The sequence below is a fragment of the Solenopsis invicta genome, chromosome 16 (assembly GCF_016802725.1).
Source record: "Solenopsis invicta isolate M01_SB chromosome 16, UNIL_Sinv_3.0, whole genome shotgun sequence".
NCBI lineage: Eukaryota > Metazoa > Arthropoda > Insecta > Hymenoptera > Formicidae > Solenopsis > Solenopsis invicta.
The window spans coordinates 11343306-11631663 of record NC_052679.1 but is presented as its reverse complement, the minus strand read 5'-3'; the positions used below and the strand labels follow the sequence as shown (position 1 = coordinate 11631663).

General features: G+C 34.0%; 4 protein-coding genes across 16 annotated transcripts in view; 2 read left to right on the top strand and 2 right to left on the bottom strand.

The window, feature by feature from the left end:
- The window catches only part of LOC105198174 (protein phosphatase 1L), a 269334-nt gene extending 256346 nt beyond the window's left edge, over window positions 1-12988 (top strand). For all 10 annotated transcript variants that reach the window (XM_039459005.1, XM_039459012.1, XM_039459004.1 and 7 more), the window contains 2 exons: window positions 4865-5172; window positions 12805-12988. In XM_039459005.1, coding sequence (XP_039314939.1) covers window positions 4865-5172; window positions 12805-12892 — 396 coding nt within the window. In that variant the 3' untranslated portion in view covers window positions 12893-12988. The remainder of the gene's footprint in view (window positions 1-4864; window positions 5173-12804) is intronic.
- Window positions 12989-38867: 25879 nt separating this feature from the next.
- On the bottom strand, window positions 38868-51195 carry LOC120359742 (uncharacterized protein K02A2.6-like). Its single transcript, XM_039458589.1, has 2 exons — window positions 43279-51195; window positions 38868-43189 (listed from the first exon to the last, which is right to left on the bottom strand). The coding sequence occupies exon 2, from the start codon at window positions 43134-43136 to the stop codon at window positions 39099-39101; it is 4038 nt and encodes a 1345-aa protein (XP_039314523.1). The 5' UTR covers window positions 43137-43189; window positions 43279-51195; the 3' UTR covers window positions 38868-39098.
- A 3142-nt stretch (window positions 51196-54337) lies between these two features.
- On the bottom strand, window positions 54338-143214 carry LOC105205447 (kelch domain-containing protein 4). Of its 3 annotated transcripts, XM_039458208.1 has the most exons (8): window positions 142832-143214; window positions 137250-137333; window positions 109317-109487; window positions 96139-96374; window positions 92758-92927; window positions 73906-74483; window positions 64680-64887; window positions 54338-54547 (listed from the first exon to the last, which is right to left on the bottom strand). In XM_039458208.1, the coding sequence occupies exons 1-8, from the start codon at window positions 142949-142951 to the stop codon at window positions 54366-54368; spliced, it is 1749 nt and encodes a 582-aa protein (XP_039314142.1). In that variant the 5' UTR covers window positions 142952-143214; the 3' UTR covers window positions 54338-54365. The 3 variants fall into 3 exon arrangements, with proteins under 3 accessions (XP_039314142.1, XP_039314143.1, XP_039314144.1); XM_039458209.1 differs by lacking the exon at window positions 137250-137333 and having other exon boundaries at window positions 142832-143209; XM_039458210.1 differs by lacking the exon at window positions 137250-137333 and having other exon boundaries at window positions 142742-142922.
- An 18576-nt stretch (window positions 143215-161790) lies between these two features.
- On the top strand, window positions 161791-271786 carry LOC105198098 (epidermal growth factor receptor substrate 15-like 1). 2 transcript variants are annotated; one of them, XM_026140617.2, is made up of 14 exons: window positions 161791-162109; window positions 164494-164538; window positions 164626-164859; window positions 179819-180094; window positions 184905-185138; window positions 186829-186989; window positions 188030-188189; window positions 225481-225726; window positions 226461-226523; window positions 235490-235833; window positions 236830-237007; window positions 252192-252302; window positions 252946-253251; window positions 269286-271786. In XM_026140617.2, the coding sequence occupies exons 1-14, from the start codon at window positions 162083-162085 to the stop codon at window positions 270036-270038; spliced, it is 3138 nt and encodes a 1045-aa protein (XP_025996402.1). In that variant the 5' UTR covers window positions 161791-162082; the 3' UTR covers window positions 270039-271786. The 2 variants fall into 2 exon arrangements, with proteins under 2 accessions (XP_025996402.1, XP_025996403.1); XM_026140618.2 differs by lacking the exon at window positions 226461-226523 and having other exon boundaries at window positions 161792-162109.
- Window positions 271787-288358: the final 16572 nt, after the last annotated feature.

Here is a 288358-nt window from a genome sequence, read left to right as displayed (position 1 = left end):
TTCTGAAAGGGCGTTAAAGCGTGTCATTATACGTTGACGCATACTTTCGAAATCATCAAAGTGCGTTCGGCTCGTGCCGTACATCCTACTAGTGTGGTCACGAGAATAAAAGAGTTTTTGTTGCATCCTTCCCTGCCTTCCTCAAGTCCCAGGCATCTTTTTGAAAAATAGCCTTCCTTCCCTTAAAGCTGAATGTAACAATAATAATGCTGATTTAATTGAGATCGAGGGGAATTTGTCTTTCAACTTATCTGATAATACTTTTTCTGAAAACACAGATATTAAAGACGTTTATAAACAGAAAGCTGTTGAGTATTGGAAGTCGGGGAAAAAACTAAAACTAAAGACAGTGCAATCTAAATTTAAACGTATGACTTCAAATTGTCAGTTACATTATTCGGCGGGAGAAACAAATCTCAAACAGAGGAAATCAAATCGAGAAACTAAAGGAAATTTCAGAATTTGTGTTTGAGAGATTCAATGAAGCTGTCGAAAAATCTGTTATAGTCTATGATTTAGATTTTCGTAGATGGGCTTTACAAGCACGAGATAAGATTTCATTCCCACCATGTTTATTTAATGCTTCTATGAAATGAGTTCATAAGTTTAAACAAAAGCATCGAATTGTGTCTCGAAAAATAAATAAATTTATAACCAAAAAGTCCATAAAGAATAAAGAAAAATTAGAACAAGAGGCCAAAATATTTGCAGAAAAAATAAAAAGAGATGTTTCTTTAGTTGGAGAAGAGAATGTTTTGAACTCTAATCAGTCGGGTTTTAATTTAGAGATGCACACAGGACGCACTCTAGCTTTTAAAGGACAAGAAACTGTTGAAGCGTTAACACAATCAATAAACTCTATAACTCACAGTTATACTATACAGCCTTTAATTTCTGCAAAAGGTGTTTTTTTTTCACCTCTACTAATAGTTTTACAAGAAAAAGATGGTAACTTTGGGCCTACAGTCAAGAAAAGTTTATTTGAACCTGAAAATGTCTATGTGCTAGCTTTAAAATCAGGAAAGCTGACATCTAATCTTGTGAAAAAATGGTTTTAAGAAGATTTTCTTTCAGTATCTAACAAAAAAATTGTTTTATTATTGGATTCTTGGAGTGGTCAAAGTGAAAAGCTTTCCAAACTGTTTTAAAAGTAGTCGAGTAGATTTTTAAAATTAGAAACCATTTTGGCAGGAACAACAGCCCTTGTAGAAAAATAATATTAAGCACTACTAGTGCGCAGTAGTATTTTGAAGTACTACGGCAGTACTGCACCACTACACTACTGCACTGAACACTATTTCTTACGAAAAAATTCACGGGCTAGAAATTGTAATCCATGTGATTATTCCGCACGAAAATACTACATTCGATGGACCACATGCGTATGGTTATTGTAATACGAATATTACGGAGACCAACTTATTACAATAATAGGGTCAACTACTACATTATACTACAATAAGCTCTTGTTATTAACCTCACCATATTGGAATTTAGGATGCAGTGCTGATACAAGTCTAATTTCGCATTCTCACTCAGTGACCACATAATTTTAAATAGTTTTTTGTAGTATTTAGTTTTACGAATGTTCAATATATAAGAGCAGCAAATCTTCATCAAAGGTCAGTAAATTATTTATCATACTAACAGGTATAAGTTAGATTTTCCCGTGTATCTAATAAAAGTATTGTTAAAATTACATAAATCAAATTTTGAATATTACTATATTTGTTTTATAAATATTAGTCGTATCTTAATCGTTTCTATTAGTCCGCGTATGATTTAAACATTTATAGAGATGTTATGTATCATACTTCCTTCCCTGCTGAAAATGTTCTATTAAAATTATTAGAAAGCTCTGTTCGGTCTAATAAGATTGAATGTGTTTTTGAACTTGCATTTTTTAGTAAAACATAATATCTTTTAAATGAGTTGTATAGTACAATGATTGAGCTCTATAGCATTTAATTGAATTATGTTTTTCAATTTTCCAATTGAATTGTGAATATAAATTTTTCAGTAAAACATAATACAACTAATACAATACAGTACAACCGATTTGAAAATAATTATGTTTTCGACGTTGTCTTGTTAGCTGGGTTGATTAGTTCCTATATCATTGTGATAACAAATCTTATGTAAACTTGCATAATGAATAATAAGATATTTGCTAGGATTATATTAAAATGTGGTATAAAGTCTTATTATTTCACATGTGAATGTATTGTTAAATAAAATGTGTTCGAGTGATAAGAATCGCAATTATTTATACATAACTTTTTTCAAATATGTATAAAAAACAACTTATGACAAAACAAAATAATAAGAGCTACAGAAAATCTTTACACTACTTATTGTTAGCACTATTGAAAACTACTGCACTCCTCTGCACTACAGTAGCAATAGTGTAGTAGTGTTGTAGTGCAGCAGTGTAGTGATGCAGTAGTGCCTCAAAGTACTACTGCGCACTAGTAGTGCTCAGTAGTATTTTTCTACAAAGGAGGTATGATTCAACCCTTTTACGTTTTCTTTTTTAGACCCTGAAAAAATTTCATTAAGCATTTTTCTGATATAGTTGTTCTATACAACTATGAAATCAACTTACATCTTTGCAATAATATCATCAAGCTTCAATCACTAATTCACAACCAGTTTTCTTCCCCTTACATTTTTCAAATCTACTGAAATATGTCTGGTACAAAAATGGTTATTTACCAGAAAAATTACCAGCATTTAAAAGTCCAGTGGATTTTTGTTTAAAAGATTGTGCTCCGGTTTGCGACTTATGCAATAATACTGCAATTATAAAATGTGGGTGGTGCAAAAAATCTTTGTGTATAAAACAATTTTTCATGGATTATCATTATTGTCAAAACTACTGTCAATGAATCTTATCAAGACTTACTTTAAATCTTTATCTTATCAAACCCTATTTTAAAGGTTTTAAAAGTAATATAAACAAAATAATTCAAGTTCGATTTGTAAAATATTCTTTTGTTAAGAAATATATAATCACCACATTTTGATTATGAAATGTTTAGTTAAAAATTTAGATTTAGCGATATTGAAAACCCTTTTGTGCCTTTTATTACTAACATTAAAGAACCGATTCTAGACAAAATTTAAAAAATATCCTTTTATAGGAAAGTGAGACACCATTTTGAATCCGCCATTTTGATGATATTTTTATCATCAAATTTGGATTCAGCGCCATCGAAAACCCCCATAAAGCCTTCACAATTTAAATTGTTTAATGGATATCATTCAAATCTTAAATACATCCCCAAATATTCAAAGGGTAGTTTTTACCCTTAAAACTAAATTACCGTCAATATAAAAAAATACATGTCAATTATTTTTCATCGCCTTAGAAGTGTGTTTCATCAAAATTGGAGAGTAACACTTGGGTAGGTTTACTTATAAGTACTCTCCAAGGAAAAGGTTACGTCACTCTTTTATGCTACATAGAAGCTCGTACGGGGCTCACTCCACAAAAGGAGGATATCTGCTGGTCTCAATTCTGAACCCCCTTATATTCCCTATTGGATGCATCTTGTCTATAAGAAAACGGCTGCTCTCGGCTGCATCGCCGCCCCGTGGCGGTGGCGCAAACTGACACCTGGCGAATGCGCGCCCGCGGGCGTACGCAGTGCCGGCGCATGAAATGGTGGCGCCTAGTGGATTGGCCGCTACAATGCATTCAGAAATAATCCAATATGTAATTAAATTATAAACGCCAGGTAGACTGCCAGTGAGCAATCTTTTCTCTATTCTAATCATGCCAAAAAATTTATTTATTATCTTAGAGTAGAGTGTAAAGAAAGCATAAGAGTGAAAAAAGATTTGAAGTTATTTTATTAAATTAAAGCGCCCAAAGAAAAAACTATTGAAAAAATATCAATTTTCAATTGTATATAAATTAGGAACAGAATATATATTTTATTCACAGAAAAACCGAACTGCTCGGACAAAAATACCGGCTTTGCCTGCAAGATGACCAAGAAGCTCCCTTCTTCTTTGTTCCCACAAGCTCGTGACCCGTAATACCAGCGTCCTTTCCACTATGCTGTCCATGTGCACAGACCAATTCGGTATTTCTCAGTGAATAAAATATGCAAACAAAGCAAAAACGCAGATACAACGTTCTATCTTTCTGTTATAGCCTTTTGTGGTTGCCATAACACAGTGCATGGCAACCACAATCAGGTCACCATGCCCCGAATTAAAGTTACTTGTCAAGCACTTTTGCAACACGAGACAACCAGAAAACCCGAAAATCCAGCGCGCAATGGCCAAAATCGTACTGCAAAAGCGCTGACCGTGCGGAAGTTATTGCGCCAAGCAGCGGCTTAGCGCACTTATAAAAGTGCCGCTTGACAATCAAGCGGCGGAGAGTTAATTAAGCAGCAGTAAAAAGCACATACATCCGTTAGCAATATCACGAAGAAATCATACACACTCAGCAGTCACATCTACAAAGGAACCACACATCCAGAATAGTCACACCGATTAGCAATTCACACTTGTATCTCTCAAGATACTATACCTGTAACACGAGCTTACGTTCGTGAGCGTTATCGGTTACTTCCGAAATACACGCATTCAGTTTTAACAAACTTGTTTTTTTGTCTACTTTCTCGGGGGTCTTTATTCCTTCCTGGCATCAATCGGGCTTAGTTCCGACATCATACGCTAGCTGTACAACATTTTGTCTTTAAAGTGTATTTTCGAAAATTCTTCGATTTTTTTTGTTTTACCGAGATTTTTTCGTAAGACGCGAGAAAATCTCAACAAACATGCAAAAACTTTTATGTAGTAATATAATTATTACCTATATTAATCCAATTATTGAATCTATTTCCAGGAAAGGGAAAGGAAAAGAATAAATAAAGCCGGTGGTTTAGTAACTTTCAATGGCGTATGGAGAGTCGCCGGCATATTAGCGACTTCTCGAGCTCTGGGAGATTATCCTTTAAAAGATAAGAAACTAGTAATCGCCAATCCGGATATTCTAACATTTGATTTGAACGATCACAACCCTATGTTTATAATATTGGCGTCTGACGGCCTGTGGGACACATTTTCGAACGAGGAGGCTGTGGCCTTCATCAAAGAACGCATCAACGAACCACATTTTGGTGCAAAAAGCATCACATTACAGAGTTTTTACAGGTAAGTGGAATTTTTTATTTTGTTACAATACAACATACGTGTATACATAATATACCCAGATAACTAAACCTGACGGGAAAACATGATTGACACAAATTGAAAATTTATGATACACACTATGTTGACAAAAGTCAAGCAGCAGCCAGGCACGATTTGCTATGTCAGCTGATGTCAGCAGAAAAACAGTAAAATCTAAGAAGGCACTGCGTATATGTTAAAAGAAATGCAGCAAAAAAGGCAGCAAAATTTATCAACATAAAAAAAACAAAAGTCAAGCACAGCAAGTCAATATAACGTAACAGTGAAAATACGGAAGGTATAAAACGCGATCAGTTTTATCAGCTATTGAAGGCAAAATTGCAGCAGAAATTGAGCATAGCCTATTGTTACGACATGACAGCGAAAACGCGACAAGTAGAGAACGCGATTTGATTAATCAGTTATTGACGGAAAAATCGTAACAGATATTGAATACAAGCTCGTCAAATATAATTGCAAAAATAAAACAAACATTTAGCGAGAAGTGATGTATCAATAATTTTGAATAAAATATGTTTCATTAAAATTTAACCTTGATAAGAAATTAAAGAAATAAATATAAAGGTTACATGTACGTATATATTTAGAAAAATGTATATACAGGGTGTCAGGAAAAGTTTGTCCGTTGTCTCGTGGGTTGATAGAGTAAATTAAATTGAGCAGAAAAGTATTACTTTTCTGCTATACTATTTTTTAAGATTTGCAATAGTTACTGAAATAAAAATTAGTAAAATTGGCAAATAAGCGCGTACTTTCCTTACTCAACGCACGCGGGGATCGCCCATCGATCATGAAGCCAAAGGCAGTCACGGCAGGCAGCGTGGTAAAGAGGGAGAAGCAGCATTGTCTATCGGCTAACAGCGTAAGATTCCCGTTCTGAGCTGCTCATTCCCTCATTTCCTCACCGCGTTCCTTGCTCTAGGCTAGGCATTCGCTAAATAGTCTCCGCGCGCGGTGGGTAGAGAGTATGTACTCACCGACTTTACTAATTTTTATTTGGTAACTGTTGCAAATTTTGAAAATGTATAGAACTTTTCTGCTCAGTTTGACTTGCTCTATTAATCCATGAGACCACGGGCGAACTTCTCGTGTATATACAGGGTGACCCGTTTTAATTTATCACCCCAAGTATTTTTGTTTGCTTGCATTTTACAATAAAATATTTCAGACAAATGTATGGTTTTGAGGGGGACATAAGACGATGTCATTAATTTGACCTTGAATAGTTGTTTGAAGGTCACGTAAAGGTCACCTTCAATTTTTTAAATGGAACTGGCTACTTTTTATTACATATTCTTGTAGCTCATCTCGAGACTTTTCCAAAACACTTTAATTAAATGTTTTTTCGTTAATTATTTTGCAAATTACAAGACTTGAAAGTTACAGTACCGCCGACATTAGCATCACTCAAGGTGTACCACGTAGAGGTTCGATCGGATTTACACCTCTTTTGTATTTGAAAAAAGATCGGAGGATGATCCAACCGATCAAGGAAGGATCGATTGGTGGTCTAGTCAGTCAAGACAAGATTGATCGGTGATTCAGCCAATCAAGGAAACGATCGGGCCAGTTAAAGCAAGATTTTGGGAATTTTCTATTATGTATTCAATTATTTATTCAGAATGAAGGAAGAATTTTTGAATACTTATTGCGATGGTAAATGTAATAAAAGATATAATGTTAGAGAATAAGTAGTTCTCTAATTAAAGGGTATTGATACTTCCCTAACATTCTATATTTTTTATTGCATTTTCTTGTAGTCAATTTTGAGAACTTTTCAAAACATTATAAATAAGTTTATTTTCATTAAATACTTTTTGAGTTATAACACTTGAAAGTTACAATACATTGTAGCTTTCAAGCCTCACAACTCGAAAAGTACTCAAAATAAACTTATTTACAGTGTTTTGGAAAGCTCTTGATCTGTAAATAAACTTATTTACAGTGTCTTGAAAGCTCTTGACCGGCTATTAGATTCTGAAATCAAAAAGAGGGTGCTCCATTTAAAAAAATTAATGTGATTTTGATGTAACTTTGGCAACGCCATCCAAGGTTAAACTGATAAGATCACTAAATAGCTTTTACGTTGCTGATAAGTATGATGCTGATTATTTATCGCAGTTCTAGAATATTTCGCCCTACAATCATCAATTTAAGCAAAATTACAGCAGCAACATAGTTTTAATGTTAGATCTTATATTTTTTTTAATAATAATGTATTAAATTACATTTAATGATATTACTTACATTTACAGTAATAATGTGCTATATTATTACATAAATATTTCTAATGAAAACTGTCGTAAGAACTGTGATAAATTATAATCAGCATGATGCTATTTATCCGAGTATCTTATGGTACTTTATATGAAAAGTGTAAAGAAATGGAAAAGTTAAAATTTTGTTCTTGAAATTACACATAATGGTGAGATTCGAATAGTATTAATTAGAACTGTTGTTTAAAGGGATAATATTTACTGTGTTCTTGTACTTTAGAGGAAGAGGTGTGATGCTACATTCGCGAAGTTACATTATTTAACTTTTCGTTTTTTCAATTATAAAAAATGATAGAAATATTACAAAGAACAAATACCTTATAATCGTGATCGCGAGTATACTGGGTAATTTAAAATAACCCGTTGTCCTTCAAGGGACGTATTCCTGGTCGAATTCTAAGACGATTTTTTCTTTAGCAAAAAGTTGGTAGACGCTTAAATTATGAAATATAAGCCGATTAAGTTAGCGTATCACAGATCGAATAGTACGCAGAGGCGGCGCACTTACCGTTACGTGCGAGTGTGCCGTGAGGCTGCGTTCAGCTGATACAACACACAAGCTGATTCCCCCCTTCTCTCTCTCGCTCGCTCCCCCTCTCCCTTTTCCCCTCTCCTCCCTTTCCCTCTCCTTCTCCCTTCCCCTCTTCATCTCCCTTCCCCTCCACCCCCCCCCTTTCTCTCTCTCTGTCACGTTACAATGCTATCTTTAACTTACAAATGTAATTATTTTACGTCTTGATTTTAATAATTTTGATAAAAAAAATGCCAAGAAATTCTTTGTGGAGTCGAAGAATCAAACAAAGAAATACACGAAATCTACAAAAGTATTTACATTTCGAGTTTTTAAAAACAATAACACTTTTTTTGTCATAGAGAAAAAGAAAGAGAGAGAGAGAGAGAGAGAGAGAGAGAGCGTGCTCGCGTGAACAAATTTGGGCATATTTACTTACGTATTATTCTGTACAGCGATCAATTAGTTTTCTCTACGATAAGACAGACCAAAGTTTTCAACAAAGAGCATTTATTATGAAAAAAGCTCTTTGAAGAGAATTAATCTGCCCTTTTCAGAGGAACCAAATGATTTATTTCAAGGAACAATCTTTTAACAAATTATTAGAATCTCTTAATATAAAAAAAATAATAATTTTAATAAAATAATTAGAAAAAAATATTTTATCAAAATATTGAAGCAATTTTTAATAAATAATAAAGAAACTTAACCCTTATACACGTAAGTGGATCTGAGAGACCCCATATGAAGTTTCGAACGCTTGCTGTTTGAAGACGGAATGAGATAAGAGGTTCGGAACAAGACGTAAAATCTCCTCTTTCGATTGATATGGTTGATCAACTTTTTTGGTCAACTATAATTTGAACGGCACTGCAGCAAAGTTTTGTTAGGATTAATGCAACCCATATGTGTGTAAATGAAACATTTTTTGTGAGTATTTTACATAAAAAACTGGACAAAATACGTTCGAACAGGTCGATTCATGGATGTTACTCGCATATACTTTGTCTAAAGTTAGAATACTATAAAATGCTGTAGAAAAGGGAGTTTTTCCGAAATATATCATGAAACACATCAATTTCCAATTTTAGACAAAATTAATGAAAAATACCTCATATTCGCTTTGTTACATAAGTACATTTTTTAATAGAAATGACAATGATTTGATTTTTTTTTTTTTTTTTTGGAAGTATAAATCGTTAGCTTTAAAACGCCGTATTGTAAAGTTCTTAAAAGTTTTTTGTTGCAAAGATATAATTTTTTTTTAAGTGGATTTTTATATGCACAAAAATACCCATATTATCCATGTTACATAATTATACTTTTTAAAAGGAATGACTTGTGTGTGGGCGTGCGTGCACGCGCGCGCGCGCGTGTGTGTGTGTGTGTGCAAGTGCGTGCGTGTGGGCGTGGGCGTAGGCGTGAGTGTGGGCGTGAGCGTGGGCATGGGTGTGTGTGTGTGTGCGTGTGCGCGCGCATGCGCGCGCGTGCGTTTGTGTGCGTGCGTTCGTGTGCGTGCGTGTTTATTTAGATTGATAACATTATGGATTACAATTTAATTATTTTGGATTAGAAATAATTCGCGAAAGCGATATTAAAATCAATTACATATAGAATTAAATTCGTATAGAATTGAAATCAATTATGTTTTAATCCGCTTCTGGATTGAATCGATTAAAACAGCTTAAAATTGATTAAAAAGGATTTTGTTTAATCGGTTTCAATCGCATATTTTTGGCAGGGACTGTATACCAGAATAGAATAGTTGCAATATTGTTTTTCGACAGTTTTCTGAATGTAACATGCTCATCAAACGATTGAACATAATTGATTCTCACCTATGAATCCAAACAATTACATTCGCCCTTGATGAGTGCAAGGCTATACTAAAATTTAGTGGATAAAATGTCGCAACTTTTTTGTCCACAACATACAAGTCTTTCTCATTTTATATACAAGATTCTCTAAAATGAACAGTTTCAAATCAAACATGATTCTTGTAAAGCTGTGAAACAGAACCTCTAAGGATATAGTATTTTACAAATCGTATCTCACAAAATGAAATTAAATGAACAAACACAGAATTGAATAGGACGTAAAGGAATTTATTTTGACTAAAAATTAATTCTTTTTGATTTCATATGTTCAATCAAGTTTTTATTCATCTAATAATTCCATTTTATTTACTGGGATATGATTGCAGATACCTTGATCATATATGCGATGTAAATTTAAACAATTTATATTTCTTAGGAGTTTTTTATAAGGCTGATTGTAAGACAAGATTGATCTTTTCTTCGCGATATTAATCGTCTTGTACGATTTATATCAGATTCTTGCACCAACTTGCAAGATAAATTATTTTATAACTATGACTTTTAAGATTCATACATGACCTTTTATGAAACACACCGGAATATATAGTTTACAATTTCTTACAAGACTAAGACAAAATTTTCCCATCGCGATATTAATCGTCATACATGATTCATGCTAGATTCCTGTAACATCTTGCAAGATAAATTATTTTATAATTATGTCTTTTAACCCTTAAACACATTGATCCCGTAAAATACGAAAACAAATTTTTGGGTCTAGGAGACTTTTTGAGAAGTTATAACTTTGGTTCTAATTAACATTTTTCAACAATCTTTTTTTTATATGAAAGTTTAGAATCTCAGAAATGTGACTGCATAATTGATATTGCCGAAAAATGACTTATTGTTAAGTTAAAAAAAGAAACCATTAAGCAAAAATTTAAAATTGTTCAAAAATCCACTTTTTCTTAAAAAAAAATTATGTTTCCGCAATAAAAAACTTTTAAAAACTTTCAAATACGGCATTTTAAAGCTAAAGAGTCATACTTTCAAAAAAAGTTATGGTATTGTCATTTCTTTTAAAAAGTAGAATTATATAACAAGGAGAATATGAGGTCCATTTTTGGGTATCTAAAAATCGACTTTTTAAAAAAAAATCATATCTGCAACAAAAAACTTTTAAAGACTTTACAATACGTTTTAAAGCTAAAGAGTCATACTTTAAAAAAAAATTATGTCACTGCTATTTCTATTAAAAGATATACTTACGTAACAAGGTAAATATGAGGTATTTTTCATAAATTCAAGGTGTCTAAAATTGAAAATTGATGTGTTTCGTAATATATTTTGGACCCTATAAAAATCTTCTCTTTTACAGCACTATAATATTTTTACTTTAGGCAGAGTAGTACGCGAACGGACCTGTTTGAACGTGTTTTGTCCAGTTTTTTAACATAAGATTACTCACAAAAAAGTTTCATTCACACATATGGGTCGCATTGACCCTAACAAAACTTTGCCGTGTTTTTCAAATTCTAGTTGACCAAGAAAGTTGATCAACCATATCAATCGAAAGTGGAGATTTCAAACTTTTTTTACGTCCTGGTCCGAACTTTCTATCTCATTCCGTCTTCACACAGCAAGTGTTCGAAACTTCATATATCTCTCAGACCCATTTATGTGTTTAAGGGTTAAGACTTATACACGATCTTATATGAAACTCACCGTAATCACATATGGTTCATTATTTCTTACAAGGCTAAGACAAGATTTTTTCATCGCGATATTAATCGTCGTATACGATGCATTCCAGATTCCTAAGATTATGGTAAGATTCATGTACAAATTGTATGAGATTCTTATATAGTCATGTAGGTTCATCTATTATTTTCGTACGATTACATATAATTTTGTACGATTCTTACTGTAATTCCTACTGGAATTTTCAACAGGGTTGATAATACAATTTATAAAGCAAAGTCCTTATAAGACATCGAACATGTCACAGCAGTTTGACAGTTCTCTGTCATAACATTAACTGAATAGATGCGAATATGCATTTTCGGCCATCGTGCGACAATTTCTTAAAAAAAGAATATCCTTGTAAATCATTATTTAAAAAGTGTTAAGAATTTGAAAGATAATTAAAGAGTGTAGAATTTAAAAATGTCAATCATTTTGTGATTTCTTTTGCGGTTTATTGTAAAAATTGTTCCAAAGTTTGAAAGAATTTACGTCCAAATCGGACTTTTACGTCAGAATTGCAACCTGATCGTAGCACTGGTAATTGGCCGATCAAATCTAGTCCTAGAAATGTTAAATTAGTAAAATATTATGAGTCATCAGACTCGAAATAATTAAATTTTATTGATTTTAATTATATAATAATAATATCATGACATGACTGGGAAACGTCTAACTATATAAACTGTTACTAATTTGTGTTTTTAAATAAAATTTTTATTTTTACTGTTAAATTAAATTGCTCGTTTTTATTCAATACTAAAAAAAAATACATTATAATCTTTCTATTTAAAAATTGATAATGGGAGTATCCAATTTTGACCAGGGAGTGGTCCGATTTGGTACCAGTAGTTCCAAATTGAACCGAAAAAAGCGTTTTTACATTTTCTGTTATAGTTCAACATAGATAAAAGATACGTCAAAATCGTTTGAAGCAAAAATGAAGAAAATTAAATTATCTTTCCAATGACACTATCAGTTTTACGATCGGATTTTATTTGCGTCTTATAGAGAGCAAAAACTGCTGCTAGGTCTGATTTATACCCCACTCTTCCCTACTTGGGAGTAACAAAAATTTACCTAGGACTGGCCGTTTTTAATAATACTTCTAGCTTAATTCTTGCTCGAAAGAAATCTTTAGAATTATTTCCAATATCAGGAAAGTTCGGTCTTTGGTTTAGGATCCGTTTAAGTATTAACTAAAATAGTGTATATTAACTAATGTCATTCTTGGTATATTTTGTAGAGGATCTGCGGATAATATCACCGTCGTCGTGATTAACTTAAAGGACCGCAAGTTTGGCATGTCGGAAGCAAAGAGGAATCAGTTATGATCTTGGCAGCAAATTATTTACTTTTTCACTGTAAAGAGTCTAGTTATAGAATAAATGTAACTTGTTGCAATATAAGTAATAATTTATTACCGAAAATGTATTATTTACCTCATGTACACCACATTCCCTCACATTTGTAATTCCCATCAACACTACAAACGACATAGACACGGTTTCAATAGAATATTATTGAAAATAGCTTTAAAAGTTAAAGAATTAAAATCCTATTGTAAATAGGATAGATTGTAAATATTAATGTTGGAAAATTGTAAATATTATTTATTTATTTATTATATTTACAAGGACAATAATTGTTAAAGATTGCATTCATAATCATTGTTATTTATTGCCGTATAAAAATTTCAAGATTTCACACTCATTTGAATATAACACTCCGTCTATTTACTCGATGCCCATATAACACACTAATATTGTACCAACATTTCAACAATATTTAATCACAAGATTGCGAATATTGTAACATTGTGAAATATTAATACAAAATTAATGAGACATTGCAGCAATGTCCATGTCTTTTAAATCAATGTCTTATAGACATTGATTACAACATTGATTCAATATCCATTCAATATATAAAAAAATTTCTTTGAAATATCCATGTAAATATTAATATGGTTGCATCACATTATCTCAATGCAAAACCACATTATCCCAATGCAAATATTTTCGTAGCATTTTTTATAATAAAAAATAAATTTTTTTGGATAATTTTTTTCGGAACCAAAGAGTTACCTATCCAAGTCGTAACCGCGCTAAACGTTGCTGGATCTCTGTGACTTCTGCAAACTGATTCCTAATGATGATTTGTGAACGTTTTGTGTTAATACTAACGAACCGCCTTCCGACTCCCCCCCCCCCTGGACCGCCTAATCATCCGAGCCGACCGGTCGAACACCCGCCGGACGGCAATTAACGGTGCACAGCGCCTAATAAGCTACACATGATATCGGAGCGAACGAGCGATCGCTCCCGCGTTCTCGTCTCCGCGCGCACGCGCTCTCGTTTCCGCGCTGTCCGCAGCCATGCTCTACGCGCGTGGTCCGAAGCGAGAGACCCGAGATCGAGTAGCGGGAATGCTGCCGCCGGACCGCTCCGCCGTAACACGCCACACATTCCCTCGCTTTGATTCTCGGGTATATAAGGCGACGTTCGCCGAAGGCCGGGATCCGTTTCTGGCCGGTCCGCCAACTAGAAGCCCTAGGTTGCCACTGAGATCGAGCGCCTCGGTCTCCGCTAAGTCACTTAGCTCGCAACCGCTTCCGCCTCCGATCCTAACTCCGTTTCCAGACTCGCCGAACTGGGCTCAAGAAGAACTTGGGTCCTGTCAAGGCACTTGACGAAAAGGCGACTTCCATCCTATAAGCCTCCCGAGTCCGACGCCACCACGTACGGAGGTACGGTGCTCCGTGCCTCCACCAAGCGCACTTAGCGTGAGGGAGTGTCCTCCGGCGAGCACTCGTGGTATTAACCGCTTCGCGACGGGCCGCGCGACGAACCGAAGCAACGCACGGATCCGTGTACGCGCCGCGCCCCGCTTACCGCACCGCGCACCGCGTCTCACACGAGTGTCACGGCCACAACAAAGCCGCCGGGGTTCCGAGAAAAGCACCCGACACAATTCCGCGAACCGCGTCTCGCGCGGCAGGTGCGCTCAACGAATAGCTTGTAAATAGATTTCTGCGTTCGCCGAGCATGTAAATAGATTTCCGAAGTTCTTTGTCACGTCCGTCCGCGCGTCTTTACTGCTAGTTAAGATCCGCGTTTCGATTACCGCCCGATCGCATCTCCGGATTTCCGGATCGTCTCATCGCCAACAGTGCTGCGTACTACCAACAATAAATATGCCGAACTTGTGTAAATCTCACCGCGTCTTAAGTGTGAAATAAACGTTCTTTGTATATATCAACCTAAAACACGTCTAATTCCTCCAGGCGACCTTTCGCGCCCGTTCCCGCACCGCCAACCGTCCGTGCGCGAAGTACGGTTGTTACAACACTTATGTATCAGTCATACATCATATATATATATATATATATATATATATATATATATATATATAAAAACACTACTCAAAAAAAATAGGGAACACTTTCCAGACACCAAAAATTAGGCTATTTTCAAATGACTGTAACTCGGTGAAAAATCATCGTAGATAAAAAATAAAAAAAGCATTTTGAAGCTTGAAGATCGAGCTTTAACGTTCTACCAGCAGATTTTCAAAATTCTTTTAACTTCCTTATCTTATGCAGTAAAAAAGCACACCTTGTTTTGTGCGTCAAAATTTCGTATTTTTGACACTTTGCAGATCGACCAACAAATTTTTTTCGAATAATTCAAGTAAAATTTCATAAACAACAACTTTTTACCTACAAAAAGGTTTTTTTAAAATTTTTCTACGATTTTTTTTGACCGAGTTATGCAACTTTGAAGCTAAACCTGCATTTTATACAAATGTCCGTACACCGTGAAAAATCATCGTAGACAAAAAATCAAAAAACCATTTTAAAGCTCGAAGTTTCAGCTTTAACATGCTATTAATGGTTTTCAAAAATTTTCTCAATTTCTTAGTACTATGCCCTAAAAATGATACACTGTTTTTTCCTTAAAATAACGTATTTTTAACAGCCTGTAGCTCAATAAAAAAATTTTTCTCGACAAATCTAATGCAAGTGCCATAAAGTATGACATTTTCTCTACAAAATGCTTTTTTTTAAATTTTTTCTACGATTTTTTTTGACCGAGTTACAAGACTTCAAAGATATACATTTTTTACAGTACATTTTTCCGAAAAATGACGTCTACCGCCGACATTAGCATTACCCAATGTGCACCACGTGGATGTTGTCGGTCGGATTTTTGCACATCGTGTGTGTGTGTGTGTGTGTGTGTGTGTGTGTGTGTGTGTGTGTGTGTGTGTGTGTGTATTACTGCAGAGATAAGGACCCCGCAGTTCGTCACTTTTGCAGTATTTAATGACTCCAAACCCTCTCTGCTGTGTGTGTATGCGCGCGCGCGTATGAGTGTCAATGGTGTGTATTTCGTGTGTGATCGTTATATCAACGATATTCTACGACCACACGTTTTGCTATTAAATCGAACCTGTCGGAACTTTATTTTCATGCAGGACAACGCTCGACCTCATACGGCGAATTTAACGCGACGTTTTTTTCAACGACACGCAATTAGACTGTTAAATCATCCCACCAATAGCCCGAACTTAAATCCAATCGAGCACATTTGGGATGAAATGGAACGACGATTAAGGCGTCGCAAGGAACAGCCGCGAAATTTAGAAAAATTGGGAGAAATTTTAACGGAAATTTGGCACAACATTCCGCAAGATGTATTACAAAATGTATAAATATGCGAGAACGCTTGCAAGTAGTAATTGATCAAAGAGGAGGAAATACACACTATTGAACTCTCATGCGCGCGAGCGCATACACACACAGCAGAGAGGGTTTGGAGTCATTAAATATGGCAGAAGTGACAAACTGCGGGGTTCTTATTTCTGCTGTGATACACACACATACACACATACACAGTAAAGAGGGTTTTGAGTCGTTAAATACTGCAGAAGTGACGAACTGTGAGGTCCTTATCTCTGCTGTGATGCACACACACATACACAGTAAAGAGGGTTTGGAGTCGTTAAATACTGCAGAAGTGACGAACTGTGGGCTCCTTATCTCTGCTGTGACACACACACACACACACGATGTGCAAAAATCCGACCGACAACCTCCACGTGGTGTACATTGGGTAATGCTAATGTCGGCGGTAGACGTCATTTTTCGGAAAAATGTACTGTAAAAAATGTATATCTTTGAAGTTCTTGTAACTCGGTAAAAAAAAATCGTAGAAAAAATTTAAAAAAAGCATTTTGTAGAGGAAATGTCATACTTTATGGCACTTGCCTTGGATTTGTCGAGAAAAATTTTTTTATTGAGCTACAGGCTGTTAAAAATACGTTATTTTAAGGAAAAAACAGTGTATCTTTTTTGGGGCATAGTACTAAGAAATTGAGAAAATTTTTGAAAACCATTAATAGCATGTTAAAGCTGAAACTTCGAGCTTTAAAATGGTTTTTTGATTTTTTGTCTACGATGATTTTTCACGGTGTACGGATATCATTTGTATAAAATGCAGATTTAGCTTCAAAGTTGCGTAACTCGGTCAAAAAAAATCGTAGAGAAATTTTAAAAAAACCTTTTTGTAGTAAAAAGTTGTTGTTTATGAAATTTTACTTGAATTATTCGAAAAAAATTTGTTGGTCGATCTGCAAAGTGTCAAAAATACGAAATTTTAACGAACAAAACAAGGTGTGCTTTTTTACTGCATAAGATAAGGAAGTTAAAAGAATTTTGAAAATCTGCTGGTAGAACGTTAAAGCTCGATCTTCAAGCTTCAAAATGCTTTTTTTATTTTTTATCTATGATGATTTTTCACCGAGTTACAGTCATTTGAAAATAGCCTAATTTTTGGTGTCTGGAAAGAGTTCCCTATTTTTTTTGAGTAGTATATATTGTTGTACCCTGTACAACTACGATAATTATACGCATAGCAACAGGAAATCAAGATTCCTATTGCTATGCATACGCGTAGCGGACTCGAATTCCGCATACGCTAGAAATATCGAAAAGACGCTGATGGTCTGTCGGGCTTCCGGCCCGCAACACCATCGCGCTGCGCCAGCTAATGCTGAGTCGCTTTCCGGTATTCGGATTTCGGCTAAGCGTGGGAGCTGCATGCCGCAAGGAACACGATTGGCCGAACCAACCGACGAATTTCCGTATAAATATCGCGACAAAATCGGAAAGCGACGGAAGAGTTTGACAAACAGCTGTCCGGTGTGTTACTCGCCGTGCGTGACTTACACGTCGAGCTTGTAACACAATCCGGAGATAACAGCCGACCTATATATACCGGGCCGTCCGGGAGAACAAGAAAACGAGCGACATACATAATCATACTACAAGTGTAACGAAGGCAATACTGAAGAAAATACATTATTTTAACGTTGGAACGAGCAAGTGTTTTATCCTCAACCACCGAGCGGCCCTTCCTACGAGTCCTAACTCCTAAGGCGCCCAAAAGATCCCGATATACCTACCGACGTCCCTGGAGCCATCACCGGGGCACAACAATATATATATATATATACAGGGTGAGTCATTTTAGTCTATGGACCCAAATATCTTCCAAATAACGGTATCTACAAAAAGTGGTTTAGATAAAAGTTCACCAGGACAGAGGGGGTCATTCAATTGTACCATTGGTTTTGACTTTGAGGTCAATTTTGAAGGTTATTTTAAGGTCACGATGGTTTTTTTAAATGGGACACCCTATTTTTGACTGCGGATTTCGAAAGAGCGGAAAATTTTACATCAAACTTGTCTTATGAAAAAATTGTTTTTGCGACCTTGGAAAGGTCAAAGATGAAGGTGAAATGCCTGAAAAACGATCTGGTGTACTTTTTCTGAAATGACGTGGTTTTCTGGGTAACACAAATGTGCATAATGCTTAAACAAAGTCAATGAATTGTAAAAGTGTCAATCACTTTGACTAGCTTAATCTTGAGGTCAATTTTCAAGGTTGTTTGAGGCTCATAACGCATTTTTTGATTAGTAAACCCTATTTTTGACCGCAGAACCTGTTTCTTGACAATGGGCTCTTAAACAATGGCACTTTTTACATAAGCATAGGGATTTTTTAGTTTTTTGACTTGACCTTTTGAAAATCATATTAAGGTCATATCAAGGTCAAAAGCACTTTCATCTTACTTTTAGCGTTACCCGGAAACAACGACGTGGACGTAGTAAGTTCTGTTTCCTTTAGGGTGCTTGATTATCGTGAGTCCCCTTGCCTTTCACGTCGGGGTGCTTGATTATCGTGAGTCCCCTTGCCTCTCACGTCGGGGTGCTTGATTATCGTGAGTCCCCTTGCCTCTCACGTCGGAGTGCTTGATTATCGTGAGTCCCCTCGCCTCTCACTGACACTGTAATTTAAATGAATTACCCACGGAATAATTGTTCAAAATTACCTCCGTTGGCTTCGAGGCATAACTGCAATCTGTTTTGAAAACTATCCATAGTTCTAAGCAGGGTAGCTCTAGGAATGCCTGCACAAGCTTTACGAATGCGGTCCATAAAATCATCTCTTGTGGTTGGTCGTTCAGCAAAAACAACATTTTTCAAGTATCCCTATAAAAAGAAATCAGGCGACGTCAAATCTGGTGAGCAAGGAGGCCATTCAACTGGACCCCTTCGTCCAATCCATCTGTCATTGTAACTGGCATTTAAAAAGGCACGTACAATGAGTGCATAATGCGGTGCAGCACCATCTTGTTGAAGCCACATTCTTGCTCTTGTTGCTAAGTCAACATCTTCTAATAAGCCTGGTAAGTGATCTCTTAGCAACGATAAGTAACTGTGTCTATCAACGTTCTCTTCAAAAAAATAAGGTCCAATCAAATAACCATTTACAATGCCGCACTACACCATAATACTCCATCGATTTTGATGATCTATTGGCCTATACCAGTGGGGATTAACATCTGACCAATAATGGCAGTTGTGTCTATTAAGTTGTCCGTCACTATAAAATTTAGCCTCATCTGAGAAAAGCACATACCTAAAAAAATTAGGATCATCGTGTAACATTTGTAAAGCCCACTGGCAAAAAGCAATACGCATCAGATGATGATTAGGCTGTAAAGCCTGCGTAAAAGTGATGTGGAAAGGGTGATAATTTAGAGCTCTTAAAATTCTAACAACAGTTCTTTGTGGTATACCTATTTCCCTTTCAATCTGGCGAGTACTAACATGAGGATTAAGGTGAAGTATTGCTAAAATAGTTACAGCTCGCGCATCATTTTTCTCATATTCATGATGTTGACGTTGACGAACAAGATGTCCATTGCGAGCTCTTTGGACTAAACTACGTATTCTCATATCAGTTGGATGTCGCCTTTCAGGAAAACGTTGAGCATAAAGCCTTGATGCTGCATTGTAATTGTTATGACACTCCCCTAAAACTAATATAATATCAACAATCTCATTAGGACTATAATCAGCCATTCTGGAAATGTAACTTGTGAATGTAATTACCTACATACCCTGTATGTATGTTTGGAATTTTTAAATTTAAGCAACTTTAAATAGTAAATTTTTCAATTATGCAGAAGTGAGTAAGAAAGAAAAGGAATAAAACTCTATTATAACAATAATTTTAAATCATAAATCAAACGTAATTGTTTAGTTTTTTTCAATCGTTGATTATTAGCATTAGGTATCGCAGTGCTGTCAGCTACTTTCGGCCGGATTTTTCGACGAACGCCTATTGCTCCCCTCCCACCGCTCGCGCCTTAGCAACGGCGCCGCCGGATGGCGTAACCTAGGAGCGCGATACATCGTCTCAGGACCGTGCGTTACGCCGGACGGCGGCGCTGTTGCTAAGGCGCGAGCGGTGGGAGGGGAGCAATAGGCGTGCGTCGAAGAATCCGGCCGAAAGTTGCAAATAGTAGTGTTTAAGCATTATGCACATTTGTGTTACCCAGAAAACCACGTCATTTCAGAAAAAGTACACCAGATCGTTTTTCAGGCATTTCACCTTCATTTTTGACCTTTCCAAGGTCGCAAAAACAATTTTTGCATAAGACAAGTTTGATGTAAAATTTTCCGCTCTTTCGAAATCCGCAGTCAAAATAGGGTGTCCCATTTAAAAAAACCATCGTGACTTTGAAATAACCTTCAAAATTGACCTCAAGGTCAAAACCAATGGTACAATTGAATGACCCCCTCTGTCCTGGTCAACTTTTATCTAAACCATTTTTTTGTAGATACCGTTATTTGGAAGATATTCGGGTCCATAGATTAAAATGACTCACCCTGTATATATAGTTAGTGTTTGTTTTTATAAAAGAGTATTCTTTCCTTTCGCGTCGTGAAAACAAGTGTCTTTGCGCGAGAGAACTGTGTACTCGTTTCGTCGAGTACAACTATATAGATATTTCGAATAATTCCGCCACGATTTATTTGTATAAAGTTATTAGATTAAAGTTAGTGTTCGTTTTTATAAAAGAGTATTCTTTCCTTTCGCGTCGTGAAAACAAGTGTCTTTGCGCGAGAGAACTGTGTACTCGTTTCATCGAGTACAACTGTATATATATATATATATATATATATATATATATATATATAGTTTAATCTAATAACTTTAATCTAATAACTTTATACAAATAAATCGTGGCGGAATTATTCGAAATATCTCGTGACAGCTCCGCGTCCCAGAACAGAAGAAAAGCCGGCCGCGCTTCTTTTATCAAATCGATCGATCTTCCTTCGGCCAGCTGCTCAAGCTCAGCTGAAAAGAGGGCATAATACTGCCCCCTGCCTTTTTTTAAAACTTTGTCCTCCCGACAAGCACAAAGTCTTCTCATACCTCCAGAACTTGTGTCGTCTTCAGGATCCATCTAAGTGTTACTGCTCTCCTTCTAGAGCTGCTGCTACAAAATTCCGAGCCACTCTTCCTGGATCCAAACGACATCCTGGAATTCTTGATTATAGAAGAAATTTTCTTCTTTCGAAGAACAACCTCTTCAGAGAAATTCTCTCTGAAGAATTCTTTTGAGGCATCTTCTTTCTTCACAAAGACTTTAAGCAAGGTGGGGGTATTTACCGTGGACCTAACGTCTCGAAAGACTCACCAAGCTCCTGCCTCGACAGTAGCCTTCAGTTCCACAGGGAAAACCACGGCTTAAAAACTTGAGGCGAGGCAGTTTTCTTTTCGTTTAAATAACCAGAAGACTTGTTCTTATAATCTCAACGTATCTTCAAACACTAAAAAAGAAGCAGTTCTTAACAATCATCTGAACAGGACCTTTTTGCCTTAAAAAAAAGAAATACGTGCGAGAAAACAATTTTATAAGATAAGGAATTTAACTAATTGTAAGCTCAGAGTATTTTTCCTAAAGAAAATTTATCTCTCTTGAAACGAAGCTAACTTATCTAAATACCATTTTATTTTTATGCTTAAGTGATTTCCGTATACGATAAACAACGTCATTTAATTTTTGATAATTTCAAACGGTTCTTCCCTGCAGTTTAGGAGATATACCTATTTTCCTACGAGGATTGTGAAGTCATACTTTCTGTTCAAACTCAAAGTGAATAGAACGAGCCTTACGATTATAAATCTCTTTTAGTTTTTAAGGTTTAACAATTAAACGTTATCTAACTCCAATATAAATCTGAGAAAGTTTTTCTCTTAATTTCGAAACATAATCTCCCCTAAAATTAGCTGAATCGGATCCAGAAAGTTTCCCACGAAGTAAATTTAAAGGCAGTCTCAATTTCCTACCAAAATTTATTTCCGAAGGGTTAAATCAGTGACCTCATGCCTTGAAGATTTATACGCTAACAGACTCATTGGAATCCAATCCCAATTTTTCTGATTTTCTGTAATAAACTTTGCTAAATAGTCGAACAAAGTTTGATGTTGACGTTCCACTTGACCGTTAAACTGCGGATGAAAAGGAGTAGTCTTGGTCTTCCTTAATCCAAGCAAACGTGGCAATTCTGAAAACATTTGTGAATCAAAATTTCTCCCTTGATCAGTATGTAACTCCGAAGGAATACCAAAACAAAAAATTACTTGACTTACAAAAACTTTGACAACAGTTTTAGTTCTGAAATTTTTTAATGGGAATGCCTCCACCTATTTTATGAAACAATCAATAATGACTAAGAAATATTTGTTTCCAGAAGAAGATTGGGAAAGTGGATCTAAAATATCCATCTGGATTCTCTCGAAAGGTAAACCAGAATTATAAACTTGCAAAGCTGATTTTTCTTTATCGGAAGGACCTTTCCTCGATAAGCAAACAACACAAGTTCTACACCAGTGTTCCACATCCTGCTTACAAGTCACCCAATAAAATATTTTTCGAATTTTATTTAAAGTTTTATTTACATCAAAATGACCACTAGAAGGAGAATCGTGAGCTTCCTCCAAAACACGCTGTACCTGACTTCGTAGAACAATTATTTGAAGAATTTGACGTTTCGAATCTGGAGATTCCCATTTTCTAAACAACATTCCATCTTTAATAATAAGAGAGTCCCAAATAGACCAGTAAACTTTAGAAGTTTCATCTTTAAAGGTTCCTAACGAGTCGACCGTCTTCCAAGCTCTTTTTCTAGCAGGAAAACAAACAACGAAGGATTGTCTTCCTGAAAATTTTTCCAATTTTCAAGATTACTTTCCCCAAAAACAATTTGTCCTATTAATTTAGCTGAAGAATTTTTTTCTTTTAAATCAATTTTAGAACAATAATTACAATCTTTTTCAGGACAAGGGTGCCTTGACAAGACATCAGCGTTCTCATGTAATTTTCCTTTTCGATGTTTTACTATAAAATTATATTTTTGAAGACGTTCTGACCAACGATCCAACTATCCCTCAACGTCTTTAAAAAAAGGTAACCAACTTAAAGAAGCATAATCTGTTCTTATAAGAAAATTTTGTCCGTACAAATAGTATATGAGCATAACATAATATGAGCAAAAGCTTAAAAAACTTCGGGCTTGCTTTTTATTTTTAGGAATCGGCCAATCCCTAACTGTAGCGATCTTTTCAGAGTCAGTGGTGATTCCCTTCTCTGAGACGATATGACCCAAATACTTAACTTCTCTTCCAAAGAAAATACATTTTTTAAGATTAAATTTAAGATTCGCTGCTCGTAAAGACAAAAAAATCTTTTTTATATTGATTAACATTTCCTCGAAAATTTTTCAAAAATGGTGACATTGTCGAAATAAACCATGCAGATTTTGAAAAGTAGCTGCTGAAAAACTTTTTCCATAAGACGTTCAAAGGTAGCCGATGCATTACAAAGTCCAACAAGCATAACTGTAAACTGCCATAACTCTTTTCCAACTGAAAAAGCAGTTTTCTCTCGATCCTTAGGACGAATTTTAACTTGCCAGTAACCACTCTTGAAATACAAACTAACCAAGAATTTCCTGAGAAACGATCCATTTAAATCATTTAGCCTGGGAATTGGGGTAGGAATCCTTAAGAGTTACATTATTTAACTTCCTGTAATCTAAACAAAATCTAATTGAACCATCCTTTTTTTTAACCAAAACTGCAGGAGAGGTCCAAGAACTATTTGATTTTTCAATAACACCCTGTTGCCTCATTTCTTCGATAATTTTTTTCACCTCTTCTCTTATTTGTAAAGGAACTCGACGAGGAACTTGCTTAATAAGAAAACAATTTTTTGTTTGAATAGAATGTTTAATGATTTTACAATTTCCAGCAACGATTTCTCCTGAGAAAACGTCCTGAAATTCCGAAAGAAATTCTGCAAAAGTTTCTTTTAAGAATAATTCAAATTGTCAAAACTCCTAAGAAAAAAATCCTCAAGAAAGTCTAGAACTGTATCTCTACTAATTCAAGCACAAAAGTTTGTATTTCCTTACATTTCAAAAAACAAAAATTTGAATCAAACAATCTCTAAATTTAACTAAGAAAAGAAATCAACTTCAAGAATACAATCATCTTCAATTTCTGCAATAAAGACCGGAAATTCTAAGCTATGATCTCCTAAAACAATCTTAACTTTTTTTTAGAAATTATAGGAACTTTTTCTCCAGTGGAGTATCTCAATTAAAAGGAATTCACACTATACTTTCAACAAGTGGTAGTACAATTTTTTTATTTAATATAGAGACGTCGGAGCTTGTATCAATCTTAAAAATACAATTCTGTCCATCAATAAGACCACGATAACAAAAATAATCTTTTAACTTAATTTTCCTATAATTTTAGTTTCTGAAAATGTTCGGGTCCCTCTTTGAATGGTCGAGTCGACCCTGCTAAACTCGACCAAACCTAGTTTCCCTTTGCTAAAGAAGAAACCGCAGGACATTCCGATCTGTAGTGTCTCTTTGCACCACACTGCCAACATTCTTTGTAAGTTCTCCACTTATTGAAATTTTTCTTTTCAGAATGCTCTGCAGAAATTTCTTCTTTTCTATTTCCTACTCTCATTTGCTCTCTAGGATAAAATTTTTTCCTTTTGCCATCTTTATTTGAGGAAACGCGAGAAAAACTACTCTCCTGAATAGCTTTAATTATTTTTGCTTTCTCAATTGCAGAACGCAAGGAAGAAATTTCCTCTAGTTGGAGAATGCGTCTCAAAAATCCGTCAGAGACTGCAATAGTAAATTGAGCACAAGCAATCTTGTTACGCACTTCTTGAGAACATTTCGGATAAGCTAAACGCGAAAGTCGTTCTAAATCGGCTCCCAACGAAGCTAAATTTTCTCCAAATTTTTGCTTACGATTTGTAAACTGCGCGTAAAAAGTTTGAGACAAATAACCTTCTCCAAAACGTAATACGAGCTTTGATTTAGTTTCTTTAAAACTTAAATCTTCTAATTCCGTTATTCCGTCTAGAACTGAAGGCGCTTTTCTCCTTAAATTCAAAGCTAATGCGACCGCCTTCTTAATTATTTGCCCACGCGATTAATTCAAATTGCGTAAAATATTCGCGCAGCGGAATACTCCCGTTGAAAATATTTGATTTCAATTTCAAATTAACACTCGCGTTTCCAGAACCTCGAGGAATCTCCGCGGTAGGAGAACAAAAAGATGAAGATAACGACTAGCCTGAAAATTGTTGTAGCCGCTCCTCTATACGCTGTAGTCTCTCGTCACGCTCCTAAAGCAATGCCTGTATTTCCTCCTTACGTTGCCGCTGCTTCAATCTCTCAGCACGAAACTGACGTAATTCTACGACGACCGCCCGAAGAGAATTTGCTTCGGTGGAGAGTTGAGTTTTAGCAGGTGTACAAACACGCATTCTCTTTCGAAGAGGACATCACTCCGCTCTCGCAGGAGTCGCTGCCATTACATCTTCTGAGATATCCATGATCTTTTGTGATCCAAAATCGGACGAGCCATCAAAATGTTATATTCGACGAAACGAGTACACAGTTTTCTTGCGCAAAAACACCCGTTTTTACGACACGCAAGAAAAGCACATTTTTTTATAAAAAGGCTGCACACTAACTTTAATGTAATAAATTTATACAAGTAAATCGTGGCGGAATTATTCGAAATATCTCGTGACAGCTCAGAACAGAACAAAAGCCGGCCGCGCTTCTTTTATCAAATCGATCGATCTTTCTTTGGTTAGCTTCTCAAGCTCAGCCAAAAAGCGGGCATAACAATTATATATATATATATATATATATATATATATATATATATATATATATATATACAGGGTGCGAGAAAAGTTCCGGGACGGCGAAATATCTCGAAAACTAAGCATTTTAGGAAAAAGTGTTTCAGACAAAAGTTGTAGGGTTTAAAAAGATCTATTTACAGATCTTATCAGTTTGACCTTGGATGGCGTCGCCAAGGTCAGATCGAAATTACATTAACTTTTTTAAATGGAACACCTAACTTTTTATTGCATATTCTTGTAGCTTATCTCGAGACCTTTTCAAAACATTACAAGAAAGTTTATTTTCGTTGAGTACTTTCCGAGTTGTGAAGCTTGAAAGCTACAGTGTACTGTAGTGTGGGTCCAGCCAGTTAAGGCAAGAGTGGCGTGTGGATCTGGCCAGTTAAGGCAAGTGTGGCGTGTGTCCGGCCAGTTAAAGCAAGTGTGGCGTGTATCCGGCCAGTTAAGGCAAGTGTGGCGTGTGTCCGGCCAGTTAAGGCAAGAGTGGCTGGACCTACACTACAGTACACTGTAGCTTTCAAGCTTCACAACTCGGAAAGTACTCAACGAAAATAAACTTTGTTGTAATGTTTTGGAAAGGTCTCGAGATAAGCTACAAGAATATGCAATAAAAAGTTAGGTGTTTCATTTAAAAAAGTTAATGTAATTTCGATCTGACCTTGGCGACGCCATCCAAGGTCAAACTGAGAAAGATCAGTAAATAGATCTTTTTAAACCCTACAACTTTTGTCTGAAACACGTTTTCCTAAAATGCTTAGTTTTCGAGATATTTCGCCGTCCCGGAACTTTTCTCGCACCCTGTATATATATATATATATATATATATATATATATATATATATATACATATATGTATATATATATATATATATATATATATATATACAAGGTGATTCAGAATAACCCGTTGTCTTTTAAGGGACGTATTCCCGGTCGAATTCGAAAACGATTTTTTCTTTGCCAAAAATTTGTCAGGCGCTTAGATTTTAAAATATCAGCCGATTAAATTAGCGTATCAAGGGTCGAATACAGATGGTACGCAGGGGCGGCACATTCACCGTTACGTGCAAGTGTGTCGTGAGGTGCCTGCTGCGCTCAACTGATACAACACAAGTATTTCTCCTTTCTCACTTTCTCTCTCTCTCTCTCTCTCTCTCTCTCTCTCTCTATCACATCACAATGCTAGCTTTAACTTAAAAATATAATTAATTTTTATCTTAATTTTAATGATTTTAATAAGAGAAGTGCCAGGAAATTCTTTGTACAGTCAAAGAATTGAACAAAGAATTGCACGAAATCTGCAAAAGTATTTACATCTCGAGTTTTTAGAAACAGTAGTACTTTTTTTGTTACAGAGAGAGAGAGGGGGGGGAGGGAGAGAGAGAGAGAGAGAAAGCAAACGCACGCGCGCACGTGCTTGCGTGAACAAATTTGGACATGCATTTACTTACGTATTATTCTGTACAGCGATCAATTAGTTGTCTCCACAATAAGACAGACCAAAGTTTCCTTGATCCTCTCGTAAATTATCACTTTAATATCATAATACACAATTTATTCACTTGATCAATAAAACTTGAGTAACTAATTAACGATCACTTCGAGTAACGATCACTGTAAATAATTATTAGTCATTCGGCGTGCGAAAATATGTAGCTCGATAAAACCCGTGTTTACGCGCGACGAACAGACAACACGTGTTTACTCGACAACAGGAAAGAGCCGACTGATTTTATGGGATACGTTATGATCGAATATGAATGCGTGATTGGTCGAACAGAAGTTAAAACGCGGCAATTTAAAAGTAAAGTAGTGATTAATATTGTTTTTAATAATAAAATTTATTGAAAAATATTTTTCTATTTATTTTATTAAAATTATTTTTTTATATCAAGAGATTCTACATTGAGAAAAAAAGTTATTAAATTTTAATAAATATTTGTTTGAATACTTGCAATGACATAATTTATTAAATGTAATTAAATATCTAAATTTCGTGCAATTTTTTGTTCGATTCTTCGACTGTATAAAGAATTTCCTGGCACTTCTCTTATTAAAATCATTAAAATTAAGTAGAAAATTAATTACATTTTTAAGTTGAAGCTAGCATTGTGATGTGACAGAGAGAGAGAGAGAGAGAGAGAGAGAGAGTGAGAGGGGAGAAAGACTTGTGTGTTGTATTAGCTGAGCACAGCAGGCACCATACCCGCGCGTAACGGTGAATGCGCCGCCCCTGCGTACCATCTGTATTCGACCCGTGATACGCTAACTTAATCGGGTGATATTTCAAAATCTAAACGTCTGACAAATTTTTGGCAAAGAAAAAATCGTCTTAGAATTCGACCAGGATTACGTCCCTTGAAAGACAACGGGTTATTCTGAATCACCCTGTATATACAGGGTGTCCGGGAACTAGGGAACTTACTGCTTTGACAACTTAAAGGAGATAAAAAAGGACAAAAAAGTCTTATACCATTTTGCGATATTCGCTATAATTATCGAATTATAAAATAAAACGTATGAGCCAATGTGCGGTGACGCCGCGCCATCGCGCCTAGCTCGTAGGCAAGAGCGCGCAGCGGGACAGATGACGCGTCGTTGTTTGAATTTGCACGGCGCGACAATCTGAATTCGCCGCAGTGCGTGTATATACGTTGCAAAAATCAAATGTGTTATTTATCAAATGTGTAAGAAGACATTTTAGCTAAAATAATACATTTATTATTAGTAGCAGTAGCAGTAGCAGTAGCAGTAGCAGTAGCAGTAGCAGTAGCAGTAGCAGTAGCAGTAGCAGTAGCAGTAGCAGTAGCAGTAGCAGTAGCAGTAGCAGTAGCAGTAGCAGTAGCAGTAGCAGTAGCAGTAGCAGTAGCAGTAGCAGACCTCCGTTTCCGCCGCTTTCTTCCACACTTTCCTCTCTTCTTACCACACTCTCATTCATACCCAGCCACCCTCCTCCCTCCCTCATCTCCTCCAGTTTTTTCATGCAAATCTCTCCCTTTCTCTCTCACCTAAAACCTCTCCTACCATCTCCTGCCATCCCTTTTCCGTCCCACCAATCCGTGCATTCCTCCCATATATGTTCCCACGTTTCTTCTCCCCAACCATATATCCTACACTTTCTTTTATCTTTCTCTTCCCAGTATCTACCTCCTCTCATACCGTCTCCTAACCTCGCAATCCTTTTCCATCTTTCCTCTTTCCAATCCCTCTTCAAGTACTCCGGCACTCCCTTTCCCTTCACTCTGTTATACCATCTGTTGAACCTCGAGCCCCTAATTTTTTCCTACCTTTCCTCTTCCTGCCGCCTCCTCTCTCTTGCTACCACCTCTTCCCCCCTTAACCCTCCCTCTTCTCTCAACTTTTCTATCTCCTTGATATTCCAGCTCTTTTCTTCATAGAAACTTCTTCTTTCTTCCTCCCATTTTCCCATCACCTTTCCCTTCTTCGCTCTACCTCTTATCTCCTCCCAACACAACCTTGCCAACTTCCTCCCTCCTCCTTCTCCCAGTTTCTTTTCATAACTCCATACCCTCATTCTTGTCCTTCCCCTTAAGTTTTCCCTCTGCATCTCCTCCCTTGCCATGTACACCGGTGTGTACCTTCCTACCCATTTCAAATACCTGTCCTGTATCCTCTCTACCCTTTCCCTTTCTTTTCACCCCCAAATTTCTGCCCAATAGCTAACCACCGTCCATACCAACCTATCAAATAACCACATCCTTCTAGCCCAGTCCTTTCCGAATTTCCCCTTTCCTATTCCCCATACTTCTCTCATCACCACCGCTTTTTTTTTACTCTCTCCTCTATATGTTCTTTCTGTCCCCCATTTGCCATCATCATGTAGCCCAGATATTTATACCTTTTCACTTCCTCTGTTTCATTTCCTTTCCATTTCCATATTATCTTTTTCTGTCTCCCACCCCCTCTTCTACACCTCATCACTTTTGTCTTCTCCACATTTACTTCTAATCTTTTCTGTTCTACATATCCTTCTAATGTTTTTATTAACCCTTTCATCCCTGCTTCATCCTCTGCCACCACCGCCACATCATCCGCATATGCCAAGGAATAGATTTTTCTTCCCTTCACCTTTACCCCCCCCCCCATCCCTCCTTTTCCAATTCCTCATTCAAATCCGCTAGCAGTAGTGTGAACATGCATGGGCTCAACGGACATCCCTGTCTCACTCCTCTACCTGTCCAAAAGTTTCCCCCCTTCCTTTCCCCCACCCTTGCTCTACTTATTGTCTTCTCCAAAACTTCCTCACACCTCACCACCAGACTCTCTCTCACTCCCTTCCTCCTCATTGTCTGTACCAGTATCTCCCTATCCACCGAGTCAAACGCTGCTTTCATATCCTCAAACATAACTACTATTTTGCCTTTTGTTACCGCTTTCTTATTTATTAAATAATTTAACACGTATATGTGATCTATCGTTCCTACCACCCTCCTAAACCCTGTTTGACTCGGTGGTAATATCTCTTTATTTTCCACTTCTTCCTTCAATCTCTCCGCCAAAACCGCCGCGTACACTTTATATGCCGTTTGCGTAAGCGTAACCCCCCTATAATCTTCTACCTTTTCCCCCTCCCCCTTTTTCACTATCGGTACCACTATCCCTTCTCTCCAATCTTCTGGCCATCCCTCTCCCTTCCACACTCTATTATATTTCTCCCACAGCTATTCCCTTATTTCTTTTCCCTCATATTTCCATATTTCATTCGTAATCCCATCCCCTCCTGCCGCTTTTCTGTCCTTCAATCTCCTTATCGTCCTACCAATTTCCTCTCTACTAATCTCTTCTTCCTCCTCTACCCCTCTCTCCATTACCTCCCCTCTTATCCTCCACTCCTCTCCCCCAGCACCCCTCTAAAGTGTTTTTCCCACTCCCCCATTTCAATCTCTTCCCTGACTCTGTTTCTCTTCCTGCTTCCTTTATTCACTACCTTCCACACGTCCTTTTCGGATCTTATTCCTTCTATTTCCCTCTCCCATCTTTCCCTCTACTTTTTCTTCTTCTCCTCACAATGTTCCCTGTACCTCTTCCTCATTTCTTTATATTTTTTCCCTTCTCCCCCTCTCCTCCTCCACCATTTAATTCCTCCATAACCTCTCTTTTCCTATCCCTACATTCCTCATCCCACCATCCCCTCCGTTCCGTCTTCTCTTTCTTCTCTACTCTCTCTAATGCCACTTCTACTTTTCTCTTCATTTTCCTCCAAACCTCCCCTACCCCCTCACCATCACTATCCCTCTTCCCAAGGTATTCCTCAAATTTCTTTTTTTCCTTCTCCGTCCAAACCTCCCTTCTTCCTCTCCCTTTCCTTTTCCCGGTCCTCTCTTTCCTCCGCCCTCCTCCCTCCCATACCGTTATCGGCTGATGATTGGAGTCTACCCAATTCTCCACCTTCATCTTTTTCACCTTCCTTCTTGTCTCCTCATTCCCGATCACATAATCTATTACGGTTCCTCCCTTCCCTCCTGTATACGTCCATTCCCCCTCCTCATCCCCCTTTACGCTTTCATTCAATATTGACCATTCTAATTCTCCTATATAACCACATAGCTTCTTTCCCTCTCTATTCACCTTTTCATCCTTTGAGCTCCTCTTTCCCTGTTCTACCCCAGTAAACTAGTACCACTATGGGGAGACGACTGCGACGTCACTGGCGCCGTGCCCCCACTTTTCTTATCACGGCGCATAGCATCACAGTCGTCTCCCCATAGTGATACTACTCGTCGATCTCTCCCCACCATCACCATTACCACCGCAGATAGCTGCGCACAGCAGCGCGATCAGTGTTGTTATTTTACTTTGATCTTTTTAATGCTAGAGCTTTAATAAATTTACGATTATACAGAGGGAATACTTACTACTACTACTACTACTCTTCTATCGACCAATTTTGTTTTTTAATTTCTTAAGACTTATAACTGTTTTTAAGCTAATTTATGAAAGGTTGTTTTTTAAAAATACACATTTATTAAACATTTATTAAACATATATATTTATTATATATTCTTAAAAATACAGTAATTTATGTAGTTTGTTTAATAATCAAAGTAATTTTTATAAATTAATTTTCTTAGCCAGTTGGAAAGCATGCTCGGCATCCAAGTATTATGCACATGAACACAACGGCGTAACCAGGTTTATTTACTCTAAAACCGATGTATTGATCGCAGCACTGTAAATAACAATAATTATTATTATTAAGTAACAAATATGCCTAAAAAGTTATATAATGTACCAAGTTATATATTTACTTGATAACTTTGTAAGTTCTGTATATCGTTATTAGCTCGAAAAAAATAATGTGGAATTCTTGCTCGGCAAATATACTAGAATATGCGATCATAAATATTCGCGCAAACGTAATCGTTGTATGGGCCAACCACCGTGTATAGTAACCGCAAATCCCCGTATTAAATGTAATTCTTGTAAACGCTCTTTTTATAACAACGATTATTTTCAACAGCATTTAAAAAACCCGTACGATGACACAAATAAGAGAAAAAAAAAAAATTAAAAAGTGTTTGCGATATATTAAAAATATGTGACACGTGCTCAAGATTTATTACAATAGATAAAAAAAGGGAACATGATTGTAACGCGGTATATTGCAAAACATGTAAAGATTTTTGTCATATTAACCATTTATGCTATATACAGCCTATAAAACAAACTACCGATAAACGACCAAAAATATTGTTTTTATTTTATGATTTTGAAACACAACAAAACACGCGCATTAGAGGAGATGATAAAAAACGTGTACATGTACCAAATTTATGTGTTGTGCAACAAACATGTACTTATTGTTTAGAAGATAATGATGATAATATGACAAAATTATGTCAATATTGCGGTATACGTGAATATGTATTTGATCAAAACCCTGTAAAGCAACTTGTTGATTTAGCTACAAAGCCACTACGCTCGTTTAGTCGTACAATTTGTATCGCCTATAATGCGAAAGCTTTTGATGCTCAATTTATTTTGAGACATTTTGCTACGAGAGGTGGTGTAAATGAGATGCCGTCAATAATACTAAATGGTACAAACATCGCTGTAATGACGATAGGGCACACGACATTTCTCGATAGTTTAAATTATCTTCATATGCCATTAAGTGCTTTACCAAAAGCTTTTGAACTTAACGGTTGTACTACAAAAGGTATATTCCCACATTTATTTAATACACCTGAAAATCAAAATTATATAGGACCGTTACCAGATTTGAAATGTTATTCAAGTTGTTATATGCAAAATAATGAGCGCGAACGGTTTTTATCTTGTTTTACTAAAGCAAAACAATTAAATTATATATTTGATTTTAAAAAAGAAATTGTACATTATTGTAAAAATGATGTGACGATATTACGTAAAGCCTGCTTAGCTTTTCGTAAAATGTTTATTAAATGTGGTAAGGTTTGCCCTTTCGAGGAAAGTACCACAATAGCATCAGCCTGTTCACGCGTTTATCGTAAAAATTTTCTTTAAAAAAATAAAATTGGTATTATACCAATGGGCGGTTATCGTTGGGGTCAAAATCAATCGCGTAAAGCTATTTCTTGGTGCATTTGGACAGAGCGCAAATTGGGCCATGTTATAGCTCACGCTGGACATGGTCGAGACACGATTACCCGAAGATGTTTTAGTTGACGGTTATTATGAAGAAATCAATAACGGCGTGACGATTAAACATGTTTTGCAATTCCACGGTTGTTATTGACATGGGTGTACTCGATGCTACACTATAAATAGAAACCAAGGAATCGGTAATGATACAATGGATGCCCGTTTAGAACGTACTCAGTTTATTACAGTAAAAATTATAGCTCCTGGATATGTTTTAACAGAAATGTGGGAGTGCGATTATGAACGTATTTTAAAATCTAGAGAATATATGCGTATGTTTTTAAAAAATTATCCAGCTATATCTCAGCTTGTGTTAAATCTCCGCAGTGCTTTTTACGGCGGGCGTACAGAGAACATGGTGTCTCTTTACGATATAGAGGATAATGAGAAAATACATTATGTCGATGTATGTTCTCTTTACCCATATATTTATAAAACAGGTTTATTTCCTGTAGGACATCCGAAAATATATGTTGCTGAAGAGTGTCACGAATTAACGAGTCCTACAGGTGTCGAAATTGATAAAATAGAAGGACTCGTTCATTGTTCAATATTACCACCGCGCTTTATCATCCTGTATTACCGGTGCATATGCATGGTAAATTAATGTTTGCTTTATGTCGTACATGCTGCGAAAATATGTGTCAGCGAGTACACACGAGAATGTTGCCGATCGCGAATTCACCGGTACGTGGGTAGTACAAGAAATACGCAAAGCTGTAAGTGTTGGTTATAAGCTTGTAAATATTTATAAAATTTGGCAATACGAGGGAACGCAATATAATCCCCAATCTAAGAAGGATGGTCACTTCACAGAATACATTAATACTTTTTTAAAAATTAAGCAAGAAGCTAGCGGTTGGCCTACCGATTGCACCAAAAAAACGATACATAAAGGAATATGAGCGAGCGGAGGGTATTAAATTAGATCCTGAAAAAATATGTATCAATCCTGGTCTCCGAGCTGTTTCAAAATTATGTTTGAATTCTTTTTGGGGAAAATTTGGTCAACGTGAGAATCTACCTAAAGTTGAAATTGTAACAACGCATAAAAGATTAATACAACTGCTTTCTAGTAACGAAGTTGATGTTACTAGTATATTACCTGTTAATGACGATGTTTTATATGTTGGTTATGTATATACAGATGAAAATTTAACGCCATCCGCTCTAACAAATGTTGTGATAGCTGCATACACGACAACTCAAGCGCGTTTAAAATTATATGAATATCTCGAGCGCCTTGGAGATAGGGCTTTATATTGCGATACCGATTCATGAATATACGTAAGCAATAATTCTCAGAACACTTATGAACCACCAACAGGTAAATTATTGGGTGACTTGACGAATGAACTAGCGTGCTACGGTGAGGGTAGTTACATTAAATCTTTTGTTTCGGCTGGCCCAAAATTTTACGCATTTCTTGTACGTAAATCCGATGGTAGTACCATAGAAATTTGCAAAGCTAAAGGTATAACTCTTAATTTTGCAAACAATAAATTAATCAACTATTATTCTGTCAGATCACTCGTTACAGATAAAGGAGATACGTCGATAACACTTCATTTTGACTCTATCAGACGTACGGAGCTTCATAACGTAATAACGAGTACAGAGAGTAAAACATGTAAGCAAACATTTGATAAACGAAGACGGTATGGGCCTTATGGGTCGTTATCATACGCTCATTGTAATTTATAATTATTTGTTATATAATTGTATTTTTGAGCTTTTGAATAAAATATCAATGTATTATCAGAAGTTTATCGATTTTTCTAATATTTACCTGTATTACAATATAAAAGTTTTTAAGTAAAAACATCAGCCACCAAGCGTTAATCGTAAAAATGGATACACGGTGGAAACACCCTTTTTTTTTATAACGGAGAGGAAATACGTTACCGCATACCCCAGACCCCGGGGGAGGCCTGGTGGGGCTCTTCCCCGCCGGCGACGTGTCGGCGGAGACATACCCACTAAAACCTCTCCAGGTGTCCTGCCCTGGTCCGTGACTGGAGGGCTCCGGGAAAGCGTGCAGCATACTTCCGGAGCCCCCCCGGACCCAGTCGGCCTAGGCCGATTCGACACGCCGGGTGCACCCTAACGAGGGCGCACTCAACAGGGCTTGTGGGTCTGATCTGCCCTAGGTCGGGGGAGGGGGGACACCAGCCCCCCCCCGTCTCTTCCACTGGTGATTTGGGGGTAAAGCCCGGGGTATCCGGCCCCCGCCATAGCCCCGGGCCTCTTCGCGCCGCGCTGACAGCGGCGCGGTCCTCCTAGCTACCCTGGGGGCGGAGAGGGAGAAACTTCCCTCTCCCCCCTCCCCGGCGAGGCAGAGGAGGGGTACGGCTCCGCGTTACATCGCAGAGTCGTCCCCCCCGGACCGTCAGGTCGGATCTGCCTCGCCTGGTTCACCATTATTGTGAGGGGCCCCCCTCCTCCCACGGCTGCGCGTCCCGAAGGCGGGGCCGGCAGCCGCTGGGGAGGAGGGTCGCCCCCTCCCTGTGTTAGCGCTGTCGCTCTCTTCCTCCTCCCTAATTGTGGCAAGGGAGGGGGCAACGGCAGCTGATCGCCCGCACCCCCGCCGCCTTTTGACAGACGGGTCACTACGGCTCGAAGGGCGGGGGGCGGCCCTTCTTCTTCGGGGCGGTCGGGGGGGGGAGCCAAGGTGGGTCATGGCCCCCGTCCCCGCCGCCCCGGTCATCATTGTTATCGCCGGGGGGCATGCGTCCCCCCGGCCTTCTCTCCCTAATAGTCTCGGCCTCCTCCTTCTGCCGCATTACTTGCTCGCAGAAGGAGGAGACCGCAACCCAGGCGCTCTCCCTGCGGACCATCTGGCTAATGATGGCCCGCAGGAAGAGGTCATTTCCTATCTCTCCTCTGAGGACTCCGCGCAGCTCCTGCCACGCTGGACAATATTCCAGCGTGTGCTGCGCGGAGTCCCGTTCGGCGTCGCAATGGTGGCACCGCGTCGTCGGCTCCTTACGTATTCTGCACAGGTACTCACCGAAGCAGCCATGCCCAGTGAGCACCTGTGTCATCCGGTAGGACAAGCCGCCCCAAGGGCGGCCCACCCATTTGTCCAAGTGGGGTAGGACGGCCTCCAAGATCCGAAATCCTGCCGCCGGCGAGTCGTTGGCGAGGCTCTCTCGCCAAGCCCTCATGGCCCGCCGGCGTGCTCTTTCCCGTAATAGCGTAGCGACCCTGGGGGTAACCACTCCCCCTTGTAGGCGGACGGCCTTCGCTCTGGCGTATGACCAGGCCAGAGCGTCGGCCGTGAATTCCGCCGGGGGGAGCCCCGCCAGTACCATGGTCGCCGCGCTAGGGGCGGTGCGGTACGCGCGCACTATCCTTCGTGCCAGCCGCCGCTGCACAACGTGCAGCACGTCCCGTATGTGGCGGCTGGCCAGCCCGTGGAAACACCCTTGGACCTATGATCTGCGGTCCCACAGGCTGTGGTAAAACCTTTTTTGTGAAAAGATTTTTTCGAAATATGAATTTTATGAGTGATACCAAGTTTGACGGCGTATTATTTTACTATTCAGAATGGCAATCAGGTTACACCGAATATGGTGATAATGTCGAATTTCGTGAAGGTCTACCGCGAAATGATGACTACGCTGATGATCCACGGTCAAAGCTTATTGTTATTGATGATCTTATGCGCGAAGCATCCGATAACAGTGTTATAGATTTATTCACGAAAGGGAGTCATCATAAAAATCTTAGTGTCATTTTTATTACACAAAATTTATTTCACCAAGGACGTGGTATGCGTGATATTTCATTAAATGCTAATTATATAGTTGTGTTTAAAAACCCAAGAGATCGGGCCCAAATACAGCATTTAGCGCGCCATTTATCCTAAAAATACACGGTTCTTATGGGAGGTATATAACATGCAACTACACCAGCACACGGTTATTTATTACTTGATTTAAAGCAATCCACACCGGAGAATTGTCGTTTTCGCACCCATATATTTCCTGATGATAAGTACCAACATGTTTAAATACCACGTAAAAAACTAAAAAATAGGAGTACCGCACAGGAAATACCAATAATACGTATCTAATATTTTTACAAAATTTATCTGATATATAGATGTGTTTTTTAATGTGCTTAAATACGATCATGAATTCAAATTTTGTCAGTAGTCAAAATGTTTTTCATCTTGGTAGACAATGACGATACCATCAATGAGTTAACAGTTGAACAATTACAATTTATACCAAAAATTATTTTACTACGGGAATTCGGTAATCACATAGATTATCTGTGGGATAAGCTTCCTGAGTATATACAGAAAGATCCAGAAGTGTGTAGTTATCACCGTTGTTTAAAACATTATAATCAAATGAATCAACAACTGCATATTGATGGCCCAACGCCGCTAATTAAAGATTGTTGTAAATGTAACAATAAAAAATCGGCTATTTAGTAAAATTTATAATGGCACCGCCCGCGCATATCTTATTTGGTCAAAAACACACCGCAATACTACAGGCCTTATGTCACCTCAGTAATAAACAGCGTGTTGCTTGAAAAAGGCCGACCCAAAACTTATTAGGTGTATATGTGCTTTAAACATATTACGCGGTAATGTGGCTCTTAAACACTCATATAAGCGTCGTTTGAAGCGTCATGCGAGCATATTGCGACAATTAGTTGATAAAAACGCTTCTTGGAAGAATAAGAAACGGTTAGTCGTACAGCGAGGTGGTTTCTTACCTTTCCCTGATAGCCAAATGACCGTAATCAGATGACATTTTGCTGTCACTTATTCCGCATTCAATTTCATCAAACTAGAACTAAGGTGTTTCTACAAACTGTCTATTGTTCTGACATCATTAAAGTCTTCATTTAAATTCAGCAAATTGTCAGCAAATTGTTATCATGCGTGCACTACATTCAACTGATGTGTTTGATATCAAAATGTCAGCAAGTCATCATCATACATGATATCTACACGTGAAGATGTGTTTGATATCAAAATGTCAGCAATTTAATTACTATGTCTTATGGGTGGTAAATAAGTAATATATATGAACGAAACTATATTTATTATATTGAGAATGCCAAATGAATATTAGTAACGCAAGGGAGCAGTCGCACGTTGGTTAGTTGCAACGAGAGAGAGAGAGTCGGTTCTTGGCGGGAACGCATAGGCGCCAAACGCTACATAGGGACTAACTAAAATAACTATAATAAAATTACTAGCGCATATATCACACTCCTCTCTCACTAAATATGAAAAACTTAAATGTTTAATACATTTTATAAATTGAGTCTTTGAACTGGCCTAATAATTCTCTTAGGCTTAACGTTAATATCCGTCTTCGTTTCCTCCGGACTTTCACATACATTGTCCTTTTCCGGCTCTTGTACCACTTCTAACTCTTTTGAATCCGATTTCTTATTGTCTTTGTCACTTTTACTCATACAATCTTCCTCTTCACTATAAAATTTTCCTGCTTCAATAATCTGCTCTATATGTCTTTTCCAAATTAACTCTTCCGAGTCTAACGTTTTACACACATAAGTTCTATTTCCGATTTTACTTTTAATAATCGCCTTACGCCACGTCGGTTTTGTTGGAATCTTATAATCTCTAACATACACTATATCTCCTGGCTTTAATAAAATTTCTCGATTTCCTTTAAAATACTGTACTTGTTTCTCTCTAGCCTTATCTCTCTCAGGCCTATTTAACAAACTTAATCTAGTTCGGATTTCACGCCCAAACATTAATTTTGATGGACTCTCTCCTATGCTAGTATGTGGCGCATTTCTGTACGAAGCTAAATATCTATTTATTAATGTAGTTGTACTTAATGACGCATTTCGCTTATCCGCTAACGCTTTTGACAAACCTTTTTTAAAAGAACCTACCGCATTTTCTGCTAAACCATTAGTCGATGGGTGATACGGTGCTGACGTTCTATGCTTAATGCCGTTATTTTTACAAAAATTTTCAAACTCTTCTGAGACAAACTGTCTGCCATTATCTGAGAAAATCATACGTGGAAGACCAAAACGAGCAAAACACTCTCTTAATTTTTCAATAGTGCTTTCTGTGTTCGTATTAGACATCTCAAACACTTCCGGCCACTTAGTAAATGCATCCACTACAATTAAATATGTTTTACCTTTAAAAGGTCCTGCAAAGTCAATATGAATTCTATCAAACGGAAATTCAGCTTCCTGAAATTTAATTAATGGTGACTTATTAGGATTATTAGCCGTAGTTCTGCAAGCTTCACATTCTTTCACGTATTCTTCTATTTCCTTATCAATATTAGGCCACCAGAAATACTGTCTGGCTATCATTTTCATTTTGGCCATTCCTAAATGTGCTCCATGAATCTCTTCCAATAGAGCTTTTCTAAATTTAAACGGAACGATTACTCTATATCCCCACATAAGAATATCATTTTCAATACCAATTTCATTCGCTTTACTTGCAAAAACTTTTATTTCCTCGCTAACTGAATTAGGCCATCCGTCTCTTGTATACAGATATACCTTACTTAATATATTATCTTTTCGCAATTCTTTCTTAATTTGTGTTGCATCTATAGGTGTACGCTCTGCCGTAACAAAATGAAAATAATCTTCAACTTCTGCTTCTTTAATTTTAATGGGTCTTGGCAACCTAGATAAGCCATCTGCTCCTCCATTTTGAATGCCTTTAATATGTTCAAACTTATATTGAAATCCGCTTAAAAATAAGGCCCATCTTTGTAATCTGCCTGCTGCCATTTGTGGAATGCCTTTATGCTCCCCAAACAAAGCCATTAATGGTTTATGATCAGAACATAAAATAAACTCGTTACCCATTAAATATTGATAAAATTTGCATATAGCCCAATAAATAGCTAATGCTTCTTTATGAATTACTGAATAATTCTTTTCTGCATCGTGAAGAACTCTAGATGCAAATGCAATTGGTTTTTCTGTGCTATCTGGCAAAACATGTAATAAGACAGCTCCAATGCCTACCTTGGATGCATCACAAACTAATTTCAATTTCCACTTTTTGTTAAAATGAACCAAATTTCTCTCTGACGCTAATTCGCTTTTAACATTATTAAACGCTTCTTCGCATTGCTGCGTCCATTTAAATGTTGTACTACGCTGGAGTTCATATAAAGGTGTTAACACTTGTGATAAATTCGGTACGAATTTGCCATAATAATTAACCATACCAACAAAGGCCTTTACTTCTGACACATTTTTTGGTTTAGGTGCTTCTAACATTGCAGCTACTTTTTCTGGATCCTTATGCAACCCTTCTTTGTTAATTACATGTCCAAGATATTTAATTTCGGGTTGAAAAAATACAGATTTCTTTAAATTGATTTTAAATCCCGCCTCTGAAAGACGTTTGAATACTTCTCTTAAATTCTTTAAATGCTCTTCCTTGTTAGCACCTGTAACTACAATATCATCAATGAAATTAATTACGTTTTTTACACCTTGCAAGACTTTTTCTATCGTTCTTTGAAAAATTGAACACGCTGGCTTGGTTCCAAACGGTAACCTTTTAAGCGAATAAATAATTTTATGAGTACTCCACGCAAGTAACCTACTAGTTCTTTCTGTAACCTCTAATTGATTATACGCCGCTGTTAAATCTAACTTAGTAAATGATTCTCCACCGCTTAACGCTGTAAATAATTCTTCAATTCTAGGTAAAGGATGCTTAACGTCTTCTAAAAATTTATTGACTGTAATTTTATAATCGGCGCAAATTCTAATACTTCCATCTTTCTTAATAACCGGTACCAGGGGCGTACCCCAAGCTGACGTATCTATAGGCTCAATTACTCCTTTCTTTTCTAATTCCTCTAATTGTTTACTTATTTTTTCTTTAAATGCTAATGGTATCGGTCTTGGTTTAATAAAAATAGGATTAGCTTCCTTTGATAATTTTAAATCTATCTTTTCAAATTTATATTTACCCAACTCGTTATTAAATAATTCTTTATACTCTTGCAGTAATGCTTTTAAATTATCTTCTTCTTTAATAGAATTGATCTGTTCCATTTTAATATTTAACAGTTTCATTAAATCTCTACCCATTAATATTCTGTTTCCTTTCTTTACCACTATTAACTGGGCTTGAATCACTGTCTCTTTGCATTTAATATTAACTGAAATTTGCCCTTCCGGAATTAAAATACTTCCGTTATACATCCTTAACCTAATCTTTGTGTTTTCTAATTTGCAATGACTAAATTTTTCTTTAAAAATCTTTTCCGGTAATATTGATTTACCCGCTCCGGTATCTAATTCCATGGCAATAGATTTACCTTCAATCTCAACTTTAACTATTAACGGTTCTTCGCTTGCTAAAACATTGCTTAAATTATACATATCCACAATCTCTGTATCCTTATCATTTGAACCAGATTCTAAATAATTTGTATTAGCTACCGTGCTCTTATTATTTTTACAAATTTTAGCCAAATGACCTTCCTTGCTACAAATTTTACATTTATATGTCTTATACTTGCACTTTGCAAAAATATGCCTTGTACCTCCGCAATGTACGCATTTCGGTTCTTCTTTGGATCCTTGGTGCTGGCTTCCTGTCTTCTCCTCTTTCTTCTTTTTCTGGAACGTCACCTGCTGAGCCGATTTTGCTTTTCTCGACTTCAAATTGTGCACGTCCACCAGACTAGCCTTAGACGACAAAGCCAAAGCTGCTTCCTTCTTTCTTGCCACCTCGAGAATCGACTGTAGCGTTGTTGTATGCTCTTCCTCGCATACTCTATCCAAAATTCGACCTTTACTTAACCCAGTAACAAATCTGTCCTTGATTTTGTCGTCCAGTTGCGCTCCAAATTTGCAGTTGATAGCTTTGCTCTTAATACGAGCAAACCACTCATTTACTGACTCCTTTTCCTTCTGCTTTAACTCGTAAAATTCGATTCTCTCCTTGAAAACCGAGACTCTTGGGGCAAACTGTTTCTTTAAAATTTCGCACAATTCTTCATACGATTCACATTCTAGAAGCGTTGAATCACAGAGGTCCTTTAAAATTTTATAAGCCTCTTGTCCTACTAATGTAATTAATACTGCTACCTTACGTTCCTGCGAAACTTGATTCGCTACAAAATACTGTCCTAGCCGCTCTTGATAGAGATTCCAGTCTTCACCAATATTAAATTCGGACAGCGCTCCAATCGTTGAAAGAAAAGTAATGTTCGGCATCGCTTCTTTAGGTACCTGAGTCTTTACTTGTTGTGCTTGCTGCTGCATTAAATTTTGCTGCTGCTGCAGTTGCCTTTGCCACTCTGCTAGCTGCATCTGCTCTTGATGCAACTTGGCTTTTAATTGCTCCTGCTCCTGACGTCTCTGATCTAAAATACGCTGCTGCTCAAGCCATTGTTCCTGAGCCTTTTGAAACTGCTGCTTATCTGTATCATTACCGTTGTCCGGCATCTCTAACCTCAATTGTTACATCCGCCTTGATTGTACTTCTCGTTCAATTTCCGATGCACCCGCTTTGCCAGAATATCCTCGTCGCCAATTGTGATGTCTTATGGGTGGTAAATAAGTAATATATATGAACGAAACTATATTTATTATATTGAGAATGCCAAATGAATATTAGTAACGCAAGGGAGCAGTCGCACGTTGGTTAGTTTCAACGAGAGAGAGAGAGTCGGTTCTTGGCGGGAACGCATAGGCGCCAAACGCTACATAGGGACTAACTAAAATAACTATAATAAAATTACTAGCGCATATATCACAATTACTATTCTACTAGTAATTTTGTGCAAGACTGCAGTAAATCTTGCAGCAGATTCTTGAAAGATTCTGCGAACAGAACGTTATGATCTGCTTTCTCATACTCAATTCTTCTGAAAGATTCTGCAGTTTAATTCTTGCAAGAAATTTGTATATATCTGCTGCAATATTTGCAAAATTCTTTCACCAGAATATTAATATAGTTTCAAAATACTTCCCTGCCGAAAATAAGCGATTAAAATCAATTAAAAAAAAAGTAATTCAAATTGAATGGGATTTCTACACCATAGATATAAAATTTTATGTAGAACAGCGTTCTATGCTCATACACACGTCATGTTTTAAAAGAATGAGAACGAGTATTCGTCTCGATGTTACAACATGTAGCTCCTAAAGGCTCACTGAAGTACGAACCATGGCATGAATTGGGGAGTCGGCTGTGGTGGCGCCTAGATATAACGCTTGTGGCCGCACTTGACTCACGAGAAATCCCCCGCGGCGTGGCCGCCTAGCGGTAGCGCCAGCACTCACTTGTTTGCGTGGGGTCTTACACATGGCGGAACCGAATATTGTCATATCACCAAATTGTCGATAAGAAGCTGCAATTTAGAATCTTTAACAATATTCACCAAATATTCTACTTCTTGTATTAAACTTTTGATATCATACGTGCCATCATTTTGATGACATATTGCTGTCATTATGATATATACGAATGCAAGCTCATGATGAGCCGACAGTTTGCTGTCAACGTGATATGTTATCATTAATAAACGTTTGGTCTTAACATTTCATTAACTGATGTTGTGTTTTTGCTCTCCTGTTGCTGATTCAGTTTTACGTTAAATTTTGTAGCCAGCAAATTGCCTGCAAATTCGCAACAATACATGCAATGCATTAGATTGCCCGATGTGCTGAATCTAACTTAGTTATCTGGGTTATTATTAGCACCTATATTAGGCACCGTGTTATCTCGCCTTATAGGTGGAAACTAAAAAATAATGGAACACGCAAAAAAAATGGTCTTGATACCCGAAGAAAAAATTGCGCAATTAACACGGACATCGAATGATAGAACAATTCAAACTCCTGGTACGACGATAAGCAGACTAGATGAAGAAATGCTTGAAATTCTCAATTCAAGCAAATTTGCGGACGAAAGAAAAAAATGCAAAGCTTACTTGCAAACGTTACAACGTTACCTGTATTTTGTAGAAGAAGCAAAACGTAATATACCTACTAAATCTATTAATACTTTGATTGACACTGTTTACAAAACAAAGCAATCAAGATATTCGAAGGATGAAGAGGTAAAAACACCGGAACAAAAGATTGTTTAGACGATTTATTTATTCTGGATAGCGTGCCATCAAAATATCGACCAAAAGCTAGACTCTTATTAAACCATATACATTTTAACGCTTCTGAAAGACTAACTTGGGATAAATATGGTGTTATTTCTATTGATGGTGTAAAAATAAAGGAATCTAATATCGTCGATCTTATAAACGACGCTATGCGCTCCAGAAAAATAGCAAAACCGATCGGCAGAAATCGCTTCGTCACATTCATGCACAGTGTAAAGGTCCCACGTGAATTTATGGGAAATCAAAATTTATGGTTAAATGAACCGGTCAATAACAATACGCTTCAAGTACCTAACAATACACACACCGCAGGACCGTCGCGTATGCGGTCTGATTCAAGCGAGCTTCCTACAGATGATACCGATACCTACAGCGAGTGTTATGGTACCGCAGATAGGTGGAAAAGTTTATCACCTAGGAAAAAAAAGAACCCCGTGATAGAACATGAAAAAGCTAGAGAAAATTTATTATGAACCAATGCACGCGACCTCTTTTTCTGGAGCACCAAAATTATTGCGTGAAACAAAAAAAATCAATACCCAAAAACAAAACAATTGCCTGGCTAGAAAGTCAAGATGTATATACATTGCATAGGCCTTTACGTCGCCAATATCCTAGATGTTCTTACAATCTGTATAATATCGACAATGTATGAGAAGCAGATATCGTAGATCTACGTGCAATTAAAAATTATAATGATAATTACGCATATTTACTTGTTGTTATTGACGTTTTAAGCAAATTTGCTTGGGTTGAAAAATTACGTGATAAAACAAGTACTAGTGTTGCTAGGGGTTTAGCACATATACTAGCCCGTAGTAATGGTAGACGACCTATTGTTGTACAAACAGATTGTGGTAAAGAATTTGTGGGATCTGCCACAGCTTTTTTTAAAAAACGCAAAAATTGGTTTTTGAGTGGCCCGTAATCCAGATTTGAAAGCTGCAGTTGTTGAAAGATTTAACAGGACATTAAAAGAGCGTATATGGCGATATTTCACTTATGCAAGAAATAAGCGATATATCGATGTACTAAATAACATTGTTGATGCGTACAATCGTTCGTATCATAGCGATATTAAAATGGTCCCGCAAGATGTAACATTGAACAATGCAAGATTTGCTCGATCAAATCTCGCACGTAGATATGACAGTAAACGTGCCCGTGCTCCTAAATACAAGATCGGTGATCTGGTGCGAATCAGTAGTAGTAAAGCAGCGTTCGCGAAAGGTTATGAAGGCGGCTGGAGCAAAGAAATATTTCTTATAATACGCATTTCCACACATCCACAATCACCTGTATATTTTTTACGAAACCTTCATGGTGAAGATATTGACGGCATTTTTTATGAAGAAGAATTGAGCAGGATCTGACGAGATTATGCAAAGATCGATCTTATGGTCGAAAGAATAATTCGTAGTAAAGGCAGCCCTCGACGAGGCAGTGCAAGACGTATCCTCGTTAACTGGCGCGGTTTTCCAGAAAGTTTTAATAAGTGGATAAACCCTAACGATTTAAAAAATTATAATGAGGGATAATTTTTACGTGGTTTTACCTAGCAACAGCAGTTCTTCATATTTTCAGGATAACACAACAACTCATTTTATTACACGTCTACCACAAGCATTACGTTTACAAGGGGAGTGGGGTGTTTCTTTAACTGATATTCAAATACCTATAACGTTTCTCCATTTTTCACAAGATGAAAAGACTTTGGTGAAAATAAAAAATTTTATCAATGATCCGCCTGAAGAAGAAGAGGAGTTAAAAACGGGTTTAGAACATCATATAGTACTACAAGGACTATATCAGACAATTGACGATCTTATCGAAACAGTAAACAAAACATCGCTGAAGAAACATTTAATTTTTACATTAAATAGGTTTGGTTATGTCACAGCACAGCGTTCATGTACAGATTGTATGGCTATAACACATGGTTTCCGCCAATCGCCAACTCTGGCTCAAATATTCGGTTATGAAACTCAATGTCATATATTGGCTGATGAAATGTCTTGGCCAGACCGGCTAGTTTAATCAGAGCATTACCTACAACGCTGTTTGTATATACCGATATATGCGAATCGTACATTACAGGTGATGTGCAAACACCTCTACTTCGCACAGTATCTCTAGATATAGAATCGTATGATTATGGTTCGGTTAAGTATAAAAGCTTTGCAACAGCTAAATATATACCGCTAATACACACTGCTTTGCAAACAATCGAGATTGATATAAGAGACGAGTTTGGACAAACTATACCATTCGAATATGATACATTGACTGTAACACTATATTTTAAGAGATTAGACTAAAAATGACATATTACGATGCGTGTTTCGATATTCAACACGGTAGCAGTAGACAAAGTGGCATCAAACGCGTTTATGTAGGCGCCCCAAATCAACGCGGTCATGGAATCAATAGTTTTCTTGGCGGTCTCTTTCGACGTGTTTTACCCCTTTTATCAAAAGGAGCCAGGGCCATTGGTAAAGAAGTTGCTCGCTCTGAATGTAGCTCGTGATGTAATTCAAAGAGATATACCGTTTAAAGAAACTTTTAACAGCCGTATGAAAGATTCAGCTGAGAACCTAAAACGGAAAGCCGAAGAAAAAATTGATATTCTCATGGAGGGTTCGGGCTATAAAACGCCGAGAAAGTCAAATATGCAGCATTTAATTAACATTCGCGACAACGATCATATCGTAAGGCGTCAAAAGAAAAAGAAAAAGATTTACAGTAACAAAACACCGAAAACTAAGACAAACATGTTGAAGAAGAATAAGAAGATAAAAAAGAAAAAGAGCTCTATTTGCGATAAACGAACTGTAGTTGACATTTTTCAATAACATATTTGACGTAAAGCAGACATGGCCTTTTTACACTCTCATTCGTGCAAGTGTCTCAAATCAGAATTGGAATTATTCACCGTCCCACTAACGCAAGCAACAATTGAAAACTCGCAATGGTTACATTACAAACCAATATCGTCGTTAACCGATGATTCGCCTATAGAATTTGTTATGGCAGGCCAGGGGGAAGAATACATCGACTTACCACATACCATGTTATGCATCAGTGTTCAAATAAGACCGACCGTTTCCAAAGAAATTCCAAAAAAAGAAGAGACTTCAGGTGCTGTTGATAAGCTAGTAGGACCCGTCAATAATTTTATGCATTCGTTATTCAATCAGGTAGATGTGTTTTTCAATCAAAAACTTGTAACACCCCCAAATAATGCGTACGCTTACAGAGCTTATATAGAAACATTGCTTAATTATGGCCCTGCTGCAAAAAACTCTCATTTAACAAGTATGTTATGATATAGCGATACGGCTAGTGCAATGGCGCAACCATCCATCTTAAACGCCGGTTTTCTAAAAGTGTTCGTTAACAGCTAATGCTAAGAAAATTGATCTTATGGGTCATTTACATTGCGATGTTTTCAATCAAGAAAGGTTTCTGATAAACGGCGTAGAAATGCGTTTGCGGATGGTACGATCAAGAGATGCTTTCTGCCTTATGGATCAAACCGAACGAGGTTTCGAAGTTCATATACTCGATGCTACGATACTTGTCAGGCGTTCAAAGATTTCACTAGGTATATTATTAGCCCACGCTAAAGCTCTTTCAAAAACTACAGCAAAATATCCTCTTACGCGTGTTGAAGTAAAATCTATATCTATACATAGCGGTATATACGGTGAAACGCTCGACAATGTGATACTTGGTCAGATACCAAAACATTTAATAATCGGTTTTGTCGATAATAGAGCATTCAACGGAATCGCACGCTTAATCCTTTTAATTTTCATCATTACAAAATTAATTATTTATCTTTATACGTTGACGGCACACAAATACCTAGTAAACCGCTACAACCAGATTTTACAAAAGAAGGCCTGTATATGGATACCTATCACACACTCTTTTCTGGAACAGGTATACATTTTTTAAACGAGGGTAATTCTATTTTTCGTGAAAATTATCCAAATGGGTACTGTCTTTTCGCATTTGACCTCACACCGGACCTTTAGGCAAACAACAATACGCACTGGAATTTAATGAAACACGGGAATGTTAGAATTGATGTGCGTTTTGAAGCGTTAAAAACTACGGTAAATTGTATCATTTACGCCGAATATGATAATATTTTAGAAATCGATGCTTCTAGACAGGTAATTGTAAACTATGGCGGATAAACGCTGCCGAGAGCTGAAATAAGCGCACTATGGAAACGGGTACTACTGGAACAACCACGCCTCGAACAAAGAACGCATATATTTACCCGACAGTCTGTATCGGTTTTTGATCGTGTATAGTACTACAGCTTATATTCAAGATAACAATTCTTTTACAAACACACTTACAAATAAGAATATCGTTGTCGATATACAAGGTTTCAAAGACGCTGAAGAATCTTTCATTCCAAAAGAAGTTGTTATTGTCTCTATAAACACAACCCACTGTGCTCATTGGATCATCGCGTAATCGTGTTCTTTTATTGAACTGCCAAATCGTTCAAAATCTCAAAATAATTGGCTTAGTAAAAATTTCCACGGTATTGAGTGGTATGAAGGAGATATACCATATAAAAACTTACGACGACATTTGAGAACGATTGCACAGTTTACCAACCGTATATTCACTCGAGGCTTTGATAAATCAACATTTCTTCATCGTATTACCAGCAGAAACGTTATAAATTTAGAAGAAGAGAAAGAATGGCCGCCATTTCATCAATTACCTCGATTAGAACAGACCTGCCTTATTCATAACATAAAAAGTAAGACAAACAATTGCGAATATACATGTGCTTTAAATAACGCATTACGCCTTGGAAAATGGCTTAAAAAATACAGTCTTTTGGATTCTACATCATTATTATCATTGACATCACCGTCATCACCACCCGCACCATCGTTTTTTACGACTTGGTGTAATCGTAATAATCATCATAATATCAAAGAAGAAGAAGAAGAAGATATCTCGCCAGTCAATTCTTGGTGGTTATGAACACCCACCAATTACGGGCAGCTCTACAAAATATACCGTGCGATACCATAGGCGTTTACGCCTCTGACGAGATACCAGCTGTGTGGAGTAAACCTGCGGCTATTATTGCTAATACCGATGATCATACAAAACCCGGGACACACTGGGTCGCTATGTACGTCGGAAGGGACGGCATCGGACACTATTTCGACAGCTATGGGTTGCCACCCATCATCCCCCAACATCTCAAACGACTTAAAAGAAACTGCAAAATCATACTCTACAACCCTCAAGAATTTCAAAACAACACTTCTGACGTGTGTGGACACTTTTGTGTCATGTTTACGCATTTTATGTGTACTGGGTTTGGCATGCATAAATTTCGTGATATTTTTTCGAACGATTTATCACGAAATGATGAAATAGTTCGCGACTATTATAATTCGTATGTAAAACGTCATCAACATTACATTTCTAAAAGAAATCAATTTACGGGTGGCGGTATTTCAAATTTGTACGGGTCGCTGCGGCCTCAAAGTTATTCACGAAAATAATATATTTTACATTCCGCACAAATATGTAACCACCTAACAATTACAAGAATTGATGTATATTTGAACAATATGTAACCAATAAACGTTCATAATTAATAATGTTACTTTTGTTATTACTGTATTTTTAAGAATATATAACCAATAAATAAATAAATAAATATATATATATATATATATATAATAGTGTGCTTAATTTAAAACCAACCTCCCATAAATTAGGTTAAGACTGAATCTTCTTTTGCAGTAAATTAAAAAAAATTTTTTTTATTAAAATAACTATGACATAAAAAATGAAAAAAAAAAACTAATTAGTAGATAAATAGTGCAACTTCCTTTTTGCAGTAAAAAAAAAAAATTTTACATTTTTATTAAAACAGCTATAAGACGTAAAAAATAAAACCGACAGATGAGTAACGCCGCTATGGGTAACTATCTGTAGTGGGGAGAGATCGCCGGGTAGTATCACTATGGGGAGACGACTGTGATGCTGTGCGCCGTGATAAGAAAAATGGGGGTACGGCGCCAGTGACGTCACAATCGTCTTCCCATAGTGGTATTAGCCTACTTACCCCCCTCCCTCTTCATCCTCATCTATTCTTTTCCCTTCTCTCCCCGTCCTAGCATTGAAATCCTCCCCTATTAACACCCTCACCCTTTTCTCTCTATCCTCCATCCACTCTCTCAGCTTTCCCATTTTTTTCCTCCAAATCTCTATTTACATACACTCCTATTAGCCTCCACCACTCTCCCCCTAAATTTACTTTTACTGCTTGTAATCCCTCCTCTTTTCTTTCCTTATCATCCTTTTCTCACCCTATCCCTTCTCTTATCCCCACAATCATTTTTTCCATTGCCCTCCCTTTTTTACTCTTCCTTGCCGTCTCTTGCACTTCCCACACGTATCCTTTTGGCAGCCATTTTCGAACTCTTTCCCATCCCTTCTTCTGTAACCAAGTCTCACTCAGGAACATCACATCCCATTCTTTTAGTCTCTCCCTGAAATCCTTCTCTTTGTTTTCCATGCCTGCCACATTCCAAAAGTCTATCTTATACTTTTTGCCATCTCCTTTTTTCTTATTCCTCCTCTTTTTCCTGTGCTTCTCATTTTCTATATTTCCTTCTATTTTCCCCTCTCTCTCTCCCTCCGTCCACAACTCTACTAAAAATCCTCTTTCTCTTTTTCCACCCCTCTACCCTTCTCCATCCCCTCTTCCATTCTCTTACTTCTTTTCCGTGCCATTCCCTCAACTCATCCTTAATCTCATCCCATACCCTTAATTTCTCCTCAATCCATATTTTCATATATCCTACTCTTACTTTCCTACCTTCCCTCCTTATCCTTTCCGCTTCTTTCCTTATCCACCACTCTATCCTTCTCTCCTTTTCTGTCAGATCATCCACTATCCACTCCCTTTTTTCCCTCAGCTTCGCTTTTCCTTTCATCACTTCAATTTTCTCCCCTACACTCACTAATCTTACCCATACCATTTCCCTTCTCTCCTTATCTTTCTTCCCTATACTCCTTATCCCTTCCACTCTCGTTGTCGCCCCCGTCGCTCCCACTATCTCTTCTATTTCTTTTCTTAACCCGTCTATCCCTTTCTCCTTTGCATTCACTCCTTTTACGATTATATTTCTCTTCCTGTCTTCCCTTTTCCTCGTTTCCCCCTCCAACTCTATTCTCCTCATCCTTTCTTCTAATTCCTTCATCTCTCCCTTTCTCCTTTTCTTCATCTGCTTTACCTCTTCCTCTTCTTTTCTTTCCTTGTCCCCGTCCTCTTTCTCCTCCCTCCCTCTACTCTTCTCGATCTCCTTCACTCTTTTCTCTAAACTGTCTAATCTTTTCCTCATATCTTCCATCCATTCCCTCATCTCTGCTTTCCCCTCCTTTACCTCTCTTAATTCCGCTTCAATTTCCTTAAAACCCTCCCTTACCTCCCTTAATATATCACTCAACCACCCTTCTTCTTGCTTTTTCGGCTGTTTTTGCGGCTGGTTTTCTAGCTGTTTTTCCGGCGATCTCAATACCTTTATACTTTTCTTAAAGATATCTGCCTGTAATGCATCTATCTCCTTCCTTTTCTCTCCTCTCTTAAACGCATCTATCAGCAACAGACTATATACTCTATCCCTCATCCCCTCTACTTTGCTCGGCCTTCCCACCTTCCTCTTCTCCTCCCCTTTCCCCTCCTCTACTTCCCTTTTCCTCTCCTTCCCTTCCTCTATCTCGTCTTTCCTCTAACCTGCCAATTTTCCCTATTCAAGAGTTTATTTACTTGCAGTCGGGTTGTAAATAAAAAGAAAAACAAAAATTTCTTTTTTTTTTTAATTAATTAAGTAATCTATTTTTGTAGAAAATGTTTACTAGAAAATATGACTCTTTTTTATTTAAGATGATCACACTTTTACTCTAAGAAAACAATTTAATCAATAATATTTTGAGCTTATTTTTACAATTATTACATAAATGTAGGAAATCTAAAAATATAAAATCATATATTAAGATATTATATCGGTTACTCAAACGTTACTCCAATTCAAAATTTCCCGCAACTGCACTTACTCTCTCCTACTATGCTTCTCACTTCTACCGCCCGATGTCGCTACCCTCCCTCTTTTCTGCTTTCTCTTTACACTCTAAACCTGCTCTCCCGTCTAACCTCCAAATCCCGTCCCAACCCTACTATCACTCCTGTCTCACTATTCCCTTACCCCGGCCCTTTACCCTTATTCACCCTCTACCACCAGCCCCTTCCCTTTCCCTTCTCCTCCTCGCACTCCACCACGTCTCACCTTATCCCCTAATACCTGCTTATCAATCGCACTCTCCACACACACACGTCAATCACTTTCGCTACCGGAAACGGAAGTCCAATATATATATATATATATATATATATATATATATATATATATATATACAGGGTGAGCCATTTGAATCTATCACCCAAAATATTTCCGTTTCCTTGCATTTTACAAGAAAATGTTTCGAACAAAAGTTGTATGGTTTCAAAGGAGTCATAAGATGGTGTCATTAATTTGACCTTGAATAGTTGCTTGAAAGTCACGTGAAGCACACCTCCAATTTTATTAATGGGACTACCTACTTTTTATTACATATTCTTCTAGTTTATCTTGAAATCTTTCCAAAACACTACAAGAAAGTTTATTTTCGTTAAGTACTTTTTGAGTTGTAAGTCTTGAAAGCTACGGTGTACTGTAACTTTTAAGCGTCACAACTCGGAAAGTACTTAACAAAAATAAATTTTTTTGTAGTGCTTTGGAAAAAACTTGAAATAAACTACAAAAATATGCAATAACAGATACAATGTTAGAGTATTGGTAATTCCCTAATTAAAAGGTATCAGTACTTCCCTAACATTCTATATTTTTTTATTGCATTTTTTTGTAGTCGATTTTGAGAGCTTTTCAAAACATTATAAATAAGTTTATTTTTGTTAAAGATTTTCCCAGTTATGACGCTTGAAAGTTACAATACAACGTAACTTTGAAGCCTCACAACTCAGAAAGTACTCAACGAAAATGACCTTTCTTATAGTGTTTTGGAAAGGTCTCGAGATAAACTACAAGAATATGTAATAAAAAGTAGGTAGTCCCATTAAAAAAATTGGAGGTGTCCTTTACGTGATCTTCAAGCAACTATTCAAGGTCAAATTAATGACACCATTTGACCGCCGGCTAAATCCCCGCTCCAGCTGCTCGATCTACCGGGGCAATGGGAATTCGGCCGGCAGGTACAGCCAATCTAGTCTAGATTTAAAGCATAGGCAATATAAATGCGAACAATTTATTTAAGTATAAATGAAAATTATACAAATTGTTTTACATTATTTATTTTCTTCCATTTAGTTTTCATTAACATTTACTAATTGATTATTGTCGTTCTCTTCTTGCTCACTATCATTGTTCTCTTCTTGCTCACTATTTTCATTTTCATCCTCCTCTGAGCTTTCTGAAGAATCGAACCATGTTTGTGATGACAAATCATCCACCATCAGAGTTTTCCATTCATCTAGCTTTCGGCAATCTACATTGCATACATATATACATACATTTAAGACGAGAAATATGACATTTTATACATGTGTGTGGGTGTGTGTGTGTGTGTGTGTATGCACGCACGCACGCACGCGAAATATCTCAGAATTAGCAGAGGTTCTTTTACGGGTAAATTCTTCAAAATATTTTAAGCCGTAAATCTTAATACAAAAATATCGAGGCTATAATACTTTTCAAATTATGAATTATTAAAGTTATTCAATTGTAGCGCCTAAAATTCGCGCGCTCAAGCATGGCACATATAGCACAGTATGAAGTTGCCCTTGTACATTGACTGATTTTCCACATATTAACTTAATTTTTCATAATATACAGTAGAGCCTCCCATATCCAAAGTTCCGTTATTATCCGAATACTTTAATATTCGAACATTCTACCATCCGAATGTTTTATTATGCAAACAGCGTTCTGTAGTAATGTTTACAAACTGTTTAAGTATACATACTCTTCTACGTGACTTTTCTTTGACTGATTATATCTTAAATAGAATAATTTAGTACAAAACTAACAGCGTACACTATATAACAGGAACATATCACGTATGTGACTTAGCAGCCAAAAAGATATGGGATCCATAAATGTGTAAGCAAATGTTAATTTTATTTTCTTTACATAAAGAATTACGTAAGTCTTTTTTTAAATATGAAATTCTTTTTGTTAAAAATTTAAGTTTCTGTTTGAATAAATAAAATTTTAATATAAAAATATATTTATTTCATTATCCAAAAATTCTCTTATCCAAACAATTTAGTCTTCCTATTATTTCGAATATAGAGGGCTCCACTGTACCTAACCAACAAGATGACGTCAAAATGATGTGATTTTTTTAGTTTGTAAACGTCATTAGTAACTATTGATCGATGTCATTTTGATGTCATTGTGACGTGATTATGTGTCAAAGTCTATTAACGTCACTAATGCAACGTCATAATGATGTTGAAAAGTGACGAAAATGTAACATTCTATGGCGTCTTCAGACGACGTATTAAGAACATTAAATCAGATAAGTAGTACGTTATTGATCAACCGCAATCGTTACAAGAAATGTTTAACCCGTAAACACACCGATCCTGTAAAATACAGAAACACATTTTTGGGTTTGGGAGACTTTTTCAACTTTGAGAAGCTATAACTTTGATTACAATCAATATTTTTCTACGATTTTTTTTTTAAAACAAAAGTTCAAAATCTCAGGAATGTGACTGCACAATCGACATTGCCGAAAAATAATTTATTGTGAAGTTATAAAAGCAAAACCATTAAGCAAAAATGAGAAATTGGTCAAAAATCCACTTTTTCTTTAAATTTTTAAGGACTTTCAAATACGGAATTTTAAAGCTAAAGAGTCACACTTTCAAAATAAAATTTGGCAAAGTCATTTCTTTCAAAAAGTATAATTATGTAATATGAAGAATATGAGGTATTTTTGGGCATTTAAAAATCCACTTAAAAAAAAATCATATCTTTGCAACAAAAAACTTTGAAGAACTTTACAATACGGCGTTTTAAAGCTAAAGATTCATACTTTCAAAAAAAAAAAATTATATTATTATCATTCCTATTAAAAAATGTACTTATGTAACAAAGCGAATGAGGTATTTTAGATTAAATCGTGTCTAAAATTGAAAATTAATGTGTTTCATAATATATTTCGGAAAAACTCCCTTTTCTACAGTATTTTATAGTATTCTAACTTTAAACAGAGTATATGCGAGTAACATCCGCAAACCGACCTGTTCGAACGCATTTTGTCCAGCTTTTTTATGTAAAATACTCACAAAAAAAGTTTCACTTACACACTATATGGGTCGCATTGACCCTAACAAAATTTTGCTGCCGTGTTGTTCGAATTCTAGTTGAACCAAAAAAATTGATCAACCATATCAATCGAAAAAGGAGATTTCAAACTTTTTTTACGTCTTGGTCCGAACCTTCTATCTCATTCCGTCTTCACATAGCAAGCGTTCAAAACTTCATATGGGGTTTCTCAGACCCACTTACGTGTTTAAGAGTTAATCCCTTGTCCACAGCCTTTAAGCGTAAAAAATAAGCAATTTGGCTAACTACGGTCGTTTATTAGAAATTCATAATAATTGTGGCGATCATCCAGATCTCACATTAAAAAATAAAATATGAAAAAATAAAACACTGGAAAATAAAATATTAAAAATTAAAATATTGGAAAATAAAATATAAAACAAATGAAAAAGAACAACTTCAGAGAAAAAGAACTCAAGAGAAAAAATAAATTATATAAATCCGTAAAAATAAAACAAAAAAAAGTAATTACAAATCAAGAACCAGATGGCAAAAATACGCCGAATTAAAAAGATTCGGCCACAATTATATATAAGCCACAAATTATATATAAAGACGAGTTTTTGGAAACAACGGCATCCTCGAGTCTCACAAATGACTACCTGGAAATTAATTCCGATAGACATCGCGAAAACTCCCAGTTATCCAAAGACAGGAGGAGACTTCCTGATAAGCTACGCTTTCATGACTCAAGAACTTATTCTTGCAAAAGCGAGGAAGCCAACAAACCTTCCTCGTTCCGAAAAGACTAATAAACTTGATTTTTCGATCTTCAACCAAGAAGGAATACAAGGTTGTCCAAACGATCTCTTCAAAAGAAGTCAGAGGAACAAAGACGTCTTCTTCCGCTACAAGAGAAGTAGCTACGTCTACCGAAAAACTCAAGCCTTTAAGATCTGAACTCAAGCCTCCCAAGATCTTCTAAACCTTCTTGGAATTATCAAGACGATCGATACAGAAGGAGAAAACTATAATGACTGAGGAGACCAAATGGTCCTTTTCAGAGCCATCCCCATTTATAACAAAAATAATTTTTAATAAATTATTTTATAAAATTACATGCTAGCAAATTATTATTCCCGCTACAATAATAAACGATTACGATTGATCAATGGCTTACTACTTATCTATTAAAGGAAAGATTATGGATAAGGGGTTATTGCTTTAATTAAGTTAAAAGAAACAAGATAAAAGATACAATATAATTGTGTTTTAATATATATTATATTATTTAAAGAGTATACAATGTTCCAAATAATATATTTTTTTATGAAATTAAATGAAAATTAGAAAGATATTTGACCGATACATGTAACATACAAATCTAAACAAGAAGGCCTTCTTCGGTCGTAGTTGGATCTTAGTGCTTTTATGTATTCATGTAATTTTATGTACTTTCTCAGACTTAACCAAACTGCGCGCCGTTACTTTCGGTCATATAACAGATATATTCAAATAAGAGTTAGTAATATTACTTTTATTAAATTAAAATTAATTTAATAATATTTGATGCTCACTGACATCTATATTAACCCTTTTCCCCCCTAAAAAGACTGTAAAGAATTTATTGCAAAAAATATCACCTCAGCCAAGGTTCGAACCTGGGACCTCCTAAATCTCCGGTATAGAAAAAGGGGAAAAGGGTTAATATAGATGCTAGTGAGCATCAAATATTATTAAATTAATTTTAATTTAATAAAAGTGGTATTACTAACTCTTATTCAATTATAACTGTATTATATGACCGAAAATAACGGCGCGCAATTTGGTTAAGTCTGAGAAGGTATATAAAATCACACGATACATAAAAACACTAAAATCCAGCTATGACCGAAAAAGGCCTTCTTGTTTAGATTTGTATATTAAATAAAAACTAATATAAATATGCAATACAAATAATTCTAATAAAATCGAAAATTGTAATAACAAATTGAAAGACTGAATACGGCATTACTGGTCAAAAGCAGTTCTTAGTACTCAATAATCTTTTTTATGTGAATTTTAACATTTCTTTACAGTAGTATTTCTTTAAACTGGCTATATTAGTTCAAGTTTATCTTTCTTCTTCCAATGTCAAGAGAGAAAGATAAACAGTAAATTAATGCAGCCAATGCAGATAAAAAGAACAGACCAAATATTTAAATATACAAAACACGTTCGCATACATTCATCATTGACAATACCATATCATCTTGAAATAATGATAATAACATATCATTTTAGTATCAAAAATCACGTCCTAATTACGTTCCATTTAAATCACATGACGTCATTTTCACTAATAGCAAGTCTTTTTCACATCATTTCGTTGTCTTATTAGATGGGTAATGACAAGGAGTCACTTTTAAATTCTGTCTTGTCCATCAATGATTATTTAATTTCAATTATTCATAAAAATTAATATCAACTTAATGTTACGAAATGTCAAACCATACATAAATCAAACTGGGACTTCCGTTTCCGGAGCAAGCAAGAGATGGGTGTGATTAGAGAGTTTTTGGTAATAGAGGCGAAGAACAGTTGTGGGGAGCGGAAGAGAAGGGCAGAGTGTGTGAGAAGAGTGAAACGTGTCTGGGGAGAAATGGAGTGAGTGGAGAGAGAGAGATCGAGTCGAGTATATGGGAGAAAAGGAGTGTAAAAGCGAGAGCAGTGTGGAAGTGAGATTAGAAGTCTTGGAGTGAAAAAAGTGGCAAGAGGAGAGCGGGGAAGGGAGAAAGAAACGCGCGAGCGCGGGTACGGAGTGTGCAGTGAGCGTAGAGGCGGTGTAAGGTATCGGTAAAGGGTGCGACGGTAAGGCGCGTGCGCACAGACAGTGAGTAGGTAGTGGAGAAATAGACAACTAAGGAAAGAAGAGAGTGGACGGTAAGAAAATTACAAGAACGAGGAGAGGGACGGACAAAAAAGATGGGGAATAAAGGGATGGAGGATTTAGCAAAGACAAGGGCGATGGAGTTGAGTAGCGGGAGAGGGAGCGCAGTGGGAGTACAGCAGGAGCATTAGAAATGTATTAGAAGAGAAAAAGAAAAGGAGGGTTAGGAGGGGAGGGAGAGAAGAGAAAGGAGAAAAAAAAAGAAGGAAGGAGAGGTTTTTCAGAAAAATAAAAAGACGGTGAAATCACCGACAGGAGGTCGGGGAAGAGGAAGGAGAGTGGCAGATAATGGAGTTCTTAAGGAGATAGATGGAGATGATGGGAAGGTGGGAGAGGATGGAAGAAAGAATGGAGAAGACGGAGGAAATGAGATTGTTAATGGGGGAGTTAGAGGAAATAAAAAGAGAGGAGGAGTGGAGGAAGAACAAGGAAAAAATAGAAAAGAGAGTAGAGAATCTGGAAAAAAATGGGAAGAGGGCTTGAAGTTGGAGGAAGGAAAAGAAAGAAGAGAATTAAAGCAAAGGTAAAAAGACTGGAGAAGGAGCGGAGAGGTAGAGAGAAAGAAAGCCAAAGGCTAAAAGAAAGAATAAGGAAAATAGAGAAGATGTTGGAGAGAAGATATAAGAGGGAAAAAAGAAAGAAGATGATTATAAAGGGATATAAAAAAAGGAAAAGACGTGAAAGATAAAATAGAAAGTATACTTAGAAGGCTAGGAGCGGAGGTAGGAGTAGAAGAAGTAAAAAAGGTAAAAACATAGGGCATAAAAAGCAGGGGGGGTTTACAGTGGTAAGTTTCAGGATGAAAAAGGAGAAAAAGGAAGTAATGAGAAAAAAAGGTGGGCTGAAAGGGAGGAAAGTTTGGATAGAGGATGATTTAACGTGGAAGGAAAGGCAAGTGAAGTGGAGGATCAGAGAATTAGTGAAGAAGGAGGAAAGAAAAGCGGCGAGGATATGGGTGAAACCAGAGCATTAATAAACGAAGTTTGATGGTTTTGGGATGAAAAACAGGGAGGGTTGAAGGATAGGATGAGAAAAAAGTGGGAGGGGGTAAAGAGGAAAAAAAAGAGGGTCGAGGGAAGGGGTGAAGAGAAGCGAGTAGTGGAAGAGGAGTGAGAGTCTAGGAAAAAGCAAAGGAAGGTAGAGGGAGAGAGCAAGGGAGTGAGGGAAGTACAGCAGGGAAAAGGGGATGGCAAAGGTATGAAAATAGCATTTTGGGACGTGGGGCTGCGGGGAAAAAAGGAGTTTTGGAGTCGCAATGCAAAATCTGCACATTTCCGCCAGCCAATCACAGAGTCAGTCACGTGACCCCTCTTGGCGATTCTCTCTCCTAGAGGTTCTCTAGTTAGGTCGGAAAAAGAAGAAAACATAAAAAGAGAAGAAATAGTGAAAGTTATAGGAAAATTAAAAAATGGTAAGGCAATGGAAATTGACAGAATACCCAATAAAGTATGAAAGTATGGAGGGGAGAGTGTGACAGACTGGGCATGGGGGATAAGCAACAGGGTGTGGAAGAGGGAGAAATGGCCGGAGGCATGAAAAGACGAGATAATAGTACCTATAGTTAAGAGGAGAGAAGAAGAAAAGATAAATAAGTATAAAGAAGTGACGCTGATGCCAACGTTATACAAGATAAATGCGGTGATGTTAACGGGAAGGCTAGAAGGGGAGGTGGAGGAGAGAGACAGGAGACGCTACAAAAGAGGCAGGTCGAGTTTAGAAAGGGAAAAGGAAAGGTGGACAACATATACGTCTTGAACTATGTCGTAAACAAGCAACTGGAGAAGAAAGAAATAATACTAGTGGCTGTTTGTAGACTTAAAGACAGCATTTGACTCCGTGAGCAGGGAAACGGTGTTAGGGGCAATGAAAAGGAAAGGAGTGAGGACGGGACTGGTGAAGAGGATAAAGGAACTGTAAGGGAAACAAAATGTAGAATGAGGGTAGAGGAGGAAGAAGGGAGGAGTTTTTGGACGGCGAGGGGAGTGAGGCAGGGTTGTCCACTCAGTCCTCTGCTGTTTAACTTGGTAGATTTAGAAGAAAAGATGAGGAAGGTGAAATGGGGAGAGGTAGTATTAGGGGAGGAGAAGATATACTTTTTATTGTATTCGGACAATATCGTCTTGTTTCGGAGAGGGAGAGGGAAATGAGGAGCATGATAGAAAGGTTAAAAAGCTATATGGATAAGAAGCTAGAGATGAACGCCGGAAAGACGAAGTTAATAAGATTTAGGAGAGGGGAAGAGAAATGGCGGAAAGTGAGGTGGAGATGGAAGAAGAAAGGGATTTAAAAAGTGTAAGAGTTTAGCTATTTGGGATACAGATTTCAGACAAACGGGGGGCAGAAAGCACATTTAAGAGAAAAGATAAGGAAGGCAGCAAGTATGATGGGATTAGGAAGGTATAGGGAATTGAGAAGAGGAGATATGATAAGGATTGGAGCAGGAGGGTGTGGTTGTTTGACAGGTTTGACAGGTTGGTATGGACAGTGATAAGTTATGGGGTAGAAATATGAAGGTGGAAAGAGAGAGAAGGGGTAGAGAGGTTGCATGAACGATTTCTAAGATGGGTGTTAAGGGTAGAAGGGAGGACGCCGGGATATATGGTGAGAGAGAAGCTATAGAGTGAAATGATGAGAAGCAGAGCAGCGAGGAGGGCATGGGGCTTCGAGAAAAGATTAGAGGAGGGGAGAAGAGGAGAATTGGCGAGATGTTTGATGGTAATAAGAGGAAGAGAAATAAGATGGTAATAAGAGCAAAAAGAGAAAAAGTTTGATCAAGCTGGAAAAGGAGAGAAGAGGGTTTTTCAGGAAAGAAGAATTGGGGCAGGAAGAGTGGAAAGGTGAGAGGAGGGAGGGGAAAGGAGTATGGAAGGAAGTGGAAAAAAGGAGAAAGATGCAGGGGAGAGAGAGAGATGGAAGAGAATAAAAAGCTCCAGGTACAACAGATGGTACGAGGAGATGAAGAACAAAGGTCTGTCGGAGTACCTGAAAAGAGGTTAGGGAAAGAGGAGATGGAGGAGGGTTGCGAGATTCAGGCTAGGTAATGAGATAAGGGAAGGGAGGTATTGGAGAGAGGGGGAAAGAGAATGTAGACTGTGCGGGAGAGAAATACAGTCGTGGGAGCATGTGGGAGAAATGCAAGAGTTGGGAGGAAAAGAGGGAGAGAGTTGATAGGAAGTATTTAGCTGGGGATAAAGGGAGGGGGAAGAGTTGGATGAGGGAGCTAGAGAGGAAGAGGGAGAAGGAAAGAGAGAGAAAGAGAGAGAGAATGAGTGAATGAAGGAGGGAGCCTCGATAATTGTACTTATATATAGATATATATATATATATATATATATATATATAAAATAGAAAATGATGATTAATAGCTGGCGACGGAAGCAGAGGTCCCGGACATGGGTGTGCGTAGAGTAAGCGTATTAGAATTTAAGTTAGGTTTAAAGTAGTGTATAAGTTTCGGCTAAGCATTTTGTTTTTGTATAGTCTATAAAAGATTGTAACCCCAACAGAAACAATAAAATTTACATTTAATAATAATAAATCAAACTGTCAAAAATAACAAATAAAGTACGTCGACATATTTTATTTGACAGTTCACTACAATGCTAAAAAGAGAAACCTTTAATATTTATATCACAAATTTTAATAAAATTTTAGGAGTGCGTAGTATATATTCACACTTTTACTGTAATAAAACTGTTTGTGGCACAACTTAGGCATTCTCGTAAAATGACAATTAAATATTTTCAGCATCTATAGTATTATTGCAGCAGAACGATTGTCGAGTTAACGTAATGTGGGGCGTTAAGACGTCGACTAGTACGCTTGGAGTCCCAGGTTTGATCCCCCTGTATAAGACATTTTTTATTTAAATCTTATATTTTTAAATTGTTATATAATTTTTAAAACGTTTTTAATTATTTAATATAAAATATATTATTTTTTTAATCAAGAAAGTTAAAAATGTCTTTCATTATTAATTAAATTAAAATTTCTCATAAACACAAAAAATATAAAACACAAGAATAGAAAGCCTAAAAAATAAAAACAAAAAATATATTTGCAATAAAAATTTATAATAAATATTTTACAATAAGTTTACAACTCTTAAATGGTACTTAGCGTAAAAGCAATTAAAACTTAATGGTTTGTTAATAAATAGGTTATAGATATAATGATATATAGAAACATTTATTTTGACATTCTTAAAACAGTCGTTGTAAATTTTTATTACAAATATATTTTCTGTGTTTATGAAAAATTTTAATTTATTTAATAATAAAAAAGCATGTTTAAATTACTTGATTTTTTTTAAATAACATTTTATATCAAATAATTAAAAACGGTTTCAAAATTATACATATACGTATAACAATTTAAAAATATAAGATTTAAATTTAAAAAAAAATTTTGTCCGTGAGGATCGAACCTGGAACCCCACGCGTGCTTGTTGATGTCTTAACGCCCTACGCTACGTCACTAACTCGACAATTGTTCTTCTGTAGTACTATACATGGAAATATTTAATCGTCATTTTCTCAAGAATGCCTAATTTCGCAACAAACGGCTTTACTACAGTAAAGGTGTGAGTAAATACTACACATCCATAAAATTTTATTAAAATTAATGACCCACATGTTGCAGACTCCCCTTGTCAGTACACGCCGCGGACTTTGAAAATTTTCACTTAGCCAACTGGCAACAAAGCAAATTTTTTATTTGGAATACATTAATAGAACAGAAAATTTACCTAATTTAAAAAGCTCAGTTTGAAAATTTACTGTATGTAAAATTTCAAAAATATTACTATTGCAGCATTTTATGTCACAAGATTTTAAAAACAATTCTGTCGCAATATTTCATACAATATCATACAATCGCAGAATCCTCTTAAAAGTATTGCACATGAAATATGAAAAGTTAAAACCTTTCTGAAAGTTTTCTGTAACAATCAATGCAGTATGATAGACATTTGGATGAGCGATAAAAACAAAAGAAATGAATTCTAAATTCTAATAATTCCCGAACATGAAGAAATGTCTAAGAAGAAAAAGCGATCAAAAATGAAGAAATTGCTATAAACGAATATTTTAGAGGATTTAAGCAAACATACTTTATTAAATATAAAGATTAGAAAAAAGATAGATTAAGTATATCGAGTACAAGAAACTATATTAAAAAATAAAATCAATTTTGCCTAAACATATAAATTTTATTAAGTTATGCTCGAAATTTATCAAACAATCTGTGTAAAGGCATGCGTGCATGTGTACACGCATGTGTAAATAAATTTTTAATTTAGGATAAAAAAATTATTTTATGTACATACTTACACATACGCACGCACACACACGCAAAATTGATAAATTGTACATATGTAATTACTACATATGTATATAATTCAAAAATAGCATACCTAAACTGTAGAAATCTGAAAAAGTGCATTGCCTATTACTTTCTTCCATCATGCCTCCGTACAAATACAAGATATTATGCTTTACCACCATTCCAGCATTTATTCGTGGTAATGGAAAAAATGTTGTCCCTTTGTCACTTGCTGTCGCCAAGACAGGTTGAAAAGATGTTGAGGAAGGTGTGGATGGTTCCGTCAAACCTACCGTTACCTAAGTATAAACATATCAATTTAAACACATGTGTTTAATGTGATATCTATATATTTTTCATTCATCTAAAATTTTTTACCTGTATTATTTTTACTTATATTTCTTATGTTATACATAAAAGATTCTTAAAACAAAAACTAAATATCAAATTATCCTCTTCTATTAGTAGAAAATAATAAAAAAATCCAGATAAATATGTAGATTTCCTAAATACTTTCATCAAAGGCTGTATACTAATGATATAATATGTATTGTAAATATAGATAATCCATAATCCAACAGCAAAAGGTTCAAAAATGAAGACTATCAAATTGAAGTCTGTATATTCATAGAACGTTTATATTTAATACTTTGACATGTGAAATATTATTACTAAAAGTACTATTTTAAAATATTTATACTATATTTTTTTTTAGAAAAATGTAATTATAAAAATTTTAAAAGGTGATTTATTAATTTTCTTTTATATTCTGTTTATGAATAGTCTAATTAGCATGTTTTATAAGATCTATATGTTGTGCGCGTAAATGTATTTTATATTCTTTCAAACCTGCTTATTATCAATTATGGCAAATGTGTCTTTATTCATTCGCGTTTTAATTGTTCGGTCTTCGAACATTCGAAGATAAACACAAACATTCGCAGTTTATTTGTACAAATTTCAAAAAGCGTTTTTCACAAAAATTATTTTAAAGTTTATTATAAAATTAAAATAACGAATACAGCACTACCGGTGAAAAACAGTTCTAAGCACTCAATAATTTTTTTCTAGGTAAATTTATAAAAATTTACAAGATTTCCCCAATTTTATTATAAAAGTTCATTTTTAATTGTTAATGACAATACAATTAAATATAGTATGACTTGCAATATAAAAAAATTGAAAGTAAATGTTAATAAATACTTTTTCTACTATTAAAAAATTTCGGTGTGGTGTTTATGAATAAGCTTCGTTCAATTGTAAATTTTATATTCGTGCGTCTAAAGATGCGATATATTAATTTGTAAATTATATTCAATAAATCAAAAAATAAAGTCATTGACTAGGAGTCTAAACGTTTTCAAAGATTATATTTCTGGCGCACATTTCAACTACAATGAGTGCATTAAGTACATCCAAATGCGCAAGCGGCAACTAAAAATAATTGGTTGAAGCCAATGATAAATCCAAAAGGGATATTTTCTGAAGAATATCGTTATCGATAACGTTATAAATTTTAAAAAATATATACGGGGCACTTTCGCACAAAACATCGTGTCTCCTGAAATTACGTATTTAGCTTGCTTTTTCACTTTCGCTCTTTCATTCACCCGCTCGTCACTCTCGACACGGCTAGTGACACAGTTGTAGACGAGCGCTACCGCCAGTATCGAAAATGTTGAACTAGATCGGCGATGATGTTTCTTAAATAAAAATTTTTAGATTCAAACTTTACATCGTGATATTTCCGTTTGTAAAACACGTAAAAAAAAAATAAAAACAATTATTACATAATTCAAAACCAAGCTATTAATTACGCCAGAAATTGATCAGTTCAGCCATTATTGAAATCCGACAACCTCGAACGGTCGTAATTCATCAGCTTGCATGAAGACGTGGTGCAATCTCATACGCAATATCGTATTTGACACGAAACACTACCGTATATTTTAATGAAAAAACAATTTTATTAAAAAAAGTAAAATCAAATTTAAAGAACTTCGCCTATTTTCGTAAAACCATCCACATCCAGTTATCAATTGGAGTTTGTGGACGTGTCACTCGTCCGTCTTCACTGTGTTCCGCAGGGTACGCTCATAGGAGAAGGAAAACCGGTACTGTATAGATAAAAGCGAGCTCCTTAGAACAAAATTTATTATGTACACTGTATTTATTATATACTTTATTATGTATCTCCATTATGTACACTACATATATACATATGCGTGAGTGTAGATTAATGTATGTGTATTAGGATGACCCTGACAAGGGTCGTTTATTAGTACGCCGACTTGACTCTAATGCTTTGAGTTTTCCCACCAAGGCATGCTCGCAATAGGTATCGTTCTCGTCCACTTGACACCTGGAGCCTCCGCGCGATGAGAGTCCTCGCGTTTCTCCTTCCTCTTCCCTTCGGTTTCGGCGCCTGGCTCTTCCTCACGGGAATGAAGCTAGTATCGTGGTTTCCGGTAACAATGAAAAGTGAAGCCCACTTAAAAGTGAGAGTTAAAATGGCCAATCAGAAAATGCCTTGATGTAAGTTTATAAGAGTGAGCATCTGCGATTTTCGTGTGGTAACATTGATGAACTGGCCTCTCCAACAATGCACAGTAAAGGATGGTTTATGCAGGCAATAACAATTAATTTATGCAAGATCCGGTAAAGTTCAATACTAGAATTTCAAAACTAGTGTTTATCGAGACCTCGGTAAAAAGCATTAAAATTTTAATAATGAACTTTACCGGTCCCGGCATAAGTTAATGGTTATTGCCTGCATAAATAAACTTCTATATTCTCTCTCCTAAAAACCCCCTTCTACAGTCCATTTAATTTCCCATTTCACCACCAAATGACAGTGTCTTGCTTTTTGTTTCTCATGTTGAGTACAGAGCTTTCATTTCTCATAGTATATGTTCTGTGCTCTTCCTCCGTCCTGTTTCGGTCACGTGCTGTGCTTCGGCTCTTCCGACAGTGTTGCTTCTACCTGAGCGGAGACCTCCGTTGTAGCCACCGACAAGTCGTACTATATCGATTGGGCCACGCTAAAAAAGCACTGTATGCCTATTTCTCTCGTCGTGGTTTCCCAGCCCAATGAATCGGCTTCTACTACGACAACCTGGATGTCCCTGTGGACCCAGGCAAGCTGCTCCGTTTGTATAGCAGCAAAGTTGCGCCTCCTCTCGATCGGCGGCGTCTCTGGAGAAATAGGCCATGGGATACCCCACCGTGGTGAGATATACCGCAAAATCCGCCAGTCATCTTTGGAGAGGAATACTCTTATTAGCCGCGTAAAACAAGACAGGGAGAGATCCAACAAAATCAGGCGCCAGAAAGAACGATCAACATTCATGACGGCAGCAATTCCTTTTCCAATTGTAGTTTTCTTTAGAAGGCACAGTGCGCTCTTAAAATACGCTGTAGAAGTAACTTCTAAGCAGTGCAGAAGTGACGTACGATCGTCGATGCGTCGCATCTCATATAGCATGCTCGCGGAATCTTGAACGCGAGTGCTTACTCGCCACCTGCTGTTGCACACGCTAATTAGCGCCACGGGTCGTCGCTCTCGCGCTTGCTAGACTGCCGTCCAAGAGATGTATGCCGGTGTATGCCGGGCTATCAATGCCAATTTATTGTGTAGTGCGTATGAGCCGCCATATGAAATATACAAGGTGTCCCAGACCAATGTATACAGATTATCACGATAAGGTAGAAGGGATCGAAATAAATCAAAAAGTCTAATACGATACTAATACATTTTGCAATATTTGCAATAATTTTTTAGTAATAAAATATTAAAGTCAGACAAATAAGAGCGCACGGAGAGACAAGCGCTCGCTCGTCTGAGCCGACCAAGGATAGAAAAATTTATTGAAAATATTCACAAAGTGTTAGACTATAGTAGTACCTTATCAGTACCAAAGTTACCTATTTCATGATATGATTTCTTAACTCTAGCTCGCCACACTTATGTTCGAGTCCGTAGTTGCCATACTTCTATTCGTAAAACAGCTCGATTTTTCGTCTTGTCACTTTCATTCTAATTAATATTTTAAAACTTGTATTGTAAAAATTAAAAAATACGTAGTTTAAATATCATGCTCATAAGATAACTGCAAGTTGAAAGGATGATTTAAAATAATTAAATTTATAACAATTATATACAGAAAGAAGTAAACTGTAAAACGAGATTACACTTCAGAATTTCACCAAATCAGGATATGGCGAACTAGTGTTAAAAATCTGTGTTAATAAAAAATAATTAAAAAACGGTCCATATAAAATTAAACTAATATTAGTTTCTGTTCTTAAAGTTTTTCTTTTTATTTATGATAATGTGAATACAAGGGAAACAAAAAGCATATCATGAAACATAAATAAAAATAAAATTAATGTATTTTTTAAATAAAATAAAACGTATATACTTCTTGATAATGGCTAATATTCTAAAAATTATTCTTCAAATAATTAATATAAATATTAACTTGAATTAGTCTTTAAACTGGTTGCTAGAATTACATTTGTTCTTAAAATAGTTTGTTTAATAATTATGATAATTATTAAACCTCAAGTGATGTACATTATTTTAAATATAAACATAAAAATTAGCTCAATATTAATTCGAGCATTTATACAAGGTGTCTTACTTTAATAATATTGTAAAATTAGGTAGCATGTCATTTACAGAGCAAAAACAGCAATTTTTCGCAAAAAAGCAATTTTTAAAAAACCGAAATTTTTCTAAATTTTTTTCAACAATTAAAAAAAACGGTTTTTTAAAAACTATATTATTGACGTTATTTTGCATACCAGACGGTAAATAAAACATTTCTTGGAACTCTATTTTTTAATGTTTAATAATACAAAGTCACATTGATAACTAAACTATATCTTAGATACCAAACGATAAATACAATATTTCGTGGAAATTTATTTTCTAACGTTTAATCTATTCGCGCGGTAAATAAATTTATGTAATTGCGTCATTTGAGTTCTATAAATATGTCCAAGAAAGTATTATTTCCAGTTTCATTTGTGACGTCAGTCATCACCATTCTGTTGAAAAGTTAGTAATCATTGTTTGATAGAAATATCTTTAAAATGATGCCGTTTTATGTAGCAAACGTAATAAACATGTTAGCTACTATGTTTCAAATTGCGAGTTCCAGGAAAATCCAAATAGAGATTTTAGCAATCAAGTTAAAAAAAACTCATTATTATTTTATTATTTCAATTATTATTATTATTAAAGAAAATCTCTTATTTGAATATTCATTGTACTATACTGATTTGTCTTCAACGCTTTTTCACGCAATTAGCAACGTTAGCAACACGTATGAGATAAATCCGCACGTATAGCGTATACGAGGTGTGATCAAAAAGTAAGGTGACTTTTTGAATTTCGCGCGCTCTGTACACTCTAATTTCAAAATTTTTTTTGTGTGTTGGTACACTCGTCACGATCATATGTTCACAGTTTTGACTATATAGCATGTGTTGTTTTTATGTGAGAGGCATAAAGATTAGACTCGTGTTTGCGTGCTCGGCGATTTTTTGCTGTTGAAAATAATGGAGCAGAGAGTTTATATTAATTTTTGTGTAAAAAATGGTATTAAGTGTTCAAAAACTCTTGAAATGTTGACAGTGGCGTACGGTGAGTTAACTTTGAGCAAAAAAAAATGTTTATAAATGGTATAAGTTATTCCAAGAGAAAATGTTAACGATGAACCTCGCTCTGGACGCCCCAGCACGTCAAAAACCGACGAAAATGTTCAGGAAGTGAAAGAAATTGTGTTGAAAAATCGTCGAATCACGATTAGAGAAATAGCTGATGATCTTAACATATCGTTTGGCTCATGCCAATCAATTTTAACGGATGTTTTGGGTATGACACGTGTGTCAGCGAAATTCGTTCCAAAACTGCTTAATTTTGATCAGAAGCAGCGTCGCATGAACATCGCCCAAGACATGTTGAACGACGTCAATGATGATCCTGATCTGCTCAAAAGGGTTATAACTGGTGACGAAACATGGGTATACGGTTATGACGTCGAAACCAAAGCCCAATCATCCCAGTGGAAGAGCCCAGGAGAGCCAAGACCGAAAAAGGCACGCCGAGTTCGTTCAAATGTGAAGGTTTTGCTCACAGTTTTCTTTGATTACCATGGCGTTGTGCCTCAAGAATTCCTACCACAAGGTCGTACGGTAAACAAGGAGTATTACCTTGAGGTTATGCGGCGTTTGCGTGAATCAATAAGAAAAAAACGTCCGGAAGTATGGAAAGAAAATTCATGGATTCTGCACCATGATAATGCACCTGCGCACACGTCATTACTAGTGAGTACTTTTTTGGCCAAAAACAATACTATCATCATGCCTCAGCCACCGTATTCACCAGACTTGGCCCCCTGCGACTTTTTCCTCTTCTCAAAATTGACAAGACCCATGAAAGGACAAAGATTTGCGACGATTGAGGAGATTAAGGCTGCATCGCTGGAGGAGCTCAAGGCAATACCCAAAAGTGCATTTCAGAAATGTTTTGACGACTGGAAAAAGCGCTGGCACAAATGCATTGTATCAGAGGGGGATTATTTTGAAGGGGATAACATAATTTTGGATGAATAAATGAATACTTTTTTATAAAAATAAAAAGTCACCTTACTTTTTGATCACACCTCGTATATAAGGAGTTCAATATTACAATATTTTGTCAAAAATGGTACATCGGAAAGACACTTTATTATATATGATTGGATTTATATAAAAATAAACTATAAATCTGTCATTAAAATATTAAAAAATTTTTAAAAACAAATGTAAGTGGTGGGAAAATGTATTAAAAAATTAAAAAATATTTTTTTTATCACTGTTATAAAGTACCTTTTAAGCCATTTAACTTTCAATTAAAACATTTTTTTCTATCTCTTATAGTTTCGACGATACACGCTTCAAAAGAAAAAAACCGATTTTTTTTTAAAGGGGTGTTTCATCCTCTAAAAGTGAGATTGAGCACATATAAAAAAATACGTGTCCCTTATTTTAATTTGTACAACAACGTATTAAAGACTCGCCAAAATCGAAGGGGGATACTTCCATAGTGCACGGACGGGTGCACGTATGCCTTATAGAGTGGTTTTTAATTATTTTTGGAAAATGGAAATGTCGCATCGTAACTTTATCATATACCGTTAAATTCGTAATAAAATAAGCTTTATATTGCTTATAAAATGAAATAAAAATTAAAAAAATATAGGTAAGTGGTAGGAGAAAGTATTTAAAAAATATTTTTTTAATTTCTTTTTTCTGTTATAAAGTACTCTTCGAGTCACACAACTTTCATTTAAAGTATTTTTCTCTATTTTTTATAGTTTCAACAATATACACTTAAAAAAAAATGATTGTTTTCAAAGAGGTGTTTTATTCCCTAAAACTGAGATTTGGCACCAACAAAAAATATTTTTGTCTTATGATGAACTCCTCTATTTGTACACAAAGTTTCAGATTTTTTTTAATTTTCGGGATGCCTAGTGTTCCTTGTAAGTGATTGAGAATTTTAAACAATAAAAAAAAAAGATTCAAAATTTTTGCTTAAAAATATAACTTTATTCAATTAGGTATCATTTTTGTCAATGACTTTTTGCCATCTTTCAGACATTATCATAATTCCATGTTCATAAAACTTCTGATTTTTGCCAGCAAAAAAACTAAATTAAATGTGATTTTACATCATCAACGTCATTAAAAATTTTACCATTTAAGGAGTTCTGCATGGAACAAAATAAATAGTAATCTGAAGGCGCAAGGTCAAGGCTGTATGGTAGATGTGACAACACATCCCAACCTAATTCCAATAATTTTTGGCGAGTGACCAAGATGTGTGAGACTTTGCATTATCATGCTGAAAAACAACACCCTTACGATTTGCCAATTCTGACCGCTTTTCTTGAATCGCTCAGTTTAACGAGTTGTTGAACGTACACGTTTGAATTAATCGTTTGGTTTCTTGGTAAAAGTTCAAAGTGCAGAGTTCCTTTATAATCCCATCGAACTAACAGCATAATCTTTTCTTGGTGAATCTCAGCTTTCGGTGTCGTCTAAGCTGGTTCATCTTGCATCACCCTCTTTCTCTCACCCACTTGCATCACTCTCTTTTCCGATTAACGTTGTTATAAACTATCCACTTTCGTCGTTGCTTAATTTTATTAGTATATGTAAGTACATTATTATTAATTAAGTTAAAAAATACTAAAAATAATGCAATTGTAAAATATAATAGCAAAAGTTAAAAAAAAAAAAAAAATTTGAAGCTGTGGAGATTCAAACCCGCCACGGAGGAAAAAATGTAACACTAGCACTTAGCCTTCTCAACCACGACGCTCTATTAGACAGTGGTTCAAGATTCCAGTACTTAACGTACAAACGTCCAAATGTTAAATTTTAATTGTAATTTTCTTAAAAAGTAAGGCCTATTCACGCTAACCCTTTTACACTTTTAATATACTTGTTCCCCCCTTTCAAATGAGCTATGATTCATCTTATTTGGCATTTTACAGTTCTTGCCTACTCCTTGTCAGTACAACTTGTTCTATCAACCCATGAGAGCATAAGTTTTCTGACAACCTGTATATTTATATACATGTATACATAGATTATATATTTTCCTATATTTATGTATGTTTTTGCATAAACAATTTTTTACCTTATAATATATATTTATTTTTTTCATATTATAAAATATGTTTATTTAACTTATACTTAATATAATAAATGATATTTATTTAAAATATTTGTTTTATTAATATATTTATTTAATTAATGTTTAATACATTCACCTATCAAATTCAAATATCTCAGTAGCCCTTTAAATTTAAAGTGCTACTGTATTCTATCTTGTTGATGAAAAATTGTCGTCAATGATAAACAAATATTGTCATGTCAACAAATAGTCAACAACAACCTGTAATTTTGAAACTTTAACAATATTCATCAAATATTTTACATCTTGTGTTAAACTTTTGATATCATACGTGCCATCATTTTGTTCTCACATATTGCTGTCATTATGACCTATACAAATGCCCTCATTACGAACTGTCAGTTTGCTGTCAATATGACGTATTATTATTCATAAACGTTTGCTTTTAAAATTTCATTAACTGATGATGTGTTTTTGCTCTCCTGTTGCTAACTTAATTCCACGTTAAACTCTGTAGTCAGGAAATTGACTGCAAGTTTATAACAATACATGTAGTACATTAATTTACCCGATGTGATAAAACATGCTTGGTTATCTGGGTAAGTACAAAAAAATGGAACTATACCGTGAATATTCCGTCGTCGACGACAGTAACTGTGGATTGCACGGCATTTGAGAGATCGTCCATCGCTTCTTCGTCTGAATCGTTGCTCAGTTCCGCTACTTTCTCACAGCTTTCTGCTTTTTGCTTTTTTCTTCTTCTACATCGTCCCTCGGTACCATCTGATACAGCAACAGCCATTTCCTTCTTCCCGGTTAATGTTACAGCGCGCCAGCATAATTTCTTCAAGTCCAACGCGAACAGATCGTTGTAAAATGTTCCACACAGATCCTCATCATCATCATCATCATCGTCATCGTAAACACCGCCAAACACGAAAGCTTGATTGCCAGCGGGTTGAATTATTGCAGCAGAGGCACCGCATCTTGGGCTAATTCGGGTACCAATTTGCTTCACACCGACCCATTTGTATTTGATTATGTCGTTTTTGTCTTCTTGCGTAAGAAGAAACATGTCATCGTGAATGCAACCTCGATCTACATTTTTCTTCACTTTCTCCTTGCTGTAACCGCCGTACACGATAACTTTGTTGTCTGGAGTTGGCAATAATACGCAGCCCGATCGAGGAGCAGGTGTAGTACCTTCCAAAGAAAAAAAAACTTGTTCACACGTTCATCATGACACAATTGCCATTATTAGTTACTATTTATTATAATTATTCAATGTACACTATTTAATAAAATATCTTATTTGATTCTTGATAAAAATAAGTAAGTTCTCCAGCATAAAAAAATAGAAGAGAATCAATAGACTTGTAATTCTTATATATCTTTCAAAAGTGGAAAAACTTTTAATATTTCAAAAATTAAGCATTTCCGAAAGAAATGCTTCAGACAAAAGTTATAGGGTTTAAAAAGATTCTATCTGATCCTATCAATTTAACCTTGGGTGGCGTTTCCACAATCAGGTCATATCAATTTTTTAATAAAACGTTCTATTTTTTATTCCAAAATCTACTGGTATCAAGAACTTTTCAAAACACTATAATAAAGTTATTTTTCATAAAATAGTTTCCTTATATAACTTTTTTATCCTCATAACAAATACTTTGTAACGACCCCGCTTCGCGCATGGACGTTAGTCGGCCGGGAACAAAAGCGCAAAGGGTCGCAAAAAGAAGTAAACGGCAATGGTTGTTTGAAACAAATTAATAGATTTATTAATAAGTAGACAACGATAAAGTTAAAGTAAAAAATAAAAGAATACGAAACTAATACTAATAATAACAGAACGGAACCAATAATACGTGAAATCGCAAACGACGAACGTGACAATTTAAACGGCCGACAATACTCTCGCACGCAGACAGCCACACGGCAAGAAAACAAGACTATTTACAAAGCAATAAATCGCGAGACGGATTTCGCGGAATAAGCGCGTATTTACACGGGAACTACGGGCCGTGACGTTTAACGGATTGACGGTCTAATAATAGCCCGCGCGGTTACGGCCAAGCAATAAGTTCGTGGTCTCGACATGTTGCGGGACGCGGTGCACGGATCCGTGGCTCGGTCTCGATTTCGCGGTCCGTCGCAAGGCGGTTAATACCGCTATAAGTTTTGTCGGGTGACACTACCCCGCGCCAAGTGCGCTTGGTAGAGACACGGTACACCGTATCCTCTTACGTATGGTAGCGTCGGACTCGGGATGCGGAAGCGCAAGGCGCCTGTGACCAAATGTGCTTGGTTGAGCCCAAGTTAAACTTGAGCCCAGTACGCAGGTAGGAGGCGGCTTGGACTCGCCTCTTGACCAAGTGACTTGGCAGGAACCAAGACACTTGATTCCGGCAGAGACCTGGGAAGCTTCTCCTAGGAGAGGCGGACCAGAACGGAGCGAGCCTTTTCCGCGAAAATCCCGGTTTATATACCCGAGACTCGAGAGGAGGAGATGGTCAAAGGCTATGCGGAGCCAACATCCCTGCCACTCGAACTCGGGTACTCACGACGGGTATGCTCGGCCTAGTGTGCGGTGACGGAGCAAGAGGGTCTGCGCGCAGAGATGTTTGACGCGCGGATGCGTTTGTCTCGCACATACTATATCCAAGTATTTATTAAGCACTATGCATCGATTATGCTATTCGGCGGGTGTTCGGCTGGACAGCTTGGAGCGGTGGAATTCGTGGGACGGTTCGGGGGGGGGGGTATCAGAAGGCGGTTTATTTAAACTTAATTACTTTATTACTTTTCGAAGACCCTATAGATTTCATATATCTTATGTATCTTTCAACAAAATTCTGGCATTGCATTTTCACAATAGTAAATAATAAATAAAATTTAAACAATAAAAATAAAATTTGTCATTTAAATAGTTTTTATAATATTAATAAATATTGATATAAAAAAAATTTTTTGTAATTGTTTATAATGATTTAAATACAATAACAAAAAATGTTGCCAATTTTTTACGAGTATAATATCATTATTTAAAGAGAATTGAATAAACATTATTCAAAGAGAATTATATGAACCATTATTTATAGAAAATCGTATGAACATTTCACGCTCTTAGATAAAAATGATATGATAAAGTTTTATTTTTATCAAATTCAAAATGTTTTTTAAACTCTATTCTTTCTTATAAATACAAAAATAGCAGAATAAATATGTTGCGCCTGAATACGCGTACGAATCTGATTGAGATTTTTATCATAAATTGGCAGTCACATAAAAACTAAATTTCCCAAAAGTTTAGATATAGGGTGTTTCTTAAAAAGCGCTTACTAATTATGTAACAAATCACCTTTTCGCTCCCCCCTCGGATCGTCCATCATTCCGTGCTGTACGGCCGAACACCCGCCGGACAGCCGAACAACTGGGGCACGGCGCCAACAAAGAATTCCAACTGGCGTAGCGCGCGCGACACGCATCCGCGCATCGACAGTATCTCCGCGCGCATGCGCCTGAAAAGCGAGCAAAGTGGCGATCGCTGCCGATCTCGAGCGGCGGAAACTCCCTTTCCGTTAAGCCCGTATCAGACTATGCATTGAAAATTGAAGATTGAAGGTTAAAGATTAATCTTTGGCCAATCAAAATAAAAGGAGTTAAAATTTCCTTGTTTTGATTTGTCAAATTTCAATCTTTAATCTTCAATCTCAATCTTCAATACGTAGTCTGATACGGGCTTTATCGAACCGTCCGTCCCCCGCGCCGCCTCTCCTCTCAAGATTCGGCTATATAAGCCGCCGCTTCTACGAACAGGGCTTCTTCTCTCCGTCCTGTCCAAAAAGAAGACGCAAACCTTTCCGCTCCGATCCAAAATCAAGCGAACTTGGTTTCTGCCGAGAGATCTCGGCGACGAGCCTCCTGACCGCCTCCGTTTCTACGGGCTCAAATGCCTTGGGCTCAACCGAGAGATCTCGGTGGACCGGAGAAACCACGATCCGATCTCTTCTCCGTCGGCACCGACTCACGATCTAGGGCATGGAGTTCCGCGCCTCCATCAAGAGATCTTGGCGTGAGTCGTTGCCACCGCCGCAACAACAACGCGGTATTAACCGCTACGCGTCGCACCGTACCGTATAGCTGTACCTCGCGCGCGAGTTGTATTGCCACCTAACCTAACCTAACCTAACCGGGTCCGGGCGCCCGTGACCGTGGCCGCGGCCTTCGGCATGGCCGAGCCGACTTGTAAACAGGGATTCCGAGTTCGGAGAAATTCGTCTCGGAACCTGCGTGTACATATTCCGCGATTATTCTCCGTCGTTCGTCCGTCCGCGCGTAATTATCTATCCGTCCGTCCGAGCGCTGCGATTCTTTCCCGTCTGTCCGCGCGTTATTTTTCCGTTCCGTCTGTCCGCGCGTTACTTTTCCGTTTCGTCCGTCCGCGCGTTACTTTTCCGTTTCGTCCGTCCGCGCGTAGAAATAAGTTCTTCGTCACTTCGCGTCACTTCGCGTCCGTCCGAGCGTCATCTTCATTTGTCCGTCCGCGCGCCGCCGCTTTCGCGAAGACCTCGTTGTATATTCTTTTCTGTTCACAATAAATCGATTTACTTTTTCATCATTAAAAACACGTCTAGTTCTTTCGGCAACCTACCGCGTCCTCGTCCACCGAATCAACACCGCTCGTGCGCAAAGTCAGGTCGTTACAATTATATAGTGTTATTCCTTGCTAAAAACTAAGTCAAAAAGTCCTGAACCATTTTTTTCTATAATGCTTAATAAAGCAGTAATTATTGAGTAAAGCTAATTCTATCAGCGCCATCCTTTAAACAAACATACTGTTAAAAAAAAAAAAAAAAAATTTTAATAACAGACAGTCTGTTTGAAAACAAATATTAGAACAATTAATCAAGTTTTTGATTATTAAGAAATATATGCCTCAAAAGTTTCATACTATTGTCTTTCTAAATAACTTTTAAGTTTCGTAAAACTTAAAATGACGAACGGAAGTTCGTCATAATAAAGTCAACAAAATTTAGTCGCTTTACATATATTTTATATGTATATTTTATCAATTAATACAACTTTTTGATTCAAAATAAAATATTTTTGTGTTCTATAATCTAATCAAATGCTTGGCTAATTGTACGAATAAACTAATATTTGTTTTTGGACAACTTTAATTTAAACAAATGTTTATGTTTAAGTTTCCTTCTGTTAAAAGATTTTTTCAGGGATCCGATTACTTTTTGCCATATTTTTTATTAAAAAATATATTTGATTTAAGAAAATTGTAACATGTGACAGTTTTTTATATATAAATAAGCTCCCCGATTTGTAAAGCTTCAAAAGATCTTTCTTGAAACGCTTCTTTCAAAGCCAACCTCTATCTTGAATTTTGGCTAGTTGCTGAAGTATTATAGGCAATGGATCATAACTCTATAAGGGCTACAATATTTTTAAAATATTATACAAATAAATTTTGTATCCGGGGATGTGTGATTCCAATCGTAACATTAATTATTTTATATTATTTAGTTGATATTTATTTATGGACTGTTGTCACCAGTCCGAGACGTGTGTCTAAGACTAAATATTATTATTTTATTTAATTTTGATATTTAATTATATGATTCACCAGTAGTTATGGTAGGATTTTTATTTATTAAGTATTTAAATCGGTAAGCTTAACTAAGAGCGGTAGCGTGGGATTGGATTAAAAAAATGTAGAGGTATGGTTGTATGTATAAAAAACAATTTGTATATGTATTTAAACACAAAAAATTTTGATTGTTGAGATATTAATATAAAGAATGTGTGATTACATGAATATGTATATTTAAACGAGAGGGAGAATGTTGAATAAATATAAAACAAAATGATTAAGTAAATGTTGATTCAATGTTTGTATAATTGTAAATAAGTATGCAAGGAATAAATAATTGAATCTATATAACATATTATAAATTGATCAGATAATAATAATATTTGAACAATATAAATGATTACTATATGTTAAAGATCGTAGCCGATTACTGTCAAATTCAAGTCACGCGATTATGTTTTAATATACTTCGTTGTAATTCCATTTGGCTAATCGGTCGCGCTTATTCAAAATTCAAGTATTTCAAATTTCGCATTGTTTATTTTCGTCTTGTCATAACGATTATTCTCCGTATTCTTATTATGAATATTGAGCCTTTCGCAATCATTCTCGTTCGTTTCTCTCGTAAAATTAGACTTTGACTTGTAAGACGATTTCAATAACATATTTACGCTGAAATCCTGCGTTCGCACGCAGAAAAAGCGTGAAGCGGTTTCGATCAAACATTCTAGAACAACGGTTGCTCCCTCTCGGATAAGAGAATTTGGGAGCTAGCCGGCATTCCTGCCGATTCCAGATTCAGAAGCTCTAGAGAAGCCATTCGAACGAGATTGCGTCCGCGAAGTTAGCTAGCAAACCGGACTTTAAGTGTCACAAAAGAAAGAATTTGATAACGCAAACTCGCGCAGTGCATAAATTGTTACAACGTCGATTGTTAACAACCAGTGTAAACAGACGATTACGCTGTTCCGATTTGTCATTGAGAGCGTTCAACGTTTTGCATCGTCGCTCGACGATCGGAGAACGCGCTTTCAGCGCAGCAATCGCGTTTTATCGATTTAAGCGTTGTTCACGCTCCACACGTTGTCGCGTGTTGTAAACAATAATTGGTTTAATAAAGTGAAACCATTCATTGATGTGCAAAGACTCAGTGACTTTATTTGAGACTTCTTACTCTATCTCTCCCGTGCTGACTACTCATTGTCGATCTCATTCTCTCCTCTCAAATCTCTGCTTCTCGCTCTCGCTTACGCCTTCTCATTCAATATACTCTCATCCTCTCTCTCGCTCTCTCTCTTCTTTTACCGCTTCCTTCCTCTCGCCCGAACGCTCTCACTCACTCTCCTGCTTACGTTCAGTCAGGCGCTCTCCCTCATCCTCACGGCGCTGCCCATATGTGCCTCTCTATCGCACGCACATCCCGCATTCTCGCGGAGCGGAATCAGCCGCTCGTTCCGTCGAATTCGAGCGCCCACAGCTCGATTCGCAAACAATATATGTATATTTAATTCTAAATAAATTTGATAACTAAATGTCCGCAAAAGGTTCTTTTTATGTGGAACATCGGTCTCACATTTTCTATGATCCTTGGTAGGATCTGCGTTTTAGTTTCCAGAGTCTCCTCGCGTAGACCGACATAGGGTTCGAACGCATTTAGTATTCTCGTTGGGATATATGCCAATTGTGCCTTCGCTGCCCTTGCTCTAAATTTTGCTATCTCCTCTTGCAAATTGGATGGAGGTGTATATTGCGTTATTAATGCCGGAGTTTCTTCTAAGGGAGACAGGAAAAAAGGTAGTGAGGGCCAAAATGCAGAGATCAAAATGTTTAACCGCGTTTAATTCGCGACGGAAGGCCCGCAGGAAGAGTCTAACTCTTTTCCTCCTCCTTTTCCGCGATGGGTTTTTTTATCCATGTTCCTTTTTGAACATTAGCTATTAATTGTTAATTGTAATAAGTTTTAATTTTAAATACAAAATACAAAAATAATTCTTACCAATTTGTGTGATAATAAAAAAACATGATTGAAGAAAGAATATGTGTGTGCTTGGAGTCAGTCTATGCGAGTTTTCAAAAGTAGAACAAAAGCGCGGCATAAATCAGCAGGAGTTGACTTGAAAATTTTATGCAAAGTAATTCTAATTACAACTTCCGACTCAAGGATGCCGAAAAATATAACAAGATGTCAATAGAATAGTTGAGTGATTATTTAGGATGGTTTAAATGATAATAGAGGAGGCACTGTCTAGCGCACAACTCTGAGTTTTAGGATGATGTAAAGTGAGAAGAGAAGAGAGGAAAAAAGGTGTCAGTAGAGGCGCGCAACCCGGAAACCTTTTTTAGGGTGAAGAAAAAAATTTTGGAAGAGGGGGAAAGGATGTGAAAAAGGAGAGAGGGTGCCATGCAAGCGGAAGCTCCGCAGCGCGCAACTCCGTTAACTCTAGGAAGCAAATAGGTGTCAATGAAGGCGCCACGCAAGCGATAGCTTCGCAGCGAGTAATCCTTAGACCTGAAGATAGAAGAGCGAGAAAGGAGAAAAAGGGTGTCGAGTGAGGCGCCACTTAAGCGTACGCTCGATGACGTTAAACCTCCTTCCTATCCTAACCCTAAGATAGGAAAAAAAAACATGGAAAAACATCCTGGTTAGATTCTCCAGCTATCCCGTTCGCGAAATTAACCCTCCCGTCATTACTATCCCCCTGACAGTCTTACCGTTGGTTGTCGCCTGTTAGCGCGCACTCCGGCTGTCCAAAGCAATCTGAATGCCGAAAGCTCCGGCTCCACTCCTTATATAGACTCGGTTGTAGGTGAGAGTCAATGAGGGGGTGGTTTTGGGTTTTAAAAATCCTACCGCAGCGCGATTTTGCGACCAGCACCATCTGCTACGTTTGTAGGCATCCGCGCGGGTGCAAGCCGCAGAAGGTTGCCGCGCGCCGTCGGACGGCCAAGCGTCGCCGGGCAGACACGCGCCGCCGGCCAGACGTGCTCCCGGTGAAACAAATTCTTTTTTGATTCTAAATTCTATTAAAATTTTCAATATATTTTGACCAGATGGGTCTGATACGGCAATTGTTTAAATAATCGGTACGCAATCTAAAAATTAATAGTTTGGCATTAACATTATTAGAGAAAATATTTATTGGCTTAAGAACTCAAACAACAATAATATATTAAATATTAACGTGGTTGCTCAAAAAATCTTTCTACTCAAAATATGTTGGTAAATTATTTATATCGATATTGTATACGTATGCATATGCATACATAGGGGAGACTGGGGCTAAATGCCCCATAATTTAGAATTTCAAAACTACAACTTCTCAGATAATTAATTGTTGTAATTGCCTATACAAACGTGATAGAGGCAACCTTTCTCTATATGTCAATGCCTAACATGATCCTGTTAATCGTTTTATTTTATAATAACCAAAATATAAACGTGCAATGTGGCCATTTTGCCCTGGGGTCAGTTGGTTAGTAGGGCCTAGGTTCGGTTTTTCATTATCTCATTAACTGATGGTTAAATTTTACTTCATGTTTTATCCAATGGACTTCATCCATGATGATGCCATATGTAAAGTTTATTAGTTAAAATTTAAATTTAAGTTTAACCATAAATTAACTGACAATGAAAAACTGGGCCCTAGTAGCGTGGAACAAAAAGGCTCCGTATAAAATGCACGTAATCTGCACATACAATAGTTAATGCTAAGGCGTGACGCAAAGTTGTACTAAGCGCCACAGCGCACGGTGCCTATCATTAAATATGAACAAACTGACCCCGACCAAACATGTGCTTTATTTCAATCATTTTATAAATGAAAATTGCGTTTACTATCCAAAATAGTATATCATACGTTTACAAAAAACTTCGCTCTAATTAGTAACATGTTACTTAACTTTATACATTAACGCTAAAAAATATTAATATTAAATTTCGGAAATCTCAAAAATTTACTTTGATATAGTTAAATAAGTCTTTATTTTTTTTTTAATGTAATATTATTCCGATTTTAATGAAACTTAGAGAAAAGTATCTCTATTCTATTAGGAGTATAAATTAATTCGGTCCGTTTTTTTTTTGTGATCAAAAATGCATTTATTTCAGAACAAATTAAATGAACAGATTAATCAAAGTATTGTCCATCATTGGCTACTACTTTGTCCCACCTCTCAGGCAATTTTCGAATTCCATCTCGAAAAAATGTTTCGTCTTTTAAAGCGATCCAAGTTAAGAGCCAATTTTCGATTTCTGCGAAAGAAGTGAACCAGTGTCCTGCCAAATCGTGCATCCGTCGGAATAACCAGTAATCAGATAGAGCGACGTCCGGCAAATACGGCGGGTGCGGTAAAATATCCCACTTGAGCGTTTCCAAATAAGTTTTGACGACTTTTGCGACATGAGACCGAGCGTTATCATGTAGCAGAATAACTTTGTCATGTCGTTCCTCGTATTCCGGCCGTTTTTCTCGTAATGCACGACTCAAACAAAACATTTACAGTCTATACCGCCCGTAATGGATTCGCCAGGTTATAGCAACTCGTACTATGTCTTCGAATTTTTTTGACTGTCCAGAGCGAGGCTTGTCTTCAACGCTGAAATCACCATTCTTAAAACGTCGAAAGCATTCCCTACATGATTTATCAGTTGAAGCATTGTCACCATAAACTTCTACCAGCATGCGCTTTAGCTGCGCTTTTCTTCCAATTAAAACAGAAAACTAAAACCTCCCGCAAATGCTGCTTAGTTACAACAAAAATTGACATATTCAACACAGTAAAAAACAGGGGTTTTGTACGGAACTCAAAACGATATGTACTGAATATTATTGACAGATGTCTAACCTCTCTGAAACCACCGGAATCAGCTGTCACTATGACACATTTATAACAGAGCCATCTTTTGAAAACGGACCGAACTAATTTATACTCCCACTAAAAGGATGTTTTGCGATTTTGTATTTCGTTTCAAGATAAATACTAAAAAAGAACACATAACCAACAAGCTCCTGATGTACTTTAGCCCGTCTCCCTTACATATATACACGCACACATATACGGATGGTGTAAGAAAAAAAAACAAAAAATTTTTTTGAACGCCAGACGTAACAATTATTAAAATAATATTCCAAGAATATTATTCAACATTTTTAAGATTATTTTAATATTATGTTAATGAGAAATATCCGTTTGTACATATAATATTCGTAATAGATATATTATTTCGTGGAATAATATATTTATATAAATAATATCCGTGGAATATTACGAAAATGTTCTATGAATATTGTAACAAAACGCCTAGAACGGCGCTCTGTATGCGCAAACTGTCGCCGAACAATGCATGTGTATGCGGCCGAGTGCACCGAGATCTCGATGCGCGCGTGCGCGCGCTTGCCACCGCGCCATGTAACCGAAACATGTCCCGACCATAAGCTCGATCTCGAGTGGCGGGGATGTTAGCCCAGCATCCGACTCATTGCTGAACATCCCCACCATCTCGAGATCGGGTATACGAGGTGTGTTCAAAAAGTATCGCGAATTTTGTGTTTTTTCAAAAATTATTTATTTATTCATGAATATCTATTTTGTCCCCTTCAAAGTAATCCCCATGAGATATTATACACTTGTGCCAACGGTTTTTCCAATCTTCGAAGCACTTCAAAAAATCATTTTTTTTTATCTTGTTCAGCTCCTCCTTCGATGCCGTCTTTATCTCGTCAAGCGTAGCGTAACGTCGTCCTTTCATGGGCCTCTTCAGTTTAGGGAACAAGAAAAAGTCACAGGGGGCCAGATCTGGGGAATACGGTGGCTGCGGCATCATTAGTGTGTTGTTTTTGGCCAAAAAGTCGCGCACAAGCAACGATGTGTGAGCAGGGGCGTTATCGTGGTGCAAAAGCCAATTTTTGTTCTTCCACAAATCCGGGCGTTTCTGGCGGATTGCTTCGCGCAAATTGCGCATAACTTGCAGGTAATATTCCTTATTGACCGTTCTACCCTGTGGCAAGAACTCATGATGCACCACGCCCCTGCAATCGAAGAAAACTGTCAGCAAAACTTTCACATTCGACCGAACTTGGCGCGCTTTTTTCGGTCTTGGTTCGTGCGGCAGCTTCCATTGAGATGATTGAGCTTTGGTTTCCACGTCATAACCATAAACCCACGATTCGTCACCAGTTATGACCCTCTGGAGCAAATTTGGGTCGTCGCGGACAGAGTCCAACATCTCATTAGCAATGTTCATGCGATGCTGTTTTTGGTCGCAATTGAGCAATTTTGGTACGAATTTCGCGGCGACCCGTCTCATGCCCAAATCATTGATAAAAATCGAATGGCACGAGCCAATCGATATGTTTAGGTCCTCAGCAACTTCTCTAACGGTGATTCGACGATTGGCCAATACCATTTTCTCCACTTCATTAATTGTTTCGTCTGTTGTTGAAGTGCTCGGGCGTCCGGCACGCTCTTCGTCGTTCACATCTTCTCGGCCTTCTGAGAACATTTTGTACCACCGATAAACGTTGCTTCGGTCCAAGGTAGCTTCTCCGTATGCCACAGTCAACATTCGGAATGCATCCGCGCACTTAATTTCGTTTTTCACACAAAATTTGATACAGGTTCTTTGATCCATTTTTTTGAATAGGTAAAAATCGAAGACGATCCAAAACACGTGCAAGCAAAGCAGCTGTCAACAATTAAGTGAACATTCAAAATGGCCGAGCTTGTCGGCATAAGTGAGAGACATGAGTACCAACATAACGCCACAAAAAGATCGAAATTCGAATATACGTAACCCGCGAAAATTCAAAATTCGCGATACTTTTTGAACACACCTCGTATAAGCCGGTCGATTCCGAGAGACAGGGCTCTCTTCCTCTCGACCCAAACGAAACCTCCTCAGGTCCGCAAGAAATCCAGCGCACTGGGTTTCAGTCAAGCAATCTTCATGAAAGATCGACCCAATCACATACCGTATCCACTAAACCACGGGCTCAAGATAGCTTGGGCTCCACCAAGATGTCTTGGCGACTAGCAACTTTCTCACCTACTTCCCCGCACTGACACCTAATCACGTAAGACTGCGTTCGAAAATTCTACTCATCGGGTAAAGTGACTTTAAGTGATCAATAAAGATAAAGAAATCTTAAGTTTCCTTCATCTCAATTGGTCACTTAAAGTCACTCTATCCGACAAGTAGAATTTTCGAACGCAGCCTAAGAGGGGTACGGGATTTTTGTGCCTCCAAGTAATCTTGGCGTAGGGAGTAGAGTCCTATATAAAGAGAGAAGCGACATTGATGTCCGAAGCTCTGATTGGTAATCTGATTGATACTTGATTGGCTAAGCGAGCAGCCATATTGTGACCACAGTTGTTTGCAGAATGATACGAATGGTGTTTGATGACGTTAAAGCGGTCCCAAAATGGCGGTGGAGGACTCAATTGGATACTGAAGGTTGTGGTGGAGGTTTGATGTCGCTTCTCTCTTTATATAAGACTCTAGTAGGGAGGTGCCACTTACCGAAAGAGTCGCGGTATTAACCGTCACGAGATGACCTCCGTGACTCCAGCTGGTGGACTAACAGATATAACAATTTTGAAGATGCCATTTGTTTACTAGTTGTTTGTTAGTGTTTGCATGTTTTTTTGTTTTGTTTGCATATTAATTAGTTTAAACAAAAAATTGAAATTAAAATTTGGACACATTTAGACAAGTAAAAAGCTATTTTAGCCTTTATCTCATAATTTCCTGAATAATTCAGTGTTGAATCGTTTGCTAGTTCCGAATATATAAGTATAATTCTAATTATATCGATAAATAATGTAATAATTTATTTATTAATAAATGGAATTTCTATAGTAACTTTAGCACTAGTAACTTTCTAGGTGACTTGATGCGCATGCGCCAGTTTTATCTCCAGTAAAATTTGTGGGTGGCATACCTGTACAACTGCATAAGAATCCGGTGTGATTGTACACTCAACATGTTTGATTCTGTCCATGGAGAAATTTTCCAAACTGAGAAGTCACCACTTTCTACATACTCGCAGTTTATGATTAAAGTAACGATTAGAGCTTATTGGTCGTTACGTTAATCATAAACTGTATGTAGAAAGATAGCGACTTCTCAGTTTAAAAAATTTTCCCATGAACAGAATCAAACACGCTGAGTGTACTATCTTTTTAAACTTTAAACAACACAAGAGACAAAAGTCCGTTGGGTCCCAGTTTGGACCTTGAGCGTGTGCGGATGTCTTCGTTATTGAAATTTTTTTTTAAATCGCCGATTGCATCAGATTGCACAATCGGTCATTAGAATTTTTATTCTTAAACTCATTGCATTACAAGTTCTACTCCATCATCTACATTTAAGGTACTGGCACGTTGACTTACTTTCGCCTCTTCTTCAAAATTTAATTATGAAACACAAAATCAGAACTCAAAAGTTAAGAATAAAAATTCTAATAATAGCCGATTGTGATGCAATCGACAATTTCAAAAAAATTTCATTAATGAACAAGCACATCCACACGGACGGCAGGACACATTGACATTCCGCACACGCTCAAGGTCCAAACGGCCTTTTGTATTGTCTACTGTAAGTTTAAAAAGATAGTACAATCACACCAGATTCTCATGCAGTTGTTTAGGTATGCCACCCACAGATTTTACTGGGGATAAAACTGGCGCATGTGCATCGAGTCACCTAGAAAGTTACTAGGGCTAAAGTTACTATAGAAATCCCATTAATAAATCAATTATTACATTATTTATCGATATAATTAGAATAATACTTATATATTCGGAACTAGCAAACGACTAGCAAACGATTCGACACTGAATTATTCAGAAAATTATGAGATAAAGGCAAAACGGCTTTTTACTTGTCCAAATTTGTCCAAATTTTAATTTCGATTTTTTGTTTAAACTAATTAATATGCAAACAAAACAAAAAAACATGCAAACATTAGCAAATGACTAGCAAATAAATGGCACCTTCAAAATGATTATATCTGTTAGTCCGACAGCTGGGGTCACGGAGGTCACGCGATGGTTCCCGAACGACGACGCACGGATTAGAGTTGGTATAAAGAGAGTTGCGACAATGTATGTGCCTAATGCTGATTGGCTCCGCCATTAAGGGGGAAATTCCGGTTAGTTATCAGTTAGGTTAGGTAGATTAAATAGAGCTGTACACACCGAGTGCCTTGGACTGTCGTTTTATCTTTGTTGTTCACTGAATGCTAAACAAGGATAAAATGATACTCGGAAGAACTTGGTATGTATTCCCGAACGCAGCCTAATCATCTTTGGTTGAAGAGTGTGTTTACGTGTGTCAGTTGATACAAACTCTTTTGCAACCTTTTTGCAAACTCTAGAAAGAATATTAATTCTGAAAAGATTATTAATTACACAAGTGTAATTTTTGTCAATATTTTTTTAAAGCCAAGAAGTTAACTATTTCTTAATAAATAATAAAAATAATGACATACAAATATAATCTCAAATTGTTTTAAAAATTTATCTATTTTTTTATTTCTTATTGTTAACATTATATTTATTATTCCAATATTATTGTCATTTTATATGTAGACTAATGAATAATATTAAAGAAAATATGTTAAATAGTCTTTCTGTACACATTGTTTAGTGAGATGGTACATTGTGCAGCAAAAGGATGTCAAAACACTTTAATGTAATAATTATTTTTTTATTAACATATAATTTTTCTTTTAAACATTTCTTTTTTATATAACAATTTACGAGAAATTTAAGATGATTGAGTTAAGTATTTGATCCTGGTATATTTATAAAACTAATTTTTTCTTAGCATAATCTTTCTGCTGCATAAAATAAAAATCTCCTTAAAATAATCTTTTTAAATTATATAATTCTAATTGTAAGTCGTAGAACTCAAAATGTAAAAAACTTATATATATTTAAAAAAAGTAATAATTATTTAAAGTTAAAATTTTATTTCATTGTTATTGAGAGCTTTCCAGCAACAAAACATAGTCAGACACTGTGTGACATAGTATTACACAATATCAACTCATAAAACACTGCTTCTATCAAAGCTAGATGTATTCGACCTCTCATGAATAAATAATATCGATCATTTGACATGGTTTTCAAAATTGTGCAGAAATTAAGGTTAAGAATGTTCACTGTATACGAAAAAACGGCTCTGTATGATTGTATCAAAAGAAAGCATTGAATTGTATATACATTGTGTTACACAGTATTGCTTGCTCATATTTTGAAATTGGCGCTATGTAGCTATATATTTTCCCCCTTAATGGCGATTTCCGGGTAATTGTCGCAACTCTCTTTATACCAACTCTAGCACGGATCCGTGCTCCGTGACGTATTACCGCCGTACCCGCGTCACCGGGCCACAAAGCTCATTGTTCGCGTTCAGCACGCGAGCTGTTATTAGATAGCCAAACAGTTCGGCATAGCGCGACAACACAACGGCCCGCGGACCGTCTAGAGATACCTACCAAATTCAGAGAAACTTGTCTCGCGAATCCGACCGGTAAACATACGTGTCTATTGTGTAACTTCCGTCGTCTGTATAAAATTACCGAATTATCTCTGTCCACGTTCAATGTATTACGATTCTTACTGTTACGTCTGTCTGTCTGTTCTTTTCTTTACTTGCGTCAATTCATTTACTGTACTTCAACTATCTACCAAATTAAAAGAATAAATTTTTACATTTATTATTTCTATTACATCAAGGCTAATTCTCTCATCGACCTCCCTCGGGCCCTCATTCTTCGCCCGACCACCGTGTACAAAAGGGTCGTTACAATATTATTACTGTCAAAAATTAATGTGAATTATTAAGCGTAACAAATATTCATAAATTTTATAATTGTTACGTTTAAAAGTTATTGTTGCGAATGCAAATTTGAACTTTTCGCGATAACCACAGACTCTGGCTCAAAGAAAACGTGAAGGAAGTTGTGCACTTGTTTTGTCGAGCAACGAATCAAGATCCAGCTGAGTAAGATATTCAGAAGGACCACTCGCTTCGACGCTGCCGTGCTAAGTAGAACGCGGCCGTGCTTTATTTAAAGCACGGCCGCGTTCTACTTACAAGGGCACCACACACAACCCGGGTCACCGATTTTGATGAAACTTTACAGTTATGTAGTATTAGTATAGAAGTACTAAATGCTAAACGGAGACGATGCACTACTCAACCGTTGACGTGAAATCGTTGTTTGAATTTCACCATATAGCTTTAATACCGTAACATTGAAGGAGTTTGGCAAGTAGCAGCGTGGTGTGGCGAATAGCGCGAGCGCCTATAGTTTTGCAGGTCGCGGCCGTCGCGAGTTCGAGTCCACAAGTTTTTTTTTTTTTTCTTTTACCCAGTACTCTTATTGTTACAATATATATATATATATATATATATATATATATATATATATATATATATAAAATAAAATATATAATAAATAAAAAAAAAAAAATTGGATTTAAATTGGATTTATAAAATGTTCGTGGTGTAAATCAGTTTTATGTTTTACTTGTTTTTATGATTATTATCACCCGAAAGTGTGCAAAATTACAGAGCAAGACGACGAATAAATTCATTTGTAATTGTTTTTGTACTTACACATAAATAAATATGCATATTAACTCTCACAATCAAATATATCATATAAATATCTCGCCATCCATATAAATCTATGTGTGTATATATATATATATATATAAATGTATATAAAGTAAACTAACAAAAGTTCGAATGCAGAGAAGATTTTTTGCGTATTATTATATCTATATCTGTGTATTATTTATTATATATTTTATTATATATATATATATATATATATATATATATATATATATATTGTAACAATAAGAGTACTGGGTAAAAGAAAAAAAAAAAAAAACTTGTGGACTCGAACCCGCGACGGCCGCGACCTGCAAAACTATAGGCGCTCGCGCTGTCCGCCACACCACGCTGCTACTTGCCAAACTCCTTCAATATTACGGTATTAAAGCTATATGGTGAAATTCAAACAACGATTTCACGTCAACGGTTGAGTAGTGCATCGTCTCCGTTTAGCATTTAGTACTTCTATACTAATACTACATAACTGTAAAGTTTCATCAAAATCGGTGACCCGGGTTGTGTGTGGTGCCCTTGTTAGCATGGCAGCGTCGAAGCGAGCACCAGTTATCTTCGTCGAGCCTCAGTATCCTCGAGAACAGAGAGAATTGTTGTCGAAAAATGAAACTTTATTTTTTGTGAGATTAAATAATAACTGATTTTATTTCACGTCCTGAATTACACAGAATTCTCCAGTTTTCTGACACGACGTGCCACAGTGGCAATTAGACGTCAAGCTTTTGCACGAACAGCCTCGTATGAGAAATGTGTTACTTTCTCGAAACGTTATCAGAAGTTTTTGGTGTCGCTCGTTTGACCGTGTATCGGTAAATCTAACGAAGATCCGGACAAAGATCGGTTTACTCCGAAACTCGGCTTGACGAGGCCCTCTTGGAGAGGACGAGACCATTGGCGCAAAATCTTATCCCGTGGTCGATATTGTTTTCCCGATGTCAAGAAAGCCAAAGTCACATGAATTTACAGTTTATTTTGAAAATAAACGCGTTCGACATAACGGTTTATCAACTCTATTATTCAAACTTACAAACTAATCTAACGGAAGAATAAAGCTACAATAGTATAAATTATCTGTTTCTCAACAGTTATAGTATTCCCGATAACTTAAAATATTGAATATTATTTATTTCCTATAAAATATTTGTACAATATTCATATAATATTATCAGAAGTGAACATATAATCATCGTTTATTAATATTAAATAATATTTCAGAAATATTATTTAATATTAAATAATATTGTAGCGCTTATAAGGAAATAACCGTTAGTGACGAAAGTGAGGTGTAGGCAGCGCCCGAATCATACGCGGCATGCTGAAAAGCATTAAATTTTTAAACTATAAAATAACCTTCCAATTGTTTTGAAAATATGTTATACTAGATAAGTCAAAGATTTCTTTTATATTCAATGTTTTTTTTTCTTGACAAGATTTTATTCGAAAAAAATTTGTTTATTATCTTGACTTATTTTCAGCCGTAAAATTGCTGTTTTTTAATTGTGTGAAAATAATTCAGCTACTATTTTATGGCTGAAAATAATTAAGATGATATAAACTTTGTTATATCAAATTTTTTTCGAATAAGATTTTGTTTTCAAGAAAAAAATGGTAAAAGTTTTGACAATTTTTTTCAACTAGTTTTTTTCGAGAAAAGAATTCATAATTTTTCTCTAACACCGTACTATTGATTCCTATAATACTTTTTTTTCGTCAAAATCGGTTCATCCATTAAAGAAAAATAACATTTTTTTTATTTTTAATTTTACCTACATCACTCCCATAAAAAATTCTTTTTAGATATAATCTTTTAAAAAATTTACTTTTACAGTAAAGTTTACTACCAACTTATAGTAAAAATTTCGACCAGATTCATGCAAGAGTAGTATTTACTCATACTTATCCTCATAAGGGCACAGCAGGATAAGTATACACATACTTTCTGCTGTGCCCTTTCAAAATTCGTATATTTTATTGAGATTTAATTATTTAAAACTCTTTTCTTTTCATAAAGGCCATAAGAATTTTCTTCTCATGAAATTACATGTTATTTTAAACAATAATAAAAAAAAACTGTTAGAAGATGTACAGTTAGAAGATTTTTAAAAAATGCATAAATACCTATGTGTATATTAATAATCATAAACTTATTTTCAAATTTGTTTTTCAATTTATTCTAAATAAAAATTTTCCAAAAAAGCAACAAATTGATTCGTTTATTCTCTTACCAGCAGGATCAATTTTTCGCCATGTGTAAGTCTCCAGGTCAAAAATGTGAACATCGTTGTAATATTTATAATCATGTCGCAAATTGTCGTAGAACCCGCCGAACACTATCAGCTGTTTCTTCAAGTGCACCATTCTATGTCCGCTTCTGGCTGATGGACCGTTTGGAGCTCTAGAAACATAAATACTTCTTACACATTTACTTCTCGTTTAATTGAGATAGCATTGGAAATGGTCACTTTATCATATAAAAAATCGTATTCTGCGAATTAGGACAAATTAGAACAAGTTGTTTCTACCAGATTATTTCCAACTTTTTAATTCTTCAAATGCAAAAATCATTTTTTAAGTACACGTATATTCAATTTTAATATAATGTCCTTTTGCCTGACAAGATTTTATTCGAAAAAATTTAGTCTATTATCTCGACTTATTTTAGTCTATTATCTCGACTTTTTAGCCATAAAATTGTTCTCTTTTTGATTGTGCGACAATAATTCGGCTACTATTTTACTGAAAATAGTTGAGATAATAAAAACTTTGTTATATTAAATTTTTTTTAATAAAATTTTCTTTTCAAAAAAAAAAGTACTGTAATTTACTGACTTTCCGCGCGCGGATCAGCTCGCCGGATTCTCGATGCTAAACCGCGAAAATGGTTCGACGCGGGAGAAAGGAAGGTCGACGGGGCGGTTCGAGATACTTGACGCGAGATATGATTTCGAACGTATTGACATATATTCGCTAGACGTTATGTACAAGGTGAGCTATTTACATATGTGTATATACAAGTATAGGCGCGTCCCAGCGCTGGATTACACAAGAGTAGATCGGCGCGATCTTGTGTGGGTGCGGCCCTCGGCCTGTGTGCCGCGTTCGGCGACGCGGTAGGCGTGGTCTGCGGTACGGTTCGCGGGCTAGCCGTCGCGACGCGATTATCGCAAGCGGGCCGGATTCCCGCGCGGTATGGCGGCTTTTCGACGGGATCGTCGCAGGCAGGTCGGACGCGCGGCACCCTGTCAAGTACCTTGACCCGAGACCCCGAACACGGCGGTCGCGGTTTGGGTGGGTGTCGCGAGGCGAGGGAGGTTGCCTCCGAGCAGCCGGGGGCCGGCTCACTGACCAGGGACCTTGGTCCCGAGCGGATCTCGACTTTTCGAGTGGCCGTATGTTTAGGAAGGATCGGTGTCGGAAGGCGGAGTACCCTCTCGCCGCGGCCAAGCACTCTTCGACCGGTTTTTCTGACGGCTGGGAGCGGAATGTCACGAGCGCAGCGGATAGGTATCGGATAGCTGGCTGGTAACGGAGTCGACGTTTCTCGTCGTGACGGCCCTATTTATACCGAGCGACTCTGCTCGCCTCCGTTATCTTTTCGGCGCTTGACGGCGGAGTCGTCGGGGTAGGAAGGACCGCGTGTCCTCCGAGTGCGCGTGCGCGACTCAGCGCGTGCGATGGCTCGGCGCGTCTCCTCTAGCGGTGTTTGTCGCCAGACGATATTGCAGTATTTTAAGTCTTTAAAAACGGGTACCCGAGGTATCCCCGGTTGGGGCCTAGCGGCCTTTCCGGCCGATGTTCGCCGGGACGATACTTTATACGGGGTGCATCGTCACAGCACTTTAATCATTATACTAAACTGTATGTGTGAATATATATAAAAAAATAGAAATTTTTATTTAAGATTTTTTTATGTTGATCTTGACTAGACTTTTCAAGATCATCCAAAGCTCAAATAAATATCGCTAACTAGATTTTTTAAGCCCTATTATTTTTTTTTAAAAGTCGATTAACAAGCATCAACAGATTTTCTTTATATGTTCTTAATTAATTGTACTTATTTTTAATTACAAAAACGTTTTGGTTTTACTTAACTATTATCAGTCAAAATTGAACAATACCTAAAATACCCTTACAATGTTTACAAAATTTAATCAATACAAAATTGAAATAAGTTATAATATAATATGTGATCCACAAAAATATCTTTAAAATAATAAAAAATAAAAAAAAATAAAAATAGCAAATCTCATCAAAGGTTAAATACAATAAACGTTATATAGTCAAAGCTTAACCCTTAAACACATAAGTGAATCTAAGAAATCCCACATGAAGTTTCAAATGCTTGCTGTGTGAAGACAGAATGAGATAAGAGGTTCGGACCAGGACGTAAAAAAAGTTTGAAATCTCCTCTTTCGATTGATATGGTTGATCAACTTTTTTAATCAACCAGAATTAGAACGGCACGGCAGCAAAGTTTTGTTAAGGTCATGCAACGCATATGCATGTGTGCGTGCGTACGTGCTCGCATATACGCGTGTATATAATTGAGTGACATAGGCAGAGATAAAGACTATAAACTTCTAAAAAAATTAATAATAAATGTTTAAAAATTAAAAGTGTAAAATTTTATAATATACTAATATAAATTTAAATGTAGGCTTTTAATGTCATAAAATTTTCAAGTATTTTATAAAATAGAAAAAAATTCTTTTTACTAACTGTAAAAAAGTATAGGCAAGTATAAAAAATTTAAAAAAATTATAAGTGCAAAGTTTCTATTTTTAAGAATATCATAAAGAATACAAGTTAAAAAAAATTATTAATTTTTTTTTAATTTATTTAATTGCTTAAAAAGTTAAGTTATTTGTAAAATTCTTACAGTGCCAAATGTAAAGATCATTAATTTTATTTTTAATAATCAGTAATTCTAAAAGCAAATTGTCTAAATAAAAGAAAAAAATTCATATTTTGCTAATACAAAATAGACAAAATATATAAATGTAATTTACAATTTTACTTTACTTAATTTATTTTACTTAAAAATTCTATTATGATTGGAAAAAAATTTATTTATCGAAACTTAAACCATCAATCTTAAGGCTATGAGTGACTCACACGGGCTTCGAGAAAACCTCGCGGAAAACGTATTTATAAGTCGCTTAAAAATCTTTAACTTTAATTTTCTTGAAAACGCTTGAGTGTGACAATTTATCCTTTTGGTTAATAAAAGTTTATACTATAAAATATTCACACAAACAAAATCATTAAATTCCGTACAGATCAAGCTGTAATGTCTCCTTGTTAATAACGATCTTATTTACTTTTTAAAATATAGTTATATAAATGTTAAATATCTTTCATTTAAATTAGAGACACTTGTAATCTTTATCTGCTTTTAGTCTAATCTAAACTTATAAATAAACAAATAAACTTTATTAACAAAAATGTCAAATCGCTGCAATAAAACTTTGCATAAATTATCTGGAATACTTAAAATACTTAAATCAAAAAAAGAAATTAAAATAACAAGTACAATGAGCTATAAAATAAATTATAAAAATGAACTTATTCTATAAATAATTAGACTGTCGTTATATTGTATTTACGTGATCTTTTCCCATTTCTTGTCGATAAATCGAAATACCCACAAGTCCCGATAGTGATAGAATTGCGACTCGCTTGGGCTGGTAAATTCTCCGCCAAACACCCATAATTCGCCACCGCAATTCGTTGTGGCTACTGCCTGATGGCCGCATCGCGGCGGCGGTGCTCCTGGCGCTTTCACCAACGTCCATTCTCGCTTATTTATGTTATAAAAAAACATGTCCCCGTACACAATCGTCTAAAAAGAAAAAAAACAAATAATTGTATTTTCATTTCGTTTAAAAAAAATATATACAAAAAAATATACACATATACATATTGTGGTACGTGGGTTGTTTTTTAAAAACTGTTCAAAAGCAGAAATGCCAAATTTCAGACAGAATAATACACCGCCACCGATTGAAACGAGTCCCCTAATGACTAGCTACGTAGAGCACTCTGCATCTGTTTCAAAATATTACTGCTATTTATTAACTACCAGGTGTACAAGCATAAAATGCGGATTCTTTTCAAAAAAAAAAACACGTTAAATTCGGAAGAATGATAAAAAGTAATTTATTCAAAATATGCCCCATTGCTAGTTATACATGTTTCCCTTTCGTGAAATTTGTGGATACCACGTCAGTAAAAATCTTCCCCTTTTGCCGCAAACCATTCATTGAGCCATTTTTTTACATCTTCGTACAAGCCAAAGCGCTGCTCAGCAAGTGCATAACCCATCGATGCAAACAAGTGATAATCGGAAGGAGCCAAGTGTGGTGAGTAAGTCACATGGGCTAGCACTTCCCAGCTAAGTGCTTCCAACGTATCGCAAACCGGTTTTGCCGCATGTGATGGAGCATTGTCATGGAGAAAAATGATTTTGTGTTGCCTTTTTCAATATTCTGGTCGTTTAATCAAGTAGCAAACGGTTCAAATCGATCAATTGTTGTTGGTATCGTTTGGTATTAACCGTTTCACCAGGCTTTAACAGCTCATAATAGACCATATTCTTCTGGTCTCACCAAACACAAAGCATTGCTTTGCTGCCAAAACGATTCGGTCTTGCGGTTGATGTGGACAGTGCGCCTGGGTCTATCCATGATTTTTTACGTTTGGGATTTTCAAAATATATCCACTTTTCATCCCCAGTAACGATACGATGCAAAAACGACTTTCTTTTGTATCGTTCGAGTAAAATTTTACATGTGTTTTTGCGCCTCTCCATCTGCCTCTCGTTCAACTCATGCGGTATCCATCTGCCAACCTTCTAAATCTTTCCCATCTCTCGTAGGCGATTGAACAGTTTATTGACTAACGCTCAATTGTTCTGCAAGTTATTTTTGTGTTTGTGTATCGTCTTCGTCCAACAATGCTTACCGTAGTAAAAATTACAGATAGAAACTGACAGAAACAGACAGAATATCTATCTATTTCTAACTGTCCGTTCTATCTGCAAATACAACATGCGGATAGAAAATCCGCATTTGCAGTAGTAGATCCTATTCGTTTCCGTCTGCATCTTGTCCGTAATCACATTTCCCCTACATCTGTCCGCGATTACGGACAGCAATCTTGTCCGTTTCTATCCGCATCGTGTCCGTAATCACACTTCACTTGTATCTGTTCGTAATTGCGTACAGAAGTTCTGTCTGTTTCTGTCGGCATCCTATACGCCGCGATTTCTATCTGCATATGTCCGCAATTACGTGCAGGAATCCTATCCGTTTGTATCCGCATTGTATCCGTCGCGATTTCTGTCTGCTCCTGTACGCGATTACGTACAAAAAAGTTATCCGTTACTATCCGCATTGTATCCATCGGGATTTCTGTCTGCTTCTATCCGCGATTAAGTGAACGAATCCTATCCGTTTGTATCCGCATTGTATCCGTCGCGATTTCTGTCCGCAATTACGTGAACGAATCCTATCCGTTTCTATCTGCATTCTATTCGTCGCAATTTCTATACGCAATTGTCCATGATTATGGACAACAATCCCGTCCGTTTTTATTTGCATCTTGTCCGTAATCACATTTCATCTGTATCTGTCTGCAATTGCGTACAGAAATTTGATCCGTATGTATCCACATTGTATCCGTCAAGATTTCTATCTGCATTTGCCCGTATATATAAATAACTAAAACCCGATCCTGCCAATGGTCCAACCAGCAAAAATAGCACAAAAAATTTGAATTAGAAATAAAACGAAAGCATGAAAAAACATTACTGACATAAAAAAAAACTTGTCAAAACTCAATTTTGCAACCAATTGTTATAAACAAATTATTAAAAATTGACTGTAGAGAAAACTGATTACGCCAATTGATCCTATGTAAAAAATGACTCAATAAACATATATAACGCTTTCTTAACTATTATTACAATAGTTATTATAATTGTTATAAACAAATTAATTAAAAAATTTCTTTTTGCAATGTGCTTTTTATAACAATTTGTTTATAACAATTATAATTGTCAAACAATTATAACTGTTATAAATAAATTGTTACAAACATAAGAAACATATTGCAAAAGAAGACTATAATTATTATAAACAAATTGTTATAAATATAAAAAGCACATTGCAAAAAACAATTTTAAAAATTATTTGTTTATAACAATTATAACAACTATAGCAATTAAGAAAGCATTAGTATATATGTATGTTTATCAAGTCATTTTTCACGTAGAATCGATTCGTAATCAGTTTTCTTCTACAATCAATTTTTAGTAATTTATTTATAACAATTGGTTGCAAAATTGAGTTTTGACAAATTCTTTTTACGTCAGTAATGTTTTTTCATGCTTTGGTCCTATTTTTAATTCAAATTCTTAATGCTATTTTTGCTGGTCGGACCATGGGCAAGATCGGGTTTTAATTACTTATATATGCAGGCAGATAATAGAAATATCAATGGATACAATACGGATAGATACCGAGGATAAAAAGGATTCCGTACGTCACTGCAGAAAGATGCGGAGAGAAATTGCAGCGTCTAGAATGCAGACAGAAACAGACAGAACTTCTGTATGCAATTGCAGACAGATACAGATAAAATGTGATTACGGACAAGATGCGAATAGAAACGGACAGGATTGCTGTTCGTAATTGCGGACAGATGCAGATAACAAACGCGCCAGATACAATGCAGATAAAAACGGATAGAATTCTGATACGTGATTGCAGATAAATCCGGATAGAAATCGCGGCGCATAGAATGCAGACAGAAACGGACAAATCTTCTGTTTGCAATTGCAGACAAATACAGGTGAAATGTGATTACGTACAAGATGCGGATAGAAATGGACAGGATTACTGTACGTAATCGCGGACAGGTGCAGATAAAAAACGCGCCGGATACAATGCGGATAAAAATGGATAAGATTCTGAAACGTAAATGCAGACAGATGCGGACAGAAATCCTGGCGTATAGAATGTAGAAAAAAAAGGAATTTAACAGATTTTAATTATTTATGTAGTTTATTTTTAAAATATCTAAGCCTAAATAATCAAAAGATTAGTGAGAGTGTTCGCGCGATACTCAACACATAAGTTTCTTCCTGTTCAAATCAGCTTTACTTCAAATATAACTTTTTATTAATGATATCACTAGTGTACAATTAGCTCAGTGTTAGCATATTAGATTATTGTCCCAAAATCTTAGGTTCGAATCCCGCCGACGCCAATATGCGTTTTTAAAAATTGAAAAATAATGCGTAATCATAATTAGTAAAATAGAATATATGCAAATTAGATTAACCTATAATAAAAAAAAAATAATAAGATTTGAAAAAAAAAAAAATCTTTTTTATAATATAATCTTTTGTATACGCGTTTGCATATAGAAACGGACAGGATGCGTATACGTATTTGCAGACAGAAACAGACAGGGTGTGTATGTATTCAATTGCAGACAGAAATGGATAAAATGCATATACGCATTTGCAGACAGAAACGGATAGAATTCGGAGTTGTCTATCCGTTTTTACAGACAGAAATCAATAAATTGCAAAACACATTCTATCGGTTTCTGTCTGTATTTACGGATTAAGAAACGCATAGTAAAGCAAACAACTACGGATAGAATATATTTTCTGTCCGTTTCTATCCGTAGTTTTTATCAGGGTTGCAATTCTACATCTTCTTTTTGGTGGTTTTCGATGTTCCTTGTCTGCAACATTAAAATCACCACTTTTGAAACGCCGAAACCATCGCATCTTGCGATGAAGCATATTCACCATAAATTTCTCGAAATAATCGTTATGATTCAGCAGCAATTTTCTTCAAATAAAAACAAAAAATTAACACTGTCCGTAAATGCTCTTTATTTTATACAAATTTTGACATATTGAACACAGCAAAACAATACTATGCAAACACTTTTTCAATTTATCACTTGTGCGCGTTGACTCTTGTTGATGGCATAACAAAATGGCATATACGTCAAATCTTTATACTCCACACTGCATTATGCACCATCTGTTGTCTCAAATCAGCATTTCATACAAGTGGTAGTTGTAGCAAATATTTGTACGACTTTGTTGACAGTACTTCCTTAAAACCAATCTGAAGACACTCCAGAGTAAAAAAATCAATCAATTTGATAAGTATATTGGAATCTTATGCATCCTTGTTTTTTAGACTAACCTTTCTACTCTATCCAAAGAACTTTATTTATTCCAGTTGCTTTTATTGACAATTTGAAATTCGGTTGACTCTAACAAATTTGTTGAAATATTGTGATCTCACACACAATATTATTATTATTGCATACTAATCTTTTGTACAATATCTGTTTGACTTTGATAACAAAACCTCATTTTTATATATTATTATCTATAATACAATAATGAAGATCTATTTAAAAAGATAAAATTAAATCCAATAATTTAGATTAAAAATAAGATGTTCAAATTTAATTTTTGAAATTTAGGATTACTATTATTTGACGTTTGAATATGTAGATTTATTTCATTTAATCTGTTTTACTTAACTCATTATTATTGAGATAGTTATCCAAAATCCAGATTGTCCATCATCAAAAATAGTAAACGTGATTATTATTTATAGCGCAGCTGACAACGCTAGAAAAACAGGTCGTCAATAGAAAAACAAGTATTCGGATAAACACCCAAATCATAAAATAATTTTGAATTTATTAAGAAACATGATGCAAAAATGTACTGGAGACATGATACAAAAACGCACTGGAGACATGATACAAAAACGTACAAAAAAATCATTAGATAACAACGATGTTATTAATGTTATAGTGCTAAAAATGATTATTATAAATTCTCATATTAGCCAATGTCAAATCAGTCATGAATTAAATATGTTTCCTGCTACAGTCAATAGAATTTTACGCACTAACCATTATCATCTTTATTATATTTCAATTCACCAGCAACTTTATGATAATGATAAGCAATAATAATTCATTATATCGACCTGACAAAATTAAAACACGAGAATAAAAGACCTGTATCAGTCATAGCCATATATTCTTCATGCCTGTTACGTCTGGCAACCAAAAATTTCTTTTTTTTTCCGCATCATCCGTTAAAATAAATTTTTAGTTTCAAAGATAAAGTTAAGATCAATTAAAATTAAAAATTAAAGTCAAACAACAAATTTAATAAAATTTTCCAAATTAAAATAACACTAGTAACCTTTCTATTATAATTAAAACTAAAAATAATAATAATTAAGTTCGTATGATGATTGGCTGCTATCGCGCCGTGCATCCCAAACTGAAATTACCTATAAAATATAAAATGTCTTAACTCAAATATAAGAGATGGAACTTAAGGAATGCGTATTTCATCGTTCGCACACGCCTTCCCCGTGCCTCGCAGCTCCCGCTAGCGCCACGAAGCACTCGCGCAAAAATCCAGTTAATATAAACAATTAATTAGTTCCGAACTCTCAAAATTTAAATACAATTAATGAGTGAAAAATAGGCTAATGAGAGTCAGCGCGGGTCAAAGAGCGCAATCACAAGTCTCGATATTGAATCATTTATTCAATTCAAAATTACAAAAGGAACGTTTCGACTCGCTTTGGAGTCATCTTCAGCGTAACAAAAAATAGTACAAGCAATAGAAATAGAAGCCGTCATCAGTCATCACAAACGGGAAGCATCCAAGTCGCCAATGGTTTGACAAATCCGTAGTGGCATTTTTAACCGTAAAAGTATTGCGAAAGATGACACTTAATTGTATAACTATCGTATAATTATTTTAAATCTCAAAAAATTATTCTAATTGAGACTATATTTTCTTGTCGCCGCAAGAAGTGACACTTCACTATATAATTGTCAAATGATTATTTTAGATGTCAAAAAATTATTTTAGTTGCGACTGTATGTACTCGTGGATCTCCATTCAAGCTGATGACGCTTAATCACGTCAGTGTCAAAAGATGTTTTAAATGCTGGGGCTACTTTCACATTGCTAAAAGTTGTACAAAAGAAAAGAAACATGCTGCAAATGCGCAGGGAATCATAGCTCGCATGTTTGCGAAAGAGAGCAAATGTATGAATTGTATATTCAAAAATAGAACATATGTTACAATCTAAAGATAACTGACGACAATAAGGCCATCAGTCGAGAATGTCCAACTTTTAAAAGGGCGTTACAGAAAGAGAAGAGGAGAACAGGTTGGGAAGATACAAAATAGCAACTACAGAAGAAAGAAGAAATAATTATGTATACAAATGCGCAGAGCTTACCAGTGCATGAGACAAACTTCAGCATCAGATTATGAAGAGGATAAATCCTGTGTTGATAGCGATGTCGGAGACCAAGCTGATTAGTGAGATAGAAGACAGTGAAGTAAATGTGCCGGGTTACAGTGTAGTTATATGTGATGCCGAAAATAGAAACACAGGAGGAGTTATTATGTATATAAAAGACAATATTAGATATAAAGTAGTATTAATAAAAAAGTTAGAATCAAAATTGCTGGTTTGCTGCAATAGAAATAAAAGAAAAACTATATAAAGGAGTGATAATGGTAATATATCACTCACCAAGCGCATCGCACGGAGATTTCATAAGATTTTTTGAGGATATAGTAGAGGAGTTAATAATAAAGGGAGAATGCATGGTAATAGATTTTAATATAGATTTTATGACGGACTCGTTTTATACGAAGAAATTGCAAGAGACAATGTTAAGCTTGGGTATGAAACAGTATGTAAACAAACCGACGAGAGTTACGAAAGACAGTCAGACAATTATAGATTTAATCTTCTCTAATAATAATAAAATAGTACAAGTAATTCATAATCCTAAGATTACGGATCATGCGTGGCTAAAAGTAGAGTTGAGTGTGAGTAAAATTGAAAGTAAATACAAGGAATTTAGCGCTAGAAATTACAAAGAGTTCGATGAAGATAAATTTGTTATATTAATAAAAAACAAATTACAGAAAAATCAGGCATGGCAATATGAATGTATGGGTGTGAGTGAGAGAGCGAAAAAATTTGTTAACAGTATAGTAGATGCGTTAGATGTAATGGCAGAAAAAATTAAAAATTCCAAAGTATGAGAGAGGAAAAAATGGTTCTCAGATGAGATAAGAGAGGCTGCGGATAGGAGAGATAAGGCATATAGAAAAGCATTGTATGACAATACCAAACAAAATTGGTCACAGTATAAAATTGAAAAATATAAAGTAGTAAAATTAATCAGGGAAAAAAAGAAAGAATATTATAAAAGTATGATAGATCTTATTAAAGAAAATCCTACAACTATGTGAAAAACCTTGAAAGAAGTAATTAGGGGCGAGCCAGTAGGTATAAAGGAAGTAGGAAATATAAATTTTAAGATCTTAGGCGATACCAAAGAGTGCAATATAGCCGATAAATTTAATTTATATTATATACAAAGTATTAATAATATAGTAAACTCTATAAAGGTAGATAAACCTGGCAGTGACATAATTAAATATCGGATGAATATAAATAAGAAAACTATAGTATTAAAAACAAAGAAATTATGAAAAGTTTTGAGGTTGTTACACTAGAGCATCTAGATGAAATCGTTATGGGATTACCAAAAAAGAAAGGTACAAAAGAGGGAATAACTCGTGATATATTGAAGGTAGTTTTTCTTGTAATAAAAGAAGAATTTGCAATTTTAATAAATAATTCTTTAAGAGAAGGTCATTGTCCGGAAGGTTGGAAAACCTCTACTGTAATACCGATCCCAAAGATAGATAAAGCCAAAAAAGCGAGCAAATGTAGGCCTATTAATATGTTACCAATATATGAGAAAGTGCTAGAATTAATAGTAAAAGAACACCTTGAAACATACTTGGAAACAAACGGTATTATAATAGAGCATCAGGCGGGAGTTAGAAAATATTATTCGTGTAAAACAGCAATTCAATCTGTCATAGACAAATGGAAATTAATAGTGAGCGAAAGAAAAATGGTAGGAATAATCTTCATAAATCTTAAGAAAGCGTTTAAAACCATAGATAAAAATTGTTAGAAAAAATGTATCAATACGGAATTAGAGGAATAACCTTAAAGTTGTTCATATCACTTAAATAATAGGAAACAACAGGTACGATTCAGATATGGTCTAAATTATTGTCTACAGAATATGGAGTGCCACAAGGTTCAGTACTAGGACCTTTGCTATTTATAATATATATAAATGATATAATTGAAGTTTGTCCAGAAGGATGCAATATAAAAATGTTTGCAGATGACACGCATGTATATGTAAGTGGAAAAAGTAGTGCGGATGTAGAGATAAAAATAAATATGGCTTTTAATGTAATCAAACATTGGATAGACATTAATAAGTTAAAAATAAACGCAAATAAAACAAAATATATGATAGTTAGAAATATTAGAAAAAAAGTAAGAGGTAATACTGCCGTGAAGTGTCTGAATGAAATTGAAATAAATCGGGTATCAACCATGAAATATTTAGGTATAATGCTAGACAATAGACTTAGATTTCAAGACCACTGCGATTATATACTTAAGAAAATAGAGAAAAAGACTAGCTTTTTAAATAGAATAGATAACTTCGTATCAGCATATACTAGATGTATTTTGTCCATCATAGCACCTCATTTCGAGTACTGTGCTACTCTATTAGTTAAGATGGGAAACGCAATTAACTAAATTTCAGATAGCTCCAAACTGTGTCATGAGAATAATTTTACAGTGCAATAGATTTACCAAAATTGAACACATACTACATGCCTTACCGTTCATGTCTGTAAGGCAACGGTTATGTTATAACGTTAATGTATTCATCTTTAAAATATTAAATGGTATGGCTTCGGAGGCGTTAAACAATAAAATAAAGATAGTGGAAGGATAATGCGATAGACAAACGAGACAGACAGAAAACTTAGTAGTAACTTTCCGTAAAACTAGAAGTGCTCAAAAAAGTCTTTTGTATGAAGATATAAAAATGTATAATTTGTTACCCACTGTGATTAGGTAATGTAGAGAATTAGTAGCGTTTAAGAAATTGTTAAAATATATATATATATATATATATATATATATATATATATATATATCTGTTAATGTTAATATATAGTTAATGTATGTATAATAATTGTATACAAAAAATAGCTGTGAAAGCTAAAATAAAGGTCAATCAAAAATCTTCCCCCCTCCTCCTCGAGAAGACTTTTTCTCCACCATTCATCTTAATTTCTAAAAATCTTTCCAGGTAAGAAATTACTGCTTTGATTCTCTTGGCAAACCAACTTTATTAACTCACTAAATAACTATAGCACTATTAGCATTAACATGGTCTAGGAGCGGAAGAAACGAAGAAAACGAGCAGGCCGGAAGGTCTTCTTGAAGAGACTCAAAAAGGATCTCAAATCGTTCAGAGAATTTAACCCTTTGAAAGCGTTCCCTCAGGAATCGCCGCCAAAACTTTCTCTCACGACACTCTAAAAATAGTAAAACAAATAGACTACCGCGCAGAGCCTGTCCCAAGGCACAAAGCCAAACCTAGGGACATGTTTGTCCCCGAAAGAATACCTACGTGACCTATCCCTCTGCACATTTTAGCTAGGAAAACCCCCCAAACTTCTGTGATCAAACCAAGGATTAAAGTCACTTCAAGTGCGCAAACTAAGTACAAAATAAAAAGAACCCCAGAGGGCCATTTTTTTCTCTCCTGAAATAAAAAAAGGAAAGCAAGAAGAAAAAATAAATTTATATTACTGTTGTCTTCACATTCCATGTATTCTTCCTTTTTTTTTAAATAAATAGACATTATATACACAACTTAAATACGCACACACGCACATACGCTCCCTCTCCCTCCCCCCTCCCCCCTCTCTCTCTTTCACACCCACAATTCCACGCACGCTCAAAACACGCCACTCAAGCCATTCCCAAATTATCTAAAAACACACTCCCATTCAATCACTCCTTATATCCAATAACCAATTATATTTGCCGCTGCGATAAAGAGCACTCCACCTCGCTTCGCAATAGCTGGTAACAGCGGCCACTCACACAAACAAAAAAAAAAAAAAAATCAATACAAAAATTACGTCACCCTGTTTCTAAACCGGCGGACGTAATAATGCCAAATAATAATTTTATTAATTTTTAATTTTTGCAATTTTTCTGCCCCCGCATATTTGTCGGACTTGAAACACAATCATGAAACTAAAATATTAATATTAATTTTATAAAAAGCATATATAATATCCCCCCCTCCCCTTTAAAGCTGTAAATTATTTTATTGTGAAAAATAACACCTCAGCCAGGATTCGAACCTGGATCTCCCAAATTCTGTGCGAGCGTTCTACCTCTTCGACCACGATGACCTCGATACCTTCTTATAGCATTAATATTACTATTTGGGCTTCATGACTATATTTCAAGTCGAACGAATATGAGACGCGCAATTTGAGTTAAAAATTGTAAAAATTAAAAAATTATTATTCGATATCAAGAACCGCTATGATTGATACAGGCCTTCTGGTCTCATAATAAGGTTTATCATATGAGATTCTGCAAGTAGGCTTCAAATCAAATTCATCATAATTTCATATTTTTTCATCAAATGTTTAATGTTGATGAGACTGCATTTGAAAGCAATGATAAAATAAGAAAGCATAACAACCATTATATTATTATTATTAGAACAATCTGCATTGGATTCATCACTCTAGACAACTAGCTTTATAGAAAGTAAACGTTTGGTGTAATATCTTAAATGACCATATTATATAGGACTTTTTTTTAACGGCAATGTTACAGGAATAAAACATTTAAATATGTTTCTTCTGTAACGTTGCCAAATAAATTGTCAGATGTTAAAAGTAATAAATCCGGATATGTTGTATCCAATGTAAAGATATAACAGAATGGTGCTGCATTACATTTTGCGTATATCGTGATAAATTTGAATTTAAATTACACTGGACAACGTTAGATTGGACGAAATGATTATGTGGCTTAGTTATTATCCAAATATCCTGATTTAATATTAGACTTTTTGATGGGTGCGTCTAAAAGGTATCGTGTACGAGAAAAAACTTACTATGTCAGACGATATGAAAAAGCGCATAAAACAAGCATGCAGAAGTATTGTATATCGGTAATCATCTTAACCCTTAAACACGTAAATGGGTCTGAGAGACCCCATGTAAAGTTTTGAGCTTGCTATGTGAAGACGGAATGAAATAGGAGGTTTGGACCAAAACGTAAAAAAAGTTTGAAATCTCCTCTTTCGATTAATATGGTTGATCAACTTTTTGGCCAACTAAAATTCGAACGGCACGGCAGCAAAGTTTTGTTAGGGTCAATGCGACCCATATAGTGTATAAGTGAAACTTTTTTTGTGAGTTTTACATAAAAAAAACTGGACAAAATACGTTCGAAAAGGTCGGTTTGCGGATGTTACTCGCATATACTCTGTCTAAAGTTGGAATACTATAAAATGTTGTAAAAAAGATTTTTTCCAAAATATATCATGAAACACATCAATTTTCAATTTTAGACACAATTTAATCAAAAATATCTCATATTCGCCTTGTTACATAAGTACCTTTTTTAGTAGAAATGAAAATAATATAATTTTTTTTTTTTTTTTGAAAGTATGAATCTTTAGCTTTAAAACGCCGTATTGTAAAGTTCTTCAAAGTTTTTTGTTGCAAAAATATGATTTTTTTTTTTTAAGTGAATTTTCAGATGCCCAAAAATACCTCATATTATCCATATTACATAATTATATTTTTTTAAAGGAATGACTTTGCCAAATTTTATTTTGAAAGTGTGACTCTTTAGCTTTAAAACGCCGTATTTGAAAGTCCTTAAACGTTTTTTGTTGCAAAAATATGATTTTTTGAAGGAAAAGTGGATTTTTGACCAATTTCTCATTTTTGCTTAATGGTTTTGCTTTTATAACTTCACAATAAATTATTTTTCGCTAATGCCGATTGTGCAGTCACACTCCTGAGATTTTGAACTTTCGTATAAAAAAAAAAAAATCGTAGAAAAATATTGATTGTAATCAAAGTTACAGCTTCTCAAAGTTAAAAAAGTCTCCCAGACCCAAAAATGTGTTTCCGTATTTTATAGGATCGGTGTGTTTACGAGTTAAGCAAAATCACAAATAACTCCAAAAGAAAGTTGCATGTATGTATCGATCATCAGAATGAATCAACACATAAATGCAATAAATGATATTATTAAACAATCATCATAAAGAACATCGAGAAGCTATCAACGATTTTGTTGATATTTGATCGAAAAAATTTAGTTCAAAACACACACACGCACTGCAGAGAATTTGAAATTAAATACTACAGAAATAATAAACCGTAAGGTCTTATCGCATACACGCACACGCACGCACACACGCGCACACAAACACATAAAAAGCTGTAAATCCGATTGCTGGGTAATGCTAATATGGCATATGTAACTTTTAAATCTTATTACTCAAAAAGTATTTAATAAAAACTGTTCATTATAATGTTTAAAACTCTTGAGATCATTTACATATGCAATAATTAAAAAGAGTTTTTATTTAAAAATTTCAAAGTAATCTTTGTGCAACTTTCAAGTAACTATCCAAAGTATCATGTTCCCTTCAAAGTAATAAAACTTTTGTACAAAATATTTTTTCGTATCTTACATATTTTTTTAAATATTTACCAGGGGAAATAAAATAAAACTATATATTTACCTGCCGACCATCATGAAATTCGCCGCCAAGCATAACGAGTTCATCTTTGAAAGGGTGTGCCGTAATGGTGAAATTGACTCGTCTAAGCGGCGCGTCCACCACTACTTCTTTTATGCATTGCCTGCAAGCCTCCTCTCTTTCAATTTCGGCAACAATTTTTTCAATGTCGTCCTATAAACACAAAATGTAATAATTCCATAACTTTTAAACATACAAGTAATAAAACAAAAATCGAGTCTTCAACTTATAAATTGTTAATTCTCCTATTCTGTTCAAATTTTCTATATTATATATATTATATCATTTGAAAATCTACATAAAAAAGTATTAAAGAAATAAAAAATACTCTATATAAAGAAAGTAACACAGCGAATATGAGTCGGGCGCGGTAAACAATGCGCAATGAGTGTTAATCTCAAATAAATTGTATAATCACATAAATTTATTATTGAACTCGGACGTTTCGGCTCTTGCTTCAAATCATCTTCAACATAATATTATCTTCATTATAACATAATGTTGTAACAATAATACCCGCTGATACTGAAATAGAGATATCACAAAATACGATTGTTGAGCTCAAAAATGATGGACATGTCTCAAACTATAAAAAGAAGTGATACAAGCCATGGAATAATAAATGAATCTAATGAACCTCGAAGAAAAAACTCATTTCAAAAAGAGCGCCCACAACATTTTCCTCATTTTAATTAGTCGTCGCAAAAAGATTAAAATTAAATAAAAATAAATATGTAAAGAGCACAATCGGCTCGAACGGTAAACACGTCTTGTGTATACGTCTTGTGCTCACGGGATAAAAGAACTCTAATTACGTCTTCTTTAATGCAAAGTTTAAATCTTTGTATTGTAATGACGAGATACTTCCGAGGGCCTATGGATTACCGAAATTACATAAAGAGGGCTACCCTTTGCAAATTATTGTATCGTCCATTGACAGCCCTTTACATTCGTTACCTAGTTTTTTTACATACAATATCAAGTAGTATACCAGAAGCTAACAACAATATCAAAAATAGTTTCCAATTAGTTAAAAAACTCAAGAGCGTGCAACTTGAAGAGAATTATGTTCTCATCTCTCTCGGTGTTATTTCACTTTTTACCAACATACCTATTGAACTAGCTATAAGCAGCATTTCTAATAAATTGGAACATATAACCTATACATATGCCTAAAAACTGCAATATCCCCAGAGTAAATTTTATAAATGCAGTCCGTTTCATTCTAGAATTTACTTATTTCAAATTTGACATTATATACAAACAGAATTTCGATACTCCTATGAGCTCTCCATTATCTCCGGTTTTTGCAGATTTGGTGTTGCAGGATCTGGAGACAGAGGTGCTAAAAATTCTTGATTTTCACATACCCTTCTATTTTAGATGTAGACAATATTACCATGACAATACCCTCTAATAAGGTAAACCTTACATTAGAATCTTTCAATTCTTTCCATTCAAGATTATAGTTCACCATAGAAATTAGGAAAAAAACTTTTTTTGGATACTACTATTATTCCTAATGATGGTTCCATTAAATTTGATTGGTACCATAAGCCAATGTTCTCAGGGCGATATCTTAATTTCCATTCTTGGCACGTTGTCTCACAGAAATGTGGGGTCGTCATGGAGCTTGTTAATCGAGCGTTTCTTTTATCTCATCCAAAATTCCACAAAAATTTAGAACTTATTGTTAGCATCCTTTTAGATAATAACTATCCTTTAGATTTTATTTTTAATATTATTCGCAAACAACTTAGATGCCTTTCTTCTCTAATAAAATGAAAAAAATTACTTGGTTTACCGTTCCGTATTTTCCTCTAATATCTGACAAATTTAAAAATATTTTTAGAAATTCTGACATTAAAACAGCTTTTTACAGTTTGAATAAGCTTTGTAAGTTTATTAAAGTTCGAAAACATGCTATTCCATCTTCTTCTTGTAAAAATGTAGTCTGCGAAATATCTTATCGGGCTTGCGTCATATGTGGGATAGATGACTAGACAAGTTGAAACACGTATCTTCGAACATCGTAATTATATTCGTAGAGACACTTCTACTCTGTTATTACAGAATACAGTTCGGATGGTGTCAAAATTCTTGATCACAAGAGATTTTATTACAAACGGCTCATTTCCAAAGTTTTATATATCAAACGCAATGGCCCTAATTTATAATTAGACACGGATTGCCTACATCACGCGCACCTGTCTATCGTCAATAATTTATGATCTGTTTTGTTTACTTCATTTATTTATCTTTATACGTGTATAGTATGTATATTATCTTATTACCAGTTTGACCTACAGCATCTATGTATTCGTTTAGTGTATCTTGGACCACCGTACACACAAGACATGCTCACTGTTCGAACCGATTGTGATCTTTACATATTCATTTTTATTTAGTTTTAATTTTTCTGCCATAACTAATTAAAATAAGGAAAATTTTGCAAGCGCTCTTTTTTAATGCATAGATATGTTGTGCATTTTTCTATGCGTATCAATTACAAATCCGACAATTGCTGATTTTGAGGTAGATTTTTTCTCTAAAATTCACTATATTCATTTATTATTCCGTGGCTCACACCACTTCTTTTCAGAGTTTAAGCCATATCCATCATTTTCGAGCTCAACAATTCGTACTTTGTGACAACTTATTAACGAGGAAACTCTCTATCTTAATATCAGCAGCTATTATTGTTACAACACTATATTATATTACGTTAAAGATGGCTCAAAGCAAGAGTCAAAACGTCTAGATTCAACAATAAATTTATGATTATACGATTCATTTGAGATTGATACTCATTGCCCAACATTTATCGCGCCCGACTCGTATTCACCGTGTTACTTTCTGTTATATTGAGATTTTCACGAGTCTCAATTCTTATATTTAAAAAAATATTTATCCACAGCCTACGATTGACTAATATGTAATTGACGCATGCGCACGAAAGATCAGTAAAATAGATCGTTCCATGACTTTCCCACTACTTCACTTTTTGGATTTGTTCTGAATTGCACATCAATCGCATAGAGCGATATAATTTGTCCTTGTTCATCAAACGTTAAACAAAGACAAATAATACTCTGTGCGTTTAATGCACAAATTGGGACGCTTTACATGGCTGCGTGTAATGGCAGCGCTGCTAGTATCCGTATTCTGAGATCCCTAAACAAGTATTTTTTGGAAAAAAAAACAATTACGCCAACTATATAAAATATTCCAAAACAAATAATAGATTACACGTACAATTAGTCAAGTATTTTATTATAATAGTACACACAAGTATTTTATCTTAAATCAACATAAACTCTAAATAACTTTCCTAAAATATGTATATTAAGATTATTCATTAGAACAATCATTAAAGTGTTTGATTACTAAAAAGTATAGCCCTTTCTCACGCACCGCTCCGACGAGCTGATCCGCGCGGAGAAAAACGGCACATTACATAGTTTTTTTGTTGGTTGGATTAGATAAGTCAAAATAATTGGTTGGTGGGATATCGCACCGATGCGCTATCGGATCCCGTCCGCACAAATAACACTGACCATGTAAAATTACGACTAAATGCCTAACAAAAAAATATCCTAATGTGCTTTTACCGCATACATGTTTCGCTCAGCAAAGCTGAACTGTTATAAACAGAGCAGTAATGGTGTCCAACAGTAGTTGATAGGTCTTTTCACAGATGGTGATATACTACATAGGCTGAAAAGTCCCGGGATTTTTAATGAAAACAAGCGTTTTTTGGGCAAAGTTATATTTATTCCTCAACATAGTTGCCTTCGAGTGCAATACACTTGGTATAAACAATTTTCCAACATTTAGAACATTGCTTTTTCTGTAATACAAAACGTTCAAGCCTTTGAAATACGCTTCGGTTTCCGCAATGACTTCCTCATTCAATGTGAATTTCTTTCCCTAGAGCTACCGCTTGAGGTAGCTTGGGAACAGATAATAATCTCTGGGGACCAAGTCTGAAGAATACGGCAGATGAGCAACCAATTTGAATCTTAATTGGTCCAATTTGGCCATCGCTTTCAAGGACGTGTGTGATGGTGCGTTATCGTGATGGCACAGAATTTTTTTCTTTGCCATATGGGGTCGTTTTTTTTTTATTCCGTCGTTCAGTTTGTCCAATAACGCTCCATAATACTCTCCCGTAACTGTTCTTCCCTTCTGCAGGTAATCATTAAAATTATGCCATGCGCATCCCAAAAAACGGAGGCCAAAACCTTCCCGGCCGAGCGTTGGTCTTTTGACCGCTTAACTTTCGTGGCTTTTCAGTCACCCTGACTTGAACTGAGGTGTATGGTAATAGATCCACGTTTCATCCATCATCACAAAACGTCGAAAAAAGTCCGCTCGATTAGGCTGTAACAACGCCAAACCGGCTGTTGAATTATCTACGCGCTGCTGTTTTTGGTCGACGGTCAGCAAACGCGACACCCATCGCGCAGATAGCTTTTTCATATCCAAAACATCGTGCAAAATGTATCCCACCCGTTCTTTTAAAATGCCTCAGCTAACTCGCGCAACTTCACTTTACAATCACCCAAAACGATTCGATGCACTTACTTTACGATTTCCGGATTTATAACCTCTTTTGGTCTTCCAGAGCGAGGTGCGCCTTCGGTGCTTGTACGACCCATTTTAAATTCACTAAAACATCAATAAACTGTTGTTCTCGAAGGAGTAGATGTGGAATAACATTTCTTCAACCATTTCATTGATTGTTCAGAAGTTTTTCCTATCAAAAAACAATGTTTGATCGTTATGCGCTATTCCTGTTTTTCCATTTTTTTTAACGAAGGCAAAAGTAGCGACACTTAAACGACTGCAGCTTGTAAACAAATAAACGAAATGTCATAAAACTTCACACATAAACTAGTGACAGATGAACCTCTCGAAATAAATCATGTTCATTTTTTAGTGGCGCCACGTACTGAAAAATCCCGGGACTTTTCAGCCCATGTAGTAATCAAAGAACAAAAAGATCTATACGTTGGACAAAGAGCGATAGCCTCGCTCAAAAAATAATCTGCAGTACCGACGCACAATGGTCTGAAACGCCCAAAAAGCTGACCAAAAGTCGAAAAATGAAAATCATTGTTATGTGTTTAGTGCCATAGAATCATGTAGAGTTGGCATCCCTGCATATTATGCCAAAAAGAGGAGAAACTATTCTTTATACCTGAGGAGGTATGATAGTTCAAAGTTACCGTTATTAGAATAGTGCGCGTTACGCAGAGCCGCTCCTAAATACGTGCTGTGTTGAAAGTGTGTGTAACTTTGTATTGAAGTGTTCATCTTTAATTGTTTTGATGGAGCATATTAATGAAGGTTAGTAGAATATGTTTATATATTTTGTTCTTATAAATTTATGCTCGGTATGTATAAAAAGTCACGTCAAAACTTAACCTCCAAAAGTTCTCAATTTACATACAGTTATCGTAAATGATCAAAAAAGTTATGATCCCCGGAGATCCTGTGATGTACTATAGTGGGATATGTAGCTTAGGATGTTATGTGTCGAAATGTACAAGAATTGTCTGCGATTTTTTGCGATTCTTGTTGTATTGCCATTTTTACTAAAACCATATGCGCGGCGAGTCAGCTGGCACGGAGCACATGGGGTCGGGTCAGGTTTACCTGCAGCATTAATACGTGCTCTAGATCAATAGTATATACCTGGTGTTTAGAAAATTTATATATAGGGTGGCCTACAGAAAAAAGCGTGTCAATTTCATTTTTTCCATATTTTAAAATATTTTAAAATCTGAAAAATGTTTAAAAAATTTTTTAAATATTTTGTAATATTTTATAACTTTACATTTATTATTTAAAATTTTCATGAAATGATATTTTAGGATTAAATCGTGAATGTTAAATAAATTATACAAATCGAATTATCCTTTATGTCGGTTAAATGTTCCAGGGAAAAGAGCATGCAAGATGTTTTTCACCGGCTCCTAGTATCTTCAGATCCATTTATTACGAGCTTGAGCAATATGCAGCCCAAGCAAGGAAAAAGTTTGTCATCTGAGGCCTTACAACTTTTATTGCCTCCAGATGATTCTACAAATCAATGCATCCTTGATATTGCTGATAATTGTGATTCTGCCTCAGACAATGATTCGGACTAATTTTTTAAATTGTACTTGGAACTTTTTAAATATATTTTGACTCAGTTTCGCTTATACTATTGACAATGAAAAATCGATTAGTTCTGTGTCGCTGTATTTGTCATATTTATTATACACTGTTTTATTTAATTTATTTCAGTTTTATTTAATTTATTTTATTTCAGTTTTAATTAATTTATGGCGACATTTTAAACTTGATTTTTTGACTTTTTGATTGATTTCCACACGTTGTATTTTAACATAACCAAGTCTGTTAAAATTTTGTTTTTTAAATACAACTTTTTGCAGTTCGAAAATAGAAGCTGTTGCATTGTTATTATGAAAACTGTTTTGAATTTGTTAATCCTATATTTGTAATCCCAAAAATCTTTATATACAAATTTACATTAATATCTAATAATTTTTTATTAAATAAGTCGGCCATTTTAGATCCGCCATTTGGAATTTTTGACTTTTACCCTCACTTTCAAATTCAGCGATCCCAAAAACCTTTATATACAGAATTTCTATCATATCCAAATCTTTTTCGACTTTTGGCCAGCTTTTTGGGCGTTTCAGACCACTGTGCGACGTCGAGAAAGTTCTTTCGTTACTTTACCATCCTGTTAAAAGGAAGCTAAAGCTATGGTTGAACTTTCTCGACGTCGATACGGCAGATTCGCGCGCGGAACGAAGGGTAAAGAGGATTGCTAACAACAAGCTAACGCTCTTTGTCCAACGAATACATATATCTGTTTTTTGATTGTAGCGCCATCTATCAACTACTGTTGCACACAATCACTGCTCTGCTTGTCATCGTTTACGTGCACTAAACAAAATGTATACACATACTACTGTTCAGAGACTAAACTTTTTGTTAGGCTTTTGATTGGAATGGCACACAGTCAATGTTGTTCGGTAGAGTTTTTTGTACGGAGGAATGATTTCATACATACGAGCTACAGAATAACAAAAATTAACTTCAATAAATAACAAAAGTTAATCTCGATTGACAGATCCATAAGCCAAAAATAAATTTTTAACTTTTTTTCGATTTTCTCGTAAAATCTCTCGTATCACCATTTTTTTGGTACTTACTTTCATTCTACAAAAAAACTTTGTGATCTATCAAGCCAATTCGGAGAATAAAAAAACTGTAATGTGTCGGTAATTTCCTTTAGTTTAGCATCCTTTTAAGCAAGTGCTCGGAATTAGTGGCACATTTCGAGCCGATTTCCGAGGCGATGCCTACTGTTTCCCCTTGAGCTTCTCACTCCGCTCGCGGCTCTACAGCTGAGCTGCCGGCCGCGCGTCAAATGTTGTGGCTCAGGAGCGTAGAGCGTCACTTGTAAAAGAAACAGCCAAGAGCCTAGGCTATTTCTTTTACAAGTGACGCTCTACGCTCCTGAGCCACAACATTTGACGCGCGGCCGGCAGCTCAGCTGTAGGGCCGCGAGCAGAGTGAGAGGCTCGAGGAGAGACAGCAGGCGTCGCCTCAGAAATCAGCTCGAAATGTGCCACTAATTCCGAGCATTGTTAAAATTTGGCTTAAAATTTAAGCCAAAGAAAATAAGGATTAAGCCAAAAAGAAGAAAGAAGATGAATATAGAAACGACAAATCTGCCGATTAAATCTTCGATCCGAATGCTAAAACTGGCAACGTGTAGAGATGGACAAGATGATTAAGGGTGTTCAAGCTGTTTTTGGTGAGCAAGAAAGTAGAGAATAAGAAGAGAAAAAAGGCAATGCTGTTGCACTCCGGAAGATTCAATGTGCAAGATATTTTCTACTCAGTCCCCGGAAACGGAAGAAGTCACAGAAAAAGTCACGGAAGGAAAAACACTAAAGCTGTGCAAGTATTGGAAGCGTATTTCAAACCAAAAACAAATACGACATGAGACATATTGTTCGAAATCTGTCTCACGGCACCAAAGAAACAATGGTGCAATACATTTCAAGATTGCGGCAGCAAAGAATTGCAATTTTGAAGACGTTGATACAGAAATCTGTAGTCAAGTAATAGAGAAATGTTATTTAACAAAATTACGCAGACGTTTATTAGAAAAATGTAAGATTAAACTGGACAAAATGTTAGAGATTGCAAAAGCAATGGAAGCAGTCTCGCTGCAGACGAAAGGCATGGAAGGTGAAGCGGTAGCTCGCATAACGGACAGAAAAAAAACGTAAAGAATGGAATGACGAAGATAACAGATAATGCCGAATGCTATCGTTGTAGATACAAGAAACATAAATACACACACGAGAAGTGCGAGAAAGAGGAATTGCAGTAAATGTAGAAAACCAGGACACTTCGTAAGAGTGCTAGAAAACGATGAAGACAATCAGCAATAGCTACAGGAAAAGCGGACAGAAAAAAAAGTTCAAAGGCTCGACAAGAGAACGGAAGAAAAAAAGTGAGCACACGTTTGCCTGAAAAAAAAAAGGAATCTACGCCGTGGATGGTAATCTATTAATAACGCAATAAAAAGGATCATTTTAAATTTGCTAGTAGATTCAGGTGTGTCGTGTACTAGATGAAGAAACGTGGAAATCGTGTAAGTTACAGAATATTAGATGTACAGTGGCGTGCAAAAGTTTCCGGTCAGTGACATTTTGTACTCTAATTTATTAAAAAACAGCCTAATAAAATTTTCATAATTATCAGGTATAAGTACAAAATATAGATAACAAAATAATATAATAAAACAATGATAATTGAGAGAAGGAAGATAGAGGAGAGAGATAGATATAGGAGAAAGTGGGAAATATGCCCAGCGGAAAGGAAAAAGCGCGAGACGAGCCAGGCAAACGATGGAATGTTAGAGAAGGAAATAGAAGAATAGAAGTAACAGCAAGACGGGAGCGTGGCGAGGAAAAGGAGTCGGGGACTGAAGAATTAGGAGACAGAAGCTTTCGGACCGGCCTGGGCACAAGATCAAAACCGGAGAAGTCCGGATGTGTCGTGTGATTGAGAAGGCGTAATCGGGGATATGCCGACACGACGCCCAGAGCCTTGGAATCTTCCATTACGTATTGCTCCGAAGTCAGAGACGTCGACAAAGCATGACGCAAGTGCGGAACACCGAGTACAGGTAAACACGAGGGGTCCTGCGGCTCCAAATCCAGCCACACCATGGCATCGCAGCACTGGATCATACGACTGACGAATGGGGAATCGTCGTCTCCTTCGCTCTAAAGGCGCTACGACATCGAGCATCACGCCAGGTCGCTCTCTCTCTCTCTCTCTCTCTCTCTCTCTTTCTCAGCGAAAAAATTTGTTAACAGTATAGTAGATGCGTTAGATGTAATGGCACCGAAGAAAAAATTTAGAATTCCAAAAGTATGGGAGGGGAAAAAATGGTTCTCAGATGAGATAAGAGAGGCTGCGGATAGGAGGGATAGGGTATATAGGAAAGCATTGTATGACAATACCGAACAAAATTGGTCACAGTATAAAATTGAAAGAAATGGAGTAGTAAAATTAATCAGGAAAAAAAAGAAAGAATATTACGAAAGTATGATAGATCTTAATAAAGAAAACCCTACGACTATGTGGAAAACCTTAAAAGAAGTAATTAGAGGCGAGCCAGTAGGTATACAGGAAATAGGAAATATAGATTTTGAGATCTTAGGCGATACCGAAGAGTGCAATATAGCCGATAAATTTAATTTATATTATATACAAAGTATTAATAGTATAGTAAATTCTATAAAGGTAGATAGATCCGGCAGTGATATAATTGAATTTTGGATGAATATAAATAAAAAAACTATTTATACTATCGAGAACAAAGACATTATGGAAAGTTTTGAGGTTGTTACACTAGAGCAGCTAGAAGAAATAGTTATGGGATTACCAAAAAAGAAAGGTACGGAAGAGGGAATAACTAGTGATATATTGAAGGTAGCTTTTCCTGTAAGAAAAAAAGAATTTGCGATTTTAATAAATAATTCTTTAAGAGAAGGTCACTGTCCGGAAGGTTGGAAAACCTCTACTATAGTACCGATTCCAAAGATAGTTAAAGCCAAAAAAGCGAGCGAATATAGGCCTATTAATATGTTACCAATATATGAAAAAGTGCTAGAATTAGTAGTAAAAGAACAACTTGAAACCTATTTGGAAACAAACGGTATTATAACAGAGCATCAGGCGGGATTTAGAAAATATTATTCGTGTGAAACAGCGATTCAATCTGTCATAGACGAATGGAAATTAATAGTAAGCGAAGGAAAAATGGTAGGAGTTATCTTCATGGATCTTAAGAGAGCATTTGAAACAATAGATAGAGAAAGATTGTTAGAAAAAATGTATCAATACGGAATTAGAGGAATGACCCTAGAGTGGTTCAAATCATACTTAAATAATAGGAAACAACAGGTTCGATCCAATCAGATATGGTCTAAATTATTGCCTACAGAATATGGAGTGCCTCAAGGTTCAGTACTGGGACCTTTGCTATTTATATTATATATAAATGATATAATTGAAGTATGTCCAGAAGGGTGCAATATAAAAATGTTTGCAGATGACACGCTTATATATGTAAGTGGAGAAAGTAGTGCGGATGTAGAGGTAAAAATGATTATGGCTTTTAATGTAATCGAACATTGGATGAATATAAATAAGTTAAAAATGAACGCAGATAAAACAAAATATATGATAGTTAGAAGTATTAGAAAAGAATTAAGAGGTAAGACTGTCGTGAGGTGTCTGGATGGAATTGAGATAGAACGGGTATCAACCATGAAATATTTAGGTATAATGCTAGACGATAGACTTAGATTTCAAGACCACTGCGATTATATACTTAAGAAAATAGGGAAAAAGACTAGCTTTTTAAATAGAATAGGTAACTTCGTATCAGCATATACTAGATGTATCGTGTACAAGTCCATCATAGCACCTCATTTCGAGTACTCTGTGCTACTCTATTAGTTGGGATGGGTGAAACGCAATTGAATAAACTTCAGATAGCTCAAAACCGTGCCATGAGAGTAATTTTACAGTGCAATAGATATACCAAAATTGAACACATGCTACACGCCTTACAGTTCATGTCTGTAAGGCAACGCTTATATTATAACGTTAGTGTATTTATCTTTAAAATATTAAATGGCATGGCTTCGGAGGCGTTAAACAATAAAATAGAGATAGTGGGAGGAGAATGCGATAGACAAACGAGGCAGACAGGAAACTTAGCAGTAACTTTCCGTAGAACTAGAAGTGCTCAAAAAAGCCTTTTTTATGAAGGTATAAAAATGTATAATTCGTTACCCACTGTGATTAAGCAATGCAGCGAATTAGTAGCGTTTAAGAGACTGTTAAAAGAGTATATATTAGGTAATATTAATATATAGTTATAATAATTGTGTACAAGAAATAGCTGTGAAAGCTAAATAAAGGTCTATCAATCAAAATCTCTCTCTCTCTCCCTCTCTCCCCTCTCTCCCTCTCTCCCCCTCCCTCTCCCTGTCCCTCTCCCTGTCCCCCTCCCACCCCCTCTCTCTCTCTCTCTCTCTCTCTCATCGCTACGCACGCAAGTGATACGTATCGAATATCGTTGGTCCCGCCTATGGGACCGTGCCCAATAAATTGTGTTAATTAAATTCTGTTCAAGTCTATTGGAAATATAATCAATTCATGCAAATTGCTTGTGCATTCACTCTGAGTCTTCCGACTCCGATTTACATTACAGAACCTGGTCGTAATTAGTTATAAATATAAATAATAATACAAAAAAAATTTTTTTTTAATTTAAATTAATAATAGGAGTGTAAGGTTTTGACTGATGGAAAAAGTTGACTTTAAATTTATAAAGGAATAAATAAATTTCATATTCTACTGAAAAAGCTGGTGAAATTTTTAACTAACTAAATATAAAGGGACGGACTGTTAGTTTCCCTAAGAATTCGACCTTCTAAGGAGAACTCCTCAATAATTACACAAAAAGAGGCTATGCAATAGAATCAATAAATTTATATAGATGAATAAGGTCTAATTCTGCAACTGAGTTTAATACCCAATAATATTATACCTTGTTGGGAACTTATTTGGTCTTGCTCTGTGTTTTGTTTGTAGAAAAATTATGTCTTTAATCCTAGTAAATATTATTAAATACCTAAAATAAGAAATAAATAAATAAAATAAATATTAATGAAAGTTATGGTTTGCTTTAAATGAATCGATTCAAATTATATGCAATATAGCTAAATCTTTGGATAGAAATCCAAAAATAGAAACCATTTTTGGTATTTGGTAATTGTATAAATCTAATTCGACAATTATAAAAAAAATAATATATATATATACAAAAAAAATATTAAATTAAAGTGAAAATGACTAAAAATAATGGTAATAAAAAAGGAGATGAAAAGAAGGCTCGTTCAAGAAACGTCTTATTCCTCAAAAACGAGGATTTCAAAAATTTTGCAAAAAAAAATAAATCAAAACTCGGAAACACCAAGTAACATTAATGAAAAACAGAGTTATCTTTTCCCTCCACCTCCGGTGTCTCCCCCTCAGGAAAATCCCAGAGGAACCACAAGTAGTAATATCTTAACAAAATTCTCTGATTCTAACGTAATTAGATCAGTAGTTAATAATATATGTTGATCAACTGGGAGTCCACTAAAGACAAATAATACTAGCAAAGTGAGGGGCTTTGAGATGTCAGATAATGAACAGTCCTCTAACTGGAAAGTTCTGGATATAAAGTCGGAGATAGAAGTCGGGAGTGAATTACTAATTCCTGAAAGTTCAGGGAATCAAATCTCAGATACTCCTCAGGATGACAATTTTAACACAAATCAAGAGTTGTTGAAAACAAAGACCAAATATAGGATGGACAAATCAAAGGAAACAGCTGAAAGCCTTAATATGATTTCCTCGCCTAATAAAAATTTAGAGTCTAGCCATGTTAACAGAACTCAAAATTTGAAGAAACAACAAAAGGCCAATAGGTATAGTAAAAACAATGTAGGGCCTTATATTGTATATATTGAATTACTTGTGGAAATAGAAAATTTAGGAAATTTGCATCCAATATCTATTGGGAAAAAATTATTTGAAACTGGATTAAAAAACGTTAAAGAAATCAGGAAAATAGGAAAAAAAATAATTGAAGTAAAATTTAGCGAATTTTCCAAAGCCAATAATTGTGTATCAAATAAGGAGCTTGAGAACTTTAATTGGATTGCTTATATTCCAGATCATAAAGTAATTAGATATGGAGTTATTAAAGAAATTCATCCGGACTTTTCAATTGATGAAATTCGCGAAGCCATTAGTTTTCCATACGAGAAAATTGAAGTTAGAAACATGGAAAGGATGAAATTTTGGAAGAGATCTGAGGAGAAGTACTGTGATTCTTCCAACATTAAATTAGAATTTTGCTCAAATCTGCTTCCGGAGATAGCAACTATATATTGGATGCGGTTTAAAGTATTCCCGTATATCAATAGAGTCAAAAAATGCAACAAATGCTTGAGATGGGGACATCTAAGATTCAATTGCAGAGGGGAGGAGAGAAATGAATTAAGAAAAGAAAATAATAACGGCAAATCAGAAGAGCATTTTATTGAATGCGCAAATTGCTCAGGAAATCACAGAACGTCTGATACAAAATGTCCTGGCTTCAAAAAATAAATTGATCAACCTGGTAATGGCATATGGCAATATTGGCCAGTTTGCGGCAGGAAGTTCATTCGGAATAGAAACATAAACTTTAGTGAGGTCAAAAAACATTGCAAGGCAATGGCCTATCTTGGATGGCCGCGTGATAATATTACGCTTTATGATGATAGGATAGGTACCAACAATAGAAGCGGTAAAGAAAAATTTATTAATAAAAATAGAAATAATAAGTTATCTCTTGAATCCATAAGTAGGAGAATCCATAAATAGTGATCCGGGCTTAAGGAGATTCAGTCATGGAGAAAATACTATTATAAACAGCCTTCAAGTTAATAGAAGGGTAAGAGCCGCCAATCAAAATACCAGTAAAGAGTACGCGACTCCAACATTGATTGAGGAACCGGCTGTGCCCACTCCTGTGCAATAAGATAGACTGCTGACCGACATCCACACAAATTATACAGTAAAAGTAGGTGTGTTAGAAAACAAAGAACCGATGGCGGGTCCTAGCAATCAGAGGAATCTTGTTAGCAATCAGATATGGAATAATGATAAAAGCTTATTAAACGAGATAAATAAAAAAATTCAATCTAAAGGCATTATTATATTGGACCTCATAAAAATGCTATTAAGAAAGGAATCGATACAAACAAAGAGTAAATGTATTTTAGAATACTTGAAAGTCATCAACGAAAAAATACAGGACGATCGATCTTAAAAAAAATAGGGGTAATAAAATAGAATTGATTTTTTTTCTTTTATAATTCTTAGTACTTTCCTGCTTTTACAAACCATTTTTTCTCTGTTAGTACAATGAAAACAATTAAAGAATTACAATGGAATTTCAAAGGGATTAAAAATAAATACTTTGAATTGGGGAATTTGATGTGCAGTTTCGACATACTGTGTTTGCAGACATCGTTACATGTAGAAGATCAGATTAATTTTACTACATGCATCGTCTTCAGAAATGATAGACCCAGTAATTTCCTGGGGAGCGGGGTTGCAATTGTATGTAAAGAAAGTTTGGATCCAATTTCCCAAAATATTATAAACTTTTCGAACCCTATGGGAATCAAAGCAGTGTGCATTTCAATTAATTTAAGATACAGCAAAAATAGGAACAACAGATTCAATATTTTATCAGTGTATAAACCTCCGGATATCAGAGTTAATAAACAAATGCGAGAAGAATTTTTCAATAAATTAAAACATAAAGGTTTATTAAATAACTCAATTGTTTGCGGCAATTTCAACGCACAACATCGTATTTGAGGATCTTCCAGGAATGATCCTGCTGGGGGTTCATTGTGTGAAGCTATAAGCGATTCAGAACTTTTCATCCTTAATGATGGATCGGTCACTAGAGTCTCTGTTAAACCAAGAAATATTTTGAATCCAGTAATAGATACAATGTCTGAACAACACATTAGCGTTCCGGATTTAACATTGACTAACATAAGAGATAGAAATATTTTGTGGAAAACCTACGATGAACCTCTGGGTAGTAATCATTTTCCAATAATAATAGAGATTATAAATAAAGATAAAAACAGATATACTGATTGCCATCCAACTAGTTCTAAAATATGTAAAGAAAAAATAAATTTTAATAATTTCAAAGCAACAGTATTTAATAAAATTTTGGAAGAGAAACTAAGAAACTTGGAAGTAAGTAACATTCAAGTTAATGGAGCTTAATTGTATAATTAATGGTATAATACTACTATGGATTTTATAGTATTGACAGGAGGTATTATAGACGATGGAATAGGAAGAATTAAAATAAAAGATAAAAAGACAGGAGAAATTAAAGTTATTGTTAAAAGCAAACATCGAGATTCGAATAAACCAAGGTTTATTAAGAAGGGAAAAAGCATTAACAAGCCCTGGTAAGATGACAAATGCTAAAGGGTTGTAGAACTAAAGAAAAATTTTTTCAAAGATTTCATAAAGAATCCAACCAGAGATAATCTTTACAATTATAGATTAATTTCGATAGAAACTAAGAAAATTATAAGTATAAGGAAAAGAATAAACTTTCGCTCTTTTATAAATGAAATAGCTGGGGTCCCTACTTCTAAAAAATTTTGGGATAATATTAGGAAATTTAAGAAAAACCCCTTATTTAATGTAGCTGTTCCTAACAACACGAGCAAAGATACAATTGTGGAAGATTTCATAAATAGACATACCCCAGATTGGGTTTGTGAAAATTTGGAAAATCCAAAAGATAGTTCTCACGGTAAAAATTTTACTAATTATTTTGAGAGTGAATTCAAAACAAAAGAAATTTGTGATTTTATTTTGCAAGGAAAATTAAATGATAGCCCGGGATACGACCTTATTAGTTTTAAAATACTAAGAGGCACGCCTCTATCGGCGATTGAAATATTAAAGGAAAGTTATAACAAAATGCTATCTGATGGCTCTTTTCCGGAAAGCTGGAAGCAATGAATTACAGTTCTGATCCCAAAGTGCGGGAAAAAATGACTTTAGGCCTATCTCCCTGGAATCTTGTACTTTGAAAATTTTCAAAAAATTAATTAAAGTAGGCTAGAGAGATTCATAGAGTTAAACGTAGTGATGCCCAGATGCCAATATAAATTTCGTAAAAGTAAATCATGTGATAACTGTTTAGCCTTAATAAACTTAAAAATATACAAATCCTATATGGAGGGTAAAATCACAGGGGGGCTCTTCTTAGATACTAAGACCGCCTATGACAATATTAATCCTAGAATTCTTTATGATAAATTAAACAATTTGAGAATACCAATGAAATATAAATCATTTTTGAAATGGTTCCTGGAACCAAGAACGACAACGATATTTGAAAACGGATTTTAGAGGGATTCAAGAAAAGTTCAGAGAGGAGTCTCTCAGGGCTCTGTGTTGGGCGGATCCCGATAGCGCACAGAACCGATAGCCCACCACTACTCACAGCAACCGATGCCTAGAGTTTTTCCGTTAGTTGGGTTAGATAAGTCAAGATGATTGATTGGTGGGCTATCGCACCGTGTGCTATCGGATCCCGTCCCTCTGTGTTGAGCCCCCTCCTTTTTAATATCTATGTTTCAGATATTCTTAAAATGGTACCTTATAACTGTAAAATTATACAATTTGCCGACAATATAGCATTCCTCGACTCTGACAACAATATTGAAAAGATTAAGAGGTAACACCACTGTAGAATTTTAAAAAAAATCGATTTTTTTTTATTGCTTTACAAAATACTTTAAACCTTCTAGAATGAGATAAAAAACGTCTTATGTCTGTTACAAATTTATTTTTGTGAAATTTCGTGCTCTTAAGCGTGTCGGGCTGCTCTAAAACGACTACCTACGGCGCATCGATACCTGTTCGAAGAGTATAGCCTAATGACTTATCAAACCTATTTACAAGAAACTAAGCCGTGATGATTTGCTAAATCGTTGCTTGGGAAGCTACACTCAAAATAACAACGTTTCAATGCTGCTGTATGGAACTTGGTCCCAAAACTTACTCAAGCGGCAAAAAAGTATTGTGTGCAGCGATTGATATTGTGTACCTTTAATGACAGTTTAATAAACATTTTACGGATTATGCAAGTTTTGGAGCTGGATATCGGCTACCAAGCATACAATTTTTGCCTTGAAGCCAATGCGACAAGGATCAAGCACACCAAGCGGTCTTTGACAGATGCGGCAAAGGAGGCACGCACCAGCATAAAATCGTCCCGGAAAGAAAATGAGGAAGAATACTTGAGTAAAGAAGAGATGCTTTACGGTCCTGGGATAGCAGATTAATGGTAAAAAATTTCAATCACATTTTTCATTTTTTTACGTCCAAAACACGTCTCTAAACATTAAACGCGTTTGTCTCAAAACATGGTTTTTTAAAACGGCACGCAGCATAACTCAAACAATTTTCATTCTTTTCACTCAAAATTTTGTGCCACTTCTTTAAGCTTCTATTTTAACCCCTTCTTTAAAATAACATTTCGAAAAGAAACACGTACAAAATTTTTGATAAGTTAATTAGAACGTTATTTATTGACAAATAATTGCCCGTTTTTTTCATCAAAAATGGAACTTTTTTTTAAAATGCTTGCCAATTACTCAAAAATAAATATTTCTCAAATTCCGTACGTGTTTCTCTAGCTATACTCATGTTAAAAAAAATTTTTGTTTTGTTCAAGATAAATATCTACGATGATTCTACTGCGTGCCGCAAACCACTTTAAAATAAACACGTCTTACGATAATGGCTCTAGCATCGCCATTTTTTAATATTTTTTAATAAAAAAATTTTGTGAACACTTAAAAAAATCTTTAATAACATCCATAAATATTATTATCTTCTTACTTTTCCTTCCATGCAAAAAAAATCGCAAAAACACACTTTATTTGGGCTGTCTACAGTGGTGTTACCCCTTAAAAGCACTCTTCAAAAGGCTTTCAAAAGAACTTATAAATGGTTAGAATCATTAAGTCTGGAAATCTCGATTCCAAAGACACAACTATGTTTTTTCTATAGAAAGAAGAAATTTACTAATCCTAACTTATTCCATGTATGTAATGAAACCATCACTGTTTCCAATAAAATTAAATATTTAGGAATGACGTTTGACAGCAGGCTAAGATAGCACAATCATATTAAATCCTTGAGAAATATAACATATTGCTTTGTAAATATCCTTAAATGGATTTCGGGTAGAAACTGGGGGATTAGTCTGAAGGCGGGATTAGATTTTATTAATGCCCGGCGGGTCCCGATAGCGCACATCCCGATAGCACACAAACCACTCACAATGGCAGATGCCTAGAGATTTTCCGTAGGTGAGGTTAAATAAGTCAAGATGATTGATTGGTGGGCTATCGGGATGTGCGCTATCGGAATCCTCCCATTAATGCCACTATTAGAGCACAATTGGTTGGGAGGCGATATGGTATAACAGCGGGAGAAAGTCATACCTAAGTCTTATTGACAGACTATTAATTTCAGCATATAAAAGAGTCTTGGATTTACCAAGAATGACATCGAATAGGGTGGCTTGGTTATTGTCGAAACAAAAAACATCTGCTAGAATAGTGGCAATAGCATGCGACAAATTAATCTTAAAAGCTTATCAAATGAAAAATATGAAATTAACTAATAAGTAATATGGAAAAATTTTGTAGTACAAAAAAACAGCTATTCGTAATATTCCATATATTCTAGATAGATGGCAGATAGTTAAACATTTCCTCCTCCATTTATACAGATGTGAAGTACATCCAGCATTTGCATATCCCTTGAGCGAGGAAATAAAGAGAATCTTTTGGGATTTTAAGACTGGGGCCTCTGCAAAGGCAGCAGGCCCTTTTATTAATGAAATCTTTGATAGCAAAACCTCATTTAATAAAAGATCCGAGCGAAATTACTATTTTCACAGACGCACAGTGGGCCAGGAGACCTCAAAAAGTGACCAAAATTCAAAATGTTTATGGATTTGCGTGATACTTGGTATAGGGGTTTTTGAGGTCGCTGATTTCGAATTTGATGTCAAAAATTCAAAATTCAAAATGGCGGAGCCAATATGGCGGACAAAATTATCAAAATCAACTGGATTTGCTTGAAATTTGCTATTTACGAGTTTTTGAGGTCGCTAAATTCGAATTTGATGTCAAAAATTCAAAATTCAAAATAGCGGAGCCAATATGGCGGACAAAATTATCAAAATCAACTGAATTTGTTTGAAATTTGCTATTTAGGGGTTTTTGAGGTCGCTAATTTTGAATTTGATGTCAAAAATTCAAAATTCAAAATGGCGGAGCCAATATGGCGGATAAAATTATCAAAATCAACTGGATTTGCTTGAAATTTGCTATTTAGGCGTTTTTGAGGTCGCTGATTTCGAATTTGATGTCAAATATTTAAAATACAAAATGGCGGATACAAAATGGTGGATAAAATTATCAAAATCAACTGGATTTGCTTGAAACTTGTTATTTAGGTGTTTTCGAGGTCTCTAATTACGAATCCAATGTCAAAGATACAACATTTAAAATGCCAGATGTAATATGCAAATTTATATGGCAAACGTAATTTTTAAAGTTTTAAGCAAATTCGGAATTTTCTATAACTTGGTAGTTAAAAGTTTTTAAAGTCATTTATAATGAATCTGACACCAAAAATTTTAAATTTAAAATGGCGGACCTAATATGGCGGCTTTTTTATACTGCTAACTACAATTCAAAAGTTTGAAAAATTAAATGTTATACCTATGACTAACCTACAACATTGTAATTTCTAGAGTCTATCACGAAAGATTTGCGATTTTAGATTCTTTCAGGATGCTTGTTTTACGTGAGTCCCCTCTCACGAATCGGGGTGCTTGTTTCACGTGAGTCCCCTCGCCTATCAGGAATCAGGGTGCTTGTTTCACGTGAGTCCCCTTGCCTCTCATGAATCGGGGTGCTTGTTTCACGTGAGTCCCCTCACCTCTCACGAATCAAAGTGCTTGTTTTAAGGTGTCCCCTTACCTATCACGAAACAAACTAAATTATATATTTTCTTCCTCGTCCATAAGTTTTAAATCAAGAATATTTTCTGATTCATCTTCAGATTCAGATTCAGAATCAAAATCATATTCACTAAAATCAAAATTCTTATTTGTTTCAAGATCAAAATCATCTTGACCGGATTCAGAAATAAACTGACTAGGTTCAGAAATCTCAAGTAAATATATAACTTCTGGAGGAAGCTTGAGACGTTTGTAACTGTGGAGTCTTGATTTCAAATTTATGCTTGAAACGAGAGGATTTGTTGAATCCATTGCTCGATAAAAAACATCCGCAAGGGTTGCCGATCTATTAATTTTTCTACTATGCTGTAGTCAGTCACTCTTGTAATATTTGTTTCTCGCTTCAGATGCCTTTTCGGCTAGCATCCCTACTGGCAAAATGCTGAATCTCACGATTTCACTACCATGCACTAAAATTTTGTGCAGTGTCACTGACATTGAATACCAGGGATAGCATTTGATGTATAATTCAGCAGTCTCAATACAAAATTTTTTAAAACGAGACGCATTGATAGGAAAGTAACACGATAAAGTAACTAAAATAGTTTTGAAATTTCTAAGTAATTGTGGGTTGAGACCGAGATACTTTGCAAACAATTCGGGATCTTTAAATGCTCTTTTAGCTGTGTTTTCATTATTGCTATTACCACACTCTCCTGGTTTAGGTTTGTCAACTTTGACGTTTAATTTCTCCCAAAGCATTGCTTGGATTTTGGCTTTTTGTTCTGCACATATTTTTTTATCTAAAGATCTTATTTGCCCTTTTTTAATAGGAAGTCAATATGAAATATGTAAACATAATTCAAGAAGCCTTATCCAAGCATGCAGTGGACTTATGTCGTATTGTAGTGATGTCTTCATAGATACAAATTTTTCTTCCTTTATGTTTGAAATTATATTGAATAATTTTGGTGTTGCATGGCATATTGGTCAAGATTGCATTGATTTTGTACCAGTAATGATATTAAGCACTTTGCCATCAATTAACGTCATGAATAGGTTGAAGTGTATCCGTATTACATAATCATTTTTTAACTCAACGTTATATACTTGCAGATTTTTTATTTCATCTTCCAATGCTTGCTTTTCTGTTAAAATTACATCTTTTGTTTCATGGACATACTGCAATTTTTTTGGACGACAAAATCGTGAAGATTGAGACATTTCATTATTCCAAAGTATTTTATTACTTTCATTTAATAATCAAAGGCGAAGTGGAATAAGTGTAGTAGCTAATAAATTTTCATCGTCAATATTGGTATTTTTTTCAACATTTCTGAAACTTTGATTGTAAGGGGAATGCCCACTGCTTCCATCAAAACCATAAGAACATATTAATTCTGCTTCCATTTCGGGACACTTTGTAATTTCTATAGTATGCAGTATAACGTCTAATTGCAATTCAACGATTCTTGCAACAGTGTGGTTTAATAAAGCTTGTAAAGAGACTTCAACTTTATCATCAAAAATCGAAATGTGTTCTGATGGTCTGCATTTTTTTTTTTTTTTAGCTACTCTTATTGTATTATATGTCGGCCAAATATCTGCTCCACTGCCATACTTGTCAGACGCATCTCTGAGTACAAGTTTTTTGAAACGGAGTTATCAAGTAAGAAAGATAACGCTTCTTCAGGAGATTTCTTTTTGATAACTGTTGTTTCTAATGTATTTAACATTTTTCGGAACTTTTTTGGCCGTGTCGGACTTTTTGAGATCTCCTTAAGAATTGCATTTAAATCTTTTTCACCTGAACGTTTTGCAGCGTAACTACTTGCCGCTACAAGTTTTAAAGTTTCATGGTTATGTTCAGTACTTATTTCTAATACTTCTCGTCGTTGCGATCTAGCAAACTTGTCTTTGAATTCAATACGTGGACGATCAACTAAAGATGAAGATATAGATATTTTTTCTTTTTTGCGGAAATCTGGAATTTTGAATTCTGTATTTAACCAATTGGCGAATTGTTTGTAAAATCTGTCTTTCTTCTTGCCAACGTGTTTAAATTTTTGCTTGTATTTAGTCCTTACAGTAGATATAAACATTCTTAAATGACGTTCTTGATCATCTTCTAAATTTTCTACATTAAAGCCCTGCTTTAATACAATAGTCTTAATAACGAAATCTATATCATTGTTATTATTCAAAAGCATGTCAACAATATCTTTTTTTATAAATTGCTCCATAATTGCGTATTGAATAAAAAGAAAACATTAAATGATGGATAACTAATCAGATTTATTAAAAAATCAATAAAAAAATTATTGACTACTTGAAACGATTGAACAGAAAGAACATAAACAAATATGAATATGACAAATTATGATTTAATACAGTACAATACATGTAATGTGATGATAGTTCGAAAATCATATGAGACACAATAATATAAAAATTCATTTATAGCTTAATTTATAACAATGTACCCAAGTATTTGATGAAATTGTGCGAAAAGAAAACAAATTCTAGCTTTGCACTGCGCCGGCTATTGCATCATTAAAATGTATATATACTGAACAGGTAGCAAAAGTTCAGTTAAAATTCAACGCCATCTATCAAATCGAATAGAAGCTACATATATATATATATATATATATATATATATATATATATATATATATATACAGGGTGTTCGTTAATGGTTGTCCTTTTACCGTACGTAGATGCCGTACCGACTGAGCTTGCTAATTTGCTAAACGTTTCCTAGATGCTTCGGTTGAGCGCGCGAACGCGATCTCGCAGGACCGAGTGACACGTACAGGCCCCTGGTGAAAATTTTTCTCATATTTTTTTCGTATAATTTTTCCGAACATCTGTATAATTTTTTATGAAACGTTATAAAATGTAAAAAAGTTAAAAGTATTTTTTTAAAACTGTGAGATTAGAAATCTCAGAATACTTCAGAATGTACGTGTATGAAAAGTTCTAACAATAAGAGATGTAGACTTTCTAAGTATTATTTCTACGTATTTCTGAAAAATGTTCCTATTCGTATAAAAATTATGAGAAAAACTGTAACCAGGAATGTTAAATTCTATAAACGAGAAATTTTATAAAAAATTATTAGAATAGTTTTTACCGGGGAAAGCTGTGCATACTTTGTTATATTACATTTGTTACTAAGATTACTATTTCTATTTATTAATCAAATTAATAAATAAAGTAGTAAATAGAAACGTAGAATACTGAATATATTTAATAATATATCCACACAATTTTTATCACAAATTTTTAATACTTGTAATCTTTTGAATTTAAATATTATCTTTGAAGTACTTTTAATTTAAAGAACTTCAGAAATAATATTGTAATGTGATATCAAGTAATGAAAGCTAAATGGTAACGTGGACTTCCACACCACCTTTGAGGTTCCACGATTGGCGCGTTAGGTTTTTTGAAGTGGACCTTCGCCTAGAGCCATATTATACCACATTAAAGACCTATTTTTTTGGTACATAAAGCTTAAATAGATATTTTGAAGTCATATTGCGTAAGAACACACGTAGATGAAAAGTTACATCTACGTATGATCGTGCGTAATATGACAACAAATTATCATATTTTTAGAGCAAGTGCTCGAAGTGTCTCCCTTCTTCCTGCTCACAACGTAAAGCCCGACTCAAGATTGCTTGCTCAAGATGGAAGCGAGCCGATTTCAAAACTTTATGTACCGTACTCAAACGAACTCCTAGATTCCGCGCTATGGTTCGTATACTGATGGTTGGATCATCAGTAACCATTTGTCGTATTTGCGCGGTATGTATGCGCTGTGGTCGCCCTGTACGGAGTATAAAAATAATGATAAAACAATAGAATATTTAAAATTGTATTATCAAAAAATTTTATAAATATACCTAACCTGCAGGCTTAATAGGTTTAAATTGACCGTATGTTCGCTGCCTCGACTCCAGCCTTGCAAACATATTTCGATATGGCTGTCGTCGCTACGGATATCTGCGCGTATAGAGCAACGTAGCTTCTCACGAATCTCTGTCGCACACTGCATAAATCATGATCATGTCACACATTTCATCAAACGTAAAATTGTGAGCCATATTGCATGCACGTTCTCTCACATTTTTAATAATTTTTTTCAATTTATACCATTTTTATGTGTGGTATACAGAAAAAGTAATACAAGTAATGATAAAAAGCACAATAATGAATACTTTATCATACAATTTTATAAATAAATATGTATTGGAACATAATTTTAAAGAAATTGATCGTTTTTTCGCAACTACAACTGTAGCCTTGTAAAGAAAGATATGGCTTGCTTGCTTCTATTCTGAGAATTTTAGAGTAAACTTTCAAAGTTTCCCGCGGAAAAGAAATATCTGTCGATTTTCAATTGTTGCTGTTTCTTCGTTGTTTCTTGCAACTGTTTTTGTCGTCTCGTCTCGATCCCATGTGAGAGAACGTGCGTGCAACCATGGCTCACAATTTCACGTATGACGAAATGTGTGATATGATAATGGTGTATGCAGTGTGCAACAGGGATGCGCGAGAAGCTGCGTTGCTCTACATGCGTAGATATCCGGAGCGGCGACAGCCTTATCGAAGAATGTTTGCGAGGCTGGAATCGAGGCTGCGAAGATATGGTCAATTTAGACCTATTAAGCCTGCAGGTACATATTAATAAAATTTTTTAATAATGCAATTTTAAATATTCTATTCTTTTATCGTTATTTTTATACTCCGTACAGGGCGACCGCCGCGCATAGATACCGCGCAAATACGACAAATGGTTACGGATGAGCCAACCATCAGTATCCGAACCATAGCGCGGAATCAAGGCGTTAGCGTGAGTACGGTACATAAAGCTTTAAAAGCGACTCGCTTCCATCCCTACAAAGTAACCTTGACTCAAGAGCTGCATATTAACGATGAAGCTCGCAGATTGAGATAATGTCAGTGGTTCTTTAATGAATGTGAGGAAGATTATAATTTTCCCAAACGCATTGAATTTTCGGATGAATGCGTTTTCCATAATAATGGCACCGTCAGCGCCATAACATGCATTACTGGGCCACTGAGAATCCTCACTGGATGCAGCAAGCACATACTCAAGTGAGGTGGTCGGTGAACGTTTGGGCAGGTATTCTTGGAGACCACATCATTGGGCCATATTTTTTTGATGGTAAGGTCGATGGCAATGCATACCGAACATTTCTTGAAAATCAATTTGTCGACCTGATGGGTGAGGTGCCACTGGAATCACGTATTAACATGTGGTTCCAGCAGGACGGCCATCCTGCACACACCGCCAGGGCGACAAGAGAATTATTGAATCGAAAGTTCGGTGCTCATTGGATCGGTCTTCACGGTCCTCATGAATGGCCACCGCGTTCACCAGACCTTACACCACTAGATTTCTTTCTGTGGGGTCATCTTAAACAGCAGGTGTATGCAACACGACCCGAAAACGTTCAAGACCTGAAAGATAGAATTGTACGAGCTTGCCGTGCAATAAGTCCACAGGTCTTGGAGCGGGTACGTGAAGCAATCGTGAGTCGGGCTTTACGTTGTGAGCAGGAGGAAGGGAGACACTTCGAGCACTTGCTCTAAAAATATGATAATTTGTTGTCATATTACGCACGATCATACGTAGATGTAACTTTTCATCTACGTGTGTTCTTACGCAATATGACTTCAAAATATCTATTTAAGCTTTATGTACCAAAAAAATAGGTCTTTAATGTGGTATAATATGGCTCTAGGCGAAGGTCCACTTCAAAAAAACCTAACGCGCCAATCGTGGAACCTCAAAGGTGGTGTGGAAGTCCACGTTACCATTTAGCTTTCATTACTTGATATCACATTACAATATTATTTCTGAAGTTCTTTAAATTAAAAGTACTTCAAAGATAATATTTAAATTCAAAAGATTACAAGTATTAAAAATTTGTGATAAAAATTGTGTGGATATATTATTAAATGTATTCAGTATTCTACGTTTCTATTTACTACTTTATTTATTAATTTGATTAATAAATAGAAATAGTAATCTTAGTAACAAATGTAATATAACAAAGTATGCACAGCTTCCCCCGGTAAAAACTATTCTAATAATTTTTTATAAAATTTCTCGTTTATAGAATTTAACATTCCTGGTTACAGTTTTTCTCATAATTTTTATACGAATAGGAACATTTTTCAGAAATACGTAGAAATAATACTTAGAAAGTCTACATCTCTTATTGTTAGAACTTTTCATACACGTACATTCTGAAGTATTCTGAGATTTCTCATCTCACAGTTTTAAAAAAATACTTTTAACTTTTTTACATTTTATAACGTTTCATAAAAAATTATACAGATGTTCGGAAAAATTATACGAAAAAAATATGAGAAAAATTTTCACCAGGGGCCTGTACGTGTCACTCGGTCCTGCGAGATCGCGTTCGCGCGCTCAACCGAAGCAGCTGTCATCTAGGAAACGTTTAGCAAATTAGCAAGCTCAGTCGGTACGGCATCTACGTACGGTAAAAGGCTGGACAACCATTAACGAACACCCTGTATATATATATATATATATATATATATATATATATATATATATATATATGTATATATATCATTGTGCTGCGTTGACGATGTGCTACACTTTTATTATGTAAGACTGAAAGAAAACAGGCAGTGATCCTCGCGCACAGATGCAACAAATTTTGAATTACTAAATGTCAAATGCCGCATAATTAAATAAAAGTGTATAGTAAAAGAAACAAAACGGCGCCATAACTGTTTCTCTACAGAGAGGAATGTAGGAGAATAGTCAATTGGTTGGGGAGTGTATTGCTGTATTTTGATACTTTTGTCCACCATTTATATCCGCCATTTTGAATTTTGAATTTTTGACATCAAATTCGAAATCAGCGACCCCAAAAACTCTTCTATATCAAGTTTTATGCAAATCCATTAACATTTTAAATTTTAGCCACTTTTTGAGGTCTTTTGACACATTGTGACGTTTGAGACAAATTTTGAACTACTAAATGTCAAATGCCGCCTAATTGCCGCGGAATTAAATAAAAGTGTATAGTAAAAGAAACAAAATGGCGCCATAACGGTTTTGCTAGAGAGGGGAATGTAGGAGAATAGTGATAGAGAGTGTATTGCCGTAAATTGTGAAAATTTCACATTTCGCGTTTTTCCCTAATACACTATGTATTACTTTAGATTGATTATTGATTATTTTGTAAACGTCAATATCCCAGGAGATGAAATTAACGGATGGGCATTTTCATATTATCAGCATATTTCAAAATATGTGATATATTTTCATCAATTACGCGTTTATCGTTTTAGACGATTTTTCAATTTCAAGGACCTACCAAAAAGAAAATACTTTATATATGTTTATAAAAATTATATTCTCACTACTTTCAATAATGTACAAAACAATAGTATAATTCTTTCAATCAATTTTAAAATATGAATTTTGGCCACTTTTTGAGGTCTCCTGGCCCACTGTAAGACGAGTCAAAATTTTACGAACAGGAAACAAGGGATCCAAATAGTAGGATTAACGTACGTCAAGAGAGGGAATTTCCCAGGAAAGTGGATTACGCGATTTATGTCCCAGACAGGAATATAGGACTAACCTTTAAATTGAATCCTCTAACGTCTTCATTCAACGCAGAAGCTATAGCCATCACCAAAGCATTGAATTTAGCATCAGAGTCGGGCTGGAAACACATTAATGTGTGCACTGACTCAGAAAGTACACTTAAAACATTGGAAGCATGTGAGAAGGGAAGATATAGGGCTCACCTTAGATTTTTGAGTAATACAGTGAGGGATTTATATAACTCTATTGAGTATTTTATTTCAAAAAAGAAAATAAACATTAGATTCACATGATGCCCTGCGCACTCAGGGCTATTGGGTAACAAAGAGGCAGATAGATTGACAAAAATTGGAGCAGAATCAGGAACTTTTCTACCGAATAAAGTTTCGTTTAAAAAATGTATTCAGTCTCAAAAACGAATACGTATTGACTCTCAACATATTAATCAGATTAGTCCAAATACTGGCAAATACTTCATGAGTAATTTTAGGGAATTTAGTTATAAAACAATTTATAAGTATAAATGTAACAAACATGTATATGGAACTTACTTTAGAATTTCGACAGATACTGCATTTACAAATAAAAAACAAAATTGGTCTAGCGAAATCCGCTAAATGTAATTTTAACTATGAAGTACAGAACATCAATCATATTTTCTGGGCATGCCCGTTATTGAATGATAAAAGAAAAGAATTAAAGAAGTATAAAATCCCTGAACCATACTCGGTGGAATTTATTATGCACATCTTAAATAAAAAAATCATTAAACTTCTCAATAAATTTGTTCAGAAAATTCTTAAAAAATTTCAAATCTAAAAGGAAATAATTCAAATGACCATATAATATGGGATTTTGATTATCAAAAATAAACTTCAAAAATAATAACATATAAAGAAAACGAATAAATTACCGGCACTATGAATTGGTTTGTTATTGATAATTCAAAAACTGCGTTAAATAATAAGTAGACACGAAAAACGACAGTAGAATAAGTGTTCAGGTTAGTATTGCCAAATAATTGCAGAGGGCCACTTATATTCCCAGATCCTGGGGTGGGGGCTGGAAGAGAGAATTACCATTGGTAGAAGAGGATAACTAAAACTATTCAGAATATAATAAAAAGGAGAAAAAAAGGGGAAAAAAAGAAAAATAAAAATAAGAAAAGAGGATACACATATATTTACGAGTAACGTAAACCAACTAAAGAGACAACTCAAAAATCAAGTGGAAACCTAAGATAAAGAAACTATAATCCAAAAGTTATCCCGATATATAAAAGAAATTATACACAACCAGATCTCTGGGCCAATAGATCTGGTTGAGGCTGAATGAACGTTGTAGTACTGTGATCTTCAATAAAAGTCAGATATCCATAGGCCAATAGAAGAAAAAGAAGACAATACTAGACCGACGGTGGAACTCACTCGACGTCGGTATTGCAGATAGCTGCAGATTTTTCTTCGATGGACTGAGGGTCGCACGTGAGGCGAAGAGTAAAAAAAATAAGCTAGCACTGTTTGTAAAACGCACTCATCTGTCCTTTTTCTTCGATTTTAAACCCCCTTAGTGATCTCTCAACTACCATGTACACAATTTCTGCTCTTCACACTAATTCCATGTGCAAATTACATAAACAATTTTCAGATGCTTATACCTCTCGTACTAAAGCTTCTAGGATCATCCTGCAAACGCCGTATTGTTCTTTCATTTAATTCATACCTTGCTAATTACTTATTTCATACAATGTCTAAAACTTTTATATGGGCCATATGTTCTCACGAGTCGGCTACAGAAGCCAGAAATTAAACTTAAGTGAGAAGCTAAAAATTAAAAATAAGTTTTTAATCTACTTTCGTTTTTCGTATTAAATTATAGTTAGCAAAGTATGTTTTTGTCACTACTTTAATTGTGAAAAAGGATTTCGAGATCTGTTAAGCCAATTAAAAGATATGAATGTCCAAAAATAAGCACATACAGACTGATCCAGCATCGCCTTAAGTACTAAAATTTTGAGTCGGTAACCAAGAAAACATTGTTGAGAAGACTAAAACCAGTATTCAAAGTTTATTCTTATTTTAAGGCCGTCTTAAGTAAAGGCTTAAAATACTAATGTGACTTCTTATTGATTAATGACATCTTAAAATGTTTCTTAAAATGGTCTTAAATATAAGAATCGACTATGAATATCGGCTTACGTGCTTGCGTTATCCGGATAGCAAGCTGACGTTATTTATCGTCATTTTGATGTTAAAATATCGTCAAAGATGTTATTTTGACGTCAAAAGGACAATAAATAACGTCAACTTGCTACCTGAGATATATTTCTTTCTGCGACGCACCAGATTCGAATTCCAGCATCAAATTGTTTTCAATTTTTTCAGAATTTAAGTAAATTGATTAAAACATTAATATTAATATATAAACCATTATAAAAACACAACCTAAGGTCAAAACTTTGTGAACAAAGTTAATTATTAAACACAATTTACCAGTTTGTTAACTAAATTCTAATAATTTATTATTTTGTATTACTGGTTACTATAAGATTCCATTTAAAATAAAAAAAATTTAATGTACAAAACCTTTGCGCTGCAAAATCTCTAATATAATAAAGTTGTAAAATACAATAGTTACAATAATTAAGAAAATTGTAATGTCTTACAATATTATTTAAATGCTTAAAAAAAACTTAATCTCAAAGCTCCTGGCACTTCAGCTCAGAATTCCGCGTTGACGGTAGCGATATTCCGTTGCAAACTAATAGGCGTAAAACGTGACAGATTTATGATGAAATGTTGTCGTGCTGTTATCATTTTGTTATTATGTGTTTCATTATGAAAATATGATTTGTCTCGTATTTACCAAATTCGTAAAAATAGACCGCAAGTTTCTTTGAATTTTATACATAAAAGCACATTTTTCACTCTTTTCACTCAATAGCTATCCGTGTGTTTTCCTGTCTGAATAGGCGTTACTTTTTACAACTCTTTACTGACTATTAGGCAAAAAAAGGATACCATTTTTACAAGGGTTTTAAAACCATCTGATTAGTCCGTTTCATTCAAATTGTCTTTATTTACAAATAGTATGTTGGATAAAATTATGTGTAATTTCACGCAATTTCACGCTTCTGACGTCACAACTTCAATATAGCCGCAACGAGTTGACAGGCTTAAACCTAGTTTGCATAATCGCTTTTATAACGCATATTTTACTAATATAAACTTATCCTTTAATTCTATTTGTTTTCACAACATATAACACAATACAAATGTAAAGTAATTCTATATTTAATTCTAAGTATAGGATTAGTTTACATTTTCTAATTATAATTCTATTTTCTCTAATTCTATCTACCACAATTATTTACTCACACGGGCTATTTATTATTATTATATTTATTGCATTTTTTCATTAATTTTTTAATACTGTTATTTGATATAGATTTTGTAATCTTATTATATTTAAAGTCTAACGGCCTCAAATATTTGTACGTTAAAAATTTTATTTCAAAAAAATTTTCTTATTTTGAACCGTTTCCTCTTTAATTCTTTAAGATTATATGTTATATTCCAGTGAAATATATACATACCTCAAGTGGAAAAACAAAGATACATACTATTACTTTAAATACATTCAACTTGGATTGATGCAGGAAGACTTTTGAATGAAAATACAAGGGTTATTCAGAAAGTAAGGTCTGACTCTACATAGTTTCCATATTTGTTTTTAGACCTTACTTTCTAAATAACCCTCATACAAAGATAGTACTACTTGGGTTTTATTGTATATATATCACTTATATTGGAAGATTTTAGAAAAAGACAAAGCTACACACTAAGAATATAAATTTTGATCCTCTATCACAATTATATATTTATTATGTGTATTTTTATTACATGTATAACTATATATGATAAAATTTTAATGCTCTCATTTTATCTTTTTTTTTATCATATATATTTGCAGAAATATTTATGCCCATTTTTACCAATGTAGATTAACTTTGATCTCAGTTTAACTTACTCCTTATCTTTTTCCAATTCTTAGAACTAAAGATAAAGAGTAAGTTAAACTAAGATCAAAGTTAATCTGCGTTGGTGGAAATAGACATTAGAGTATTAAGAATAATCTGGTTATAAAATATTCTAAATGTTAGAACTCTTTTCGAAATGTAACAGAAACTCTAGAATTCTTTGGAGCAGAACCGGAACTCTATGAACTATTTAGAAATTTTAAAAATGGGATCCTAACTTCACAGAAATAAATATTGTAAATAAAAATAAGTAGGTAATTGTGCAAAATACCCACTGCACCTCCTATTTTGACGAAATTAAGCTTATTCGACGCGTTTTCATTCAAAATAAACAAATCTGGCAGAAAAAAGTGTTGCTCTGCCCTGCAAACCAAGATATCAAACGTTAAAATTGGCAATTATACAGGTTAAAATACCTGTCATATTAGCGTATTGCAATGAGCTGAGCATGCGCTGATATAAATGTGCATGAAATTTGAAATGTTTTTTTATTAATAATTACATTACTGCCATATTTACTATATTTGATTGTACAATGTATATTCCCCCCCCCCCCACTCTGTTAATTATAAAATATATTATAAAAATGTTTAATAAGATATAAACATTGTGTTGAATTTAAAAAAATTATTAGTTTTTGTGCAATGTAGATTTTTTTATTGAGACATTACAATTTATTTTATAAAATTAATTAATTAAATTAATATAAACATCCCACTTACAAATAAAAATCTTGAAACAAGGTCTACAGATGTACTGTTCTCCCACATAAGTTTGCGACTTTCCACACGAAGGTTCACCCTATTTTCACCCCTACCATCTTATCCCCTGTGCACACAGGGGGTGTAGTGGGTGGAGATGGAAAGAAGGTAGACTTCCTTTTGCATGAAAAGTTGCAAACTCATGTGAAGAGAACAGTACATCTGTAGACCTCGTTTCAAGATTTCTATTTGTGAGATGTGTCTATTAATTAAATTAATTTTATAAAATAAATTTTTTTCATGCCTCAATAAAAAAATCTACATTGCACAAAAACTAATAACTTTTTTAAATCCAACATAATGTTCTGACAAATACAAGCATGTGTAGTAAATGTGGCAGTGATATAATTATTAATAAGCATTTCAAATTTCATGCACACTTCTATCACAACGCATGCTCATTTCGTTACATTGCGCCGAAACGACTGATTTTCTAACCTGTGCAATAGCCAATTTTAACGTTTGATGTCTCGGTTCGCGGGGCAGAGCGACACTATTTTCTGACAGATTCGTTCATTTAGAGTGAAAACGCGTTGAATGAGCTTAATTTCGTCAAAATCGGAAATGCAGTGGATATTCTGCACAATTACTAAATAATTTATTGTGTTGCACATGGTATCTTTCGTCTCTTGCTAAAAAATATTTATTAGCGAGTTTCAGATAGCACGTTTTGTATATGCTTATTTTATAACCGTTTCAAGGAACAAATACAAAACTAACACGTACTATTAGTGAAGTTTGTTAAGATTTATCACATCGTTCACATCTTTACATATTTTTCCGTTTAAGACATGACAGAGAAGAAAAAAATCTAACCTCACCAAGAGCCGCTAATTCCTTCTTTTGCTTAGCGTTAAACTTTTTTTCTGTTTTTAACGCAGTTTTTATCTGACCACTTATTTTGTTTTTATTTTTTTTCTTATCTTTCTTCCCCATCTCATTTGATAAGAATTTGAATCAAAACAAATCAGTGAGAAAATTAAAGGCCGCGGCACAGGCTTTTACAAACACTACTAAAGCCTGCCGCAGACGATACGTTTTTTTTCTTGCGGGATTGCTTACGTGCTCCTATACTGGCAGGGGGCCTATTCTCGAAAAATATCGCATACGAAAATACTAGGGAATTCTATAATATGTGTAACGTATACTATAGTATTTTCGTATATTTTCGTATGCGATATTTTTCGATAATAGGCCCCCAGGTCGGTTTATGCAGGCCATAACCATATGCCGGTAACTTATAGCGTTTTCGATTAGAAAAAAATTAGTGCGCACTCAGTTCACGCCAACACTGGACAAGTTCCATGAGTTGCACTGAATAGTGCAAATGCAAAAGAACACGCCCAAATTTTCAATGCAAGTGTCACCTGAGTTATTTATAATAGATCATGCGAAAAAGGAAAAAGTAACCTCGAAAAAGTAATCTCGTGCTCAGTAAGTAATGATTTTTACTATATGTAATTAAATAGTATATAATCATTAAAAAAATGCTATTATATTACATCAAGTAATTAATTATATTTTAAAAAATGTATAAAATCGATGTACCTGTATAAAAGATATAACACGGTGTTATTATCCATTTTTTTCACACATGCTACATAATTTACAGTTTTTGGAATCATTCTTCTAGTTCGGAAGATTGCAATTATTTCTTCTTCCTCGCTTGAACTAGAAAAAGATTCCAAAAATGTCTCCAATATATTAAAAAGATCCAAATCCGGATTGCTCATTTTTTCAAATTTTGTTCGTTATTGCTTACAATAATGCACTGATGCTTGCATGCATCCAGTCCCAATCAGCACACAATATTTTTTAAATGTTTTTTTAATATTTATTTAATATTAATTTTTCATTGTACAATTCATTATAACAAAAATATTTATTAAATATTTATTAAATATTTATTTAACATTAATTAAATATTTAAAATAATGAATTAGGAAAAATATTTATTTAAAATTTATTTAACGTTTATTTAACATTTATTTAACATTAACTAAATATTTAAAATAATAATTTGGGAAAATGTTTATTTAACGGTTATTTAACGTTTATTTAACGTTTATTTAACGTTTATTTAATATTTATTTCACATTAATTTTTTATTTAAAAAAACATTTTCTAAAAACATTAATTTAACATTTATTAAACATTAATTTAATATTTATTTCACATTAATTTATCATTTGAAAAAACATTTTTTAAAAACATTAATTTAATATTTATTCAACATTAATTTAATATTTATTTTACATTAATTTTTTATTTTAAAAAACCGTTTATAAAAACATTAATTTAACATTTACTTAACATTTATTTAATATTTATTTTATATTAATTTTTTATCTGAAACAATTTCAAAAACATTAATTTTACATTTATTGAATATTAATTTAATAATTATTATTTATTTTTTTTTAATAAACATTTTTTTAATATTTATTTAATATTGTGAAAGTATTTATTTTTCATGAATTATTTAATTGAAAAAATGATTTTAGTAAGCATTTTTTAAATGTTTATTTAATATTTATTTAATGTTTATTTAATATTAATTTTTTTACTTATTTTTTATCTTTATAAAATTATGTTTATTTATTATTTATTTAACATTTAAACTCTTTATTTTTCAATTATTATTAAATTTAAAATTTGTTTAAAAAGTGTTTCAATAACGTCTATAAAAATCAGTAAAAAATTAACTTATATATATTTAAACAAATAATATACTTTAATTATATATATTTTGTCTTTTCGATAACATATTGACTTGATCTATCAGTGATGTACATGCATAAACACAAAGTGTTTACAGATCATCACGAGGAATCAGTTCGCAGCGATCATAAAAGTCAAGCAACGTTCACTGGAGTCGCAACTTGGATGGGTGACCGCGTGGAAATTTCCGAGAAAAAAATTCTTAAGAAAAAAACCTCAATATTAAAAAAAATTGTTTAATGTAAAAAGGGGTGTAAATCCACTAATTTTAACGTTTTTGAAAATTTTTTTTATTGCAAAAGCTTTTTTTTAAATATTGTTTTGCTCATTTATGCTTCGTTAAAGAAAACGTTTCTTTAACGTTTAATAAACGTTTTCTTTAAATGTTTTAAAAACGTTTTTATAATATTTAAAAAATATTTTTTTCAATGTTAAAATAAATATTTTTTTAATAAAAAAAGGGCACTTAACCCATTATTTTTAATGTTTTTATAAATGTTTTTTAAATGTTTTTAAAAACATTTTTTAAATATTGTGTGCTGATTGGGGTGCACTGGCACGGTCAAAATATCTCGTGCCACTTAGTGCGCACTGAGTGCGCACTATGCGAGTGTCGTGCGTTCAAACGAACACGTGACACTAGCCAAGTGCGCATTGGCACTGCCAATCGAACATGCGCCTGACACTGAGGCTGTGTTCCGTTTTTACTGGCAGTACTGAAAATTTATAGTTCACGTCACATATACTATACATTTTCAGTACTGGCAGTTAATATCGGAACACAGCCTGAGTGCAGCCAGTACATCCCAATCGAAAACGCTATTAAGTGCCATTAACTTAAGGGCCTCTCACATGAAATGCATAACGTAACAAAAGCACAATATAAGACCGATGGGCCAATGAGCATCCAGCATAAAGTTGCCATATTGATTTACATAACATTTTCATTGGTCTATTGGTCTTATGTTGTGCTTATGTTATGTTATGCATTTTATGTGCAAGACTCTTTAAGGGCCTCGCACATGAAATACATAACAGAGCATAAGCGTAGCATAAGGTTTCTGAATCAATGGGAATCTTATGTACATCAATATGGCGACTTTATGCTGGATGCTTATTGGTTCATCGGTCTTATGCTGTGCTAATGTTATGTTATGCATTTCATGTGCGAAACCCTTTATGCCATAAAATTTGATGTCGTAGTTTATCGAGGTTTGCTGTATGCCATATGATTTAACCTAAATCATTCTGTGATCACGCCGCGTCGTAAAAACTTAATAATAAAAAAAGTTTCTTTAACAATGGATAATACAAATGATGATGTTATTGTGTCGGGAATGTTTTTAATAATCCTTGGCTTTTATTATGTTGCAACTAAAAATCACAGAAGAAAACGTCGTTGAGGTGTACGTCCAATAAATAGAAAAAGAATAATTAAAGGTCATTTTCACAATTTATTTTATGATTTGAAAACAGTAGATGAAGAACTAAATAATTTTGTAAAATATACAAGAATGACATCTCAATGTTTTTATACATTATTTGAATTGATTAAACATAAACTTATCAAGTTTCGCATTAATCGAAACACAATAAGTCCTGAACACAGACTTGTTATTACGTTATTGTAAGTATCTAAATGTTATAAATTATAATAGATTTATATATTAAGTTGCTTTTTAAAATAATTATATTTACAATTAATTATTTTAGTTACATATATTGTTATATATATATATATATATTTATATTATTTTAGTTAGATATTTGTAGTTCTCCGTTTATAAATATCCATGCATTTTCCACTGCCATGCAATCTTTGAAATTTTTATGGGATTTATCATAAAGTTGAGGAAATCTTTCCACTAACGTTATCTGTTTAATATCGTTATTTAATATTTCCATTCTGTTTTTAAACCGCATAAATACTGTAAAAATGATACTATTATAATTCTAACCTTTGATCGTTTTTGATTACTTTCAATATTGTCATGAAGACCGTAAGCTTTTGACTTAAGGGCCTCGCACATGAAATGCATAACATAACATAAGAACACATAAGACCAATGGACCAATGAGCATCCAGCATAAAGTCGCCATATTGATTTACATAACATTCTCATTGGTCCAGAGACTTTATGCTATGTTTATGCTCTGTTATGCATTTCATGTGCAAGGCCCTTTATGCCGTAAAGTTAAGGTTGGTTTATGCAGACCGTAACCGTTAACTTGTGCCGGAATCTATAAGAAATTGACCAATCATAGTCGATTATTCTTCTATAAACTAATTATGATTGGTCAGTTTCTTATAGATTCCGGCATAAGTTAGCGGTTACGGTCTGCATAAACCAACCTTTAAAGGCCTCGCACATGAAATGCATAACGTAACGTAAGTACAACATAAGATCGACGAACCAATGAAAACGTTATGTAATTCAATATAGCGACTTTATGCTGGATGCTCATTGGCCTATCGGTCTTATGTTGTGCTTATGTTATGTTATGCATTTTATGTGCGAGGCCTTTTAAAGTTGAGTCAATTTCTTATTTAGGGTGTATTCCGAAAGTTCCATCAAAAATATCCCTTTTAATAATAAAGTTGGTTACACTGTAACTAAGTACGCTGTGTTCCGTAATAAAAGTTGAGTTTGTGATTTCGTTAGCTTGCAGAGACCATCAGAAAAGTTAAACCTGCCGCAGACGATACGTTTTTTCTTACGGGATTGCTTACGTGCTCCTATACTGGCAATCTTACGTGCTTCCGTACTGGAAATGGGTAGCTTACGGGCTACGCTACTGGCTCGCGTACTGGATTTTTGTAATAGATCATGGGGTCGATCATGAAACTTTTTCCCTAAGGCGGAAACGTGAAAAGTGAAAAATTTCTCCATTAACTTCAATGGTAAAGATTTTCACTTTTCACGTTTTCGCCCTAGGGAAAAAGTTTCGTGATCGACCCCCATGTCCTATTTTTCTTACGTGATTCTGTACTGGTTTATTGTGAAAGCCAATCAGGACGCAGTCTGTATAGATTATACTGGGTTATACCAGGTTATACTGTCGAAGTGTTGTCAAAGTTCAAACGTGAATTCACTTCGCAAACATAACGTCGTGCAAAAATGAAAAGACTTCAAAATAGTCCAAAAAAAGTATTTTATGTTTAATAGAGGCCTACTAATAGGAACCATGTTTATATGCGATAAACACACCAAATTACCATAATAAGCACAGTAAAAGTAAGGCATTAAAGAATGTATTGACTGTCGACTCCATAAACGTCGGCAATATTTATTTTGTTGTCGCAATTTTTCAATAATTAAAAATAATGCAATAGCAATTTTACGACAATGTACACCCAAGGACTTTGATTCTGTCCATGGGGAAATTTTCCAAACTGAGAAGTCACCACTTTCTACATACTCGCAGTTCATGGTTAATGAAACGACTAGAGCTTATTGGTCGTTACGTTAATCATGAACTGTAAGTATGTAGAAAAATAGCGACTTCTTAGTTTGGAAAATTTCCCCATGGACAGAATCAAAGTCGCTGGGTGTACAACTGTTGCAATAATTTCATTCATCTCATCTATCTCATCCATATTTAAGCGTGCCGCTTCTATGAAACAAATTTCAGTTGCTCAGCCCGTACGAAAACTTACACCGTGTGAAGCCACGGCCAGTAGCACTGCCAGTACCATTGCCCGTACGGTAACAAGTAAGAAAATCTAGTTAGAAATCCAGTAAGAAAAAACGTATCATCTGCAGCAGGCTTTAGTTTAATTTCTGGTAATTTAATTATTTATAAAATAATTTTAATGACGTATTATTCATTAAAATAATTATAATCATGTATTATTAAAATAATATTTACTAACAATAATTTTTATTTTAAAATAGGAATTAAGCAAAAGATAGATTTTCAAAAATTCTGTGAAACTAAAAATCGCAAATTTTGATTAATTTTAAATTATTAATTATAAGTAAATCAGATTATATCCGTTTGTGTACACTAATAGTGCATGATAAAATTTATTCTGTTTAAGTAGTTGGAGAGGCTACAGTAGCTTAGCTGGCATGCTTGAAATTGTTAGAGACTTTTATTAAATATTATTATAATATAATTTCATACTTATTTCATACAAAGTCAAATAAGTGTAAGATTATAAAAAAAGTAATATCAATATTGGCAATATCAAAAAATTTATCCTACAAACAAATTTTGCAGTTAATTTTCAGTCTTTGGAAGTTCTTGTGCTCTTCAATTCTTATTTTAAAATCAAAATTATTATCAGTAAATAATATTTTAATCAATAATACATGATTACAATTATTTTATAAATAATTAGAATACAAGAAATTAAACTATAACTTTTTTGCTGATCTTTGCAAGCTAACGATAATTACAAATTCAATTTACATTACGGAACACAGCGTAGTTAGTTACAGTACTACCAACTTTATGATTAAAAAAACTATTTTCAATAGAACTTTCGGAATACACCCGAAAGTTCGTCTCGTTGAGTCAACTTTACAGTTGCGGCATAAGTCACCGGCATATAGAAAGTCTCGATAAACGAAAGCATACCGTTTGTTTTCTGTTCCTGAACTCCCTGAATTAGTGTGTACTTAAAGTGAAATAGATATATATTTGAAAGTTAGTGAAAACAAGAAGGAACGTTCCAGTGCAGTCTAGTGCAGGTATAGAAAACAAGCCTATAGGTTTCCTATCTTCCAACTTTTATGGCACCGGCATAAGTTAGCAGTTAAGGGCCTCGCACATGAAATGCATAACATAACATAAGCACAACATAAGACAGATGGACCAATGAGCATCCAGCATAAAGTTGCCATATTGATTTATATAAGATTCTCATTGGTTCAGAGATCCTATGTATGCTCTGTTATGCATTTCATGTGTCAGGCCCTTTATGGCCTGTATAAACCAACCTTTACGTGCTCCCGTATTGTCCTCTTTTTCTTATAGCGTTTTCCATTGGAATGCACGGAGTGCGCATTATAGCGTTTTTCATTGGGAAAACTAGTGCGCACTGAGTGTGCACTCGCCGCTGGCAATTGGACGTTTCGGTTCGCGCGATGACGGTGCCAACGGAAACGCCCAATTACCTGCAGCAAGTGCACATTCAGTGCGCAGTTTCCCAATGAAAAACGCTATTAGAAACTCACCGAGTTCAAGCGACACTGTTCGAGTGCATTGAAAGTGCGAGTTTCTTGCACGTTCAATGAAACACTCGCGACTTGATGAGGACGCATAGTAGTATGAAATTTCTGGAAACGTAGTTTGCAGTGAGTTGCTTATAAAAGTAAATCGTTTTCAAGATACACTAGCTGCCATACACTGCTTTATTAGAATATATACATTTTGTTTCTTTTTGCACTTGCATTCATAACAAAATTATACCACTTATACCCAATCAGCACACAATATTTAAAAAATGTTTTTAAAAACATTTAAAAAATATTTTTAAAAACATTTATAAAAACATTAAAAATAATGGGCCTTTTTTCATTAAAAAAATGTTTATTTTAACATAAAAAAAAATGTTTTTCAAATATTATAAAAATGTTTTTAAAACATTTAAAGAAAACATTTATTAAACGTTAAAGAAATGTTCTTTTTAACGAAGCATAAATGAGCAAAACAATATTTAAAAAAAAACTTTTGCAATAAAAAAATTTTTTAAAAACGTTAAAATTAGTGGATTTATTTCCCTTTTTACATAAAACAATTTTTTTTTAATATTGAGGTTTTTTTTTAAAAATTTTTTTTTCGGAAATTTCCACGCGGTCATCCATCCAAGTTGCGACTCCAGTGAACGTTGCTTGACTTTTATGATCGCTGCGAACTGATCTCTCGTGATGATCTGTAAACACTTTGTGTTTATGCATGTACACCATTGATAGATCAAGTCAATATGTCATCGAAAAAACAAAATATATATAATTAAAGTATATTATTTATTTAAATATATACAAGTTAATTTATTACTGATTTTCATAGATGTTATTGAAACATTTTTTAAACTAATTTTAAATTTAATAATAATTGACAAATAAAGAGCTTAAATGTTAAATAAATAATAAATAAACATTTAAAAAATGCTTATTAAAATTATTTTTTCAATTAAATAATTCATGAAAAATAAATACTTAAACAATATTAAATAAATATTTAAAAAATGTTTATTAAAAAAAAATAAATAATAAATATTAAATTAATATTTAATAAATGTAAAATTAATGTTTTTGAAATTGTTGTTTCAAATAAAAAATTAATATAAAATGAATAATAAATAAATGTTAAGTAAATGTTAAATTAATGTTTTTATAAACGGTTTTTTTAATTAAAAAATAATTGTAAAATAAATATTAAATTAATGTTGAATAAATGTTAAATTAATGTTTTTAAAACATGTTTATTCAAATGAAAAACTAATGTAAAATAAATATTAAATTAATGTTGAATAAATATTAAATTAATGTTTTTAAAAAATGTTTTTTTAAATGATAAATTAATGTGAAATAAATATTAAATTAATGTTTAATAAATTTTAAATTAATATTTTTAAAAAATGTTCTTTTTAATGAAAAATTAATGTAAAATAAATATTAAATTAATGTTTAATAAATGTTAAATTAATGTTTTTAAAAAATGTTTTTTTAAATGAAAAATTAATGTGAAATAAATATTAAGTAAACTTTAAATAAACGTTAAATAAATATTTTCCCAAATCATTATTTTAAAGATTTAGTTAATGTTAAATAAATGTTAAATAAACGTTAAATAAATTTTAAATAAATATTTTTTCTAAATCATTATTTTAAATATTTAATTAATGTTAAATAAATATTTAATAAATATTTAATAAATATTTTTGTTATAATAAATTGTAGAATAAAAAATTAATATTAAATAAATATTAAAAAAACATTTAAAAAATATTGTGTGCTGATTGGGTAAGATTGCCAGGTGTTGCAATTAGTGGTGTGCAATTTTAAAAATATAAGACATTGTAATTAAAAAAATGGATTATTTAACTGTGATAATTATTTAATTATCTAGTGCGAAACAGTTTAAAATGTAAAAAAAATTGCGAATTTTCAGTTCTTACGTGCTCAAAAAATAAATGTGTAAGCCAAACAAAGTTGAAATAAAATATTTTATTATATATACGTTTCATTGAAATAATTATTCCATTAAATTTTTTTTCCTTCTAATTTTTTCAACAGAGCCTCCTATTCTCTTCTATCTTCATTATAACCCTCATTTACATTTTGTTCCTCCGTATCTAACCATCCGGCGCAGCCATATTGCATTAAACTGACACCGTCTCTCGGAGCTCGTGCCAAAATCTCGCATTATAGTGCAAAAACTCGACACTAGACTTCCCAATGAAACAGCACGTATGTACACCCAAGGACTTTGATTCTGTCCATGGGGAAATTTTCCAAACTGAGAAGTCGCTATCTTTCTACATACTTACAGTTCATAATTAACGTAACGACCAATAAGCTCTAGTCGTTTTATTAATCATGAACTGCGAGTATGTAGAAAGTGGTGACTTCTCAGTTTGAAAAATTTCCCCATGGACAGAATCAAAGTCCTTGGGTGTACATACAGTCGTGAGCTAAAAGGTAGCAGCACATTTTCTTTGATGGTAGATGGGCAAGTCCCCATTTCAAAAACAATCGAAGAAAATAATATTGTTCGTTTTGTCTGTCCTGGGTCTAGTTCAGAGCAGATCTGAATAGACCTGGGTATGTTTGGGTTAAGATAGAAGAATTCCGGAAATGGATCGTAGAACAGGAAGTGGATTACTGATATTGCTCTGAACGACTCTGAAGTGAACTCGGGTCTACTCGGACGGCTGTAAAAAGAACACGATAGCGTAACCTAATCTGACTGAATATAATCCCCGTGAAAATTTTTTTCAGAATTTTTTATATAATTTTTCAGAATATTTGTATAATTGTATAACTTTTTCAAACTTTTTATACAAATTAGAATACTTTTTAGAAATACTAAAAAGTTTATCTTTTTTCTGAATTTTTCATATATACTAATTATAAAATATCCTAAAATTTTTCTAAAGATTTTTTGTTTTATAATTTTTGATGAAATGTTATAAAGTCTCAGAGTTAAAAGTATTTTTTTTTAAATTATAGGATTACTAATTAATGATTTAATGATTTAATTTTTAACTTTAACTAATTACTTTTAAATTTATTATATTATACAAATTATAATTTTGTAATTTAATATAAAAGTTTTTTAAAATTAATTTTTAATTTAACTCAAGTTAACAACTATTCTGGTAAGCTCGTATGCAATTTAACAATTAATTAAAAAGGCCAGTGAGACGAAGAAAAAGGTGTAGATGTTTGTATAGCTAATAATACATATTTATTCGTATATAGAGGACACAAACGTTTCGACTCTACGGAGTCTTCTTCAGTGTGTGTATATTCTTACATTACGCAGAGCGCAAACAAATCTTCATAACAGCCTTTTAAATACAATAGTCCGGGATTTAAAGCCCATGGTCCGAAATTTCTATTCTTGCTTCGTCGATTTCCAGTCCGCGAAACAAATCGTGTCAACAATTCAGACATGTGAACAACATTAAACTTGAAACAGCGAAAATATCAGTCATTAGCGAACACAGACTCCAACAAAATCATTCGATCGATTGGGAAAATGTAAAAATCCTTGATTTTGAACCAACTTATCATAAACGCTTAATTTCCGAGATGATACACATTAACGAACAAAAAAATGGCCTTAATCAAAAAACGGATACGGAACTGTTAGACGACTGTTACAACCCTGTTTTGAACAAACTGGTCGATATGTAATAAAGAAAGTATAGGGAATAAAATTGTAAACAGAGAAAGATTTGACTCATACGCGGGTTGCGTACGCTTCGCAACATCAGAAACGTTCAGTCTCCCTTGTCACGCCGATCAATACAGATCGACCGTTATTCGTTAACAGTGTAAGCGATCAACGTTTGAACATGCCTTACAACGACTCTTACGACGAACCGTAAGTTTAACTATTTACACTAAACATGCGATTCAACTGACACGAAATTTGTAAAAAACGACTATTAGCGAATTTATTAGTGAATTTTTTCTGTTATATTTTTTAAAGTATCATTGGTTGGAGATTAATTTATTTGCACGAGTCGTACAAGAAGCGATACGTAGACCGAATTGTTGACACGATTTGTTTTGCGGACTGGAAATCGACGAAGCAAGAATAGAAATTTTGGACCATGGGCTTTAAATCCCGGACTATTGTATTTAAAAGGCTGTTATGAAGATTTGTTTGCGCTCTGCGTCTGTAATGTAAGAATACACACACTGAAGAAGACTCCGTAGAGTCGAAACGTTTGTGTCCTCTATACAGGGTGATTTAGAATAACCCGTTGTCTTTCAAAGGACGTATTCCTGGTCGAATTTTAAGACGATTTTTCCTTTGCCAAAAATTTGTCAGACGCTTAGATTTTGAAATATCAGTCGATTAAGTTAGCGTATCACGAGTCGAATACAGATGGTTCGCAGGGGCGGCGCACTCACCGTTACGCGTGGGTGTGTCGTGAGGTGTCTGCTGCACTCAGCTGGTACATCACACAAATTTTTCTCCCCTTTCACTCTCTCTCTCTCTCTCTCTCTCTCTTTCTCTCTGTCACATCACAACATGGTGGAAGTAACATGGTGTGTGCAGTTTGCAAGCATCTCTCTCTAATTCTTTGCCCTCTCGCTTGTTTTCTGACCGTTCAGACCCCAGGTGTACCAATCTTATTTAACTCCACAAAGTTGTTACAACTGAATGTAGTTGTCTTCGTTGCACGCACATCATGTTGTATTCTCTCGGTCTTTTTTTATCGCATACGTGAATATCGTACGAGAGCCTCGAACAGAAGGAAGAGTGTGATTTGCATGTAAGTAATATTTTTTAATATTTTACAATAATTGAAGAAGTTTGTTCATATATTAACATAAATTAAACTGGAAAGGCTTCAAATAAAATTACATAAAATGCAATAAAATGACTCTTTGAAGGTCTCTTTCAATATATAAAAAGAAAAAACAAATACAAAAATTTAATTTTAAAGAATTCTCAGTTAATTATCTCCCAAATTAGTTCGATCCGCCATAAGGCCGCAAACTGCACTATATATAGTGCTTTTTCTAGATCGCTCCGTTTGAAAAGTCGCGATTTTTTTACTCAATCCGCATAAAATGCCGCGAGTAATGTATAAAATTCTTAAGATCGTTCCGCTTGAAAAGCCGCGATCGTTTTACTCGATATGCACAAAATGCCGCGAGTAAATGTAAAATTGATATTTTACAAACTTTGATTAATTTTTGTGGAAGTTTGACTTGTATAGGTTGCTCATCTACCACGAAAGTCGATGCAGTCTTGTTAAGATAATAACACTCTAAAGGAAGCAGAATCAGTCTTTCTTTAAAAATTTTCGCAAATCGTTGACTAAGTCACCAAAAGTTGGTCTATGTTTATTTTTTGTTGCAAAAATTATGTTTTTGTTGCGGAAATAATTTTTTCATTTTTTTATTTTTTCTCCTTTCATCATTTTTTAAGTATTGCTTCTTATTTATTTTACAATGCACCGACGCACCATCTTCACTAAATTTCACATAAAATCTCTCGAATTACATACGTCTTTCGAAATCACGCGTACTACAAACGGTACAAACTGCAATTCTTTCAGAGAAAAGGACACAACGAACATATAGCAGAGTGGGACAAAGATGCAATCATAACAGTTGTAGTAACCTGATATTATCAAACATTTAATTTTTCGAAGTTGGTACACCTGGGGTCTGAGCGGTATCCGAAGCGAAAAAGGGGCGTGGTTTGCGGATTTTGCACACACCATGTAATACTTCCACCATGACATCACAATGCTAGCTTTGACTTAAAAATGTAATTAATTTTCTTCTTAATTTTAATGATTTTAATAAGAGAAGTGCAAGGAAATTCTTAATACAGTCGAAGAATCGAACAAAGAATTGCACGAAATCTAGAAAAGTATTTACATCTCAAGTTTTTAGAAACAGTAGTATTTGTTTTGTCACAGAGAGAGAGAAAGAGAGAGCCAGCGCGCGCGTGCTTGCATGAACAAGTTTGGACATGCATTTACTTACGTATTATTTTGTACAGCGATCAATTAGTTGTCTCCACGATGAGACAGACCAAAGTTTCGTTGATCCTTTCCTAAATTATCACTTTAGTATCATAATACACAATTCATTCACTTGATCGATATAACTTGAGCAACTAATTAACGATCACTTCGAGTAACAATCACTGCAAATAATTATTAGTCATTCGGTGTGCGAAAATATGTAGCTCGATAAAACTCGTGTTTACGCGCGACGAACAGACAACACGTGTTTACTCGACAACAGGAAAGAGCCGACTGATTTTATGGGTTATGTTATGATCGAATATGAATGCGTGATTGGTCGAACAGAAGTTAGAACGCGGCAATTTAAAAGTAAAGTAGTGATTAATATTGTTTTTAATAATAAAATTTATTAAAAAATATTTTTTTATTTATTTTATTAAAATTATTTTTTTATATCAAGAGATTCTACACTGAAAAAAAAAGTTATTGAATTTTGATAAATTTTTGTTTGAATACTTCCAATGACATAATTTATTAAATGTAATTAAATATTTCTTTAATACAAGAATCACTAATGTAATTTAACTTTCATTTTTTTACTAAATAAATATTTAATGTGTACAAACTGTACAAAGAATTTCCTGGCACTTCTCTTATTAAAATCATTAAAATTAAGAAGAAAATTAATTACATTTTTAAGTTAAAGCTAGCATTGTGATGTGACAGAGAGAGAGAGAGAGAGAAAGAGAGAGTGCGTGAGAAGGGAGAAAGACTTGTGTGTTGTATCAGTTGAGCGCACAGGCACCTTACGACACACCCGCGGGTAACGGTGAGTGCGCCGCCCCTGCGTACCATCTGTATTCGACCCGTGATACGTTAACTTAATCGGCTGATATTTTAAAAGCTAAGCGTCTGACAAATTTTTGGCAAAGAAAAAATCGTCTTAGAATTCGACAAGGAATACCTTAAAAGACAACGGGTTATTCTGAATCACCCTGTATACGAATAAATATGTATTATTAGCTATACGAACATCTACACCTTTTTGCTCGTCTCACTGGCCTTTTTAATTAATTGTTAACTCAAGTTAATGTACTCTTAACGTAACTTTTAACTAGTTAGTTTTTTGTTTATATAACTTTTAACGCTAACTAAATTAATTTTATATACATATAAACCATTAACTTTAACTTAATTTAGTTTAAAAAATGTATTAACTTATCCAACCCTGCACTTTTCACACGCTTTATTTACGTTCTGATGCCCCAATTTACACTCCCGCTTGCTTTACGCTACCATTTTCGCCACGGCAATAAACGTTTATATATTTCAAAACACGCGGTTGTTTATTGTATAACCTGAATGGAACTAGAGTCCCTAGAAGTAGAGAGTCTGGACATCTCGGGGTTCCATGTGATTGGATGCATGTGATTGTGCACCTAAAATGGCAGCACCAATACGGATCCCTATTTAATCCTCTTTAGCCAATGCGATAACAGCATACAACACGTTCGAGTGCACACAATGATAAACATATACACACATAAAGCTCACGTACATACACTGACATATTCATCACCGACATTTTAGGGGCAGATGTCCAGACTCTCTACTTCTAGGGACTCTAAATGGAACCGACTTGAACTGTCGTTTCGCGATGGAACATTACAGGGAAACTCTGAGTGGACCTGAATGGTTCTCAACAGCTCTAACAGCAGGTAATAAAACAGAACCAAGTTTTCACCCCAATTGCCCTCTATATCACTTCCGTCTAAAAGAACACTATCAAGTCGCTGGGTTCGTTCAGAGCGACTCCGAGAAGCTCCCGAGAGACAAAACGAACAATACTAATGTGTTGCAACTTTTTAGCTCACGACTATACACCCATGGAATTTGATTCTGTCCATGGGGAAATTTTCCAAACTAAAAAGTCGCTATCTTTCTACATACTTACAGTTTATGATTAATGCAACGACCAATAAGCTCTAGTTGTTACATTAATCATAAACTGCGAGTATGTAGAAAGTGGTGACTTCTCAGTTTAGAAAATTTCCCCATGGACCGAATCAAATTCCATGGGTGTACACCCAAGGACTTTGATTCTGTCCATGGGAAAATTTTCCAAACTAAGAAGTCGCTATTTTTCTACATATTTACAGTTTATGATTAACGTAACGACCAATAAGCTCTAGTTGTTTCATTAATCATGAACTGCAAATATGTAGAAAGTGGTGACTTCTCAGTTTGAAAAATTTCCCCATGGACAGAATCAAATTCCGTGGGTGTACATTTTAGTCATGTTCAGTCATGTTTTGTCGCTTTAACATACAAAATTAAAATTATAGTTTAAACCTTTTGTTTCTTTACGTGCTATATCTTTAAATTAGCACAATGGACTTATATTTTTACTAAAAACGTCTTTGTGTTAAAAAATAACGTACCGGATTCAGAATTCTTAGATGGTAATTAATATTTATTATTTTTATTTAAAGAATTGTATAAGCCTAAGAAACAATGCATTCGTTGATTATTCATTATTCATACGTATTTCATCGAAATAATTCGCAAGTTTATTCTTTTGTCGGCATTGTAAAGAAGTTATTCCTACATTGGATAATGTAAAATTTCTTCTTTAACGGGTCTGGATTTTCTACGGATAGATTTCTGATCTAATTTGAATCTGTGTTTTTTATTAAGTCAGTCTTTTACGCACTCTGAAGGACCTCGCACATAAAGTGCATAACAGAGCATAAGCGTAGCATAAAGCCTCTGGACCAATAGGAATCTTATGTAAATTAATATGGCGACTTTATGTTGGATGCTCATTGGTCCAGCGATCTTATTTTGTGCTTATGTTATGTTATGCATTTCATGTGCGAGACCCTTGACCGTGGTAACTTATCTGTTCTAATTAGACGGGTGACACTCTTTTGGACACAGCACGATTGGACACCAACCAATCATCTTGACTTATCTAACCAAACCAACGGAAAAACTCTAGGCATCGGCCGCTGTGAGTGGTGGTGTCCAATCGTGCGGTGTCCAATCGTGCGCACCCCGACTAACAGATATAACAATTTTGAAAGTGCCATTCGTTTGCTAGATGTTTGTTAGTGTTTGCATGCTTTTTTGTTTTGTTTGCATAATATTTAGTTTAAATAAAAAATCGAAATTAAAATTTGGACAAATTTGGACAAGTAAAAAGCCGTTTTAACCTTTATCTCATGATTTCCTGAATAATTCAGTGTCGAATCGTTTGCTAGTCGTTTGCTAGTTTCAAATATATAAGTATTATTTTAATTATATATATAAATATTGTAATAATTCATTTATTAATAAATGGGATTTCTATAGTAACTTTAGCCTTAGTAACTTTCTAGGTGACTTAATAGGCTTGTTTTCTATTCCTGCACTAGACTGCACTGGAACGTTCCATCTTGCTTTCACTAGTTTTCAAATATATATCTATTTCATTTTAAGTGCACACTAATTCAAGGAGTTCAGGAACAGAAAACAAACGGAATGCGTATGCGCCAGTTTCATCCCCAGTAAAATTTGTGGGTGGCATAAAACCAAAATTAAAATTTGAACAAATTTGGACAAGTAAAAAGCCGTTTTAGCCTTTATCTCATGATTTTTTGAATAATTCAGTGTCGAATCTTTTGCTAGTTGTTTGTTGGTTCGAATATATAAGTATTCTAATTATATCGATAAATAATGTAATAATTCATTTATTAAGGTCCACTTGCACCAACGCCGATTAACTTAATCGCTGATTAGTCTATCGGAATTGACCAATCGTATTTGTCGTTAAGTAAAAACAACAAATGCGATTGGTCAATTCCGATAGACTACTCAGCGATTAAGTTAATTGGCGTTGGTAAAAGTGGCCCTAATAAATGAAATTTTTATAGTAACTTTAGCCTTAGTAACTTTATAGGTGATCAAGTTACCTAGAAAGTTACTAGGGGTAAAGTTAACTATAGAATTCTCATTTATTAATAAACAAATTATTACATTATTTATCGATATAATTAGAATAATATTTATATATTTGGAACTAGCAAACGACTAGCAAACGATTCGACACTGAATTATTCAGGAAATCATGAGGTAAAGGCTAAAACGGCTTTTTACTTGTCCAAATTTGTCCAAATTTTAATTTTGATTTTTTGTTTAAACTAAATAATATGAAAACAAAACAAAAAAACATGCAAATACTAGCAAACGACTAGCAAACAAATGGCACCTTTAAAATTTGTTATATCTCTTAGTCCGACAGCTGGCGGCGCGGACGTGTGTCACATAGAGTCCCTAGAAGTAGAGAGTCTGGACATCTGGGGGTCGATTGTGTATCATATAACTAGAGTGAAAATTATAAAAGTGAGCAAATTTACTAGGTGTTGACCAATGAAATTATAAATACTCTAGTAAATTTGTTCACTTTTGTAATTTTCACTCTAGTTACATGATACACAATCGACCCCCTGCCCCTAAAATGTCGGTGATAAATATGTCAGTGTATGTACGTGAGCTTTATGTGTGTGTATGTTTATCATTGTGTGCACTTGAACGTGTTGTATGCTGTTATCGCATTGGCTAAATAGGATTAAACAGGGATCCGTATTGATGCTTCCATTTTAGGTGCAGTCCAATCACGTGGAACCCTGAGATGTCCAGACTCTCTACTTCTAGGGACTCTAGTGTCACACTGTAGCACTCTTGTTTGAAAGCACCTAGAGTCCCTAGAAGTAGAGAGTCTGGACATTTGTGGATTCCACGTGATTGGATGCACGTGACTGTGCACCTAAAATGGCAGCACCAATACGGATCCCTGTTTAATCCTCTTTAGCCAATGCGATAACAGTATACAATACGTTCAAGTGCACACTATGATAAACATACACACACATAAAGCTCACATACATACACTGACATATTCATCACCGACATTTTAGGGGCAAATGTCCAGACTCTCTACTTCTAGGGACTCTAAAAGCACCCAGTGAGAAGCGACATCGAACCCCTACCACAACCTTCAGTGGCTGTATTCCGTTTTTACTGGCAGTGCAGTAAATGTGACGTCATTACAGTACATTGTCATAACTGTTCCAATATTACTGCATTACTGCCAGCACTGCTACCACTGCCACCACTGCCACCACTGCCAGTACTGGCAGTTAAGGGCCTCGCACATGAAATGCATAACATAACATAAGCACAACATAAAACCAATGGGCCAATGAGCATCCAGTATAAAGTCGCCATTTTGATTTACATAAGATTCCCATTGGTCCAGAGACCTTATGCTACGCTTATGCTTTGTTATGCATTTCATGTGCGACAGGCTTTATATCGGAACACAGCCATTGGCTGTGTTCCGTTTTTACTGGCAGTACTGAAAATTTATAGTTCACGTCACATATACTATACATTTTCAGTACTGGCAGTTAATATCGGAACACAGCCATTATCTAATTGAGTCCTCCACCGCCATTTTGGGACCGCTTTAATCAAACACCATTCATATCATTAGGTCTGTTTGTGTTGCTGCCCTTTTTGAATTAATTTCTTTGTCGTCTCTCTCTTTCTTACGATCGAATATATATTTATCTTATCTCAAGTGCAAAAATTTTTGGGGATTTCAAGCAACTCGAACAGACCTATTCTGTAAACAGCTGTGGTTACAATATGGCTGCTTGCTTAGCCAATCAAGTATCAATCAGATTACCAATCAGAGCTTTGGACATCAATGTCGCTTCTCTCTTTATATAATTCTCTCTTTATATAATTTCTCACTTCACCACTAGATAGCAGTGTCATGCTTTCTGTTTCCCATGTTAAGTACAGAGCTTTCATTTCTCATAGTATATGTTCTCTGAGCATAGTTCTTAAATAGTATACTGTGCAACACTGTGCAAGCGGTTTTGAGTAAAGGGAAGGGTATTTTTTGACGCGTATCTTGAAAACTGTGTTCTCGGTGGATTCTTTCTGCCATCGCGTTTTTCTCGGTTTCCTATCCATAAGAAAAGGCAGAATGAAGTCACGATTATTCGCCGGGATATCGCATGGTTGAAAAATCTCCGCGAGATGTTGGAATCAACGAAATTGTTAAAATCGTATGCTATCGATTGAGAGTCTGATTGGTTAAGATAGTGTTTAACGCAAGTATGGCCGCTCTTCCGTCACCTACGCAGGTACATAGCAATTTTTACGATTTTACAAGAATATAACGTTTAACGCGGCTCGTGCACGTGCACTCAAACCTCTTACGAGAATCTCGCGATTTGTACAAAATTGCTGCGCTAATCGTCAAACTAATCTTTGCATTTTTGTCAACTTGAATAGTTGATCTAGTTCGAGGCATCGTTCGTTTTCATGGCGGAATATCGTTTTTACGTACTTATATCTCAATAAACTTTATCCGCCCGGTAGAAAACCTCTCATTCGATTGATACGCTGTTTCAGAAACGTACGAGTCTTATTTCGTCGCTTGTCTACTGCGAATAAGCATCAAGCGACAAGTCTTAACGTTTTTGTAATTTTGCCGATTATTTTCATTATTTATTATTTATATTGATATCATTAATATGAATAGGCCAATAACTAGCAAGCTAAAGGTGTCGCAAGTAGTTAAGTTAATTTATTACATATTTTATTGTATAAGTGACAGAAGTAAAATTATAAGTTTCAATATACAGTTTTCTTCAGCAACAAAAATTCTTAAACAAGTAAACTAGTCGAAATATATAAAACAAAACGATAATTTTAAGCAATGGAACATTATCAAACAATTTTAAGTTTGGATGATATTGAAAAATCAAAATATTTCAATTTGAAAAGTACATACAATATTATTTACAGTGAAATGAATATCATAACAATAATATAAAAGAACTATCAATGAACGAAGATGAAATGTTTTCTTTAATAACTTTTTATATAATAGTACCAAAAATAACAATATTTTGATCTTACCAAGTTCTTTTCAATCATAAACACATTTTCTAGCATAACCTTTAAATTAGTATAAAATAATAAGATCAAATTTATATCCATCTATATTGTTAATATATAATATATATATAATAGATGAGACGTTTATGATTTATAATGAAAATATGTAACAATAATTTACAATTTGGATCAACTATGTATAAAATTTATAATTCATCATTGCATTGCATGAATTTGTTTCAGTAGTATATAAAATTATTTGGAAGAGTTGCCGAGAAACTTCAGTAATTCATGTTGTCCATTTAAATAATTATCTATAAATAAATTACTTTTTAACTTGTAGTAGATGTGAAAAAAGTTGATACTTAGTAAATTTGGTAGAAAAAATAATTCAACTTAATTGTCAGATTGACATTAACTTCCTATTTCAATAGGAATCATCTAATGTGCAAATGAGGATAAGTGGAAAATCTTTAATGTTTCTGTTTTTTGTAAGTGGTGTATATTTTTTTATTTAGCATTGTTAAATTTATCAATGATGTCAAAGTAGGTGTAATCTAATAAGTATTATTTATAGCATGTATTCTGTTTCTCTGTTTTTGAATATGAATCATTTCTAATCTATATTATTTCTAATTTTATATATAATTCCCAATGCTAAACGGCCATTTTGATAAATTATCTTATTTTATTTTCTCGACAGTCTGAGGCTTTCCAACAATGTAACACAGTCAAACACTGTGACAGTGTTACACAGTGTCAACTTGTAGCTGAAATGCTACTTAGTTTTTTTATTTTACTTTTAATTTTAACATTGCATTTTATTGCCAAAATGTTGATATTATGGACTCAGGTAGAACATAAAAAAATAATAATTTTAAAGATATCATTTATCATTTGATGATAATGATATCATAATATCATAAGAATACTTTATAAGTACTTATAAGCAACAAATAAAGTGATAATGATAATGATAATAGATTGTGATGTCATTATAACTTTATATTCTATGTAGGGAGTGATAAAACGACGATGCAATCAAACACAACATTTTAGCTATATATGATTGTGTTGACTTGTGTCATAGTTGGAAAGTACTTCATTGTACACAGTGTCGCCTATGTGCATTGCTGGAAAGCACTCTTAGGTTGATTATTTAATCTTTTAGAATAAGAATATATGTAGAAACAATCAATAACTGTTGATGAGTAATGTTTAGCAGTGTCTAGTAGAATCAAATTTTATTAAAATAGAATGATATTTTTATCTGTTATGACTCATACTGAGTATTTGACAGTTGTCGAAAGGACTGAAAAATATGCTTTTATGTATAACATTCAAAGAAATTTTACTTGCAGTTTATCTTTACGAATTTGATAAATACAAAACAACACATTTTTACAATGAAACACATAATTACGAAATAATATGTGAAAAAAAATTTTATCGTCAACCTGTCGCGTTTCACCCCTATTAGTTCTAATTTTCCGCAATGATACGTCGTTATTGTCAACGTGGATTTCTTGACTGAGGAGTCAGAATTCTTAAGGCATATTCCGATTTACCTTTTTTGTTAACTAGATAGAATCAAAGAATACATTTGAGTTTGTCTTTTTTGTAGGTGGCTGGAAGTCATCCTGCTATATATGAAGCCTATTATAATCAGGTATGAAATTATTTATGGAAAGAGCAGAAGTATATTTGTAGAATCATTCTTGTAATACTATTGATATTCATATATGATTGCTTTTAGATTGATCCAAATGGATATGGACGGATTGAGGCGATGGACGCTGCGAGATTTCTTAAAAAGTCTCAGCTGAGCGACGTTATTTTGAGTAGGATATGGGATATGGCTGATCCGCAATCGCGTGGCTTCCTGGACAAGTCTGGTTTGTTTGTCGCACTCAAGTTGTGTGCACTAGCTCAGACGGGAAAGGATTTGAATATGTCTAATCTATGTCTCGAATTACCGCCTCCAAAAATGGTAGGTTTCCCATGGTAGTTTTCCCATAAAAGAACGTTATTGAGACGTAACAATGTTGAATGTTAAACCGTGAATTTTTTAAATGTTGAATCTATATTGATTTCATTGATTGTTAATATTAATGTTCCTGCAACATTAAAAATAACATTAAATTATTTTACAAATATGTTATTGGACTGATAGTGAAACAACACAATGATAGTAAGAAAGCCTTTGGTCGCAGCTAGATCTTAGTGCTTATATTTATTTGTGTGATTTTATATACTTCTCCGAATTTAACCAGAATGTGCGCCGAATTGATTCTAGAGAAGTATATAAAATCACGAATAAATATAAGCACTAAGATCTAGCTGCGACTGAAGAAGGCTTTCTTACTATCATTAAATTATTTTGTTTTTAATTAAAAGAATATGATATATATTTTATTAAATAAAAACGTATATATTAAATAAATGTTTGTGCACACAAAATTTAAAAATTATATTAATTGATGAATTTTTATGTCATTTTGAGGTAAATTGTTAATAATTTTTAGATCAGTTAATAATCTTTGGTTTATATCATGTTAGTTTATATCATGTTATCTATTTAAGATGCAGTAATGTGTTGTTAATTAAAAAAAGGTATTTTTAACAAAAAGTATACAAATGTAGGCTTAGGAAAAAATTGTTTTTTTTTGCAGATTTTTTTGATATTTTTCTTAAGAGTAGAAACATTTAATGGTAAAATTTACATGTGTTCGTAAAACATTTGCTTTTTTCAGTAAAGAAAATAATTGCACACATTTCACTGAAATTATATAAAATTAATATGTTATATTCCAGCATAAAAGTATGAAAAATAGAGCAGTGTAAAGACAAAAGAAATCTATGGAATATTTTTATGATGTTTGTGGATTTTTATGTTGTCAGAAATGTTAAGCAATAATTAACATTACTTTCAAAAAAATTATACTTAATACATTATAAATAATTATATAAATTAGTCATATAATGAATACATTATAAATAATTATGTAAATCAGTCATAAAATACTGATTAAAAATATGATATTGATACACTTTTAAAATTTAAAAATTTTACAGCGGACTTAATATTCATTGTTGTTATGGAAAAACGAGATTTATTTAAATCACGTTTTTTTTGTGACAGCAATGAGTACACTATATAATTAAATAATTAAAAAGTGTTTTTGTATCTTGGTGATTAGTACTAAAATCACCCTGTTTTACAATATATGACAATATTTCTGACTTTCTAAAATTTACTTTATACATATATCTATTTAAACATTTTATATGAGCAAAATAACCCATTTTAAACAATAATGAACATTGAAAGAACATTACTGCAATGAGAAATAGTAATGCTGCGTGTTGAAGTAAATGTTTTCTCAATGCTGAAAACGCTATATTGTTTTCTATTAATTATTAATGTTGCTACAATGTTGAAATAGTATTGAATAATTATTTTTTAAAAATTGAAAAGAAATGTGTATATATACACTACCGCTTAATAATTTTAATACACATAATTTTAATACATTTTTTTAGGGGGGAAAGGGTTAATACAGATGCTAGTAAGCATCAAGTATTATTAAATTAATTTTAATTTAATAAAAGTGATATTACTTTCATTCGATTATAACTGTGTTATATGACCGAAAGTAATGGCGCGCAATTTGGTTGAGTCTGAGAAAGTATATAAAATCACACGAATACATAAAAGCACTGTAAGATTTAGCTATGACCGAAGAGGCCTTCTTGTTTAGTAATTTCAATACACTCTCAAATTTGTTGATTTTTCTGTAAAAGATGAACGTAATACGTATGTTTTGCACAGAAATAAGTTGACTTGCTGTTATGAACATTTTTAGCACTTGCATGCATTGTAACTATACATTATGTATAAAAAAATTATTGAAAACTTTACTTTTTGAAGAAACGGGGCTAACAGCTAATCAGTATCTGATCCTTGGAAATAAATACACGCGCAATATCACGAGGTGCTCGTAGTAATATCAGATATGTTACCAATGTTTTGAAACTGATTTGTTAACATAGTGAAAGGACTTCCGTGGATACTTTGGTGAAAGAAAAATTAAGGAAATCAAGGCTCAATTTCTTTGTAAACAATGTATATAAATACAAAACATGTTTATTTGTTTAAACAAATCTATATTCATCACAAAATAGCTTCTATTCATTACTTTCCCAAAAATCAATAATTTTTTGGTGGTGTATTGGAATTAATGAGTAGAAATGTATATTGATTTGTTTAATAAGTCTGTGTGGTTTTGTCGATAGATAGTTTAGACGCTCTTAAAAGCATTTATTTTTAAATCTTGAGAGCATATTTCATGGATCAGTATTCATAATCGTATCTTGTTTCAAGACTGTCTTAAGTAATGTTTTAAGATGCTAATATGGCTTTGTAGTTGGCCAATGACAGTACTTAAGATGGCCCTAAATATAAAAATTAATTATAAATACCAGCTACAGGTAATATTTCAAAGTGCATTTAAAAAAAAAAGCGTGACGATTAGTCTTTTGAGTGTTTGACGTCTATTGTAAAATGAATAGTAAAAATGAGTATTTTTGGTATATTATGCTTTTTCAAAAAAGATAAAAACGTGGCGCAAACCTGTAAAAAGATATGTACAGCATATGGTGAGGATGTTGTGAAAAAACGTGTGTTAAAAGTTTACAAGATTTTCTGGAAATTTTTCTATTCAAGACACATCAACCTTGAAATCGATATTGCAGACATTCTTTAAATATCAAAGTCGAGCATAGAAAATCATCTGCATCAACTTGGCTTTGTTAATCATCTTGATATGTGGGTTCCGCATGATCTCAGTAGAGCAAATCGAATCAAATGCATTTCCATCAGCAATTTATTCATAATACGTGAAAAAGTGATCCATTTTTTAAGCGAATGGTGATAGGCAACGAAATGGATCGTTTATAATAACGTTGAGCACCAAAAATCAGAGATAACGTAGTGAACTGCCAAAGCGTTTCAAATACAGAGCTTTATTTATACATGATCACGTTCTCAATTTGGAGGTATTGGAAAGATATTCTCATGGATTGTCGCGTTTAATTTAACTGATCATAATACAAAGATCATAATAGACATCTGAATTATTTTATTCTTTGAAATGTATTGTGATCTGCTGGATAAATTAAACGCAGCGATCCATGAGAAGCGTCCCGAATTGGTGAATAGCAAAGGTGTTACCTTTCATCACGACAACGCCAAATTGCACACATCTTTGCAAACTCGGCAAAAAATTATTGGCACTGGACTGGGATGTCTTATTTCTGCATCCTTTATATTCATCAGACCTTGCGTCTTTAGATTATCATTTATTTCATTTTACAAAAAAATTATTTTTATCTGTAAATAAAAAATTACATGGACTTATTGGTCAACCTAATATATATATTTTATACTGAGAAATTGAAAAACAGTGATAATAAAATTTAGACATATGTATATATTTTATACTGAAAAGAAACAATGATAATAATAAATTTAGATATATGAAGACAAATATGAACATTGAATAACGGCTACAGTTAGATCGTAGCTGATAATTTTTGGTGTGATTTTCATGAATTTGAAAATGTGTATAAAATTACGCAAGAAATTATTAGTACTAAAATCTATAATAGTTGTGTCTATTAGGGATTTTAATGTTTATTGTCTTCATATAATGATCTAAATTTTATTATCACTGCTTTTGAATTTTTTATACTGAAAACTTTTTTTGTTATTGATAAAAAAATATTAAAATTTTTATTTTAAATTTCCAATTTTAAATATCCAATTGTAAAATAAATTTATGTGAAATATAATACATTTTTATCGAGTTTCGCGCTTGTTGAATGTGCATTTCATATCAAGTATCATTCAAAAAGTAACTTAAATGTATTTAAAATAGAGGTATCAGTACATAAAAAATTGTTTTTGGATACAGGTATAGGTACCAGAGAAAAAATTACTTCAGTACAGTACCGAAGTATATAAATGTGTATCTAGTTACTTAATACCAAGATACTTGTATCTATGTATTGCACAACACTGGTTACTTTTTTTAACGAATAATGAATTGCTTGTCAAAAGTTATTATTTTAACACTGATTTTTATCATTATGAAAAATTGTTGTTACCAAATCATTATTGTAAAAAAGTAACAGTAACAATAATGGTGCTACTTGTAACTTCCCATTTCTGGATTTTTGCAACAATTTAAATCTAATCTTATACATTCATTTTATTTAATCTTTTAACATTGTAATGTACACAACATAAATGAAATCTACACATATAGTATAGGGGAGACCAAATCGTTAGACGGGGTAATTCGATAATTGGAAATATTTTTTTATGGGTACATATTAAAAATTTACTTTAAACACTGCAAACTAGTGCAAACACGTCCTAATGTAACGATGTTGCTAACAAAGTTTTGTTGGTAACGGCGTCTTATTGAAGTCGTTGTAGTGAAAAATGTGTTTTGCGATAGTCAAAGTAATTTCTGATAGCATTTCTCCAAAATTTAAATAAGATAATAAGGTTTTTTTTGAAAATTTTGAATGTATTGTGTCCAGTTGAATGTATTTGAAACATTTTGTGTTTACTTTTTGCTGCGTGATGTCTATTTTTGTCGATTATACGCAATAATGCGTACAGTTGGGGCTATTCGTAATACCGAGCATCGGGGCGATTCGTTAATACTGATTACAGTGCCTAACTTAAGTTGGGTAACTGTAATCTTTTGGCTGTGTTACGAACGTTTGCGCTACGCAAAGTTAAGCATTGAGGTAAAGTTCTTGATTGATGTAGTTCAAACTTGATAATATTGTGTATTTTAGTACATAGAACTTGAATGTGAATATAAAATCGTCGGTCTTAAGCAGGTAAAAAGTTATAAAGCGTTAAAGATTGACATTTGTGAGGTTACGAAATCTGTTAAACCAATGGCATAAAAAAACATGCGAACGTGTATGTTTGCATTTGTTTTTTTGTATACCTATATCTTTTTTCAAATAAAAGGAAGTCTTAACAACAGCTTGTTTACAGTTTTTCAACTTAAAACACAAATTTCGGGATATTTCCGGACTAGTTACGAATTACCCCGGGCTTGGAGCTATTCGTAATTTTTGGCATTGGTCGACATTTTTATATGTACTTTAAAGCAAGTACACTTCCATGTTCTATCTATACATTGTGAAGAGAAAAGGATGTTGCACATGAAATGCATAACATAACGTAAGCACAACATAAGACCGACGGACCAATGAAAATGTTATGTAAATCAATATGGCGACTTTATGCTGGATGCTCATTGGCCCATTGGTCTTATGTTGTGCTTATATTATGTATTTCATGTGCGAGGCCTTAAAGGTTCAACCTTTTAAATCGTCCCCTCCCCTTTTTTTATGAATATAGGACTCAGGAGACAAAAAAAAGGTCTAATGAATAGTCCCGGTCTGCTATATGTACAGGGTGTCCCAAAAAGGTCGAGACACTTAAATGTCTCGGGAAATATAAATTTTACAGAAAAATGTTTTAGACAAAAGTTGCATGGTTTCGAGAGGGACATAAGATAGTGTCATTAATTTAACCTTGAATAGTTGCTTGAAGGTCACGTGAAGGACACCTTCAATTTTTTAAATGGGACTGCTAACTTTTTATTACATATTCTTGTAGCTTATTTCGAAATATTTCCAAAATACTACAAGAAAGTTTATTTTTGTTAAGTACTTTCCAAGTTATGAGGCTTGAAAGTTACGGTGTACTGTAACTTTCAAGCGTCACAACTCGGAAAGTACTTAACAAAAAAAAACTTTATTGTATTGTTTTGGAAAAGTCTTGAAATAAGCTACAAGAATATGCAATAAAAAATATAGATTGTTAGAGAAGTACCAATACCCTTTAATTAAGGAACTACCGATACTCTAATATTGTATTTTTTTATTGCGTATTCTTGTAGCTTATTTTGAGATTTTTCCAAAACATTACAAGAAAGTTTGTTTTTATTAAGTACTTTCCGAGTTGTAACGCTTGAAAGTTACAGTACACCGTAGCTTTCAAGCCTTACAACTCGGAAAGTACTCAACAAAAATAAACTTTCTTGTAGTGTTTGGAAAGGTCTCGAGATAAGCTGCAAGAATATGTAATAAAAAATTGGCAGTCCCATTAAAAAAATTAAAAGTGTTCTTCACGTGACTTTCAAACAACTATTCAAGGTCAAATTAATGACACCATCTTATGTCCCCTTCGAAACCATGCAACTTTTGTCTGAAACATTTTTCTGTAAAACTTATATTTCCTGAGATATTTGGGTGTGCCGACCTTTATGGGACACCCTGTATATGTATATATGTACAGGGTGTCAGAAAACAATCGTTTTTGCTCTTGTTGATAAGCAAGTTAAACTGAGAAGAAAAGTCCTTTACCATTTTTCATTATTTGCAATAGTTAACAATTTAAAAATTAGTAAAGTTTGGCGAATGAGCACGTATTTTCTCTGCCCACCGCACGCAAGGTCCACCCGTCTGTCATCAGGCTAGGAGTAGTTGCGAGTGGCGGCGCGGTAAGGAGAGAGAAGCAGCAATGGCTACTGGCCAGCGCGCTGGCGCTCGGCTGCCACAAACGCGAAGCCGCGCACGCACGTGGTAGCGCGGAGGAGATCGGAAAACAGGCAGAAGGTGGTGGGGTGCGGTTTATCGTGCATTTTTCTCGCTTGACACTTGGTCGAGAGAGAAAACATGATACGATGTAATGTTATGGAGAAATGTGGTGTTCTCTGCTCTGCGTTATGCGAGCGGTATACGGAATACTACGGTATTTGGTCGCGCACTGTTTTAATTTTTAATTGCATAAAGAAATTACTCGGATTTGAATATTTGTTTAAAAAATGTAAATAGAATTACGATTTTCAGTAATAAATTAAAATTATGTCATCACGCTAATATAGCTTCAATTTATGGGACTATTACTGTATGTCGAGACCATAGATGTAGTATAAATAGACCGGATATGCCATGTCAAGTGATGAGTGGCACGTTCGAGAGAGACAAATGCCAGGCGATTTTTTCGTTTTTCTAATAGAAGAGAGGTCCCACCTTAGACTATATAAATATGGACTGCCAAAATCTAACTTTACGCATGTACCTAAGATTTGCAGCGCCATCAGTACCCAAAATCTATAGGATATGCTACCTGAAGTTAGCTGTCATGGGTGCTCATGTGCATATGTCGCTAAATTGCGTCAGGATAACAGTTTTCTTAACCTGAATGGTTATTAACTAACGAATATTTCCCTTTGCAGAACAAAGCGACGCTTATTTTTGACAGATTCTTTAATTTCGTGTAAAAACGCGTCGAATATATAAATCTATTAGTGTTATCAAAATTGGAAAAATTCTAAACTATATATTATAATTAATAAAACAAAAATGCCTATTTATTGTTTTGTATACAAATGTAATTCTACTAAATATGAAAGTAAAAATTGACCAGCATCAAGCAGCGAATATATTGCATTTTTCAGGTAAACAAATAAAAAATTTTCTCAGTATCCGTATGTCTATTTACAAATTAAATATCATGTATTAAAACAAAATGTTGATAGAGACTGATGTCTTACCATACATTGTCTATTATAAAGTAGGATTTTAGACTAGATATTGAGATTAGATTGGAATTAAACATTTTTTCATAATTACCAAGAGAAGTTTTTTTTATTGCATGCAAATTGAAAGGATTTTTAATACACCCTAATCAAGACACATATAAAATAATATGCACAGCAGAGAAAGTTTTTAATTTTAATAGACTAAACAGTACATTACATAAAAAACATATTTTGCCCCGCTTAATTTTGCAATTATTAGAAATCTTGATACATCTAATATTTTTCTTCAATTTGAAGAACATACGAAAGCATGCGAAATTATGGAAAATCGTACTTATTTTTTAATTAAATTAATCATTGAGATATTTTTAATATCTCAATGATTAATTTAATTAAAAAATAAGTACGATTTTCCATAATTTCGCATGCTTTCGTATGTTCTTCAAATTGAAAGGTGAAGCTAAAACTTCATTATTAAAACGTTTAATCTAAACTTACATTCATTGTTTGTAAGATATACTATACACTAACAAAAACTGTTCATTTCAAAGGTTGATAAAACAAAATATATATATATATATATATATATATATATATATATAGGGTGACCAATGGGAATGTGTTGAAAGTAAATAGTTATTACTTCGTAACAAATAGGCCGAATAAAATGAATTAAACGCTATTTTGTAGAGAAAACTTGTCAATTTTATTACCATATATATGAAAGAGAAATATAATAATTTAACAATTGAAATACACAATATTAAAAAAAAGAAAAATTTTTCTTGCGCTTATGAATTAATGGTATATGTTTTCAAAGTGTTGTCCATTAGAATTAGCACAGAACTGCAATCGTTTGCAAAAACTTTGAAATACATTATCTAACATAGATGTAGGAATGCTGCGAGTGCATTTTTTAATACTATTTATCAGCTCTGCGGTGTTTTGAGGTTGTACGGCGTAACATTTATCTTTGAGGTAACCCCAAAGAAAAAAATCACGGGTTCAAATCAGGTGAATAAGGAGGCCATTTCAGACCTCCATGAGCAAATTTTGGGTATCCTAATCCAATTACTCTGTTGCCATACACTTCATGTATCGATTCAAAGACTTCGCGTGTACGATGTGGGGTCGCGCCATCCTGCATAAAATGGAAGTTCTTTACTAATCCGCGTTTCTTTGCATGGGGAAAGAATTTAGTCTCTAATAATTCTTTATAACTTTGACTAGTCACAGTTCCTTCAAAAAATTGCAGGTAGATCTCTTTTACAGAAATTGCAGCCCACGCGGAAACCTTTTGAGGATGAAGAGGAACGGCAATAGACACGTTTGGATTTTCCTGTCCCCAAAACCGATAATTTTGTTTGTTGACATATCCGTTTAACCAAAAGTGAGCTTCATCCGTAAATATTATTTGTTTTTCATCGAGTTCCTCACTTTCAAACATATTGGTTATCACCTTACAAAACTCAACTCGTTTTTCCATCGCTTTCTCCGTCAGCAATTGATGTAGTGATTTTGTAGGGATGCAGTTTAATGACGTCTCTCATTATTTTTCGGAGAGTTTCTTGCTTTAAATCCAAAACCTGAGCAGCTTTCCTAATCGAGGTGTTTGGATTTTTGTCAAAATAATTTCTAACGTCATCAATTGTTTCGTCCGTTGTAACGGTACGAAATGGACCAGGTAAATCATGTCTACGATTGTTCAAAGTGCCATACATACCAAAATTATCAATAATCCTATCAAAAAATATCGACAAATAAAAATAAAATCTCACCTAACCAACATTGGAATGATGACGCGATTCCAGGGAGAGGGAGCGTGGGTAAAAAGTATCAAAAACATACCTTCTGAATATTGTTTCGCTTGAAACTTTTTTAGATCCATATTTACTACGGAATCCACGATACGCTTGACTATAGTTTTTGCCTCTACTATAGAAGCACTCGATGAGAAACACTTTTTCTTCGATGCTTAGCGCGTCCATCCTATAACTCGCAAATCGGTTTATACGACGGTTCAAATGAAATTGACGGGTCTTAGGTAGCGGACCCTAGACGATAAAACAGTTACCGAAATCGAGGAGGGGATATATAACCGTTTACTTTCAACACATTCCCATTGGTCACCCTGTGTATATAAATATATATATATACATATATATATATATATATATATATATATATATAGGGTGCGAGAAAAGTTCCGGGACGGCGAAATATCTCGAAAACTAAGCATTTTAGGAAAAAGTGTTTCAGACAAAAGTTGTAGGGTTTAAAAAGATCTATTTACTGATCTTATCAGTTTGACCTTGGATGGCGTCGCCAAGGTCAGATCGAAATTACATTAACTTTTTTAAATGGAACACCTAACTTTTTATTGCATATTCTTGTACCTTATCTCGAGACCTTTCCAAAACATTACAAGAAAGTTTATTTTCGTTGAGTACTTTCTGAGTTGTGAGGCTTGAAAGCTACAGAGTACTGTAGTGTGGGTCCAGCCACTCTTGCCTTAACTGGCCGGACACACGCCACACTTGCCTTAACTGGCCGGACACACGCCACACTTGCCTTAACTGGCCGGACCCACACGCCACTCTTGCCTTAACTGGCTGGACCCACACTACAGTACACTGTAGCTTTCAAGCCTCACAACTCGGAAAGTACTCAACGAAAATAAACTTTCTTGTAATGTTTTGGAAAGGTCTCGAGATAAGCTACAAGAATATGCAATAAAAAGTTAGGTGTTCCATTTAAAAAAATTAATGTAATTTCGATCTGACCTTGGCGACGCCATCCAAGGTCAAACTGATAAGATCAGTAAATAGATCTTTTTAAACCCTACAACTTTTGTCTAAAACACTTTTTCCTAAAATGCTTAGTTTTTGAGATATTTCGCCGTCCCGGAACTTTTCTCGCACCCTGTATATATATAATTACACTGTCCAAAATTTAACCTTTTTTTTACAACTGAATCTAAATAGTCATTTCTAACGTATTATTACTTGTTGACCATTATTACCATTATAACCGTTATTAAAATTTGATTATTGTCACAATTTTTACTGATATGATGTTAAAGAAGCTAAAAATAAATAAAACTGCAAAATCATTGTTTTTCTTAAAATTATGACGTGATAGCTAAATTTTTACAATGGATTCGTGTTCAACAGGCGAAAATACGTCGGAAATATAATTATTCATACTCGTGTTACAAAATAGTGTTGAATAGCGTCATTTGAAGTTTGCGCGTTTTTGGGTACTGGGATGTCGGAACATGTTGGCTCACAGTCGTGCTATAGTTTATGCAGACCATTAGCAACATATTTATATAGTCTAAGGGCCCACTTAATATTTCCCCCACTTCTATTAAAGAGACACGAAAAAATTGCCTGGCGTTTGTCTCTCTTACACATGCCACTCATCGATTGGCATGGCATGTCCGGTCTATTTATACTACGTCTATGGTAGAGACATAATTTTAATTAACTAATGAAACTCGTAAATCTTTTTAAACAATTACTTTTTAAAATAATCTGTATTAGAAAATAATTTTAATTTGGTAAATTTATAGAAATCTTAACATTATTTGGTAAGCCAGTTTACTTTATAATTGGCGTAAAACACAATACTCCAATACTCCAATACAGAGAGTGAACCCCGATCTTTATGAAAAAGTATTATTACCGAAAAAATTATAGATAAAAAAATCACACAGAATCTATTTTCTGTGATTTCTTTAGATTGGCAATAATACAGCAATAATCGTTCACTCGCAAAGTAAGTATATTGTTTTATGCCAATTACAAAGTAAACTGGATTACCAAATAATGTTAATATTTTTATAAATTTATTGAATTAAAATTATTTTCTATTACAGATTATTTTAAAAAGTAATTGTTTAAAAAGATTTACGAGTTTCTTAAGTTAATTAAAATTATGTTTTGACATACAGTAAGAGTTTCGTAAATTGAAGTTGTATTGCCGTGATGACATAATTTTAATTTATTACTGACAAGGAAACGCAGGGAAGTGTCCGCCTCAGATTAAAACGAGTTTTTAATATGTTGTAGTACAGATAAAAATAAGGGACACGTATTTTTTTATACGTGCCCATACGCACTTTAGGGGGGTGAAACACCCCTTTGAAGAAAATCGGTTTTTTTCTTTCGAAGCGTATGCCGTCGAAACTATAAGAGATAGAAAAAAATGTTTTAAATAAAAGTTAAATGGCTCGAAGAGTAATTTATAACAGCGGAAAAAAATTTTCTTTTTTTAATTTTTTTTAATACTTTCCTCCACCACTTACCTATTTTTTTCAAAATTTTTATTTTTTTCATAAGCAAAATGAAGCTTATTTTATTACGAATTCAACGGTATATGATAAAGTTACAATACAACATTCCCATTTTCCAAAAATAATTAAAAACTTCTCTATACGCACGGTACGCGCACCCGTCCGCGCGTTCGTGCGCTACGGAAGTGACTCCCTCCGATTTCGACGTGCCTTTAATATGTTGTACAGATTAAAATAAGGGACACGTATTGTTTACACGTGTCTTAATACACTTTTAAGGGTGAAACACCCCTTTGAAGAAAATCGGGTTTTTTTTTTCGAAGCGTGTATCGTTGAAACTATAAGAGATAAAGAAAAATGTTCTCAATGAAAGTTGAATGCATGTTTTTCTCACATAAGTTGACAAAAACATTTCGAGGACAGTCTGTGTCTAATATGAAAACGCAGACATTGTGAAAAACATTTACTACAAAATAAAACGACACTACACTAAAGAATAACAACAATTACGGTAAAACATTAATTTCTTGTTTAGAAAATAATATGTAATTAATATAAGTTAAACATTTATTTACTAGTCTACATGATTTGACTAGAATAGTTGTTTTCTTCAACATTTTACAGATAAGGAGACTTAGATTACACAAAATTATTACTCACACATTCCATATCTTCACTATTTAACGCCAGCTCATCAACTAACAACAAGAGAACTAACATAAAACTAATTAAAAAATTAGTTAGAAATTTCATCTTTTATACTGCATTTATACAATTCAATTAAAGTGTTTATTAAATTCCATTAGTATAGAAATATGCATAACCACGTTACTGGTGCGTGCACTTAGGGTCATTTCCTATCTTGAAATAGAATGTTTACGTCTCGGCAGTATTGACATGTATAAATTCAAAAGTTACGTATGTAAGGAAATGACCCAAAGTGCACGCGCCATTAGCGTGGTTATGCATATTTCTACACTAATGGAATTTAATAAACACTTTAATTGAATTGTATAAATGCAGTATAAAAAATGAAATTTTTAACTAATTTTTTAATTAGTTTTATGTTAGTTCTCTTGTTGTTAGTTGATGAGCTGGCGTTAGATAGTAAAGATATGGAATGTGTGAGTAATAATTTTTTCTAATCCAAGTCTCCTTATTTATAAAATGTTGAAGAGAACAAATATTCTAGTCGAATCATGTAGACCAGTAAATAAATGTTTAACTTATATTAATTACATATTATTTTTTAAACAAGAAATTAATGTCTTACAACACCGTAATTGTTGTTATTCTTTAGTGTAGTGTCGTTTTATTTTGTAGTAAATGTTTTTCTCAATGTCTGCGTTTTCATATTAGACACAGACTTTCCTCGAAATGTTTTTGTCATCTTATGTAAGAAAAACATGCATTCAACTTTCATTGAGAACATTTTTCTTTATCTCTTATAGTTTCGACGATACACGCTTCGAAAAAAAAACCCGATTTTCTTCAAAGGGGTGTTTCATCCTTAAAAGTGTATTAGGACACGTGTAAAAAATACGTGTCCCTTATTTTAATCTGTACAACATATTAAAGGCACGTCGAAATCGGAGGGAATCACTTCCGTAGCGCACGAACGCGCGGACGGGTGCGCGTACCGTGCGTATAGAGAGGTTTTTAATTATTTTTGGAAAATGGGAATGTTGTATTGTAACTTTATCATATACCGTTGAATTCGTAATAAAATAAGCTTTATTTTGCTTATAAAAAAAATAAAAATTTTGAAAAAAAATAGGTAGGCGAAAGTATTAAAAAAAATTAAAAAAAGTGGCGGGGAAAAGTATTAAAAAAAATTAAAAAAGGAAAATTTTTTTTCCGCTGTTATAAATTACTCTTTGAGCCATTCAACTTTTATTTAAAACATTTTTTTCTATCTCGTATAGTTTCGACGGCATACGCTTCGAAAGAAAAAAACCGATTTTCTTCAAAGGGGTGTTTCACCCCCCTAAAGTGCGTATGGGCACGTATAAAAAAATACGTGTCCCTTATTTTTATCTGTACTGCAACATATTAAAAACTTGTTTTAATCTGAGGCGGACACTTCCCTGTGTTTCCTTGTGAGAATCGTAATTCTATTTACATTATTTTTTAAACAAATCTTCGAATCCGAGTAAATTTCTTTATGCAATTAAAAATTAATACAGTGCGCAATCAACCGTGATATTACGTATACCGCTCGCATAATGCAGAGCAGAGAACACCGCATTTCTCCATAATGTTACGTCGTATCATGCTTTCTCTCTTGAGCATGTGTCAAACGAGGAAGATGCACGATAAACTGCGCCCCACCAACTTCAGCCTGCTTTCCGATCTCTTCCGCGCTACCACGTGCGTGCGCGGCTTTGCGTTTGTGGCAGCCGAGCGCCAGCGCGCTGGCCGGTAGCTATTGTTGCTTCTTTCTCCTTACCACGCCGCCTCTCGCAACTGCTCCTAGCCCACCGACAGACGGGCGGACCCCGCGTGCGGTAGACAGGGAAAATACTTGCTCATTTGCCGAACTTTACTAATTTTTATATTGTTAATTATTGCAAATAACAAAAAATGTTAAAGAACTTTTCTTCTCAGTTTGACTTGCTCTATCAACCCACGAGAGCAAAAACGATTGTTTTATGACACCCTGCGTGTGTGTGTGTGTGTGCGTGCGTGTGTGCGCGCGCGCGCGCGCACGCACGCACGCACACACACGTACACACACACAAAATAAATATTGAAATAATGAACAATTTTTACACATTTTGAATTGAAATGTCTACAAAAGATATTTAACCAATTATTTTAATAAATATTTATAAATATCTTTTGAAAATTAAATATACGTTTTAAAATATATGTTGATTTAACACTCGCAATGTTGCAGTTTAACGTTTCTGAAATGTTGATTCAGTGTTTATATATTGAGTTTTTATGTACAAAAGTTGTTTTTGCAGCATCAGATGCAAACATTACATTGCCTGTCGTTTTGTTGTTAGGGAGATATTCCAGCCATTCCGCAGAAAAAAACTATTACCAACGCTTTACCTGTAATAACATCCATCAGTAACGGAGATTGGTCAATTAATCCTACGGAACGGGCGAAATACGACCAGCTTTTTGATAGCTTGCAACCATCTAATGGATATATATCTGGAAATAAGGTAAAAGGTGTTCTTATGGATAGCAAACTTCCTTTGGATACCCTCGGCAAGATTTGGGACTTGGCGGATATGGATAAGGACGGTATGCTGGATAGACATGAATTTGTAGTTGTAAGTATTGATTGCTTCTTTGCACGTACACCAGTAGAATCTGGACAATTTTCAAATTAAAATTTTTGACATATAATAACTTGTGAGCCAGCAACTAGATAGCATTCAAGTAAGTTTCATCCATTGGAAACAAAAACATAATTTTGTCATGGCCGAGCTAGTTAAGCAGTGTTCAGAGGTGACAATTGGTTGAAAACAATTCGTCAAAAATCAATTCATCGAACGGATAATTGATCGAAAGACAGTTTGTCGAAAGAAAATTGGTCGAAAGGACAATTGGTCGAAAATACAATCTGGAAAACAAATTGAGAAATCCATTTGGTACAGAGAATGCGTGAGCGGGGGAGGGTCTTTGCCCCTCCCCCTGTACCCCCTCTCCATATTTTTTTAACTTAAGCCAACTCTATGTTAGTTGTAATTTAGCCAAGGATATCTAATTGACATTGCGATATTAGATTTGAAATTATGGCCAAATTGTGATAATTAGGTCTAGATAATTATCAATTTTGACATGTTATATTTTTGACCAATTTTTCCTTTTGACCAATTATCCCTTTGATCAATTGTTCTTTCGATCAATTTCCTTTCGACGAATTGTCTTTCGATCAATTGTTCGTTTGATGAATTGATTTTTGACGAATTGTTTTTGATCAATTGTTTTCGACCAATGACCGGATACCGTGTCCAGAATATAATCGAAGAGCCGTGCTTGTTGAAAATCTTTGTGCTGGATGTACCGTGTCCGAAATAATAAAGTTCTCCGATTACTCGAAATCAACGGTTTACGACATTATTCATCACTATACGGCTTTTGAAGGGTTTGAAGAAGATTCTTAAACGGCTACTTAGTGTAGAATCGGCTCTTTGAAAACATGAGCATGTGTCGGAGTAAGGAATTTTGGCCTGCTAACAGCCCGGACTTTATCCGCTGGATTATTTTGTGTGTAGTGTGTTTGAGTGACACTCCAACAAGACTCGACATCCTAACGTTGCTGAAAGCCGCTATTGAGGCATCGTTCGCGAGTATGAAGGAGTTTTTGACAAAGGCATGTGCGCGCTTTTGACCCAAAATTGAAGCGGTTATTGAAGTAGAGTAAGGCTATATAGAATAAAATTGTTTTTTAGGGATGCCCCAATCCAAATATAAAAATATTTTTTATGATTGTTATTTTTTATTAAAGTAAGTGATTCTGAAAACTCACAATGGATTTGTCCGGATTCTACTGATGCCCTGTATACCGAAATAATTTGCCATTAACGTATGAGTGCTGTAGTATTGCTGAAAAAAAAGGAAACAATGTATAGCAGTGTAATGTTAACTGGTGAAGATTTTTCTTACAATTTTTTTTTTTTATAATTTGTCTTTTTATACAATTTTTTTTAAATTTTTCCGAAATTTTTAATTGATAATTTATAATTTTATAACTTTTTAGAAAATAATAGCTAAGAACTATAATAACTAACATTTGCCTGCTAACTTCATGTTTTTGTCAGTCCAACTTTAACTTATTGTTTATTGCGCGTTACTTGAAAAAGATGTTTATTTCACATATATTAATTATTGCAAGAAGTATTTACTACAAGCCAGTTGAATTGATAAAATATCCGCATGTAGGAATAGGACGGGATCTGATAACGCATGGTACGATAGCCCACTAACCAATCATTTTGATTTATCTAACTTAACTAACGGAAAAACTCTAGGCATAGGCCGCTGTGAGTGGTGCTATCGGTCCCGTGTGCTATCGGGATTTGTCTGTAGGAATATCCAGATTTAAATCCTGATTGAGGTGTTATTTTTTTACAATAAAATTCTTTAGTTTTTCCGAGGAAAGAAGAGGATTTTATAGATGCTTCTGAAGCATTAATATTATGTATTCTAGTTTTATGACTGTTTTAAGTCTGATGAATATGCGACCTGCAGTTTGAATAAGTTGGAGATTGTAAAAATTATTCAACACTAAGAACTGTTATGACTGACAGACTACTAACTTTATGTTTGACATTTTCATCAATTTGGAGTTAATTTACTGATTGCTAGAAAATTTTCAGATTTTTTGTGAAATACTATTCAGAAATGTGATAATTTATATCTTTTCTATAGAATTTTTCTATATATGCAAATTCTTAAATATTTTATGATTTAAAAATATTTTTAAGCTATAATTTTTGAAAAAAATAAAGTATTATAAAATTTCGTCAGATTTTTTTTTTTTAAATTATAGATTGAGAAAATTGAAAAATCTCAAAATATTTTAAAATTTACATATATAGAAAAATGTTAAAAAAGATAGGCATTTTTTGAAAATTTTTATAAATGTAAAATATGAAGAAAAATATAACATAATAAAATTTTATATAACATTTAACAAAATTAAAGCATTATTTGAAATTAGCGCTCACAAAACTAAATTCAAAGTAATGAATCTTTGTGAAAAATAGTCGCAGAAGGATGTTTAAAAAAACGTTTAAAGCTTAATATTTCGTCTTGAATGTTTCTCGAACTCTGTTTTTATGCAACGATTTTACTAGAAACAGTAAACCTAAAAGTAAACCTTGAAAAATTGAAGATAAAACTTTAATTATGGTACACAGAATAAAATTTTTTCTGCTTTTTACTTATATTAGCTGCAATTTGATATACACTGTCAGTACTGAAAATCTATAATTCATCTCATGTATACTATAGGTTTTCAGTACTGGCAATGAATTTCGGAACGCAGCCGTCGTAAAATATAACCTTTTCTTTTTAAAGTACTTTTTTAATCTTTACGCTACGATATTTTTTTTTACTGGAGCTATGACGATTTCAAGTGATGAGTAGTGTATTTTTAGGTGTTTTATGTGTTTTCTCTAAAAATCTGAGAAACGGTTTTAAGCATTTGAAAGACGAAGTTCTAATCTTTAAAACGATTTTTTAAATATCGCTCTGCGACTATTTTTTGCAAAGATACATTACTTTAAATTTAATCCTTTTTAGTGTTGATTTTAAATGATGCTTTAATTTTATTGAATAATGTATTTAGAGTTTCTTATTAACTTCAGAATTTTTATAATAATTATAATTTCTAACTACATAATTTTATAACTTTTTAAGAAATTTTTCAAATTTTTTTGTACAAATTGGAATGTTTTAGAAGTCTTGAAAGAATCTACATCTTTTTTAGAATTCTTTATATGTAAATTCTAAAGAGTTTATATCTTTTCTAGAAATTTTATAGGTATATGTAAATTCTGAAATATTTTAAGATTTCTAGAATTTTTATATTTAATTTTCCAAAAAAGCTTATATATTCTGAAGAGACTTAAGGAAATCTTTTAGGAAACTTATAAAATATAAAATATAAATAGTTTTTACAAATATAATATGTTATGAGAACTTTTTACATAATTTTTTGAAAATTTTGTAACAATTTAAATAATTTGTATAATTTTATAACTTTTTAGAAAATTTTTCAAAGAACTTTACTCATTTTTATAGGTGGTTTTGTGCTATCCGCCTCCAGTCACTAATCATATATAATTTTGAGGATCTAAAATATAGATTTAGATTTTTAAAACCTCTGTTGAAAATTTTGACCTAATGGTGTCATTTTATTCATACGACGACTCATCGTTAGAGTTTTCCAATACGACAAATATTACGTTCTGTTACATGGTATTGATATGGTATCGTGTTTTATTAACATGTCTAGACTGTATTCGAACTTTAAAAAATATTGGATATACATGAGGTGTTCTATTTTAACTTTTGCATCAAAATATCTTCTAAAGTATAAAAGATGCGGTTTTTCGCTAACGCGTTTCTCGCAACCGCGCTTCTTGTTATGGGAAAATGTTTCAAACAAAAGTTGTAAGGTTCGAAAGGGGACGTAAGAAGATACTATTAGTTTGATCATTGGATGACGTCGCTAAGGTCAGATCAAGGTAACATCAATTTAAAAAAAAAAACAACACTTTTTGATTTCGGAGTCTAATAGCTGGTGTCAAGAGTTTTCCAAAACTATAAGTAAATTACTTTTCATTGAGTACTTTCTGAGTTATAATGTGTATAATGTATAATGTAATTTTTAAGCTTTATAATCTTTTTATGTTTTCCTTTGTATCTTACAACTTTTGTTTGAAACATATTCCTATATCTTTTATGCGAAATATTTTGATGCAAAAGTTAAAATGGGACACTTTGTATATATCCAATATTCTTTAAAGCTTGAAAACAGTTCAAGCTTTTGTGTTAATAAAACACGATGCCATGTTTATATTGTAGCAGAATAATGCTTGTATTATTGTCGTATTGGACAATTTTGATAAACCGTCGAACGAATAAAATGACACCATTAGGAAATTAGAACTATTTTCGGCGGGAATGTGAGGATCTAAATCTATATTTTCTGTAATGCTACTTTTATTATCTACAAAATTATACATATATGGTTGATGACTGGACATGGATAGCCCAAAATGGGAGAACTTTTTTTTTCTAAGAACTGGAATACCTTTTAGAAGTGTTCAGATAATTTACATCTTTTTTGTGATTTCTAAAATATTCTAAGACTTTTAAGATTTCTTATTTTTGAAAAATACTTATAAAATCTTCAAGATTTATGATTAAAAGATTTAATCTTTTAATCTTTACATATATAAAATATAAAAAATTCTTAAAAAATATGATAATAATTTTTTCCTCAGAAAAGTGTTGAAAAATATTTTAGACCATAAATATTATTATTTATTTTCTATGCGATATAACAATATTTGTATTAATTAAATTACACTTTCTTTTTTTATCTTTTTTATTGTTATTGTACAGGCCATGCATCTTGTATATAAAGCGCTGGAAAAATACGCGATACCAAGTGTACTTCCACCAGAGTTAATGCCGCCTGGTAAAAGGAAAGACATTATTATCCCTAAAACCAAGTCTCCTACGCCGTTAGGTATGGCAATCGCAGTGTCACCATCACCTCAGTCGCAACCACCGCCAATCCCACCCTTACCAAACACGACGAGTGTGACGAGCTTGACTGGGTTAGATGCTGTGAAAGTATTTATCATTTAAACTATAATTTAAAACTTTTCAGATAGCGTTAAATATTCATAAAATATTTAATTTGTTTTCCAAATATTTTGTACAAGGTGTAAATTAATAAGTATCAAATATTTTAGAGGGACATATTTCTATCAATCAAACATTAAAAAAAGTTTATATAAATTTGGATTTAGAAATGCTTTTGAGGCAAGAGTAATTTGATTGTAATATTAAAATTTTTTTTTAATTTATTGGATTTTTTTTTAGAAATTATTAATTTTTGCAAGTTATATTATTTGAACATAAAATATATTCAATTAATGAAAGGAAACATTTGAATTTCTAATAATGATCTGACGCACGCTTTTATTGGTCATGACATCATACTTTATATGAGAACAGACAATATACAAAATGTGATTCTTTGAATGGTTCTTAAGTAGCTCTTGAGTATAGCTAATGTAGAAGTCAACAATACAATCAATCAGATGAAAACATATGACGTCACAGCGTTAGCGCGCTTATTTACCTATTTTTAAAATAATATTTAACTATTTTTAAAATAATATTTCTTACTAAATATTAATTTTGTGCCGATGTAAAAAATAATTATTATAAAAGTAATTATTATATATCATATAATCTACTTAATCATTGTTTTATATTTTTTTGTTACAACTGAATTTCATTGTGAATATGCAATGCAATATCTTGAAAACAACTTGACTTTATGTCGAAATAAAGTATGAAAATCTTCTAGATTATTGATTTTTTATAGTTCTATTTTAGTATTTTTATATGCAAAATAATTTGACGAATTATATTATGTAAAAAAACATAGAATTTTATTTAAAAAAAAATGGAATTTTATATGAAATCAAAAGCAATTCTTTCAAAAATTAATTCTTATTACCTAACCATTATTATTTGTACTTCATACTATATAATTTTTATTTAAGATTTTTTTGTTAATTGTCTTTTACTATTTCACAATAAAATTTTTTCTTTTTGAGAAATTATGTAAGAGTTTCTAGATTTATATTTATATGAACTTTTTTAATGGAAATATGTTATTAGAATATTTAACATTTATTTATATTTTTTATACGGAATAATAGAATAATGTTTACAGAATGTTTAAAAGTTAATGACATGCAATATGTTGTTTGAATATTAATATGTGCTATTAAAGTACATGTTTATTCACGAGCAGTATTTGCCGCCAAGTAGATGCGAGGGAGCTGTTTCATAAAAAAAACCATATAGAGTAAAATAAATGAGACCCATTATGAGATTTTTTTATTTCTGTTCTGGACAGATTTCTTGAAGGCAAATCTTCAAAATTGAGTTCCAATGAAAAATTAAATGTGATGCGTTTTGATTATTTTATTTAAAAATTTTATTAAAAAAATTTAGAGACCTGACGTTTCTTGAAAAATTATAATTTTTTGGAATGTATAGAATGTTCTCTGAACAATTATTCTATATTCTTTGAATATTTTCGAAAAATATTCAATATATGTATGTTTTTTTACTAACATTTGAATATTGTTTTTATTTTGTAAATATTTGAACATATATTGGAATATTTTTAGAGTTATTTTGGGATGAACGTTTTGTGAATATTTAGCGTTAACTGGGTTATGACGCTAATACTTTCGTATTATTTAAAATTGTTAATTTTCTTTTTATTGTATATTCTTAGACGAGCGCACAACAATGGGTTGTCTCGGCTGAAGATCAGATTGCCGCGGAAAAATTATTTTTGCAAGCTGATCTGGACAGAGATGGATTTGTTTCTGGTGTAGAAATCAAGGATGTCTTCCTACAAAGCAAACTTCCGCATCACGTGTTAGCCCATATATGGTAACAAGCAAGGCTATTTCATTATTAGAGAGAATTATTCTCAAAATTTTCATGGAACAATATAGATCTCTTGAAGAATTTTACTTTTTGTAAAAAAGGAGGTTACGTACACTTAGAGGCATTAAAAATAACCGTATAAATTTTTTTTTTAAACATAGAGGTATCAAATCGGGGTTTGATCGGGGTATTAATATTTTATATATAGTTTTGTTAATAAAATATAATTGTTTTATTTAATATTAAATAATATTAAAAAATTAAAGAGATATCGCCGTTAGTATCAGGCATATTAGCTGACGTTTTTTGCGGTATTTAATTATAGAATCTACACAGTTCATCCGAAACACAATAATGGAATATATTCTTAAAATATATAGTTATATTTACTTTTTGTCGTAGCTGATTTTCAAAACTCGCATTTATTGCAAAATGGCACTTATATGAATTTAAGAGTCCGAATTATTGCTTAAAATTAAATCGGTTTTTGGCTGTTAAAAAAGAACTAAGATCTAAAAAAAACCTATGACAAAAAGTGCATATTTTAATGCTGAATAAATAGAAAGAAATCCGAATCCGGTATATCTATTTGTTTTCGAAATATTTTGGGTACCGATTTGAAAAACATGGTTTCGAGAAAAACGCGTTTAAAGTATTCAGTTTACGTTTAACCCGGCGTACGCCTGCCTCTTTAAAACGCTATAACTTTTTTATTTGTGCATATTTTGAATTAAAACTTTAGGAAAATATTGTTAAGACATCATACTATTTATAAGAAAATGCAAGAATTAAAAAATTAATTGTTTTGCCCTATCTAGGTGTATGTAATCCTTAATAAATTTGGATTAAATGTTAATAAAATTTAATCAAACTATATTATGTTAAATTATATTATATTTAAAAAAATGTTTGATTAAATTCTTTTTTGCCTTACAATTATCATAATTTTGAGACTAAATTCTAACAAGAGAAAATTTTCTCTGTATACGAACAATTTATTGAAAATTATTGACAATGATAGTAATGAAAAACTAATGAATTAGGAGTTTGTGTGACATTTGTCAAAGTGGAAAACTGAATAAGGAACAATTTGCCATCGCTATGTGGCTTATCAAGCAAAAGCTCAATGGCATAGATCCTCCGGCGAGTTTAACTCCTGAAATGATACCGCCTTCTATACGAAAAGCTGGGGAAACTATAGTGGTAAATATTAAAAACATTTTGATATTTATAATTTATATTTAGAATACAAATATATTTAAAGTATATTTATATTTTTTAAATTTATATTTTACTTTTTTTAATATGTACTTACATTACGTTGTATTTAAATTAAGTGTGTCACTTTTTTTATTCTTTATGCATGAATACAAACATACATTATTTTACGAATAGTTCATGACTAACAATTTACACACTTAAAATTAATGTATTGTATATCGCGTTCGTCCTTTGAATACTCTCCAAAACATTATCAGAATTACATTAATTATGATGATGGCGCCAATTAAAATAAGATGATGATTTACCTTGAATTCTATTTCTTCAATTACACTCAGTTTTATTATTCCCGAAATTTTATTATTTTGCCAGCAACTAGTAGAAGAATAAAATACAATTAAGTTATTATTAGAGTTGGAAATATTATCTGAAAAGTTAAAAATGTAACACGTTACCGTTACACGATTCGTTATTTTATCGTTACTTTTTAATAGTGTTACAATATATTATTAGATTTTACAATTATATTATTTAATAATCAATATTATATATGTATATGTTACGGTAAATTTGATTAATCGATTATTATACATAATAACCGGTTATTATGAATAATTCTCAATTTGTTTGGTTAATAAAAAAATTTGATAAATATTAGAGAATTAATCAAATTTATTGATTATTATACATAATTTCTAATGCCAAACGGTTATTTTGATAAATCGTCTCATTAAAAAAAATTTAAATACACAAACACATTGTTTAATTTTCAGTACTATTTTGCGTAAAAAATAAACGCTTTGGCGGAGGAGGGCTCTGCCTTCCCCTGCATCCCCTCTTCGACTTACTTAACCCAACACAATCCTACATTTTCTGTGACCGGCTTTCACATGGGTTTGCGACTTTTCTCATGTGGAACAGTATAGTAAGGCCCAGTTACGCACAGACCCGATCGGACACCAATCACGTAATCTAATCTAACCCAACGTACGGTAATACTCTATGCATCGGTCGCTATGATTGGTGGTGTCTAATCGGGTTTGTGCGCAACTGGGACACTCCCCATCTGTAGACCCCCATCGTTTCGTTCACGAGGACACGGGGGGAATGGAGTGGACCTCGCTTTGTGTGAAAAGTCGCAAACCCATGTGGAATAGTACATTTGTAGACTTTGTTTTGCTTACGAGGGCAATAGGAGGATGGGGTGGACCTCGCTTTGTAAGTAAAACAGGTTGAGATTATGAAAAACAGTCTTATTTTTTAAACAATTGGATAAAGTTCCGAAAAGGTGAACCCTCCGATTTGGCTTCAAATTGGTATACTGTATATACTGTATTTGGGTGCGTTGATTACGAATATGATAATAAAAATCACAAGATCATCTTTAAGGTAAAAAATTTAAAAAACTTGAAAAATATTGGTTTTGTAATATTATTTTGATAAATATTAATTTAATTAAAAATTACAAATATGTTTTTGGACCGATAGTGTAACAACACAATAATAGTAAGAAAGCCTTGTTTCGGTCGCAGCTAGGTCTTAGTGCTAATATTTATTCGTGTGATTTTATATACTTCTTCAAATTCAACCAGAATGTGCGCCGAATTAAATTAATCAATTTAATATAAATAGTGATATTACTAATTCCTATTCGACATGCTGTGTTACGACCGGAATTAATTCGGCGCACATTCTGATTGAATTCGAAGAAGTATATAAAATCACACGAATAAATATTAGCACTAACATAAGACCTAGCTGCGACCGAAAGAAAGCTTTCTTACTATTATTGTGTTGTTACACTATCGGTCCAAAACATATTTGTAATTTGAATCACGCGCCTCAAATGCGTTGTCACTCATATACGAATATTGCGAAAAATATCACTGTGCCCCAGTGGTCGAGGTGGTAAGACACCGGGACCGGAGATTCCGGAGGTGCCAGGTTCGAACCCTGGGTGGGGTGTTATTTTTCGCAATAAATTTCTTACAGTTTTTTCAGGGGGGAATGGGTATATAGATGCAAATCAGCATCAATTATTATATTAAATTAATCAATTTAATATAAATAGTGATATTACTAATTCCTATTCGATATTCTGTGTTACGACCGGAATTAATTTGGCGCACATTCTGGTTGAATTCGAAGAAGTATATAAAATCACACGAATAAATATTAGCACTAAGACCTAGCTGCGACCGAAAGAAGACTTTTTTACTATTATTGTGTTAATTAAATGTTTCAAATAAAAGTTGCTCTTGAAATAATACATTATTTATGTATTATACATTTTTTGCATAGAACCAATAGTTTTCGAAAAAAACGAAATAATATGAAAAATACTCCCTTCACGTGGAACTTGAATACTTTAGTCGTTATAATAGAAAAACTGTTTTAAAATGAGTTCTTTTACTTTTACTACTGTTTTGCGTGAAAAGTAAACGCTTTGGCGGGGCTCTTACCCCGCACCCCCTCTCCGACTTATCTAAGCCAACATAATTTAATCTCGCTTTGCGCGAAATTAATGTTTTTTTACTTTTATTTTATTTTTACTATTGTTTTGCGTGAAAAGTAAGTAAGGTGACTTTTTGAATTTCGCGCGCTCTGTACACTCTAATTTCAAAATTTTTTTTTTTGTGTTGGTACACTTGTCACAATCATATGTTCACAGTTTTGACTATATAGCATATGTTGTTTTTATGTGAGAGGCATAAAGGTTAGACTCGTGTTTGCGTGCTCGGCGATTTTTTGCTGTTGAAAATAATGGAGCAGAGAGTTTGTATTAATTTTTGTGTAAAAAATGGTATTAAGTGTTCAAAAACTCTTGAAATGTTGACAGTGGCGTACGGTGAGTCAACTTTGAGCAAAAAAAATGTTTATAAATGGTATAAGTTATTCCAAGAGAAAATGTTAACGATGAACCTCGCTCTGGACGCCCCAGCACGTCAAAAACCGACGAAAATGTTCAGGAAGTGAAAGAAATTGTGTTGAAAAATCGTCGAATCACGATTAGAGAAATAGCTGATGATCTTAACATATCGTTTGGCTCATGCCAATCAATTTTAACGGATGTTTTGGGTATGACACGTGTGTCAGCGAAATTCGTTCCAAAACTGCTTAATTTTGATCAGAAGCAGCGTCGCATGAACATCGCCCAAGACATGTTGAACGACGTCAATGATGATCCTGATCTGCTCAAAAGGGTTATAACTGGTGACGAAACATGGGTATATGGTTACGACGTCGAAACTAAAGCCCAATCATCCCAGTGGAAGAGCCCAGGAGAGCCAAGACCGAAAAAGGCACGCCAAGTTTGTTCGAATGTGAAGGTTTTGCTCACAGTTTTCTTTGATTACCATGGCGTTGTGCATCAAGAATTCCTACCACAAGGTCGTACGGTAAACAAGGAGTATTACCTTGAGGTTATGCGGCGTTTGCGTGAATCAATAAGAAAAAAACGTCCGAAAGTGTGGAAAGAAAATTCATGGATTCTGCATCATGATAATGCACCTGCGCACACGTCGTTACTAGTGAGTACTTTTTTGGCCAAAAACAATACTATCATCATGCCTCAGCCACCGTATTCACCAGACTTGGCCCCCTGCGACTTTTTCCTTTTCCCAAAATTGAAAAGGCCTATGAAAGGACGAAGATTTGCGACGATTGAGGAGATTAAGGCTGCATCGCTGGAGGAGCTCAAGGCAATACCCAAAAGTGCATTTCAGAAATGTTTTGACGACTGGAAAAAGCGCTGGCACAAATGCATTGTATCAGAGGGGGATTATTTTGAAGGGGATAACATAATTTTGGATGAATAAATGAATATTTTTTTATAAAAATGAAAAGTCACCTTACTTTTTGATCACATCTCGTACATTTTAAAGTTAAAACTAGCATTGTGATGTAACAGAGAGAGATAGAGTGTGTGTTGTATCAGTTGAACGTAGCAGGCGCCTTACGACACACCCGAGCATAACGGTGAGTGCGCCGCTCCTGCGTACCATCTGTATTCGACCAGTGATACACTAACTTAATCGACTTATATTTCAAAATCTAAGCGTCTGCCAAATTTTTGCCAAAGAAAAAATCGTCTTAGAATTTGATCAGGAATACGTTTCTTGAAGGACAACGGGTTATTCTGAATCATTCTGTATAGAATTTAACTTTTTTTATTAATTTTATTAAACTTGTCTAATAATTTTTCTATTTTTTTCTATTAATGTTATTTTTATTATCTTTATTATTTACTATTTTTAGTATACAATTTTTATAGAAATTTAGATTAAACATTGGTTTTAAAAATTGATATTATTATTAAGAAAACATTCTAATTTACTATCAGTATTGAACACCTATAATATATGTGTAATGTGATTTATAGATTTTCAGTACTGACAGTGACTATCGAAATTTAAAATATTAAAAAATTAATTAAAATTATAAGAAAATAAATATTTAATTACATTTATTCCATGTAAGTTTTAATTTACATAATAAATTTTATATAATATGCTGTAACCTGTTAAATTGTAATTACATTTGCAAATACAATTGTATTTGTACATTGAAGAGGACTATCAGTGAAATCGCAATTTAAACATACATTTAAATTACTATACAGAGTGTTCCAGAATTAGCGAAGATTTTTTTATGAGCAAATTCTTTAGAATATTATGAGTTGAAAATTTTAATACGAAATGTCGAAGCTCTTCAATTTATAAATTATTAAAGTTATCCAATTGTAGCGTCTAGAATTCAAGCGCTTAGGACTGGCACTTATTGTTAGTACCATAGTGAATTGACAAATAAAGTATATTGACATACTTCATTTAATAGTTTTAGCAGTTCGATTTATGTATGACTTGATATTTTGTAATATCAAGCATCCTGTAGATGTTTCAATTTTGCTTGGTTTTCTTTACTCGTAGATATAAAAATTAACAGATGTAAAATTTTAATTAATAAAATAATGAAAAAATAACAATAAATGTAAAGGCAGAATTCGTTATTGTTACTGTAAAAATATAATGATGTTATTGTTACAGACAGAAAAAAGTAACGAAAACAGTGTTACAAGTAACGTGCAACTTTTCCAACTCTGATTATTATTATATTACTAGGGCAACCAAAATTATTCTATAAAAATTGCGTTTTAAGCGTGTAAAATATGCTTACAAGGAGTGGTCAAGAACTGTAAAATACCAAAATGAGATGAGTCATAGCTTATTCAAAAGGGGGGAACAAGTATATTAAAAGTGTAAAAGTTAGCATGAATGGGCCTTACTTGTTAAGAAAATTGCAATTATAGTTTAACATTGGGACGTTTGTAGATTAAGTACTAGAATCCTGAACTACTATCCAAGAGAGCGACGTGGCTGAGAACGCTAAGTGCTAGCGTTACATTTTTTTCTTCGCGGCAGACCGGGTTCGAATCTCCGCAGCATCAAATTTTTTTTAAGTTTTGCTATTATATTTTATAATTGCATTATCTTTATTATTTTTTAAATTAATTAATAATAATGTACTTACATATAATAATAAAATTAAGCAATTTTTTATTAATAAAAAATTAATAAAAATATTTAATAAATTATTATAATAAAATTATTTATAAAGGTAAATAATTAGGCCTTAACGAGAAGATTTATTCCGAAAAATAATACACTTTGAGAGTTTCTACAGTATCATAAATTATAAAATGTTATAAATTATAAGACGTTATAAATTAAAGTGTATTATTTTTTGGAATAAATCTGCTTGTTAAGGTCTAATTATTTATCTTTATAAATAATCTTATTATAATAAGCAATTTATTAGATATTTTTATTAATTTTTTATTAATAAAATTGGCTTAATTTTATTATTATATGTAAGTACATTATTATTAATTTAAAAAATAATAAAGATAATGCAATTGTATTATAAAATATAATAGCAAAGGTTTAAAAAAAAATTAAAAAAATTGATGCTGCGGAGATTTGAACTCGATCTGTCACGGAGGGAAAAATGTAACGCTAGCACTTAGCCTTCTCAGCCACGCGACTCTCTTGGATAGTGGTTCAAGATTCTAGTACTTAACGTACAAACATCCCAATGTTAAATTTTAATTGCAATTTTCTTAAAAAGTAAAGCCCATTCATGCTAACCCTTTTACATTTCTAATATCCTTATTCTCCCTTTTCGAATGAGCTATAATTCATCTCATTTGGCATTTTACAGTTTTTGCCCACTTTTTGTTAGATACTATATATCTAATATATATTAAAATGCGAGAATAAAAAGTTTTATTTAAATTAAGAAATAAATATGTAAACACATTTTATATTGAGTTTATTTTACTCCAACTTTATAAAGTACCTTACAAGGAACGTTTGGCAATCTGCATATTCAAAAAATTCTAAAGCTTTGTGTACAAATAGGTGAGTTCTTTTGTAACACAAAAATATTTTTTGTTTGTGCTCGTAATGATAATTAACAATAATTAGTAATAAAAAAAATTTTTTTAAGTTATTGTTATATAATATTTTTCAAGCCATTTAATTTTTATTTAGAACATTTTTTTCTATCTTATAGTTTCGACGATATTCGCTTGGACAGAAAAAAACCGTTTTTTTTCAAAGTGGTGTTTTATTCCCTAAAACTGAAAACGGGCACAAAAAAACATATTTTTGTGTTAAGGAAGAACTCTTCTATTTGTACACAAAGTTTTAGAATTTTTTGAATATATGGGCTGCCAAACATTCCTTGTTAATAATATTTGAAAATAACAATAAAATGTAGGGGAGTTTGGGGAGTTGTGAGCCGGGTTTTGTTTTTGAACGATAACCAAAAAAATTGATATTTTACGCATTTGAAAAATTGTATTCTGTAGTACATCTTAAAAGGCAACTACTGGCTTAAAAAGTTTATTGGAAGGCATAACGGTTGTAAAATTTTGATATGTTTGAAATAAAAGAGTATTTTTTGAATTTTTAAAAATTTTGGGGAGTTGTGAGCCACGGCTTAAATTGGAAGATAATGACATATTTTGGTGATTATTCTTTATTTAAGTTGTAGAAAAAAAAATTAAGATAATTTTGATAAAAAATAAAGTACGTTTAATCTGATTAGTCCAATTTGCAGTGAACACAAGTATAATAGCTGATTTTTAAATTGGCATATTTCAAGTGTACACCTTGATAGCATTTATTGCAATGTATGAAATTGTTTTTGTTTAATTTCTTCGACGTAGCACTTTTGCAGATTATGCAGAATTCTTCTGAAGCAAAATTGCCCAATTTTTTATTTAAAGCGGTTGAAGGATCTACGTTTGCTTCATTTAGTTTCAGAAATGTAGCAAATCAATTTGCATCTATCGATGTTATGTATTCGACTAATGGACCGCACCTCTTTCTTCTCAATCATCATCTTTTTGATAGCAGCTACTATGTCATTAATATCGATTGCTGGCTTACTAGATTTACTTGTATATTTAAGATGCGGCATGATGACTATATGTACAATTAAAACACGAAAAAATTACGAAAACTACTAAATTCACTTTGAAATTGCATGAAACATCCAAATTGTGCATGAATATTGCGAAATACGCATAAAATACAATGCTAACCTGAGTTGAAAAAATGGCAAAAATGTAGTTGCTCACAATTCCAAAAGTGGTGGCTCAAGTCCCCAAATGCTACATTATCAAAATGGCCGCACAGTAATTAACACATCGAATGTTTATGCAAAATTTCTGTTGTGCATCAAAACGGTAGTTTACCAGTAATAATTTTGTAATATATTTATTTTTGCAATCAGCTCGAAAAAATAAGTAATATCACAAATACAAATGGTCGATAAAACTTTTTGAAGAAAATTAAAAATCAAAATCTGGAGAGACACTTAAATTGTGTGTTGAAGTGACGAGTGCTAGTTAAAAAGTAAGATTGCATGGAGAAAAACATTTTACCATAGCTAAAACATGTTAAAATTTCAAATATGGCTGACTTTAAGTGCTACTTACAACTTCCCAAACTCCCCTAATCTTTTAAAAACATGTTTCTTTTTTAAATTAGAGTTCAGAAAAAAAGTTAAGTTAATTTAGGTATCCTGTTTATTATTACATTAAGAAAAATTAATCGTAAATCTAAATCAAAAAATCTAAATCAAGAACAATGTGGAATGTAAAAATAGGTCAAATATGTAAATATTGTGCTTATATGAGTGAAATAAACAAAAATATTTACTTATGTATAAAATGTGCTAAAATATGCACTTATGTGTGATATAACACATCGTTCAATAAGTCCCGAGACTAACCCAGAGATAACGCTAGTAGTACCAAGCTGGCCACGTTTCCCTAGAATGCGAACCTTCACATGAAACGTGTACAAATTTCACGTCGATCGGACCACAAACAGCTGAGTTATTGAGGTTAGAGCAAAGTCACTTTGTAATTTGTTTGAAAAATGGAAAAAAGTGAGTTTCGCGTGTTGATAAAGCATTGTTTTTTAATGGGTAAAAACACCGTAGAAGCCCAGCAATGGCTTGAGAAATGTTATCCGGACTCCTTTCCATCTAAATCAACGATTTGTCGTTGGTATGCTGAGTTTAAACGTGGTCGTACGGACACAAACGATGCGGAACGTTCGGGTAGGCCATTGGAAGCCGTTGTACCGGAAAATGTGAGTGAAGTGTTAAAAATCGTAATGAACAATCGCAAAGTGAAGGTCCGTGACATTGCAGAAATGACACAGATATCATCTGGAAGCGTATTTACAATCCTTCATAAAAAATTGAGCCTGAAAAAGGTTTTTTCCAAGTGGGTGCCGCGATTGCTTTCAATGGAACAAAAACAGCAACGAATCGATGATTCAGAGAGCTGTTTATCGCTATTTACTCGCAATAAAAAGGATTTCCTGCGTCGATACGTAACCATGGATGAAACATGGATTCATCATTTCACTCCGGAGTCGCATCGGCAATCATCTGAGTGGCGCGCGGCTGGCGAAAGTCGCCCAAAGCGTCCAAAAACGCAGCAGTCTGCTGGCAAAGTCATGGCGTCTGTTTTTTGGGATACACATGGCGTGATTTTCATTGATTACCTGGAAAAAGGTAAATCGATCAACAGTGATTATTATATTGACTTGTTGGTACGTTTGAAGGAGGAGATCGCAGCAAAACGACCGCACATGAAGAAGAAAAAAATCCTTTTTCATCAAGACAATGCACCATGCCACAAGTCCATGAAAACAATGGTAAAATTCAACGAGTTGGGCTTTGATTTGCTTCCCCACCCTCCGTATTCGCCAGATTTAGCCCCCAGCGACTACTGGCTCTTTGCTGATCTCAAAAAAATGCTCCAGGGAAAAAAATTTGGCTCGAATGAGGAGGTCATTGCCGAAACTGAAGCCTATTTTGAAGCAAAGGATAAATCCTTCTATAAACATGGTATAGAAAAGTTGGAGAGGCGTTGGAAAGATTGTATCACTCTAAAAGGAGATTATATTGATGAATAAAAATGATTTTTGAAAAAAAATGTTGTTTTCGTTGTTAGTCTCGGGACTTATTGAACGATGTGTTACGAGGAGCAGTTGATAATTAATTGACCTAGGCAAGAAAATATAGCTTTTTTTGGCAAAACTAATTTTATTCCAACATAATCTCTTTTAAGCTCTATACATTTCGTCCAACGATTCTCCAATTTTCCGATGCCTTCCAAATAATACGATTACTGGGAGCTCTCAAAATAGGCCTCTGTTTCAGCGATGACCTCTTTATTTGACCTAAATCTCTTACTACCGAGCCACTTTTTCTTATTTGGGAATAAATAGTAATCGGATGGGGCTAAATCAGGAGTTTATGGCGGATGAAGAACCAATTTGTATGGCAATTCATGGAATTTTGCCATTGCAACGGTGCGTTGTCCTGATGGAAGAGCATTTTTTCTTCGACAAATGCAGTTGCTTTTGTTTCAAATCGGCGTTGAATTGGTCCAACAGTTCTGCATAATATTTTTTCGTGATTGTTTTGACCTTTTCAAGGTAATTGATATGAATGATACCCTTCGCATTCCAAAAAACTGTGACCATGATCTTTGTAGCCGACAAACCTACCTTGGCTTTCTTCGGTTTTGATTCGCCAAAAGCTGTCCACTGTTTTGACTGCTCCTTGGTTTCTGGTCTATTATGTATCCATGTTTTATCCGTGGTTACGAAACTGCATAAAAAGTCATTATTGCGGTTAAAGTTGGCTAAACAGTCCTTTGAAATGATCAGACGATCGCGTTTGTTGTTAACAGAGAGCAAATGCGGCACCCATCTTCCGCAGAAATCTTCCGCATTCTTAAATATGCATGCAAAATGTTGAGTACCCGTTCGGTTGAGATGCTCATAGCTTTAGCTATCTTGCGCTCAGTCACTCACTATTCCATGGATTTTATCGACCATTTCTGACGTGGTGATCTTATTTGGACGGCCTAGGTGCTTATCATCGAAAATGTTCGTACGACCGCGTTTAAATTCAGCTGTCCAATATTTTATTGTTAATATCGAAAGCGCAAAGTCCTCATAAACATTGTTCAATTCCCTGGTGATCTCATCGTTTGTTTTCTTTTTCAAAAACGAGTATCTAATCATTGCGATAATCGATTTTATTCATTTTTGTAAAAATGCAAAAGTTGTTTGCTTTCAATGACTCACACGTAAACTAAATGATGCAGCGGGCTGAAAATAGGAAAGTAGTCATTTGAAGGTTAGAATTTATGAATAACAATTTGTGTAAACTTCTTTGGGAAGACTACGATATTCGTCAAGATTGATGAAGATAATTTAATGAAAAGAAAGTTACTCTTATAGTATGGAAAGTTATTTTATATGCACAAAATGAATTACACGTGATCCACGATCACTGTCTCAGTTGCGCATTTGCGAATACATAGACCGCGAATACATATAGCATCGGTCTTACTCTAGTTTTGCTGTTCATTGCTACGACTGAGAGTCTGTACCCAAATTATTAGCTTCTTTACTGTATTACACGCTTAATCACCCTGAGACTTATCACCATGTTCCTTAAGCTAGGAAATCTTCTGTCATGTTCTCACTTAGACTCCGCAATTATGAGTGCGCCATCGGTTACTCCTATTTCGCCAGTAGGGCACAATTGGCGCACTCATTGGTCCGAGTCTTCGACTATCTAATATGAACAGCTAGCAGCAACTTCAGACTGGATGTCAAGTAGATATCGCGCTATCATCAATTAATTGAATACATTAAGGATTTGAATACATTAAGAAATATACACATAGGTACGTTATTTAATAATTTTGATTTGCATAGTTGTGAGGTTTTACAGACATTTGGTGTAAAGGTAAATTTTTGGAAGACCATAAATTTATTATAATTTAATTATAATAGATAAAACTATATTTGAATTTGCCAGTTTTTGGTCGATGGGACGGGACTTAAATATTGAAAATGTGGATACATCCTCTTTGTCTGTTGCATGGGTTAGCTGTCTGAAGTTATTGGTAGCTGTCCATATTAGATAGTCAAAAGGTCCGATTGCTCCGAAAACATGCAGATTGCGCCATCTCAGTATCTTTACTAACGTACTTACATCTAATATCTATACTAATGTCAACAGGCGTCTACAATTTTTGTGATACTGATGGCGTTATTTCTTGCTTAGTCTGATTAATTATCAGCCACCTCTTGTGTGCAAAAATATGCTATAATATATAGCATATTTTTGCATATAACTCAAAATTCATATTTTTTAATAAAATGTTTATATCCCATTTATTCCTTTATTAGTTAAATAAAAAAATTTGCTCTTAGCATATTTTAATTTGCCTAATTGTTACTATTATCATATATTCTGGTTCAGTAATGAATTAATGAATTTGATTTACCTGTATATATTAGTGTCTTCAACTTTTAAAGATTCAAATAGTATTTGCATTTGTGGACTAATATGAATTCTCCCTTTTGATTGGAATTTAATGTGAGATGGAATTATTGTTTTGTCATCAATCCGCCATATAATTGGAACGTCGGTATTCAAATTTCTAAAATAAATTATTTTTGATAAATTATGCTTATTAATAAAGCATAATTAGAAATTACATTATTAATTTTACCCTGGACAGACAAGTTTAATTTTCTTATTATATTTTTCATAAATTACACTACGTGCAATTGATGGTAACGACTCAGGCATTCCTTGAATCATAGAAAATATACCGGCACTGTTATTTGCGCTTTCTAGAATATTACCCTTTTCATTGCGCACTTCAAATATAATGTTTTTCTGACACTTTTCCTATTGCAAAAATAATATTTCTAGTTATTTGCTTTTATTATTGATTCTCATCAAAATTCTGAGTCTATTTTCACAACTACAGATTATGAAATTAGAAATTTGTCTTGTTAATGTTTTCTTTGTATTGTATAGATGTTGAAATAATGTCTTTATATTACTACTTAAGGGGAGAAGGTCATGTAAAAGTTGATTTTTTTTATTGCATATATATGTACTAAAACATTTCAATAATTCAAATTTTAAGTCCTCATATTAGAGATCGATATATTAACGAGTCTACAGACAAGGTTGTTATATGTGCGCGTCCGAGTCACGCGCGTTTTAAACTTTGAACGCGTTTTTCTCGAAACTACGTCTTTCAAAACAGCGTGCAATACAACTAAAAAAAATATTCGGTCAATATAGCTGAGACGTTGCATGTTTATTTTTCACTAAATTCTCTACCGGGTGAACTTAGGAAACTTGTAAGAATAACTATTCAAACTATTTTTTTTACATTATAAAAATGAAAATTTTATGCGAAAATTTAACATTTTTTTTAAACTGTGTGGAATTATTATTTTAGTATTTTTTACTATTGGATTTAGGTACTACTTGTGTGCAATTTTATTAAAAAGACAGATTCGTCCGATTTTCTATTTTAGGATAAAATAAAAAAATACTGCATTGCACGCCATTTGAACCCCTCGAAAATCAGGACTTGGAGAGCGAGCGTCATTACGCCGCCATATTTGAACTAATTTAAAAACCAAAATTAACAAAGGTTAAGGTTCTTATAAATAAATTAAAAATAGAAAAAAGTGAGCTTATGAGCCACGCAGGATGTCAGACGCAAATAAATAAATCATAGCATAAAACCAATGTCAAGCAAACGTTTCGACCTTTAATGACGGTCTTTTTTAGTACAGATTTAAAAGTTAATAAAACAATAAAATAATTGCACTAATTAAGATATAAACTTATTAAAATAAACAAATAAAGGACAAAAATAAAAACAGTTACCGAACAAATAGAAATTGTGCGAAACCGCGATGTACATTTTCTTTCAACGTCTTAACATAATAAACGACCTCACAGAGCGTGTGCAGAGACAAGAGCTTTGTAAAAACAACATGAATTGGTTGCTAACAAATAAATAAATAAAAAAGTAATATTAAAATGACAACTTTTTAACTTGTAACAGACAACAATACAAATAGTTAAGAAATAGTTAAAAGAAATAAACGAAAAATAAATAAAAATAAATATGAAATAAAAGAGAGCTGTACAAGCCATAATATATAAAATTGTAAAAAAAATTATAAAAATTTATGCAAAATCAAAAAAAGGAAAAGAAAATAATTGAGACAAAAAATTATATACAAAATACCTCTAAGCATCAAAACTCGTGTCACAACATTGTGAGATGGGATGTTACATCTTGGTGAGAATAGATACAAATAATAAGGACCGAACAAGATAGTTTCGGTGGCTCGAACGAAAGGAATAGAAAGAAAAGGGATGACGAACCTAAGAAGGGGGAATACGATCGAGGATAGGAAGATACGCATCCGAGAGGTGTTCGGTGTTGCTTTATTTATTGAGTACATGCAATTGATTTTTGATGTGTAACATCTCGGATATAGATCTTTTAACATAAAATGGCTTTTTGTCTAAAATTTCTACGTTCTTCCAATCAAATTCATGATTTTTTTTTAATACAATGTAACGATATAACCGAAGGAGAACTGGCCTTTCTAATATCCATTTTATATTCGCTGATTTTTTTTTTAATTGGCATTTTGTTTGTCCCACGTAAGAAGAATTGCAGTCCTTACAATTAATTTTATAGACCGCGTTTCCTACAAGAAAGACGCTCTATATGGTCTTTGCCAGTAGTTATAAATTTATTCAATTTAGCAGGAATCGTGAACGCAACACTGCAGGCAAGTTTACATGAGAAAGACGAAAATTTCTCTGATACCAACTTAAAACTAAGGGATTGTAAAGAATTTTCTCATATGTTTATTCTCAACGCAGGTATCATCTTTATAAAAAAGGTGTTTGAGTATGAAATTTATCATGGAAAAGATAAAATTTAAAGGATAATTATTTTCCAATCAAATATTAACTATAAAGTTATGAGGTTCTTACGATAAAATTGAGGATGTGATAATAAAAGTAATTTGTCAACCATACCAAATATAACATTTTTTTTATGACACAGAGGATGGTGTGAGACAAATTTAACCCTTAAGAGACTTTTTCAACTTTGAGAAGTTATAACTTTGGTTTTAATCAACATTTTTCAACAATCTCTCTCTCTCTCTCTCTCTCTCTCTCTCTCTTTTTTCCTTTGTTTAGAAAGTTTAGAATCTCAGACATGTGACTGCGCAAAGTTTAGAATCTCAGACATGTGACTGCGTAATTGATATTGCCAAAAAACGACTTATTGTTATGTTATAAAAGAAAAACTATTAAGCAAAAAATACAAATTGTTTAAAAATCCATTTTTTCTTTAAAAAATCATATTTCCGCAATGAAAAATTTTCAAATACGGCATTTTCGAGCGAAAAAGTCATACTTTCAACAAAAAAAAAAATTATGTTATTATCATTCTTTTTAAAAAAATAGAATTATATAACAAGGAGAATAGTGGTATTTTTGGGTGTCTAAAAATCTACTTTAAAAAAAAATCATACCTTTGCAACAAAAAATTTTTATAATACGGCATTTTAAAGCTAAAGAGTCATACTTATAAAAAAAATTATGTTATTGCCATTTTTATTAAAAAATATACTTACATAACAAGGCAAATATGAGGTATTTTTTATAAATTCCAGGTGTCTAAAATTGAAAATTGATGTGTTTCATAATATATTTCGGACCCTACGCAAAAATCCTTTTTTTCACGGCACTATAGTATTTTAACTTTAGATAGAGTAACATACACAAACGGATCTGTTTGAACGTGTTTTGTCTAGTTAACATAAGATTACTCACAAAAAAGTTTCATTTACACACTATATGCGTCGCATTGACCCTAACAAAACTTTGTTGCCGTGCCGTTCGAATTCTAGTTGACCAAAAAAGTTGATCAACCATATCAATTAAAAGAGGAGATTTCAAACTTTTTTTACGTTGTGGTCTGAACCTTCTATCTCATTCCGTCTTCACACAGCAAGCATTCGAAACTTTATATGGGGTTTTTCAGACCCACTTATGTGTTTAAGAGTTAAGTATCTTCCCGAGAAAGTTAGTTTGCGGTATTGATCGAAAATAATCTTGTTATCCAACTTTACAAGTATAACATCAAGAAAACTAATTTTTTTTTTAATCTCTTTCTCTATAGTAAATTGCAAACGGTTATGCATGGAATTGAACATGTTAAAGATGTCCGATAATCAATTAGTCGGGGCTGCTAATATAATGTCATTTACTGTGTGACGGTGTTTTCACGCACGTGGCACAAGTCTTCGTCACCCGCTCACGGCGTATCTCGAGAATGTGATAGTTATTCTTCTCGAATAATTATTTGCGTACGGAATTGGACGCCAGGCACGAGAGAGCGTGCCACTCTTTTTGACTCACTAATTTCTCGAATTTACGCTAACGCTAATTGCCATGAGTGGTGACGATACGACAGTCTGGCAGCTCCCCGCTAAGTCGGTAGAGGCGCGAGGGATGGGGGGGAGGGCGGTACGGGCAGCGATTGAGCAAGCGAGGGAGAGTCACAAAACAACGAGGCGAGAATTAACAGAGACAATACAACAACGTATATTTTGAATACTTGGTTTAGTAAGATACAATGTCTCGCACGCGGTTCACCGGCGTGCGGAATGCGTTACAGAGTCGCAGAGTGTTACGCGAAACGGTTCAACAATACGATTGAACAATATCATGCGGCAGTCACCCGCAGAACGATTCAGTAACCATGGGGATGCGATCACCGCGACAGAAGGTGCACACATCAAGGCTGAGTATTGCGAAATAATTCACACACACGCTAGCCGAAGGATCTCGCGATTTCCTTCACAAATGCTACTGCTATTATGCTAAGCTCAACCCGCAAAATTATACGAAATTCACACACACAATTACAAGGACTCACAAGATAACGATGGCTTAGCTGTGGCGATATAGGCGCGAATACCGGGACTAAAGAGATTACGTTAATACGGCGGGATCGGGCGAGCGACGTTGCGGCTGCGACAACTGTTACATTAACGGACGTTACAATTATACGCGCATACGCGACAATTACGGAGTGAACTTTACTTAACTCTACTAGTTGCGACGTCACTCGTCTTTGACCGCGAAATCGGTGACTTTACAATTCTCTATTTACGCTTGTCTCACCCTTTGGCACGGCGCGGCACGGAACTTTTCTCCTCTGCGTTCCCTCTGGTAGTGAGTCCTAGAGTTGTTCAGCTCTTTACTCTGGCTCGAGACACGCTTACAGCACAAGTGAGCATCGATCCTCGATCCTGCGGGAGGTCCGCGGTGTCGCGCTCCACTTATCGCCGCGGCCGCTTCCGCATTGGCTGTTATCAGGCGGCTAGATCCTGGCGGTGTGCGCATTACTCTATTGTTTTGCGCTTCTGACGTCGATAGCGCGCGAGGCCCAAATTCGGCAGATAATTCGTTCACAACGTCTCCGGGAACTGATATTGGCCGACCTCGTCTCCGGTGGCGGATGGCCGCCGCCTCAGGCCCGTGACGCCTCCTCTGCACGATTCTCGACATCGTCTCGTTCTCGCTTTTTTGCCTTTGCGCGTTGGTTTGCGTTGCTTCGTGCAATTTCCGCCTGCGGAATGGTAATTTTACCGTTCCTGAAAATTTAATTCGTGACAGACAAGGTTTTTGTTCGGCGGCAAACGAAAAAGACAGTATGAGCGGTACAATCTACGAGCCCCCGCGTCTCGGGGTGCTCTGTTTCTCGGCGGTGTCTCTGGATTTTCGTTTCCTTTTGAGTGCCTCCGGGTGGACGAGACGTTTAACCAGTACAGGATGTTTCCTCGTAGTCACCGGCCCTCTCCTCTACGGACCTACCGCTTACTCGAATTTAATAGCGGGTGTAGAGACGGCACACACACTTAATGTGTGGCGCGATCGCGCTAACGGAACAGCGCCTGCTTCCGAGCCGGAAGGACGCAGCATCCGTGTCGCGCCTCGCGATCAGGCCATACGGCCCTTATGACGGACAATGAACGCAAGTTGCACCGTCACACTACAGGTAGTAAAAAGGTAGATGAAAAAAGAGAAGTTTTAACGCCAACTTTTTCTTTCCAACAATTTACACCTAGCGCAAATAAGACAATACACAACATCCATGTGTCTCTCTCTGAATTTAGTCCTGAGACTTCTCTGGACACTTTGCGTAACAATTGGTTTACCAATCTGAGCGGTATTGATATCCCGAGGGACGTCAGATACCTTTTATAACTGGGGGATTGTTTTGGTTTACCGTTGTTGGATAGTGACAGAGGGAAGACATTAGAATTTATCAAACACATAGAACATAACATCTCAAAATACAGAGAAAATATACATGTGGCAATTAGGAATTGGTCTGTATCGATCTTGGAGGGCTTGTTTCGCAGCGGCCGTCTGGTAAATATCAATGACCAGTTAATTAAAGATTGGTTACAAACCACGGGGAGATTCATTAGGGAGCATCCTAACATTCTGTTTACCAGAGCGGACAAGGGTAACAACAATTTTAGTTTTGTTGTTTGTCGTCGTTTTTGTTTTGTTTAGTTTTGCGAGTGTCCGCCAAGACGCATTTACAACGCGTAAGACGAGCAACTGTCCGTCAAGATGGGTTCTTATGTGGAGGTTATGCACTATGCAGCTACTTCTTAATTGAGAGAGAGGGGGGGGGGGCAAGAGAGAGAGAGAGAGAGAGAGAGGGAGGGAGAGAGAGAATGAATGATTGAATGAATGATCTTTATTTCTGTCCTAGGACAAGTCCTTTGAGGCCAAGCAGGTACAGAGTTAGGCACGGTGAGGAATACCATATAATTTTATAGTCTAATAACAGATTGAAATAACAAAGTAATATACGCAATAGGAAAATGTAAACTTATTAGCTAATGTCAAAAATAAAAATAAAAATGTAAGTAACAGAGTATAGAGTAAACAAAAGAGATTAGAAATACATAATAAAAAAAATAAAAGTAAACAATGGAAGACATACTGTTGTAAATAAGCGTAATATATTAATATAGTAATATAATAATGATAGACGAAACATACAGAACAAAAATAAAAATCAGGAGGCGCGGTCGCGTCTCGCGGTATTTTTTTTTTTTTTACTTATTTTTATTATCGTCATTTCATCATCATCTATTATCATCATCAGCGTCAGCGAGAAAGACCAGCGCCTCTTTTACGCGAGTCAGCGAGTTCAAGCATAATGAGATTATCAGATCTCAGTAACGGCTGAACCGATCAAGTTCCGAGTAGTCTCATTCGATAGCTTGGGGAAAATTGCATAATAAAAGTGTTTTTATTTTTTTTCTCCGTGCCCTACGAGCGAAGATATCGTGACGCAAAGTCCAAATCTCGACGATTTACATTTAAGATACGTCATTATTATTATTCGTCGCCAAGCGAATCTTGTCCAGTACATTTTTTCGACACGAGTAACGAGTAGCGCTCGTTACTACACTATAGTGCCCCACATTAGAGTCCCTAGAAGTAGAGAGTCTGGACATTTCGGGGTTCCACGTGATTGGACTGCACCTAAAATGGCAGCACCAATATGGATCCCTATTTAATCCTCTTTAGCCAATGTGATAACAGCATACAACACGTTTAAGTGCACATAATGATAAACATACACACACATAAAGTATACATATGTATACATATGTACATACACTGACATATTCATCACCGACATTTTAGGGGCAGATGTCCAGACTCTCTACTTCTAGGGACTCTACACTATATCAACCCGCATGCAACCATGTGATGCATCACGATGGCCGCGAGTGCCGCGACAATGATTGCCGTGATATCATGGCTTTCCTAACCTGTAACCTGAACTGAATCGGCAATATATCTCGGTTCGCGGGGCAGACGACACTTTCTTTTTGCCGATCGTCGCTAATAAAAATAAACGTGAAAATAATAAGGGCATGCATGCATATATGTATGAAGTAATATAATAAAATAATCTAAGCGTGAGAAAAATTAGCAAAAAAAAGAATAAATTAAAATAAAGATAAACATATGTATGCCAATGCTCAAGTGGAAGGGCAGGCTGAGTCAGGCTGAGTTCTGGAGGCAGCCCTGAGCCTGGGACACGGTGATAGCTTGGAAGCTAGATAAAGAGGTACACCTGTGGGAAGGATCGCAAAGATGAAGCAACCGAGAAGATAAGATCTTTTGTCATTCGCCTGCAACCATCCGAGCTGGGAATAAAAGGGTGAAACGTGGTCGTCCCAACGAAGATGAAACGTACACAGGCATTTATGGGGGGGGATTGTTCCATAACTCTCTCACACTGGCTGTGTTCAGCAGACTCAACAGTTGAGTGGGCGCTCGCTGTTATTGGTGTATTCTAAATCTGAAAGTTTGATTGGATGACCTAGAAAAATATCTCAACATGTTGAGTCTGCTGAACACAGCCATTGTTTCAGTCATTGATGTGGCCACGTCGGGCTACGTATAATGGCAGCATTGCTGGCATCTGTAGTTAATATATAATTTAAAATATGTACAATAATAGGAAATAAAAATATGTACAATAATAAGAAATATAATTTCTTTATTGTATTTAGTATTTTAGTTATAATTAATAAATTTTCGTAATTGCCAAATTACGTTGCCAAATTTGTTTGAGGATAATTGAAAAATATATTGGCTGTGTTTAGCAGAGAAAGTAGATTCTTTAATATGATTGATTTGTACATTTTGTTGAGAAAATAATTACGAATTTTGCTATCTATAATAATAATCTTTTTTAAAATTTTCTTAAAAGTAAAAACTTTAATTTTTTAATTAAAAGAGTAGCAAAAAGTAGTGAGATCCCTACAAACATTTAAAAAAAAATGTACACCAAGTATATAAAATTATTCCAAAAAAAGATTAGATTATACAATTAGCCAAGTATATTTTATTAGATATAAAACACAACAGTTTTTTTATTCTAAACCCACGTAAAATCTAAACTTTTAAAAATGTATATTAAGATTATTCATTAGAACAATTAGCAAAGTGTTTGATTACTAAAGAGTATATGCAGTAAAAGTTTAATTTATTATTTTTCCAAGTAACTTTAAGTTCATAAAATATACTTTACAAAACAAACTTCAAGTGACTAAACGACGAACGAGATCATAGTGAAAAAAAAACTTGGCGTGCCTGAGTCGTATTAAATATATACACATATAAGACGTAATATAAAGAGACTCGGGCACGCCAAGTTTTTTTTTTTTTTTTTTACTCTGATCCGTTTGTCGTTTAATCACTTAAAGTTTATTTTATGAAACTTAAAATTATTTGGAAAAATAATAGATTGAACTTTTACTGCATATACTCTTTAGTAATTGAACACTTTGCTAATTGTTCTAATGAATACCAGGTTAGTATGCATAAGTTTTTTCCGGTTTCACTAAGAGATGGCGCCAGCGAAAAGTACGCGTATTAATTTGATACATACGTCATGTGAGTTATAAACACTTTATTGTGCACGAATTTACAAAGAGCTTTTACATATATTCTAAAACGTATAGAGCGTACAAGCGCGTGGCACAAGAAGAAGGAGGAGGAACTTGCGGAAGAAGGAAGGGAACAGGTTTAAGCGCGAAGACAAGGCTAGTGCCAACATTGACATAAGTAACTAAGATCTAGCGAGTGTTGCCAATACATAATATAAACTAAAAAGAAACAATTATAAAACCAACACTCCCCCTCAACGCGAGCACACTTATAAATTATGTTTGTGTCATACCCATTCCTTGCATACATTTGTTATGGATAAGTTTAACAGGACTTTTAGTCAAGATATCCGCGTACATACTTTCGGAAGGAGTATATTTAACATCAATTTCGCCACATTCATATTTTTCGCGTACAAAATGATATTTTATATCTATGTGCTTTGTGCACATGTGGTGTATCGGGTTTTTCATTAGGGCTTGAGCGCCTTGATTGTCGCAATAAATGACAGTTCGGTTTGCTCTAAGATTAGTTACACATAATTCTTGTAGTATACCGCGTAAATAAATAGCCTCTTTAGTGGCTTCTGTTAAAGACATGTATTCAGCCTCGGTACTTGATAAGGCTGTGGTTCTTTGTTTTCTCGATTCCCATGTTATAGCAGCGTTCGCCATTACAAAGAAAAATCCTGAATGAGATCTTCTGTCGAGAGAATCTGATGCCCAATCTGAATCGGCAAAACCAAAAATTGATTTTCCGCTTTTCTGAAACTTTAAACCTTGACCGGTCGTTCCTTTTAAATACCTAAGTGCATGCTTTGCTGCAAGCCAATGCTGCTTATTAGGGTTTTGGTTAAACTGACTTAAGTAACTTACGGTATAAGTCTGGACGTGTTGCTACCGCTAAGTACATTAAGCTTCCGATTAAGGACTGATACTCGTGTCTATTTACTTCTACGTTATCTAAATCATTATTATCTTTTGACAGATCTAATTTTGGTTCTAAAGGAGTTGCTTTTGTCTTCGATTCAGACATACCAAATTTAAATAACAAATCTTGAGCATACTGTTTTTGTGACATAAAAGTAGACTTTGTAGTTTGATCTTGAATAAATTCGATACCTAAGCAATAATGAAGTAATCCTAACTCTTTAATTCGAAATTCTTGGTTTAAACATTGTACTAACTCATGATAAGAATTAATGTTGTTAGTAGCAACCACCAAATCATCTACATAAACTAATACATACAATATATCTGAATTAGATCTTTTAATATAAAAGCATTTATCACCGTTTAATGGAGTCATACCGTGGCCTTCAAGTCTCGAGTTCAGCTTCTTGTACCATTGCCTACCAGACTGTTTCAAGCCGTAAATCGATTTGTTGAGACGGCAAACTAAATCTTCTTCGCCAGGACTTATGAAGCCGTCAGGTTGCCTTATATACACGGTTTCTTCTCTCCATGGATATACGCCATCTCTATATCCAATTGGTATTAAGATAAGCCCTAGTTCCGCTGATAGTGCGGTTAAAATTCGAAGGGAACTTAGCCTTGCTACCGGAGAATAAGTTTCAGCAAAATCAAGACCTGGTCGCTGCGCGCAACCTTTTGCAACCAAACGGGCTTTTCTTCTCTCCACCGTGCCGTCTTGTAGGTACTTGGTCCTTAGCACCCAGCGACATCCGATGGCTTGACAATTTTTAGGAAGTTCCACTAGGGTCCACGTGTTGTGACGAACTAAGGCTTCATATTCCTTTGACATGGCCCTTTTCCACTCAAGCTTATGTGGGCCAGTTAATGCTTCTTCCACGTCGACATCTCCTATTGCACTGAATGCCATTTGTGCATTTTGTTCTGTAGCATCAGTTTGAGTAATGTTGGTTTGGTAGAGCTTCCGTGGTCTCCCCCTTTTTCCGGTTTTTAACAGTTTGGGTCTACCGGGTGCTCGTTTTGAAGTTGCGTAATCTTTTGGACTTGTGTAATTTTCTTCGTGTGTGTCTGCCTCATTTTCAAACTGTTCTTGACGGTCTTTTACATTTTCTTCGTCCACATCGTCTTCAGTGAGTTCTTCTTCGTCCTTTTGCTTTTCTTTGGATTCCATACCTTCTCCTATAGCTGGCACTTGAAGATGAAATTTTTGAATGGAATTGTCTTCATTTATTAGAGTGTGATCCGTTTGTTCTTCAATGACTTTTACGTCTCTACTTTTGATTATTTTTCTTGATTCGGGATCCCATAGTCGATAGGCTTTTGCATCAGTTGCATATCCTAGAAAAATATGCTCTTTTGACTTTTGATCAAACTTTCCTCTTGTTGCAGTTTTATCCAAGACATAAGCTTTGCATCCAAAAGTTTTAAAATGTGAGACATTTGGTTTTCTTCCAAACCAGCTTTCATACGGCGTAACGTTTTCCAAACTTTTTGTTGGACAGCGATTCCTAATGTAAGCAGCTGTAGCGATAGCTTCCGCCCAAAAATCCTTAGGTAAATTTGCTTGAGATATCAGACATCTGGCCATCTCCACGAGGGTACGATTCATTCTCTCAGCGATTCCATTTTGCTGAGGAGTATGAGGAGTAGTATACTCTCGCTTGATTCCTGCCTTTTCAAGTTCACGATTAAATGATTTTTCACAGTACTCAAGGCCATTGTCGGTTCATAGAATTTTGATTTTACGATCCTTTTGTTATTCTACGAATGACTTATACTTCATAAAAGCTTCTTTGACTTCGTATTTTGATTTCAAAAAATAAACTGTTACCCATCTAGATTTGTGATCTATAAAGGTAACAAAATATCTGGCGCAACTTAAACTTGTAGTTCTCATTGGGCCACAGACATCAGATGAGACAAGTTCTAATAGCTCTTGGCACTTGGTATTAGAGTGTTTTGGAAAAGGCTTTGTAGTCTGTTTGTTTTCTACGCAAACCTTGCAAGAGAAATCTTGTTGAAGAAAAGTTGGAGTACCTAGAACCAAGTTTTGTGAAAATAATTTTTTTAAGTCGAACATGTTTAAATGCCCATATCGTCGATGCCACAGTTCCGCTTGTTTGATATCTGTTACGAACTGCCAGCGAAATCTGAAACTAGTTCTATAATATAAAGGCCATTTTTTCTTTGGGCTGTTATTAGCTTGTCTCCTTTTTGATTTAAAATTACAGCAGTATTTTCGGTTAACAAAATTTTACGACCGTTAGTTGTTGCTTTTGATGCTGAAAATAGATTAGTGCTCAACTTGGGGATATACAATGTATTTTCCAATTTTACTCGGTGGATACGTTTTTCTTTTGTTAAAGATAGATAAACGGTGCCTATACCTTTTACTTCTGTTAGTTCATTGTTTGCAAGTCTTACCTTTTGGTTTGTAACTTCTTTTAAATCGACAAACTTGGAACAATCCTTACACATGTGGGATGTCGCTCCACTGTCGAGGCACCATACGTCCGTTGATTCTAAATTTACGCTGAACGTATTTGCAACAATTGCATCCTGATGTGGTACATGTTTGTGTGCATCTTCATTAACAGCATAAAAAGCATCTTCAGCACATGCAGCTTCTTCGTTTTTTTTGTTCCAACATTGTGTAGTTTTGTGTCCCCTTTTGTGACAGTACGTACACTTGATATAAGGCTTATTTTCCTTATTCGACGTCTTCTTGTAGTTCTTGTCAAATTTTCCTTCTTGTTTAGAGCCAAATTTATTTTTATTTGCTTGGAATGCATTTTGTTGGTTTTGTGTCGATTCTTTTCCTCTTCTGGCCTGAAATTCTTCTAAAAGTTTTATTTTTAATATTTCAGGAGTAGGTAATACGTCTCGGGCTTCTATGGCACATCTAAAATTTTCATAACTATCGGGGACGCTATATAGAAGCAATATTGTTACCAAATCATCCGCGATTTCAACGTTCATTTTGTTTAGTTTATCGATGATGCTAAAAAATTTATTTAAATGTTCATCCATACCTTCTTCTTGAGACATCTTTGAGAAAATTAATTGCTTTAACAATGTAGCCTTACGCGCTGGTCCTTTAGACTGGTAAATTTCTTCGAGCTTTACCCATACATCTCGTGATGTTTGGCAGTGTTTCACGTGACATAGTTCCGATGGAGATATATTTAAAATGATATCAATCTTTGCCTTTTGATCAGCTAACTCCCATGTCGGAATATCCTGTTCTGCTTGCGGACGAGTCTTCATGCCATTTGCATTTTCCAAGTGTCGTAATTATTTTTGGATAAATGCTCTATTTGTGCAACATGCATAGACATTGTAGTCGTTCGTTAATTTTTACGTGCCGTGCAAAAAAGAGATAACTTAACCTCACTTTTGTATTACAACTTGTTACGGTTGTATTTGTCTAAGGATCCGTAAAATAACACAATAGATATATCTATTCGGGACTCTAGGCCCATAACCTGTAAGTTATAAACACTTTATTGTGCACGAATTTACAAAGAGCTTTTACATATATCCTAAAACGTATAGAGCATACAAGCGCGTGGCACAAGAAGAAGAAGGAGGAACTTGCGGAAGAAGGAAGGGAACAGGTTTAAGCGCGAAGACAAGGCTAGTGCCAACATTGACATAAGTAACTAAGATCTAGCGAGTGTTGCCAATACATAATATAAACTAAAAAGAAACAATTATAAAACCAACACGTCATTTTGTTCGTCTGACATAGAACTACAAACACACAGTTGAGTCCGCCAAAAACTAGCGTCTTTGTTTTATTGTTCAGTGATCATGTCGAGTTTTGTGCCTGAAAAACAACATTTGCGGGGCACGCATTGCTTTTTTTATTTAATAAAAAAAAAGGCTGTTAAAAGTCATCGTTTGCTGGTAGAAACATATGGTGAACACGCTCCATCGATTAGAACATGTGAGACATGGTTTCGACAATTTAAAAGTAGTGATTTTAATGTGAAAGACAATGAGCGCTCTGGTAGACCACAAAAATGCGAAGACGAGCAATTGCAGGAATTATTGGATAATTATCCAACTCAAACTCAACGGCAATTAGCAGAAGCATCACAAGAAACAATTAGCAGACATTTACGAGCAATGGGAAAGATCAATAAACTCGGTAAATGGGTCCTACACAATTTGAATGAACGTCAAATAGAAAATCGCAAAGTTACTTGTGAAATGCTGCTTCAACGCCACGAAAGGAAATCATTTTTGTATTGAATTGTGACGGGTGACGAAAAATGGATTTATTTTGAAAACCCGACGCGGAAAAAATCGTGGCTTTCACCTGGCGAAGCCGGTCCATCAACACCAAGGCCAAATCGCTTCGGCAAGAAGACCATGCTCTGTGTCTGGTGGGACCAGAGCGGTATTGTGTATTATGAACTCTTGAAGCCCGGCGAAACTGTTAATACACAACGCTATCGCCAACAAATGATTAATTTAAACCACGCATTAATTGAAAGACGACCGGAATGGGCCAGAAGATAGCAAAATGCAAGAATAGCAAAATGATTTTGTTACACGACAATGCGCCGTCTCACACAGCAAAATTAGTGAAAGACACCTTAAAATCTCTTGGATGGGACATTCTTCCGCACCCGCCGTACTCCCCAGACCTCGCGCCATCTGACTATTACCTCTTCGCATCAATGGGGCACGCGTTCGCAGAGCAGCACTTCAGCAATTTTGAGGAAGTTGGAAAATGGCTCGAAAAATGGTTTGCCGCAAAAGACAAGCAGTTTTTCTGGCATGGTATTCATAAATTATCTGAAAGATGGGCGAAATGTGTAGAAGCCGATGGCCAATATTTTTAATAAAAAAAAATTAATTTTCCTTGAAAATTACGTGTTTATTTTTTACCAAAAACCGGAAAAAACTTATGCATACACCTGGTAGTTTTAATATACATGTTTTAAAAAGTTTAGATTTTATTTGGGTTTAGAGGAAAATATTGTTGTGTTTTATGTCTAATGAAATATACTTGACTAATTGTATGATTTAATCTTTTTTTGGAATAATTCAATAACTTAATCTAACGATAGATACTCTCTCTAGCCTCACGATGGTTATTTGAATAAAGAATATTAGAATAAGAATAATTATTTACATTTTTAGTTTACTCGTACTTGGTCTTTAATATTTATATTATTGTATAAAAAATTTTTTTTGTTTTAATAAAATATTAAACTGTATTAATTAAATGTTGAATTAATGTTAAATACTATTGATTTAACAAGATTATTTTCAATTAGGTTTTTAGAGCTAATATTAAGGAATGTTTCCAGTTTTTTTACATAATATAACTTGATTAAATTTGGAAACTAACAAAGAGATGCTACGAATATTGTAAAACACGGAATCAAATAAGCCTTAGTTTATTTGAAAGGGGGGATTAAAGGTATAAAGTGTCAGAGCGTTTGAGTGCATGGGCCTTTGTTTTAGACACAGATATTTAACAATAGATCTACCTTTGGCTGAATAGATGCTGTGTCCGGCAGGATATCCGGATTTGGTCATCTTACCCAACAAGAAAATGGCGTCTACGCACTGGTTAGGTTAGTGCACATGTGTTTGACAAGTTTGACAACTGAGCCGGTTGACCGCTGAGCACCGTTGAGCATATTAATTGTGATTATCGAGTGTGTTTTTTTGATATTGTGCCGTAATACCAAGCAAGAGCGGCATTGGAGCGGCCATTTTGTTGTAGATAACATGAAATCGGATATTCTTCTTGCCTCAATACTGTCATATGCTAATGCCACAGGTTAGCGATCTAATTTAGCATAGATATCTGTGGTTTTAGAGAAATTTGCATGTGAAGTTTGACATTTGCCGCGCGGTGAGTTAAGTACTATTGCACGGTAGGTTAAAGCATGAAGCATGGTGGCTGAACAGACTAGGTACGCGCCTTCTATTTTGTCCTCGGCGGCCGCGTGTGTTAAAAAAACCTCGCAGTGCCATTTTTTTTTTTCAGTAATAGCTACATTTATCAATTATAATTAATTTTGATTATTCTTAGGAAGATATTAATAATTATATATTATTTGTTATATGTAACAAAATGTAATAATCAGAAAGTTTGCATATTTATTTAAGTTTATTCATTTATTTTTATTCATTATACAATCCTGACATTGCTGTACATTGTCCTGATATTATTGTTGGCGGAGAAAGAACAGAATTGAATATGCGATATGATACAATCAGAATTCAATCTTTAACGCACTATTTATTATCTGCGCCAAAATTTAAAAATGTGCTACAATTTGCTTGGTACGCGTCAAAGTTAGCACGTAAACGCGAACGTAACGGCGGCCGCCGAGGACAAAATAGAAGGCGCGCACCTAGTCTCCTCAGCCATCGCGCTTCACGTTTTAACCTACTATGCAATAGTACTTAACGCACCGCGCGGCAAATGCCAAACTTTACATGCAAATTTCTCTGAAACAAAGGCCCATGCACTCTAACGCTCTGACACTTTATACCCTCAATTCCCCCTTTTGAATAAACTAAGGCTTATCCGATTCCGTGTTTTACAATTCGTAGCATCTCTTTGTAAGTTTATAAATAATATTAAGTAATGTTAAATTTTTCCAAATTTTTTGACCATACAGTTTTTTTTAAATAACTTTCTAAAATAGCATTGAATCTTATGGGAAAGAGTTTCATGTAATTTAATTGCAAACAAAATATAAGAAAGAATTTTGAGGAAATATAAATATTTATAAAACGCATGACAAATATTTTTGATTTTCAAAATCAAATTAATAAAAAACGTCGAATAAGAGTCAAGCGCAGATACTAGTGCGCAAATTATATTTCATATATTCTTCAAGTTACAACATCTATAGTGCAGCTTTGTATGTTTCTGCTTTCTTTTGAGCCATCTTCAGCGCTTTTTATAAATTGAAGTTGGAATTTTAACAATATAAGAATTTAGTGAGAAACCGATTTTACATCCCTCCGGCTGTCACGTACGAGTCAATGTCCAAAGTTGTCAAAAATTTAGAAATCAACCATCAAAACTTGAATAGCAACAATAACTGGAACTACAAAATTTATATATATATATATATATATATATATATATATATATATATATACATACTACTGTGTCCAAAAAGTAAGGTGACATTGCATTTATTTCGAAAATTCTTTATTTATTCTTGCAAATCAATTTCGTCCCCTTCAAAGTAATCCCCCCTGATATAATACACTTATTCCAACGGATTTTCCAATCTTCGAAACAGTTGTAATAATCGATTTCAGGAATGGCCTTTAGCTCCTTCTTCGCAGCGGCTTGAATCTCTTCTATCGACTCGAAACGGTATCCCCGTAGCCAGAAGTCGCATGGAGCCAAATCAGGTGAATACGGTGGTTGTGGAACGATATTAGTCGAGTTTTTGGTTAAAAAATCACGAATCACCGTTTCGAGTCGATAGAAGAGATTCAAGCCGCTGCGAAGAAGGAGCTAAAGGCCATTCCTGAAATCGATTATTACAACTGTTTCGAAGATTGGAAAATCCGTTGGAATAAGTGTATTATATCAGGGGGGGATTACTTTGAAGGGGACGAAATTGATTTGCAAGAATAAATAAAGAATTTTCGAAATAAATGCAATGTCACCTTACTTTTTGGACACAGTAGTATATATATGCAACTTGTTCTTTCTTTTTTGTAATTCTATGCTATCAATGCCTATTTTGGTGGTTGATTTATAAATTCTTAACTACTTCGGACATCGATTCTTTGCACGTGTCAGGCAGATAGGCAACATAAAGTTGGTTTCTTATTAAATTCTTATATTTTAAAAGTTCCGGATTTTTAATTATTCAGAAAGTGTTGAAGATGATTCGAAAGGCAGTCGAAATGTACGTAGATGTATTATGGACTCACAAGATTTATTAATTTGAAGGATATATGAAATATAATTTGCGTACCAGTACCTGCGTAGAAGCATTATGGATTCACAAGATGTATTTATTTGAAGGATGTATGAAATATAATTTATGCACCGGTACCTGCATTTAACTCTTATTTTTGATCTCTTAATTGGTTTGATTTTATAAAAAAGAATTTAAAAATATTTTTGTCTAATTAAAAAAAGCTTTATTATTTCCGTATAAGAATATGAAATATTCATGAATTATACAATTCTCTTTAAAGCTCTTGACTTTTTGCGCAGCCATATTGAAGTTACATCATAAGCGAGAAATTAAGCGTACAAGTTTTAGCCGTGGCACTTGTAAATAAAGAGAGTTTGGATAAAACAGAATAATACGATCGCTTGTAAAAATAAGCTTTGATTATCTTTTTTCCGCTTAACAGTTAGTAAATAGTCGTAAAAAGCACGTGAAGGCTTAGACAAGAAAACCCACGGACAGTTATTGAAAGGAGTGAAAAATATATATTACGAGGGTTATTTGGAAAGTAAGGTCTGAATCGCTGTAGTTAATTGAATGTCACGCGAACATTGAAACGTGCATGCGTACCGACTCCCGGCATGCCTTGTTCGTCAAACGACGCCATTTGCATTGGTATTGTTACAGTGTGCTTTGTACAGTGTCAGTTCAAAATGTTTAAAACAATTGATCAGCCCGCCGACTGTGAAATACGGTCAGTGATTCGGTTTTTGACAGCAAAGAACGTTTCAGCAGCGGAAATTCATCGATTGATAAGCGACGTATATGGTTCCAATGCGATGAGTGACAGCAAAGTGCGTAAAGCTTAAATCACACTAGCGATTGAAAATTGAAGATTAAAGAAATTGAGTTTTGGCCAATCAAAATAAAAGGAGCTAAAATTTCCTTGTTTCAATTGGTCAAATTTCAATCGCTAATCGACCTTACTTTCCGAACTTTCTCGTATTATGTATAAAATTCAAAGAAATTACTTGCGGTCTATTTTTGCGAATTGGTAAATACGAGACAAGTCACATTTTTACACCAGTGCGCACCGAAACACGTTGCCCGTGGCGAGTGCGCACCAGTTCTTCCAGTGAAAAACGCTATTACTCAACTCTTTGAAATATGCGCACAACACATTCTGCGTTGTCGCCGTCGTTTTGTGCTGCTTTTTATACTCTGTAAACACCGAGTACGCCGCGTCGTATTTGTTGCGTGAGACTTTGGCAAAGTGTCAACGCGTGCATTGTTGGCCAATTCAGCAAGCTCCGACGGCGTGCACTGCATCAATTCTTCCATTTCTTTGTTCTTTATCTTCATCTGCTTGAAAACGCACAATTTTTACAGGCCACTTTAATGCGCGGCGTTCGATCTTACTGCCTGTTCCGGTTACAGGTTATGAGAGCTCAGTGTACTACCTTCACTTATGCATCTGACTCTACACTCAGCGCATGCGTCACGAAACGGTTACAGTTTCTCGACAAAAGTGCGCATGCGGAACCATACGAGAATATTGATTTTGCCCATTTTGCCGTCCACGGACGGCAAATCCACCCCAAAGATTGCCCATTTACGGCCATGTTACCAATTGTCCCGCAATGTTGCGAAAAACGTGCTTTCTTTGCATAAAAATATTAATCTGATATAGTTTTTATGAATATCAATTTATCATCCTTTAAGTAGAAGTTTATCGGGTATATAGAGAACGAATGTAATTTGTAATTTACTTAAGGAGGAAAGAACGTGTTTGTAAGATAGGAGGAAGATTGTAGCATACTAACAAAAGTAATATTATAAAATGCATTAATTATAAAAAAACACAAATTAATCATTCTTTTTAATTTGCATACCTTGCAATACCGCTTCATAATTTCAATTTTTTTATTTTTGATAATTGGTATTAGTCGCACTTGTTCCGGAAGAAGTCTTGACTTACACGGTAATTTGTTTTGAAATAACATTAACGTCATTCTTAATTGAATTTTTAAAGTTGCATTCATCGCTTTTGTTTGCGCTTGATTCAATTTGTCAGCTTAAAAAAATTTAACTTGGTAAAGAAAAGTTTAAAGAAAATCTTGCTATTATTTACCTTTCCTTGTATTTTTTTTTTTATTTTCTTGAATGAAATATTTGTGCTCGTGCATTAAAAGAGAAACGGTACAGTAACCATATCGTAGCTTTATTCCGATTGCGTCGCATGTGGAGCATCGACTCCACGTTGCCCATGTGGTATATACCTTTAACTTGTATTCCGGTATGTTTTCCACCAGTGCCACTTGCGATGTATAGGATGTTCTGTTCGGATATACACTCACAGTTTCCGAATCGCTATCGATATGCAAGTAGTAAACTGATCCTATAGTGTCTCCCATTTCACACCAATATGCTCCTGCTTGTTTTAACTGAGAAATATATATATTAATTTATAATTATATTTATATTTTTTATCAACTGATGTTACTGAAAAAGTAACTTTATTTTTTAATAACATTAAAAATAGTATTATTAATATATTATAATATTATATTATAAATTAATAATATAATATTTTATTAATCTAGAACGCTACAACAATAACAATAATAATAATTATTGTAATAATGTAATACTAATGATATTAATAGAAATAATTAATGGACCAAGAGTCAAGCTTATTAACACTATCAAATTTTTATTTTAATGATGTAATATTAACACATATGTAATCAATTGATTGATTAATAGATTGCATCAAATGAATCCGAAACATAATTACGATAAAAAATTGGTGTTGTGGTTCACAACTACAAAAAAATTTATCAGAGAAATGCTGAATTATTATTATCTAAAACTGATAAAGAGAATGTCACTGTGGCCTTAAATAAAACAGTCTATATTTTCAAAATGGAAGAGATTTTCTGATAAAAATATCTATGAGATGATTAATATTGATCTTGCAAGAAATTAACCAATGAGTTGCAATCTCTTCTTTCAAGATGGAAAAGTCGAAAAATTATATACTCAACGAATTATAAAAACTTAGAGTGATTTTGACTAGGGCGCACTGATTACACATTTCAGGTTTTGGTGCAATTTGTGTGTTCAGCTGGTCAAATAGTGCAGTCTCTCACTGGTACCGCGTGGTCGTCTGGGCTCAGTACACCACACAGATGCATATTGAGTGTACACAAAGTGGCTCTCACAAAATAATCGTAGCCAGTTGGTGTAATTGGTAACGTAATTCGGGTTAAACCGTTAAAGTGCAACACTGCGTGGATGTACAGTCGTGAGCTAAAAGGTTGCAACACATTTTCTTCGATGGTTTTTGGAATGTAGACTTGTTCATCGAACGGCGAACATAATTGGGTCTTACCTATGGATCCAACCAATTACGTTTGCCGATCGATAAGCAAGTCTACATTCCAAAAACCATCGAAGAAAATGTGTTGCAACCTTTTAGCTCACGACTGTACGCATTACACACATTTGCACTTGCTCTACACAAGTGGCACATTGGTGCAGACCAGCCGAAATAGCTATTAATGTCCACCGACGGATTGTTTCAAGAGCCTATGGGTTGCGAAAAATCCATAAAACAGGATTTATTGTTTCGTAAAAAGATTTTTACAAATTGTTCTTCCTACTAATATTTTTACCCTTTTTGCTTATTCCTCTTCTACTATCGAATTTCTGGGATTGTCTCATACTTCTTTCTAAGTCAAACACTTGTATGATTACCATGGAGGTGCATGTCTGTTTAACACTAGAACCGCATCCACGGTCAAAATGACTGTTTCAGTAGTTAGTTACATAAACGATTAAACAAAGGCAATCTATTATTTTTAAATCTGTTTAATACTTGGTCATGTACCTGATAATTATTGTTAAAATTATAATTCAAACGTTAATTTTTAATGAGCGGTCAAGTTGACCTCTGCCGCGGTTTCAGGTAGAGATTTTGCCGCAGTTCTAGTGTTAATCTCTTCACATGTACGCCTCACAGTGAAACAGAATCCGAAAAACTGACCAAACTCAGATTTAATTCTACAGTGCTCAACTTTTGAATATTTTGGATTTCTGAATATTTTCAATCGCTAAGTGTGTAATAATATAGAAACTAATAATTTGAATATATAAAGAGAAGCTATAAGGTTGTCCATTCGAAATATCTTTGTTATATTTAGAGATATAAAAATATTTTTATTACGAAAGTTGTATGAAATCAAGAGAGCAATTGTACTTACAGAGTGGGATAAAAAGTTATTAACGAAGATCCACATTCCATTATTTATACATAATGGAATTAATTTTATTTATTTTATTCTATTATTTTAATTATCCTTGCACGCGCACGCACACACATGTGCGCGCGCGCGCGCACCGTCGTAATTGGTTCTTTTTGCGGTGAGAAGCGCTCAGAATGGGAAAAAACGGCACTGACCCTAGTCGTAAGTGGGTCACGCTTTTGGCAGCATTACAGTGTAGCCGCCAAGTATTATTGAAAATAAACTTTCAATGAAACTAGAAAGCTGATCTAATAAAAAAATGATTATTTATTCATAAAGAATTTGGATCTCGAATCCTGCCTCTACGACGCAAACTTTCGAACTTTTAATATAAAATTTCAGCCAGATGTATTGCCGGATACCAGATACTTGTCATATATCTGGCACATCCTTATTATTATCTATAAAACATAAAAATATGTTTTCTTGTGTAATGTTTTGCACTTGATATCATATACGCTATACTCTACACCTTGACATTGTACATGATGACATCTTGATTATCTGACGAACTGACAATATGATCTGTATTCTGCAGCGGATTTTTAGTATCAATGCTTTTACTGTTGCTGCTATTAAAATACCATTTTATTAGGGTGGTCTCGTGCATCTCCATGGGCGATATGCAAATTTGACATTTTAAACTGTAAATTAATTTGTTTAGGTTTTGTCATAATTGTATGTGATAAATTTTTACAATTACTTTATTTTTAACAAACGTACGTTACGGATGTTCCTTCGAGTGCTGTAAGCGCGCTCGGATAGGTGATTCTTTTATGTTTCACGTTCACGTAGACTTCTTCTAGGCATTTGTAATAATTTAACCACTGTTGCTTGTGTAGGTGTCTCAAAGTCTTGTTAGATCTCGGATATTCGTATTCGTCGGTTTGCAAGAATATCTTGTCACCTTGTGATTGTAATTAAGGATTATAATTATAATTTTAATAAAACTCACCTATAATGAATTTAATTGGACGCATTAGTACGCATTGGTGCGCTTTAAAGCCATCATACACAAAACACTGTAAGGATATGTGATACGTCATTAGATTTGATTAATGTACAACACTTTTAATTTGCACCAGTACGCATTATCGCATTAAATATTAACTTATTTTATAATATAATAAAAAATTCAGTTTTATTCATTTCAAGAATATATAAATGAATAATTATAAGTGTAATTAAAAAAATGTATAAGAAAAATTTTTATAGAATTTTTTTGTAGATTTGACTAACTTTTGGATACAGTTCTTATTTGAACAAATGTTTTAATGAACAACTTCTATGAGCCATTTCCGGCACAACCCTTAGAAGATCGGATTTAACATGTAAAAGTATCAACTTTTCAATTCGGTATGTGACTCTCGATTAAATACGCGCACGCTCTATAGTCAATTTTTAATAATTTGTAAATAACAATTACAAAATTAATTTTTGCAATGTTTTTTTTATATCAATAATGTCTTTTTTTACATCTGATCCTAGTTCCAGTTATTTTTTGTGTTAAACTTGCTGGTCCAACTATAAGCTTTATTAAAATAATGATTCAAAATCCTTTCTGCTGTATGCGTGCGTGCGTGTGGCTGAATGGATAAGTAGGTGCGTTAACAGAGATGAGCACTCCACGATTCGTTATGTATGCATGACAAAACATATATTTTTTTTGTTTTGGAAAAAACAATTTTACACAAGCACACACGCGCGCGCATGCACGCAATAGAAAGCTGTAAAGCTCAATTTTGTCATTTGCTTACTAATTGTTATTTACAAATTATTAAAAATTGACTATAAAGAGCACATATATTCGATCGAGAGTTACATACCAAATAAAAAAATCGATACTTTTACATGTTAAATTTGTATCTTTTGGGTCTTATAGCGTGGAAACGGATTTAGTTATATCCACTGAGACACTCGTTCAAAATGATAAGAACTACAACATACTCAGAAATTAGCCAAATCCACAGAAAGACATTTTCCTATAAAAATGGGGTTCTTCGTAATTATAAAAATATATGTATAATTGTGTTATAGATCATGAATATTTGAATAATTGTGAAGGACTTGGTCTGAATAAGACTTACTTAATTTATTTTATTAAAAAAAATATATTTATTATATATTATAATATAGATTTATTCATATGTATTTGTATATATATTATATATTTTTGTAAAAATATTTTGATATTTGTGTATACCTAATTTCCTACGTATAATTAAAGTAACTACTTGCTGTGCTTACCATAAAACATTTTGTTAATCTTTTTTTGTAATTTTTCATTCTTATTTAATAAGTTTGATTGTGACAAAACTAAGTATATGTTGCTAAAATAATAAATTAAGATTGACATTACACATAACTTTATCATCATTGTGTCTAGTACCGCGTGAAATATTTACAATATGAAATAAAGCGCTAATCTAGTTTAATATCGTTTCAATATTGTTTTTAACTTTCAATTTTTTCAATCAAATATAAATATATATATATATTTTTTTTTTTTATAGAATTGAACGTGGATTATCACAGAATGTTAATGAAGTGCTTGTAAACTTTTATAAAACTTTACGTGAAATTGTTACGATGAAAATAAGATCTAACAATGGAGAGTACAATAATTAAATATCAAATTGCATGCTTTGAACATAGATTTTCAAACCAACGATCTTAGAAAAGTCAAATACAAAAAATTTGAACAATATATAAGAATTTAAAAACATAAATTTTATGTCATGAATGATGTACTATATTTACATAGTTCATATAAGATACTAAATATATTACTTAAAATAAATTTTGAGCCTAAATACATAAGAAACATATTGGAGGTATACGGAGAAAAACGGAGATATTTACGATTATAGAATTACATTAGAATTACAAAATATGATTAAAATTATGTAAAAATTACACAAATATAATTAGATTGACGAAAGTACAATTACAATTATATTAAACTACACAAGTTTGATTAAAATTAAAATCAATTTTATTCTTTATATCAAAATTGTAATTTGAATTGTGTTGGGTTAATTAAAATCTTTATATTTTGTATCATCTTTCCATTCCAGTACAAATGAATTTTAGACCAAAATAATTCCTGTCTCTTTACTTGGCACTGATATTAAGGCATCGATCACATATTAATGTTTTAAATCTGTTTATATTACAGGAAAACAATAACATATCAGGCTATTCGAATCCAGAATTAGATATGATAAGTAAAGACATAGCGGAACTCGTACGCGAAAGACAGAGCATGGAACAGGATATAGCACAAAAAGAAGCCGACATTAAGATAAAAAATGGAGAGATTAAGAGCTTGCAAAGTGAATTGGACACGCTTGCGGCGACTCTGAAACAACTCGGAAATCAGAAGGGTGAGGCGCAGAAGAGATTGAATGATCTGAAAGCACAGGTAAAAGTTTGATAATGTTTACCGAGCTTGCTTATTGAATGTGCGCAATATTGCTTTCTTAGGCACAACTACATGCGATACGCATATACAGTTGTTGTATACATTGTTTTAGTAAAATAAGGTTAGTTTCTTAAATAATCATATTTAACAACGCAGTAAAGCAACAATATAATTTAAATTTAAACAAAATTGCACTTTGATTATACCGAGACATTTCGTTGTATGCGGATAATACATAAAGACTACCCATGCAGAGAATATTCTCTTAGAATTTATTCTTAAAATTACGATTATTGGACGTCGCAGGTGTTTTAACTAAAATTATAATAAAATTCTTTGATGTTTATGTTATCCCACGATTATCGTGATTTTCAGGGTAAATTTTGAAAGAAAATTTTCTTTGGATAAAATAATAGTAATAATTACAATACATAATTAGTGATTAAATGTGTCCTAATCTATTCTTATTATTTTTTCAATTATTTTTTATTCTTAAATATTGTGAATCTCAATGTGCTTATTTACTTTACACATATAAGTAAGAGTTAACAGCATTTACTGACATTTACTTAACACAATCGTCATTAATTATAGGCAGTAAATATAATAAACAAGAGTGAAGTAAAGAAAAGAAGGAGAATAGAAAGATGTATAGATTCATCTAGTAATTATTCATATAGTTATGTTTGTTATGTTTTTCTTTATGATTTTGTTTTATTATGTTTGGCTTATAGAAGACTGAAGTAGATAGAGATTTGAGTGATGTCGAAGAGAAGATTCAGAAGGAACAGAAGAAGGTACAGAGTATCACTTGTGGATCTTTATCTTTACATATTAAAATGTTATTCGCGATAGGAAATGAATCTCGGGTAAATTTTTTTATTTCTTTTTTTTTTCTTCTTTGTGTAACATGTTTTGTTACATTTTTCCTTGGCGTGTGCGCACACAGGCATGTGTTTACACATGTACGTACGTACAGAATGTCCTACTTTAAACAGTTTAGCTGAGAATATTTTGAAAACTAAACCTGCTAAATAAAAAAAAAAAAAATGAATACAAATTGAATTTTTTTTAAAACAATTATGTATTTTCTTTATACCAATTGATTTATTTAGTTATTCTGTGCACGAAAGAATTAAGATACAGTTATTAAAAAATTAATACGAAGAATTTTACCGATAATGTATAATACAAATTAAATAAACCAAGTTTTCTACGGTCAGAGCTAGATCTTTGTGCTATTATTGTTTATGTGAATTTATATACACATTCAAACTTAGCGAAACTGTGCGCTGATTACTTTTCAGCCATAACACAGTCCTCAGCTAAATAAGAAAGAGTAATATCATGTAATTTTTATTAAATTAAAATTAATTTAATAATAATAATTGATGCTGACTTGCATCTATATATTAAACCTATTCCCCCCTGAAAAAATTATAAAGAAAAATAGAGTACTTCGCTAAGTTTGAATGTGTAAATTCACATAAACAATAATAGCACGAAGATCTAGCTACGATCGTAGAAGGCTTGGTTTATTTAAAAAATTAATAGTTTGTGAGATATTTTATATTTTATGTCGAAATATGGTAAAATAAATTTAGATTTGTTTCATTATTTTTAATAAATTATACAGGGTGTCAGAAAACAATCGTTTTTGCTCTCGTGGGTTGATAGAGCAAGTCAAACTGAGAAGAAAAGTCCTTTACCATTTTTCATTATTTGCAATAGTTAATGATTTAAAAATTAGTAAATTTCGGCGAATGAGCGCGTATTTTCTCTGCCCATCGCACGCAAGGTCCGCTCGTCGGTCGCCTGGCTAGGAGCAGTCACGAGTGGCGGCGCGGTAAGAAGAGAGAAGCAGCAATGGCTACTGACCAGCACTCGGCTCCTACACACATAATAAAATTTACTCAGATACGAAGATTCATTTGAAGAATAATGTAAATAGAATTACGATTTTTAATAATAAATTAAAATTATGTCATCACGGCAATATAACTTCAATTTATGGGACTCTTACTGTATGTCGAAACATAATTTTAATTAACTAATGAAACTCGTAAATTTTTTTAAACAATTACCTTTTAAAATAATCTGTATTAGAAAATAATTTTAATTTGATAAATTTATAGAAATGTTAACATTATCGGATAAACCAGTTTACTTTGTAATTGGCGTAAAACAACATATTTTGCGAGTGAACGATTATTGCTGTATTATTGCCAATCTAAAAAAATCACAGAAAATAGCAGATTTTGTGATTTTTTATCTGTAATGTTTTCGGCAATAATACTTTTTCATAAGGATCGGGGTTCACTTTCAGAGTATTGTGTTTTACGCCAATTACAAAGTAAACTGGCTTACCAAATAATGTTAACATTTCTATAAATTTATCGAATTAAAATTATTTTTTAATGCAGATTATTTTAAAAAATAATTGTTTAAAAAAATTTACGAGTTTTATTAATTAATTAAAATTATGTTTTGGCATGAAGTACTAGTTCTATGAATTGAAGCTAAATTGCTGTGATGACATAATTTTAATTTATTACTGAGAATCATAATTCTATTTACATTATTCTTTAAACGAATCTTTGAATCTGAGTAAACTTTATTATGCAATTAAAAATTAAAACAGTGCGCAACTAAATACCGTGGTATACCGGTCGCATAACGTAGAGCATAGTAACACTGCATTTCTCCATAACATTACATTGTATCATGCTTTCTCTCTTGACCAAGTGTCAAGCGAGGAGGATGCACGATAAAGCCTATCGCCTTCTGCCTGCTTTGCGCTATCACGTGCGTGCGCGGCTTCGCGTGTGTTGAGCGCCAGCGCGCTGACCGTTAGTCATTGCTGCTTCTTTCTCCTTACTGCGCCGCCGCTCACGACTGCTCCTAGCCTGGTGACCGACGGGCAGACCCCGCGTGCAGTGGGAAAATACGCTCTTATTTGCCGAATTTTACTAATTTTTAAATCGTTAACTATTGAAAATAATGAAAAATGGTAAAAGACTTTTTTCCTCAGTTTAACTTGCTTTATCAATCCACAAGAGCAAAAACGATTGTTGAATAATACCCTGTATATTAAGCTAATTTTTTTAAATGTTATATTTAATGTACATAGTAAAATAATATAAATCTAAACCATATTGCATTTTGAGTATACCGAGACATTTCGTTGCATGCAGATAATAGTAGAGACTACCCATGCAGACAATACTCTATTAAAATTTGATAACTTAATATGAATGTAATATTTAATACTTTATATATAGAATAACTGAAGGAATTATATAAAAAAATTATATTTTTTAAGTTAATTTTATTTAAAAAATAAGGATGATTTTTAATGAAAAAAATGGTTTTTTCTTTTTCAAATAACATTAGAATTACACAAATATTCAAATTATATTAAAATATTACACAAATACGATTGGAATTATATTAAAATTACACAAATATAATTTGAATTACATTATTTGTTTCTCTTTACACTGTGTAACTTTTGTTTCTGAAACATTTTTGTCTATCGGGCTCAGCTTTCGAGATTTCGCTAATTTGTTTAATAGCATATATTTGATTTGCTGATTCGACGCAACGTTGATGGTCTGTTGTTTAATAATTACAAAAGAAAAGATAAATTGTGCAAGAAATGCAGCTAAAAAATAGATCGATTTAGAGTCGGAGCGAATCAGCAAATCGAATATACTATGAGGATACTCTGTATGTATATATGCTTGCGCACTTGTGTAATATATCGCTAACATTATTTGTCTTTGATAGGTAAATACATATCTGGTAGGTAAATACATAAAAACGTTATATTCAAGTGAATAAAATCCACAATCTTTATTATGTTCATAATAGCATATGCTAATTTTACAAAACATACTGGTAACTTTAATGTATTGATATCATTGATGCTTTGCTGACATGCATGGGCTATTATTCTCTTTCCTGTGTTATACAAAGTAACTGTGTATAGCACAGAGTTTAACTTATTTTTTTTTAATTAAATTAAAGTTAATAGCTTATAAAATTAATGTCAAAAGTTTGCATGAACGAAAAAGTAACTCGGTTAAAAGTTGTGTTAAGATTAAATTAAGTTAAATAAAAAGACAATTTTATCACATTATTTATCTACTAAATTAGAATGTAATTTGTAAAAATTATATTTCTTTAAGTAACAAAATTATAATATGGATTATAAAATAAATTTAATATATATTTTTTTTAATTATGTTTATATAAAATAACAAAAAAGTATTGTTTTACAATGTATGTTTTTCTTTAGATACATTTTTAACTTAGAAAAAAGTTAATAAGTTAAAATTTGTATTTCAGAAATAAATAGTTAAAGTTAAATATTAACTTATTTATGAATGTATTATATCTGTTTTTAAAATAATAAAAATATGAAAAGTTACAGATTATTTTATATTACATTTGAAAGCAATTAATACAAAAAGTTTGACAACAATTTTCTATCTAGGCCAAAAATTATTTTAATAAGAAGTGAACATATGCTCTAATAGAAATATATTAACCCTTTGCGTCATGATGGGACACAGAGTCCTACTTTTTTCTACTCAATTTTTAATTATTTTGAAAAACTTTTTAGTACTATTTTAGTACTATTAGACTCTTAGTACTATTTTGTTTTTGTTTTCTTGGAGTTACTAGAACACGAATAAGTATTTTAAAAAAGTAAACAACTATAAATTTTTATTTGCGTAATTACTGTAATCAAACAAATAGTCAAAATTTTTGATTTTTTTTTTAAATCCAATTTTACTAAACTTATCGATACCATAATTTAGGCATTTATTTATGATATTCTAAAATATTTTTTAGAATTTTTTTAGATTTGTTTGCTATATTGTTTTTTTTTTGTTTTTTTTATAAATTGATAATTTTTGAAAAATATGTAAAAATTTACATTTTTTACTATAAGTCTAAATAAATAGTTTGAATATCTTATAACATTTTTACAGGTTTTTTCTGAGATAAGAACTTTTAAATTCAAAATAGAATTGGTAAGAATTTCTAAATTTTCAAATTCAAAATGATCTGAATGGACCAAAAACAAAATAATTTTACTATTTTAAAACTTAGTTTCTGAGTTTTTTTTATTACTGCATTCGAACCTAAGGTCAAAATTTTCGAATACTGAAAATTTAACAAATTAAACTAATGAAAAATGGCAATACCGGTTGAAAGCAGTTCTTAGTGCTCAACATTTCTCTAGGCGAATTGACAAACATTTACAAGATTTTTTAATCTGCTCGCCGAATTGTTTTTTCGGACTTAAAACAGATTTTTAATAAGAATGTAATATCACGAAATTAAATTGCTAATCAATTTAATTATTGTTTTATTCTTGCACACATCTTTTTTATCTCCTCTAATCTCTAAAAACTGTAAAAAAAATATTGCGAAAAATATTACCTTGATCAGAGTTTAAATCTGGATCCGCCAACTGTTCGATGTCTTAGTCAATTCGATCACCGAGGCATTTACAAGGAAATATTTCCAAGTGTGAATTTCTAATTTTAATGAAACTTTGTATACATATAGGTTACATAAATAGATGAATTTAGAAAATATTAGTTGCAGCCTAAGAACAGCTTTAACGAGTAAAAACACCCCTCTTGTGTAAATCAATTTTCTACTTTTTTTTGTTATACCTCAAATTATTCAAGATATAAAAAAAATATTTTATACAACAGTTTTACCATAAAATTACCTCTATTTATTTCCGTCAATAATATTTTTTAAAAATAAATATTAACCAATTTTTTTTTACAAAATTAATTGATTATCACTAGTGATTATATTCTTTCTCAAGTGGAGATTAACATCATTATTATCCAGCAACATTCATACCTCAAAAATTATTCAAAATATTAAAAAATGTTTGATACAAAAGTTTTATAATAAAATTAATCTCTATTCATTTCCGTCAATAACATTAAAAAAAATTTTTTTCATTTATTATTTTTAAAAAATATTGACGGGAATGAATAAAGATTAATATTATTATAAAACTTTTGTATAAAACATTTTTTGATATTTTGAATAATTTTTGAGGTATGAGTGCTGCTGAATTATAATGATGTTAATCTCCACTTGAGAAACAATATAATCAAGCTGCAATCACTGGTGCATAATCAATTCTTTTCGTCGTGGTTCTCCAAATTATTGAAATATACCTAATACAAAATCCGGATATTTAGAAGATCGACCATTAGAATTTGAAAAATCTGTTCAATTTTGTTTTACATTATGTTGCTTGTCCTGTATATTTTGTGAAGACGTTTTAATCATATTATATGCGTGGTGTAAAAAAAACTATGAGCTTTAAGCATTTCTTTGTCATTATTGTGATAATTTTGTGTTATAAAACGGAATAAATTGCTCATATTAATTATTTTTAATTTGTTTAAAATTAATAATTTTTAATCCTTTTTACTTTTAATTTGTTATTCTAAATTTGTTTTTCTTTTAATTTTAATGAAACTTTGTGTGTGCGTGCGTGCGTGCGTGCGTGCGTGCGTGCGCGCTCGCGCACGTGCATGTGTGCGCGTGTGAATATAGTTAAATAAATAGATGAATTTAGAAAATATCAGTTAGTATCCAAAAACTACTTTAACTACTTAATTCGTAAAATCACCCTTTTTGTTTAAAGCAATTTTCAGCTTTTTTATTATATCTTAAAAACTATTTAAGATATTAAAAAATTTTTTATACAAGTTTTACAATAAAATTATTGTAAAATTTTTTTCTACTTATCCCCATCAATATATTTTAAAAATAATTTTTGAAAAAAATTTTTTTTAATTTTAAAAGAATATTGAAGAAAATGAATATAGTAATTTTATGCTAAAACTTTTTTATAAAACATTTTTTTGTTATCTTGAATAGTTGTTAAGATATAACAAAAAAAGCTGAAAATTGCTTTACTCAAGAGGGGTGTTTTTACCCCTTGAAACCATTTTTGGACAGCAAATAATATTTTCTAAATTTATTTATTTATGTAACTTATATGTATATAAAGTATTATTAAAATCAGAAATTTACACTTGAAAATTTTTTCTTGTTAGTAATATTTGTTGCTTGGTAATATTTATCGCAGTAATTGTTTATTTAAAATAAGCGTTATTTAATGAGCGAATATTTAATTAATTGATAATAGAATCGAAATAAGAAAAACGAACAGAAATAAATTATTGCATTGTTTTTCAATTTGTTTTTTCAGAATTTATTGGCTGCGGAATACTAGATCAAAATTTTTGAAAACCAGAATAGTTATAAAAGAATAACATTGTATGTATCTTTCTAATTATTGATCTCGCTCTTATCGTTACCTAGAGACCCTATAATAAGAGACTGGCCATCAGTCAGATTTTGTCAAATTCCTGCGAGTGAGAAAGGAACATCTCACTATCTCGCTCTTTCATAAATGACAAAGTATATGTAATATGTTCAGTATATATAATATGTATACGTAAGTGTCCTTTACGCAGCGTGATTGAAGTTTAATATGATGGATGTTTAACTGAATTTTGCAATAATTTCTCATCAAAAGGATACATTATGAAAGTGGTCCCAAGAAACTCGAAACGTCATGCTAAATGGGCGAAAAATGTTGGATGTAAAGATTGAACGCCTACAAATAATTCGTATCTTTGTGAGACTAAGTAACATATTTGTTATAACAAAATCATAAGAAAATTAAAGATTGTATTAATAATTAAGAGAGAACATTAAATATAAAAACTATTTCAACATATATTATTTAAATTAATATGCGAAACAAATTTGTAGTATTTTTTATAATATTTATTGATAAATATTATGTATATTTAAAAGAAAAGAGTAATTACAGTTTGAATTTAAGTGGGAATTAAAAAATTCTGCTCCAATCAAAAGTGGCCTCTTTGTTGTCCAGTCTCTGATTATAGGATGATTCTGGATGTGATATCCAGAAGTAATTATAAGATCATAACGAGATTTTACTTTTTTATTTTTATTTTTTTGTATTTTTATTTGTATTTTTTTAATTATTGGTCCACCAAGTTGGATCGACCATTTTGATTTTTAAAATTTTGATTTTTGATTTGTATTCAGCGAAAAATCTTTGAGTACAAAAAAATTGATCCAATATAGGGTGGTTATTAATGGTTGGAACAACTATTAACCATAAGAGATAGCTTACCGACTGTACTCTATGTAATTTATATAGAGTGAAATCAGTCATCTCTCATGATAAATAGTTGTTCCAAGTATTAATAATCATCCTGTATAAACAAAAATTCGTGACGCAAAGGGTTAGGAAATAATGATAAAAATTAAATATATTTTTTTAAAGCTTTTTAATTATTTAAGATGATTTATATAAAATTTTATTGTAATACGCAGATTAATTGTAAATAAATAAGATTTATTTACAGATTTTATTTATCTTTATACTTAATATAATATACTTATATGGAAATATTTTTACCTTGTTTTCAAATTTTAGTGTTATAATAATGGAAGTATTATAACAATAAACATACTAACAAATAAAGTAAACTGTAAAAATATTTAATGAAAATACAACGTTACAAACACAACTTATATGTATATGTATACAAGGTATTTCTAACGTCTCTAACCCGGCTCCTGAATTTTGGAACTGTTTTAAATATGAAAAACCGTTTCAGAATAAAGTTGTAGGATATTAAGGAAGTTAGATGATAAGAATATGGGTTTGATTTGGAGTGACCTTTTTAAGATGGTCAATGTTTTTTTAACTCCTCATTTTTTTTATTGCATATTCTCATAGTTCTTATCGAGTTGTGCCCAAAACACTACTTATTTGTGTCTTTTGTTTAAGCCATTTTCAAGATATGAAGTTTCCAAAGTGATTATTGGCATTCGCATTACTTGAGGTTTGAGAAGCCACAGTAAAAAATATAAATAATGTGCTATTTATGTTAGGAAAAATTTTAATTGAACTTAATTGTTACCCTCTAAACCTGCAGTACTTTGCAACATCAAGTTAATCTCCTCTGTCTAATTATGGTATGTTTTAAATGTAAAGTTATTCTCTCTGTTCTATATGGGTTTTTGACTTTCCACGAATTATACAATCAAAGTTGACGCGTACTTATACACACGCACACTAACACACACACGCACTCTCTCTCTTTCTCTCTCTCTCTCTCTCTCTCTCTCTCTCTCTCTCTCGCTCGTTCTCGTTCTTCACCATTTTTTTTTCTTACATTAAAATAATTAAATATTTTCTTGCCTTTATTGCAGATGTTAAAATGAGCATTGACTTCCATGCAATAAAATAAATCCTACAACTTTTATCTGAAACATTTTTTTTATATCTGAAGCTATTTCCGAGCTTCAGGCGCCGAGTCAAATTTCAGAGACGTCCTATAATTTATTTAAAGTATAAATATTAACACATTTGTAAGAATGGATAATATATTCTTTTCTAAAATCACCTTTTTTTCCTGAAATTAACCAAATTAAAAATTATTATCTTTTCAGATTTATTAGTTTTTAACTTTTTGACTGTTCAAGTATAACGTAATTAATGTCATCTAATGAATAAGATAAAATTGCATTTTTACTATATTAATTACTATTGTATAATTGAATTGTAATAGCATATTGATCAATAATATACAAATTTCATTATTATTTGAAACTTACAACAAGTGCAAGAGAATTCTTTATAAATGAATTTTATCTTCTGAAGGTTGATAAGCTTCGTCAACAAGCTGAAGAGCAAGAATCTGTGCTACGGAGTCAGGAAGACGAGCTGAACTTTAAGCGACAAGAACTCGAGGGACTACGGCAAGAGGAACAGCAATTGGAGCAACAACAGAATAAAAACAGGGACCAACTGAATGAGCTGACAAAAAAATTGCAAGATACTCAGTTAGAGATTTGTCAGGCGAAGGCAAAGATCACTCATTTGCAGGAGCAACAGCGTCAAATGAGCGACGCCATCGCGCTTTACGATTCTGCGCTTGCTGCGGGAGACGTCAACGTTGTACCTGATACTAGTCTACAGTTTATACCTGAGATTGAAGATATAGAGTGCGTACATAGTTGCAAACACTTTGTATTTACGTTAAAACCGGTTCTTGTTAAATTTTTCAATTTATAACATATCCAAGTGTTTCTCAATTTAATATGTATCATCTGGATGTTTTATGTTAATGTTCATTATTTCTTAATGTTAAAATAACACAATTTATGGGTAAATGAACAATTAACAAAACTTTTATAGTGATTTTAAAACATAAATTTTAAAATAAATAAGTAAAATGTATCTATGTATTACCATATTATAAATGTTAATTTTACTGAAAAAATAAGTAATTACAATTTATTTCGAAAGTTTATTTTTGTGCTAATGTTTTATATAATATTTGTGTTACTTTCTACATATTTGTCTTGTATTAAGGCTCCTGAGTACTCGGCGCAGCCATATTGAAGTCGTGACGTCAGAAGCGAGAAATTGCGTGAAATGACACGTAATTTTGTTTGACGTGTCATTTCTAAGTAAAGCCAATTTGGATAAAATAAATTAACCAGATGACTTTAAAATACTGCTAAATATCGGTCACGACTATCCTTTTTTTGCCTTGCAATAAATAGTCGTAAAAAGCACGTAAAGTGATGTTTATTCAGACAGGAAAACACATGGATAACTATTGAAAGAAGTGAAAAATGTGCTTTTATGTATAAAATTTAAAAAAGCTTTACTTGCGGTCCATTTTTACGAATGTTATAAATACGAGACAAGTCATATTTTTACAATGAAACACTTAATAACAACATGATATGCACGACAACATCTTATCGTCAATCTTTCACGTTTCACGTTTATTAGTTCTTATTTTGTCCGCGACGGAATGTCGCTACCGTCAACGCGGATTTTAAGGCTGAGGTGTCAGGAGCCTTAAATTGATACAAAAATCATACGATATGAGTTAAATTTAACACAAATTTTCTAATTATGTATTATATTTTAAAACAAACTTTTTTATTTAACTTACATATTAATATTCTTTTATATAAAAAAAATAGATTTGAAGCAACAGCTAAGAATGCAGGTGAAGTGAATGATAAAGCGGATGCAACTGGAGTTAGCACCTTAAACGGATTTGGAGATCAGGATCCTTTCGCGTCAAGTCAAGCCAAAGAAGCATTTAACACATCGATGTCTGATCCATTCGGAAGCGCGTTTCCTACACAGCAATCCAATGTAAGTTTTTTTACAGCCACATCTACACGCTAGAAAAATATCTGTTATAAAAAGCGATTGTTTAATTTACTTTTTTTTAGTAAAGGTTAATTTTAACAAAAAATATTTTATTGATAACAGTATTAAAATATAATTATTATAAATTTTAGAAAATCTCATTGTTATGTACTTAAAAAAAATTTATACTTTTTCGAAGAATATTAAAACACTATCAAAGAAAAATCAAAGTAATAAGCAAATTAAATTTTAACTTGACATTTTTGATTAAAACATTACTTATATTCCAACAATTCCAAAAAAAGTTAATGAGTTAAACAAACGAGTCTTTTAAGTGGAACAATATATTTCTTTATTATTCAGGAATATTGAGAAGGCAACAAAGGGCTCTCAATTTTCTCTAAATATTAATGTACATTTCAATACCTTACTGGCCCTTCAATGTGCAAAAAAACTAAAACTAGACATAAAATTCATCTAACAGTTATGAAGCATACGTTATTATTTGGAGAAAATTAAAAGTCTTTTGTTGACTACTTTTGTTGACTCAATAGTTTTAAGTAATAAAAAAATTTATTATTCTACCTAAACTATAAGACTCGTTTATTTGGATCATTTTTTCTTCTTTGAGTTGCTTTTACATATTACGAGCTATAACATTTTTAATTGATATTCTAACAAATAGCAGCAACTTTCATCACCACAACTGTTTGACTTATTACGCTTATCATTGTTAGTATTTAAAAACTATAACAGTAGGAGTAAACACATGTACTAACTTCATCGGATAACAAAATAAAAATGAAAAAACATCTGTATAAAAATTTTTATTTTTAACTCGGTAAAATTTTTACACAAACTTTTAACAAAATAAAAATGAAAAGAAAACATCCCTGTAAAAATTTTGTTGAGTTGGAAGCAATTTCTGATAGTCGGCATTTCTTCGGAATTTAAGTAAGATAATAAGGTTTTTGTGAAAACTTTGAATGTATCGTGTCTAGTTGAATGTATTTCAAACATTTCGTGTTTACTTTTTGCTGTGTGATGTCTATTTTTGTCGATCATACGCAATAATGCGCACAGTTGATGTTGGGGCTATTCGTAATACCGAGCACCGGGGCGATTCGTTTATACTGATTTCAGCGCCTAATCTAAGTTGGGTAACCCTAACCCTTCAGCTGTGTTACGAACATCTGCGCTACGCAAAGTTAAATATTGAGGTAAAGTTTTTTATTGATTTAGTTCAAACTTGATAATATTGTGTCTTTTAGTAGAACATGAATATGAATATAAAATCGTCGCTCTTAAGCAGGTAAAAAGTTATAAAGCGTTAAAGATTGACACTTGTGAGGTTAGGAAATCTGTCACACCGATGGCATAAAAGAACATGCGAACGTGTGTTTGCATTTATTTTTTGTATACCTACACCCTTTTTTAAATAAAAGAAAGTCTTAACAACAGCTTTTTTACAGACTTTCAACTTAAAATACAAATTTCGGAATATTCCCGGACTAGTTACGAATTACCCCGGGCTTGGAGCTATTCTTAATTCTTGACATTGGTCGACATTTTTATATGTACTTTAAAGCAAGTGCATTTGCATGTTCTATTTATATCGGCACTGTGAAGGGGAAGGTTCAACCTTTCAAACCAGTTTTTTTTTTTTTTTTTTTTTTTTTTAATAGGATTCAGGAGACACAAAAGAAAAAAAGGTCTAACGATTTGCCCCGGTCTCTCCTATTTGTGTTAAATTTTATAAATTTGGTTACATTAGTAAAACTTTTACAGACTTTTTTATTTTTATTAAAAATTTGACGAGAGTTGATATATGTGTTTACTTCCGCTATTATAGCTTGAATACTAACAATATGATAGTGACCTAGTTTACATCGTTAAAACTTTGGTATTCGTATTAAGTTTGGTGCGCACCAATGCTTTAATACAGACTTATTTACATCGAACGTACTAAACGTTCTTACAAGATATTTTTTAATATGTTATCGTTTCAAAGAGACCAAATAAGATTACTTATCATAAGACGAGTTAATTAAGGTTATACTCAATAGGCCTAATCCCCTACAAAGTACGTTTCAGTGTTTACATCATCATTTGTATTATTTGGTACGCGTATCAGTTTAGTACGATACTCCTGCTTGATACGTTCGTACCAAGTTGATCCGGCAGAGTTTACATCGTGAATACTAAAAATTTAGTACGAATTTGATACAAATATAGTGCTTAATACACGTATCAAGTGCACGATGTAAATTAGGCCAGTGTAACATAGTGTAACATGCCAAACGGCATTGTACTTGTGAAAGTTGCCACTAGCCAATAGGTTTGTTCTTTTTAGCCGCACTAGTTCAGGGGGTCAATCATGTAACATTTTCCCTAGGGCGGAAACGTAAAAAGTGAAAAGTTTCACGTAAACTGCACGATCATGTACGATTCCACGGGATCATGTAACTCACTCATGAGCGGAAATATGAACTTTTTTACGTGAACTTTTTTCCCATCAGCCGTGATGGCGAAAAGATGAAAATTTAGGGAATTAATAAATTGTATGTAATAGAGAGAGATATTTTGACTGTTATTGTATCAATGTCGCAGGCAAATAGTTATTTTAGGAAAATAGTATCTGATTAGGCAAATGCTATCTGCCTGGTCAAATAGCTTTTTCCCGTTCATTTGTGTTCAAATGCTATTTTCCTAGGCAAATATTATTTGCCTAAACGCTGTTTAGGAAAATAAAAACACATTTTGTTTCATAAAACAGGAATACGATATAATGAGAAAGTACAAGTACTCGGTTTACAAAATTATTTTTTTCAACTGCAAACTTGAAAACAACATTTGGTCCAATTCTATGTATTTTTAAGCTGATTTCCACTTATTATGTTTCTTGAACAAATATAACGTAATTATAGATTTTTCGAAGTTAAATTTTCTAAAATATAATTGATCTTATAGAATTAATAAGATAATTAACTGAAAACCAATTAAAAAATTGCAAGTTTTAAAAACACTGATGGTAATCTAGAAGTAAATTAATAGATATTACTATCAATGTAAGCTTATGTGGACAAAATGATATATGAACCTAATCAATTCAGAGACTAGTAACATATTTATTGCTGTTTTTGAATATATTTTAAGAAATGTCAAAATTCTATATCCTTTTTCATAGATTTTATTCTTTCTCATCAATTAATAGGTAAAACAAGAAATTAATTTAAAAATACATAAAGAGAACATTTTTGCAGTAAAAAATGTATTATGAACTCGTTTGCTTCTGAAATTTGTATCTGTTACTTATTAATTATTTTTTAATTTTTAATTTAATAAAATATTATGTATATTTAAACATATATTGATACTTATTGTTTGCAAAAGTAAAAAATACACAAATAAATTATCAAAGCATTTTATTATTAAACATATTAAAAACTTTTATAATATATAACGTTGTACTTAACGGTAAGCAACATATGGAGACTAAATAAAAATAAACGTATCATAACTAAAAAATTTGAAATAAAAAGAATGTTTATTTACAATATATTTAGGTGGAAAAAAACAAAATTGTATATATTTTGTTTAAAAAACAAACATTTATGAAATATTCATATTTTATGATGAAAAAAATATAAAATTAATTGTCATTGCATGTTAATGACGTACAATGCTTCTTTACTTAAACGAAGTAAATTATCTTTTAGAAAGAATATAATAATAAGTATATTATTTATTTTGGCAAGGATTACTCGAATGACATTTACTATTACACAAATTTTTAGTCTTAAAGCAGGCACATCGTTTTGTATTGCACTGTTTCTTTGATGGTTGGCATTGACATTTTGAGAACCCTTGCCCTGAAAATATAGATTGGGACGCGCATGCTTCTCTTAAAGAAATAATCTGTTCTTGAGGAATGTCATTATAATTAAAACTAATTAAAGTTACAGGTGTTAAGTCGCCTCTAGTAAACCAATTTTTCAATATACCACTTTTTGTACCTATTCTGTACACATCATTTTTTTTCTCAACTATAATTCCTTCTAAATTCTTTTTGTCCAAAGGTCCTCTGTCAAATTTTGGGACAGCTACCGTTACAAACTTCCCAGTTTCTATTTCTGTTGAAAATTGTTTTGTTTCTTTTGGTCATATCTTCAGCACCTTTGAGCTGTCCCTCGTAAGATTGTGTTCGGTTTATTTTAATATTTTTTTCATTGACACAATGATTGCAAGTAACTTTGTTGCCAAATCCCTCGTCAGATTCGTAAGAAATACCGCAGATAACATGTACTATTTTGTCACATTTTGAACAAGTGTGTGCACCTGTACTTTCGTTGCTACAAACACAGCAGTATAAGATATTAGAGTTCATGCTTTGATCCTTAGTGTTTTGGTTTAAAGTATTTGCAGAAATGTCTTTTATTGTAAGTATTTTATCTTCTTCCACATTTATTTGTATTTGATAATTTACGATTTCTGATGCAATTCCGATGTCAACATCACTTGTCTTTACTATTTGAATAGTGCTTTCTACTTTTAATTCGGCAGCTTCTACTATTGTTGTTAGTATAGCCATTTGATGAACCTTCTGTATTATTATTGATAAAGTTTGTGTTAATGACTTCTAAGTCCTCTTCAGTTGATATTTTAGCAAGAAGATCTGACGATAGATTTGTAGATTTTAAGCCTATTTTGGGATCTGCACCACAGACTTTTATAGAGTGATCTTCCAATGATACGATGAAACGATGTATTTTTTTGCCATTGCACAAAATAACATCCAACTGACCAACGAGAAGTTTTATGCTCTGTCATCCAAACTCTTAACATTTGTTCGACATCTTGGTTTGATCTTTCAATAGAACCCTGGCTTTGGGGATGCCTCGGTCGTCCACGTACAATTTTGCATTCTAGCCACAACAAAATCAACTCTTTAATTACCTCGGCAGTAAATTCCCGTCCATTATCACTTTGCAAAATAACTGGAGCGCCTTGTTCAAGGAAAATTTTAAGTAATTCAAAAGCTACCTCCGTAGCTCTTTTTGTCTGTAATGGTCGTAAATATAAAAATTTGGTAGAATGGTCTTGATAATAGAAGCCATTTGTGTATCCCATCAGCACAAGATTGGAAATCAATTAAATCAACTTGTCCTCTGACATTAAAATCTTTGGATTTTATGGGTCTTATCAACAAACCAGCATGTTTCTGCATTTTTTTTAAATTGCAAGTTTTGCATAATTCTATATATACTTCAACAGCCAGTTTTGGAACATTAGATTTCTTTTTTAAATTATAAAGTACCTTATCTCTTCCTCCATGCCCTGTTGCTTTGTGTTGTTCATCAATTTTATCAAAAAATTCTTCAATTGGTGTAACATAAATAATATCATCATTCAGAGACTTTGGTTTTAAAATGACTTTTGATACGCCGGATATTTGTAGGAGATCATATTTCTGGCCATAATATTTTTCCTGGCTCGATATCTTCTGTTGATCTGACATTTTTTCTCTTGAAAACTTTTTAATATGTTAATGACTTCGTTAATTTTTTGTAAGTTCCATGGTTTTTTAATGGTTTTCTGGACATATCTTTCATTCAGCTGCAAATAATATTCTTTGTCTACCATGTTGCCTATAAGAAAAACTTTATTAGATTCAAAGTCAAAATGAGTTAATACAGCGTAAACAGTAACTAGCAATTAATATATTTACAAAATGTATATTTGTCTTGTTCTTTATACCGGTTTTTTTTTATTGTGGCTGCAATAATTTACGTTTTAAGATTATATAAAATACTATTTCTTTACTTGAATATTATATCAATTATTCTTTCCTGGTCTTCGATATTTCATATAATAAATGATACTTGCATGATAATGAAGTAAGAATAACTATTAAGATTGTCGGAAAGTTAGTAAATAACAATAAAAGGAAAAAAACGTATGATTTTAAAATTGATGAATTTGAAAAGAATATCTTGCAGGACGATAGTAATAACATAACCTCACAAAACTGAAATGCATGCTTCGCTGAAGACTTTTTTTATCGCGGCTGCAATAATTTATATACTTTGAAATATAAAATGCTATTTTTAACTTGAACATTATTATAATCTCAATTTATTCTGTCTTAGATATTTCATATAATAAGTACTTGTAATAATTACGAAGTAAGACTAACGTTACTGATTGTAAATTTGCTGGAGAGAAGTATAATACTTAGTAAATAACATCAAAAGAAGAAAACGTACTTACATAATTTTAAAATTGATGAATTGATGAAGAGAGTCTTGAAGGACGATTGTGACATAACCTTACAGTTATCAAAATGTCAACTTATGCTTTACTCGCTCGATGCCATTTGCCTAACAGCGGTTCAGTTAAATAGCATTTTCCTAGGAAAATAGCATTTAAACACAAAAATAAACGGGCGTAAACTATTTGACCAGGCAGATAGCATTTGCTTAGTCAGATACTATTTTCCTAAAATAACTATTTGCCTACGACATCAACACAAATTGAACAAGAATGCCTACTACGGTCGCAGCTAAGTCTTCGTGCTTGTATTGTCTATGTGATTTTATATACTTTCCCTAAGTTCAATGATCAAGTAAATTGTATGTATTTCGAAATTAGAATGAAAGTGTGGTAACAGTGTGGTAACAGTTTGAAGAGGTATTATTGAAGAGGTTAACCTTTTTGGTTGCATTGCGTTGACAAGATAAGCTAATGTACATACATAAATAAAAATAATGCTTTTGTGATATAATTAGGTTTGATATTTATATTTGACAAGTTGATATTGTTATGTTCACGTTATAGTCGTGAACCACGTACTCTCGCGGAACTACGTTCTCACTCGCGCACAAAATAATGAGATAAACTTTGTAAAAATGTACGTTTTTAATCTTCGTAAGTCTTACAAATCAAATCCAGACAAAATAACAACACGAACTCTATCACTCATTGACAGAAGATGTTTTCAACTTAATTCACGCCTATACCGGGCGTAACACTACCCCTTTTCTTTAGGGTGTCCCGACAACCAATTAAAGGCTTCTAAAATCTTCACGACTTTTTGCTCTTCTCCTAGCTGCTGCAAAGGGATATGGAGCTGCGTGACTACATCCACAAGACAACATCTTCCTGCTTAAGCTGTGGCTCATTCTTACTCTTCACCTTGAGTCTTGAGCACGTCTTCCTTCATTCTTTGAACAAGGGGTGGGGAGGGGGGGAATTAACTCTCGAGGACCCAACGCCTTTAAGGCTCCCTATATCTTCGCCTCGGCATTTGCCCTCAGGCTCTCTGGAAAACCTCGATTCAAAAACCGGGGCAAGGCGGTCTTCTTAACACAAAGTATTTCGACAAACCTTCATAAGAAGAACATCGCTTCGTACGAATCTCAAAACTGAAATTAAAATAAGATCCAACGAGTATCTCACTTAAAATAAAATTAACCTGCAAGAGAAAAACTTTTTTTTTTAGTCACGATTTTACAATAAAATTTTCGCGTAAAAAAAATCGAAACTCATTCTCAATTTCCGAAGAAAGAACGATTCTCCGAACCTATCCTCCAAGGCGTGGACTTCCAGGGAAGCACGACGACTTCCTGCTCTACCCCAGGCTTCTGCCACGAGTTACCAAGCGTCGCCCGTGTAATTCTCAATCCAATGCCCTACAGGAAAAAAAAGGAATGAGAGAACGCCTCTCTATCCCTAAAACAAAATTTCAACTTCAAAAAGAAGAAATCCTAAACCTAAAACAGTAACACACTCTCTCTCTCTCTCTCTCTCTCTCTCTCGCCGCGCTTGAGGCGCGTCCAGCGACCATCGCCGCCAATGCCGATGTGCGTAGGCTCGAGTCCCACCTCGACGCCCTTGAGCAGGTCAATAGGAGCTCCGAGCTTATCTTATTCGGGGTGATTGAAACCCCCTCCGAGAACCTCAAAACTACTCTCAGCAGAATCACACTTGCTCTCGGCGTCGAGGTCGGCCTCGATCACATAGTGAGTTGCTATCGCATCCCCGCCAAGGGGGACCGTCCTCGTCCCCTCGTGGTCAGACTTTCCTCGCGCGAGGTCCGCGACCGGATACTTGCGGGCAAACGCTCTCACGGGAAGCTCGACGGCTCGTCGGTTCCCGGTCTTCCCCCCGGGACCATCGATATCAACGAGCGTCTTCCTTCCTCCACTCGCGGGATTTTCGCTGCCGCGAGGGGCGCGGTAGGCGCGGGTCGTCTGCACCGTGCCTGGGTGCGCAACGGACGCGTATTTGTCAAGAGACACCTCGACACCTCGCCTATCCGACTCCGGGGTAGTGATCACCTTTCCGCACTTATTGCCGGTGCACCTCTGCCCTCTTCATCTTCCTGCGGGTCATCGCGTGACCTTCGCGACTCGGCGCGCGGCCTCGCGGCTTCTCTTCCCCCGACGGGGTCGGCTGGCGCTGCCGATGTCGCTGGTGCCTCTGCGACCCGTACGACAGCGGGCCGTGATGTGAATCGCGGGGCGATTCCTAGGGCCCCTTCTAAGCGCACTAAATGAGGCCCCGGGCCCCCCCTTCACTCCGGAAGATCGGGATCTCTGCGCGTATGCCATGTTAACTGCCAATCCCTCCTCCCCCACTTCTCTGAATTTGCCGATTTTTTCGGCCGAGGCGATTACGACCTTATAGCTCTCTCCGAAACCTGGTTGAAGCCACACGCGTCTGACAGTTTTGTCCAGCTTCCTGGTTATTACATAGTTCGCGGTGACAGGGAGGGCAAGGGGGGAGGAGGTGTTGGGGTATACGTGCGTCGCGGCATTGGCGCCGAGATACTCGCTTCATCGCCGACGCTCTATAGCGCTCTCCCGGAATATCTTATCCTCCGTATCTCTCCTCTTCGCTGCCGCCCTTTCCTGCTTGCCATAGTCTATCGTCCTCCAAAACTTGGTCACCTTTCCATTTTCCAATCCGACTTTGAAAGACTATCTTTCCTTTACAGTTGCCATCATAATCGGGGATTTCAATATTGATCTTAATCGTCCTTCCCACGACTCCGATTTCCTTCTCGACTTCAGCACCTCCAATAATCTCCATATAGTTCCTTTCTCTGACACCCACCACACTTCCTCGTCACACTCTAGAATCGACCACTGTTTAGTAAATGATAAAAATTTAATACAGAACTTTCAGCAGTTTCCAATCCCTTTTCTATCAAACCATGATCTCATCGAAGTCACTCTCGACTTTTCCATCTATAGAGTTCCACCTCGCGTGATCCGAGTCAGAGACTTTTCTTAATTCAATTCCGAAGACTTCCTTTCCTCCCTTCTCTCTCAAGACTGGCCTGCTGTTGACTCTGCCAGCTACATTGATCGTAGGGTCGACCTGATCTACTCTTTCATCAATAACGCCTTGACTATCCACCTGCCTCACAAAACATTCGTGGCAAACAAGCCTCCCGCTCCTTGGCTGAACCATCAAGTCAAGTCTCTTCTCCGGGAACGAGACGCCGCCAGAAGATCCTTCCTCCTTCACCCCTCCCCCGATCGGCGGGAAAGGTTTCGGTCTCTCAGAAACTTGGCAAAATCGCGCCTGGTCGAGGCAAAAAACAACTACTTGCGCAAAAGACTCGATCCCAAATTATGCCCAGCAAGACTATGGTCGGAGCTGCGCTCGCTTGGCCTCGCTAAGAATCGCTCCTCTAACCTCCACCTCAATCTCTCTCTGGGAGACCTCAACTCCTTCTTCACTACTGCTCATCTCTCTCATTCATCTCTTTCTCCTTTGCCTCCTCCACCCGCCTCCTTCCCCCGTCATACCTCCTCTGTCTCCGATCCTGCTACCTTCTACTTTCCCCACGTCTTTCCTGAAACCCTACTCAAGGCCATCAAAACCAGCTCCTCCGACTCGTACGGTCCCGACAGCTTAAATCGCCGCATTATTCTCCTCTGTCTCCCCGTCATCTTTCCTGTCATCCTAGACCTCTTCAATCTCTCCTTTAATTCCTCCACCTTTCCCACCTTTTGGAAAACCTCACATGTCATCCCTCTCCCCAAAACCTGTCATCCCTCCTTCCCGTCTGACTTCCGTCCCATCTCTCTCCTCTGCTTCCTTTCCAAGGTGCTTGAGCGTATTGCTTACGACAGCCTGGTTGCTCACATCTCTCACCATAACCTCCTCGATTCTTTCCAGACCGGCTTCCGAAAGGGCTACAGTACGCAAACCGCCCTTATCAAGCTGGTTGACGATGTGAGATTGGCCATAGACAAACGCATGACCACCTTATTAGTCATGTTCGACTTTTCCAAAGCCTTCGATTCTGTCTCCCATGCGCTTCTCCTCGAGAAACTCAGCAACCTCAAGATCTCATCGTCCGCTCTGACCTGGTTTCGATCCTACCTCTCCGACAGACACCGGTGCGTTAAAGGACCTGACGGCTCTCTTTCATCTGCGCTGCCTGTCCCTGCCGGAGTCCCTCAGGGCTCAGTTCTGGGACCCCTTCTCTTCTCCATCTTCGTCAATGATCTCAGGCACTCGCTCAGGCACTGCCATCACCTGCTCTACGCCGACAATCTCCAAATTTATTTCCACTTTCCTCCTCACGATCTCCTTAATGCAGTTGCTCTCGTCAACGAGGACATCGCGGCGGTCGAGCGATGGGCGGCGAGAAATCTCCTTAAACTCAACGCCGGTAAGACCAAGGCACTTCTCATGGGCAGTCCCAGGTTTGTCAACTCGATCCCTACGTCCAGTATAGATCCAGTATATATCTTGTTCGTGAATTATACGCGTATTCAATTCACCGACAATGTCCGTAACCTTGGGCTGCTCCTGACCAACAATCTGAGCTGGGCTCATCAAATTCGTTCCACTTCCAGTCGGGTTAGTGGGATTCTCTGGCGCTTGAATCATTTTAAAAACGGTCTCGCACTGCCTCTGAGAGTGCAACTCATCAGATCACTCGCCTTTCCGGTCTTTGATTACTGCGCCGCGGTTCTCACTGACTTGACGGGTCAACAGAGGCTCAAGCTTAGACGTTTGATGAACGCCTGCGTGCGCTACATCTTTGACCTTCGCCGGGACGAGCATGTGTCCCCCTGGTACGGGCGTTTGGGCTGGCTGTCCGCCGACGACCGACGGGAATACTTGACCTGCTGCCTGATCTTCTCCATTATCCATTCCGGCTCTCCCCCCTTCCTTGCTCACAATCTCCAGCCTGCTCCTAGGTCTCTCTCCCATCTCCGATCCCCTCCTTCTCCCTGGGACTTAGCTGTTCCGTCCTGCCGCACCTCCACTTACCAGCATTCATTCCTCATATCCGGTTGCACTATGTGGAATGCTCTCCCGCCGCACATTAAAGAGTCAAATTCCTTAGCTTCCTTTAAGAACCTCCTCTTCAGTCATCTGCGGTCAAGGGATGGGATCTGATCTCACGTTCTCACTCTCAATTCTCTTCTCTCCTTTTCTCTCCACCTTACCCGCAGCGACTCCGAACCCCGATGTCCTTCCTACCTTCAGCACACCCTGCCGTGCTCACTCTTCAACCTCTCACACTTCTCCTCAAGCATACCCTATCTTACTTCCTCTTCCTCTGCGCTTATTCTCTGCTATTGCTATTTCATTCTAGTTCTCTTATGATCTTATTTTCACCGCGTAACTCTTCCGTCTCTGCGTAAAGACGCTAACTTTTCTTAAGTAAGTGTGATTCCTTTAAGTTTGTTATCTTAGTTTATTTCATATTTTTACTCTTTATACTTTCTCGCATGTTTACTTTAAGTTATGCTTATCTTAAGTTTATTTGTACCTTACTTCTCTTGTTTTTATTTTTTGTTTTTATTTTTGTTATCTATATTGTACTCAATCTTGAAGTTATTTTCCTGTATTTTATTCTTAGAGGGCTAAGCCCTAGAATAATAATAAACGCTCAGTCAGTCAGTCAGTCAGTCTCTCTTTCACACCCCCGATTTTGGAAGAAAAACAATCTTCAAAATCCCTCTCCACCAAGGCGAGGATTTCTAGAGAAACACGACAACTTCCTGCTCTACCCTGAGCTCATGCCACAGGTTACCGAGCGTCGCTCGCGTTAACCTTACCATACACCAACACCTTTTTGGAAGAAAAAGAAATCCTAGATTTTCTTTTGTTTCAGTCTAGCTTTTGCCACGGGTAACCGAGCGTCGTCCTCCACGAATCAAACCAAAATGACGACTTCCTACTCTACCCTGGGTTCCTGCCACAGGTTACCGAGCGTTGTCCACTTTTGAAATCAAAATCCACTCGACGACTTTCTGCTCTACCCTGGGCTTCTGCCACAGGTTACCGAGCGCCGTCTTGAGCAATCTTAAACAAACGACGACCTTCTGCTTTCATCCGGGCCTCTGCTTTGAGAAACATTTGCTGCGAATTTATTCCCTTGAACTAAACCAAGAAATTTTAAAATAATAGAAACTAATTCTAAGCTTTTGAGACAAGAACGGTCCCTCGAATCCATCTCCCAAGGTGAGGATTTCCAGGGAAGCACGACGGCCTCCTGCTCTACCCCGGGCCACTGCCACGAGTTACCGAGCACGAGTTATTCCCAAACCAATGCCTTTTTGGGAGAAAAAGAAATGTTAGACCGTCTTCCTCTTTTCTGAGACGAAATCTCAATCCCGCAAAGAAGAAATTCTAAGCTAAAGCTATCTCTCTCTCTCTCTCTCTCTCTCTCGCTCTCTCTCTCTCTATGCACTAAAGAAAATTTAAAGAGGAAACGATACGCCATGCGTCAATTAAAACGATAAAAATCAATAGACGTAGATACAAGCATAAAATGCGTTTGACAAGAATATTTTCTTCCTCAACCAAAGGCGTGCTAAAACAACGCAAACGCAACGCATTCCCCCGTTCATTCAACGCGAAACTTCTCGCGCACGAGCAACGCGGACACAACACGCTTCGACCATCCAACGGAAGACTCCTTGCGCGCAAGCAACGTAGACGCAACGCATCTCTAATATTCAAAGCAGAACCTCCCGCACAAAAATAAACATTTTTGAAAGGACTTAGCTGTGGTAATTGTTCGAAGCGTAGTAACGCGTTCATCTCTTTGCTGCAAACAAGTAAGAAGCTCTACCTCTCGTTCCTGCTGTAATCTTCTGTCCTCCCGAAATGAGAAGCTCCTCGCGAAGAACTCGTAACGTTTCATTTTCGTTGAGTTGTGCCGGCATTACAGGACGAGGCCTCTTTCTGAGCTGAATTTCTTCTGTGCACGATGAGGTTGCCGAAGTCATCATTTAACAATCCGTCCGTCAACGATCCCGGACGAGCCTCTAAAATGTTACGTTCACGTTACAGTCGTGAACCATGTACTCTCGCGGAACCACGTTCTCACTCGCGCACAAAATAATAAGATAAACTTTGTAAAAATGTACGCTTTTAATCTTCGTAAGTCTTACAAATCAAATCCAGACAAAACAACAACACGAACTCTGTCACTCATTGACAGAAGATGTTTTCAACTTAATTCACGCCTATACCGGGCGTAACAATATTTTGATAATTATATAGAATAAGGCTTCATCAAATGCAAATTTAGATAAAAATATACTTTAACGCGTTTTGATACACAATGATATAAGAAAGGTGTGTCTTGTGAAATAGAATATTAATTAATCATGTAAGTGTTTATAACTTATAAATTTGGAAAATGTGTGAGCGGGGATTCAGTTTTGATAAAGGTCCGTATTCTAAATTATTCAATAATTTTTAATTAAACGAAGTTAAATTTAATGACTAATGAAATTAATTTACTTTAAAATTTGCATAAATAAAAAACTAAATTAAAGTTAATTTTGAAAAACAATGTTTGTATTAAATTACAATATAATTTTTAGAATTAGATTACTACATAATAAAATAGTTGTACAATATATGGATCATCAAAAATAAATGTAATATATATTATATTTGTAAATTAAGTTTATGCAATATAACTCGTAAGAAATATTGCTATTTATTTATGAATATATTTTTTTACAATTTTTTTTATATAATTAAATTTTTACAGTAAAAGTTATACTATAAAAGCAGGTAGAAACCTTTTTTGCGACCGCTTGATAGTTGCGATGACAGAGTCTAAAGGTGAATTTTGGAACGCAAACTAAACTTCCGCGCATTATCCATACATGATTGCTGTGCGTGAAAAGATTCACGTGAACTCTCTATGAGTGAAAAATGAAAAGTGAAACGTAAAAAGTGAAACGTGAAATCACACTGCATCCGACGTGCGTCGTACGACGCTCCGCAACCAATCAGAAAGCAAGATTTTCCTCGTAATTTGTCGTACGAAGCAAAATCCTTTTTTCTGATTGTTTGCAGAGCATCGTATGACACACGTTGGATGTGTTCACGTAGTGTGAATCCGCTACACTGTGAAAAAGAACAGTGACATTTGACGTAATTTTCGTTAAAAAGGACGCTTTAGTGTATACTTCTTGCACTAATGCAAAAAGTTCAGCTAAAAAGAACAAGCTTAATGCCACTTGTTGGAATATGTTTGATGTATTGGTTGGCGTATTGGTTGGCGCGTTATGACAACAATTTTTAAACATACCACATATTTTAAATACATTTATTACTTATGATAAATTTAAAATAGATTTTCAAACATTATAAATTTATGAAACATTTAAAACGAAAAAGTAATATTTACTTAATTCAAATAGTTTATGTATTTTTCTACGTGGATCATTTATTCTTTCCTGTACTCTTTTACTACTTATAACATTTTTTTGCACTACTTTTTCATTATTTTACATCATATTTACGTATATTTACATTATATTTACATTATGTTTAATGAGATAAGTAGGATAAAAGACATAGTTATACAAATGTGAAATAATAGAAGAATAGTGCAAGAACATAATATCAGAGGAAAGTAGAACAGAGAGTAGAAAATGCCATAGCATAATATTTAACTGTAACAATTAGTACATTATGTATCTTGGAGCCGAGCTTTGCCGTTCTCGACTGAAGACGATGTTTTCAGTACGAGGCATAGCTATGTGCGCTTCGCCCCAAAGATTACCCATTTACGTCCATGTTCCTAGGAAGATGCGAAAAACGTGCTTCTGTTGCATAATATATTAGCGATATTTATTCTCATTTTATTTTAAACACAGTTATTAATAAGAAATTTATTCTACAGAGTAGCTTTGCAGTAGATCCTTTTACTGCATTCGATAATAGCAATGTAGCGACGAAGCAAGATCCTTTTGATCCATTTGGCGGAAAGCGAGCTGAGAATAAAACGCAGTCGGTACGTAAAATTTTACTTATTTAATTAAATATCCATGTTTTTAAAAAAGAACTTAAAGGGACAAAAATTGAGGAACGATTAAGATGTATAACAAAAATTATTTAATATGAGGAATGAAGTAGGGAATTATGAATAATAAGCACGCGAATAAAATATTTATCATGATTTTATTTTTAACCATATTAATTAAGATAAAACGTTTTGATCTTCTTTCATAATAATAATAAGCGTATACACAATTTAAAAGTACTGAAAATACTTATTGATACGAATAAGTATTCTCAATACTACTTTTGAAATGTTCTTTACACTTTCTCCTACATTATTTTTTAACTTTATTTGTTATTTGCTGTCGAAATATAATAGTATTTGCACTTACTATTAATAAACTCTTTATACTAATATTTATACTATTGTTAATAAATAGTTTAATACCAGTACCAACAAATATTTTAACATTAGTATTTTAATATTTAAAAATATTTATTAGTACATTTATATGTCTTATTAGTATTAAAAGATTAATGAAATTATTAATTATTTCATTTAAATTATAAATATTGATTAGTATTAAATGTCTAATTGTGCTTGATATTTCATGTTTTATTCAATAATGCTGATATAAGAACGTTTTTCTGTTAAGAATACGAAGGACCCATTTGGAGAGGATCCCTTTGCCAATCTTCATGCTCCTCCTCGTCCTGAGAGCCCTAGTCCCGCTCTTCCACCAAAGAAAGCCAAGCAACCACCTCCGCGTCCGGCTCCACCACGACCAAATCAAGGCCCTACTGGTCCATTAAGAGCGGCACCTGCACCTCCAACGCCTTCGCCCACTCCGGATCCATTTATGAACGCAAATTCGGATCCATTTAGCTCTCAACAAACAATCGATAACAATAATAGTTTCGCATCTTCTGGATTTGCAGACTTCGCCAATTTTGAGTCTAAGGTGTGTATTTAATAATACTGATCTTTATTTTAAATAATTTGTTGTAATTATCTTTTTCTTTTGTACTATTTTTTTTTAACGGTGCATTATTTTTTTTAGTATCTTATAAATTGTTTTATACAATCCAGGAAAATTTAGTTTCTATTTTTGTAATATGTTTAGTACCTAGACACATGACATAACGGATAGATGAGATAAATTTGATAGAGAGAAAGAATTTTCTCTTAAAATTTATTTTCAGAATATCTTGTAATTGTGACACAATATAGATTTTGAAAAATTTTATTGTAATTTTGGTAAAATTCAATAAAATTTTAATAGATGTTAATTATACTATTTTATAATATTAAAAACATAATTAGAAATTTATCATATAAAATAATTTGATTAATTTTTACTAAGAACGAGTGCAATAATACTTCAAAATCCATGTTATTTCACTATGACAACTACGATTTTAAAGATAAAGTTTATGAGTAAATTCTATCTAGGTAGTAGATAGATTTAAAATATCTTTCTTATTATATGTGTGTGTGTGCGTGCGTGCGTGCGTGCGTGCGTGCGTGCGTGCGTGCGTGCGTGCGTGCGTGCGTGCGTGCGTGCGTGCGTGCGTGCGCGTGCGTGTGTGCGCGTGCGTGTGTGTGGCTGTGTAACACTATTGATAATTCTATAATTTAAGATTTTTTAAAATAGTATGTTAATAATTTAATACAATATGTGAGTTAAAATCAGGCTTATAAATTTTAAGGGGGGAGGGGGGGGCTTTTGTGATTTGAAATTTAAAGAATGTTTATGTAGAATTTTAGTGTGTTGAAAACGACTTTATTGTCTGTTTTTTCCATCACTCTTCATTTTTTTAAATAATTGCATAAACAATTTTTTCGAAATTAATATATTATTTTCTTTCAGTTAAAGAAAAAATGATAAGATTTGCTCTATCAGAATTTAACTCAAGAATATTCCCCACAACACTAATAATATTATTTTAATGTTTACAAAGATATTTTGTGCAAACCACAAACAAAAAACTTTAATTAAATCGTGAAAAATGAGAAATAGTGATAAATTTTGAAATATAAAACTAAATAATTTGAAAGAAAAAAAAATTATAAAAGTTTGACTGTTTAAGCTTATAACTATATTTATATTTTAAATCTTTTTTTTAATTTATTTTCAATCATTTGTTAACAGTTATTGAATTGAAAGAACGCGTAAGAATATTGCACGTTAGCGGCAGTACGAAGATGTGGAAACATAGCGATATTGCAACCTCTCACATATTTTACCAGACGCGCGGCTTACTCATGTATACTTGTTTGAATGAAGGACGGTACTGATTGGTTTAACTTTACTCAGCAATTATTGTTTTATTAATTATTATAGAAAAAAAAATAGTTCAGAATTTTTCGACTTTTTTACAAAGAATAACGCTACATAATTAGTGGGCACTCTGTGTATATATTTAATATTGTCCTTAATATTGCAAAACCATAAACCATTTACATGATTACCAAATATCGATTTTTATCTAATTTTTTTTTTAAATTTTCCATATTAGATTTACCATTTTGAGTTCAATTTTTACCTTAGATTTGATATCAGTGACAAAAAAACTACACACATGTTCTTGTATAATTTTATAATTTTCTGAATTTTATTTGGTGCGATAAACTGAGGTAGAGGAAATAGATGACTGCGTTTTTGGTGCTTTAAATTTAGAAACTTTTTAACAAAAAATAGGAAATTGGTTTTTCAAAAAGAAGATTTAAAAACAAAGGATTTAGAAACATCGTTATAATAAAGTTAAAACAGTCAAATATTTTTACTTCGGTTTTTTTTTTATCAGTTCTATTTTTCCATGATTTAATCAAAATTTTTTGTTTGCGGTTTGCATGAAACATTTTTATAAGCATAAAAAAAGTTGTCATTGTGAAAACATTCATGAATCATGATTTAAATGCCATAGAACAGACCTTGTTATCATTTTTTAACTGGAAAAAAATAATAAATTTAATTACAAAAAAAAATTTTCTGCGATTATTTAAAAAATGGAGGATGATGGGAAGAAAATAGACAACTTAGTTGTTTTCAGCACTGAAATTCTGACATTATTCAAAATTCAAAGCACAAGACCTCTCCTCTTAAAATCGATAATTTTTCTACTTTTTATTTACACTTTATATTTTGTTATATTTAACACAGAAAAAAACAAAGAAATTTAGTTCTATTATTAAAAGATTATTTAAATCTTAGATAATTTATTATAAAATTTATTGTAATTTTTTTTTTTTTTTTTAAGAAATTTTACATAAAATTTTCTGATTTTTACATTTTTAATTTGAATGTGAATTCATAAATAGTTATATTTTATATTAGTAAAATGTTGCAAACATTTTATGTTCTCATAATTTGAAAATATTAAAATATTAACAATTGTATTTTTATGCATGTTAATGTATATGCAGACGATTATTTTAAATCATTTATATTTATAAAATTGAATATTTTAGGTTTAATTTGAAATAAATTATTGTATATTTTTGCGCGCTCATAAATATTACAGGTTTTTGTGTTAATTATTTTTTAATATAATTAGATTATATATGAAGGAAAGACGGGAATCGTGAGATACATGTAGGGAGATGAAATACCATGATATCCATATAATACGCGTTAAATTCTAAAAGCAACTGTTAAAATTACTTTGTTATAATTTATTTAAATATTGCAGAATAGTTATTAATGTTCACTGCGGTTTTATAAAAGTTGAATTTTAGTTTTGTAAGTAACAGCAATTTTTATAGATTATATTTTTTACGTAATTTTGAAAAGTATAGATATTAATTTTTTATTGTATTTTAATTTAAAGGTCTTAAATGTAGCTTTTTTAAATAATGAATTTAATATATGCTGTAATGTATGTATGAATTTGTCATATAAAGTTATATCACGTAGTGAGAGGAGTCGTGAGATGGTTGTGAACTATTTGTACTACGAGTGTAAAACCGTTTTTGTTTTATAATCACCTAGTGGATATTGCATAACTGGTTAGTAGTAACAAAAAAATTATTGTGACAAGTTTTTTTAAGCAAAAATTGTTTAATATTTTTTTAGGTAATTTATATTTTATAAAATGTTTACAACACCCTAGGGGGTAACCACTCTTGAATTCCGGTGTACAACCCGCTAAAAGTCCGATGAAGTTCAACGTAGTCCGGTGAAGTCCGGCAAAGTCCGGCGTAATCCGACGAAGTCCGGCAAAATCCGGCGTAATGAAGTCTGCGAAGTCCGATGAAGTCCGGTAATCTAATGAAGTCTGATGAAGTCCAAGGAAGTCCGATGTAGTCTGGTGAAATCCAGTGAAGTCTTGAAGTCTGAAATCCGGTGTACACTTATTTTCCGAATGGTTACCCCCTTGATAACACCTTGTTTTATACCACTTATGTAAGATCTACGCTCATTAATTTGTGAAATTTTTATCATTAAAATCAGAGTTGGGTATTTTGTAATCGATTATTGATTACACGATTACAAATAATGTAATCGTAAGATAGACAGATTACGACTACATTTGTAATCGGTAATCATCCTATATCATGATTATTATTACAAGTAATCTGTAATCAGGAGATTCCGCATGTAGAAGACCACTACAGAAGAACGATTGTCGAGTTAGTGATGTAGTCGTTGCTAACATCTGTCAAATTTTTTTAAATGTTTCCCCATTTAAGAATATTATTTATTATCTTGACACGACCATGTTTACGTATGTCCATACCGATTTTTACAATACTATCGATATTGAAATTTATCCTCCAATAAAAAGTATTTAATCATTGTACAAGCTGACCGGATTCAATAGGTTGATCAGTTCGTGAGATCCTGTTCGGAATATCAAAAAACATTGTTCCATTGTAAAAACGCGTTTAAAGTTAAACTGAATATCAGATATAATTAATTACATATTTCTTAATACCCTTTATTATCGATCAAAAATATGCCTTGCAGATCTGTACTCTAGATGAAGAAAAGCAAAAATTATTATTACAAACAGTTAAATTGGTTGAATAATCTGATTTTATACGATTGCGTCGTGTCAGTGTATTGTTGGGTTCAGCAAGTCATATTTTAAATAATGTGAATACTGCAAATTGTTTTACAAGTATAATTTATACATCTTAGATGTAAAAAATGTAAGAAAAAGAATCGATTTTTTTTAACCAAAAGAAATGAAATCTGGTCTTAAAACAACACACTTTCAACCCACACAAGACTTAATCCACACGAAATTGTACGTATCACTTCGACTTGTTTTATTTTTTGCGAAATAAATATAACCATGAATGATAAATTTTTAGTATAACTGGGACTCTGTCGACTCTATCGATATCAATATATCGAGTATTGCAATGAGCTACACAATTTGCGTCGTAATTTTGAAAGGGATTACACAACCATTGATGACGTTTCTTACATGAAAATTTCAAGATTGAGATTTTGCATCGCAATATCTATTCGTACGGCACGGTGAGGAAAGATGGAAATTTTTATTATACAATTTAAACCTAAGTTATCGATTGAGCCTATTCAGAACTTGATATAATTTTAGCCGTTATTGAAATCTTATGATAATCTCGGGTGTTCGGAAATCGCCATCTCACGTGAAAAGACGCGCTTATACTTGGCGCGAGACATTGCCATACATCTTTATTGTAATCTGACACGTTTATACTTGCAATTACTAAAGCTATAATCAAAAGTGTAGAAAAGTTAAAAATAAAAAATGTAACATAACATACATAATGTACTTTTGATAATTAATTACTTAAACAATTTCTAATCTAGTGCTTGCAATGATCTGTACATTTTGGGCCAATTCCTAAAGCGACGCCCACTGCTTCCTCCACTACTGCTCGCCGCTCGAAAGTCGAGCTCACAAACACGCGACAGGCGCTCGGTAGTGGGCGAGCAGTGAGCGATGAACGGTAGTGGGGGGAGCAGTGGATGTTGCTTCAGGAATCGACCCGAAATATGCAGATTATTGCAATCTAATCAATTATTTTGATAATTATGATTATCAAAATAATTGATTACTCTGTAATTAAAATTACAAGAATTGTTTAAATAATTACTAAAAGTAATCGATTACGCCCAACTCTGATTAAAAGTGCCTTGTATAATATCAGTTATTAATATTCCACGCTATCTCACAAACTCTTTTTCCCTGTTCAGTAAATTGTAAATTACATTTGTTTTATATACCTGATAAATTTTTACCTATAAGCTGATTGATAAAATCACTGGTTTTATGGCTAACAAACTAGTGATAAAAATTGTGTCGCATTTACCGAATTATTTCTAAGTAACAAAATGGTATTATCCTTTCCCTACAAACGCGCCCGCGTATAGACACTAAATCAGAATTACCTTGAATTTTTAAAACAAAAAGCAAAATTTTTATTGCATTGTTTTAACTAATATTGGACCGCTTTGAAAGCGATATAATTAAACTTTTTCATGAAGAGTTATGAACCATGGAAGTTACGACACCACTGGCATATGAATTATTCAAGTTATACTCCGTAGAGAGAGCTACAGTCGTTTATATCTATGTGCGTAACATATCCATCATCACAAGAAGTAACTTTAAAACAATAAATAATAAAACAAAAAAATATAATATTGTAAAAATTTTAAATTTGCTGTAACTTATAAAACTTTTTGTTTCACATTTTGATGCAAGAAAAAGTACATTATGCTACAAAGAACCGAGCTTTGCCGGTCTTGACTTTGGACGATGTTTTCAGTACGAGGCGTAGCTACGCGCACGAAGCTACGCCTCGTACTGAAAACAGCATCTGAAGTCGAAAACGCGCTCGGCTTCATGTTGCATACAGTATTTTATCCAATGGAAGTACGTTTTTTGCGGCATTTCCATCGAAAACAAGCGCGTGACGTTGTCCTATCCTGTCTGTCTCGGTTACAGGTTATGAAAGATCAGTGTACTACTTTTGCTTATGCATTTCGACCCTACGCTCAACGCATGCACCACAAAATCTTTACAGTTTCTTAACAAAAGTGCGCATGCGCACAATACCGAAATGTTTGTCATGGATGACAATATCTTCCTCAAAGATTGCCTACTTACGCCCATGTTCCTGGGAGGACGCGAAAAACGTGCTTCCGTTGCATAAAATATTTTTTTATAAAGTCTAAATACACTCGACAAAAAATAAGGAACACTTTCCATATATCAAAAATTAGATTATTTTCAAATGGTTGTAAAATCGGCGAAAAATCATCGCAAATAAAACAATAAAAAAAGCATTTTGAAACTTAAAGTTTTAACTTTAACGCTGAATTGATTTCTAAACTACTTTGTCTTATACAGTAAAAAAGCACATCTTGTTTTGTTCCTTAAAATTTCATATTTTTGAAACTTTGTAGGTCGACAAAAAAATTTTTTTTGAACAATTTAATCAAAGCTTCATAAACTACAACATTTTCCCTATAGAATAATTTGGTTTTCTACGATTTTTTTTACCGAGTTACGTAACTTTGAAGCTAAATATGCATTTTTTACAAATGATATCAGTACTCCGTGAAAAATTATCGTAGATGAAAAATGAAAAAAAGGATTTTAAAGTTCGAAGTTTCAGCTTTAACATGTTATCAATGGTTTTCAAAATTTTCTTAATTTATCAGTGCTATATCTAAAAAAAGATACAATGTTTTTTCCTTAAAATTACCTATTTTTAATAGCTTAATAAAAAAATTTTTTTCTCGACAAATACAATGCAAGTGCCATAAAGTATGACATTTTCTCTACAAAATGCTTTCTTTTTTTTTTTAATTTTCCTACAATTTTTTTTAACCGAGTTACAAAACTTTAAAAAAACACATTTTTTACATTACATTTTTCCGAAAACTTATCACCGACGCTTATCACCGACATTAGCATTACCCAATGTGTACCATGTAGAGGTTGCCGGTCGGATTTAAAGTTGAAACTTCAAGCTTCAAAATGCTTTTTTTATTTTTTATATGCGATGATTTTTCGCCGAGCTACAGTTATTTGAAAATAACCTAATTTCTGGAAAGTGTTCCCTATTTTTTGTTGCTCGAGTGTATATTCAGTTAACGTTATTATTAATGTGTTTTTATACTGTCCTCTCTTTGCACTATTTGCTTTCTAATGTCAATTTAGTGATTGTTCTTGGCTAGCAAAGAACTTAAACAGAAATCTCGCAGTGTCAATTTTTAGTTTTTTTATTACATATCAAAAACTATGGTATAATTTGAAATATGAAATGTTGTATATAAAAATTTGGTAAAACTGCATATTAGACGCGACCTTACCTATTTTATTGATTTTGACATGGGTTATTTACACATACACTCATGCACACATAGAAAAAGAACAAGAAGAAAAAAAAGGGAAGGGAGAGAAATAGATAAAAATTCCATTGTTTATCCTGGAACGACGTTATCAGTCAATGAACAAATAAGAAATTGAACCAGTCAGTAAATAAATAAAAATAATATAATTAATGTAATTATATTTGTAAGTAAAAAGATATTTTTATTACATTTGTATGAAAAAATGTCAATTTATTATTTTGAAGTTTTATTATTTTAATATTTGTTTTAGTCATCAGTGACTACTCAATGACTGTGACCCTACTTTGTATACTTCATACTTTGAATAATGCAAATGCCAGTAATGCCGTAATTTGTATGATCTTTAATTTAGGAAGTTTTTTTTATTAAAAAAAAACTTCAATTATATTATTTTTGAAACATCTATCGATATTAAGTTGAAAAAATATATGATAAAAGTAGTGCTTTTTGTTAAAAACTTAGAAGTGATGCTATCTTTGAAAAGAATACTCAAAATTATTTGAATGTTATTCTATTCAATTTTTCTTTTGAAGTCAAATAATGTTTAAAAAACAAATTTAAAAATTTAGGTCAGAGAAACGAGCTAAATAATTTGGATGTCAATTGAAAACTTTTATTACATTAGTACGCAAAAATGCAATTTGGATCGTTTTGGCTATACTTAGCTTTCATCAGCCGAAATAAATAATTTAAATAAACATGTTACAAGTTTTCCCAACGAAAGACAAATGAAAAAACAAAGGAAATATGAAAGAGACAGACGCTTATTCCGCAGATCTATGCGTGTTTTCTTCGTTTTTTTATTTGTCTTTTATTGGGAAAACTTGTAACATGTTTATTTAAATTATTTATTTTGGCTGATGAAGGCTAAAGATAGCCAAAACGTTCTGAATTAATTGCGCTTTTGCGTACTAATGTAATTAAAGTTTTCAATTGATTCAAATTATTTAGCTCGTTTCTGACTTAAATTTTTAAATTTATGTTTTTTAACATCAATGCGAGCGTGTCTATTATTTATCACCAAATAATGTTTGTCTAATTTTTTTTGCTAAAATAAATTTTGTTAATGTAAAAAATAACTTAACATTTTATGTTTCTAATTACACATATACAGAGTGTCATAAAATATTTGTTCATGCTTTTGTAGGTTGATAGAGCAAGTAAAACTGAGAAGAAAAGTTCTTTACCATTTTTTAAAATTCGCAATAGTTACCAAGATAAAAATTAATATTATATATATAATACTCTTATATGGCTAACTCATTTTTTTCGCTGCTAGAACACTACGGTGCAGCAGCAAGCTATTGCTATCTTTTATTCCCGCGTCCTGCTTCTGTAATGCGCAGGTGTGATATTTAGACAAGAGCCAATAGAATATCACTTGTGACTATTGAAAAATACACATGTGTCGGTCATGCACAATTTTGAAGTTAGGTCTTGTATCAACTTGTACTCTGTACTGTAAATAGACTAGATTAGTTTCCGAAGTATTTTTATTTGAGGAAAATTTTACTTGAAATATATAATACACGTAACGTATATACATTATATTGGCGATACAAAGATTTTCCTGTGGCGCTCCTGGTGGCGATGGGTAGAACCATTGCTAGTCAAACACTTTGAAGCAAAGTATACTTATTATAATGGAAATTAATAAAATAAAATCAAAAAGAAGTACTACATATTGTTGTGTGGCGCAATGTTATAATTATAAGAACAAGGGAATTAGTTTTCCAAACGAAAATGCCACGTCAGCCAAACGTGAACAAACAGATTATTCGGAGAGTTTGCTATCAATTTTTATTGCTAGAAAGGCAACAGATTTCATACAGACTCTGCAATATCTGCGGTGTCAGTAAACTGCTGTCAGAAATAGGACAGAAACTGTTGGCATTTAATTCCAGCAGAAATCGAGCACATAGTGTTGACAGGACTGTTGTCAGATTGGCGGAAGAAATCAAGCATAACCTGCGCAACACAATCTGACGCCAGACTGGCAGTAGAAATCGAGCACCACGTGCCGACAAGACCTGATGTCAGATTGGCAGCAAAAAACGAGCATTATCTACGCGACAATCTGACAGCAGACTGGCAGCACCACGCCATGCTGCCAGCATCTAATGTCAGATAGGCGACAGAATTAGAGCAAAACCTGTACAACACAATCTAACGATTATTAGCACAAATCGAGCACCCCGTGTTAACAGGATATGACGTCACACTGGCAGCAGAAATCAAGCAAACCGTGCTGTTTTGCATATTTTTAAATTGTGACTTCTCTTCATGAATTTATTAAGGATCTATTCAGACAAACTTGCATAATTGCATGCATAAATAACACATGCATAAAGAAAATGATTGATCCATTTTCTTATGCATTTGCGTAATTATTGGACCAATCAATTTTTTTATGCATATGTTCTGTCTGTTTCTGTTTGCATTCTATACGCCGCAATTTCTATCTGCACCTGTCCGTGATTACGTACACCCACAGTCATCGATTTTGTCCCTCGGAAAATTTTTGTCCCTCGGAAAACAAACTGAGAAGTAAATATCTTTCTACATACTCGCAGTTCATGATTAACGTAACGTCAGAGCTTACGGCCGCATCGGCCGCTTGCGACCGCATTTGACATAAAGGCGAAGTAACCTTTATGTCACATGCGATAAATTTTCGGAAGTTAATCCACAAACTCGAGTTTTGAAGATTAATTATTCGTGATGAAAAAGAAGATAAATTAAAGATGAATTTTTAAAAACTATCAAACTATTATTAAATTATTGTATTGTTGTTGTTCCAGCGTCATTTAATTAATAATTTCTACGTTGATCATGAACTGCGAGTATGTAGAAAGATAGTGATTACTTAGTTTGAAAAATTTTTTGAGAGACAGAATCGATGACCGTGGGTGTACAGGAATCCTATCCGTATCTATAACACATTATAAACAAATTATTAAAAATTAACTCTAAAAGAGAACTGATTGTGCCAATCGATTCTACAGGAAAAATTACTAAAGAAACATTGCAAAAATAAATTTTGCAACTAATTTGTTTATAACAATTAAGAAAGTGTTATACATGTTTCTTGAGTCATTTTTCCCGCAGAATCGATTGGAGTAATCAGTTTTTTTCTACAGTCAATTTTTAGTAATTTGTATAACAATTAGTTGCAAAATTGATTTTTGTCATTGTGCTTTTTACATAATGTTTTTTCATGCTCCGGTATTTTCAATTGTTATTTTCTTGATTATATTAGTCTGGAATGGGTTTTAATTATTTATATAATTTATATAGTTTATTTTAAAAATATTTAAGGCTAAATAATCAAAGGGCTAGTGAGAATGTTTGCGCGATACTCAACACGTAACTGTAAGTTTTTTTCTGTTCAAATCAGCTTTACTTCAAATATAACTTTTTATTAACAATATTACAAGTGTACGATCAGTGTTAGCGTATTAGGTTATTATTCCGAAATCTTAGATTCGAATCCCGCCAGCACTAATGCGTTTTTAAAAATTGTAAAATAATGCGTAATTGTAATTAGTAAAATAAAATATATGCAAATTAGATTAACCTATAATAAAAATAAGAATAAAATCTGCAAAAAAAACAAAAAAAAATTTTTTATAATAAAAATTTTTGAAGTTTTTGAATAAAAAAGCTTGATTTCTCCTGCCAGCGTAACGTCAGAACTTGTCAGCACGGCGTGCTCGATTTGTGCTAGCAATCTGCTGTCAGATTATGTTGCGCATGTCATGTTCGAATTCTGCCGCCTATCTGGCGTCATGTGCTGACAGCACAGCATGCTCGCCTGGTGCTGTCACTTCACTGATATAGGATATCAACAGGTTCTGTCAACAGAACGTAAGCAGAATTTGAGATCAGTTGAGTTTAGTCTGTCAACACGTTTTGATCGAATCTGCCGCCAGCTTGCCGACACAGTGTTAACATTTTGTTGACTGGGTGATGAATTCTTTTGGAAAGTGATGAAAACTAATTCTTTCTTATAATTATAACATTGCGCCACACAACATGTAGTATTTCTTGTTGATTTTATTTTATTATTTTCCATTATAAGTATACTTTGTTTCAAAGTGTCTGACTGGCAATGGTTCTGTCCATTGCCACCGAGAGCGCCACAGGAAAATTTTTGCATCGCCAATCGAGTAGAATTTTCCTCCGAAAGAATGTTTTGGAATAGATTATACGTTTTATTGTTGGCGTTTGCGCATTAATGATATTATGCACTCTTTCCACTTTTTTGTAGACAACTAATAACTGTGCATCTTTTGTCTTAGTGTTGACTCTGTCGCACTTATAGTAAATATGCCTTATTAGCCATATAGGAGTATTACACAGTATTACATATATGATTAATATAGTCAACAAATAAGCACATACGTTCCTTACCCATCGCACGCGGGGACCGTCCGTCAGTCGCCAAACCATGGACAAATGCGGCAGGGAGCGCGATTAGAAGGGAAAAGCAGCAATCGCTCTCTTACCCGTCTCACCGCACCATCTGCCACGTCTTTCTATTGTTTGGCAACCGACGGTCCCCGCATGCGTTGGGTAGGGAAAGTATGTGCTTATTTACCGACTATATTAATTTTTATCTCGATAATTATTGCAAATTTTGAAAAATGGTAAAAAAACTTCTCAGTTTTACTTGCTCTGTTAACCCACGAAAGCATGAACGAATATTTTGTGACACATTGTATATATACGCGACTGCAATTATTGCAATTATAATTTTGTAAATTTTACAAGATTATAATTATTTTATATGATTAATTATGTTCACAAGATTAATTTACAAGATTATAATCAATTGGAGATGTGCGATCTTGGAATGTTGCAAATTTTTTTGTTATATCAATATACACACTAATTATATATTTAATTTTGTTTTGCATTTAGATAGAAGCTGCACAGTTTTTTGCGTTTTTTCCACCATTGAGCTGCCTTCTGGAGCACATTGTCTGCAAATTAATTTGTTCGTTATTTTTTTTCTAGAGCATATTCTAATTTTATTTGTACTGTTACGTATATGTATTTCATTATTGTTTTTCATTTTTGCGACGTATTCGAGCCGTGTTTAAGATGTTATAGACAAATTGTGCGAGACTGGAAAAATATAAGATATTTTCAATACCATATAACAATTTTTTAAAAAGACAAATAATGTGTTTTGTTAAAAAAAGAAAAATTTGTATTTTTCAATATTTTATTTTGAAGCGCGCGCGTTTTTATTTGAAGCTTGATAAGAAGCTTGATTGAATATACATTGGACACAAACAATGGCAAAAATTTCAATTTTTTATGTGTTTTAAATATTTAAAATAATTTATGTAAATTTTTGTTATTATTCTAAGCTTATTTTGTAGATAAATTAACAAATAAATTCTGTTTGTTTAAAGAATTATTAATCTTTGCATTGCAATAAACGTTTATATAAATTATTTTGAACATTTAAAGTGTATCAGAGTATATTATTTGGAACGCATTTCAACCGACTTTCAGCTTGGCTCTAATATTATTCTCCTTATTTCAATTCGCGCGCAGTTAGAATGTTGCAGGGTTGGGAAGTAACGCGTTACTTGTAACGTCGTTATCGTTTTCGTTACTTTTTTACGGTAACGAGCGTTACATTTTTACAATAACGGTAACGAATTCAGCCGTTACTATATCGTTAGTTTAGCTGGCAGTACCTATGTTTGATAAAACGTATGATGCGTCATTTTGCTTGTTTTACATTCAGTGACCAACATGCGTTTTACAAAACTTGGCCCATGATTAGTAGTGGCTAGTTTAAACAAGTACCAACTTATTTTTTCATACAGCGCGCCAGTGATACCAGTATGAGCACTATTTGCAATCCGCGCGCAACGTGGGGGGAATGGTTGGCAGCATTTGCCTTACTCTTCGACCTAGCTCGAATAGTCGAATTGGAATAATTGAACGTAGCAATTGTCTATGGCTGATATTCATAGTTGATTCTTATATTTAAGATTGTCTTAAGGGGGGACCTAGTGTAAAATCGATTTTTTTTACGTTCTTTATTTTTTTGCTAAAATTGTTAAGAAATTATCTCAAAAATATGTAAAAAAAACATTAGAAAGTTACAACAGACTTTTTTTGTGTTAATTTCAAAGAAAGTGAATTGGCTTTAGCGGCCGGAGTGCGTAGGTATACAACTTTAAACGTCTTTTTTTCTTAAAAGGCTAAATTTTGCGCGCCGGCCTATGTAACTCAAAAATTACTTGACCGATTATCTTCAAATTTTACATTCTTCAATTATTTGGTCCCAGCATATATCTAACCGATCATTAATATTTTGCTTTAAACAATAATTATTAACAATTGTTTAAAGTGCTGTTTTTTATTTATATCGCCATTTTTGCAATTTTATGAATTTTTTTAATTATTTAGGTATATGCTGTGCGTTTTTACATAAACTAACGAAATTTTCTTGAAATTTTTGTTTTATATTAATTTTGTGACCTTAGTGTAGGCTGGCGCAAATTCAAGGAGCCAACTTCAAGCAGCTGCTGTGCCGCCATTTTGAAATTTTTTAACACCAACAAAATTTTTTGAATTAGTTTAAATAGTCAATATTATCGTATACGTTATCTACATTCAATAAATTTTGCCATATTTTGTTAAAAAAATCGAAAAGAAAACGGTTGTTTATACTAGGTTGTCCCCTTAAGTACCATCTTAAAATGCCATCAGAGAGACGTATCAGCATCTTGAGACATTACCTAAGATGATCTTGAAATAAAAATCGACTATGAATACCGGCCATAAATGTTTTAACATCTGAAGTTGCACGTGTATCGGAGACGACATAAGAAAGAAAAGATAAAGACATGGGAAAGTATTCATGTCCCTATGTGCGGATTTCGCAAAAAAAAAAATGTTCGCGCATTAAATAAATTTTTTTATGACAAAGGATACTAATTTATCATCACCAAAAAATAACGAAAAAGTAACGCATCGTTACTTTCTAAGTAACGGTAACGCGTTACTTTTTTAAATTAGTAACGGTAATGGCAACGAGTTACTTTTTACAAAAAGTAATGGTAACGGTAACGCGTTACATTTTTAAGGTAACGTTCCCAATTCTGGAATGTTGAACTATGGTAGTCAGCGAAAATAAGGAGAATACAGTTAGGCAAAGTTAAAAATCTGCTGAAATATCCGTCGAAATGCGTGTCCAAACTTTGTAAGATTTATAAAGAAATTCAGATTTTGTATTATTTTCTAAATATATTTCTATTAGAGCACATTTTTACTTTTTATGGAAATAATTTTTATTTGACTGAACAATTATCGCTAAATTTTTTATATTACTTTCAAATGCAATACGGAACAATCTGTAATTTTTTTTCATAACTTTATTATTTTGAAAATAGGTGTAATACACATTATACATCTTTAATAAAAAATAATATAAATTATAATTTATTAACAATAGATCCAATTGTTCTCTGCACGGTTCATCGACGTCTATGCTCTTCCAGTGGACTGAAAGTAAAAATTAAAAATATCAATCAGAATATGTGACTATTATTGGAATTAAAATTAATTTGATAACTTGATTTTTTCGGGACTTAAAGAATTTTAAAAATAGAATGAAAGTTTAATTTTTTTTTAATAAATGTATTTATTTATTAGATAAAACAAAAAATTTAGTTCTGTTATTAATTAACAAAATTTGTTAATGTCATTAAGAAAATATGAAATAAATCTTTAAACATTAATAAATAAAGGACAAATAATATAATTTTGAAAAATATTTACTTTTACCTTAAAAAAAATTTTTTTTTATTTCTTGAAGAGTCAGTGTGATGAAGTAGGAAACTTCTCTTGAATGACGATATATAAGATTTTTCACTTTGTAATAGTTTCTTCTCAAAACATGGCTCGAATAAAATTTTATATAGCACGTAATATTACATAAATATTGCAGAATATACCGGAAATATATTGCATATTACAGTAAAATATTAATGATGTATTACACATTTAGAAATAAGATTAAAATATTGCAGTTACATTGTTGTAATATAACACAATTGTAATATATTTGTAATGTAAAAATATTAAAATAATTTAATTTTTTGTAATTATATTGCAGTAATACAATTATGTCATTATTATATTGTGCAATTTATTTTGGATATTTCAACACTTTTTCTCATTATTTGTTTTTTCCTCACTCGCCGACCCTCGTGGGGTCATTTTTTTTAATTGCAATTTTACTTTTATTTTAATCTCAATATTTGGTGAAACTATGTAATTTTGGTAAATATGTAAACAAAGTCACGGCAAATGCAGAGTAATTTTAGATAAATTATTTGTAATATTTCACCAATATGCTATTCGTACTATATCTCATTGTAATATTGCTATGGAAGAATAACATTACTGTAATATATTGCTGTTGTATTACGTGCTACATGGGATGACAAAAAATTTCAGCATTTTCGACAGTTTTATGTTCACATATAGGGATAATGCTTAATCCAGAGTCAGCAGCCCGGAGGACAGTCGGCGGTACCCGCGTCATTCTTTTGTACCTTTTCAGTAAAACAAAACTGACCAGTGACAAAAACCTGCTTCAGCCAGAACCGACGGCTAATCGAACGGCGACTCCAGCAAGAGCAACGACGGGTAAAATCCACGTAACAACGGCGCAGCCAAAGCTTTCGGACTTTACGGAGGATCCCTTTCGAGATTATCGTTACGAGGATCCATTCAACATAACGGATCCATTCGCAGATGAGACGGAGGACTTGAATGCGAACAAGAGCAGCAAGGAGGCGTACAAAACAGATCCCTTTGGCTTCGAGATCTGCGCATTTTCGAGCAAGAACATTTCGACTAAGGTTTTCGATAACGATTTCTCAAATACCTTTTCGCTCGCTAAAGCAAAAACCGAGAAAAACAACGTGAACAACGCGAACGACGCGAGCGATGCAAGCAAGTTTGATGTTGATTTTGGAAAAGCGTTTTCCGCTGATAACAAAAATGTCCGGGATGTTGAGGCCAATTTCTCTCAAGTGTTCACCAATGTTAAAGCGAGAACGGTCAATCTTGACGAAGCATTTTCAACTAAGGACGTGAAGACCACCGCGAGAAATGAATTAGACATAATCCGCACTTCGAAGTTTAATATAATTTGTAACAATGAAAAACTTGGCAAGATATGGAACGGTAATAATATATCTAATTTATCAGAGGAGGAGCAACTAGCATGGGCGGAGAAGCAGAGTATTGAGACGGAGAAGGAGAGACTTAGACGTAAAGAAAAAGAAGATGCCGAACTGGCTCTCGCACTCAAGCTAAGCAAACAGGGAAAGTCAGGAAACGTTTAGACGTTCGGTCGGCTAATACTATATTTCTTTTTGTTGATATCACCGTGAACCAATTGCATAACAGTTTTGCGTCTCATAATAGTGTGCATTATTACATATTAGTGTCACGTATAGAAGCGAAGTGTAGACACATTATTATCAGATTGACAATAATGTCGGAGGTATACAGATATTAAAAGTACGAAAGAAAAAGAAAAATTGTTATGGATATTATGAAGGATGGTTTTTAATTGACCATAACTTGTACAGCCCGAAACATTCTAGCAATGTTGCTGCAATTTTGCAATATTAAAATGTTACAATGTTACTGTAATATTATAAACGTTGTAAAATTGCTGCAACGTTGCAACATTTTGGCAATAGTGTAAAAACGCTGCACTGATACTGCAACATTGCTGAAATATTCTTTATTGAAATTTCACATCTCTCTCGGTGTTTTTAAATAGTTGAGTTATTTGCGAAAATCATGAAAAGAAGTAAAAAAAGAATTTTATTATACTTTATTTTATTTTTGTTTTTTTTTATTTTTTTGGATGATGTACTATTCGCAAACGCTATCGATCCGAGAGTATTACGCGCGTCAATTCTGAGTTATACTTATAAATATACAAATGATCATAAGTAATAATATATGAGAAGTTCATATTGTAGTAGTTATTCGATTAAAGCACGATAAAACAGTATCATTAAACGCATTAATATCAATATGCATACGCCTATATAGTAACCGAATATTACAAGATTTCAACGATATATTCGTCGCTGATCATTCAGCGTCTAAGAATCTAAGTCATTTCATGTCAGCTGTTAATAACCTCATGTAAGAAAGAAAAAAATATCACACATGTTATTGGTGAGCGAGATATTGAAGTAATGCGACAGTGCCGTCTACTAATTCAGTTTTAGAACGTTCCAAAGAATTTAGTGTCGACGACGTCTCGTCTTTGTGCTTGACGAAAAGTGTTCTCCATACTTAATAGGATTCGCAAAAAATCAAGCGCAAAAGACAACGTTTGCCTCGATTTCATTACAATATCGTATAATTTTGACAACGACGTTATATGTATTTCATATGATGTATATATTAATATTATGACATGTACATTAAGTATCACCAATAATTCTCGTTAAGTAAGTTTTTATTATCACGTCTAAATTGTTTTCATTGTAAGTTAATAACACATACATTGTGCGGAGACGTGCTATATAATATATCGTTAATATCAGTATAAAGGAAAACGTGTGTTGATATAGTTGTACCATATTACACATATGTTTCCTATTTAGTTTCCTATTCAACGATTCGTGTTTATTATGTAATTTTTATTTTATTTTGCCTTTAGATGTTAACGTATGTATGTGTGTACGTGAGTATGTTATGTACTGTAGATGTTAAGAAAGAATTCCACCAAAATAAACGTACGATACTTTCAAATATCTGTCGCTTAGTTTATACGCACACAACATGATTCAATGGGCGGATCCCAATAGCGGAGGACCGATAGCACACCATCACTCATCTCATAGCGGCCAATGCCTAGAGTTTTTCCGTTGGTTAGATAAGTCAAGATGATTGATTGATGGGCTATTGCACCGTGCGCTATAGGGTCCCGTCCTTGGTTATTTCTGATCAATTCTACTTAATGACAAATACAATTGGTCAATTCTGATAGAATAATCAGCCGATTAAATTAACCGAAGGTTGTAAAACTGGCCCTAAGACATTATTAAAGATGATTTTCAAATAAGAACCGAATATTATAAATACCAGTCACAAGTTCATTCAGTACTCTATTGTTTGTCAGAATGTCAAATGATACTGCGAATCATTTCATCTGTACTAAGATATACTCAAATACAACTTTGTTTCTGATCTTAGTATTGTTCAGCATCTGTTATTGGGTTTGTTCTATTTCACTTGGCGCTTTTTTTAGATTATCAATGACCATTTCCTCCAATGTGGTTCAACTCAGAGTTCATGTGAACTTCGTTCAATTTTGAACGCAGTTTAATCTTTGGTCAACTCGTTTTGCTTTCCTTCAACTTTACCTTCGTTCCGATCAACTGAACGTACACTTTGTGCGTGTTAACTCAAATCAAATTTGTGTCAAGTAATGTGATTGGTGCACAGCTAATGATTGTGACGGAAAGAGAGAAAGATTGGGCAAGGTTGGGTAACTGACATTGAAACCGCGGTGGCATAGGTAACGAACTCCGGAAAAAATCTGGACGGCAATAAGTTTTAAGAATTAAGTAAAAAAGTTGAAAAATATTTAAATAATCTTTAATATTGTGAAATATTAAAGATAAAAATTAAAGATAAATATTAAAGATATTTTAATTTATATTTTGTCTAAATTTTCGAAATAATTCATACGTAATTTCAATCTTTTGGGTCTCCTATTTATATATCTTATATCTTCATCATCAGATGATGATAAAATATTATATGCCATAATGACTTCAAAACTAAGAATAAATACAGATGACAATATGCATGACTTCAAACAATCTCAAATGTCGGCGTTTTGCGTTGTCTTTTGCTTAAACGCCGATCAAACTATTTAACCGGCCAAAAATGGGCGTTTAGAGTGAACGCCGTTTAACTCATTTGAACTTTCAGTAAAAATTTGGTGGAACGCAAAATGTCGTTGATCGGAGTTTAAACTGAGTTCAAATTTTGAACCACGTTGGAGAAAACGGGCATAAGGCTCCTGACTCCTCAGCCAAGAACTCCGCGTTGACGGTAGCGACATTCCGTTGCGGACAAAATTAGAATTAATACACGTGAAACGTGACAGATTGACGATGAGATGTTGTCGTGCATGTCATTTTGTTATTATATGTTTCATTGTGAAAATATGACTTGTCTCGTAATTACCAAATTTGTAAAAATGGATCGCGAGTAAAGTTTCTTTAAATTTTATACATAAAAGTACATTTTTTGCTCTTTTCAATAGCTATCTGTATGTTTTTCTGTCTGAATAGGCGTCACTTTACATGCTTTTTACGACTATTTACTGACTTCTAGGCAAAAAAAGAATAGTCGTGACCGATATTTAGAAGTGTTTTAAAGCCATCTGCTTAGTTTGTTTTATCCAAATTGGCTTTATTTACAAATGGCATGTTTAACAAAATTACGTCATTTTATGCAATTTCTCGCTTCTGACGTCACGACTTCAATATGGCCGCGGCGAGTACTCAGGAGCCTTAATGTTTTTTTTAAGCGGATAACTATCCATTGCTGTTTTGACATAACAAAAAAATATACTTGGCGCCTTTTTTTAGTGTATTTTTTAGGCGGATTTCACGAATTTTTGCTAAATATGTTGGTAACAATACATATCATAGACATAATAAAGTTATATAGACACAAAAGAAAATGTATGTTTTAAGGTGCAATTTCACGCAGCAAGTAAAAGCTGGCGTTTTACCCCCACTTAATCGCAACGCTAAGCAGCGTTAAAAAGCTAAACGCTATCGCCTCTATCCTTTTCATGTAGCGAATAAAAGCTGGCGTTTTACCCTTACTCCACTCAACTCCACCGCAACGCAAAGCAGCGTTAAAAGCGGCAATTGTTAAGTACATAATCTGACATAACCGCAAAAATGGAGTTGGAATATTATAATCAATATATCGAGTATGTAAAATATTATAAACGCACAGTGGCGGTTATTGTTGAAATTAGAAGACGACGTATAATTGCTGCAATGTATTTGTTAAAAAAAGAAAAAAAAATAGATATAAAAAAAAGTTTTGGGTAGCTCCGATTTTTGTAAATCGTAATTAGCACAGTTTCTTTTTTGCATCGGGCCGAAATTGTTACTAATGTATTTACCGCTTTTAGGATAAAAATAATATGAAATTTTATCTATGTAACATTCATCCCTCCATACAAGAGTGCCGATATATTTCTTTACTTTCTTGTATGGTACAAACAATTGTTTTGCACACACCACAAGTATATGAGGGTATAACAGAAGTATAACAGAATTTCCTACAATATAAAAAACACAGTTATTAACACAATATAACAAATAAAGCTATCTAATATAAATAAAAAACAAAAAGCAACCTAGCCTAAAAGTATGCTTACTATGGCTGCGTTCCGATATACACTGCAAGTACTGAAAATCTATAGTTCACGTTACGTATACTATAGATTTTCAGTACTGGCAGTGAATTTTGGAACGCAGCCTATATGTATATAATACCCTATGATCAGAAAGTACTGGGAATTTTTTATTTAAAAGTACCGCGCATGCGGGAACCGGTTTATTTTTTTTCTTATGTTGGTACGACCTTAAGACGCACATCTGTCAGGTTTTAGTGCCATCCGATCACTAGTGTCTGCCTGGCGTTTGTTTACATCAGTCAACTTTTTTCATTTTGCCGCATTTTACCATGAATAATTTTGTTGAACAAAGAGTTTGTTTGAAATTTTGTGTTGCGAACGAAATTTCGTGTGCCGATGCACTGAAAATGTTGCAAAAAGCATTTTGCGAATCTGCTTTATCAAAAACAAGAGCATACGAGTGGTATAAAGACTTTAAAAGTGGTCGTACAGTGGTGGAAGATTTCCCTCGTTCCGGACGTCCATCGACATCGAACACCGATGAAAACGTGAAGAAAGTGAAAGAAATGGTGCTTGAAAATCGTCATACCAGCTTAAGAGAGATGTCTAGTGAACTTGGCATTGCATATGGAACGGCACAGCATATTGTGGTTGATGTTTTGGGTATGGATTCTTGGATTTTGCATGATGATAACGCACCATCGCACCGAGCCCGAATTGTACTGAATTATTTGACCAAACATCAAGTAAATACCATCAAGCAAGCACCGTATTCACCTGATATGGCCCTGTGCGATTTTTTTTTGTTCCCCAAGTTGAAGTTGCCACTTCGTGGAAAGAGATTTCAGTCGATCGAGGAGACCAAAGAGAATGCGACGAGGGAACTAAAGGCCATCCCTTCGTCGGCCTACCAGGGATGCATGGAGGACTGGGTCAAGCGTTGGCACATGTGTGTTGCTTCAGATGGATCATATTTTGAAGGAGATAAAATAAATTTGCCTGAAATTTAACTCTATTTTGTTTTATTTAAAAATTCCCGGTACTTTCTGATCATAGGGTATATATTAACTTCGTTTGTATTTTCAGATGATGTCGATTGATTTAACCTTTCAGTCATAATTTTTTTCTTATATATTCACTTTTGGAAGGTAATTATTTGGAATGTAATATTTAAATTTCAGCGTCGTTTTGCTAAAAGTTGGACTGTGTCGAACTTTAAGCGTTTATCCTCTGAATTTGCCAAATTGATGAAAATTGGTGGAGAAGGGGTAAACGCCAGCGTTTAGTCGCTAAAAGTTGAACTGTGTCGAACTTTGAGCGTTTATTCGCTGGATTCGCCAAATTGATGGAGAGGGGGTAAAACGCCAGCTTTTATTCGCTGCGTGAACTTGCGCCTTTATAGTCACAAAAGTCTTATAGTCACAAATATCTGCCGTTTGTTTTCTGTTCCTGAACTCCCTGAATTAGTGTGCGCTTAAAATGAAATAGATATATATTTGATAGTTAGCGAAAGCAAGAAGGAACGTTCTAGTGCAGTCTAGTGCAGGAATAGAAAACAAGCCTCTGGACACAAACCGTTTGTTTTCTGTTCCTGAACTCCCTGAATTAGTGTGCACTTAAAATGAAATAGATATATATTTGAAAGTTAGTGAAAGCAAGAAGGAACGTTCCAGCATAGTTTAGTGCAGGAATAGAAAACAAGCCTAAAGAAAGAGAAAGGGAGAAAGCGAATGAGTTTGGTAAAGAGCGAGAGAAAGCGAGGAAAAGCGATAGAGAGCGAAGTGGGCCGCTAGAGAGCGGTAGAGATTGAGAGAAAACAGTAGAGAGTGAGAGAATACGATGAAGAGGGGTAGAGATCGAGAGAGCGTTATAGAATGAGAGACAGCGGTAGAGAACAAGGGAGAGCGAGAAAGAATGCGAGGAAGAGTGGTAGAAAGAGTGGAAGAGCGGAGAGAGAGAGAGAGAGAGAGAGAGAGTGGTAGAGAACGAGGGAGAGCGAAAAAGAACGGTAGAGAGCGGTAGAGAACGAGAAAGAACGTGGAAGAACGAAAGAAAGAGGTAGAGAGCGAGAGAGAGCATAGAAGAGTGATAGAGGGCGAGGGAGAACGGTAGAAAGCGAGAGACAGCGGTAGAGAACGAGGGAAAGCAGGGGAGAGTGAGAAAATGCGGTAGTGAACGAGGGTGAGGGGGGGGAGAGCAATAAAAGGCGAGGAAAAGCAGTAGAAAACAAGAGAGAATGTGGGAGAGCGATAGAGAACGAAAAAGAACGTAAGAGAGCGTGAAAGAGCGAAAGAGAGCGGTAAAGAGCGTGGAAAGGACGGTATCCGATAGCGCACGGTGCGATAGCCCACCAACCAATCATCTTGACTTATCTAACCCAACCAACGGAAAAACTCTAGACATCGGCCACTGTGAGTGATGGTGGGTTATTGGTCCCGTGCGCTATCGGGATCCGCCCGCGTGGAAGAACAATAGAGAACGAAGGAAAACGAGAGAGAGAGAGCGTGTGGGCGTGCGGGCGGGGTGCGCACGATTGGACACCACCACTCACAGCGGCCGATGCCTAGAGTTTTTCCGTTGGTTTGGTTAGATAAGTTAAGATGATTGGTTGGTGTCCAATCGTGCTGTGTCCAAAAGAGTGTCACCCCGTGCGGGCGTGCGGGCGTGCGTGCGTGCGTGCGTGCGTGCGTGCGTGCGTGCGTGCGTGTGTAAGCGGGGCTGAACGGTAGAGTGCAAGGGAGAGAGGTAGAGAATGAGAGAGAGAGAGAGAGCGTTAAAAAATGCGGGAGAGTGGGGGAGAGAGACGGAGAAGTAAGCAAAGGAAAGAATGAAAAGCAGAGAGAGAGAGAGAGAGAGAGACTAAGTCTGAAATATTTTTTATATGTATTTGTATATCTTTTCAAAATTATTGCCAAAGAGGACAAATCTTATATTTTTTGAAGATATCGAATAACTTTATAGGGGTTGGTGATAGAGGGTTGGTACCGAAGATCAACGTTAGAATACTCAAGGAACACTATTCACCCCCGTTGGATTCATCCCCGTACAGTTCCCCGTTCGGGTTAGGTATACTTACAAGGGGAGGATCAAGTGAGTCACCCTGGGATTTTGATCCCAATTTTTTTAGTTATTTTGGAGACGAAAAAAAAGTTTACGTATCCCGGCGTTTGATAGAATAGGCTTTAGTTTTGAAATAATAAATTTATGAAGATTGGCTATACCGCGGCGCGCCATATGAGCCTTTCCGGTAACTCTTTTCCCAACCAGTGCAGTCGGCTCCGTGCTAGGTGCTTGCTTCACAATCGTAAGATCCGGGTTCGCTCCCGGATGTGTGCAATTTTTTTTTTTAATAAATGTATTTATTTATCTTGATGATATAGTATGCAAATTTCTAAAATAGAAAATTTAATTTAATATCACTTTCTAAACATTAATTTAAATTTAATTTGAAGGAAATTTGAATTCAAGTAATGATATTTAAAATAATAAATAGATAGTAATAATAATAATATATAAATTATTTGAAATGGATAACATATAAAGGCAACGTATCTAAATTTTCAAATTGTTTAAATTTCACACTGGTATTCTTCTTCTACGATTAATTATTTTAAAAACTAGAATTTTAAAATACTGTTAATATTATTTCCAATTAAATTTTAAAGTAAGCAATTTGAAAATTGAAATACGTTGCCTTTATATGTTATCCATTTCAAATAACTTATATAGTATTATTATTATTACCTATTTATTATTTCAAATATTATTACTTGAATTCAAATTAAATTTAAATTAATGTTTAAAAAGTAATATTAAATTAAATTTTCTATTTTAGAAATTTACATACTATATCACCAAGATAAATAAATACACTTATTAAAAATAAATAAAAAAAAATATTGCACACGTCCGGGAGCGAACCCGAATCTTACGATTGTGGAGCAAGCACCAAAAGCCCAAATCACACTAGCGATTGACAATTGCGATTGACGATTGGCGATTACTTTTTAAACCAATCAGAGCAAAATAGTCGGTGGTTGCTTTGCTCTAATTGGTTGAAAAGTAATCGCTAATCGTCAATCGCAATCGTCAATCGCTAGGTGTGATTTGGACTTAACGCACGAAGCCGACTGCACTGGTTGGGAAAACAGTTACCGGAAAAGCTCATATGGCTCGCCGCGGTATGGCCAATTTTCACAAATTTATTATTTTGAAACTAAGGCCTATTCGATCAAACGCCAGGAGACGTAAACTTTTTTTTTGTCTCTAGAGTAACTAAAAAAATTGAGATCAAAATCCCAGGGTGACTCACCTGATCCTCCCCTTGCTAGACCAAGAGGGACAAATCTGAAATTTTGCGAAAATGGAGACGACGACGTCGTATCTGAAATTTTTTATGACATAAATTAGGCTGAAAAATACATGCATAATTCATATCTCACCATCGAATGCATTTACGGACATCATTCTTCTGTCATCTTACTCGGAAAAATCAATATTTGTCTCTACTATATTTATTTTTTATTCAAATTAATTTGTTTAAGAAAAACAACTATTTATTTGTAAGAAACTGTATTCTTTCCTGTTAATGATACGCGGTAGCGTCTTTTACATGGAAGAATGAAAAAAATATACTTAGGGCGAGCCGCTACTGCGTCTTTTGATAAAACGCACCTCTTATAAACTGCCAAATGGTATTTGATGACGTTGGAGCGGTCCCAAAATGGCGGTGAAGAACTCAATTGGATACTGAAGGTTGTGGTGGGAGTTTGATGTCGCTTCTCTTTTTATATAGGACTCTACTGTACACCCAAGGACTTTGATTCTGTCCATGGGGAAATTTTTCAAACTGAGAAGTCGCTATCTTTCTACATACTTACAGTTCATGATTAACGTAACGACCAATAAGCTCTAGTTGTTATAGTAATCATGAACTGCGAGTATGTAGAAAGTGGTGACTTCTCAGTTTGGAAAATTTCCCCATGGACAGAATCAAAGTCCTTGGGTGTACAGTCGTGTTCATTATAGGCTGTGTTCCGTTTTTACTGGCAGTGCAGTAAATGTGACGTCATGACAGTACACTGTTACAACTGTTCCAATATTACTGCATTACTGTCAGCACTGCTATAGCATCGTATTTCGGAACAGCATTGCAGTAGCCATATTGCACTGTAGCTACCTCACCTTGGAAGCTGCAGTAGTCACAGTGGCAATATGGCTACCATTCATGACGTCATTGATGTTACTAGATGCTGTCGCAGTGCGCTGCGTACCAATAACGGAACGGATTTTTCACCACTGCCAGTACTGGCAGTTATATCAGAACACAGCCATAGTTGCGACACTTTTTTTTAGATGCATCTCTGAACACGCAACTATAACGAGAGCTGAGAACATGATTGGTTCTTACTTGTGGATCCAACCAATTACGTTTACCGCTCTATGAGCAAGGTTACATTCCAAAAACTATCGAAGAAAAAACGTCGCAACTATAATGAACACAACTGTACAGTCATGTGCATTATAGTTGCGACACTTTTTCTTTGATGGTTTTTGGAATGTAGCTTTGCTCATTGAGCGGCGAACGTAATTGGTTGGACCCACAAGTAAGAACCAATCATGTTCCCAGCTCTTGTTATAGTTACGCGTTCAGAAACGCATCTAAGAAAAAGTGTCGCAACTATAATGAACACTACTGTATAGTTTTTTTTTTATGGTTTTTGGAATGTAACCTTGCTCATCAAGCGGCGAACATAGGCTGTGTTCCGTTTTTACTGGCAGTACTGAAAATTTATAGTTAACGTCACATATACTATACATTTTCAGTACTGGCAGTTAATATCGGAATACAGCCATAATTGGCTGGATCCACAAGTAATAACGAATCATGTTCTCAGCTCTTGTTATAGTTACGTGTTCAGAGACGCATCTAAGAAAACCCATACAGCACAGAAAATTCCAGCAATATTGCAGCAACGTTGCAATATTGCAGATTGCAATGCAATATTACGGAGACATTGCAGAAACATAAATTAACAATATGCCTGCAACATTGTATGGCATATGCCAGTAATATTCCGGAAACATTGCAATATCATTATTTTTTAACAAAGTAGTGGCAGTAAAGAGCCAAAGCAGAATGTTCGCGTATAATACTATATTAATTTAACTCATCCATAATTATTCATCCGCATTTAGCAAACTAAGGTCGGGCGACGTTACTAGATTTTCGCTGAATTTCTACATTCCCTAAAGCCCGTATCAGGAGATCGATCATGAAACTTTTTCACTTTTCACGTTTTCGTCTTATGGCTCTGACAGACCAGCGCGATTTGCGACACGCGACGCGCGATTATCCAATAGGCGTACGTCTTTTCAAAAAATTGTAAACGCCTATTAGATAATCGCGCGTTGCGTGTCGCAAATCGCTCTGGGGCCGTATTCTGTAACTCTTAACGACAGCTAGGGATATCGTTACGTGTCGTCGCGCAGCTTTTCTACCATGTATAATATCTGCGCAACGACGCTGTAACGATACCGAATTGTCGCTAAGGAGTTACAGAATTCCGCTAATGGGGCCATATTCTGTAACTCTTAACGACAGCTAGGGATATCGTTACGTGTCGTCGCGCAGCTTTTCTACCATGTATAATATCTGCGCAACGACGCTGTAACGATACCGAATTGTCGCTAAGGAGTTACAGAATTCTGCTACTGGTCTGTCAGAGCCATTAGGGAAAAAGTTTTATGATCGACCCCCAGACTACGCATTGAAGATTGAGATTGAAGATTAAAGATTGAAATTTGACTAATCAAAACAAGGAAATTTTAACTCTTTTTATTTTGATTGGCCAAAGCTCAATCTTTAATCTTCAATCTTTAATTTTCAATGCGTAGTCTGATACGGGCTTAAGAGTACAACCGTCCATATATCGACTGTAAAGGGCCTCGCACATGAAATGCATAACATAACATATGCACAACATAAGACCGATGGGCCAATGAGCATCTAACATAAAGTCGCCATATTGATTTACATAGCATTTTCATTGGTCCGTCGGTCTTATGTTGTGCTTATAATACGTTATGCATTTCATGTGCGAGGCCCTTAAGTCGACTCATCCAAGTCAGGCTTTCAAAGTTGATTGCAAATCGACTTTGCATAGACGTTTACAGACATCCTTCAAATGTTGACTCTAAGACGTCTAGAAAAAGGCATGCGTGGTGCTGTGTGCATCATAGTATTGTTAAGAAACAAATATATCAATAGATGAAATAGGTCCATATATAAAGAAACCTCGATCTACAGCCCATTGAACAAATAATATTTTTTAATAGTCTTTTTAATAAAAATTTTTTTATATTTAATTTAATTATTGTATTATATTGATATATATTTTCTAATTGCAACTTATTGAAACAAATAACAGAAAAGTTATTCCAGATGCTATTCTGCATTTGCAAAATTATTAAAAAAAACTATAATTTTATATTTGTTTATATAAATATTGTGCTTTAATTATACATATTTCATTTTTTCGATAACGTATATTGACCTGATCTACTAGTTATATACACATATCAGCATCAAGGTCCGTGGATTGGCGTTGGAGGGGAAGGAAGGTCGTTGCATAGCCGCCATTTTCGAGACAGCGAGTCAGTGTTAGTGTATGTACGTAGATAGTAAGATACTACAGCTATTAGTTGTGTGAGTGAGCGAGTGTGCAGTAAAAGTATGGCCGCCGCCATTTTCGTTCCACATCGTTGAAGTGGATGCAACGACCTTCCTTCCCCTCCAACGCCAATCCACGGACCTTGATCAGCATAAAGTGTTTACAGGTCATGATGAGGGATCCCACGTAGCACATATTGGTCTCAAATACGTTTTTTAAACGTATCCATAGTTTCATAACCGTAAAGAACCTTAGAAAAACGTTTAAACAGAAACGTTTTTGAAACCATAATTTAAGAAACGTATTTTTTACGTTTCTTCTTAACTATAGAAACGTAACAAATACGTTTCTTAAACTATGATTTTAAAAACGTTTCTATTTAAACGTTTTTCAAAGGCACTTTACGGTTATGAAACTATGGATACGTTCAAAAAACGTATTTGAAACCAATATAATATTATGTAAAAAAATTATATAATTTTATTTAAAAAATGGCGATAATCTTCGAATAACCATAAAAAATATAGTTTTTTTGTATTATAATAATTTTTCCATTATTTGTCTCTTGCGATCTACAGACCATAAAAAACGTATCTGATATCAATTTTTAACGTTTAAGAAACGTTTTTTTTTCACATTTCTGCATATAAGAAAGATTAACTTTTTTAAATAAAAATTCTTCATATCCATACATTATATATATACGATATATATATATATATATATATATATATATATATATATATATATATAGATATACACATTATATTTTATATATATATATGGATATGAGGAATTTTTATTTAAAAAAGTTAATCTTTTTTATACCCAAACAACACAAAGTCTATAATCGGATAATAAGACGTTTTTAAGACATTTTATAACTAGTAAGAGATTTGGCGCCTGCAACCAATCAGAAGTAGAGTCCCTAGAAGTAGAGAGTCTGGACATTTGCCCCTAAAATGTCGGTGATGAATATGTCAGTGTATGTATGTGAGCTTTATGTGTGTGTATGTTTATCATTGTGTGCACTTGAACGTATTGTATACTGTTATCGCATTGGCTAAAGAGGATTAAATAGGGATCCGTATTGGTGCTGCCATTTTAGGTGCACAGTCACGTGCATCCAATCACGTGGAATCCACAAATGGCCAGACTCTCTACTTCTAGGGACTCTAATCAGAAGCATTCAGAGAAAAGAGTCACGTAATCGAGTTCGCCACCATGGTGGAAGGATAACATGTGGCTTGTTTTCTGTTCCTGCACTAGACTGTATTAGAACGTTCCTTCTTGCTTTCACTTACTTTCAAATATATATCTATTTCATTTTAAGTGCACACTAATTTAGGGAATTCAGGAACAGAAAACAAACGGGTGGTGTGTGCAGTTCGCGCGTGTCTCTCTCTAAAAATTTGCCCTCTTCGTCTATAGGTGAATTATAATTGACAAGACAGCCAACTGTGAAAAGCAAAATTATTTAGCGTTAGCTTGTATGCCGAGTCATCTGTCCTTGTTTCATGCACTTATTCAAGTATCTGCTTCTCTTTCTATTGGGAACAGTTATGCACATGAAGTGTCACACTAATTTTTGACCGAATATTCGGTTCATTCGGTTAGTTTTTTCCATTTCCTCTTCATCGCGAGAACACGTGTGAAAGAAATAGGAAACAGCGTAAGAGTTTGCAAGAAATTGACAAGCCTTTAATATGTTGTATACAGATAAAAATATGGGACACGTATTTTATATATATTACAACGGGCCCACATGATTGTTAAGAGGATGAAACACGCTCTTAAAATAAATTGATTTTTTAATTTCTGAAGTAATACCGTCAAAATGATAAAAAATATTTAAAAAGTTTCAAATAAAAATTTTATATATTTCTATGTATTTTATAACACTTTGTTTAGATTTTTTAAAAATGTCATTTTTCTCCTTTTCTAAATTTCTGAAAAATTAAAAATTTATTTTAAATCAAAACTTATAGCATATTTAACAACAAATTCAAACATGTATGGTAAAGTTATAGTTTGAAGACACATTTTTCAGAAATAAACTAAAAATATCTATATCGCTATACATGCCCCATCCATATCTGCTTTATGGCGTCTATTGTTAATATATATACAGGGTGTTAGGTAACGATCGCCCGTGGTTTCGTGGATTGATAGATCAAGTAAAACTGAGCAGAAAAGTCCTGTACCATTTTTTAATATTTGCCATAGTTAACGAAAAAAAAATTAATAAAGTCTGCGAATAAGCGCGTATCACCGCGCGCAAGGACCGCCCGCCGATCGCCGAGACGTAGGCAGCCGCGGCTGTAGGCGTGGCGCTGTGCGGTGAGGAAGGAAAAGCAGTAGCTGTTTTCCCTCCTCACCGCACAGCGCCGCGCCTACAGCCACGGCTGCCTACGTCTCGGCCGTCTCGGCGACCGGCGGGCGGTCCTTGCGCGCGGTGATACGCGCTTATTCGCAGACTTTATTAATTTTTATTTCGTTAACTATGGCAAATATTAAAAAATGGTAAAGGACTTTTCTGCTCAGTTTTACTTGATTTATCAATCCACGAAACCACGGGCGATCGTTACCTGACACCCTGTATATATCATGGAGTAGGAGAATAGGAGGCTAAACTCAGCACTTCAATTACGTTCTCGTTTAGTGTTTCCTATTGGGAGGATGGTCGCTGAAAAGAATAACTTCTTACGGATGAGCGCCATTTGTAACAGTTACCTTAATTTGACTTTTCATGTATTTTCATAGAGTTCAGTGTTTCTACCCGAATATTGAAATATTTATTTATTTGTAAAGCAAAAAATCAAGCAGAAAATGAAATTGATAAACAAACGAATAAAAATTATAAAAAACAAAAAACGTAATTTCTAAATGTTTTATGTTTTTTAAGTTTATGTTGTTACTCAAGTCTATCCCAGCCAGAAATGATTAGTCGAATCGACGTCGATTCGACGTCGATGCGTCGATAAATGGTCGATGGTCGAAAACTAATCGATATTTTTATCATTTTCTACTTTGTCATAAAAATTGTTTATTGAGTAATTGCAAATATTTTTGTAAAATTTCTATTAACTTTTATTCAATTTTACGTAGATCAACATAAATTGGAAGGCGCAGTATATTTTTATTACATTGTTTTTATGCACTAAAAAGTTGAGATATTGGAATGCAATATGTGTTCTTTTGCATACACAATTAAATCAACTTATAACCTGTATATAATCTTGATCTGCAAATTGTGTAGAGATGCATATATCATTTGCATGATTTAACAACTTTTTAATAGCAATAAATGGATCTTAAAAATTGTTACATTTGTTATAAAAGAATGACACTCGGAAAAAATTTTTTTTATATATAATCATTATATAATTATATACACATATATGTAAAATATGTCCGTATATATAATTATATTATATGTAATTATATATACAATTTTATATAATTATATGTATATTTATTTACATATAAATATACACAACATAAATGTAAATTACATGTAAATATATATAATCATATATATTTATGATTGGACATAATTTATACATAAAATATTTTTTCCCGGGCATTTACAATGAATATATCACTAAGCTGCGCTAACATTTTTCATACACATGTATATTTATAATAATTTTCATATCTTATAACATTTATAATTATTATAAGAATTCATCATATTTGAAATTTTTCTAAAGGAATTTTTAAAAACCTTAAATATTGTCAAATTTTATAAGCTTTCTATGAAAATGTAAAATGAAAAATGTAGAAAAAAGATTTTTTTATTATTATATTATTTTATTATTATATTATTATGTTATTATTAACTATACTCTCGAAATGCGCCCACATTGATCATTATCATGCAAACAAAGTTGATAAATTACGACTATTACTATTATCGAACGGCAGTGTACGCTAATATAAGTATGTATCACTTACGCTACGCTTTTAGATTTGGCGCAAATTACAATTGTGTTTCTTGAATGGTTGCGTTTTACAGTTGAGTGAGCGCTCACTGTTATTGGTGTATTCTTCAAGAGCTAAAGGTCTGTTTGAATATTTTACTATGTTGATTTGATTTTATGTTTTAATTGTGAAATAGTTTGTTCTTGTTAAATAATGTTTTTTTTTATTTACATTATTATATTAGGTACATTATTTTTCACAAATGAAAGTAAAAGCCAAAAAAGAATTTAAAGTGAATGATAGTGAAGTATTGTATTTAGTTATGGCTGCAGCTATTAGTAATTCTCTTGCATGTAAATACAATTTTCGAGGCGATGGCAATCAAAAGAGACTTTTTTGCAAATTACTGTTGTGGGAAGTGATTATAAGTGAATACATATTACTTTATAAATTTTATTTTTATTTTTATAACAGTAGGAAAATACTTTGCAATCAAATATTTCTTATTTGTGTCTATTAGTAATTTTACACAAAACATTTTATTTCTAGGCGCAATTCATAACAAGAGACCTAATGTATCTGTTACGAATTTATCATTATACATAGAACAATGGTTAAAGAATGCTCTATATCAAAAACAAGATGATGAAAGTTTTGGAAGACGTGATAAAAAAATCAAAGAAACAGATAAGCATTTCTAATTATATTTTGTTTGGCAAATACACATATGCATTTATATTTTCACTCAACATTTTATTCACATATTAAAGTAATATATTACAGTAATAAATAGCAATTCGATATTACTCAAGTTCACGTTAATATTACCTGTTATAATCTCATCTTTAGATATTCTCAGTGAGAAATGATAACAAAATCGACGTCAATTCGACATCGATTCGACATCGAAATCATCAAAATGATATTATTTTGATGTTGATTCAATAGGTCATTTCTCGCTGGGAATTAGTATTAATTCGACAAATAGACTTGTCGATGACTGGTCGAAATTTAAGCCCATTTTTAAGTCGAATCGACTACACATTTCGATCGTCGATCGACCAGTGTTATCGGTGTCGAATCGACGTCGATTCGATTAATCATTTCTGGCTGAGATGTTGTTACATAAGTTTATGTTAATTTATGCATCTGTTAATGTATACGAGGTGTGATCAAAAAATAAGGTGACTTTTTGAATTTTGCGCGCTCTGTACACTCTAATTTCAAAACTTTTTTTTGTGTTGGTACACTCACGATCATATGTTCACAGTTTTGACTATATAGCATGTAGTTTTGACTATATAGCATTTGTTTTTATGCGAGAGGCATAAAGGTTAGACTCGTGTTTGCGTGCTCAGCGATTTTTTGCTGTTGAAAATAATGGAGCAGAGAGTTTGTATTAATTTTTGTGTAAAAAATGGTATTAAGTGTTCAAAAACTCTTGAAATGTTGACAGTGGCGTACGGTGAGTCAACTTTGAGCAAAAAAAATGTTTAGAAATGGTATAAGTTATTCCAAGAGGGCCGAGAAAATGTTAACGATGAACCTCGCTCTGGACGCCCCAGCACGTCAAAAACCGACGAAAATGTTCAGGAAGTGAAAGAAATTGTGTTGAAAAATCGTCGAATCACGATTAGAGAAATAGCTGATCTTAACATATCGTTTGGCTAATGCCAATCAATTTTAACGGATGTTTTGGGTATGAAACGTGTGTCAGCGAAATTCGTCGTTACTAGTGAGTACTTTTTTGGCCAAAAACAATACTATCATCATGCCTCAGCCACCGTATTCACCAGACTTGGCCCCCTGCGACTTTTTCCTCTTCTCAAAATTGAAAAGGTCTATGAAAGGACGAAGATTTGCGACGATTGAAGAGATTAAGGCTGCATCGCTGGAGGAGCTCAAGGCAATACCCAAAAATGCATTTCAGAAATGTTTTGACGACTGGAAAAAGCGCTGGCACAAATGCATTGTATCAGAGGGGGATTATTTTGAAGGGGATAACATAATTTTGGATGAATAAATGAATATTTTTTTATAAAAATGAAAAGTCACCTTACTTTTTGATCACACCTCATATGATGGTGATAAATAAAAAGGAAATGAACATAGAAACGGATATTTAATGAACCACTAGGTTTATATTCTCTTATAATGAAAATGTACAATCATTTAAAAAAGGTTGAATAGATATATTAAATAAACTTTTATCGTACACCCACGGAATTTGATTCTATCCATGGGGAAATTTTCCAAACTAAGAAGTCACCACTGTTTACATACTCGCAGTTCATGATTAATGTAACGACCAGGGGGTCTATCATGTAACATTTCCCCTAGGGCGGAAACGTGAAAAGTGAAAAGTTTCACGTGAACTGCACGATCATGTACGATTCCACGGAATCATGTAACTCACTCATGAGCGGAAATATGAACTTTTTCACGTGAACTTTTTCGCCATCAGCCGTGATGGCGAAAAGGTGAAAATTTAGGGAATTAATAAATTGTATGTATTTTGAAATAAGAATGAAAGTGTGGTGACAGTGTAGTAACAGTTTGAAGAGGTATTATTGAAGAGGTTAACCTTTTTGGTATTGCATTGCGTTGACAGGATAAAGTAATACATACATAAATAAAAATAATGCTT

Coding starts and splice junctions, on each gene's coding strand:
- LOC105205447 (XM_039458208.1), bottom strand. CDS start 142,951: ATGGGGAAGAAAGATAAGAAAAAAAATAAAAACAAAATAAGTGGTCAG. Junction 137,334..142,831: donor AATTAGCGGCTCTTGGTGAG/GTTAGATTTTTT, acceptor ATGTGTTTCCAG/CCCGACTCTGATGCTAAATT. Junction 109,488..137,249: donor TTAGAGGATTCAATTTAAAG/GTTAGTCCTATA, acceptor TTGTGTTTATAG/GACGACATTGAAAAAATTGT.
- LOC105198098 (XM_026140617.2), top strand. CDS start 162,083: ATGGCCGCTCTTCCGTCACCTACGCAG. Junction 180,095..184,904: donor ATAGACATGAATTTGTAGTT/GTAAGTATTGAT, acceptor GTTATTGTACAG/GCCATGCATCTTGTATATAA. Junction 235,834..236,829: donor CCTGAGATTGAAGATATAGA/GTGCGTACATAG, acceptor TAAAAAAAATAG/ATTTGAAGCAACAGCTAAGA.
- LOC120359742 (XM_039458589.1), bottom strand. CDS start 43,136: ATGCAGCTAGCAGAGTGGCAAAGGCAACTGCAGCAGCAGCAAAATTTA.